This window comes from Larus michahellis, chromosome 8 (assembly GCF_964199755.1).
Source record: "Larus michahellis chromosome 8, bLarMic1.1, whole genome shotgun sequence".
Classification (NCBI taxonomy): Eukaryota; Metazoa; Chordata; class Aves; order Charadriiformes; family Laridae; genus Larus; species Larus michahellis.
Window position 1 is genome coordinate 33234256 of NC_133903.1, and position 268461 is coordinate 33502716.

General features: G+C 37.3%; 7 protein-coding genes across 38 annotated transcripts; 4 read left to right on the forward strand and 3 right to left on the reverse strand.

Annotated features, from left to right (window-relative positions):
- Positions 1–23340: 23340 nt before the first annotated feature.
- Positions 23341–52060, reverse strand: KIF14 (kinesin family member 14). 2 transcript variants are annotated; one of them, XM_074597506.1, is made up of 30 exons: positions 50949–52060; positions 50302–50556; positions 48790–48877; positions 45923–46021; positions 44272–44324; positions 43888–43918; positions 43445–43552; positions 42230–42346; positions 41492–41610; positions 40991–41163; positions 40483–40630; positions 40318–40381; positions 39919–40103; positions 39058–39160; positions 38683–38843; positions 37769–37916; positions 36919–37071; positions 36197–36323; positions 35551–35644; positions 34354–34492; positions 33449–33549; positions 31725–31819; positions 30700–30921; positions 30375–30559; positions 29648–29806; positions 28971–29090; positions 26430–26504; positions 25646–25784; positions 25132–25503; positions 23341–24398 (listed from the first exon to the last, which is right to left on the reverse strand). In XM_074597506.1, the coding sequence occupies exons 1-30, from the start codon at positions 52058–52060 to the stop codon at positions 24343–24345; spliced, it is 5001 nt and encodes a 1666-aa protein (XP_074453607.1). In that variant the 3' UTR covers positions 23341–24342. The 2 variants fall into 2 exon arrangements, with proteins under 2 accessions (XP_074453607.1, XP_074453606.1); XM_074597505.1 differs by having other exon boundaries at positions 23341–25503.
- A 27-nt stretch (positions 52061–52087) lies between these two features.
- On the reverse strand, positions 52088–84068 carry DDX59 (DEAD-box helicase 59). 13 transcript variants are annotated; one of them, XM_074597512.1, is made up of 10 exons: positions 83892–84068; positions 65706–66043; positions 63163–63992; positions 60668–60835; positions 60001–60090; positions 59380–59631; positions 58353–58505; positions 57738–57866; positions 55812–56071; positions 52088–52148 (listed from the first exon to the last, which is right to left on the reverse strand). In XM_074597512.1, exons 3-10 carry the CDS (start codon positions 63979–63981, stop codon positions 52112–52114), a joined length of 1908 nt encoding a protein of 635 aa, XP_074453613.1. In that variant the 5' UTR covers positions 63982–63992; positions 65706–66043; positions 83892–84068; the 3' UTR covers positions 52088–52111. The 13 variants fall into 13 exon arrangements, with proteins under 13 accessions (XP_074453613.1, XP_074453609.1, XP_074453614.1 ...); XM_074597508.1 differs by lacking the exon at positions 65706–66043; XM_074597513.1 differs by lacking the exons at positions 65706–66043; positions 83892–84068 and adding an exon at positions 65437–65664.
- A 464-nt stretch (positions 84069–84532) lies between these two features.
- CAMSAP2 (calmodulin regulated spectrin associated protein family member 2) lies at positions 84533–176733 on the forward strand. 5 transcript variants are annotated; one of them, XM_074599410.1, is made up of 18 exons: positions 84533–84945; positions 97138–97397; positions 131617–131778; positions 132464–132547; positions 139063–139095; positions 143182–143323; positions 146525–146664; positions 156833–156926; positions 157974–158067; positions 161789–161859; positions 162370–162439; positions 163290–165501; positions 166523–166659; positions 167213–167433; positions 168497–168596; positions 170388–170503; positions 172280–172398; positions 173900–176733. In XM_074599410.1, the coding sequence occupies exons 1-18, from the start codon at positions 84807–84809 to the stop codon at positions 174203–174205; spliced, it is 4500 nt and encodes a 1499-aa protein (XP_074455511.1). In that variant the 5' UTR covers positions 84533–84806; the 3' UTR covers positions 174206–176733. The 5 variants fall into 5 exon arrangements, with proteins under 5 accessions (XP_074455511.1, XP_074455512.1, XP_074455513.1 ...); XM_074599411.1 differs by having other exon boundaries at positions 168524–168596; XM_074599412.1 differs by lacking the exon at positions 139063–139095 and having other exon boundaries at positions 84664–84945.
- A 5739-nt stretch (positions 176734–182472) lies between these two features.
- WDR47 (WD repeat domain 47) lies at positions 182473–209223 on the forward strand. 11 transcript variants are annotated; one of them, XM_074597754.1, is made up of 16 exons: positions 182528–182698; positions 183819–183944; positions 188021–188187; positions 189805–189888; positions 190408–190492; positions 192050–192852; positions 195422–195548; positions 198202–198380; positions 198503–198760; positions 199467–199542; positions 200791–200948; positions 204359–204528; positions 205446–205616; positions 205991–206122; positions 206919–207137; positions 207813–209223. In XM_074597754.1, the coding sequence occupies exons 2-16, from the start codon at positions 183831–183833 to the stop codon at positions 207953–207955; spliced, it is 2886 nt and encodes a 961-aa protein (XP_074453855.1). In that variant the 5' UTR covers positions 182528–182698; positions 183819–183830; the 3' UTR covers positions 207956–209223. The 11 variants fall into 11 exon arrangements, with proteins under 11 accessions (XP_074453858.1, XP_074453859.1, XP_074453860.1 ...); XM_074597748.1 differs by having other exon boundaries at positions 182532–182698; positions 195422–195551; positions 206901–207137; XM_074597753.1 differs by having other exon boundaries at positions 182532–182698; positions 195422–195551.
- A 680-nt stretch (positions 209224–209903) lies between these two features.
- On the forward strand, positions 209904–225700 carry CLCC1 (chloride channel CLIC like 1). 2 transcript variants are annotated; one of them, XM_074599366.1, is made up of 12 exons: positions 209904–210154; positions 210902–211042; positions 212790–212885; positions 213763–213870; positions 215883–216104; positions 217271–217411; positions 218510–218603; positions 219718–219815; positions 219894–220040; positions 220608–220901; positions 221431–221677; positions 225419–225700. In XM_074599366.1, exons 2-11 carry the CDS (start codon positions 210911–210913, stop codon positions 221656–221658), a joined length of 1560 nt encoding a protein of 519 aa, XP_074455467.1. In that variant the 5' UTR covers positions 209904–210154; positions 210902–210910; the 3' UTR covers positions 221659–221677; positions 225419–225700. The 2 variants fall into 2 exon arrangements, with proteins under 2 accessions (XP_074455467.1, XP_074455468.1); XM_074599367.1 differs by having other exon boundaries at positions 209926–210121.
- On the reverse strand, positions 223225–254607 carry GPSM2 (G protein signaling modulator 2). Of its 4 annotated transcripts, none has more exons than XM_074599362.1 (14): positions 254506–254600; positions 235372–235593; positions 234178–234313; positions 233555–233697; positions 232890–233013; positions 232496–232611; positions 230736–230891; positions 229838–229946; positions 229304–229433; positions 228622–228692; positions 226365–226541; positions 225401–225563; positions 225042–225259; positions 223225–223860 (listed from the first exon to the last, which is right to left on the reverse strand). In XM_074599362.1, the coding sequence occupies exons 2-14, from the start codon at positions 235590–235592 to the stop codon at positions 223696–223698; spliced, it is 1929 nt and encodes a 642-aa protein (XP_074455463.1). In that variant the 5' UTR covers position 235593; positions 254506–254600; the 3' UTR covers positions 223225–223695. The 4 variants fall into 4 exon arrangements, with proteins under 4 accessions (XP_074455463.1, XP_074455462.1, XP_074455465.1 ...); XM_074599361.1 differs by lacking the exon at positions 254506–254600 and adding an exon at positions 241616–241826; XM_074599364.1 differs by lacking the exon at positions 226365–226541 and having other exon boundaries at positions 254506–254607.
- Positions 254608–255724: 1117 nt separating this feature from the next.
- On the forward strand, positions 255725–267786 carry AKNAD1 (AKNA domain containing 1). The gene is made up of 16 exons (XM_074597422.1): positions 255725–256852; positions 257533–257592; positions 257930–258059; positions 258158–258300; positions 258410–258469; positions 258976–259109; positions 259447–259582; positions 260264–260424; positions 260954–261047; positions 261634–261737; positions 263098–263183; positions 264756–264875; positions 264958–265068; positions 265948–266029; positions 266862–267003; positions 267346–267786. Exons 1-16 carry the CDS (start codon positions 255767–255769, stop codon positions 267463–267465), a joined length of 2769 nt encoding a protein of 922 aa, XP_074453523.1. The 5' UTR covers positions 255725–255766; the 3' UTR covers positions 267466–267786.
- The last annotated feature ends 675 nt before the right edge of the window (positions 267787–268461 follow it).

The window sequence follows — 268461 nt, forward strand, 5'->3', positions numbered from 1 at the left end:
AATTTTCCTTTACCAGCCCTTTTAACTCACTGTTTCCACACCATTTATGACCCAAAGAAGAAAGCATCAGATATTTGAAGAAAAATAGAACAAAAAAAATAAGAATAGAAAGAGGAGGATGGGCCAGGAAGGATGAGATTCAGAAGGACACTGTGACTAAAGGACAGTAAGAAATGATGAAGTTATTACCCTTTGGTGAGGAAGAAATTAACAATAAGAATGAATTTGTTAACTGGCAAGAGAATTCTTATAATAGCAATCCTTACTCTCTTCTCCCAGTGTCTGCCTTGTCTGTCTGGAGTGCACTATCACACAGAGGTTTGGGTGTTCATTTGTTTTTGGATTATATTAATTTTTTCACATTTCCCAGGCATCCCTACCCTTTCCCATCATCTGTTTGTAGTTATCTCTCCCCATTCATTTTTGCCGTTATTTTCTTCACATCTCAGCCTCCAGTGCCATCTTTCTAGTTGCTATTCTCTTGTGTTCAAACTATTTCTGACATAAGCTATGCCACCTTGCAAGGCTTATCTCATGATCAGTCTGGGGATCACTCCTGTTTATGCTCCATCTCAGTCCAGAAATTTTTTTCATCTGCTGCTTCCTATATGTTGAGGAAAGCCGTGGCCATCACCAATTCTCCTTCTCTTCACATCTCTTGAAAGAGATCTAAGAGTATCCACGCCTCACCATGGACTGAAAATACAATTGCTCCTTAATAGATTTGGAGAGATTTTCTTTTAAATCATTACAGTCTTTCAAGATTGATAATAACTCGGTTCAGACTTCACGGTTATTGGCATGAGAAACCAAAAGCAAGCAGATCCCAGTAGGATCAAGTACTAGCTCTCCACTGAGCTGCCATAGTTCCACATCATTGCTTACACCAAGTTTTGTGATTATACACTGACTGATCCCAAGCTAGGCATAGTACAGTAAAGATAAAAGAAAAGGTGAGAAAGAAAACCGTGTGAAGGTTATTCCATGTTTACCCTTGTTTTCAATTTGAAAAGCTACCATTCTCATGACACACTGTAGTTCTGTGCTGATCTCTCCACATGCAGACAAAAGCCAAAGCTGAACACTGGATGACAGACTAGTTTCACTCAATAAAACATTTCAGTTCTCCACAGTATTATTCATGGCCCAGGATGCTTTTGTTCCAGACCTAAATCCAGAAGATAATAATCTTGTTTCTCTTTCACACATTTTTTCCCTCCCATACTGAAAATCAAACTCTCCTCAAACAATTTACACTAGTAAACCCCTCCCAAATACCCTAGTATTCATTCTGGGCCTTATTCAATGCCCACTAAAGCCAAGTAAAACAATTTCATAGACTTTGGTAATATTTTCTGTGAGACTTAGGGGTAGCCAATGACCATAAATCAGATAAGCAGTTTTGTAGATCCTTCTCTCTCACTTAACTCTCTTGAGCTTGCTTAAAAAGTGCATGGCAGGTACAGCCTAATGTGCTAGATAAGAAGTGTTAAAATATTATGCATCGCTGTACACTAAAGCCAAGATCATGTAAATCACTTCACCTGTGACAACATAAAATTTGAGTCAAGGTTCACACAAACTAGCATTACAATGTTATGTTTATGTTCATATTACATCCATTCTGCCACATGCATCTAGTTACAATCTCTGCTTTCAAAACCAGCAGTTACATTTCTGTCCAAAGAAAAGGAAAGAAGCAGAATTTAGATATGTGAGAAAGCATTACTTAAACTGGTAAAGGAGAAATAATGGACAGTAATCAAACAGCTACTTCAGAAAGCAACAATGCTTTCAGCATCGCCACCTGAAAACTTAGGAATGAAGAAAACAAAACCAATTCCCAGCTGAAGTATAGACAAAGAAGATAACCCTCCCATAGGAGCTCAGCATGATAAGTAGCCACAGGGAGAATCACTGTGATCAGTCAGAAAGGCAGGAGAGTTATTAGCTTAGCCCTGAACCTCCTACTTAATGTGGGGCCAGTGGTGATAGTTAACAGACCCTGGCTAAGGTGACAAGCTTTGGACCTGCTTGAGGAAATCCAATTGAGAAGCAGCCATGAGGAACAACAAGCTAGAAACAGATGTTCCAGCTACAAAGATGCGCACACATTTAACCTGAATATGTAGAAAAAATATTATTTTCTATAGATAGTGATTTCATCTCCTTCTGCAGCTCAGGTACTGTCAGATCTCATTATCCACAGCTAAAGTGCATCCTTCGTGTTTTGGAACAGATCTTAAATCCAAGCAGAACTGTTTGAGTGATAGCTACTGAATGAAGAATTCAAGGCACTAGATTAATATCCTGAAGATAATTTTAGTATTCAAGCAAAACAAGGCTAAACTCTTGGGAATACAAAAAGTTAAATTACAACACAGAGTTAAAGTAATTACTAATACCCATTTAACCCAGCATAAACCATCAGGAAAGCTATCTTTCTTTCAGCTGTCAATTCATATTTAGCAACTAATGTTGATTAGATGTACTTCTATCAATAAATATCTAGACCACTGCCAAAATGGGACGGGAACAGGTTTGTCAAAAGGAGCTAATTACACTCAAAGGCAGTTATGCCAAATACAACAAACAAAATGTCAAAGGCTTAAACTAGTCTTTTATGCATCTCTGGGCTCCATAGCATATAAAGGAGAGTACAAAAGTCCTATGGGATGTTAATATCATGTATACAATATATACTCTGGTGTATATTTTCCTTCGCAGTTCTATAAATCTCATTAACATTCATGAAAACTACATATGCACCTCAAGAGAAGAAAATGCCCTGCTATGTTGATTTTTACAAGAAATGTACTATTCTCAACACAACATATGCCTGTTCCAGATTTCAAACACATCCCATTTTAGGGACATACAACATCCCTAAATAGTTACTGCTAAATCTGTTTATGGTTCTACATTAAAAAGTAAAATAAATAAAATATGTATAAGACCATTGACTCTGATCGCAAAAGCCTATCTCTGAGCGCATGAGGATATGTCTTTACAACCAACAGTGAAATATCTTGACAACCAACATTTTCTTCTATGTCTTTCTTAACTTCTAAGCCCGTGTGGCTTCAGGAGATAGGAGTAAATTAAACTACACTTTCAACTTCTTCATTTTAGGTATTGAAAAGAAGTTAAAGTTATATGACTCTATGTTCTCTTTTGCTGCCATTTCCAAAGCAAATAATCTCAGTAATTTCCAAGATAATAATAAAATAACAGGTCTCTGGCTAAAGAATTTTTTTTCATCACTTCTAATTATGGTAGAGTATGATAAATTGATCTGATATTTAACTTAAAACCAAGGATATTTTGAGAAGAGGAGGCTCCTGGGAGACCTTATAGCGGTCTTCCGGTACCTGAAGGGGGCCTATAAGAAAGCTGGGGAGGGGCTGCTTGCAAGGGCATGTAGCGACAGGATGAGGGGCAATGGTTTTAAACTACAGCAGGGTAAGTTTAGATTAGACATTAGGAAGAAGTTCTTTACAATGAGGGTGGTGAGACACTGGAACAGGTTGCCCAGAGAGGTGATGGAGGCCCCATCCCTGGAGACATTCAAGGCCAGGCTGGATGAGGCTCTGAGCAACCTGATCTAGTTGAAGATGTCCCTGCTTACTGCAGGGGGTTGGACTAGATGGCCTTTAAAGGTCCCTTCCAACCCAACACATTCTATGATTATATGATTTTCAGTTGTCTTTCTGCATTTAAGTAATATCATAGCAGGGGAAGAAAGGGGATTAGTAAATAAAATTTACCAAAAAGGTAATTTAGAATCATATATATAAATTCCATGGGAAGGTATGAAACTTTCTTCATTCTTAATTCTTCTGAGTTCTAAATTCTCAAAAATCGGATTATAATGATAGGTATTTTTCCAAATTGTAAGCACTTAGGGTTGACATAAGGGTATAGAAATTTTTATTAAATATAGGTTTGTAGTACAGTGTTTCTTATGAACCCAAAGCAAATTTTTTTTTAAATATGCCTTCAACTTGGTTTAGATAACAATAATTTGGGGAACATATGGAGGAAAAGTTTCTTCATAATGCAGCTTCTACTTCAGAGGAACTCAGTGGCCAAAAGGCCAGGAATTTACCCCTCTCTTAATATATACTGAAATATTTCATTTCAGCCACTTGAAGAAGATACAAGCTTCTCCCAGCTGAACAATAGTACAAATTCCCTAAAATAAAAAAGATTTTTTAAAAAGTGCATGTTAAAGCCTGTACTGACATCTAAGCAAACTACCAAAATAAAATCAAATCTGTAAAAATATATGTGCCACTGTTTAAGTATTATTTTCATTACCTCTGTGTAATATTTCCTTACATTTCAAGTATTGGAAGGTATTGCATGCTAGAATGATTAAAAGCTGATCGCTGACAGCAAAGATGCCAAATACTGAGTTTTTTGGAAAGTCCAACCATTAAAATAACAACATGCTAAAGAATAGGTGTGCCTGTAGGAAATCTAGATAAATGTTGGGGTTTCACCACAGAAGCAGACTGTGTCTGTTTTATACTATGAATTGCAGGGTTCAGTCCTACATTTCTTTACTGAATGCTAAGCAGATGTTCTAAAATATTTAAAATAAAACATTCAAGAAAAATAAAAGCACATCTATCACAATCTTCAACAAAGATGTGCTATGAGGACCTCTAAGAGCAAGAAAACTACTGATTAGGAAAAAGCACCAGAAATTAACATTTTTCCAATTGAAATCAAGTTTTCTTCTAGCAGGATAGTATGCAAAAATGTAATAATAGATAATTGCCATTCATATGGTACTTCACGTAAAATTCTTTACACTGATAAAAATGGGAAGCTGTCATTATTCATATCTTATACCTGAAGAAGCTGAAGGAGAATGCATTCAGGCAAGAAATGTCAAAATGTCTACCCTGATTTTTGCTAGCCCGGAGGTTCAGGGGCACGGAGAAATAAAATCCAGACATACTAGCTTCTACAACCATAATCATGCAAGGGAATGATATGGTTAACACACCATCATTTTAGGCTGCTTTCTCACCTCAAATGTCTGTTTATTGTTGGGTCTACTAGAGGCGCTTTTTGGAACCCCACAGGCAAGTCTTAAAATTCATATGTCTGGATCACACCAGGATGCTTAATTGTTCTGCAGACTCCTTTCCATGAACTGCAGTGATATGTTTTACATCATAATGCAAACCCTTCCCATCAGCCTAGAAACCATAGCAGTACATTATTTCAAAACTGGATTTAAAAAAAAAAAGTAAAATTCTGATGCCTGCCTCCATAGATCCCTCTATAGATGAGATAAGGAGGAAGGTTAATGGCATGTAATATACAAAACATGACATGGTCTGAATATCAAAGGACGCTTTGGAGCAGGGATCAAATTTCTGGTTTTGTGGATGTTGAGTCATGACTGGACATCTTAATTACCACTTCAATAGCAATCAAAACCAGTGAGTCCATTATCTTATCACGCCATACCTCTAAGGGCCCGTTTGCCTATGAAAGTAATTCTTATTTCAGGGTTTGTTTTTTTGCAGGCTAGCATGCTAGAGAGAAGGGACATAAAAGTTCAACATGTAACTCAAATTTTCATGTAAAACAATGTATAAAGATCCTATGAATTAGTTCCCCTCTCCATAATACATCCAAGTTAGATTCCACTGTTTCAAATCATATAAAGCAATAAGTTCACTAATTACACATGTTGAATCTTTTCATATTTAAGTGTGCATTTGTGTATGTGCGTATGACAAGACAATCAACTTAATACAGTTAAGGAAATCAGTTAAATAATTTTGGGCCTGTCCTCTGGCTGAATGCAAGTACACGTATCAACAGTTTAAAGAATCCCCAAAGCATTCCTTTCAGCAAAAGTGGGTTCTATTTAAAGTGTGACTATGCATCACTCCCTTTGAATTTGCTAGTCACAAGTAGTAGTATATAACATCATGATTGTGAAATTCTTGAACCTCAAATTGGCTCAGTCAAAGCTGAATACATTGGAAATTGCTATAAATATGGACAACACTTTTCTAGGTTTACTCCACCAAACAATAGGCAAGTTTGAGGATGATGAAGAAGGTGTCATGAACAGTACTTTGTGCAGCCAAATTTAAAATAAGTGGTTATATTAAATTAAAAATATATAAGGGAATCTTCTTCACAGCACGTTGCTCCAGTGGAAGCCTAGCTACTTCCATAGTGCAGCTGAAGTCTGCAAGCATAACGGACAATTATCCAAAGAAGTCCCTAAAGCTGTGCAGGTTTCACCTGCCCCAAGATTGCAATATGCATTTGTGTGAATTTTGACACTTCTAAACTGCTTTGCAAGCATGCTTATAAACTCCACATGGCCAAGTATTATCCCCATTAACAGGTGGAGAAAATAAAGGCAAACACCATTCCTCCACAAAAGGATCTCAAAATTGTGGCCACTTAAGTACTAATCAACAAGTACACCTGGTTTTCATGTGTGCTAGTGACTGGTTTTCCACAGCTATTAGAGAACTTGCAAGTTACTTTCACAAAGTTCTTCTGTAACTGAAAGTGCTGAGATTACAACAGACATCTCAGTGTCTGTCAGACTGTAGGGCTGCGCTCCCCCTGTCATTTCCATGTTCTTTCTCATTCTATATATGGCACTAGACATGGACTGCAAGTATAATTTTTACTTTGCAATTCCTTGAAAAGTTATTTCCTACTTCTGTATCATTTATTCTTTGGATGTAGCTTATCTGGCTTCTAAATTTCAGATAGACTTTCTCTATTTCTATTTCAGTAGTTCTAGCAGAAGGCTCATTAAGAATCAGATGATTAGGATGTAACAAATATCCATATGAAACATCCATATGAAATCTTAAGTACCTCTGGCAGGACCTAAACAATATACTTTCATTAAAGACAGCAAAGGAGAGTTATGCAATGCTTTATTTGTTAGTAAGGCAAATACAAGTCACACAGCACATAGAGGATACCAGAATCATCTTTAATGCAGCAGGCAAAGGTCTTAAAAAAAAATAAATATCCATTTTGGGGAAAGTGAAGGGTAAAAACTTTTTTTTTTTTTTTTTTTTTTTTTTTTTTTTTTTACACTTAACTGGGGGGAGGAGGGGAATATTAAAAAGAAAATAATAAAAAAATAATCACAAAACAACAGCTTCCATTGTAAAGATATAGGCTAAAATACCCTTAAAGATTGAGGACCATTTCATCTCACCATGATCACACTTAGTAGCTTATATATAAGTTAATCTTATTTGGCACTGAGAAGAAATGTTGCAGCACAGGGTGAAAACAATCCACAAAACCCCCAAAACATAGGTGCCGTCATCTCTACTGCCTCTAACTCAAATAACTGAGGTCAATTTACAAGGAAACAAGGAGAAAACAAATATCAGCTCCAAACATCCTTGCTTGCTTTTGTGTGCTTTGGTCAGACTTCTACTGCAAGTTGTTGTGCAATCAGACTAAGATGCCTTTGTTTTCAACTCCACTTAAAATATAATTTCCTGATCTAATCCTGTTTATTAAACTGTGTGAACATTTTTGACCCTAAAAGGTATCCTAGCAACATTAATGATCCAAACATTAATCCTTAAAAAGGCAGTATGTCAGTTTACTGATACAGATTCCTTTTTGCCACCAAGTAATCACACTAAAAATCCTCCCAAAAGATAAGTGAGGGTCTCACCCACAGAAGAACCTCGTTCCCTCAAATAAGAAAGTCGTAGTCCAAGATCAAGGCAGCATAATAACTTTGGAAATTTATAAAATTAAACCTTAATGCCTTCCTTTTACATCAGAAGAGGAGGATGAGTCTATTTAACCAACCAACCAAAGGTATCTAGATGATCCTCCAGTAAAAGCCTTTCTTAACTTGATGATCTATTCCTGTGACATCTTTGGTCATCATGTGTTTCATGGAGGATTGTATTAAATAGAAACAACAGAAATAAATTTTAAAACAAAATATTTTATATCTATATTTGAAATGCAGATGCATGTCTCTTGCAAATGATTGGTGTGTTTAAAGTACAAAGTTGATTGACACATGCTTTCACTTAATGATGGTAATTACAAAGAATAACAACTCCAAACCACATCTGTTCAATGTAACAATCTTGTTGTGCTATGCAGATTACATTGAGAGCTGTCAGAAATGCCAATTTTACCACAAATCACGCATAAGCACATTTGTAAGACAAGAAACAGATTAATAAGCATCAACACTTTTCTGTAAACACTTGTTGAAGAGAATAAAAGCTGTTAACACTGAAGGAAATGATACAACAGTGGATGTTTTCTCTATCAAGCTTGAAATAAGAAATCACAGGAAGGACAAAAGTGCAGGCTGCATCCCCAAAGAACAAGTTCCCCTGTAGCAGATGAAAGTGTGGAAAACTCAACGACCACACTTCATTTGAAAAATATTTAATCACATTTACTCTTTCCGTTTGATCAGTTCTCACTTAATCTTCATTTTACACAGCACTAGATAATATACAAACAGTCCATTTTTAAATTGTATTGAATTCAAGTATCTAAAATACTGTACAAAAAACAAAAGCTCAATTCTAAGTTGAATAAGCACAGATAACAAGTCTAGAGGTCTTATTTGTCAACTATTTTAATATTATTTTAACATTCTAAAGAAAAGTGCTTCCAGGATGGCTTTTTTTTTAATTGCATAACATTCAAATGTAAATTGAACTTAAAACCACTAAATGAAGAAAACTGAAATAACTAAGTCATAAATGCTATGAACTTTTTACCATATCACAATTATAGGTGCCTTTATTCAAAAGCTGTTTAAGATTCAGGGTCATGTTTTTACTATAGCAAAGGAGCGTGGAATTATAGGCAGGCAGTCATATGATCTCAGACAAGTCATTAATGTAACATGACTTTGTTTGCTTTTGTATGACAGAAGACATTACAGGTTATAGCTGACATGCAATATAATTGTAGAGTAAATAAATAGCATGATTTTAAAACAAAAAAGGTTCTTAGATATGTTCCTCACAGTAATATATATTTTTAAATGGACAGAAAAAAATTTTATTTTTTTTTTTTTTAAATCTTTGAGAAGTAGTTTTCCACTAATCTGACTTACTTAACTCTAAATAATCAAGACAGGAACTGTACATGCACATATATTAGAAACTTGACAAATTTTTTTGGTTGTAAGCATTTATTTTCCCAAATTGTTTAAACTTATTCTTGTTCACAAACTGCCACAGCAGATAAACTGTATACTCTTAGTGGATCGGTTAGACATCCTGCAGATTTAGCCAGAGTTGAGACCTTCTGTGTGCACCATTTGCTTTGAAGTTGAGCTTTAATTTGCCTGAGTTTGCTCAAAAAATATTTTTTTTTTTTTTAATTTATGGATAATGCTGATACAGCTGCCTCAGGCATTTAAAGCATACAGGTAAGCTAACAGTGATTTACATCACACCCAAAGATTTCATAAAAAAGACTATTTACCATCTAGGTATTATAATCTACAAAATATCCAGAAATAGTAGAATACTTTTCATGCTCTAGGCTTATTGAGTTTCCAATAAAATGAACAAAATATTTTTGTAACTAGTAGGAGAGATCTTTCAGAACATTAAGTCTCATATCCTGCAAACCATTTCAGTACTAGGCAATCCTCCTCAAATCTATGAAGTTACATACAGAGTTTGGACCCAGACCTTGTTTTGTATAAAATTCACGTACCTCTAGTTTTCTGTTAAAACTGCGTGATTCCTATGCAGCTAGGTAGCTTGCTATGTGATCACACTGGAGATCACAATTCCCAATAAGGAAACCAGTGAAATATTTTCAGAACATATTCAGAACTTCTAAAACTTGCATTTGTAAATGTCAATAAAATCTACTGAACATTGCAACAAAACCAGCAGCTACCAGGATTTTAGACACATAGTAGCATTGCTTCTATCAAGCCATTAGCAATAAAATTAACAAGTCAGAGATTATTTACTGCAACTGTCAAGCAGAAACAGTGATATCACTTAGCCAGCAGGTTTGCAAACCATATCACTGTGCGAGCCAGGGCTGAAAGTTCTTGACTAAGGAGTGCACCTGCCCATCAGAACCATTGTTTAACCCTCTCTTCAGGGCATAGCGCAGCATGCTTCCTAGTGCAGTGGGAAAGGATTCTCTAACCTAATATTCTTCATCACAACAAATATGTAAGCCTGAACAAATTTTCTCAGAAACAGCTGCTTCTGTGGTATCTTGGCATTTGAGTAAATGATTTGCAGAAATTCCATAGGGAAGGAGGTACTTTAAAGGCTGCCAGTGAGTGTGATAGGGCTAGAAGAAGAGTGAAGAGGCACAGCTGTGACAGCTGAAAGCAGGATAAGCTGCCACTGATCTGTTTCTATGCTTATCACAACATCCATTAATCAATTCCAATCACAGCAGGCCCACCAACTAAACTATACTCCACCTCTCAAAAACTGACTACTCAGCCTTGTAATCGTCCTGAAAAATTGTTCATCTGAAAAAGTGTCAGAGAGACAGTGTGTTATTTATTTTATTAAAAAAAATCTATTATATTTGCATTTAAAAAATAATCAAGCAACAGTTAAAATACCCACAGGTCTTTCTTCCCAGAAGTGTTCACTTACTTGATCTTTTTGTGTGTAATTTAAAATGAAAAGAAAACATTTCCCTTCTTTCTCAAAGTTGTGCCATAGATGCTAATTTTAGTGAACTTAAGGTCAACAGCAGACCAATAGGTCTGTACCTTCAAGACAACCCAGAATATAATTAGTTTTTACCCTATCATTTAAGAGTCTCTTTAAGTATAGTTCTCATAATGTGAAATGATTAAAACTAGAGTTACATTAAAAATGACAGAATACACAAATAACACGGAATGCACCAAGTTGCACTAACAGAACCATAATTAGATATTTTCTGGTTGATACCAGATTATTTTTAAGGTTCTCTTTAATAAGTGTACTTCCCATTGACATTATTCTGAACATTCATATCATTTATTCTGAGCAAAAGGCTGAAGGAACACCACTGATCACTATTTTGGTACATCACCAGCTCATCTGGATGTGCAAATTCTGCAGGTTTTGAAGGTGTAATTTGTCCAGTACATAAGTTGCAGTAATATTTATTCCCTAGAACAACTGAGTAGGCAGTTCTATAATTTGTTTGCTTGTTCATGATTTTTCTAGTCATTAATGCATTTTACAATTAATGCTTTTGTTGAACCCATGTCTGTCCAGATAAAAATGAAGTTGCAGTTTCAGAGAATATAACATCAATGAATTAAAAGCATAATGAAGAAAAATATTTCTACCCATTGCAAGTTCCACAAGATGTTAAAAGATAATATAGGAACACCTTTCCATAGATTTTAGAAGGTGAACATACTGAGTGAGATCTCTTGGAACAAGGGGTGGAGGTATCTGAATTTCTGGCCCCCAGTGCTCTCTGTTACATAGAATTCAGTCTGGTGTTGACAGGCCAGAAGCTTTAAGCTTGACTAGGCATCAAAGAAAGCACTTAATCAGAAGCCTGGCTACTTAAAGTTACCACTTGGAAGGATTAAGTGCACTTTGTCTATCTCTTTGCAATGTCAGTTTAAAGCTTGGAAGGGGGTGTATGGAATAACCAAATAGATTTAGAAGGCAGCATCCCTTTACTATTACTATTTAGATCTACTATCTAAATCTACTATTCCTTGGGTATCTGTGCACCCAAGGAACATGGCATGTTTTAGAAAATCTCCCAGTGTAATACACCACTTTAACAGCTTCCTTATTTATACAGCTGTCATGTCATTGAAGAACTGTATTCAACCTTTTCATAGAAAGCTGTGTATTTTAATAGAGGTATGGGTTTACAAGAGCTAGATGCCTGTTGTGACATTTGTGAAATTTTACTAATTACCAAAGGTATTTTCCAAAGACCACATTACAAATGCATGCAATTTACAGGGCTTCAAAACATGCTTATTTGCTGAGTGTTGCGATTATTTACACAGCATCAACAGTTTTCTGGTTGATACACAAGCAAAAGAAAGAGCCAGGCATAATTACCATACAACAGCACAGAACATCAAACAGCAAAATTTACACTACTCATTCAAGGGAGCAGTAGCCCACAATTACCACTGGCAAGTAATTTGCTTAACTTTTGAATTCTTCCTTTATTTAATAGGATGGTGTCAATTATCAAAGTGTCAAGAGAGGTCTTTCATGCTAATCTTAAATATCTTCTATTACCATGATATATGCTGTCCATGCAATACATATTATCATGTAATATCACATGACCTACTTTTATGCATATTATTTTGACAAATAGATGACTGTGTGCATTGGCAGTGCAGAATGGACACAGTAAACACGCTGGGGAAAATCTGAATTTAGAATCAAATTGTGTAAGGGATATAGTATTTGTAACTACCTTTCTAACCCTAGGAAAAACTTGCTAAGTACAACAAAACTGCTATTCATTTTAACATGCAGTACCTTCCTACCTTGTGTCACCTTCATCATATTGGAGATGTAAGGATTTATTATTTTTTTCCCTTCCTTGACCTCCCTTCAAAACAGGTACAACTCGCTTTTCTAGATGGCATTCCTAGGAGCAATAGCATAATGTAAAAATACTACCTCTATAACAAAGGAATTTTGATTCTCAGGCCCTCCTATAATTTCCAAATTATTTTTCTTCCCCTCTTGTTTTCAGCTCTAAGGTCTTTGGCATAGAGTTTTACTCTACATTTGAAAAATGCCTACCAAATAGTAAGCGTGAATACAATCTAAATAACAACATATATCTTCACCTAAGCAAATTCCTGATGCAGCCTCTGCAGTGGCAAATTAAAAAAGCTTCACCTTCTTCAAACTACTTTTACAATCTAATTTTGCATTTACACTAAAATAGAAATGTCCATATATTTCTCATGTAAAAATAAACCAGAAAAACTGAAGGAAAAATTGCTTCCAGCAGACAAAGCACAGGCTAAGAAACAGACAGCATCAACTTAGAGGTTTGCATTTCATGAAGATAGAATAAACCAGTGTGCTCTGAAAATTGTGACATTTAAAAGTACAGAAATAGTAGAAAATGGATCAGATGTGCGCACACATAAGAATGTGCTTACTCTTAATTTATAAAGAAAACATAGTAGAACGGAAATCCATTACATACCAGGTTGAGAAGAATCTAACAGGAATCTAATAACTCAGTCATAAGCCACTATTCTGCATGAATATTGCTTTTACTGACTTCTTTTGATCGTAAAAAGAGCATTGATAAGCTGTCAAAAGACATGTACATGGCTCCCAATTTATGCAAATTAATACTCAAATGTTACAATCAGAAAAAGAGATTGCAAAAATAATCTTATTCAACACAAAAGCCATCTTTGTGCATTCATTTATATTTTAAATTCAATAGTAACAAAAGTTTTACTGGTACATCTTATTGTGACTATACAGCTCAAACAGAAGTGGGAAAAGGAGCTGGTGCACTGCTCTGTGTACTGAATTATTAAGTTTCTATTGAAAATGCCTGGCAGATGACTCCTTTCTCACAAAAGACATTGGAAATGAAGACATTTAAAGGCAGCGGAATTTCTCTTAAACAGTAATCACCCTAACACTGTGTAGCTGTAAAAAGTACCAGCATTCTGCTAAATACATGGCTTCCACATTCTAACACCTAGACAAGGCAGAGGAATATTTGGGAGTCACATTATGCCTTTAGCCTCAAAGAAACTTCCCAATTTAAGTTAACTTAAATGTACCAGCCACAAGAATATATATTTTAGTGTTAATTGCTTCTATTCAATGTTCAACGTTTCCAAAATACTGTGATGATTTTTAATACTGTTTACAAAACAGGTTTTTTTACTACTATGAACAGCAAATTCTTTCAAGGATTTCTTCCATGTTTAGAATGTGAGGTTTTTTTTCCTCTGAAAGCTTCAATCATCTGAGAAATTGGGAGAAAAGCTAACTATTCTGCTTTGCACCCCTGTGCGTTTGTGAAGAATTGGTCACTGATGTCTTCACTTCTCTGTGCAGAGAATGGCAGTAAATGCCCTCTCAGGACACAGCATCACTTGGTTAAAGCACATAGCACGGAACGATCTTTATTCTCTGGACATCATAGCCTACCAATACAGTGTTGCCAGTGCAATATGTCATAAATGTGTTTTATGTATTGTATATCTTACTGAAGTCTCATCTTTCCTAGACCACTGCTGTAAACTAATAGCATGGAAGTCTAGTCTCAAGCACAGTGAAAAGGGGCCATTAAACTGACAGATTAAAAAGCAGGTTCCGCTGGGGTTCTAGGTACTGTAGGAATGGCCACACATGTTCACCTAACATCACTATTAAAAAGCCCAGGCAAGCAAAACTGCAGGGCTCACCTACGTGCAGTATTCCTAAGTTCAACTAATAAAACCTACTTCACCTATTACTATATACAAGGATGTCGTCTACAGCTGGTTTGTAGTTAACTGTAAGTTCCTTTACACTGTTACAACTGCATCTGTGCAAAGTGTACATTAAGTTAATAGTTAAATTCTTAAAACAACTTATACGTAGGCTATTCCCTAACAGTTAAAAAAATACCACCACAGCTAAGCAGATCCTCCTGAAGCTAAGAATCTAATTCTTCAATAAGAGCTGCTCATAAAGACCTAATTAGACCACTGATTTGCTTTGCAACTGAGACATAGGAACCCCCTAATCTGTTTGAATACTTTCTTCTTCCCCCACCTGTTGAATGAGAAACAGTTTCTCACCTTTGCAAAGCACTTTGAAATCTACTGGATGAGTAACACTGTAGATTTTCACGCAGTTCCAGACACAGGAACTCCCAGGAGGGAGTTTTATGATGACTCCATAGCATCAGAAGTTGGAGAGGTCAAGCCAAAGCTATTATGATCTAAGTACATTAGTACTCTGCAAAGAGAAATCCTCTCTTTAAATTATATCTATCAAGAAATGTACCTACTTCTGGCTTTCTAAAAACAACAACAAAAAAAGCAACCCTCACCTTTAAGTGCAAGACTTGATATATACATCAGCAGATATATTCAATACTGATCTTATGCATCTGTCTGCAAAATGCATACTATTTAATATTGCTCAGTAGTTGAAAAAAGGGATTTTTTTTTTTTTGAAACGAGGTTTGTTTGGTTTTTGGGGTTTGTTTTTTTTTTTTTAAGAGACAAGACTGTTTTACTTCTGTTGCTTTTGTTTCACAGGTTTCGTTTACCCCTTTATTCCATTAAAAGCCACTAAAACAGAGATAAAACAATTCTGGAAGAATCCAATGCTACCAAGATACAGTTAATAAAGTAGTTTCTAAACCTGTGGTCTGAGTTTTTGCAAGCACAATAATTGACAAGTTGGATTGCTTCATGCTCATTTTTATGCTTTTATTGGAGAGGTGGGATTGTGATTAAATGCAGATTCTTCATTAAACATGGAATCTCTCTATCAAAAAAAAAAAATATTCTACCCCCTCCCCCATTCACTATCTGATTTACAACCTCACTTTTACAAGAAGCATAGCCAAGGCTGGAGAAAGACAAGTGCAGTTTATCTCAGATCTTCTTAGACATTTGGATGCAGCTTGACATTATGATGCAAGGCATGTTAACAAATACCAGGATTTATTTTAAACAGGGAAAAGAGAAATTACTATATAAATAATTCTTTAGTATTGAGCTTCTCTGAAGACATTGACAGATTTTCCTAGTAATACTTCTCTCTTATTCAGTGCAAATTTAAACCTTAATAAACCTCAGTTTCACCATTAGAACAATTTACAACAACTTCTATTTGCAAAGTTAACCTTAGTTAAAAAATAAAAGAAGATTGTAAACTATTTTTTTACCTACCAGTTACAACAGGAAACACCAGAATTTCCAAGTTCCATTCTGAATTTCATCCTCAACCCACTATGCGACTTGTAGGAGAGACAAGGAGGAACAAGGAGCCATCCAAGCCCCTGTGCAGCAAAATATTAGTTTATTTGTAAGCACTTTGGTGATTAGAAGTAGATGAAGAATGAACTTGAATTCAAATAGGCATAAGATTTACTTCACTGGACCGTCATCTCTCTTAGCTTTACATTTTCCAATATTAACTCTGAGGCAATAAAATTATTTTTTCCGTGCTATTCACGTCAATATCAGAGCAACAGTTATTCCTTGAGATTGTTTATATACTTACGCCCACTATTTTAGAAATATATCTGTGATATTGATAACAAATGGTTAATGAACTATATTTTGCACAAACAATTTACATGCTTTTTTAATAGCAACTGTAATACACCAAAAATGCTAAACTAACAATGTGAAAAAAATAAGTCTAGGCTAGTGGTAGTATTTTTGCATATAGTAACAGCTATCTTCATCATTTATAGCTACCATATAATTACTTAAAGGAATACATAACAGAAATCTTATCCTATAAACTATAGAAACCCCCAAACAAACAGATTTTTCTATAGGAACTAATTTTTTTACCAATATGGTTCAAGTGTTAACTTTCAGGTGGCAAGGAGATTCCTTCCATGCCTGGTTAGGGGATGCTGCCTTACGGGCTCCTGGCGGGTACACCCTTGTGAAACACTTCCATCTAGTGGCTGCAATAGGAATAACTACGAACTACTGAAGTAAATTGCGACGTGGAATACAAACAGCTGAGAACAATCTTCTAGTAAACAATCCTCTAAGAAGTGGCTTAATATTTGATCAAGCTTTTCCACCACATTAACAGAGGGGTAAAGGAAAAAAAATAAAAATCACCATATCAAATATTCATCTTGAAACTACTCTTTTCAGGAAAGACATGGTATAGCCAGCCGAACTTTTCTAAAACAAAAAGAAAAAAATCCCAAAACTATAGATGCCTAGAAATTTTTGTTACCATCCATCTTTTTCTGAAAATGGTGTTCAGAGACTGTGCTAGCAAGGGGCAGAATTAAAATAGCCAATAGAATCATGAAAGAAGTGTTAGCAAGTGGCACACGAGTTTGGATAGAGAATTACAGAATCAGCCCTGGCAGTGGGAGGTTTTATTTAATTTTACAGTAGAACTAATTAGGGAAGTATCCCAGCTATCTCCTGAAATGTCGTGGGACATGGCAGCACGCCAACACAAGAGAACACCAGCAAGGGCTTTTGCTGCTGGAATATTTTAGGGGTCCACAATCTAACAAAAGCTATGTCTAAAGCTCTCTATATGGAGCCCCCAGACCACGTGAAGCTAGAGCCAGCCACCTGCAGTCTCTCTGGGGTAATCCCAGGAGTCAGCAACCCTCTAGTGATAACAGCAGTTGAGGGAACAGCATGGGTTCAATCTGGTAGTGTTAGCTGCAGCTGTCTAAGGTAACGTAATGTGTCTTAGAAACACATTTATAAAAGTTTTATTCAAACAGGAAAGGAGTTATCTGATACCCTCATTGCATTAGTCCATGGCTTATCACTCCTTTGCTACATACAGCAAACCTCACAGTGCTACCTAAGAGCACTCTGTGAGCATTTTTACGTAATAGTCTGGATTCTCTCTCCTGATAAACAGCAAACTTAGAACAACTAATACACTGTTGCACAGCAAGATGAGGAACACAAAGGAACGCCTTTGCATACTCCTTTTTGGACTGTGTTATATGCTCAGGATGGGGTAAGCATTGTATAAAAAGTTTGTACATACTACACACACACACTTCACAATTTGATTAATCATCTTGTAGAAAGATCCAAGTTTATGAGATGAAACTTGTGTATTACTGATCATAATCAAACAAGAAGTGAAGGCCAGCTAAGTTAAAATGAAAAAAGATTATGTCAGTATTAACTTAATTAATCAAATATTTAAACAAATGCTATTAAAAATATAGTTTGCTATTTTAGGGGTAAGAAACAAGAAAGTTCATTTGGTTCTGCAAGGGGAGAGGCAAAACAGAAGACCAACAAACTGAGTCCTTTTTATCAACTGTTAACTATCTACTGTTGAAGAAGGCACAAGAGTTCAAAAACCAACATTTGTTTTATTCCACACTTACCCTTCTGACTTTGTCAAATCCCTTGTGCACAGCATTCTTTTAAAAAGCATTTAGGATACCTACTTTCAGCACACTCCAAAATTAAAATACAGAACAATTTACTTTTGAAGTAAAGTATCTGATGTTAAGTATCATTTAATTTACACATTTCAACTTCACCTTTTATCAATTCACCTTCTTTTTTTGTATCCTTGTATACATGACCATATACAGGTAGTAAATTTATGATACAAACTACCAATAGAGAATTTCAGATTCAATTTGGTGCTTAGAAAGTTGATTTATATTTTCTTTCCCTCTCCCGTGTATGTCAATTGTCATCTGCAATAGATGATGCTTCCTAAAAACCATACTTAGTTGTCATTATGCATTCATTTTTTATACAATAGGATTTTCATTTTACATTTATAGAAAATTCAATAGTGCATTTAAAAGTTCTATGATTAAAGCAAATAAAAATACTGAAAAGCATAATTCTTTAGAGTGTTGTATCGTTAGTTTTACATTTCATTAATACAGTTCTGAATTCCATCCCAGAACTGCATTTTGTGATGTTAAATGCCTGAAGAACGCCAGCATGAGTATTTTGAGAACACACTCAAATAAACTTCATAGAGCGTGCTATGTTAAGAGCTATTGCAGTGGCACATAGTCTTAGCAGAGGACTGACTCCCATTGCAGACCTGACTGACTAAACCAGGGTGTTCTAGCACAGGTACTTTACAGTCTAAATAGGGCACAACAGGTTCCCAGAACTAGGCATGAGGAGGAAACATACAGTTAAAGAAAAGCAGTAGACTTCAGTAGAAAATTGGAAAAATTTTCACATGAATGAATACACATGTTCAAAGGAAAAGTTAAAAAGATTCTCTAAAAACTCAATACCAAGGCCTGAACCTTGGCCTCAGAAGGCAGCCGAGCTCATTGACACAACTACCTGATAGAAAGGTATAACAGAAGTATCACCATAGCGAAGACACAGAACATTAGCCATCCTGTTTCCTTTTCAGGAACTCAAAGTAGTAAAAATTATTCTTCAGCTTTTGGGAAATAAGTTTTGCTTTGTATCTATGACAGGTTCTTGCACCATTGCTATTTTGCAGATGTGCCTTCTATGCTTATATAAGTATATGCACATCTAGCTAGCTACATATATACCTTTGTGTTTGAGTGCAAGGTTTTGTACAAATGTCAGTATGTAACAAAGCTTCTCTTTTTTTCCCCCCAAGATAAACAATCTCTTCATCAATACCATCATTCGCACGCTAGGGGGAGAGGTAAAAATGCATTAGTATGATGTCATTTTCTACCACAGGTAATTAACACACTTACCATCTCAACATAATTCAGTAAGAGAGGGTTTTACGCCAACATGTAATACAAATAGCTAGGTAGGCTACTAGACCAAAACCAGCGTTGTACCAGTTAAAATGCACTTAAGATTGTAGTTTGACATTTATTTAAATCACTATGAATAATATTTGAACAAATCCATAGACTTTTAAATATTTTAAATAACATAAAGCAAAGCAGTCGTGGTTAATTTGTTTGTTTGTGGTTTTTTAACCTTTGAAGTTTGTGTCTATGTTATACAAACCTATAAGAGAAAAAATGAAATATTCAGACAATAGCATATACCAATGTAAGTGAAGTATTTCTTATTAAGCTACTAGACTTGTGTAAAGATTAAGTAGTGCTTGCAATAGGCTTAAGGAATCTGCATGAAAGACATCAAGTTTTATTTGTTCACTCACAGATGACCACCGTGAGTTTTTTCTGATACTTTCCTTCCTTTCCCTCAACTACCCATACTTCTTTCTGATTATGAATTTACTTAGACTTACTTCAATTAATAGAGGTATTCAAAATTAACTCAGATTGAAAGATACCTGAAATAATATTTTATGTTGTCTTTGGAACTCGCTGTTGGCAAAATGTTAGTGCAGGAGACCTCTTTTTCAGTTTTCTCCTGTTTTCACTGCAACAATCAAATTATATAAATGTTGATTAGATAATATACATCTTCACCTATTCTAGAAACCAATACTATCATGAACATATACTAAGAAAACACAAACAAACAAAAAAGATGTCAGGAAAAAAATTCAAGAGTAATCAGATCTTGTTACATATGCTGATTTCAACTCCTAAAAAGAGCAGAAAACAAAGAAAAGATGGCAAATATTTTTTTTAATATATAAAAATAAAATATTATTAGGACTTCAAAAGAAAGCAAACAGCCCTTCCTTGGGAAAATGCATAAACAATCTCAGATCCTACTGAAAGCTAGGAAGGGAATTAAAACGCTAAATTAAAATCCTAAAATAATATTAAAAAAGAAAAACCAAAACTCATGTCACTATGAAATCAGAAAAGTTGCAAAACATACAAAAGCAACAGGACTTATCACAGTATGCTACACTATGTAAAGAATGAGAAATTGTTTCCTGTCCAAAAATAATAGCTTGTATTTGCAGAGGTGAATCAGATGCAGTCTCCTCCTCTGCCTGCAGATGCCATTACTGGATCAAATTAAGTCTAAACTGCAGCTTGTTTTTCATCATCTAGAGTATTCTCATGAGTCAGTGAGTGCTAGAAGAGTTTACTTATCCTTATTTTTTAACACTGGTACATGTTCTTTAAAAAGCATAGCTAGAATGTGCTTTTTTCTAAAAAGCATTTACAGAAATGCCTCAATACAGATGGGCTAACATTTAAACGCTTCAAGCAACCCAGTGTTCGTATTCTGAAAATATAGTTCCTCCCAGGACTTTTGTCTTTACCTGAAATAAAGGTGTTTCTTATACCTGATAAGAGATAAAGATGAACAGTTTAGTGCCTGATCACAGTTAGTTTGACTCCCATGGCTCTACCAATTTCCACAATAAAAATCAATTTGCATGATATTTTTTGCAGTAGTTTACCTCATGTGTTAATGTTGGATGGTGTTAAAATGTGTAATGTTATTTTCCTACTAGTAAACAAATAAAACTAGAAGTTGAGCTGTAAAAAGCAGTAAAGTAGCAGATCAGTACTCTCGGAATCATTATGTATTTTTATTAACATAGTACTATTTTTCAAATAAAGCATTGAACCAAAGAAATACCTATTTCTTATTAACTTATTTAAGTAACTTCTATTGTAAAGAGAATTTATTTCATTAGTTAAGTTTTTCATAGTTTTGTATTTTCAAATAAAACTAGGGTGCAGAAGTCTGAACACCCCATCTCCCCACTATATATTTAAAATTAAAACATATCCTCCCTCTTCTTCTTTTATGTTAGTCAACAAAAGCTATGGGTCAAATACACGAAGTTCTAATCATTTTTACCTGAATTCTGACCAAAGAATATTTCCCTCAGGGAGTAAGAGAGGACATTAAAGGAAACAAACAAAAAAAAAATCCAAACCCAAAACACAAAACCAACACAACAACAAACCACCCACAAAATACAGATTACTTGAATACATATAACAAAGTAAAGCCGTCAAAACTTCAGTAAACAATACATCCTATTCAGGTCTCTAAATATTTCTTCATAACACTTCCCACTCCTCCCTGCCCTGTGCACGTTCCTGACTCTTCACTCAATATTTCCTTCAGAGACACCAAGCTGAAGACTATAGGTTTGAGAACCCCAGAGAAAGATCTTTCAAGACCAAATTTAGTGCTCTTAGCAGAAGCACGACATCAGCTACTATAGTGACCAAAGCCATAAAAGCCCTGTCTATGCAAGTGTGTGTGAACAGGCTCTGTTGGTACCTCTGGCTGTGGATGGAGAAATAGTTACCAGAAAACATCAGTCAAGGAGAGGAAGCGTCTGTGCTGAGGGGTATAGCACATCGAAGTCTCAGGGGTAAGCCAACATGAGCCTCCTCTTCAGGGTCAGAAGCTCACAGTTGTTGTTCCAACCTTGTAGTTATGACTGATTTTTATGTGTGGGTGCAAGTAAAGTGTGAAGAAATAACTGAATGTACTGTGTGAACAGCTGTCTGCTGAAAGTAAACATCTTAATTCTATTAATAGCACTTAATTAATACAAGATGTTACCGGTTGCGATCCCACTCCGATCACAATTCCCCCATCAGAGAAGTTTACAATACCAATGTATATTCCTGCAAAATTAATTAACTTTGTGACATGCTAAAGGAAAAATTCTACTTAAATTACACTGTTTTGGTGTCTGTGTTCGTTTATAGCTTAGAAGAAACTTTATAGGTGCTATTCTTCTGTGTATTACCACTATCTGCCAGAAGCTATTTAGACCCTGACTTTACAGATCTGCAAAAATGCAAGATGGTGAACGTATCTGGACCGTACTGCACAGCCCTTTATCTCAGTAATACTAGGGTCTACTTCATTTCACCACTATGCCTGGCAGGTGATGCAGACACTGCGTTCAGCCATGGCAATTCCTCTGCTGACCTGAGCTTAACCCACACACCTACCTCCAACTCCTTGGAAAGAGTAGTAAAATAATGTACCATTCAAATCAATCCATCCCAAAATCTGCCTTCTATGATCCCAATTCCTTGACATTCATAATTTATAGACAGACTAGCCTATAGTTATAAATATACCTTACCTTATGGTATATTACACCAATAGATTACTGGAGCCTCAGCTAGGCTTGTTGATGTATTAATGCAATACGTTATGAGAGCACTAGCTCACTCTGATGATGTACAGTCATCGTATATATTGTAAGAATGAAGTACTTCAATGATGTATAACTGTAACAAGGGCACCAAGCTGAAGAAAACACTAGCAGAAGTAGGTTTTGTTAACATATTACCTTAACATGTGAATATAGTATTAACAATGTGAATAAGAGAGACTGATTAGATGTGGTTAGTTAGCGTGGAGGGAAAATGACCCCGCACAACACCACCACCACACAGCAGGAAGCTATTGGCAACGTTTTCACACATCCTGCAAAAGCTAAATTTGATATGGTTAAGGGTGCCCATCTGATACCTCAGTTAAAACTCTATCAGAAGCCCATTTGATACATGGTTTCTTTCTCCTGAGTTTCAAGAAAGGCTAAAAACTGAAAGTCAGTTTGAGCTCCAAATTTGTGACGAACTTTCCTTTCAGTTTTAGAAAGAAAACAAGGCAGAGAAAAAATTCTCATAACAATGAGCAGAACTACAAAAATCAAGATGTTTTCTGAGCAATGCTTCTAATTAAATACAAGAACAAAAGCAAACATGATTAGTCACCTGGGCAGGTGAAACATTGGTAACACACTTGAATAATTTTGTAATGGGGACTTGACACACCACCACTATATTTATTAGCATAAATTGGAAGGGATTGAGTATTATGACATTAATAGGTGTAGATTAGTTCATAAGTATTCAGCCTCTAAGTGTGCACTGTTAAGTGTCTTAATAGAGGAAAAACTTAGGTAAAGAAGTCTTTTTTTCTTGTTTTGTTTCACTTGTGAGTTGCAGAAAACACTTCTTACTAATATTTCAGATTTTTACACTACAATACTTCCAGCAAGGAAGCAGTACCCTCAGTGACAAAGGAAGGTCTCAAAACAACTATATACAGAAGAAAACTGCCAAGGAATTTACACTTAAAGTTATAAAAATTGGTGATCGGTTACATGATCTAGTTTTACTCTTTACAATGCTCACGCTTAGATACATGATTCAGAAGAACCAGTTACATTTAAAACTTCCAGCCAAATACAATATAATACATTTACAGAAGTAGAAATATACGAGGTTTCTCTTCACTTTTAAAGCATAAAAATCTGAACAACTGAATATACTTCGTTAACCCTTGAGCAGACTTGGTAAAGGCCTTTACAGTAGGAAAGTAATTAAGCAATATCACACCTCGTGTGAGGAGATTATTAGCTGCAATAAAAATTTTGTAATATTTTTGATGGGAGGTCTGCACTGCAAGACATTTTTTGACAAAGTATTAAGGTATACTAGTCTTAAAAAAAAAAAACAAGCAAACATGTGGGTTACTGTTTCAGCATAATTATCTTTCCCCGTTTCCTACAAATAAGAAAAGCACAAAATTACTAACAGCATCAATTACAACTATAACATGAAAGCATTCAAAGGAAAAGGCTGATTGACTCTCTTTACTGTAGTCTTTGCACAGAAAATAGTTCTAAGAGCCTGACATGTTCTCGAAGACTGAAATTCTCAAGATGTTGAGCATCTTCCTTAAGAAGGAAAGATGATAGCTATGAATATCTGGCTTGGAAGCTTTGATATATAGGAAAAAAGGTTTTAGCTTACTAATTTCTCAGCACTGTTGTGAGTAAAGTGTGCTAGGTCCAGGCCTCCTAAAAAAAAATATTAATCAAATAAGATTGTAAAGTACTTTTACCATTTCTCATAGTTTTCCTCTACAGAAATAAATAACAGGTTTTGCTTTGGTTTTACAAAAAAAAGTTGACATTTAAAAAAAGTGAAAGCCATAAAAACCACTTTAAATTTGTAATATCACTACTAGATCATGAAGCAACAATATTGACAAGAAAATTGGTACCTACATAATCTACCTTTCAAGTGTCTAAAATAGGAAGTCAATCTTCTTATCTAACTGTATGCAGCATAAGTGTACGTTACAAACACCCTTCAAAGGGATCTCCCTCCACTGTTACAGGAAAGTCCTGTCAAAGGTTTAAGACAAAGAGATGTGAATGTCCTACTAAGCGTTTACTACGTTTCCTGTTTATTCCCCAACCGTTTTTAGTTTCTCCATTCATATTATCTCCAATAGATTTCTTTACTTACTGCATTAAATTATTCCTTACAGGCTTAAATAATAATAGACTTTTATTAAAACAAAAGGCATTATACTTTAAAGTCTAAGCCCCTTAAGGAATTCAATTTTTTTTTGTGAAATTTAGGGTACTTATCCTCATACAATCATGTAATTTACTTTCATACCACTTACTAATAATATTAGCAATAAATTTTAGCTTTTTGTGCTATGTTGCTTTCCCTTCATGTAAAGGGAAAGAGTTTCCCTGAATTTCTTGATAATAGCATTTTATACCCACTGTATCCTACCAGGGGAAAGCTCAGCAGGAAGCGGAGGTGAAGACTGGAATTTGTGTGTGTGTGTTAGAATCTGCTTCTGTTTCCAAACAAATTCAGCTTCACCTGTTTCAACCTGTCCTCCTCCAGTCTCAGTAGTTTCATTACAAAGAGTTGGAGATTTCAAAGACGGCTGTCCTTGTTCAAGTTCAAAATTCATAATAAGGGAATCAACCAGAGAGTCCAGTTCATCCAAGTTCATAAAAGGCATGGGTGTTTTCTGGGTAGTGTTGTTTGCAGAAGTAGAAGACAAGGCAAACAAACTGAAATAGTTGTAAAAATATCCAGCTATGACACAAATCTTTTCTGCAAAGCTCCTGAGAGGGCTTGTGTTTCTATATGACCCTATGAAAAACAAAAGAAGAATCAAATGCAGCATTTTGCAAAGAGCAATCAAGTAGCCTTCCCTCTCTCCCTCCCTCTTGCTTTACAGGTCTCCTGTAGTCCACAGGGTACTATCAAGACAGTTAATAACCCAATTAAATACCTTGTAATGTAGAAGAAACAATTTGACAGACTTCAGCTAGGCACTGCTCCAATTCCAAATATTTCACAGCAATGTTAGTGCCTTTCTTTATTTCTTTATATAAAGATTCTTCTTCTGGTAATTGAGATTTCATTTCTTTCTGTATTAACAAAGAATAATTTATAAAGAACAAAATACATAACAGTATATTAACTATTAAACATAGCTATTATGGATTCAGTCACATAAAACAGGCTAATGCTGAAACACAAAGTGAAAGCGATGCCAAGTCACAAAATGTAAGATGGCTGCAAAGAGAAGTGCAGATTGTTGATAGGAAAAAGAAAAAAGGCAAATGGAACTGTAAAATCCAGAAAAGGTTTGGCTCTTAGAGGATAGATTAGATCATCTATCTTGGCTTTTAATTCAAAATATCAATAACTATGGCCATAAACTATTGCAGTAGTTATAACACAATTACACTAGCATTACCGAACTTGAGGCTTCTAACTTAAAAGAAAATAAAACAGGTGGTTAGGCTGTTCATGATGAGCACAAAAAGAAGGAAGGCAAGATACAATATCTCCAGAAATACTTTAAGTAAAATTAAAATCTAATATTTTTGAGTGGAAATGCAATAGCCAGAAAAGTTAGCGTTCCAATCACACAAATACCACTGAGAGAGGAAGTGTTGTCATGCAATAGTAAATATATAGAAGTTAGTTTCAATTCTTCCTTTGTTAAATGCATCCTTTAAATTTAAACCCCAGCCTCAAAGCACATGTTTTCTGAAAATTTCTCTTACCTTTCTGCAATAAGAGATGTTATTTTCAAGGAATCTGGCTAATGCCACAACATTATCCTTTAATCGATTTTGAATCTACAAAGAAACTTTTAATTACATAGTACACTTGATTCAAGACAAAGTAAAAAGTACATTAATATTTTAGAAGGATAGCAATGAACTCTGGCATACTAATGCAAAAAAAAAAAACACACCTCAAAAGCAGAAGTAACGTTTTCTTGCAACATAACATGCAGTTTTTAAGATAAAATGTTTACTGGTAGAAAACATTGTTAACTATGTCTGCAAGGTTTTAAATAACCCCTTAATACAGGAGGATTGAATGAGCAAATGTAAATATTTGCTAAAGAAAGGTTGTCCTGTAATTTTTGTATCGCTGTCGTTCTAAGTGGTAGGGGTAACCTTTTAGTTAATACTCTGGTGTTCTCTCCCTGACTTCACATCTGTTCCACCAGCGACAAGCACATACAGGGATCCTGCAGATGCATAGGAATCTGCTGCAAGTGAGGAGCATTATCTGGAAAGCACACTGCTCATTTCCTTTTACTGGAAACATGAAGCATTTGGGAGTTAAGCAAGCAGATAGGAACACAGAAGATTTTGGACAGTTTCATTGTTATCTGTAGGATTAAGAATGATGGACAGTGAAAAACAGAATAGGAAGAACTTTTTGCTTTCCTTGAGATAAGCAATTTGTCACTCCTCTCCAACTGATTAGAACCTTTTATCCCAGGTCATGTATTACAGATTTTTGAGCAGTAACAAATTATTCAGAAATACGTGTTTTATATATCCCAACTCAGTAAGGAGATTTTCTTATTGGCCACGGTTTGGCAAGTTTCTCAACTTTGAAGAAAAAGAACAAAAATAAAGACATATGAGGCAGAAGACAGGATTTCTCAGACACACGTAAACTGTTACCTTTGGCCTTGCATGCTATCTGTACAAAACATATTTATTCAGAAGAAAAGTGGCAGAACAAGCCTATATATCCCAACACTAAAAGGAAGCATGTACACAACATACACCTAGTATCTTGCTGAAGAACATTTCAATCTTTCCAAAGAATTTCCTTCAAATTCAGCCAGGCTTTCTGTCAAAATGGCTCACCCACTAAGAAAGTGACATATTTCTAAGGGGTACTTCTAGCTTGCCTACTGGAACTTTCATAGTCAGAGATATTTTTAATTATGGTGTTTATTCCTTGTACTTTATTCTCTACTTTGCGTAACTCCCTACAATATTATCTCCCTCACAATTTGTCACCTAAGCAAAATAAGAGCACAAAATAACAGACTGTACCTTAAAAAAAGTCCCTCCAGGTAAAAAAATCCCAAGTAACTCACCATTGAATTCAGCATGTAATTCTGCTTTAAGTGTTAAAATACACTATATACACCAATAATAGTATGTTTGTTTCATGGAAGAGCAGTTCCTCCCCAGAATAACTCTGTCTTCAGCATACTGAAAAAAAATCAACCCCAAACCTATTCAATTTGATAAAATATAACTGCTAAACTGGGGGGAGAGGGAAATATCTGTTTGTTATGAGGTAGTAGGAATCTCTCTTCTTAAAATTACAAGAATAATTAAATTGAGGTGGTCTTATGAGAGAGAAAAGCTTCCCATTGATGTAATTCCTTTTCATATTACAATAAGTTTGGAAAGTGACAGGAACAACTGATTAATACAATATAATAATTTGCTGTAACTTTCCTATGAAGTGTGGTAAATTGCTGAAATTATAATACCTTTGCTGCTTATCAACCTGTACAGTATTTGAAGGTCAGCTGTGATTTCTGTGGTTGACACGAACTCAAGCAGAACATTTATGACTTCTGCGCTATTCAGTAGCTACTTTAGTCAACCAATTTCCCTCTAAAGCACCCAATTCACAGAAGTGCTTCAGCATACCCCAAGCATTAAGCACATGAGAAGTCTAGCTCTTAAAAAGACAACACTGAACTATTTTAATATTTAGATAACATGCTATTTGGGACTAGGACTGTAAGAGTAATGTATGACAAAATGAAGCCATCAAACTTTCTAATAATCTTTGTGACAATTACAGTGAGTGTAGTAACAGAAGAGGTGATTACTATTATCAATGTAAAATAACAATTAACTTTCAGGATCATAAATTGTTACACATTAAATATGCCATCTTTTTACAAAACAAACTTCACATTAGTATACAGAATAAAAGGTCCACTTCCTTCTTTGTGCCAGTTTTGATACTCTCCCACTGTTTCATGTTTATACTGCGAAATTTTACACAAAATACCCTCCAATGCACAGAGAAACCATTCTAAATAAAATACACTTAAATATTCAGTCTACATATGGGTGAAAGGCTAAACACTAAAAAATTCTGCAAGACTGTAGTCAATATTCCCACTTACCACCCATCTCAAACCTCTGTTACTATTCGTAACTGTATTCCTACTATAAAATTTCTAGACAGAATTGCTGAAAAACAAAAGGATACGATCAAGTGCCTCTAAGATACAGTAGTAGTTTGTAGTCTTACTTTCATCTCACCTCATTTTGTGGATATTGTTTCAGAAGTTCTTTCTGCACTATTCTTGCTTTTTCCTGTACAGTATCAATGAGAAACTCCAGCCCTGAGCCTACTCCATCATAAATGGCGAGTACAAAGTCCTTTTAAAATAAAGGTTTAAAACACAATGATTAAAGGAATTGATATGGCCTTGAATTAAAAAAGATTTTCAGTGGTGGGCTTGGAATGTAATTTTGTTTTGAGCAAGTTGTTCAGTGCTGACCTATTCAGCAATATGTCACTCTTGGACCACAGGGGCTCATCACTTTAACCTCCTTTTCTTAACTTCCTTCCAATTTCTGAAAATTCTATGGGGTACTTAATCACAGATTAGTGAAATAAGTATTGATTTTCAGTGAAATAGGTAGACTTGCACAATCTCAGCACAGACAGAATCCTAAGAGCACAGTATTTCTTTCTCTTTATAGATGGAAGTTATACAAATTTAAAGCATGCAGTTTTTTAAGGAAAAAAAAAATTTAAGGGTATTAACACATATCCATTTTCACCATAAAAATGAAGTATTAGATAAACTCTGAAAATTTTTTAATTCAATTGATCAGACTGTTGTATGTAACACTTTGCTTCTGAGCACAGTTACTGAAAATAAATGTGATGTCAACATTAAAATTACTATTTCTAATAAACATTTTCTCACCTGTAGATCAGTTGCAGGAATGTTGTTCTCTTCAGAAAAGGAAATATCAGCTCTTGTGACTACTGCCAAGTATCCTATATGTTTCATTGTTTGTTTTACTGTTTGGTTTACTTTGCTCCATGCTTCTGTTACCATTGAGGATATATCGGAAGAACATCCCTAAAAAATAAAGGCATACTATTCACTGAAGCTAGAAAGCATCTCAGGTCAAAGAGCACACGCTTCCTAGAACACAAGAGTTTGCAGCACACTATAGCTTCAGGCATTTTCAGCTTTACATCTTTCTACTTCCAATAGCTTATCTACCACAGCTAAAAGATCATACCTTGCACCACAGAGAAGAATGGTATCATTATACTTACACAGTTGAAAAAAAAAAACAACTATTCTTCACAAGACTGTAGGCACGAACAAGAGTAATATTTACTGGTCGCTGTTTTATATAAACAGTAGCACTTCACAATCTAAACTAGCATTTGGTCTTGTCACTGCATGTTTTATTTTCCCCTTTTATGTTTAAGGACCTATGCTATTGTCAGGGCCTTGGCACAGAATGGTCTGTGTTACTCTGAACTAGCATATGGAAGCACCAGTTTAGCCAGCAAAAACGCACCCATTTGTCATTGCATACATTGGGCAATTAAGAGTTTTTAACAAGTCTGTAGTAAATATTGCATTAACGCACAGAATTCCTCTACACACAAATTAATTCTTTAGTATGCTTTACCTGCAATAGTAACTGTAAATAACCTCCCAAGTTTTTTACTTCCTGTTTTATTTCTTCATCAACTTTCATAGATCCAGGGCAATTTCGGACATTGTTAAGCCAGAGCTTGGTTAGAACCACAAGCTGGTCAAAAGCAGAGATAATTTTGATGCTGTACGACTGAGCAGCATGATCAAGAGAGAAAACTACAAGAGAAAGAGATCTGTTAGAAGGTCTCCTTTGCATATGAAAGTAGGAATGTTAATTCTTCTGACAGGGAAATATATGAATATTTGTGCATTCATTAGTAATGTTTACTTTAAACTGTTATGAAAGTGAGACTTACGGTTTTCTTTACATTCTTCATCTTGCTGTTCATAGGCTTTTGAAATGGCAGAAACTCCAGAGGATATGATAAACAAATTAGTTAGGAGACTATCCAGTATGCTCTTTCCTCCTTCCTGATTCTGTTCCAGTAAATCTAAAGCTGAACTTATAGATTCTTTGCAAATTCCAGGAAGAAACGATTCAGAAAAGTTTGGGCATATGCTGGACTTATTCTGGGAACCTGTATAATGTAAAAGCAAAACATATATGCAAGAAACTTTTCATAGGAGTGAGCAGTCAGCGTGTCTTTGTAATGGCTATTTTATATTTCTTCTTCAGCAATCTTCAACTACTCAAGACAGCAAGTCAGAAAAAGTGTGTATAGAACATTCTACGTAGCTTCTACATTCAGTTTGTACAAAGACAAAAATCCCTAGTGAATTTCTTTAACGTAATCCATCTTTTTCAATAATCGAACCTACAGAGAGACAGAAAATAACAAAATCCAGCCAATCTAAAACAGGCGAATGCATAAAAATATTAGGAAGACTGAAGCATTTCAGAAAAAATATTTCATATTTCATATGAATATTTCAGAAAAATATTTCAGAAAAAATAATTATAAAACCTGACAAAAATCTTGGGGGAACCTCAGTAGTTGAATGAATAGCAACAACTCAAACAAAGTCTCCAAATTATTATATCAGCATTCAGCTTCTGGCAATTTGTTACATGAACTAGCATCTTTCTCCAGTTAACCCGCATAGTTAAGCGGAATAGTGTTTTAGGTAATTTTCTTAGATAAGGGTCATAATTGCTGGTCAGGAAGTTTTTGCTCTAAGAAAGCATAATCAAAAATACAAAAACCCCTACTGTTAACAGCTTGACATCATACGCTTGAAGATATTATAAACAGAATATTTTTAATTTTGTTTTCCAACCCACACGTTTTTTAACAACTATTCGAAGTGTATATGTGTTTTATACATGTAGTAGTTTAAAGTTCTCGGTATGAAATGAAACATGTTGTTATATAGTAAGTACCTGATATATAGGTAGTCTGTATATTCTGAATTGGTTGCAATTTTATCTCAGACAAACATCCAGAAATTCTCTTGTTCTTCATGAAACTTCTACTTCTAGGAAAGGATGATAGAGTGAAAACATGAAAAAAAACTTTTAAAAAGAATCTCTCTCCCCACACACACTGAAAGTTCAACAAATATTAACAGACATCAGGCAAACAAAACAAACATCTATTTTTAATTAATGGAACACAAAACCTAAACCAGAGTGAAAGCAAGACAATACAACACATAGAATGGATCCTACTTACTTTCTTCAGGCTCTTGCTACTATAGGAGGATCTTCATTCTACATTCCCATTTTTAAGCTACTGTTTTATCTAGAACTTGAGACAAAATACATTTCTTTCCTACCTACTGGGACCATAGAAAGCAGACACATTAGCTTTTTTTGATCTTGTTTGCTGGACAGAATGAATTGCTTTTGAAAAGCCAGACAGGAAGGGTTTTCTTCTTGGTAGAAGGCAGATGTTCTGTGAAGTTCTCCATTGTCAGTCAGACAAGCTATCTTAGCTTCTCTACCCTGGCTCCAGGTGCTTAGCTGTCAGTGCCCAAGGCCGGCTCTTGGTAAGAGGGTCGTTTGAGAAGCCTCCACCAGCCTTGAAACTGTTGAAGAAACAGCTGGAAGGACACTCAACAGGGGCTCCACAACTTTTCTAAGGGATGCATTTAGGATGAGTTTCCTGCCATTGGTCCTGCCTGACTTAGGCCGCAGTTATGTTGTAACCATACCTGTGCCTGGCCATGTACGCCATCAATCTGGACCCGCAGACTTGACTTCCCAGTTTGACCTGGGACCTTGTCATGATGGTCATGCCAGGCAATCACTGGACTGCAGGCTGACCCTGCCAACTGTCCCTGGACCTAATACTGACTCGATTTCTCAGTGTAACCTCAGCCCTGCCTCATCATTACCTACTTGCCTGTGGATCTGGACTGTTGGCTGACCCTTGTCATCATCGCCAGACTTACTCTGCTCACCTCACTCAGGCACTGTGGGGCTAAACACTTTTTCGCAAGGGCACTGCCCTGTCTACCCTGTTGTCACATTCAGCCCCAAACTGCCCTTCCCTTTTGGAACAGCCCATGCTCCATGACACTACGCATCAGGAGGACCAAATCTTAAAGTAGCACATGGAATTCAATTTATTTCACCAGTATGATCAATTGACATCAGTTAACTGCTGTCAATGCAGCATGCAATGCTGATTTCCCTTTTCTAGTACCTTTTCTTGTTTGGTTCAGCTTTTATTGTTGCATTTTTAAATAGGCAGAACAAAACTAAATACACTTCTGAGATTCAAGACGACACTGTCCAGAAGGCACATCAGACAATTATTCCAACATTATTCTATCATAAAAACAGTATTTAGACTAAAAATAAAGCAACTGCTTATCCATTGCATTCTTTTCAGATAACTTTTGTTTACTTGGAATAGTCAGGAGTGCTTTCCAAAACTTAGTCAGATATTCTTATGTAAATGAGGTCAGTTTAACAATAGTCATACGGGTGGCTACCCACTAGCAAAACTATAATTAAGGATCTGTTACCATTTCCTTTACAAGCTACAACTTGCAGAAGTTTGCAATTCACTTATAAATATTGCTACAAGGCTAGAATTTCAAACACAAGGTCCCAGACCTATGCTTTAAGCAAGATAAGGAGCTACAAATGAGTATCACCTTCTTCTGGAAAGAGAAGAAACTGAGGCATCTGAAAGGTCAGGTTCCCACTCATCAGCAGGGTCATAAAATACATCAGCAGCTTTATTGCTGTCACGACTCTGAAAAATTAAAGAAAACACATGGGAGGAGGAGGGTTAAACAGAAATACAGTGAGAACCACTGGAACCATTGTCTACCTTTATGTAATTACAAAGATTTTAGCTGATGATTATAGGGCTCTTTGTGGATACAGAATCAAATTTAGGTGCCGTTCCCACTTCTCCCTTTCTTCTGTTTTACATCCTCCTCTTCAATACAAAAGATACTGTGATAATGCTCCAAAATAAGAGTACTGCACATTTAGAGAGGCGCAGTACAAAAATACCCAGTTTTTCTAATTAAAAGCAGTGGAATTAGAAAAAGGAATTAATATGCACCTTAATTGTCATTTTATTTAAAAAAAAAAAATAACGAAAAATGCCTTTAAAAAAGTTCCCATTGAAGACCCTAAAGCATACAGATAAACACAACCAGTAGCAAATTAACTTACCAGAAGGGAAATCAAAGGAAAATAGATAGAACATAGTAATGAAAATTCAAGTGATAGTGTTAAAAGGTCGAGTTTTCCTCTAGAACAGATAAACAATTAAACAGCCAGAAGAACCACAAAGCAGTCCTTGTTTTACTACTTCACACTCTGTACACAAAATGACCTGAATAAAGTCATTGATTTCTAGTGTCCTCTTTCTGTGTGACGGACAAGCGTGCATACATGTGTTTAATAAAAAATAATTGTGTGTCTTGGTGTTTAAAATGACATGAACAAAAGAAATCCAAATATTTTCTTCCTGTATGATTATCAAAATATTATCTTTGACTAAATATTACTGATTATTAGTGGTTTTAATTCAGTTGTTACTGACCTCATAGAGTTCTTTCATTGCTGCTAGTTTGCATTCAAATTTCCCCAGGCTCCAGTAAGTTGCTATTCCCAGTTTGATGTTACGAACCTGCACCTGGACAGAAGACGCTGTTCCTGTTTTATCATCATTTTTGTCGTGCCTAAGAATTTGAGACAGTTTGAAAAAAGACAAAACACATTATTCATATTGCAAAAATAAACAAGGTGCTTGTAGATAGGATTACACAGAGCATAAAAATTTGATTACAAACACAGAAATTGCTTGAGACATCATGTATCTCAAAACATATATTAGTATAGCCACTGAAATTATTTTTTTGTAAAGGAAGAAAGGAATCCCTGCATTCAGAGATAGAAGTAGATACTAGCATACAAATTCCTGGCTCTTAAGATACTCAGGCCCAAATATATGCTACAGAATTCTACTGGCAGGGTTCTTGTTGAAAGATGTGAAAAGACAACGTCTGAAAAACATAGCGATACATACACCTATTAGAAAGTCCTAGCTTATTGCATTTACTGTAGCATTTTTTTGAAACAATACAGTTTCCTCTGCGCTAATACATCTCTGTTCACACTAACAACACCTGACCAATATACAGGGTCAGCTTCTAGAATACTCTTAAGCTATGACTAGCAAGAGACTGGCATAGCAAGGGATCTGTGGAGTGAAACAACTGGTCCCAAGCACTCAATATCCACTATTTGCATGTTCTGAGGTTTTTACTTTGAACTACTGTGTGGTCCTGTGAATTGAGCACCTCCTAGTGGCTGGCACATATTCCTTGGTTTAGTTTTGCCCAAAACGAATGCAGTTAGTGTGTTTTAGGACCACTTTAATATGTGAACCAACGCAAGAGGGACATCAGAATATTTACCTCCAAAGCACGCTCATTCCAAAATTAATTGTCTGTAGACATACCTTCAAAGACTTGATCTAAAATTCAAGTTTGAAAATCACGTTTCAAACTAACAAGAATAAACTACACACTTAACTAAGGCTAGTTTGGAAGAGTGATGTCATGTTCAATTTAATAAAACTGTGAAAAGAAAAACAGAAAGCTCACTGCACATCAAGAATCCACCCCCCAATTTCTTTTTTTATATATATATATGTACACACATATATACACACACAAACACACACATCACGCATTATATATATACCACCTTATAATTAACTAACTTAGATACTCACCTGTAGAAAACTGTGTTTTTCCCTAATTCATGACTAATGGTGTTGGCCTCTTTGATCATCACAGATAGCTTCAGAGAATTCCAGTTAAGTGGAACTAAGAATATAGCACATAATGATTAAGTGGATCAAACAGTGTGATGCAACAACTTCAGGGTAAAAAAAAAAAAAAAAAAGAAACAACCAAAAAAAATGAATGGAATTTAGCCAACAATAGTTCTGTGAATTCCCATTACATCAGGAAAAAGTTACCCTCGCAGCCAAGATAGCCCTTTATAAAAGGTCAGGTAAAGGGTATTTCAGAAATAAATGCATAACACCACACACCATATATTAGACTACTACGAGATAGGAAACTAAACAGAATCAATTCTGTTATTCCAATTTCCACCAGTTCAACTGGATGGGGGAAGAACTTCTCAGAAATTGGGGTAAATACAGACTACGCGTATATCCAGCTAGCTATCCTGAGCATGATTAAAACAGAGCTTTTATCTCTGATACATAAGGCTTATGAATGGAAAGGATCATAGCAGCCAAAAGGCTCTTGTAGTTCAGGATCATTAGAGAAGTGTTAGAGGAAGAAATACAAGCCCACCGAACAAAAAAGAAGTCAGCATTGCCCTTCCAACTTTATGTATATACATACTACTCATAGTTTTATTCACACTTCCACGATTCTTCTGAAGATTATGTATTTCTTCAGCAATCTTCTGTTTCTCAGCTTCCAGAGCTTCAAGTATCTTCGCATGACGAATAGTATGATCTTCTAGAGCCTAGAAGAAGGAAAAAAAAATAAATTCAAAACTCTTAATGCTGTTTATTTAAGCAAATTTTTAGTTGCTGTCATTATGGACTCTCAGAACAGAATGAAATTTATATTGGACATCTGCCATAGCAATATGAAACCCCTCAAACTCTTGACAGTTTGCTGGTTTTGCTTAGATATTGACATGCTTAAAATCCTTGAATTAAAAAGAAATAACTTCAAAGAAAATTATGTCATATTTGTTGCAGCAGTCAGATATATATGAACACCAGTGAAAAACCAGCCATTACTTACATTAATGCTTAGAGTCATAACTTTTGTCACAGGCAATGATCGCTAAAGTTTAGTACATAAACAAAACAGTCCAGATTACACATAAGAAATAAGGTCAGCATTATTTTATTCCCAAATTTATATTCAGAGTGTAAACAAAACACTTTTTTTTTAATCTTTTTCATAAGATCAAATAGAAGAAAAAACTTCAGAAATCACTTACAAAGATTTAAAAAAAAAAACAAACAAAAAACAAACACAAATACCCACAAAACAAGCCACAGTTTATCGCCTAAAAAGCTTTTTTTTTTTTTTTTTTTTTAAGTTACCTGCTTGGTAGCTAAGGCCTCCATTTCTAAACGCTTCTTATTAAAGCGTAGTTCTAGCTCAAGATTTTGCTTTGCCTTCTCTAGCTCCTGTATTTTAGTTGCAGCTTTTTGGTTGTTCAGTTCTTGGATTTGCTTCTTACGGGATTCTTCTCTCTAATATTAAAAAGGACAGATGAGAGGCAGTATACAGCTTTTACAGCATTTCTGATCCACCGCTTAGGCAGACATTAGGATTTTATTTTCACTTTAATATATTTAAAACATGCAGCGCCTTTGGACTACTCAGCCCAGTGTCAGCAATGAAAGGTCATACCCCAGTTCACAAACCTCACATTATGTCTTCTATAGCCCATTTAAGAAATAAGATACTCCATCATTATTATTGTTTTACTGTTATGTACTATTCTATGCAGACATAAATATTGTAAAAATACTTAAAAGACTAACAAAGCAGCATGCAAACTTGGAAGAAAATAAGAGTCATATTAACTAAAACACCTCATAGAATAAGGTAGATTTTTGTAGGGATTTTTCTTCATGTACAAGGTATGCCCTCATCAAATTCACACTGGATTAACATTTTAGTTGTTGGCTAATTCTATAAACGAAAATCCCTAAAATAATTCTGAAGGGGATACCTACTTTATAATTTCTTGTGTTAGTAAGGCTAATTAGTTTTTTTTAAAGAAAAAGAATGAGGATTAGCATTCCCTAAGACACTGTTACAATATACAGGACCAAAAAAACCCACCTCAAACAAAAAGAAAAAAACAACAAAGAGAAACCCCATATTACAGCTTCTGTCTTATTTTATCGGTATGTTTGATGTAATGATGCAACGGCAACTTACCACTTCTGCTTCCAGTGATTTTATTTTGCTTTCATAAGCTTCTTTTTGTGAGGTCAGTTCTTGCTGAACCATCTCTTTTGCAATTTGGACACTTTGCATCATTTCTTCCTTGGCTTTGAGTCGTGCATCTTCAATTTCTGATTCAAGCCTACAAGTGGAAGTATCATATATTTGGAGTGCTGGCTTTAATCTCTTACAGGCTGCATAGAGATTATAAACCTTTTCTTCTATCTTGACAGGACCCTCCAATTATAACAGTAAAAATATAAAGGTTTATTTTGTTATTTTACAAACAACTTTTATACTTTACCTAGACACTGATAAAGATGGAAGACATCTACTTGATTTCCATATTTATTTTATTACGCAGCTTTCACAAAATTAAGAACTGTAACAGAAACTCACTAAAGCATATTAAGATGCAGAAAAGTAAATTTTAAGTCGATGAGGCTTGCAGTTTAATAAGTGCCAGGAATTAAGTACAAGTAACACTTTACTGTCCAAGGTTGTAACTTTGGGTTCTTCTCATTTTCCCAAGGCATTTGTTTTTTAGGCATTAAATCTCTCTAAAACATCAAAAGTCAATTTCAGACTCACTATGTTCTTGGACAGAAGTGTAACAGAAGAGATACACTAATTTGAGGATACCTGGAGCCCAGTTTCTTCAATAGTGGTCTACGTTCTTGAGAGCTGGACTAGATTGTGGTGATCACCTCTTACGGTTATACATTCATTTCAGCTAAGTCTGGGGCTTACATTTACATTATAAATGGAGTTAACAATACCCTTGCTATTTTCCAACTTTCCCTTATTGTGAAATAATTAATAATCTTAAGTTTCTTATTTCTTAAACTTACTGCACGGTTGCATTAACAACTGAGTTTACTATTAGAACAAGAAGACACAATACTTACTGTGTTCTCTGTGCAATAAGCAGCTCATTCTTTGCAAATTCAAAATCTTTTGGACCATCATGCAAAACCATAGTCCCACAACATGGTCTTTTAACTTTCTGAACTTCTACTGGATGATTAAGCCTGAAATAATGGTCTCCCCCAAGGATCACTCGATCACCCTATTGGGAAATGGGGTGGAAAAAAAAAGTTTGTTCTATAACTTTTAGTTTATAAGCAAATTTACATAACAGGTAGGGCTAGAAATCAAAGAGGAAGAGCAAATATTTACAGTTTCAGAGCCTTCTAAGAAAACCTGCAGTTTGAAGTTGTAATATTAACAAAGTTAAGAAATCCACACGTGCACATACTACTCTTACCAAATCAATTACTTACATGATGCAGAACTGTTGGCTCTAAAATGCATTTCCCATTTACATATGTCTTTGCATCTCTCAGTGGAATAATACTCACTTTGCCAACAGTATTTTTTATAACACTGAAAACAAGAAATATTTGTGATATCAGCAGCTCATGTTAATTGCAAATAATGATTCTTAATAGACTAAAATTCATGCTTTAGATAGTGTCCTGTTATTGTTTTTCCAGATATGGATTGTCTTCATACGATTTAGTTAAAACATACATAATGAAAGAGTGACAACTTATATTTTGGAAGAGAATAGGTATCTAAATCCAAGAAGAATCCACTGATAAAAAATTACTAAAATACCCTGACATCTGAGCATTTCTTTGATAATGCTTAATTTCCCAGCGTACCTACATCTTCCATGTTTTTAGTAATTGATTAGTTAAGTTTCTTCCAGGATTTTATCTAGGATCAATAGCATGGAATGTACTTTAAACCGTATTTCTTCAATATGACCAAGTTACTCCCTAGTTTTAAGCAAGAACTGTCACGGCATTTCCCTTTTCCACTGAACTTAATGTAAGAGAGTTATCACACAGCATCATTTGATCAGGTCTTTCTCCAGCATTTCTACATGAATAGAAGAGTTCGCTACATGAATGAAATGAACAAAGAAACTTAACTACCTTGGTTAACAGATTTCTAGAGGGAACAGAAGGAAGTTACCTTAAACCTTGAACAATACAAAAGTTATCCCTAAATAGTATTTCCCTCATTAGAAAACATATTTTGTTACTGCCAGAAGGAAGAGTGACTCCAGAAGAAAGGGAAGGGTGAGGAGAAATATTTTCTTCATTCAGTTCAAGTATAAAAAAACCACTACATACCAATGATCATCAGCAATTAGCACTCCGGAAAGCTGGATATCATGTTTTGAATTTGGTGTACACCTTCCAACTGTAGTTTCTCCTTCTTTGATCATATACAATAGCACCTCAGAAAGCTGAGGATCTTCATTGAGATTGACAAGGTTTGGTAAACGATTGTCCATTTTGAATGCAATTCCTGCTTTCTAGATAAAAAGAGATTTCTGCATAAAACAACAATTTACTTAGTGCATTCAAATGTCTATATTATTTATTTCTAAGAAGTCACAGTAGTCTGTTAAAAGAATAGTATTAAGGAAACCAAATATTACAACTATTCTAATTCTCATGCAAGGCTTGTTGATGTTGTGTTTTTTGTACGACCTCCTATAGAAAGTGAAGCGAAGAAAGAAAATGTACCTGCAATTCTTTTATATCTTCTAATTTCCTTTTTTCTGCTTGTGCAAATTTTTCTTTCCAGGCCCTAAATATATCAAGGGGAAAATAATACACATTAGGAGAAAAATTACAGCATATGAATTTTACCATTTCTATTTTAAAGGAAGACATTAACAACTGCCCAACCTTTGCATTTCTGTCATGTCCCTCTCTTGCTGATACAATTTTACCCTCAGAGATGTTATTTCCTGCAAATAACGTCTATATTTCTCAGGATCAGTGTTCAGAGCGCTTTTCTGAGCTGCCTTCAGTTTTTCAATTTCAGCTTTCAATTCTACATTAGACAAACCAGACACACAGTACACATAAAAAATTAAGACAAAATAGGGTTTAGACATTTCAGTACAAAATTAGAAAATTTATCCTGTTATTAAATTAAAAATTAAACACCTTTCCCCATTCCAGGTTCTCAAGTATAGTCTAAGATATCGTCTGCGCTTTGGAAAAAAAAAAAGCCAAAAACAACTCACAAAGAAGAATAACATTAAAAGGAAGATACCCTAGGTTGTATTAGCCTATTTGACAAGTGGTCAGTCAACACAATACATTATTAGTAGTAACAACTCTTATGGAGCAATAAGTTAAACACACACGCAAATGAAATATCCTCAAAGACAGCAGATATCAACCTCACCTCTGATTAGCTTAGCATTCACATCTTCATTTACTTTAGCAATGTTGAAAATTGAACAAGCTTGTTTTGCATAGCGAAGAGTGCTCAGCGTTTCTTCTGTACTGCTGGCAGCTGGACTTACTGTGGCAATCATAGCAGTTTGTGAATTTCCACCAAGACTTTCCTTTAACAACCTTAATTTGACAGGAGAGTAGAAGTCAATTTCCACTGACATAAAAATTAAACTTCTCAACCTGAATAGATTAAATACAAAGTACCTAGGGTCTTGCTACTTTTTGGGAGCGATTGTTAGCTACTTAAAATACAAACCAAGGTCCTGTTTTATTCTTTACCTTAGCCTGATGCAACAGGCTAATTTCTTCCCTCCATAGATCATTTGAGAGAGAGGGAGGGAGGGAGAGAGGGAGGGAGGGAGGGGAAGCAACGTCTCATGAATAGAAGAGGAATCCACAATCTGAGAAAGCCTTTATTTCTATATAAAAAATTCTGAAGTGTACGTACCAAGTAAGGACAGATTCCCGGTAAGGAATGAAAGCTTTATTTCCATTTTGAGATTGTTTAGAGAGTGCAGAAATAACCTTTCCAAGGGTTAGCAGTGATTTATTGATACTCACACCCTCCTACACAAAGCGAAAATAAAAATAATTATAATACAGTTGTATTTTCTTATACAACGTTTTTGACTGTACTGTTGATTTAATTGTGCTTATTTCAATGTATGGTACAGCTTTACCATATTAAATGTCACCACTGATTAAAAAAACAGATGCAAGAGTATCTTAGAAGATCTTAATTTGGAAAGAAGAGAAACCCTGGCTTTGAAAATAAGCAGTTTTAAGAACCAAACTTCTGAAGGCAGCTTGAAAGAAAGTCTCTTATTAGAAATTCTGTTTACTGAAATCCCCCAAAAAAAGGGCAAGCCCCAACTCCATGCAATTCATGATATGGAAAGTCATACAGACAGTTTTTCTCATTCCTTCTAAAGGATTATGGGGCATGCATAGCATGGGGAGTGCTGTCCTAAGCAAGACCTGACCTGCATATTGCACAGTCAAAACAGCTTCTTAGGGCCATCCGCCCTCACTAGCAAAAGCTGTGCAATACTTATAAGCATAAAGGCTACATATCCTTTTATAATTATAGCTCCTGCCCAAGAGTCCTTGTAGGTGAGGATGCTTTGGAGTTTAGAGGTATTCTTTGGAGTCAGCCCTTTTCCACAGATTTCCAGTTTTGGTTTACCTTCAGCCTTTCTCCAGTGGTCTGAGCTGTTGAGCAGCATTCACTGCCAGCTAGATCAATTAGATTTATGTGACTGGTAAGCCTATGGTCACATTTTTCTTCATCCGCAAGTTCTACCTAGAAAAGGAGATGTTTGCATTCAAACAAAAATAAAAAGCCTGAGGACAAGAAGTCTAACAAGCTGCACACTTTAAATACATAAAAAAATTGACACTTCCATTTACTTTTTGACAGGATACCTTCACATACATCCCTTGGAGAGGACTAAGTTCAGACTTTTAACCATAGTATCAATTGATTGCAGTTGAATAACTCTATAAGCATAAACTGCACAAACAACAGATTGGCAAACTATGGGTTTGGGTCTGAAGTTTGACTATCGCAGCTATCCAATACCCACAGAAACCAGTAAGCTGTTACTGACTGACCAATGAAGATCAGCTAAGTAGTCAGTGGAAAAGCCTCAGGACTAGTTCTGATAGAGAAATGAAATAATCTAGTGGTGAGAATAGCGAGGGGAAGAAGGAAGGAGATTAGGAAATTGGGACAAAAAAATTAAACCAACCAAAAAAACCCCAAACAAACAAGTTATTTGTGAATGGAGAAAATTGACAGTCTGTAGACTTCTGAGGAGCTCTACTTATTTCACTTGTTTTCAGGCCCATCTCACTAAGTCAGGTTTTGTCTCTTACACATCTGTAAATCAGATGAGGAGTTGTAGTACCTATATCCTGGAGACACCTGGGTGAAAGGTATCCTAAAGCAACAAAACATTTACTCAGTGAACTGTATTGAAACTGAGCAGAAACTCCATCTCCTACCATTGTCGCAGCTCATCACCTGCAGAACTCAGCACAGCTATCCACCTTGCATAGCCTAGCCTTCTTAGAAGCTAAGATGTATTGGAAACAATGTGAAATTAGGTCTGTCCTTAATTTGGATTCCAGTTACATCTCAAAACTCACACTCAGAAGCTTAGAACTACTCCTAGATCTGCCAGTCTAGATATATTTATATTGCTGCTATGAATATATGTAGCACAGACACATCAGAATCTACTCAAAGCGTGTAAAATAAAACAAGTTTCGATGTGCCAAGTTAAAATGACCTGTGCTTTATTAATCTTCAAGTATATTCTTACAACAGTTTTCTAGGCAGCACACAAAACAACTTTTTACTACCTGATTTGAACAGATAAAAAATACCTAGCAATACCTTGGTTTGCGTCATGACAAGGGTGAAGACAGAATGGGATCTAGAGCTCTTGTCATTCATTACTGTAGCAGCTGTTGCTCTCTGCTTATTTCCTAGTTCAAGCCAACTCTGTAAGAAATTAAAGTCAGGATTAAACCAAAAACTGAGGATTGAAATGTTTGCAAATAAAGTTCTTAACACAAACGATGACTCTATAAGGGAGTAATTAAAACTTAAGTTTAAGAGATAACCATGTGAAGAGAGTGACACTTGCCTGTATGCATCTACTTAGCTCCATTATATAGGACTAGGCTTCATTATCCTTTTAATCAGATGAAATATCATAGGCTACTGGGCAGTTTGTAAAGCATTTTCTTCCCATTCATGGAATTTAGCTTTCAGCAGTGAAGGAAGGAGCAAGTAGAAATATTTGTATTCCCTTTTGGTAACTAAGTAACTCTTACCTGGATATCAGAGTAAGAACTGACAACATTCCTAAGGTGGAAGAAAAAGAAAAGTTTGGGTTTAGACTGTTTTCTTTCTACAGTTTTCCCTGCTACCTGAGTTCTGACACATTTCCCCAGATACAGACACAATACAAATATACCATGACAGCTCCAGTCGTCTTGAGACTGACACACACTTGTTTCACTAAAGCAATACACTAAAGGAAATACATCAAGTCAAGCTAGACACGGGTACTCATTTTTGTAAAGCTACATGATACTAAGATCTTGCCTAATTTACTGGTGAGTACACAAGCTTTCCCAGAGCCTCAACATAATAATGAGCACCCTCTTTCAGAATTACACCATATATCTATTAAAATGAGATCAATTAAGACTTACACTGTCAGGCCTTCCACATATGGTCCTAACACTGGATGTTCTCTTACACGAAGCTGGTAAGAATAATTTTAAAAGAAAAATTATTAGGAGTGCATTTTTTAGACCTACCATTCAGGAATATCTTAAAATTACAAGAAAGTCTACCTACATCGCTAGTATGACGTTTATCATCAATGAAACTCAGCATGAATCATCTAGAACAATATTTTCAGGAAAATACCAACAACTAAATTTTTCCAGCTGCCTGAAAAATCACAGCAGACTGCACCAGGCTATTGGTCACAGAGCTAGCTGCAAGAACACGTATCTTATACAAGATATTTACATAAGAAAAAAAATAATCTTTTCTGCTATATAAATCTACTAGGTTTTCAAGTTAAATAGCTTAGCTCAAAATCACTGACAAAACTCAGATGAAAGCACTCCTACTACAAACAAGACAGTATAGTCTTTACTTCCATATAACTAGTCTACATAATTCAACAGCCAGTTCAATGTAGTATATCTTCTTTATCATAAACTAATACCCATAGTTTCCACACAAGTGGCCAGTATAGCGTTCATATGTCAAAGTACAGAAAGTATTTTTCTTCTTTTAATAAATCAAACATGATAAATTCCTCCCTATGTCTCCTACTTAACACAAACGTCTTTAATTTATGGTTCTACAAATTCTAACACACAAGCATTAAAAACTAGCTAAACTAGTTTAACTAGTGATCCTTAACTAGTTAATCAGGTCACCAATTAATTTTTTTTTTCTTTTCCCTCCTCCAGCTTCTTGGGAAACAACCAACCAACAGGAAAAAAAAAGGAACTTCCTGACAGCCCCATGGCTCTAAGCAGTAAATTATCCAGGGCAAAGAGTCTGAAAGATACTCTCCATCTTGGTGCTAAGCTCTTATATGATAGTAGTTCTCTGTATCTGGGCAATGTAAATACACACAGGAAACAAAGTGGGGAAAAAATTTCCCTTTGCAAATATTAACAAGCATGTACTATAGTAGACTACGGACTGCAGTTAGACGCGTAGAATCAGTGGCAAACAGGCATGCCAGTAGATAAACAATACACAGGTATTTTCAGAAAGTGAATGGGCAGTTCAGTAGTGCTGAGAATTCAGGAGACTGATTGATCAAATACCATTAGGCAAATACTTTTTTTTCCGCCCCCCCTTCTCCCCACCCCCACCAAACACGATTGGAAGCCTCCTGACTTTGTCATGCTTCCATTTTAGAATTCCATTTAAATTACAAGATTATAACTGAAATTACATTGCACAGAAGAGTCTTAATATAATCTGGAGATTTAGATAATATTTTAAGAGACTTTTTATAAAGGCTGATAAGATCACCTTCATTTTGCAGATAAGGAGAGATGTTAACAACAATTTTGAGAGATTCTACTGAATCGTTTTGTTTCAATTTCAGCAAGATTTTTTTTTTTTTTGCTTAGCATTTCTGAGGTGCTAACCAATTTGCTTGAAGTCACACAGTGAGATTTCTTTTTTTACTGGAATCCCATTATTCACAACAATCTAAGGTACTTAGATAACAAAACAATGATCACTTGTCATTTCTGCATTTTTGTTTACAGAATAAATGCCATTACTTTGAGATGATGCATAGACTTGTTTCTGTGGGCAACTTACTGGTTGTTTCTTCTGTCCGCTCTCAGCTTTAAAGACAAGCAAATCATGAATTTTCTCATTGTATACTTCAAAAAAGCTCATTTCAAGATGATACAAAATCTGATAAAATTAACAATGAAAAAGTTATTAATAGAGTCCACAAAACATTTTCATCATTCTTTGTTTCAAAAATTAACCTAGATTACCAGATCCTGCTATTCAATGTTACAAGCATTTGTACTGAAGGGACTTTCCAAGAGAAATTATTTTCTAAACTAGGGATCTGCTATTGCCAAGAACACAATTTATTGGAATTCTATCCACAGCCATTCCCAGATGAGAGCTATCAAGCTTAAGAAAAAAAAATGTGTATACATCCACCTCAGAAGTTTCAGTGTTGGGTTTTTAGTACATGAAAATATAGTTTTGTTTGCATCTGCAATAGTCTCGTTCCCTTATGGACTGAGCTTCTACAGCATGATACACGTAACAGAGAACGCATGGATTGATGTTGTCAACAACTTGACATGGAACGGAATGACCTAACAGAAAGGTAAACCTTGATTCTACCTACAGCAATTTTAAGAAGTACTGAACAACAACCTTCATGAAAACACATCTCCTTCCTCTGAAGGCATCCAGGTCTTTTTTCCTTTTTTTTTTTTTTTTTTTTAAATAAAATGGAATTTCCTTTAAAAGACAAGGAAAATTACAGCAAAAACCCTAAAACATTTAAGAAATACAAGGTTCAAGACAATTTGCAGCAGTAGAATCATTGTTCACAATGAATAAGCAAAGGAATAACAAACATATCTATCATCTCTGCATTTTTTAGAAGTTATAATCTCTAGCCAAACTCAGTAATAAATCACCTTCTAAGATCTCTCAGTGTCTATCAAATCTACTGCAGGATCAGAATATTACATGATCACTGGTATTAGGATTCAAAGCCAAGAATCTAAGCATAAAGCAATAAAGAAATTTGGAGCAGTTAAAACTAGAAAAGTTCGCCTGCATAAGCTTAACTGAATGTCAAGGTGTACTGACCTGCAAATCAGTCCTTACAGACATGGAGGACAAACATACAGAGCAAAAGAATATAAAAAGCAGTCTTTGTCACCAGCATGTTTTGCATCAGATACTCCCTACCCAAGAAAAACTGTAAATATATGTTTCTAATCCTTTTCACAATTTTAAAAGACATTCAGAGTTTCTAACCACAAGTTATGATTTGTGTTAGTACTACAGAAAGCTTTAGGTACACAAGTCAAATCTCAGGCACTGTACTGTAGTCAAGCTGGTTCCTCAGAAGTGATTCGTGCCAGAAATTCAGTCTTAGACAAGCCTTAACAACTGTCAGACAGGAAAATAAATATACATGAAGAATTCCCACAAACCCACCTCCCGCATACCTGCATTCTCAGTTCAGGTCTTTTCTTCTTAAGACATGAAATTAGTAGTTTAAAAAAAAAATTTAAGAGTTTAAGTTAATTGTGTCTCAAGTTACGATTCTCTAAATTTACCATTACTACACCAATTAGTTGGGGCAGAAACAGAACGTAACCCTTCATTAGGGTGGTGGTAAATAGCTCCTTTTCAAACTGGCAACCTGTCACAAGCGGGGCACCACCAGCAGAGACAGTCATTATCCCAGTCTACTCAGTACTTGTCAGGCCACACCTGGAATACTGTGTTCAGTTTTGCTCCCTGCTATACAAAAAAGATGTGGACAGGCTGGAGAGGGTGCAAAGAAGGGTCACAAAGATGATCAGAGGCCTGGGAAGCCTACCATTTGAGGAAAGGCTGGGTTTGTTCAGCCTTGAGAAAAGAAGGCTTAGGGGAGACCTTATCACCATGTTCCAGTATTTAAAGGGTGGCTACAAAGAAGATAGAGACTCCCTTTTTACAAGGAGTCACACATGGAAAAGGCAAGGGGTAATGTGCACAAGTTAATCCAGGGGAGATTCTGATTGGACACAAGAGGAAAGTTTTTCACAGTGAGAACAATCAACCATTGGAATAATCTCCCCACAGAAGTGGTGAATTCCCCAGTATTGGGCACTTTTAAGATTCAGCTGGACAGGTGCTGAGCCATCTTGTCTAGACTGTGCTTTTGCTGAGAAAGGTTGGACCAGATGATCCTTGAGGTCCCTTCCAACCTGGTATTCTATGATTAAAACACTCTGGAAAGGATTAACTACCTTGTTGTTTTTAAATCCCATATACCATAGGTGTAGGACAGGAAATAAAATCGAATTAACATTGTGATCAGATGAAGCATTCCCAACCCCTCTCAGAAGACCACTCTTTCATATAGTACAAAAAAAATCTAGTCTTAAAAAAGAGAAGAAAACAAAACATTATTTACAAAGAAAACTTTAAAAAAAAAATCCAGGTGGGGGTAGTTGATTTTTTTTTATTTCAGCAAGAATTCTGAGCTAGAATACTATTAAAATATTTCACTTTGGTATGTGAAAGTGTTTAAAGATAAATTCATATTTTTTTATTCTATTTTATGTCTCCACTGAAAGCATGGAACCCACTAGGATTTCTTTTTAGCTTTCCTTACATAAATCTTATCTTTGTAAGACATGCTGTATTGAGGAAAGAATCCTAGTCTAGTGACACATCAAGAATATCATGCTCATATTTCTTTTTTACATTATCATCATTACGGAAGCCAAACAACATTGATTTTTGACTATTTAGGGAACCCTGTTAATCAGAGCTACTATGAAAAATAAGATTTGAATTAGCAAAAGAATACAGACATTGATAAATGGATCAGCACTAAGGTATGAAATGAAAGAATGAAACAGGTATCAAAATAATGGAACGCATCAGATTCCTCATAATTCAAGGTAAGGTCAACAGCATAAGCATACTACCTGGTGCTTGTCCATTTGTGCTATTCGAGTGAAAAGATCTTCACAAAGTCTTGGAATTATTCCTCGGTCTTCATCAAATCCCATCATCCTGTAGTTACAAAAACCTGCTAGTTCAGTTTTGTAACCCTCTATGGCTAGTTTTAATATTAATTGTATAGCTCTAAAGTTGAAATGCCATTTGTTTCCAAATTACAGATGTAATAAGCAGCAGAAATAAACCTGATCTAAGCTGTTTCTTGTTTGAGCAGGGAGTTGGACAAGGTGATGTCCAGATGTTTAATTCATCCATTGAGAAGTGGGTTGAAAACCTAAGTCAAAACCCTACAGCAACTGAAGAGTAACTTGTACTATAAGCAGCAAATATATAGACATTTGATACCCTAACCTGCATGCATTTTATATTCTCTGCACCCTGCCAGTGCAGTAACCTAAGCCCTTCTCCAACTTTGGCATGGTTTTTTCCTGTCTAGTTCTGCCACTGCAGAACACCAGCGTACTGGACTAATTCAGCTACAGTCTAGAGACACACACAGCTGCACAACATAGTTGTCAGCAGAAGTTTGTTTTGTAGACCTGACAAGACAGTTATCGCTGATACGAATTTCAGCCTTGCTGAAAATACAAAGGGGTGAAGGCAAGTAATTATTTACCTGAAGGTGGAGGAAAAGAAAAAAATACTACAAATAGGATAACAATTGCAATATTGAGCATACCTTTCTTTTAGGCCAAGGTAAATACATGTTACAAGTAAAAATAGAGTTCCCACTTAAAAAGAAAATCCTACCTCTGTATAAGTTCTATATCTACAATAAAGTGAATAGAAACATTTCTGATTCTCAGCTACTTACTTAAAAGTCTGTAGTACTTCGTGAGAATTATAAAGCTTATAGAACTGATTTTAATAGATGCATGGTTAGAAACAAAACAGTTCACTAGGCATTCTATTGAAAAATATACACAAGGTACATAAAATTGGCTATAAACCCTCAAAACATTATTCGTCTGGGATTATTTTGGGTAAAGATTAGATTTCCAATATGCAGTGCCCAAACATCTGGATTTTTTTTTATTTATTAAGTTCTGAAACAGTCAGGACAATAATTAGGAAGGTCTCTTAAAGATCTCATCCAAAAAAGCATAATATACTTTAGAACATGTCACTTCACTCACAAAATAGCAGACAGCGGTGAACAACAGCACTGGAAGAGTCTGAGAAGCTCTCCGCACTAATAAATGTTTTTCTTCACTAAAATCTGTCGAAAAGGCTTTTATTTTCTTCACTAGATGTAGAAAGAGGTCAGTGTCAAGTACATAAAAATATTCTACAGCTAACTGTGTCTCAATTATTACAAATATTGTTTTAGTTATATGTTTAATTTGTTTTTAAATACACAAAAACCTTTTAACGCAATTCAATAGCTACAAAATCTTTTCCATATAATCTATTTTCAACACTACATTGCATAAAAATCAGCTCCTACAAAATTTTAACAATTATTATTAGGAACTTACGTGTATGATTTTCCAGAACCAGTCTGTCCATAAGCAAAAAGACAAGTGTTATATCCCTCAAAAGCTCTTTCTAGGAGCGGCACTGCCAAAGTCTTATAAATCATTGCTTGGCTTGCAAAATTAGGATGACACTTGTCAAAAGACCAGAAAGCGAAGTCATAACTGAAACTGTAAACTTGGTTTGTGGCTGGTTTTCGTACAGCTGCCTCTGAACCACTCATGGAGATTACAGGGAGTGAGTTTTCATTTTTCTCTCTGAATGGAAGGGGGAGGAAAATAAAAAAATTTAAAAAACATAAGCTACATGCTTTAAGTTAGTCATTTCAATCAACAGCCTTAGGGAAAATAAAAAGTTCGTCAATCATTCTTAAAAAAAAAAAAAAAAGTCCAATGGACATACAAAGTAGTCAAGCTCAAAATACTTCAGCTACTGAATATGTAAAGCAATAGCCCCAAATGCCTATAAAGTGAATTCAATCTCTTAATAAAATCTTTATCTTGATGTTGCATGAAATATTGGCTAATTTCAAAGTAGGTATTATATCCCTATTGGGTCAACGATTAAGCAATTTGAAAATTACAAAGCAGGAATCAACATACACTATAAAAGCTACTATTAACATCAGAAATAAGTCCAGAATACAAACCTGTTACTGAAAGGCCGTACACGCACAGCTACAATCACTTTGCTGTTTTCCACTTTGAAAACATCTTTGTCAGTGCTATTGCTCTCAGCCAGAATTTCTGTGGTCTCTTTTGGTTTTGAACTTCTACTTACAGAAGGAGAGCTGGAGACGCTAGTTTTCTTTTGGGCTAGCATTTGAAGACGAGGTGTTTGTTTATTTGAAGCAAACAGGGACAGTTGATCCTGAGAAGTGCGGTTCTTTGGTGTAAGCTTAAACCCTTCTGTTGAACTTCTCATTGGTGTCCTTGGTCTTTCCAAACTATTATGGTTTATAATCAAGCGTTGCAACCTTTGCTTTCCAGCTTGTTTATTTATATCACCTTTCTCATTCAATTGTTTTCCTGATATCCTATTAATATATTTCGAGGTAACTAATTGTTCTGATTTAGGAACCTCATTTTGAAACTTTGTGTCAGCAGTGCTTGTCCTGTATTTTAAATGCGTGCAGGTATCACTTTCAGACAGACCATCAACAAACCCAAAGGAATCCTTGCTGTTCAGGTTATGCTGCAACTTCGTACTTGACTGACCCTCAGCTAACTTTAAGTTTTGTTTAGCATCATGAGTATCACTATTATTAATATTTGGTGGAAGTGCAATCTTGTAATTTCTTTGTGCAGCAATGTCATTATTTATTCCAGGCATAGTATTCTCATTAATTTTACTCTTCTCTCCAGAGCCAGTCCTCACACACCTCTGCAGAGTAAGTTTTTTCTCTGATTGTGTATTTTCGATGCCCTGTGTTTTGTCTGTATGCAATTGTTCGCTAGTAGACACTGATTTTTTGCTTGCTCCAGTTCTCCTCTGGAGTGTTAATCTGCCTTCAGGTTTAAATACAGTTGATGTGTCAGTCAATTTTTTACAGGCTGAAATCACGTAGGTCCTATTTAGTTCCTCGGTCTTATTTTGAGAACACGAAAGTAGACTATCCTTTTTTTCTCCTGACATCTGTGATTTCAGTTGCTGCCCAGATGCTTTGCTCCTGGTAAAGGTATTCTGTGAAGAAGTCTTCTGCAAAGTGGTAGTACATTGTGCCTCAGAGGGACTTCTTGCAGGAAGTGCGTAAATAGGCATTTTGTCTTCCAGTAAGCTAACATTAGGGTTTTAATAAGTACAACACCTTTACTAAAAGATTATTTCCAGTTGCTTCTTCTTATGGAATCTGGGGAGACAAAGCAAAAATTTTTTATGATGCTTGTGTCCAGTGGGAGTTATGTTTTGGTGCATGGGGAGCTCTTTGCATATACTTCCCAAAATATTAGTAACAATTAGTATCCCCTTCATCTCCAGCACTTAAAAAAAAAAAAAAAGGCATTCTTCTATATGTGAACAACTGCTTCTGACAATAGTAGCCTATTTGATTCCATTTATTGAGTTCTATTTTTTTTCAGAAAGTAAATCAAATGTCACAAAGAAACACCAGTTGGTAGAAAGAATAATCTAACTATTTAGCAACAAAGTTCACCATGGACATTTCTTCCAAATGATCTACCATGATACCAAAGGAAAGGAAATCCAAGATTGTGCCTCCATTCACTGACAACTATTTATGCTCGTAGTGTTTCACGACTAACAGATTCCAATAGAACAACAAAATTATTAACACTGAATAGGAAATCTGTGAACACAGAAAGCAGATGGGGTTTTTTTTAAGGATTTTGATATATAAACCCCAGTATCAGAATAGGACAGTTAATAGAGATGACTAGTACAATACATTTGGACATTATTTTATTTCACTATAGTGCCTACATGCATAGCAAAACAAAAAGATACCTAGCGTAGGGGGCAGAAGAAGATCTGTAAAAATGCATTCCACATCCTTTTTACATGTAAATATTTAGAAAGCTATATAAATCCAATCTGTATAGAAAAGAATGCTTTCACTGTTGTATATGCATCATAGTTGTACATAGTTGTTGTTACAGGTTCAACATCACTATCCACTATACAACAGCTGCAATTTATTTGTTATTATAAGTCAACAGGAAACCATCTGCCTTAGATCCTTCAAAAATTGCATATATCATTAACAAAAGAAGCAGATAGTCAGGGGAAAAAAAGGAAACCAAGACGAGAGCAAGTGATGTAGAAACAATAGAAACAACCATTCAACCATTGCTCCAATAGAAGTTTCTTTTAATGCTACACTTTTAAGTTATAGCTCTTGAAATACTCTCAGAATTTATGTTATCCACTTCTACACATGTCGTGACTACACAAAGTTTTCATCTCTCAAGAGCTGCAAGGCAAGTTTCAAGAATTTCAAACCACAGTATATTCATTACTCAACCCAGTTTGACACAGGAAGCTACTTATGTTACATGAGTTGTAAAATACACATTTTGTGATTCCATCTAACAGTCAGTAAATAAACATGGTTGTAAGCTGTGAAATGCTTTAGCATTTTCAGAAAACTCTATCTTTTCTGTTCAGCTTTAAAATAACTAGCATAAAAAGGGAAATTCTCCCCTCCTGGTGCTATAGCTGTGCCTTGCAAATATTCATAAAGCTTTTCTGTAGAAAAAAATTAATCTCCCCGCTGAAAGCCCCTTCATTCCAAAATAGTGTTCAAGATTTGTTAAAAGTACACTTGTTCATAATTATTAATTGACTACAAGTACTAATGAGAGACGAAACGCAAGTGTTCAAAGCCAGGTGAAAGCATAAGAGAAATGGGTGTCTTTAGTATGCTTCAGCAAACCCACCCTCTTCAGGCAAGCCCTCATAAGACCCTCGCCACAGCCACGGACCTGTCGTACCACCGCCCCGCGAAGGCGCCCCTCAGCCCCGCTGGGGCGGCGAGGCGGCAGTGGCGGCTGAGCAGGCCTAAGAGGACTCCGCGGAGCAGCGCCTCGTCGGCCCGCCACCCAGCGCTGGCCCACCCAGCTCCGCGGCTACAGAAACAACGGCCCGCCATCGCGCGGGGTGCTCCAGGGACACCCACCGCGGGCCGGGGAGGGAGCCCCGTCCCTCCCCTCACCTCACCTCAGGGCAACCCCTCCTCACACGCCGCTCAGGACACGGCTCGCGCCCTCTCCCTGCCCTGTTTGAATGCGCCGGGCCCGCGGGGATTGGCTCCCGCCAGCACTGCGTCAGAGGGGGGCGGGCCCCAGCGCCGCCGCCGCCGCCGCCCGGGCTGGGCAAGGCAGGGCGGGGAGCCCGTGGCCGCCGGGGACACCTCAAATGTCCGCCACAGCCCCGCTCGGCCGCCGGTCCGTTAACGGAGCCGCCGGGGAGCCGTTAACGGAGAACGCGGGGCTCGCCGGCTCGCCCGTCAGAAACAGCGAGATCGTCGGGAAGCGTGGGGATTACGGGATGAGGGAGACGAACGACGACCGCTTTGTGACACCTCCGCTAGAAATGACAGGTGGCAGGATATAGGATATAGGCGTCTTATAAAAAATCTGGCATTTATAAATACTGTACAACTGAGTTAATGGGAAAAAGCTTAAAAAGAAAATCCAGCAGAGGGAGACAAAAGACAAAGCACGGGGGAGGGGGAGTTAAAAACTTGAGGTTTTCCCCATGTGAGATTATGTTAAAGTAGTAGCAACAGTGCATGTAAAATAGTAGAAATCATAATAAATATCATATTTCGGGTTATCAGAATTCATAGCAGGAGTTTGTCATCAATAACTATATAAATCTGTTAAAGAACACCTGGCACCAGTGCCACACTTACGTCATCCGTCTTGCAGCAGGTAAGACCTACTCTTCTTGGTTCTAGTTGGGGAAAGCTCTTAAAAATTAGTTTGCTACCAAACAACGTCTATCATATTGCTATCCTTTGGCCAAAGAGTAAACATAGAGTGCACAGGGGACATGTGACATGACCTGGGACATCTCCATCTGCCAAAAAGGGATCATGCATCGCAGCAGCGTGAAAGGTCTGATGAAACTGATTTCTCAAGCCTCAGACTAGGGAAAAAAAAAAGGGGTGAAGTTTTGATTATGACCTGTCTCAGACTTTGGATGGTAAATTGTACAACACTACCCTAATACGGTTTTGGTCTCATTTCTGGAAAAAAATGAAAGAGCATCTGATGTCAGAGCGTGGCAAATTATGCTTAAATCAGTAGTAAGTACATATGATCAGTTATACATTAACTATAATGTTTCATTAAATAAGAACACAAATTTCTTATTTATGTGGTTTATTCTGTTTATCCATAATGAAGTTATACTAATACTAGTATTTCCGCTATTGCAAAATGCTTGAGCAGGATTTTTAACTGGTTCACTGGCAATAAAGGAGAAACTGAACTTTCAGTACTGTTTACAAACAAAACTTGGTACGTGTTCACAAGAAACCCCCAGAGAACATAATGAGGATTCCTGGAAACATTTACATAAACTAACAGGAAGAGCTTGAGCCTTGTTTTCAGAGACTAATCTGTCACTAATTTTTATTTTGGGGGGGGGGGGGGGGGGGGGGGGGGGCAGTAGGGGGGTGTCCTTTGCCTTAATATAGTGACATAAAAATTACTGGAAGAGTGTGTTTCACAAGAAGTCTGAAATGATTATTCAGAAATATTACGACAAAATAAAAAGTATCTTCTCCGTTTATGTTGCAAGCAAGGCCAAAGACTACTGGTTTTGAAAAAGGGTTACATAGAGTATTTTTACTAGGCACTACTGTAATTCAAACACAAAACAGGCTGTTTCAAAATAAAGAGGAGATAAAAATGAGACTCCTTAAAAAACTGAGTATATAAATAAACTTCTTTTAAAAAGGCAATATACAAGGCATCATAATTCTGTTTACTTTTAATCACACTTTCATTGTAATTACATAAGATAACTATAAATATATCTTTATTACCTCTGAGAATTATTTTTGTCATGTTTTCTAATAATGTCCATAATATTATCTCCTGTTACAAGGCTATTCTGTAATTGTTTAAGTCTCTGTTGTTCCCTTCTCTTTTGGTCATGAAGATATGGGGAGTTAAGCAGCTGTGGGGGAAGAATGGTGCCCGTTGGTTTTACTCTCTTCACAACATCCCAGAAGAGCTTCTTGCTGTTGTTATTGATAAAAGTAATTGCAGTTCCACTGTGACCCAACCTCCCCGCTCTTCCAACCTGAAAAAGCAAAAACTCATTTTAAGTTATTAATATGAAATGGAAATCCTTCAAATATCCTTGAAGTTTATTTTCTGTTATAAAACAGCAACTAATCTAAGTAACAAGAGCAAACCTCTTTATTTCATCCTCTAAGCACAAAGTTCTAATAACTTCCTGAATTCAGGATATGCAGATATGCAGCTTTAGTTTAAATGCATCTAAAATTACAACTGGTTTATGGGACATACCAGAAGTCCGGTATTGATACGCAGATACAGGATACAATCTATGGGCAAAGGCTTATAGTAAATCTGGTCCAAACAAAATGTTTCAAAAAATGTTTGCTATAGCAATGCCACATACATGTATCTTGTATCAAGCACAACATGTACAAGCATGACTATAAAAAAAGCCTTTTACTTGCAAGTAACAAATTATTTCTCAGTATTATCCAAAGTGCTTGAACAAATCAGAAAAGAATCTACAAAGACCCTCTATTTAGGAAGAGATAGTATGTTAATAGTGATATAGTTTTGATGCGAGGAAAGACCATTTTTATTTATTTACTACTTGCTTGAAACTTTAGCAGAAAGATAACTAAAACTACAGAGGTGTACTGCAGTTAGTAACACAGAACGCTTCAGGAGTTCATGAGAATGGACGGCTTCCAGAGGTCCTTCCCATTGATTCAGAGCAGGGCTAACTTCAAAGTTATATCACTTCACTCAGGGCCTTGTCCTATGGAGTTTTGAGTGCCTCCAAGTGCAAAGGCCTCACCACTTCTCTGGGCAGCCTGTTCCACTGCCTGGCTACTCTCACTTTGAAAATTTGGGCCTGTTATCAGGCCAGAATTCACCCTGCAGCAAGTTGTGACCATTGGCTCTCGTCCTTTCGTTGTGCATCTCCCAGAAGAGTCTGGCTCTACCTCCTCTGTAACCTCCCATTACCAAATAGAAAACAGCAATTAAATCTCTACTCCGGACCAAACAAGCCCAGTTCCCTCTGCCTCTCTTCACTTGTCACGTGCACCAGCCCCCTGACTTTGGCTGGATTCTCTCCAGTTTGTTGGCTTTTCTTGCAATGATGATCTCAAAACTGGACGCAGCAGTAGAGTTCTCTTGATCTGCTAGGCAAACTAGGGTTGGAGGATGTGTACATATACATAAATACACACATATGTGCAACCTACACCCCATCTTTTTTTAAAGCAAGAAATCCTCAGGAAAAAAAAAATAATCAGAGGAGATACTGGAGTAGGAAGAGGAATGAAAAGAAAGTTCATGATTGGTTTCCCGATTGTATGACACGCGTATCCCACACTGCAGATGAGCTGCAGCTGAAAGAGGGGTATTTGGCCCTTCTTCACACAGGTAGTAAAAACATGGTAAACTGCTTTCTATAGATAGAATATGACACAAGACAGTACAAAACAGGAAGAATAATACTGCAAACATAATTGATATAAGAACACTGTTCTACAGTGATACAAGAACAGTGTTCTAGATTTTTAGTAATTCACGTAAGAGGCTTATGGAAGAGAAATTCAGCACCTTTCTTTCCTATGAAAACAATATTCTGAAAAGGAAAATAATCTTTCTATTTACATCTAAATTTAAATTTCCATAGGTGGATGTCACATTTCAGTATACTTTTCAAATAATGCTTTAGCAATTTATTTCTTTACCTGATGTACATATTCATCCATACTTGAAGGCATATCAAAATTTACTACCAGTTTGACATTGACAAGGTCAAGCCCTCGTCCAAGGACTCCAGTACTTACTATAACTTCATACTTCTCTTTAAGTAATCCCTGGCAAGGGAGGAATAAACAAAAATTAATTCTTTTTTCCTTATTTATATTTTGAACCTCTCCAAACATAGGCTAGGGTTAGTTATGCAGTATAAGAACACACCCAGTGGGATTGCAGAAGAAAGAATGGTCCCCTTGTATTCTTGATTTAAATAGGAATACAATTCACAGAGGTAATTAGAGAGAGCTGAAAACCACAACTTTAATTAAAAAAAAATCATCAATTAAAGTTAAACACATATTTAAATTCCCATTTCAAAGCAAATAATCTAGGAAATAGTCACCAGTATTTATCTGCATTTAAAATGGCATTATTATCTACAGTTTTGCTTGGTCCCACCTGTCTCTCCTCTTCCCCAGCAATACTTCAGGTTTTACTGCAGAGAAGCAGTAAATTATGACTTAACTCACTCAAATTAAGTCACCTTTAAAAAACCTGGCCATTTTAAATCTATCAAAACCCCCATAACTTTAGGTGGCACAAACCTGTAATATGTCTGTTCTTTCCACCTGAGACTTTTCAGAATGCATAGCTGTACATTGCAATCCTGTAATTTTATGAACAGCATCACTCAACAGATCTGCTCCTAGCTTACAGTCCACAAATACCAACACTGGAGGCTTGAAGAGTTTCTTATCCTGTAAAATTAAACAGTTTATGTGAGAAGGTATTACAACAGTTTGCTGCTCATAATCACCAACTCTGATTCAATTTATTCTGCTTATTATCTCTTAAAATTAACCGCTTTTAGATGTATAAATGTTCTTAGGCTCGAGATAAGAAGGAACAAGATACCAGCCATGAAACTATACGAATCTGTACATCATAAACATGTAACGATTTGTAGACTCAGAACCCAAGTTTATATCAATACATGCATTTTTTAGAAGTCAGAAGCTTTCTTTTATGTTTCTTTAAATATTACATAATAATTCTGCATTTCTTTAGGTTCTGAGGTTCAGTTAAAGATTCTTATTTACTTCTTGGATAACCTCAGCCAACACTCCAAAATTCCCCTGCAAAATACTCATAAAGATATATGTTATTATTCATATTAAAAAAAATTGAAGAATTAAATTAGCTTTCTCACTGGTTGCTTTAATGACATTTAAAATGACAAACCACTCCCAGGCCATAAAGCAGCAAAGAAAGTTTAAGATCAAAGACCTGCTCCTTTACCACTCACAGATAACCAGTACAAATCTTTGGCATGCCATATTGCGAATCACAAAAAAAATATCAAAACTGTCATTTTTAACTTGGATCCCAGCACAGGAATATAGTTTGCTGCTGCACAGAAGGAGGTGTGAGCGATGGGGATGGAGTAATCCCAGAAATTGCCATTAAAGCTCCTACATGGCCGAACTACTGAACTAGTTAGTGCAGTTATACGCTTAACCTCACTCCACCTCTTCACTACATGCAGATTAGAATTAAAGATGACAACCTGACAGAGATGTGAGACATGAATAATTTTATAAATTGTTCTTATGAGAAAAATAGTACACTTACATTTAGTATTTCAAAGAGCTTTTTCTTTTTAGATGGCTCTTCTACCCACAAGATAATTTGGCGAACATTGGAACATGGCAGGTTCTTTTCTCCAATTGTTATTCTTACAAAATTGTGCAGAAGCTGATTTGCTAAGTGTTCAATGCCCACTGGAATCGTGGCTGACACCAGTATGGTTTGATGATCGTGAGAGATGTCTTCCAAAATATCCAATACTTGCTGCTGGAAACCCATTTTTAACATGGTATCCACCTAAGTGAAAAATATTGGATTTGTACCAGATTTTTCCATAAACAGCAGACTCCTGAATTTGAATTGACAGAACCACCATAATGTGTATGATTGGCAAGTAATCCAAATGCAGGAGTATTTTCAGTCACAGTAAAAGCTAAGTCAGAAAATTAAAAACAAATGGTTCACACTGGTCTATAAGTATTACCCTGTCAGGTATCTAAGTCTTTCATAGCCAACAGAACATGCATTGTTCAAACACATTTCAGATTGTGTTAAAAACTGAATTTTTCTCTTAAGAAATACATTTCATCTTTATAATGAACACTCTGTATGTTTAATCAGTTTGACTAGGCACCCACAATACAGCCCTAATAACTAAAAACTTACTTCATCCACCACTACAATTTTTATGCCACACAGTTGAACAGAACTTTGCTTTAAAATCTCAAGTAGTCTTCCAGGTGTTGCTATTATAACCTAACAAAAGAAAAACAAACAAACAAACAAATAAATAAAAAAAACCCAGGAGTTAGAAATTCCATGAAAGGACAGATGACTGTCCTAGAAAAACCGTAAAGTTACAGCACATGGGTGAGAAAGGCACTAATTAGTGAAATTACTTACGTTCAAATAAGGCTTAAAACTTGAACAGGTAACTTAATAAATTATGAAGCTTCAAAAGGAAATGTACCTTTTAGAACTCTAATGGAAGTGTCTAAATACAAGCAATGTAATCTGCATTAAAAACAAATTTTGATGTAAATTACAACTCCTTGTCTAATAACATGGCATATTTCAGTCTTTGAAACCAGCAATATCATGCACGAAACTTTTTATAAACCAAAACAAGCTATTATATGCTTAATCAGACATCAAAATGTAAAAAAAAAAAAAGTACTACTGTAACATTTTCAAGAGCTAACATTTTACTAGTTCAGACTTAGGAAAAACAAATCTTTGTGTGTCTATGCATGTCGACAGTTGCATTTTTCTTTTCTGTGAATGTCATGAGAACATAACTCTCCACAGGATCTTTCCACGGTATAGTCCTTACCTTAACACTTTGCTTGAGACGGTGAAGCTGTGGTGGCAGTGGTAAACCTCCTACCAGGAGAACTGTTCTCATGTTTGGTAAACCAGCCATCAGTTCCTTAGCTTGTCTCTCTATCTGAATTGCCAACTCCCTTGTTGGTGCCAAAATAAGGGCAGATGGAGTTTCTGTCTAGAAAGAGGGGAAGAAATCTGTTGAACATGGAATTGCTTTAATATTTAGATTAAAAGCTTTCTATCTAAGAGAGAAAGCTTTTTGGGAGACTCAATCTCCCAATACTAAACTATAAAGTACATAGTGCAGCTACTGTGGATACAATTAGACTGCTAATATCCTTTCTATCTGAAGACAGAAAGGGATTATACCTTTAACAATGCAAGCCAAAGAAGTCTATGCCTCAATTACTCAACTTTTGAAAACAAAAAAATTAATGCATGTGTAAGTGCAAAGTTAGAATAGCCTCGTGACCACAAAAAAAGGCCCAGAAAGCTAGTAGTCATTTGTAAAGATTGGGTTTTTTTCTATTTTAGTTATTGCACTGCATCGGTAACATAAATTCAGAATAAATTCCACATCAACTCAAAACACAGGATGCTAGTTGAATCTAGAGATCATACAAAAATTTTTTTGAAGTCTTGATATTACAGGAACAGAGTATTTTCAAATAAAGTCTTGGCACACCACTAAGTAAAAACATTAAGTATTAGCCAAAGAAGATAAGCAGTGATAGGAATTTTACACAGCAAAAACATATGTCTCTGAAATTTAAAAACAAAATCAATAACCCCTCTGACCCACTATTAGTCAGCCAGGTAGAGATGAATCATTAAAGTGGTACAGTCTTAAATTTTTTTTCCTGTTCCTTTTATATAAGGATCTTCAACCAAGTCACCCCACTGATACTTCTGAAACCCAGAAAACATAAAATTACAAGTAGTAATTCCTCTCAGATTAACATAGATTCCTAATTCCAGTTAACACTTACTAACAAAGTAAAAAGAACATAAAGTAAAACAGGGAGAAGGGGGGGCGGGGAAGGCAGAATAATGGTCTAGCTCCAAGATGCATTATTAATTATTAATACTGATCACCTCTTCAGCAAATAAACAAAGCCTTCTCATATGTTGATACTACAATCATGAATTCACTTAACAGTTTTCTGGATGGTATTTGTTTATTTCTGGTCTTCACTGGAATATTTACAAGTGACCAACAGTAGAAGGTTGTTCCTTTCCCACTACATCATCAAAGGAACTACATCATTAAATACTTGTGCCAAGAAGGGCTTTTTGAGTTGTTTTCAACTGGGCAAGAGTGTTTAACTGAACAACTTAATCACCACAAAAAAAGTTATCTATGTAGATGTGGAGAAGCCAGGAACTGTCAAATATCTCACACACAGATTACCCTTATGCTCTTAACACCTCATCTCTCTGTTACATTAAAAATTAAAGTTATTTTAAATAACAAAATAAAATTCTTTCTTGACATAATACATTAACTTGTAAAGTACCCTGAAGATGAAGAATTAGAAAGATCATGTAGTGAAATTATGTATTATTCATTGAGGTTCCAATTATGTGCCTGTTATTATAAGCATATAATTGTCTTGCAGACTTTAACGATAATCAGAGAGAGAAGATACTGGAGTGTAACACTCCTGTTCTTAAATGCTCCAATATAATGCTTCCATTCTTAAAACTAATGCTACAGTACTTCAGAGATTAAAAGAGTTACTTAAATAATCTTTAAATTATTAATTTTAAAAAAATTTTATACGTGTGTGGATATACATATAAAGGCATCTAAACAGTCCAAAATATCAACTAGAGTCAGGTCCAGAATTTTGACATATATTCTTATACATCTCTGAATAAAGCCACTAAAGCAAAAAAAGCAATACTGAACCACACACAAGGTTCTCATGTACTTCTCATCATACATTCATGTCCTTCACAAAACAAAAGTTTTATTAATTGCTTTTTCCCAAAGTATCAAAGGGGAGACAGTACAACTACAGGATTTCAGAAATTATATAACCCCAAATTCCTGTAGTTACTTGATGGTCAGCTGAACATATTCCAACAGAAATTATGCTGTGAAATTGTGTAAATGACAAAAAAATCTTTCAGCCATCTCATATATCAAGATATAGGAACAACTACTCGCAAAGTGCCTGGAATTATTTTCACTTTCTATTTTAAGTCGTTTAGAAAGTTTACCACAGAATTTAGCTACCTTTCTTAACAAGGAGAAACTGTATACTAGGTAATATTTACAGAGTTGCTTTATCACCTGACCAAAAGTGAAAAAACATTCAGTCATCAAAAACAATCAACACCCTCCCTCCTCCAAGAACCAACGCTCCATCAATCAAAAGTAAAATAAATCACTGAATGTCAGTAAAAAAAACACTGCAATTACATTCTCAGTTACATTGAAAATCCAAGAGACAAAGTTGCAAACCACATTTCTCAAAACACACAAAGTTTCATTACCTCTTTCAAAACCTTCATAATAACAGGCAGTAGGAAGGCTGCTGTTTTTCCAGAGCCTGTGTCTGCGCTAGCCAAAATATCCCTCCCTAATAGTCCAACAGGGATCATTTGCATTTGGATGGGAGTTGGGACTTCATAGCCAGAATTCTTTAAATTATGGTTTAAAGTTTCAGGAAAACCACAGTGTTCAAACTCTACAATAGGTCTTGGAACTTGCTGGCCCTGGACAGCAATACCTAGCTGCAGTTTAAGGTTCTCAACCTGCTCATCTTGCAAACCTAAAATAAAGGAATGATCTTGGTAGAAATAAGGTGTATTAAGCAGGTGAGTTTCTGCTTGAGATTCTGCTTTTGTGAGTTGATCAGATTTTAGCTTTGTTTCCTTTTCTTGAGATTGTAGAAGGTGTTTGGCTTTACATTCCAAGCTACAAACATCTTCATCTGTTTTATCGCAGATATACTCTCCGTAGCGACCACACACAACACATACAGGTTCTCCAGGTTCTGGCCAACGCTGCGATTTGCTGAAGGATTTTATGGGTTCTTCCGAAGAGCTATCCTCATCAGTATTTTTGTTGTCCTTTCCCAAAGTTGTATTAGCAACACCAAGCTCTCCAGCTACAGGTTCTGTGTGTTCTTGTTGAACTTCATTCAAATTGCATCCTGAAGCAGAGGTTTCTGTTCTAACCGACTTACAGTCTTGGAACTTGGTGGTCTCCTCTAGCAAAGATCCTCCAGAAGATAATTTATTTTTCTTAGCTGTACAACTTTTGTCGTCATCAGCAGTCCTCTTGACTTTAACAGATCTTGGTAAAAACATGCTTCAGTACACTAGAAAAAAAATTATTACAGTTGTTAGAAACTACTACTGTTGAGAAAAGTACACTTTACTATTTGCCACAAAAACCCAAAAAATCTAGGAAATATATTTGCGAACCTAGAAACCAACTTTCAATCCCTGAAAAGATCTAGAAACTGCCTTGTTTAAAAGTGATCTTGGTCTTCATGTTGATGCAATGTAAAGCAATACTTGAACAATAGAGAGAATCACCTACAGTTAGTTTTCAATATTAGACATTTGCAGTTGCACAAAAACTTTGATTTTCACTATCTGTTGGGAAATCTATCCATTTTGAGAGTCGGTGATATAGAAACAAAATATGCATTCTTCTGAACTAAAAAAAAACCCCAACCAAACAAAATCATCAATTTTGTAAAGGATGTGAAATTTCGTACAGGACCCACCCAAGACCGTTACTTTTGCTGTCCTTTTCTAAGTCCACTCAAATATAAGAAGGCTGTAAGCTTTGTAGATCTGTTTAAGAGTCCATCTCTGTTTGTTCAGGGTGTCAGAGGAAGAGCAAAGACTTACGCGACCAATTTTCCAAGTCTCTGCTGTAATACAAGGACGCCGAATTAAGTGTCCATAAGTAACTGTAACTTCTATACTCTGAAATTTTCAGTTGACTCTGAAAGCATCAGATGTTCTCACCAATCGTTTGCTATGGTACAATCGGTAAACAAAGCGCACAGAATACCGTAATTTTATTCCGAATTAGTCGGACTGCGCATACCAGTCTCTGTCAACTTCTTTTTGCATCAGCTTTCTAAAAATACACAACGCTACCTCTGCTTTCACAGACAACTTTTGTTTGATTGATTATTTTTCTGCGTAACTCAAAGCAATTCGGAGCGGTTCTGCAGCACCGGCAGGAGTGTCCCCGGCGAGGTGAGGAGAGCTCTGCTGCGGAGACCCGCCGTGCCTGGGTGGCGGCTGCTCCCCTCGCTCTTGGATGAGGCGCCAGATCCCAACACTTCATTTTTCGCACCTAATGAGGCCTTCCCACAACAAACCTCTTCACAAACTCGGTCGCCTTTCAGGTGAGGGGGGCAAACTGCGCTCACGAAGCGTGCCAGGCTGGCTAAAAAGACGATCCCTCCCCAACGGGCTCCTTGGGGCGGTCCCGTCCCGCTGGGAAGCGACCCCGCCCGCGGGAGGCCAAGACGGCGCGGAGCCCTTTCTACCCGCCCGCACCCCAGCCCCGCTGCTGCGAGGCGGAGCCCGGTCCCCACCTCCTCCTCGCTGCCGACGGAGGGACGTCGCCTTACGTACGGCTACCCACCGGCCGCAGGCCCCGCCGCTTCTCCTCACAAAATGGCGGCGGCCCCACGCAGGCGCGCTGGCAGAGCAGCTGGGAGGGCGCGGCGGGGACGGGGCGGGGGCTCACGGCCGCACGGGAACGGAACGGAGCGGCGCGGCGCAGTCGGGCCTTACCCGCTGCCGCGGAGACCTCACCGAGGGCGAGAGGGGAAACCCCCGCGGCCTTACGCGGGGCGGGCTCCCCGCTGCCGGCGGGTGTCCGGGCCCGCGCACTCGGGCGGGGAGGGGACAGGCGCAGGGCCGGGTGATGTCAGCGCTGCGTTCGGTTTCGGCCTAGGGGAGCTGAAGGCGCGGCTGCTGCGCGCTTCAGGTCTGCGGGGTCCCCTCCCGTGTTTCCAGCCCGAGTCGCCAGATGGTGCACACGCACACAAGTATTTGCTCACCAACAGGAGGTCAGTCAGCCTGCCCCAGGTACTCGGGACCCTGAGGTGGTGTCACCGTGTCAGCACTGTTTGCAGGAGGTGCTGGGTTTGAGCACAAGCAGGAAGATCAGAGAGTTCCCAAAGTAAAAGTATACCAGGTGGCCAGGAATTATTTGGTGCATGGGAAGGATAATCTTGCTGGGAGCCATCTGGGTTGATGTACTACCGGGCACTCCAGATACTCCAAAACAGATCCTTCTCCAACACTGATCCCATTAGCCTGAAAGCATCCATACTCATGGGGAGTTCCATTTTCTTTCTGGATCATTGCTTTTGTTGGTGACCACCACCATTTCCTGCTAAAACAGAGAATCCATAAATGCTAGCAGCCCCTTTGGAAATACAGTTTAATGTCATTTCAGAGGACGAGTCAGAGGAACCCGTGGGAATGGGGTTAAAAGAGAGACAGACACAAAGCTGGGGGCTTTTGAGCAGCTGGCTGCAGAATTTTGTAACATTCATGTCTAGTCACGCTTGAAACATGGTCTGTCTTAGAGTATGCTGGATTTCTCCACAGTAGGTTACCACAGTAGCAAGACAAAGTTAGTGCAAATAAGGGGTTTAGGTCTGCATGAGATTTTTACTGAACTGGTACAATTGGAAGAGACTATTAAACTCCTAGAAAGATTAAGTGGGCATTTCTAGACCTGAAAAAACTGTCAGGCACCTTTCACCCAAACTCCATACATTCCTCATTCTCTGTGAAAATCCCCACCTTTCTCTGATTCAGCCTCTACCAGTCCACTTTGTTTGCACTGACTTTCTTTTCTTCATTTTCCCCTCCTGGAGAGTTTCTAACATAAGCTAATTTCCTTTTCTTACTTCCATTTTTACAAGGTCATTTCCTGGAATTGAAAAGATGATTTTCTCAATAAAGACCAGTATTTCAACAGTATTCAATATGATACGAGATGCTTCATACTTTATAAAGTCCACATACCAAAATGCAAACATCCTATATGTATCAGCTATTTCTATTTTTTGCTAACAGTAGATTTCTGTGACAGAAATATTAATTAAAGAAAATTAAAGTACCTTTTTATTATGGTAAGAACACTGTTGTATTGTGAAAGCTACCATTCTGCCCTCACCTGCTGTGAGAGAAGAGTTTGCACACTTTGATTACACAGACACATTCAAGTTCTTGAGATTAAATAATACTGTCCATACTGTAATACAGCTACTTAGCTTTTTTGTTCATAGTACATATTCCTGCTGTTCTAAGCTGCAAAATGCAGAAGTCTAGCATATGCATTTCTGTGGAAGCAATAATGTAGTCAGTGGGTGTATTCCGTGATTCACTTACAGATGCATGACTTTCAATTTTTGCTGTACCCTGCATTTGTTTCATGAGAACACTATTTTGTTAGTAATGAACACTTTCTAATTATGTACTGATTTATTTTTTTTTTTACAATCACTTTGAAGATACACACACTATGTTGCATTTTATAAGATCATTATTATATAACAAATTATTATAACTGCAACACAAATTGACATTCTCCAAACAGAAAACCTGCCTCTACTGTTGTTTATAATACACACTAATAGCTTTATTTTCTGTAGATAAAATAGTGTCAGATGAACAGAGACTTCATCACAGCAGTAAAGATAAAAGGAGGTCACAGAGATTATTCAAGCTGGTTAAAGACTAAAAGAAGCTAAGTATTGAGCAGTCTGCAGGATTATGTTATTCATAAAAAACAGCAGTCTCCCTCTCTTTCATTACAACATCAATTATCTAGGATTCCTTAAAGGGTTGTTGAATAAGGACAACTGTTAATACCTAATAAAAAAGTTCTGTATTACCAGAAAAGGCTGACACCTCTGTGATTATGGGAAATGTCACTGATACAGAATACTTGACTTTCCAAAAGCTGTTAAGAGGTTCCTTGACAAAAGTCTTAAGGACACTAAAAAAATGCAGGGTAAGAGGAAAAGGTCTTGCACAGACTTGTAATTGGGGTTTCCCCATCACTCACTCCCCTTCTCTGAAAAAGACTACAGTAGATCTTGAAATTAAGTTTTAGAAAAGGACTCTATGGATATTCAGAGGCGTGAATACTTGCAAGACACAACTACATAAACTCATAGGGGCTAGACAGCTATTGATAGTTCAGTCTTTCTTCCAACAAAATGATGATGAGTCAGGTATTAACAAAAGTACTAGCAAAATGGATTTTTTTTTTTTCAGCTATTGCTTTGACACTCTCTGTACTCATAAATGCATTACTTTCTCAAAATTATTAAAGTACATGCTCTGCTTTGAAATTGTCATATGCTTTATAGTAAGCACTCCCAACTGAAAAGGAGTGCAAGCTTCCACAGAATGCAGTATGTTATTCTTTATTTACATGGATAAGTCAATCAGGATAGATGTACCAAAAACTCTTTTGGAACAGATACTGTGCTTTGGGAGGTCACTAAATAAATGCCTTTTTTCCTGGAATAAAGCATAAATATTCTAGTCCAGTCATCTTCCTAAGCTTTTTTTGAATGCTGAAAGATGTCAGAGTAATAGATAGCCCTGGTCAATTTAATTCCTATCCTCTCAGCTCTTGATGCTACTAATCAGATCTGACGTGAATGACATTTTAATAAGATTTCTGAACTTCAAGTTTTGTACCTTTAGAGTTCACCAGATTGTATAAGATGTGCCCAGACAAGATGCTCTCAGATATCCTACAAGGGTTTTGTCTTGGTATTCTTCCTTATAAAACTAGTTAATTCAAGCAGCAGCTGAATAAAGTTGTGTTTAAGTCCTGTTAGAAAACCATTAACAATTAGTATGGTCATTTTTGCACATGCTGGATAATTTATCTGGGGATGTCGTAATGGAAAAATCTTAAGGTTTCCAGGTCATGTAAAAAAAAAAAGAAAGTATCATCTGTATTTTGTATAGTCACATTGTTATTTCATTTACTTAGTAAAACACCAAGAATTTATAACTTTTTCATCTTGTCTATGCTGATTATGTTCCAGTACAATAGCAGCCTAGGAAAGTACTATGTAGAACCCCCTGTTCAAATGCTTTAATTAATACGCCTCTTCAGCGTGACTTCTAAAATATTAGGAGCTACAGAAATGTAAGAATGCACACACAAACCCACATATCCAAAAGGACTAATACATACCAACATAGATTTACTACATAGATTAATAGTAGATTAGTAGATTACAGCAACAGATTATTTCAATTTTATGCAAATTTCTGTTAGAATAACAAAGATAGCAACTACTGATTAAATGTCAAAATAAATAATGAAAACAATAATTCAAGCACAAATTATTAGTACTAAGGTATGACACTTTTTGGTCTATTTTAAATTATATCAAGAAGATTTATCTATATTCACTCAGTGTTTCTGTACTAAATATACAGAAAGCAAGTGTGGCATCTTGAATTCCTGCCCTCAATTTAAAAACAGGCACTTTGCCCTAAAACAGCTCACAGCCATTCTCTAGAAGCATGAACCAACCTTTCCCATCACTTGCAAATAATAAATAATTCAGGAAAACAAGATTGGATTAAAGCAGGAGTCTGAAATCCCTCTTCTCCCAGGCACACTAAATCCATAAGAAACAGGCATTCTGCATACTAATTCAGAGACGGTGTCACAAGCATTTCAAAGAGCTGCTTGACTGTAGCATATGCCTCAGCTCTCCACAGCGATACCTCCCAGAGCGACCCTGTTAATTAAAACCTGTACCAGAACACAACCTGTAGGCACCTCTCCATGAATCTGGCAAGCAGGGTGTTCTCAAGTTCCACACAGTGATTTGATTAACTGGTAAATACATCCCAAAGGGTTAGTGTCCAAAACATTTTAATACAGTGCATTTTAAGTTTCCTTTGTAGGCAAAATATCCTCATGTGATGTCTGAATATTCCACTTAGAGTGAGCTCCCAGTGTATGCAAAACTGCTGAGAATAGACTCACGTTAGTGCCCAAATAGCACCTAATGCATCACTCCCTCAAGTGGCAAGTGTCAGTACTGACAGATCTGAAAATTGAAGTGGGCCTCAAAAGAATGTGTCTCATCAAGAGGAATAGTTTTGATTTTTTCCTTTATGCTATTAATTATTTTAAATATCTCAACATGTATCCTATGTATCATTATTCTAAACTAAGGAATCCCAGTGCCTTAATGTTGTTTTTAATGTTATAATGGCTGAAGAGCATGAAGTTTATGAAGATGTCACTTAAAGAATAAAATTTATTCCCTGAACTGTTTTTTTTTTTTGAAGCGTGCCCCAATACATATAATTGCAGTTTAGAAAACATCCACTGCTTGGGTAGAAGGGAGGAGGAATGTCTTTACATTCAGACGGCACAGAGGTCAAAGAATGTTTACTCGGGGATTGGCGCCTATATCTGCTCCACCTGATGCAATGAAACTAAATATTTTCCTGCTTCTTTAACATTTTGTGATTTTGAAGCCACTCAGCATATTTGTAGGTAGGTAGTCAACAGCATCCCAAACCATACTTAAGGAATAGTTCTTTGACTGAAGGAATCAGTGAGTCAATGACTCCACTGGCTTCCAAATTACAGCTTTAAAGGAACCACACAGGAAATATCAAGATAATCTAAAAATAAATAATGGTGGCTAACCATTAACTAGTTAATTCTGATAATATTCATACAAGATGTCCTGATTTAGTACAGATTTTGCTAGTACAGTATACTTATTCTGAGGCCTAGCTTTTCTAATTTTGCTTAATCCATACAGGCAACTCCTAAGCTTTTTGAAAGCAAATAATTGGTAAAAGAAGTCTTGGACTAAGATTTTCAGGCTTCCTGAGCACTCTCTTTGTTTGAAGAGCCACATTGTAAGCAAATATTGGTTGATATTAGTCTTTGCAGAAATCTGTGGTAAAATTGGAATTAAAAAATAAACTAATTAAACGTGAATTCTTGAAGCATATTACTGCAGTGGGTTTTCTTTTAAAAAAAAAAAAAAAAAACCACAAACCAAAACAGCAGTCTTGCCCTGAAGGCCCATCATTAAATGCCACTAGTCCATAGGGAAATAACTGTACAGGGCAAATCATGCAAAAATTATGAACATAATTAATGTATGTGATTATATGCTCAAATACTGCATATAATATTTACTTCAAAAATTGATGGACTCTCCAATTTAATATCACCATAGCCTTAGCACAACTGTAAAAACTACACTGAATGCAATTACCAGCTTCTTTGTACAAGATACAGAGTAACTTTTTACAATTCAAAGGAACATTTTTAGGATATGAGAATCTTTAAACCAACATGCAAATCTGTGTTGGGTCTCCAAGACGTACAGAATAAGGATTTGATCAAGAGATTGCAAAGACAATTTTAAAATTCCAGCGACTTCAGTAAGCAATAAACCAGAACCCAGATTCTTAGAGAATTCAGGCGGAAATTAACAAGATTAAATAAATCTTGAAATATAACTTAATTAGAGATGTAGAATTCAGAATGAAAAGTTCTCTCCTTTCACATTAATCCATTTTTCTTTCTGAGAAGATATAAAACATTATATTTGAAAGCTGCTTACCAGTTTGCCATTTAGATTTGTGTTCCAATTAATAAGGCTGTTTGGAGGCATATGAAATTGGCATCTATTCTAAAAACAAGACAACACTCCCACAACACGCACTTACTGAAATTAAGCCCTTCCCCACGCCCCTGCTCCCCCCTCAAGGCTCTGGGGTCTGAGACAAAAGGATGGGAGAGGAAGAAAAGAAAATCCACAAGAGACAACAGGAATCATTAAGTTCCAGTTTGCCAGATGACCTGTGTTCGATGAATATGACCACCTGCCCCCTGAGTAAACTCTTTCCTACCATATCACTTCTTAAGAGATTAAGACCTTTCTCAATTAATCAGAAAGTATGATAAATGTAACAGTTTATGCTCTGGTACATTGCATTTGTACTACAGGGAGGCAGGTGGAAGCAGCACAGTTATAATCCATTAGTGTGACAGACTGAAGGAAAAATTTACATCATCAGCCTTTTGAGTAAATGGATAATAAGTTTCCCTTTCCACCTCTAAAGCTCCTACCAGCATTGCTAGTTTTGAGAGCAGAAACCACTGTACAAAGAATGGTCTGGAAAACACACAAGAGAGCTGGCTAGAAACTAGACTTCTTACCAGTCATCCTGTTAAAATCTATGCCGATACTAATCTGATTTTAACCTTCATACTTCCCTATGTTATATTTGGCCCCTATTCTTTCTCTGCATGAAGTCTAAAATTTGCCTAGTTGAATCCCTCACACAAAAATTATTAAAGGCCATGGAAAGGCTATAACTGCATCTACAAAAAGCCAACTCACTGTTGCCAGAGTAGAAGCCAAATTCAGGATGTCCCCACTTACTGAGTGACTGCCAGCTGTGACTATTGCCTTTGGAAGCCACCGGCAGCTGTTAGAAAACAGAGGATCCTTCCAGCTGCTGTACTTTCTGCCAGCATAAGGCTTGGTGGCAACACAGCTCCAGGATTCAGGTCTCAAAAAGCTTCCTTTTTGTCAGCCTTCACCACTGTTCTAAGTGACTGTTACTGTTGGGCTCCAGCCTGCGGATTGCTAAATTTCTCAAATGTCACTCTTCGTGTACAGAGCATTCAATGCAGTCTTAATAGTTTAATTAAAAAAAACTCACCTCATGGATATTTTTTTTTTCCCTCTGACTCATACTGCAGGTCTCCGATACTAATTTTGCAGACCTGCAGAGTACTTGCCATTAATTTCACTAGCACAGATCTTTGTCACGTGCTAAAAAAAGACATTGTACATTCTGCTAAGCAAAACAGAAGATAAAAGAATTGTGACTTAGTTTACCAAAAAAATTACAACTTCAGCTAAAATCTGTTCCAAAAGAATTGTAATGAATATAAATACTTGGTCATCAAGTAGGCCATTTGTCCACGATTTTTAAAGATAAAAGTATAACAGATGGCTTCAATTTCAAAAGGCAAACCATTTTTTACTTTCTCTTATCTCCAAAACATGTGCGTCAATTTCACTGTTCCTTCCCTAGATATGTTTTTCCTATGTAATTCTTATGCAAAGAAAATAACGAGTGAAAAGTCTGTTAAAATTTGCTATGGTTAATGCTCCTCCCCCACACACACACAATTTCCTTTTCATAAGCTCAAATACCCATAACCCTGGGAAGCTGGAAAAGCAGGGCTCAAGTCTTCCGCCAGTTCCTCCTTACTAAATAACGCATAGCCATTTGCAACATTCTAAAAATTCTAAAAATGTATTTCAATATAGCTAAACATGCCACGATCAAGTCACTACCGAACCAACACACTACTCAAATTTTAAGGAGTTAAAACACCTATGTAATCTGTAAGTGAAAACATTTTTTTAAATTCCAGTAATTTAATTTGCTTATTCATTTTTCTTGCTTCATCAATGAAAAGAATTATCATTAATCTGATCATATATTTAAACTGAATTCATCCTTGCACTTTGATATTCACTCACAGCAAAGATGAACTGCCCTCCCAGGCAAATACTACTGTGTAAATAAATGTGTAACAGTCATCCTACTGAGACCAAAAAGCACAGATTGAAGAATGACAAAGTAACAGGACCGAAGAGCAGGTCTCGGCATCATTTATACCTATCTTCTGGCATAAAGTCCCTTGTCAGTGAGGGAGTAAAAGGCTTTAGGCTATATCCCAATCTGGGAATACCAAAGTCCCATGGATCAGTCCAAAGACAGATGAGGTAAATGAAGAGGGGACCAAGTCTACGCAAATGCCAAACTAACCTTACCCTAAGCCTTAACAGTCCACCTCTGAATACTTACCATGTCAAAACTTGGCTCTACTTACAGGTTTCTCGGGGAGCTCTCCTTTATGTTCTTCTAAGAAACCCAGTTCAGACAAAATGATTGACCTCCTAGTTCACTTCCAGCTAAATCAGCCCTTGCTGGTACCAGCACAACAATTAAAACTATCCCCCCCAAATCCAAACCGATGAAGTAGAAATGACTCGTCTGAAAACAGCTTCCACTCCATCCCTTCACACAAATCCAGCCAAAATCCCATCTACCCAAAATGAGATGAAAACGTTCTCAGAACATGGCTTGGCTCCTCTGATCAGTCAGAGAATGGCATTGCACCAAACACATGATAGTGTATGGATTTTTCTCATGGATGTTGCTCTTACAAAGCTCTGTAAGGAAGTATACTATTAAATATGAAAACAGAAAACTGAAGTACTTTTGTCTTAAGGGATACATCTAAAACTCTGTGTAATTAAGTTTTATTGCATGAAAGAGAGAATGGTTTGTTTTCTCTTTTAAGCTAGACATAAACAAATACAGACAAGGTGTGATAAAACTGAGAACTTGAAAGCATTGAATAAGTAAAAATACTAATAAACACTAATTATATGAGACTATGGTATTCAAGATAACCAAAAGAGATGAGAAACACCAAAGTTCAAAAAAATATAAAGCCTTTAATTCTCTCTTGAGCTTTTGCTTCTGTGAATCACTCGCAGTATTTATCAATTACTTGTTATAAGTACTAAACAGACAAACCACCACTTCTCATGACATAGTGACACTAAGCTGTCTATCTGTGATTTAATTGCACACTTCAGGACCACAGGCTGCTAAAGGTAAACCAACAGATTTGTCCTTCTGAAATTCAGTTGTTTTCCTAAACTTTGTTTACTGTGAGAACATGCCGACAATGCATTAGCTCAGCTTGATGAAGCATAATAGATATTAAAAAGAAAGTAAGCCTCAAAAATGCAACATATTGCTCACTACCAGCCGTGAATGAGTGCTCCCTATGCTTTTTGTTAGAAAGATTCAAAGATGCCAGTAACCTTACAGCTGTTGACTCTGTAATAACAGAGGGTAACAAGACAGAAATAATGAATGCCTCCTTGTTAAGCAGTTTTGTTTGTGCTGTTCCAAGAGAGATCTGCCAAGAACTTTCCATGCAAACCTTATTTTTCTGGGATTTGTAACTTGGCTGCAAAAAAAAAATCCAGCATGATAATGCCCAGTTCAAAAGAATGCAGATTACAAGTTTTAAAACATATTTCCAAGTTTTGGAATAACTTCAATTTACACTAAATATGGTAAACAATTTAGCACTTCATATATTTTCTAGTTGCTTTATTGAAAAAAGTCTCTGGTTAGCAAGTTGACAGCCCAGATCATTATATGTTTTCTAACCCTTTGGTATTAAGTCTGAAGTATTGCAGTGTGGAAGGAGACTTTTGTGCTGTATGGTAAAGACTCCACAGATGTGTATTTTTGTTTTAAGACAGACTGCATGAAATGCATATGAAGCACTCATGGGATTCTGTCTGCTAAACAATTTGGTGGATTAAATCTGTGCTAATTCTTAATACAACTCAGCTGACTTGGGTATAAGGCCAGCTTGTGAAAAAATTGGCTAAGTTTAACACACTATTCTTACAAAACATAAGCCTAGAATTTCCATGTTAAATTATGCAGAGTTGTTTTTGTTTTGTTTTTAACCAAATGATTCAAAGCTTAAAGCTGTGCAAAAGTCCAATTTCAGTGTTCCGGTTTTCTTTTTTGGCACATGACCCATTAGGACAAGGTCATTTTGCACAGTTCCTTGCCAAAGCAATATTGTTTCCTGTGGCAACTAGCAAGATACATAGAAATTAGATTTCAGGCACACCACAGATTGGAGCTGAAGCTAAGGAAGCACTCTTTCAGGCAACAGAGAGATGTCAAGAAGCAAGAAGGCTATGATGGTTGCCTAAGATGTGAAAAAGTGGTGGCTTAGGCTTATGCCCAAGAGGAAGAATTCTAGCAATCCAAACTAAAAGAGACAGTGAAAACATACCAATAAATTATAAAACTGTTCTGAATAGATCTGGTGAGGTAATTTCAAAGGAAACACTGGAAGGAACAGGACCAGAAAATACCATGAGACAGAGCAGCCTAGAAATGTTTCTGCTCATTTTCTTGACTAACTTGGGTTTTCCCTCAGGAGAATGTGCCTAGAGCACAGTATCCCCCAGAATATCTCTACCTACCTTACAGTTCAATGCAAATTAAAACTAAGTAATCCTATGAAACAACAGTTCCTCTGACATTACTTGTAATTCAGCCAAATATGCTGGGTATATGAGGACTTTACCATTCTTGAGGAGTTTGTATGAACTGGAATAAGTCACGGTGCTCAGATCCCCTTGACATTACTGATGTAAATACTTGAAAATAGAGCACTTCTGCACTATACAACCTGAACAAGGGAAAAACATGGCTAGCCAGAGAAGATAGAAGTAAGAACAAACAGCTCCTACCAGATCAGTGGAACTTGGAGCAAAAAGGCAAGGTAGTGAAAAAGGCTTCTGTACTACTGACACCGTCTGCTCTGCAAGAAACCACAAAGGTAGTCAGTGTTTACAAGAGGGTGTTGGCCCTGGGAAGCATGACAAGTCTTCCTTCAATGATTAAAGAGCCAGCAGAAGCACAGACACAGAGCATCTCCATGCAGATGGCTCTTAATCTTCTGTTGATACGCAGGAAACCTGCTCTCTAGCAGTAGCGAGGATATTTCTGTGGGACTGGGCTCTCTTAAGTAGTGAAATCAGAGCAATGCAATAATATCAAAGCTTTATTTGTAACTGCTTGCCTAGTTTTACAAAAACTAAAACTTTATCATTCTGACTCTGAACTAAAACAGTTTGGTTTGTTCTGCGTTTCCACTGTGACATCCTGACCTCTGCCTAGAACTTCTACGACCTACTACAACATAAATAGCATTTATAATTCTTATTTTTCATCAGTTTGTTTGTAAGTATCCCACCTTCAGTTCATCTCTTCACTCAAAGTAGTCAAATAGTACTCCTAATTATACCAGTACAATACCACTTAAGACTTCGGCGATAAAAGAATAACACACGGCAGTGTGCCCTGCACCTTGGATACACTTTCTTACTGAGCCAGTTTTTGCTTCCCCATCTTTTCTGTTGCCCACAACTTACTGCTTTTGCCACTTCTGAAAGAGCATACTACCAGCTGGGACAGAAACTCCCAAGTACCCAGTTTCAACAGTTGCCCTATGCATAGCAAAATACTCAGATGAACAAGCTGGACCTATATCAACACAGGGTTCATTGCAATGAAATCCATTCTGTTACCCTACGTTCTCCAAACTGATCGGTATATATCCCAGCAAGTCCCTGTTCTTGTATAAAATATCCAGGGGTTGCTTTTTTTGTTTCATATAATGATTCCCTTGATTCAACACGGTGCCTACTAGCATACTCTTCCCCAAGCTGATTCTTCCCTCATTTAGTAAATTATCACCCATAAGGTCTGTGCTGTGTCTGTTAGACAAACCCTGGATCATGAGGGCATTATGAAGTACTGTGCAGAAGTGGGAGTCCCAGGTGTACTTTGCCTGTCTCAGACTGCTTCCAGGGCAGTAGCCATCACAAAGAGGGCTCAAACATTCCCTGAACAACAAGTTTCAGCCTGCTTGCCCCCTTCTTTCATTTGTATTTAACTACGCTGGCTAATACAAAGAGAGGGCTGTTTCTGACATCTATGATGATGATGGACATTTCTATTCCTTGTGCCAACAAGTGGACCCATGACTGCTCCCTGCCCAGGTGAGAAAGCTGAGATAACACCCTATGCTTTAACACAGCCATGTCTACTATATAGCAAGAATACCATATGAGGACAAAATAACCAGATATGTATAAACCTTTTGTAGGTAACAATCTTTTGAGACTTTCTAGAAGAAAGAAATCATCCAGGTTATTTCTTAAAAAATTAATATTCTTCATGACACCCTTAATCCATAAACACAATTGTATACACAAATTTAATCATGTCAGTAGCACCACTGATTTTTAAATGGGAACTACACACATGATTAACCTAAAGCTTAAAATGTTGGAGACAAGTTTCTATTAAGATATATATATACACACACACACATTTAGTTTAAGGCAACTATTAAAATAATTGTTGCTCTTTCCATGTTTCTAATATATATTGAAATATGCGAGTATTTAAATCAAATTGTTCTATATGAAGCTTAGACATCCTATACATTTTTGTATATTGAAAATGTTTTCAAACGAACTGTAAGGCATACATCTTGTAAAGCTACTCAGAAAATATTATAAATAAATTAAGTTATGCCAACACAGAATTGAATGAGTTCTATGCACTCAGGCTGTGATGACCTTACCATGCATGCATAATCAAAATCTCCAACACCATCAAGGGTCACTATGTGTAAATGAAGGGTTACAATAAAAAGCTTTGATACACACTTTCCACAGCCCCTTTTTAAGCAGTGTACCAGCTATTTACACCTGCTCCCTAAAGTAATCATCAAAATTTCCTCAAAAATACGCAATTTCTCAGGAAGTTAAGGGAAACAGAGAAACTGCCTAAAGAAGTCAGTGAAAAAATGGATTATGATGTTTCAAAGAAGATACATAGAAAAAAATCCTTCATTGGGTAGTGTCCTATGCTATTCCCTTGCTTTTCTCTCTTCATCCATTTTCACTACCACCCCTTCCAAAAAATATTTCTGCTGTGATTAAATGACACCAGAGTTTTACTGTTCTAACAGAGCACTCTCTCCTATTTACTGCTGGTCTCATTCAGACAGACATAGGCTTCAGTGGAAACTGAAAGCAGGGCCAAAAGATGGGGAACTGAAGTCTATTCATGCTCCGCTAATAAATCATGTGTATGCTCAAAACAAATGAGCTTTTATGAACGTTCAGATCTTTCTTCACATGTAGAAGCAGAAGGAAAAAAAATCAGCCAGTCACTTCAATGGAGTATAGTTCAACAGCAAAAAAGCACACAATTTAGTATTCGCACTTGTTCAGACTTCGTGAAAAAGTCTGTTAACTCATTTAAACTTCTTATACCTGCATGTACAATTTGAAAACTAGTCATGCCCATTTTCCTCTGAACTGGAGCATAAATAAAGCATTACCTAACAGGTACCATAATGGTAATAACATTGCATTTTATTTTTGTACAAAGGTGGTTTGGTTTTGTGTTTTTTTAATGTAAATTTCCCACCAGACACTTATTTATTTACTAATTTAAAGGTTACATCCATAAAATCATGCTTAGGATTTTCCTTAGAAAACACATCAGGCACTAGGTGGCCTTAAAAGAAACAGTACACAGATTTCACTTACTGAAAGAGGGTAGAATCTATTTCATATTTTTTAAAGTTTATAATAAAAAAATATCAGTTATAGCAGGGTATTTGCTCTCTTCACAGACAACCTGACAACAGTGTAATGTCAAGAAAGAGAAAGCACTGGAATTAAGGAGTACTGCACAGCACACCTGTGAAGAAAAGTCACCTAAACCCCCTCGCACAAGCACAATTCCAGCAGATGGACAAAACGCAAAAGCAGCCAGTGTGAAAACTAGATTAAAAAAATGAAAAAATTAATTAAAAAAAAATCTCAGAAGACACCAAAGTAACCAGTGAAAAAGACAAACAAACCAACTAGCCATCACTGTCAAGGGAGATGAGAGGTTTTGCCTCTCACAGACCACAGGAAAGAGACAGATCTGTTGCATGGTTGGTGTCTCAGTGGAATTGGGTGGGGAAAGACGAAGACTTTTCCCCCCCCTTTCATGGAGCTCCAATAGGTCAAAGCCAAGTTCAGGAAATAAAACCAGTAACATCCAAGTATTAAGAGAAGCTACGGTTAGGTACCACATTTGATTCTCATTGGGCAGCTTTTTGGTTGTGCAGATTTAGTAGTAAATATACTAAAATAGCTATTACTCTACCTTTTACCTGTTTTAATTTTTAACCATATCAAAAATCACAGACAATCCAAGTTAAAATGTCATAAAATGTTTTATTTTCCTTTTGACTTATTACTCTACTAGAATCTGTAAAGTTGGTAAACTGTTTTTGTCCCTTTTAAATGCCTCAGCACTTTCTGATTACAAATTAATAAAGAATTTGAAAGACAATAATTATGTAACTGTTCTTGTACTTTTGTATCATCCTGAAACAGGAAGAACATACTCCCCTCCAAGATTATGCTCTGAGAAAACTCCTAGCTTGCAGAAACCACATACATACATTTCAGTAATAATGCCAAAGAGGTTTAATAATTCAGACAATCACTCACTTGATAATACCTATTTTAAAATATAATTTCTTAAATCTTACAGTTTTACTGGGTTTACCATTACTTATAAAGAAGTATATTTAATAAAATATCATAGGGTTTAGGAGGCTAGAATATCAGTAATTCCATTTCACAAGTCATCCTTAAGTTGTAATAACCTTACAGAATCATTTATAGATTACTTGTTCAACCTCACACACCCAACACAAAACCTGCTGAAGTCAACAAGCACGTTTCTCAAGAATCACAGTGGGACATGACTGGTTCTTGGTCTGTATGCTGACAGCACCACATCAAGTTGTGCACGCTGCCTCTTTGCCAGAGGTTACAGGCCACAAGGCACACCCCTCCCCTCAGCTACTACCAATTCTATCATGACTGATACCTCTAAGCCAAGGCAAACAGATGGGATCATCTTAAATAGGCAAATTTGATAGCATTAATTAAAGATAATATCTCCACGGTGTTGTTCCTAGCCTTTTTCCAATATCAAGACTGAAGCATTACATGGCAGAAGAGCTGCTGTGAACTGCTGCGTGTGTGTGGATTTGCCCTAATACAACCAGCTAATCTGAAATGGGAATGGTTTTACTACCCTTTGTATGTAGCCTGATAAGCTGCCTGTTCACTAGCACTGAGCCTGGCTATAGACAGTGCCACAGCAAAAACTGTAATGGTATTGCTAATTTAAAACATTTTACTTTACCTTTATCATCAAGTATTATGAAGGAAGAAGTTATGCATGAAATCTTATTCCAGCCTGAACACTCTCTATAATTCTAGCACTAGCCTGAATTTAGTCTAACGGCATCTACTCCATACATGGCCTCTTCATACGCCAAGTGAATCTCAAAACAAGTGAAAAACCAGAGATATAAAATCATTAGTCAAGGCTCATTCCACTATCTACTAAGGTTAAGACTATTAGCAACAACTGTCATCCACATCATTATTCATAGTTTCATGGTCATGTTTGTTCCTGTGGCCTGACACTGACTACAGGCTAGGTACACCCACTGTATAAATGGCTAGACACATGAGAGTGAAGAATCAGGCCTATGGTGTAATTACAGGATAAAACTAGTCAAATGGGTTTCTAATTTGGGGTAGAAGGAAGGAGGGGAAAGGAAGGGAAAAAGAAGGTGGAAAAAAAAATTAAAAAAAAATTTGGAGCTGCTTGTTTGAATCCTTAATACTTTATCTTTCCGCTTGGAATGAACTTTGAAGTAAAAAATACTTTGCAGCAGAACGATTGTGTACAGAAGAGATTATCACTATTTAAAATATTTTAAGACAGATAAACAAGAGCAGAAAGGGATGACTCCTCACTCAGTTCTTCTGTTTATCTACTCTGAACAATTAAAGCAAATTTTAATTCTTTTCCATGATGACTATTGGTGTCTTTGACAATGCAATATGCAAGATCACATTTTTACATGTCTGCAAAAGTAGAAGAACTGGCACAAGAACAACAACTGGTGGTGATGTCTTCTTTTTCACTTACAGATATTAGATTTCATATTCATGCATTCACTTCTAAGAGCACTGACCAAATTAAAAAATACTTTGATTGCAGTTACCACAACACAGCTCTTTTAGATTTTGTTCTGTAACTCTGAACAAGTTTCATCAGCACAAAGGCTGCACCCACAAACACTTCTGCATTTTAAATTAGACTGGTAGCAATGCTCCTATATGTACCTATCCATAATTGTACCTATTGCCATTTTTGAGACACATTCTCTAAACCAATATTCACTTTTTTTTTTTTTGGTAAGGGACTCACAATTGCAGGAATTTTGGAAGATCAGACCACATTTTTATTTGCTCCAGTAAGTGTCACTAGTCTCAGCGTATAGTACATAGGTATATGTGATGTTTTACAAGTGCATAGCAGCAGATGATGAATACAGGAGTACATTAAATATAACTGAAGAGTCCTTATTTGGATTATGCCATGTTTCTGTAAGAAAGCAGTTTCTGAAAGTTTCATGTTATTTTATAGGGACTAGTTTGTAATTTTTTGATCTCTCAAAGTGGCTCCTATACCCATCACACCTAAAAAACGGCCTTAGTTTTCCTAAATATGTTCTCCTGTAGTTTTATCCAATTTTTAGGTATTTTCTTATTCATACAAGAAACAAATTAGTTGTGATCTGGTTCATGTATATTTTTTTCTGGCTCTAATCATCTGAGGTTTTAAAGCTTACGAATTCGAGGTGTTTGTTCTTAAATATACAGGAAAAATTAAATGATTTTTCTAGTAGCAATATAAAAAAGTATTAGTTAAAGTGTCTAATATAACTTATTTCCAAATTATATATAAAAAAATAATTCAGGTAAACGTGTGAATACAAGTTTTACCTTAGTTGTTGAAAACTAAGCATATACTTTTCCTGAACAGAGAACATTTTCACAATTCACACCTGTATGTTAATTTGGTGTTATTGTTCATATTTCTGCTGTAGAGGATCTGCGAATTTCAGGCATAAGTGTGCTAAAGCACGGATTTCTTCACTTTCCTCCTCCTCTCCCTTCTGCTGAATACTGCCAACAGCAGGTCCTAGTTTTGTAGCTAGCTACATACCATTTATGAGTGGTATGCATGACAGTTTGGGAATCCCATCCCAGACAGCATATAGGGAGACAGCCAGTAATAATCTCTTCAGATTCCGACCTCCACAACCCTTTCATTTCCTCATTACCAGTAAATAGAGATTCAGGATTGTAAAACTGTAAAGTATACTATAGCCTCCTAATATTTGTATCATTGTGTACATGAAGTGCTAGAAGCACACACATAGCCATGTAACAATGGTAAAATCTCACTACAGCTCAATTCACAGTCCACTTTAAACACAAAGAAAAAACAGTTTGGATAAAATAATATTTGAAACCTAACAGTGTCATGCTAAGACTGCGTCTAAATATTCTTTTCCAAATTCAGTGGGGCCAAAAAAAAAAAATCCCCAAGCCCAAGCCACACCTCAGACTGCCATCCTCCACTGCAGCAGTTTGGGAAGACACTAAATTACCACAAAGGAAGGGGAGAGAAAAAAAAAAGGCAGGTTAGCTAATAATTACTCCAAGTCAGGGGTGGTCCTTCAGTGACCAAAGAAAGCTCAGCCAAATAAAAAACTAACTACAAAACAAAACCATTAATTTTTAGCCAGGTCAGCTTCTTGAACTGGCTCAGCACAGAACTGCTAGAGCACCCAGGCTGGCAGGGAAGGGTGCACTTCTACATTACACCAACCTAGTAACTATTTGTTGCCAAAAAGCACAAATTTAGTACCCCCTGGCGCTGCTGGTCACGCAATTACACAGGGCCCACGCAAAGGAGAGGCCAGGCCTTCCCATGGGCAGCAGCCGGACACCATCACAGCCGCACCCTCAGACCCGCACCTCAAGGATAACTCATCCCATTCTCTTTGAATGCAGGTCATTAATCACCCGGTTACTAGTTCCTACTGTGACTAATACCGCTTTCCACCCAGGAAAGTTGAAGTGGTTTTATACGTTTCCAAAACCAGCCCAGGTACCTGTGAGTGAGATAGCAGATGGTGTCTAGGGCAAATCGTTACTACTACCTGTTATTACAGTTATTATGTGAACAGGCCATGAACCACTTTCAGGCTCTGTCTTTTTTTTGTACCCGACCCTTTGAGAAGTTATATATAGAAGCAATTTAAAACAGGAGAGACAAATACACACGAGAGGGATGACGAGACCGCCTCTCCGGCGGCGCTCCCGCCTCCCGTCAGCGCGGCCCCGGCCCACCGGGCTCCCCTGCAGCGAGGCGGCCGCCACCACCTCCGCCTGGTGCTGATCCCGACCTTCCCAGGACACGCCGCAGACGGCCGAGGGCTGCCGACGGCGAGGCCCGCCCGGCCTCGCTGTAGAAAGCGGCGGGCAGGCCCCATGGCCCAAAGACACCGCCCTTTTCCCCCAGAGCCAAGCACAGCCAGACACCGCCAGGCGACCCCTTACCGGCGGGAAATGCTCCGCCCCTCTCTCCCACTGGGTTGAGGCCGGGCCCGCCCGCGCTCCCTCAGTCTGCCCCGACCGACCCCGCCTGAGGGGAGGGCCCAGCCGCTGCCAACAGCCCCCCTTGTGGGGAGGGGGGCAGACACGTGACCGCCCGGCGGCGGAGGGCGGCCCCGCCCCGCCCCGCCCCGCCCCGCCCCGCCCGAGCGGGGAGGCGGTGGCGGCCTTGGCGCATGCGCAGCCGCCTTTCGCCCATCCAGTGCGGCAGCCGCGGGTGGAAAAACCGCAGCGGCGGCTGCTGAGGGGAGCTGGGGGTCCGTCGCCGTGCTGAGGGGGTGGCTGGGGCGGCGGCGGGGTAGCTGGCATCGTTCCCGGCCGGCTGTTAGGCTGCCGCTGAGGTGGGGCGGGGCGTCTGAGGCGCTGCGGGTCTGCGCAGCGTTTTGGGGCCGGTTCCCGGCGTTTGTGATATCTCGGCGCCTCCGCCGGGGCCGGGAAGGGCCGCGTCCCGGCCCGCTGCGGTTGCGGGGGCCTTGGCAGCGGCGACGACGACGACGACTCCCGCCCTAGGCCGGAGGGCTGGCGGCCGTGGCGGCCTGGGGCGCCCAGCCCTGGCCGGAGGGTCTCCCCGGGGAAGGGGGGGCTGGGGCCGGCGGGGGCCGTTTTTCGGGGTGTGGGGGGCGGCGTCGTGAGTGAATTGAGACAAAGAACGAGGAGGAGGAGGAGGAAGAAGAGGACACTCGGGCTCTGCCACATTCCTGTGTAGAGGAAGGCGGGAGGCGGCGTTAGCCCTTTACGGACAGCTGGGTTCAGCGCTGCCCTCAGCTGCTGTCGGCGTATTTACAGCCGGCTCTCCCGGCCGCGGGAGGAGGAGGGAGAACAACCATGTAAGTTCTGAATTGCCAGGGGTCCTGTGCGAAGATGGGGGATGTCGCAGACGCCAAGGAGATGAGGAAGACTTTCATTGTCCCTGCCATCAAACCCTTTGACCATTATGACTTCTCCCGAGCGAAAATCGCCTGTAATCTCGCCTGGCTGGTGGCCAAAGCCTTTGGGACAGGTAGGTGGCGTCTTCTTCTTCCCTTTCTTTGATGCTTGGTTCCTGCTTGGTTGCTTCGCTCCTGAGGACGTGCGAGCCCTTCCCTGAGGAGCTGGGAAGGTGTGGGGGGGTAGGAGGTGCGTAGGAAATGGTTTTGGTCTGTTCCCTCGTCTTTAGGGCCCCTTGGAGCTTGTGGGTTTGGTGTTGGTTTTTTATTTTGTTTTTCTTTATTACCTGTAATCTTTCAGGAGTAGTACCACCCTTGCCATTAGCGAGTAATTTTTGTGCGTTGGAGCTAATACAACCTAATTTGAGGAATTGATCTCTGCATGTCGTGTTTTATTTATTCCCTGGCTCGCACTTTTAGCATGCAAAAAAACCACCAGCAATCCATGTTTTTGTCTGTTGTCCTGAAAATTTTCCTAACGTTGTTTGAGAGCTGAATTGGGGGCTGGTAATGGAAAAGGATGTGTGCTGTTAGTTTTGACATGTGTGACAGTAGCCTGTAGCCATTTGAGTGGTTAAGCAGTAAGAAGGGTTTCAGGAAAAAGAGCGTTTAATGCCAGGCTCTGGCCTGCACAATACGGAAGGCTCTCCTTGCCTGTAAGCGTAAGTGGAATTGATTGTAATGCCTCCGAAAGGCATTACTGCTCTGTCTTTGAAAACCTGGGCCTTGAGGAATACCAGACCTATTATTCTGTGACAGGGATATTGTTGGGCCTTGAGGAATACCAGACTTACAGAGGTCTTCTGAGGGAAGCATTCTGAAAATTTACCAAGCTGGGTTTTTTTTTTTAAATATAGGTGTAGTATATTAATCACTTAATTTTCTCTGGATTGAAAATAGGGGTTTTCTTTGAAAGGTGAGTTGGATATTAACAGTCAATATTTTTTACCCCTCTTCTTTGTGGAATAACAGGAAAAGGTCCCTTCTTCTGGAATTTTGCACCTTTTGCATTTAGGGCCAGAGCATTGTTATGTATTTGAACAGGGTTAAAGGTGTACTTTTACTATGACTCTGGGAACTGACGATATTTGATGTGATGCTTCCAAGAATCTATGTTCAAAGAGGTTGAACCTAGTGAAATTTCAGTAAGGTCAGCAGCTGCTGCAATAAAGTGTGTGTTCGTCACTTTAGAAAGAAAAAGATCAAAATATTGTTTCCATATAAATATGTTTATTTTCCTTTGTGAAATATGGGAAAGTATGTAATATTTTTATATATGGCTTTATTAGCTCTGCAGACATGAGAGGTAAAATAGTAGTGAAAATTCTCAGAAGTACTTGATTCAACATCTTCAGAGATCGTTATCTTTTTAGGTAGCTTGGTTCTATAGGCTTTACTCATGAGACTCTGAGTGTACAGGGCTTGTGCAATTATATAACCCAGCATTCTAACCTGAAAACCTTTTTCTATTGGAGTTTGACAAATTTGCAGCCTGTGGTTGAAGTGTCTTGGTTTATATTAGTTGGGTTTCTACTGGATGTATAAAGCAACTTGCAGGGTACTTTTTTGCAACTTCCCATAGAAAGTGTGATCCAAAACCAAATTCCTTTATGTTTTTCCTCATTACTGTGGTTGTTCTGAGATGCACAAATGAAAGATGATTAGAGGAGATAATCGCTCCATCTGCCCTCTAAATACTCATAATGTACCAGTAGGAAGAGAGGTAAACGTACACAGTTGTAGTATTTCTGATCTCACAGTTCTTCCACTAGGTTAGTATCACTAATAGCCTCAAAGAAGAGTGTGTGGCTGAAGTAGGGAAAAACAGTATACAGGCCTTGCATATCTGCAATACAAACACTTCCTTTATACTTGAAGTGAAACAGAAGAACTGACCTTCACCTTTTCCAAGAAGGAAGGAAATTTGGGTTTATTAAATTATTTCAATTCTTTGGAGTAGATCACAACCTCAGTTGTGTCTTCTAACTATTGCTATATACATTTGTACAAAGGATGATTAGTGTGTTTATGGATGCCACATTTAATTTCTTTTTTTAATTCGTGAAATGTTGGAATTCCTTAAGTGGGCTGAGCAAGGACTCCACCCCCCCCCCAAAATAAATTAATGCCATTAATTTTAATTAGTGAAAAGCATAAGTTGTTGCAGTCAGGTATCCATTGAAGAAATCTAAATCTTTATATATCAAATGGGCACATCTTTCAGTAGACATATTTCACATTCTTAAAAGCATATTTTAATACAATCAAAATTGTGGATGCAGCTTGGCTTGGTGTTGTGAAGGGAATTCTCTCTTGAAAAAAGAGTTTGAAATAGGTACTGTTCATTAACATTTAGTAGTGACTTCTGATTGATACCGGCATCCAAAAACTGAGACACCAATTGTGTATTGCTGTTGTTCTCAGTGAGGCTGCAAGAATGGAGTCTGGCCCACAACACGGGGAAATCAAAGTAAGTTGGCTTATTAATAAGGTGTCTTACGAGAGTAAGAGTGTACTAACATGTTGAAGACATCTGGTATGAAGAATTTTTTAAGACATACTAATTGAAGACAGCATTCACGTTTAAGTGTTGAGGGAGTGTAGGATTTTGTGCCTTGATGTTTTGCTGCAAGAAAATGTCAGTGTTAGGAGGGGTCAGGTTAAATGTTCTGTGATAAGCAAATGATTTCAGTGACACAACTTAGAGTAACTGAAAGGGGTGAAAAATGAACAAAAAGTGTGAAGTATGAAAGTGGAATTGATTGACCTTAGAAATTAAATCTGCAAATGTTCAATTTCAGCTTTAACACTCAATCCTGCGATTTAACCATTTCTGTATAGAAAAAATGCTTTCCAGAGGAGTGTTTGAACTGTATTAGTGTTATATGCTTCAACTTTAAAAGTATACAAAGTAAATGTACAAAAGTAAAACTTCATAGGAATAATTTTAAAAAGGTCTTGATGTTGTGTTGCTCTGTATCCTTTCTATTTCTAAAACAACAGAAGTGGATTTCATTATTTTGGAGTGTCGAATTTTCGTCTTCTCACCCTACTGTAGTCATAGAAAATGTGGATGGAAAATTTGTTATCCATCCACAGTCCTAAGGACAGGCTGAGCTAAATATACATTGTTCCTGACAGATGTTTGTTTAGCCTGTTTTTTGAAAATCTGTAATTACAGAGATTCCACGGTATGTCTGCTAGTCAGTTTGAATCCTTATTTATCTCTAGATGTTAGAACAGTTTAATAATCTTGATGTCTTTTGCTACACTGTAAACCCATTACTTCTTTTCCCGGTGGATCTGAGAATGGTGGGCGCCTTATCTCTTTATCACACCTTCCACATAATAAAGAGTGTCTCCTCTCTGTTCTGCTGTGTGGACAAACAGACTTTTTCCAACTTTACTTTTGTAAGTCAAGTTTTTTTGGACTCTATATTTTTGTTGTGGTTTGTTTTGGGGTTTTTTGTTTGTCTGTTTGTTTGCTTTTTGTTGTTGTATTTTCCCCTGTATTTTTTCTGTGGTTGGTTTTGCATGAATTCTGTACTTAAATCTAGATCTAATGGTCCAGCTAAACCCTTACCAGTACAGGGTAGACTTGAAAAATTACTTCATCTTTCCAACCGATAATACTCTCATTTATTCACTAGAATATGATGTTTGTCATTTTTACATCAGCCTAGAATTGTTGACTCATTCAGTCTGTGATTCACTATAGCTCCATATCTGCATCCCTGCAGAACTGCTGCCTACTCAGTTGTTCCCATCTTGTAATTGTACAGTTGTAGGTTCCTGCTTTGCAGCTATACTTATATAACTGCAGCCCATTTTCAAACCACTTTTCCACTTATCACAATCATCTTGAATTATATTGTAGTCCTCCAAAATGCTTTCAATCCCTCTGTATTTTGGAATGGCTTCTCTAGAACCTTAGCCAGTATGAATGAAAATACTAATTCTTGGACCTTGAAGTACATGTTCTTCCCATTTCATAGGGGACCTCTGAGTACTCTTGGAAAATTGTCTTTCAGACAGCTTTGCATCCAATTTTTAGTTCGTAAGTTAAGACTCTCTCTGACATGTATAATTTCTGGAAAGTTATGGGAATGATTTTAAAGTCAAATTAAATCTGTTGCAGTTCTACTATCCATACAACATATTATCCTGCTACAGTAATAAATTTCACTGGTTTAACATGAGGGTTTTTTGACAGGAATAAACAAAAAACCTAATAAAAGCTGCACAAGTCTGAGTGGTTGTCCTAAACATTGTTGAGTTTTTGCAGTCAAAATAAAATAGTCCATCAATCTTTTGACATTACATTTATCCTTTATAGGTGTCTGAAGCAATAGATTACAAATTGCATCATCTGCAGCTAAACATTACCCAAGAAACTTAAAAATAGCTTTCTCCTGATGATTAATATTTTCAGAATTCATATGCAGCTACTTACTGCTGTTTGCAGATGTTGCCAGTAGAACCATGAAGGGAGGAAATGAACATTGTGTATCTGACAGAAACAAGTTTTAACTAAATACTCTCATCTGTTATGTTGAGTGTTGCAGGCCAGAACATGTTTTAATGTTTTCCTAGCAGACCTAATTTCTTTACTTTTACCTAGTATGGCAGCTAGCAGAAGTTGCACGAGAGTTTGGAGTATAAAAGCAAATGTTTGAGATTCTTGCAAGGAATTTTTTTTAATAGATTCCTTTCCATTACCTCTCTAAAATAGTTGCTGACAAATTGATACTTTGATCAGTGCTACTAAAATCAGTTGATCATCTACAGAGATGGTCTACTTAGAAGTTGATCCTATCACTCCTTTCTGTATAACGCATTTAAGACATGGTTTGACCGTAGATCACTTCTTAAAATAAATAAATAAAACTCTATGAGGTTCTGGATCTATTAGGTTTGGCAAAGTCATCTGAGGTTGTAGGTCACATGTACAAAAGTACAGGAAGGTGAATTAATTAGTTAACAGTTGTCAGGATTCTTAGTACGTGGTAGACTTCAGGTTGGGTAGTTTATAATCTGTTCTTTCAGTGACTTCATGTCATTGAACCTATTCTGAGCCTATTTGTCTTTGCAGCTGAAGTGCCTGTCTGCAGAATGTAACAGCTCTGATGAAGAGACTATAGCCAAATGCTCACCTATGGCAGGCGATGAGATGAAATATATTTCTTCTTCGACCTGTGCTTGGTTTCTCTTCTGTATTTTTGACCATCATTGCAGTTACTGCTGCAGATATATTTTAACTTCCCCCCCTGCTCCCCCCTTTGTTATTTAGGGTAATCTGTTGGGGTACTTTAGTGACTCCATGTTTAAAGGTGGCTCTCATCCAAACTTGAAAGAGTATTTATATGATGTTAATCAGGAACTTCTCACTTCTTGGTATGAGATGTTATGTAATTTCATTTCTATAGCTTGCTGGTAGATTTTAATGAGCAAATCTGGATACATTTTCACTCCTGAAACTAATAATTTTTAACTACTTGCTTTGGTAAACCCAGGGCTCTGAATGAAGGCTTTTGCTGATCATTCTGGAAAACAGGACTGGGAATTAAAAACCTTCAAGATTTTGCAAGAAAAATAGATTAAGTTCTTCCCTTCTCCCCCTCCCCCCCGCTTTTCTTTTTTTGCCCCTTGGACAATACATTATTACTGGATCGCGTGGTAGTAATAAACCTTTTTGCTACAGAGTTGAAATGTAGTGTTTGAAATCTGTTTGCCTAATGTAAGAGTTGGATAGCTCTAGCTGTTTCCTTTGTGGTGGTTTGTGTGTGTGTTGTTGTTTTTTTCCAATTAGAAGCAGTCTTAAACTAAGAGAACCTGTAAGCCAGACACCGAAGCAGATGTATCAGCTCATGTCTATCTAGTTATGTCTGGCAAAAAATTTTCTTTGGTTTATGAAGTCTTATAATAATTCAAGAGATAAATGTTTATCTCTACATTTCTGGAACAATTTTTCGCCCTATTCCATCAACTATTTAAATCATATCTTGACTTGATTACAGTCATCAGGGTGCTCGCTGAGTGAGGTGGGATTATAACTACACTATTATCTTTATATTTCTTATTCCTTACCTTTCCTAAAAATAAGTTCTGAAGGCATTTATGCTAATAGAAATGACACCTTTATTGCCAGGGTTAATTCTAAGTCACTCTCTTGTTTATCAAAACCTGAATTAATATGCAGGTATTAGTAAAATAGATGCTGAACTTTCCCATTTTGATAGGAAATGCCCCTACCAGACAAATGCTGTATGCTTTGTGAGTAGCGCTTCCTGTCATGCTACTGAAAGCAGAATATTGGACGGGATAGATAATTAGTGTGAGCCAGTAGAGCATTTCTTATGTGATTCTCAGTGCTCAAAAAGAAACTGAAATCTGGGTGGGCTATGAAGGTAGAGCTTGTGCATGTTTTTTGCCTTGGATGTTTTTGTGTTTTGGCTTTTGGTTGGGTTTTTTATTGGTTTTGGTTTGTTTTTTTTAATAAGAAATCCCTTATAAGTACAGAACCGCTGTCAAAGCAGTGGATAATGGTCAATTTTTGTGGCATCTAGAGATGGGAGGGTCGGGTCTGTTCATTCGTGGTACTTCTGTGATGGTAAATGCAAGAATCTCTCAAGTTCGGTTTAGTTAGGTGGACAAAATTAAGAATTGTGATACTGAAATTCAGTCTGGCATAAACTTATAGAGGTTGACCTTTTAGATACTTGCCCCTAGGCAGGAGCATGGTTTATGCCTGCTAGCCAAGAACGATGTAAGTGGCAGACTGATTCAACAAACCAAAAAGTAAAAGTTCTTTTTTTATATCAACTGTCTCATTTCATTTTCCGCTTCCTGATTAAAAGTCTTGTTTCATCATTTTTCTTCTTTCAGTAGCATCAGTTTGATCCATGGATTACTAATCTGCTGTAAATCTTAAACCTGGAATACTCATCAGAGTCCTTGAAGGTTTCTCCAATATAAAATAGCAAATTGAAATGTCTCCCCCTTCTACTGAGGCAGCTACAAAAATTTATCAAAAGCAAATAATAATATAAAACATGCTTCTCTGACCTGTTCTCAGTCCTCAGACTCTCGACTTCCATGCAAGCTCTGCTCTCTTGTGCCCAAATGGCAAATGTGGCACCAGAACCCATGTTGGCATGTGGGAGTCTGGAGGAAGTAACTTAACACTTTACCTTATGGCAAAAGCATACCTTTGCTGTTCTGCAGAAGAATGTCAAGTAATTGAGTCCATTAAGATTTGGCATAAATTCATCTACTGATTTGCACTAGGAAGTGATTAAAGGTATTAGTCAGAATTTTCATGAGATAACTCTATATTAAATCTTAGTCTTCTACAAATATTGGTTTTTTTTTCTTGACATCTTTATTGATTGACGTCAGTAACCTGTAGAGATGTAAGTTTTCTAGGCTGAGGCTTAATGTGGCCTTGTGGCTCCCAAAAATGGTGTCTATTTTAACGAGAAAGCCCATGGTGAAGTATTTTAAATTATTTATGTTATCCTTAGGAATGAAAAAAAAAAAGACATTGTTGACAAAGACTTCTAAGGTTTTGGACTTCCGTAATACAAACATTCATAAAGCTGGAATTCTTCACTCTTATAAACGTGAAAAACTCAATAGTCGTGTCACTCAAAGGATTGTATTCATCTGTGTGGAAGTCTGGAAACTTTAGAAAAAAACATTTTGGGTTTTAAAGAAAGTGTAGACTTTTCACATTAATACAAGTAAGTTTTTCCGAAGGAGGAATTCATACTATCCTCCAGGGAGTAACTATGCTTACCTGAGCAGAGAGTTTCGTTTATAAAATAGCTTTTAAAGGTAAATTCAGGGGCGGGAGTCATGAATTATTTTTAGATGATTCCTTCCCTTTAAAATGGTCTGTTTAAATGGAAAGTTAAGTTGCAATTCTATCTCAAGGCTGGGAGAAATAATAATCCCTTGTTTGCTTAAAAGTTTGGAATAAGTCCTTTCATTATTTTATTTTTTTTCTCTAAAGAGAGCGTCTGCAGGACTTTTGAGTCCATTATAATTTATGGAAAAGTTACCTGAAGGTATAATGAATACTGTTTTAAAGTTAGCCTGATTCTTAAATTTATGTTATTGTTTTGGGCTAATGTGGTACTTGCTTTTTGTTCTTTTCCCTGTGTGTTGAACTTGTACATTAGCTTCATTTATTCTTTTCACAGTTAAATGTTTACAAAATTCAAAATGTCAATTTATTTTTTTTTTTAAATCCATATCAAGGAGAGATTTCCAGAATTGAAACCTGTGGTCCTGTTGACGATTTTAGGAAAAAAATAGGGTGTCAGCCATCTCTGGAGATCATCTAGTTTAACCTCCTGCTCCAAGAAGAGCCAGCTTCAAAGTTAGGAGGGGTTTCTCAGGGCCTTGTCCACATGAGTTTTGAAAGTGCTTGTGGATGGTGGTTTCGCACTTGGGTCCCCAGGCAACCTGTGGCTGTGCTCTGCTGCTCTCGTTGTGAAGAATTTTTTTACTCCTATTCAGTTGAAATTTCCCTTGTGACAGCTGCCGTGTGTCATCTCAATGCCTAGTCCAAGTCCATGTTTCCGAAACCTGCCTGTTGGGTGTTGGAAGAGCGTGGTTGATCTTCCCATTGCCTCTCCAGCAGAAATACACCCACTCCCCTTGGTCTCATCCATATTTCATGTGCTCAACTCCCTGAACTCGGTGTCCCTGATATATATCTCTCAAATAATTGATGTACTTTGCCACGAATTTCAAGGTGAAATCGTGCTTTATGGCAGTATTTGCGGCAACGTATTTATTTTAAAACTGTTCGTTTAATCTTGAAAGACTCTTGTCAGCTGGGCAAAGGAAATGGACTGGTAAAATGCACATACTGGGGATTAGTTTTAAGATTTTCCTCTAACAGAGCTGTTTAACAATCTCCAATCCTGACAGAATTGTTAATAAAGGCTTTGTCCCTGTTGGTTGTTCTGGTAATCTGCTGAGAACTGGATGTAGCCTTGAAATTCCCCTCTGCAGGACTGCAGAGGCAACAGAGGCATGCCAATTCTGGAAGGGCTGTTGAGATCAGTAACAGGAAGAGTTTCCTCTATGTCTAGCTGCTGTGCCTTTTTTTTTTTTTTAAAACTATAACAAAAATGAGAACACAGTTTTAATCTTCTATTGAGATCCACTCTGATATCAAACAATTTGATACACGTTATAAATGGGGAAAAGTGCATGTGTTTCTGTCTGTGCAAAGGGAACTCTTGACAGGAATTTTTGTGAAGACTTCTGATCTTGTTACAGCAGGGATTCCTTATTTCTATGCCTTCACATGTTTTGTTGGTTTTGTTTTTATAAATTCAGATTATGTCTGTAGTCACAGTTTCTCTTCCTAGCATGTTGTTTCTATATTCTATTTCTCCAACAAATTTATTTTCTTATTTTATTTTTATGAATACAATAAGTTTCTATTCCAGATTTATTTTTGTGAACACCAATGAAGTAAAAGAAATGGCATACATCTCATTTTGTCTTTTGCTGTATTTTTCAGAAGCAGAAATATCCTTTATAAATAATTCTATTTGCCTTTGATAGTTATAATCTTTTATCTTTTTTTTTTTAGTGTATTGTGGGGTTTTTTTTATTATTAACCCCAGTAGTGGGTATCGTTCTTTCATGATAAATGCATTTATTGCATCTTATCTTGTTACTTTAGGGTCTCTTTCAGTGGTACAGAAGATGAGAAATTACTCATTGACAGGCAATGGGTTTGTTGTTTCCTGTCTTTGTATTTCTCTTCTGGCACAGATTTTCAGACTTGAAACCTGTCTTTGTCTTTAGTGAGTCTAAAACAGAGTATGTGACTTCTGTTTGTGCGTAGCTTACTGCGCCTGCCTCAAGAGGTATTTTCTCATATGGGAATGAGGCTTTTTTTAGGTCTTCTAAGAAATTACAAATGGCTTTCTCTCTTCCTCCCTATGGCCCCCTGCCCCATCTAACTTCCCATGTGATTCAAAAATGGGTGTGTTTTGGGTTTTTTTTTTTTGGTGGGGTCTTCCCCCCCCCCCCCCCCCCCCAAAAAAAAAAAAAGGCAGAATTTGCTGCCAATGCATTGTGAGATATTTACAAAAAATGTCTTCTAATCCTCTCTAGTTTGAGGAAATAGTGTGAAGATGCTTTAAAAGTTGGCTTTTGGAATTATATAGGATAAAGTCATGAGGAGGATTGAGCTCCTGATACCGAGGTGGAGATGGATCTTGGGGGACTTCAGAAATAATGAGCTTAATATTTAAATAGTCAACGTATGTACAAACAGGGAGAAGAAAGAAGGACAGGTAGAATTGAGATAGATGGAAATAATACCTAGGGAGGCAGGTACCTAGCAGTTTATAGTGTTCCTTAATTATCAGTGCTTTTTATAGTAGCAGATGACTGTAGGTCCTATGGAGTCAGCAAGTGAGGCAGAGAAGTAGCAAGAGAAGATTGCAATATCATTGCCTGACATTGGTAGATTTTTTTTTTTGTCAGTAGTTTTATTATTCTCTTCTAAAAAAAGTAATGTTGTTAGGCATTAGGCTTGCATTTTAAAGGGCAAGTTAGTTTTACTGACTGTATTTTGATCTGTATTCTAAAGCAGAGCTGTCAGCATTTCTAGCCAAATTTAGGCTTCTGGTTTAAGCAAATGATTAAACCATACCTCTCTTCCCCTTGCTGTTCTGAATTGGCAAATAAGAAGTGGTATCTTATCCTTTCTTACCGTCCTTATGACATTTAAGAAAGTATGTGTTAGTATTTCTTTCTCTTTTAGCACCCTGTAATGCATATCTTCTCCTTTCACAGCTAGAGGCAGCAAGCTCTTCCTCCAAAGCCCATAATGGAAGCACATGAGCTGCAATAGAATATGTATGAGGAAGAAGATAATCTGTCATTATCTTGTGATGGCATGTTCTGTTTTTTCTCTCTCTCTCCTACTCCACCCGTATTGGGCTGTTTACTCCACCCTCTGCTTCAAACCTTGTCTGCTTAGCCATTTATCCAGCTGAAGGCAAAGGGGATAGGAACCCAGAGTTGCATCACTGTTTTCCTACGCACTTTTTTCCTTGTAGCAATTAAATAGGCTTTTTCATTTGGGCTCAGGAAAAGGAATCACATGCTCTTTATCCCATAAATTCTATTGGCTTAACTAATTTTACACTAATGGAGAGCGAAATTCTTACATGGAGAAAATGAAGCATTTTGCAGTGCATATGTCTAGAAATGTGAAGTCTGAAACTCATATCTGAGTTATTTTCCACTTCACTGGTAATTTAATTTCATTTGATCTAGTACCATATTTAATTAATTTATAACTATTACTCTTGTGGCAGACAGTTATAATCTGCCTGTGTTGCGTTGTGTAATGTATATGTAAAAACTGTTAGACTGTCTTGGAATGCTAATTTTGGGGTTAAGAACTCAGCATAAATTTGACAGAATCTTGCATAGCTTTCTGTGGGTGCTAAGCCAGTTCATTGAAAAAAGGAGAAAAGCCATGATTTTAAGAGAAGTCAGTAACACAGATAGGCAAATAAGAATTCACCATTTTGTCAGGAGGAAACTGATAAATTTTTTTCCTTTTTTTCCATTCTTTTTAATTCCAGTAAAACATCCATGTATTTATGCTTAACTGCTGGATTGTCATCATTCCGTGCATGACCTTTTAAATAAGTAGTATAGTAATCAAATTTCTCTTGCATATATGAAACCTAGAAGGCTGTTGAGTGGAAGCTTCCCTCTTCTTCTTGAATTATTCTGTGCTAAAATATAATATTCCATTTCCGTTTTATTACTGTAACAGAGAAAGAGTTTTGTGTCTTAATGGGTGGTGTTCTGCCTTTATATGTCTGACCTATATAATGTTATGCCAAAGAAAATGAGAATGTTTGGGCATGTATTTGAAGAACCCAAGAAATTTTAAAGTAATGATGCTGTAAACCACAGGTTGGCCTTCTGGTGTGGCCTTTGCAGTGTGGAGCTCTTCTTGAATTTTTCTTAAGTTTCTATTTATAGTTCAAATGTTACATTTGTATGCAATATTCCCAAGTGTTTTGTATCATGATGACTGGTAAAGACTCTGGCCTTCCCTTGAATATGCTTTCTTTAGCATAATTTTGAGTTCATACATGTTAAAAAAGAAAAAAAAAAAAAACCCAAAACAAAACCAACAAAAAAACCCCAAAACCTAATGCTGTATATATCCTTTCTGATACTAATGCTTTTTTTTGTTGTCTTTGAAGAAAATGTTCCAGAAGAACTACGAGAACCATTTTACACAGACCAATATGACCAGGAGCACATTAAACCACCTGTTGTTAACTTGCTGCTGTCTGCAGAACTCTACTGTCGTGCTGGGAGCCTTATTCTCAAGAGTGATGCTGCAAAACCACTTCTAGGTCATGATGCTGTTATACAAGCCTTGGCACAAAAAGGCCTTTATGTCACTGACCAAGAAAAGTTGGTGACTGAACGAGATCTTCACAAAAAGCCAATTCAGATGGTGAGTGTTTAAAGCCTGTATGTTATGCTTTTTCTGTTCTTCTGTGTACTCCAAATAACCACCTATCTGTCTTTTAACATGCATCATTATATGCATAGTTTTCTCAAGAGTTAAATGTGCTTCATTACTGGGAGGCTTACGATTGTTTTGTTTTGGATTTTTTTCTTTTCATTCTCATCATAGATGTCAGTGCAGGTGTATTTACTCTGTACTAATGCTTGAAAACACCTGCCATTCCACTTAGTCCAAGTGTTACGTTTTTAAATAGAACAGTGGCAATATGATCACTTTGATTGCAGTTTTATGACACTGACTGTCAGTGAATATTTCTGTGTTGGAAAAGTGGTTTGAAAATAAGTTTGGGGGTTTTTTCTTCCTTATAAAATTTCTTGGTTAAAAGCTTTAAAAAAAAAAAAAAAGGTTTGGATGACATAGGCAATTCATTCAATAGTCGCCAGTTACATATTAAGTCAATGTAAACCACAACAATGGTATATTCTCCTATGGAAACTCTTAATAATATGTCTTTGCTTTATACAACTGCTAATTAAAACATAAGTTCATCAGATGAATGATTCTATTACTAAGCTCCTAAGTCCTGGATTTTCTTCCTTCATTGGAGCTGAGTTTAAAAAAAACATAATTGTCTGGCTACACATGGCCAATTCTTTCTTCTAGGCTGTTTATAAAGTGACAGTATGATAGAATAAGATTTAACTATATTTAAACTGAAGTATTTAAAATTATTTTCACCTTTTTATTGTTTAATATTTGATACAGAAAATAAGTAAACATACGGTATGAGACTGCAAAGGTTTGAGTTGACATCTGTTCTAATACAGAACTTAAGCTTGCTCATTTGAAATCATGAGCAAATTTTATTGTGAGATTAATTTAACTACTGTTCCTACTACACTTGGCAATATTTATGGCACAATCTGGTCTTTTCAGATTACAATACATTGGACACAGGAAATAAAATGTCTAATAGAGAAAGGACATCTATAAGTTTTCTGTCATCCATTAGCTGAATCTGGACTTTGCAGTCTAGTTTTCCTGGGGTCTTTTTATTTGAATCTACTCTGTAGAGTTGTCTGACTGCTCTATTTTAAGTCCTTTAATACTTTTATGGTCAGTGACTTGTAGCTGCTGCTAGAATGAGGGTGTGTGAAAATTAATACAGCTATGTTTTTTCATCAGCTTGTATTTACTAACATGCAAGAAGACTAACAAATATTAGGCAGAATATGACTAGAGAGTCTCTCATTTTATTGGTTGGTATCAACTGACAATTTACAGAGGCTTTACAGGTGCAATATCAAAGCTACTAAATAGTAATTCATTATTTATTCCATCCAATATTGCCAAGAAGTATTAGGCCTCTTAGTTTGCACAAATGTGTTTTAGAAGTGGCAGTAGTCAGTAACTGTGATATAAAGACAAATTTCTTTACACCCACTTTCTTTTTTTTTTTATTTGAAAATTCTTTCCTGCTCATAGAATGCTTACGATCTGAAGGTACAAATATTTCAACAATAGTAATAAAACTAGTCAAGACACTTTTTCCATATGGTTGAGCTGTGATCAGTGAATGCAGATAACTTGACATTTTCCCAGTCTCTTTTTTTTGATCTTGATATCCTTTTTAAAAAGGAGAGCTCAGCAAAGAAGTGGCATTTTAGTAAAAGCAGCTGTGAATAGCAAATAAAAGACATACTGAAGTGATACAAAATCTGCAGGACGCTTGTAGCGATCACGGGTTGTTTTGGAGTAAGCGTTTATCATGTTCACAGAAGTGACAGCATTTAAGAGGTTAAGAAACAAACTTCCTGGCTGTTCATGTTTTTACAAAACTTAATTATGTTCTTGTCTCTGAAGGAAGATTAAGTTACTGACTTGCATTTATGAGCCTACAGGTTTCCCATTTGATTTTTTCATTTGATCCCTTTCTAGACTAAGGGGCATCTCTTTTCAGAGTTGTCAGTTGAGAAAATGTGTTAGTATTCTCTAGTTTGGTTTGCTGATCCTTAATTCAGTAATTAATGTTGCTTAAAATGCATTTCAGTAGCAGTTTTGTATTTCCCCTGTGCTTGAGTGGGTGTTTGTGCCTTTCTTGCCTGCATTGTTTAGGTATAGTCCAGTAAGTATTTATTCAAGCATCAGTGTCACAACAATTGACATCCCTAGACTCCTACTCTGCCCAGGTCACTTGTCCCCACTCCAATACCAGCAACAGATGAGTGCACTGATGCTGATGTTTGTTAGTTCAAAAACAGCTGGGCTGTGACAATGAGAGGGAACACCAGAGTGGAAACACAGCTGGCTTCGGCAGAAAGGCATCCATGTCTAAAACAGTTGCTACCAAAAAAATGTCTGTGAAACTGTAATCTCAATACTAATATTCTGAGCCCAAGAGTTTTAATTTGTCATGCCATGCTTATATCCCTATGCAAGTTTCTAGCAGCAAAGCTACATTTTAATTGGGAAGTCTCAACCTTTTTCCTTATTATGCAATTAGCAAAGTTGGCAGAGAATTTCATATCTGTCTGTTGCAGTATTGACCTAGTCTTAAAATTATCCCCATGATGTCTCCCAGTATCTCTTCCCAGTGTTCCATATGTCACAGTTTCTACAAGTCATTCAAAGCAAGATGTATATCCTGGTTTAGAGCATGGAATGATTTTTCTTTTTCAATTACGTAGAACAGAAGGTTTGCATGTGTAATAAACTCATACATTCCTCTGGTAGACCAGATTGTGTTAAAACTGTGTTAAATCTAATTCTGAGCAATTTAATAAAAAAATAGTATGGTAGTCTCTCTCTTTGCTAGCCTGCCTTCCCCATAAATAGGGGAAAGATGTTGGTGTTTGTTAGAGGACATCTATTGTTATCTGCTCAGATGCACTGCATTTCCATAGCTGAAAAAGGATGAGTTATATTATAAAATGAAACTATGGAAAGAGATTTGAGTATAGAGTGTTTTAATTTTATTTGCACTTTATAATCCATGTGGCTCTGGTCAACAGACTTGGAACTCCTTTTACTATATGTTTGTAGCAGTGATGGCTGTAGTGATTAATTGTTGATTTACTTCATGTGTGACTACTTACTAAAGCAGGCATGTCAAATTTTGGCCTTCTCTGTTTCTTAGATAGCTACAACTGAACCTTTTTCTAGGAAGCACCTTATTAAAGTCTAGGAAATAGATGTGTTTCTTTATGCACTGGGGTCAGGATAGATGGTAGTTTCCTTGAGTCATGACTGACTTAGCTGCATTAGTATCTAATTTGAGAAGCTGCACGTTTTTTGTTTGTGTGTCAATATCTGTATATACATACATATGTGTATGTATATATAAAAAATAAGTTTCCTCCAGCGGAATGGGATTAAGAAAGAAGCACTTCAGACTTTAACACGCAGTAACAAGCACAATGGCTTCTGTTAAAGCCTCCCCTGTGTAGTGTGGGAAAGTCTATGTGGAGGTCTGGTTTGTTTTAGTCTTTCTTATGTTTGGTTTGTTCACAAGTCTTGTATTTGGTTTACTGGTAAAATTGAAAGCTAGGTTATTCTTTAGTGTTGTTCTGATTTAAAAACTTGTAACTTAAACTGTCCGTTCATGAGAGATTGCATCTTGTGATAACACTGTAGAACTATTCAGTGATACTCTATTTCTGTTCTCTATGTATTGCAAGCTATTAAAGTGTAATTCTATGTTTATTTTCATTAAATTTTCCTATTTGATAGGATCATTCTGTTGCCTTTATTTTCGGTAAGGGCACAGAAGAACCAAATACCCCATTACTGCTCTCCAGGTTGAAATTCGTATGGTCTTGGCTCTGATACATTAGACTTTAAACAGCACAGAAACAGTCTAGAGCTTGTAATTGAAACAGTGTTGAAGCAAGAACCAGAGTATTTTTCTCCTGAGAATTATGCTTCAGGTTAGGAGTACAAAAGGAGTTAACCTGATGCTTAAAAGGTTTATGAAAGCTAAGTTGCAAAAGTATGAGCAAAGCTACTTATTTCAGTTGGCAAGTTCTAATTGCATTTAAAAAAATAAATCTGTTTTAAGCATGCACTTCTATATGGAGATCACATGTGAGATTTTGACAGGCTATAGAAATCAGAAATAGCTTAAGAATACAGCATGGTTCTGATAATTATGCAATAATTTCATTTTAATGCTTCCAGATATGATATGTGTATCATATCTGTTCAAGTCAAGATTAATTTTTATATTTCAATTTTGAATTATATCTTTTAAATTTCACATGTATTTCACAAACCAAAATGACTTAAACCTTCAAATGTCTGGTACACGAGAGGAAGGCAATTTGGATTTTTTCATATTTTTTCTCGTATACATATTTGATGTCTTTACATTTAAAAAACATACATATCTGTTCTTACAGGACTAACCAGAAGAGACTTCTAGACAAGTTTCTGCATTATGCCAATAATTTTATATCAACTGAATAATGTGACAAGTTCAAGCCTTTTATGAGAGTACTGATATTTAATCAGCCTGGTCATTGTGTGTTCATATGCTGGTGATCTCTTTCAGTTTGGCTCAAGTGGCGGGAAGAATAAACAGATTCAGTGAGGAATTAAGAAGTGCTTTCCCTCCCTACAGTCCCTGCAATGCACTGTTGGGGGCAAAGAATAAAAAAATCAGCATCTTAGTTCTCTGCTGTCTGATACTCTGCAGGGAATCTGAAGTTGCATCATTGCCCAAGGTGCGGACTTCTGTACTGCCCAGTTTCTGTCCCTAACGTGGCAGGGTCAAGCTTGAGGGGTAATAATGTCAAATCTTAAATACCTGTTTGGAACTACTGTGTGTTGGGAGGTGTGCTGTGCGTACACACACAGTAATGTTATAGAATATCACTTATCTATTTTTCTACCCTTATTGTCGTATATTGATAGAGCACTTTAACAAAAAAAGTTAACTATCTTGCAAGGTTTCTGGGGGGGACGGGGAAAAGGTGGTCTTAGATATTTAGTTCTTAAGTAAAATTTAGTGACTAGAAAAAGATTAGTGAATACCCTTTATATAAATACTACCTCCGGGAAAATGTGCAATAATTTCAGATATTTCTTTGTATCATCTTGTCAATATGGGAAAAAATATAAAAAGCATACTAAGCATAATACAATCAAAAAATGTATATTTTGTGTAAATTTGAACTCTAATTTGGAAAAATGCTGTTGCAGAAAAATGTCAACCAGCTGAGCAGCTACCTTAAACTTACACCCATGTATAATTATTTTTGAAAAGTACTGTCATTAATCAAGAAACACTTAAATCCTCCATATGCTTCCATGATTGTCAGCCAAGATGAGAACTGAATCAGAGGCTGCCGCAAAACCCCAGCAATAAGTCCATAATAACTGGCAGGATTAAAAATTGTTACCTCTCTAATTCCAAGACTTAATTCATGTGTATGGGTTTTTAATATAAAAAGTAGTGTGCTATCATCCAAGTTGTTTATCCAGTTAGCTGCAAATTACTTTCTTCCTTGAAGAGGACTTTTGTGGGGAAGTCTGGCCATAATTCTCTCTGTAGCAGTTTGTGAATCTGGACTATAACTGAGGTATAATTAGGTGTGCCTGTATTAGCATTTTAGTACTGATCAGGAGCCCACTTTTGAGGCAAACCGACATATTTCTCCCAGTTACTGGACTTCTGGTTTGTGTTATGGAGTCATCTCGGAGAACTCAATTTCTTAACTGGAAGATGGGCTCTAGGCTCGCACTACGGCAGCCCACCTGCCAAGGACTACTCACTTCACAGGACTAGAGCCGAGCTGATGGAAGTGAATCCCCTGGGAAGGGAGTAGAGGTGATTCCTGGGACTTTTGCACCAGTTTTGTTTTTCTTTTGTGCTGTACTAAGTTAATCATAGCCAGCAAAACTTAAGTGAAAGAATGGGGGATTGATAGTGCTAGTTTTGTACTCATAGCCAGAATCCGGCTCTTTCGGGATAAGACAGTGAGCAGTAAGTGGTTAACTCATCCTGCAATCCAGATTTTTGGTCTCTGACAGACTGCATTCATTTGAAATGACAGTCCCTCTCGTCAGTGGAGTATTTATCCTTGATGAAGGACTCCAGCAGCTCACCCAGTTAGCTTGCAGCTACATGCTGCAACCTCTGCACTTTCATGCTGTAGAATTCCTTTAACTCTGCAAGGCAACAAAAAGTGTACTAAACACTTCATAGAACAAAGAAATAACATGTGGCTTCTGCCCTGAAGAATTTTTTTCTGGTTTTAGGCATGATGTAACAAGTTTCCATTCCTGTGCTATTGTGAATTGCTTGTTAGATGAGGACATGTAAGAAGAATTTGCAGTTACTTGACTTTGGCCCATAGATACCATAATTTGTTAGTTAAAACACCAGATTCTAATATTCACTGACTTGTGATATTTAAGAATCTTGCATAGTATTATGTTTCACAGAACATTAAAATAATAAGCAAATATAGTGGTGAAACAGAACCAGAGTTTAGTCTAATGAGTCTCATGTGCCGCATAGAACCAGTCAGTCAGTTGTGGTTTTCAGCTGGGATAATGTAATCTTTAGGTGTTCCATATTTTTTTGCACGCGATTTCTGCTGTAGACACTTGGTTTTACTAATCTCTTCACATACGTTCCTTGTAAGGTTCTCATCGCTTGAAAACAGTGATCCAGTGTTTTTGCTGGTTTTCTTGTGTTGGGTACACCATCTCACTTTAGTCAGCATTGCACAAGCATCTGACATAGTAAAACAATGTGGCTACCAAGCTCCTCAAGCACAGAGTGCCAATTTGTGCTTGGTAGTGGTAACTGCTATAACTCTTCATGACGTTTATTCTGTTCTTACCATTTTAACTTCTGACTTGGTGTTCTGTTAGCTATTTTATGCAGCTAATGTTGACTCATAGCCTGGGGATTTTGTGTTGCCTGCTGCTTGTTGTTAATTATGTTTGTCTTGTATGTAGAAAATCCTTTTTTCTGTCTCATGTAAATAGCAGTGGTGACTTGGGATCCATTCTACGGTATGTTTGTCTAGAATTCAGCGTGTGCAATACAAATACAGGTTATTGGTGTGAGTCATACTAAGGTTTTATTTCTGTAATTTTCTGGGCCTGAAGATTGTATTTAATCTAAGCCTGCCCCTTTTCTGAAACTGAGCTCTACGACTGGTTATTTGCTACTAACGCCATTCTTTTGCACTGTAAATTATTAGCTTGGCTGCAGTCAAATTGAGTGACTTCTGTGTTTCTCTGAGCTAATCGAAAGAAACTGCAGATGAAATAAAATCATGTAATTAGATTATTCTATGCTTACTTTTATTCATATGTATTTTAGCCTACAAATAGCTGAAAAGAAAAATTGCAGTAAAGGACCACTATTTATTAGAAAGATCTCTTGTGGGAGAAAATAGACATTTATTTTTAGAGCATCCGTTTTGAAATCTGTTTAACAAGGACTGTCTACAAATAGAGGTAGAGGAAATTTCTGGCAGACTTGGTAACTACAGAGTCCTCTACAACATCCTTCAGGTTTTCATAGAATGTCTGCTCAACTTGGGCACTAAGTGCAGCAACTAATGCAAAAGATAGCAGAGCTACCAAAGTTAAGTCTGTGAGGATACAAAGTAGGAATTCTTTGCCGGTCCTTTCCAGCAACTCTAGCGCTAAAAAAACTAATCCTGTCCACTTGCTTTCATGTTTGCAACTCTCCCCAAAAGAGAGAACTGAAAGCCTTCTATATTTCTCTAGCTTTACTTTTAATTTTTGTGAATTTTTTTTTCTTCCTGCATCCTTAACTTTCCCTACAAAAATCTGTGTAGGATTTTGGTCTTATTCAGGGTTCTAGCAATGTAGCTGGCATTTCAAATTTGTGTCGCTAAGAATCCTTGCATGGAAAATAACAAAATTGGATTGTTCCTTTTAACAGCTCTTGTAGGGTTCATTTCAGTTCTGCAGAGCTATTGAAAAGACTGTGCTGCTTGTATTGCATTGAAAGCTTGTTCTCAGAACTGCAGTGAAATCCCTGCTCTATACAGAACTGGCCTTACGTTTGCTTTTGCCAGGTGAATGTAGTAGGCAATGTTTAGAAATAGCGGCGCATTCCCAGGTTTATTTTAATGTAAAATTGTGGCAATCGCATTTAGTCTTTTATTAAAATGAGGAGAGAATATTGCAGCACATCTTCCAATCGAGATACATAATATACTAAATAAACCAAACAGCTGCTGTTGGAATGATGGCGGGAAATACAGTGAACGCGTATCTCAAGAGAAGGTAGTACCTCCCAAAGTCAAGTCTCATGCCTTTCATGGGAAAATAAAGCAGTGCATCTTTATTGAGGGTTGTCTGTCCTGTTCACTTCCTTGCTAATTAGGGAACACTAAGTGCTGTGAGGGCTGAAAAAAATAGTTGGTATTCTTCTGCCTTGAGCAAACTGAAGTTTGAACCAAAGAGCTTCTGATTGTATTCTCAGTTAGTGTTCCTTCTTATGCTGCTGTTAACCTTGGGGAGGAGGAGAAAAAGGGGAGTGGTGGTTTAATAAAAAAATTAAAATAAAAAAATAAGAACAACTGAAAAACAGACCAAAGAAAACCCACTCCTGAAGCCCAACAAGGAAAAACAGTTAAAAGGAGGTATAAATTATGAAAGAAAGGTGGTATGAATTCAAGTCTGCGAAGAATGCCAGGTACTATGTAGAAAATGCTTTTTAAACAGGTCAGGAAGTATTTTCATTGACCTTAAAGGAAATACTATTTTCTTAGACACAGTTTAAGAACATTTTCCTCCTGTTTCAGCAGCACTGTTAAGTAGTGTGGTTCAGCTGTTGGTTTGCTGCCGTAAACTTTCTTTGTATCTCTTTAAATATATGAAAAGGTTGTTTAAGTAAATGTTTAGGAACTGCTAGGTTAAGAATGTTTTGGAGTATAGTAACTAAGCTGTTCAGAAAAAAAAAAAAGAATCTGTGAATTATTTTATAGACTACCTAGAAGGTATTTCTTCATCAGTTAGTTTATTTAAATTATGTGAAGAGAAATCTTTCTTAATACCCTTCTGGCTGGATAGGGGAAAGCTAAAAATCTTTCATGGTTGTAGCAGGCCGTTAGTTGGTTAAGAGCACTGCTTTCTTCCTATTATGGAAAATAGTGAGTCACTTTTAGCAGGAGGTGTGGGTCTGTCATGTAAACATAAGGAGAGCTTCTCTACCAGCTCTGTGTAGTACATGCACACAGCAACAAGGGGACAAAACCGCCCTGACTGATGAGGAATACAGTTTGTACTCCCCATCATGCAGCAGCTGCTCCAGTATGGTACAAAAGAACACTGCTAATCTGCATTTGTTAATCTGCACACGTGAACCTGGTGATCTGCCCATGCTTATCAGCAAAGAGCACACACTGTCATCACAGTAGATGTATTGTAACATTGAAATCTTTGTTCTTACAAACTCTGTGGAATTACTAACATTATGGGATTATTTTTTTTACTGAAGTTGATTGAACAAAATGTTGTAAGGTCTCCATAGTATGTCTAGTCTTTATGACACTTAGGGAAATGTAGTAAATAGCAGTGCATGCCCGTCATCTATATCAACTGGTAGGTTTTCTATGAACTACTAGGTTTGTATGAACTAGTAGAAAAATTTTGTTACCTTGGAGAAATACATCTCCAAATTACCCGAAGTAAAACCAATAGAATTGGTCCTATGTAAACAAGGACTTGTATTAAGGACTTGTATTAAAACATTATCTGGTAACTTGATAAACTTTTTAAGTTATAAATTGACTGTAATAGTGCTCTTTAACAAAGTGACTCTCTACTGTAAGTGTGGAAGATTTTCAGCTTTCCCCCATCTGTCAGAAGGTCATTAGGAAGGGTATCTTCCAATATAATGTATTTCTTTGCCTTCCCGAACCATGAATCTAAGACCAGTGGATAAATAGCAAAGTCTGTGTCAGAAAGAGTTTGTACAATTTAATAATTTTTAGAAGATTAGAAAAAGCTATCTTTGTCATGATTTATATAATCATCCAGCGGTAGCTAGGGATCCAAATCAGTCAGTTGTCAAGACTGATGACATCTCTCAAGAGTTGAAATGGCAAGAGCTCTTTATAAGCTCTAAGTTGGATGTTTGGAACACAATTTAGAACACCTATCAGTCAATGAATGTGGAATAAGTATGTCCAATGTGAAGTGTGTATTGAAATTTTTTTTTAACTCGTTTGATAAAGAAATGGCAGGTTAAAAATTATTATAAGCTTTAAAAGAAGAAAAATTACAAGAAAAGCAGAGTGAATATATAGATAATGGGTAAGCATGTAATGGTGGATCAGATTAATTTTACATGACATAATTGTTAAATGCATATAGAATGTAATATGAAATATCATATAGGGACACATGTTTCTTAAATATGAAATTGAGGTATCTGTTATATTGTTAAAGGATACTAATATATTTTGAAGTAAATTGCACAGTGGAATTTAGGCAACAAACCTATCGCAGTAGGTACTAATTAACTGCTGTTGAAAACAGCTAGAAAGGACAATCTGCATTATCAACAGTGTTTGTTCAGAGGTTTAGTTACAGAAGTTGTACCACCTTACCCCCTTTTTACTGACATTGTCCTGCTGACCTACAATTCATAAATTAATCTCTGGGGTTTGGGGGCTTTATTTTGCCATATCAGCAGTCAGAAGAACCTTACCATCAGAAAGTCTTTTTCTTAAATTTCTTTCTTAAATATTTTCTGCTGTATCACCCCCTTATTTTGTGCTGTGTCTACATGAAGAACAGTTTATTCCCTTCCTTTTTGTAGCAGCCTTTTATGTGTGAGCAGGTAATGTGTCTCTTGTGCCTGCGTGGGTTTTCTTGCCCCCCAAACCTTATCTTTATTCCAAATGTCCTCCATTTGGTGCCAATCTCTCTTGACAGGTTATACTGAAAACTGGACCCAGGATTCAGCATAATCTGGTCTGTAGTCTTGTAGGGCACAATGGGTTCTGGTGCATTTTTTGTAAACTGGAGCCTGCAGTTGACACCCCCTCTGTGTGGCAGCTGCCTCTTTTGTGGCAGCAGAGAGTCCTTGTATGCTCACATTCAGGTGGTTTTATGCTCTAACCTCAGATCGCGTCCACTAGTCAGAGATTTACTTAGGTGTTCTCCATCCTGATGCAAAAGGTTAATAAAGGCATTTTTCTGACACTTTTCTCCATCATATTATTTTGAAACTGAATATACTGTGTATTAGTGACATATGCTTTGGTGGAAAACACCCTGTGCATGATTTCCCTTCTTAAGGGTGTGCTGTGAAGGAGTAAACATTTATAAAAGCTTCCTGGTCTATTACACAGAAAGAATTCTGTAAATCTGGGTGGTATATTTCTGTGGTATTGTTTTGTGAAGGCAGACAGCTTTTGTAAGGAGCTCAATTAACTTTTAAGCATTATTTTACATCAACATCTTTGCTACGTGCAAAAAAAAAAAAAAAGTTAGTGAAATACAGGACTATGTGGGTTACATCCTAATACATAAAAGGGCAACAACAAAATGGGCATGTTGAGGAAAGAAAATTCAGTTCACAATTTTTAACAGGTTTTACTCTCTTCTTTTGTTCCCTTACCCCTCTTCTTAACTCCCCCACTCCCAAAGCAAAACCAAACCTGTCTAATGATATTTAGGAGTTCCCTGTAAAGACACGTTTGTGTGTGTGAGGTTTAAAAAAAAACAAAAACCAAACAAACAAACCACAACAAACGATGTGACTACCCATAGAAAGACTGTAAATTAATGTAATTCAGTATATCATTTTGTCAGGAAACTTCTGTGTTGCTGATTTCTTTATGGTAAAATGTATCTAATAGGTGGGTACCTGCAAAGAATGAGATTATTCAAACTCTTGGGTTTAGTTTTTCATCAGCAACAGGAAGAAATACAGAGAAAACTTAAATTACGTGGTTGGGAAGTAAAATAATATGGCAATGATGGAGCTGATGAAGTATGTATAGAGACTAGCAAAGTACTCCTAGAGAGAAGAAAATCCTGATGCTGAAAGTCCTACTCAGTTTACTTACTGAGCTTGTATAGTAATTAGACAATAATGGCATCAGTCAAATTACTCCAGTGTCTTCTAAGGTGTTATAGTGTTCCCAGATATTTTCGAGTACTCTTTTTTTTCTTTATTGTTAGTTAGCATAATGAATTGTATTTTATCTAAGTCAGCACATGCATATGCCTAATAATTCTTACTTTTCCAGGTCAAAGCTCTGGGGGAAAAAAACAATCCTGCTGAAGTACTATGTACTTTAAACAGGAAAAAAAAAAAAAATAAAAATAAGAATACCCATATGCCTCTAGGCATTGAGGGATAATTTGTCTGGTTTTCCCAGAACACGGGGAAACTGAGAACTTATGTAACAGGCTACATGTGGCTTGGTGTTGCTCGTACTGGTTATGGGGAAGGGAAAGAATAATACAGCCTTGCTTGTTCTAACAAGATCTGATGTCTTAATGACTTAAGCACAATTATGCTCTTATCATACATATGGCTGTAGTGTCAATTATTCTAGGTTACTTTTCTCAAACAACTTCAAACCTTTCCCTTACTGAAGAAGATAGTACCTTTCTGATTGCTATAGCTTGCATTTTTTTTCAACTGAGAATGGGACTTTCCGTTTCAGTGTGGATTATTTGATTCTTTTCTTACTCTCCCAAATTTAGAAGGAAAACTGATCACTCTACTCCTCTGATTCATCATCTTCCTTAGCTATGTTTCCCACAAATTTTGCGTTGTCTTCAAACCTGATCAGTGCTGAGGTTTTTCTTGCAGGCCATTGGTAAAAATGGTGAGCTGCTAACTCATCCCTGTGGTGTTTCTTGGAAAATGCACCTATTCATTGCTGATTCTGTGCTTAGAGTTGCATTTTTAGCTTAGTTGACCAGATTATAAATCAGTTTAATGTATCCAGTGTTAAAAATTCTGTTTAATCAGAATGTATCAAGTTAGATGCTTTGCACTCATAATGACAGTCCTACACTTTTCAGCTACATTTGTAAGTGAATTTAAGAAGTGGCTTATGTTCTATAGGTTCATGGTTTAATTAGCATTATCTTTCTATTATCTTTTTTCTTTTATAAATCAAGCTGCTTCTTGAGTCTGAAATTATTTTGCATGAGATCAGAAGAAGGATGTGGGGCCTTAAAATTATTTATGTTGTTTGTTGACTCTCAAAAAAAATAAATCTGTTTTTTAATTTCTTCTAGTCTTTTGGAATGTCCCCAGTGTTCTTAACTTTACGGAAAGAATAGTCTTTAAATCCTTTATATGATTTTTAAAATACAATGTTTTTTCTTTCCTTATTTGCTCTAGACTCCAAGATGAAGATGTAGGTTATGCATGAAATTGGCAGACTTGCAGAAAATCCAAAGGCTATCAATAATTAATATACTTCTTAGAAGACAGAATTAGAATTCTCTTGAAAAAAGTGAAAGGTATTAGTATCAGCTTGCAGGTCACTATGTATACTAGTAATGGAATTGAGGTGTTTCAATGTAGGCCGTTATTTCTTATCCTTAAACACAAGGAGTGTCCTCAGTCATCAAAGTAATGAGCTACTCCCCATCTTTTTAAGGCTGACCCCTTGGAGAGCAGCCCAGCAGACTGCCAGCACTTGCTGTCAGTTAAAAAGGTACTACATTCACTGGGGTGATAACTGCATGTCTCTCCTGCCAGTTACATCATTTTTTTCTGTATGAAGCTCTTGGTTCATAGTTATTTTTAGAGAATGTTCATCTTGGCTACCATCTTGATGAATAAATTAAAGTTAAAATCATGCAAGACTGCTTTCACTTTATTTTAAAATAATATATTATTTTTCTTTATCCATATTATCTCTTTCGTTGTCTTACCCAAACTGTAGTCTTCTAGATACTTTTTTTCATGCTAGTTATTTTTTCTAGAAAAATACCATTCTTCCAGTATAGTCACTGACTAAATTTGCCTTTAAGTTTTCCTGAAGGCATACACTGCTGATTTCTTTTTCTCCGCATCACTTCTGTACCTTTCCCAACCTTTGTTTGAAAAGAATTTAAAATATGATCTGAATTTGAAAGTTTAATCCTCGTCAAATGGTAGTTTGTTTATGTCTTTTGTTCCACTTATGGATGGCCTATATCTGTCTTCTGCTGGTTATTTAATTTACAAATTCTTTCTTATACGATTTCTTACAAGCATATTGGAGATAGCTGCTGGGCTAGAGGAGAGCGAGCCAAATTCACTCCTTTGCCAAAGGAAAGGCTGAAGTGCAGAACAAATAGCTATGGACTCTGATGAGCTTCCTTCCTGAGCCAGCACATATTGCGAATAGTTCAAGAAGGCCCTCAGGATTTAGGTCTGAGGAAAAATGGGAGAGATTAGAGGGTTTAGGATGGGAACTGGATCTTTTCGCAGACTGAGAGTGATGGCTGGGTGACAGGAGAAGTGAAGTTATTCCTGAGCACACAGTCTATCAATCCACAAATCTTCATTGTCATAGAGCAACTTCACTTCTTCCCACTTTCCTCCTTTTCATAACCAAAAGATAACCGGAGCCAAGTGCTTGGAGATGCTTCCTGAAAGTGCTTCAGTTATATTATCCAAAGGGCATCATCAATCTGTGACAACCCCATTAAAGCAGAGACCTCCAGATCTGTGTGTAGGCACGTGTGATAAAGCCTATTGCCAGGAATATCTTTTTCCAGAAGGGTGATAATTTTTTTTCTCCCACAGCATAACTCCCACCTCTCCGCCTCTGCTTCTTGCAGTGGCATCAGTGTATATGGTACTTTACAGATTAAAACAATACATTGCTAATCTCTTGGCAACTAGACATGCCATTATCTCTTACCTCACTGTCATAATTTCTGGGGGCAAAATAATGGATTGCGATTAAAACAGGAAAATACTATACTAAAGAAAATTATGGATTGTAATAATTGAACCTTTAAAATTTTATTGCTTAATGTTAGTCTAGTTATACGTGAAACTGATAACTGATATCAGTTACTAGTATTACACTAAATTCAAATGGAATTCAGTGATAAAATATTTAAGTAATGGTTAGCTTTGAGAAGTAACAAGGTGAAAATGAAGCACAGCTCAGGGAAATGCCTTTCTTTGAGAAGTGTTGGGTTGCTGTGCACTATATGAGGGGAGAAAACCTTTTTTTCATTCTTATTTTTTAATTGGCAAAGTACAGGACCTACAGAACAAAGAAATTGCATTTCTTTACAAGCTTGGCAGTAAAGTATCTTCATGCTTTGATTGCAAGTTGCTTTGATTGCACTGCTGGCAGTGTTGTAACTGAAACAGTAACAGATGGGGGTCACAATTTGCTCTTCTCCAAGCCCTCGTCGTTAGAATAGCAGGTCCATATGCAGGAAAAATTGATTGGAAGTCTTCTATTTACAGAATAACTGACACTTGCAAATGGGAATATTTTAGAGTATCAGAGGCTTTCAGAGAATTTCAAGTATTGCTTGAGTATGAGGAAGAAAAATCTTCAAGTGGGGAGTGAGCTGCTTCTTTTACTAAACATTGTATGAAGCCTGCAAATGTTGTCTCAGAGCGTGCATTTTCCCTGAGAAGAAATAATGTTATGTAAATCTATATTAAGATATTTAAATTACTAGAAAATATAAATGATTGTGTATCCCAGATTTTAGCTATAGTTGACCTGAAATAGATATTACCAACCTTCTCAAATAAGTTCTGCTATCAGAAGAACTAATCTAAAAATAATAACAGAATTTACTTTGGCATTTTAGTGTGACAAATATTTCAACAATTGTACAAAGTTGTACAATGCACCTAGACTTTAAAACTGCCACTCAGTTTTCAGTTGAAAAGGCTGAATGCTTGTATGTAGATAGTATTTACTAAAACAACACATCAATTTATTTCATTTCATGAACTTGTCCAGTTTTATTCCAACTGAAACTGACAAATTTAGTTCTTGTTTAAAATGTGTTTACAAATACTGTGACTACATGCTGATCACTGTTTTCTACTGTATTTTTAGCGAAAGAAATTTCAGAGAGCTTCATCTACAATTCTTAGATGTTGAGGCTGTTCTTCCTTTATAACATCTATCCCACAATTTCACTTGTTTTCTCTTCTTTTCATCCCAAACTGTGATATTTTTCTTTGAAAGAACTATTTCACCCTTAGGTGAATTTAGGTTATTTCTTCATCTAAAATCCATTTAAATTTAATACAATATATAGTTAATACGAAACATACCGTCCAGTCAGCCTTACTCTGCTGCTTTTGTCTCAGTCTCAGGATGTGAGCTGTGTGAGTCAGGATGGATGTCTTTGCAAAGTCATGATAATGCTGAGCATGTGATAGATGCTATTAGATATTAATTAGTGATTTGCCAAATATTTTAAGTAGGTATCTCTTAGTTTTAGGATTTTTCAGGTTAGTTCTATAACAGCATTGGAATGACTTCCTTAATGTAATGAGGGGTAAAGGGGAAAAAGTGACTTAGACTTTTTTGTCTGGAATTGATGTCGCAAACTAATTATACAGACAAGTTCTCTGCTCCATATCTTTCATTCTTCCATCTAAAAATCTCACCTTTTCCCTGTACATTGAAGGTAATCTAACTTATTGGAGTCATCAAGATACATGTTACTTTGAGTGGAAGTTTATTTTATTCCTGTTACTTTAAACGTAGTTTTTGTTATGAATTGTTTAACTTCTTGAGAAGTCCAGTATTCAGTCTCAGAAGTTAACTTTTGTACTTGCTGCTGTGAAAAAGCATGTCACAATAGACTGCTAATTACAGAAACTGTTCCAGTCTTTTATGTATTTCACATACCTTTTTAGAGGATGCAGTTAGCTGCATTTGCATAAGGAGTTTAAATGTGATTATATATTGAAAGCTAAATGATATTCTGAGGTGAAATTTGAAAGCTTGGTAGGTCGCTTGTTTTTCCCTGCATTAGATTGTTGTAAATGTCAAGCTGCAGTAGGTGGTGCTTAAGGTAGGGCTGCGTACTATTTCGGTGAAATGTTTATTAAATAAATCAAATACAGAATAAAGTCTGGAGACTTGAGTGAGAAGACTACAAATTTGGGCCTATATATATATTTATCTATATTATTTATTTGGGTTCGTGAAATAATTGTTTGTCTCTATCTCGTCAAGCAGCGTGTTTTAACATAACTGTATAGCAGTATGTTTACAAATATGAATATATTCACTACTATATCTTGGCAGTACATTCATTATCAGTAATTAGTGAAGAGTTTTAAATTGTTTCATCCAACGTCTTGTTGAAATACCAGGGTGTAACAGCAGGTTTTCGTGTTGGATCAGGATAACAGTGGAATGAAAAGGTCCCAAGTTCGTAAACAGCTGAGCAAGACTTGTTAGGCAAATGTCTGGAACAATACACAACTGGTGTTTGTAATAGCTGATTGCTCTGTAAAAACAATCTGTTTAAAAACAAACAATTTCTCAATATAAACACTTGTAAGTACTTGTAAAATAAATTGGGAATATTATTTCTATATCTTACTGTGCACAAAAAAGTAAAAAAATTAGTGGCAATGCCAAATATTGGAAATCTAGAAAAAGGCACAGTGATGTTTTCATATGTTGTCTTGGGACTCTGGCAAAAGCATGATGTTCCTGTCTAAATATGACAGCCTGTTTCATTCACATCCCAAAGGGATGATGCTGTTTGAATGACTGATTCATTCTCATTGTTTAAGGCCTGCTGTAACATTATTTGCTACATACATTCAAATCTACATCTTATTCCTATAGATGTATTTGTGTGTGCGTGTAAATGTGTATACATAAACAAGTATAAGAGAGTGTTACTGGGCCAAATCTACAAGTAGGGAAATAAGACATTGATAATATAAAGAGCTTTAAGTTTTAGTTCATTTAGTATTAGATATGTCCTGGTTTCAGCTGGGACAGAATTAATTTTCTTTCTAGTGGTTATTGTGTTTCAGATTTGGTATGAAAGGAATGTCAATACGACTGTTTTAGTTGATGCCAGGCAATGTTTATAGCTTTCAAGGACTTTTTTCAGCTTCCCATAGAAGCTGAGAAGAAGCCTAGACAGAACAATGGAACGGCCAGTGGAATATTCTGTACCATAGACGACATGCTTAGTATATAAATGAGGTTAGCTGGGGGTGGGCCCTCACGACCACTGCTTGGGATGGTGCCAGTTCACTGGGAGGAGGTGAGAGTGACTTGTGTTGTCACTGTTATTTTGTTATTTCCCTTTTCTGATATTATTCTATTAAACTGTCTTTATCTCAGCCCACGAGACTTTTTCCCTTTCCTCTCCTTTTCTCCCTCTTTTTCGTACCCTTCTTAGAGGGGAGAACAGGCATAAGTGAGCAGCTGCGTGGTCCTAGTTGCTTCCTGGGATTAAACCATGACAGGTAGCACTTCTAATACATTAAAACTGGCTTCTGTTGACTTCTTACTGTGGCCACAAAATCAAGTGTCACTAATTCTGTGACAGACGTGACCATCTGAAGACAAACATCCAGAAGTAAAAAATCACAAAATTACTGAACGTAGGAGTGAAGCTGGAAGCTCTGAGCATTCAGCTGGCTACCAGGGGACTTATGACAGTGTCATGAAATATTTTATTTTTTTTTTCTTTCTGTCGTTGCCCTTCCATCTGAGTCTTAAAACAGCAATAAAAACAAGGTCCGAAATCCTGTTGCATGGAATTTGAAGAGCATGCACTTCAGTCATCATCAGAACTTGTGTAGATATGCAATGTGGATCTGTACTATTTGATTTAATGGAGTAACTGATGTAGTAGGCTGTCATATGCAGTGCACATAATTTAATAGACGAGACGCATTTGCCAGTTGATGTTTTGCATAACCTTAGTGGTGAGACGTAAATAATCTTGGATTTTACATCTGTTTGTTCAGATCAGTATATTTTAGTGACTACACGCCTGCTTGCTAGGGATAAAACCTAATTTTTCCAATTCATGTCCTCATCCTACACTATGACATTCTCTTTGCTTTTTTTCAAAGCCCAAAGAGTTAAGGTAAAGACAGCATTCGAAATAACTTTTATAGTTATTTTGTCTGTCTATATTTATAGTCTGTCACTGATATACCTAGAATTGCCACAATAACGTATAGTTTATGTAAAGAGAATCCCAGTATAGTCACTTAGTGATTAATTCAAAAGCCATTGTAAAGGTCAAGTTAATGAACAATGGAAGTATTTTAAATAGTATCCAAGTAAAAAGTTTGGAGAATCACTATTATCATGCCTCTTCTTTATTTTGAACCGTTTCATAGTTATAGTCAAAACTGTCTGGTAAATCAGTATCGTCCGTCTGGCTGCCAGCCAGCCTGCGGCCTTTTCTGTAGTGGATCTGGGAAATGGGTATCTGAACAGCAAACTCTGCTCAGAGTGCTTCCTGCTACGGCTGTAACGTCCTGGCAAACACCCCGATTTGCTGCTATGGAGCCTGGGTGAAGGATGGAGCTGGAAGCACATTTCCTATTGTGTGACCACACATCCTGGGATGGTACAGGGAAGTTGCAGGCTATAGTGGACAGAGAAGAAAGGAATTAGGGATGTTAATGTTCCTCTTGTCTGTAGTAGCTGCTGTGGTTGAACCTCTCTGTGCTTGTTCTTTGGAAGTGCAAAACTGACTTTGTTTTGTCTGTTTTTTCAGTATGAGTAACTTGCATTAAACAGCTACTTTCTCATCTGCCAAAGGCACATCTAAAATAAGGTGATTTGGATTTGATAGTGACAATTATGTATCTGATCTGTATAGCAGCTGTTACACCATATACTTTTTTATGGTCAGTATTTATTTTGAACCCAAGTGCAAAGATAATGAACGGGAAGAGTGCCAGACACAGTAGAAAGTTTGTATACTAATATGAATGTTCCTATCACTTGATCTTATTTTATTATCTTTTTGTCTTTTTTTCTTTGCACCGAAAATTTGAGATTGTCTTTATGAAATGAAACTTAATTTGTTTAAAGTGATTGCATGTGCATGTGTGATTCATGTCCATCAGTGATTATAAGCCTGTGAAATAGTTCTTTAGTCATCTGAGATCCCTCACTTCTGTACCTATACCTTTCATCTGTTGTGGGATAATGAAATAATGCTTTAAATTAATATATCCACTGTAGCTGCATTTTAGACACTAAGTACATGTTACTGGAAGCTAAAATATCGCAGGCCCATCTGTTCAAGGAGAAACCATGTGTACGTTCTCTTGTAGGCTTGGCGTTCATCTGGCCTTGTGTTATTTCATGGGACTCTATAGGGCCTCCTTGCCTTGCTTGGTATGTGTGCATAGGTATCCAACATAGAACTTGGAAAAGTTGAGGGTGGCAGAGCACTGGCACAGGCTGCCCAGAGAGGTGGTGGAGTCTCCATGTCTGGAGACATTCATAACCCGCCTGGACACGTTCTTGTGCAGCCTGCTCTGGGTGACCCTGCTCTGGCAGGCGGTTGGACTAGATGATCTCCAGAGGTCCCTTCCAACCCTATGATTCTATGAAAAGACTTTCCATCATTGCTCTTAAGTAATATGTCTCAAAATAGTGACTAGTCTGTGTTTGAGGATGAATACAATGAGCTTTATGTCCATGTTAGTAATGATTTGAAAAACAGTCACAAATAGTGTGTTTAGTCTTAATGCAGGTTAAATTTATTAAAAGCCACTGTTTGAATGTTTTGGCAGGTTTTGATTATGCCTGAGTGGAAAGATGGTAACAGAAGTTCTTTTGGAAATGCAAAGTTTATTCATTATATACTGTTAAGAATGGGAGGGAGAAATCCTGTGCCAAAGAGGTGGCTCTACATGATTGTTCACATGGAGTCACCTTTCCCATAACATAGAACATAACTGATAATGATGCAAGATGTTATAATTCAAGTGGAAATTACCTGAGAGAATAAAGTTAAAGAAGCAGTTACAATGAGTAACCTTTATAATCTGGAGCAGTGAAGAGCTGAGGCGAAAAAATAAATTGAAAAGTATTCTGGAGTGTAACATCATCTGTCGTCTTGTTCTGCTTGGAATTAATATTTAATAGCAACTTAAAAAAAAATCTAGGTAATTTTAACACTTTCTTGTGATGTTTCTTGTAATCTTGATTACCATGGAAATCCTACAAATGACAAATGCACCAAATGACTAATTAGCATCAAAATCTGGATCACTTGGTGTGCAAGTGTATGATATTTGGGGAGTGGGTTTGTATTACTAATCAGTTTTGCCAGCTATGGAAAAGTATAGTAAATAAGCAAATAAAAATCCTTATTGTTGTTTATAATAGAGTAAAATATTAAGAAATGAGAAACCAACTGAGTAACAACAGTTCATCTTACTGTTATATCTTCTATAAGGCAGAGTAATTAACACTATTGAGCAAACCCCAAATTTATCTAAATAATGTTTTAAAGTAAATTTTAAAATATTGGCAGTTTTTAATACAGATTAAGTTCTTCTGCTCAGTCTTTCATATCTATAACATGTACTGTAAGAATTTCCTTTGGCAAAATTGCTTATTGATTTGGATTTATCATATGTTTTGGATGATCATGTAGGTACTGTAATGTATATTGCCTGTTCCATGTGAACAATAAATGTGCTGTGATATTTCTTCTTTAGTGAGAATTATATACCAGCTTTTCTTATAGTGTCTGTTCCATCTTATACTATCACAATACTGATTTTTACTTTTTGAAATACTACAGATTGACCTGGCTATGCAGACAGACAGCTTTTTAGATTTGATAAAATTTGACTTTAGGGATTTAGGTAAAATAAGCTACAGATACTGCCTTCAATTCTGATATAACATACTTGAAACCAATGATTTTAAAAGGCTTGCTAAAATGTCCAGTAAAGTATCTCACATGTAGTTCAGACAAGTTTCTCAATAATCGTCCTTTCCCATTTAAGGATTATGGGATTAGAGAGTCTGGATGCTTGAAACAACAGATGTCAGTCAATTTATAATTTTAATGAGGAGGTGTGGGAAAAATCCCAAACAAACCAGAAACAGACTTAAACCACAAGCAAAATAAGGCAGTCAGAAATTAAGAAAAAAATCAGGAAACAACAATTTCTACTTTTCTTGGATTAATTTAATTCAATTAAAAAAAAAACAACCCAAAAAACAAACAATTCTTACAGCAGCATCTCTCCAGAGATTTTGGCCTGGCTTGCTGTCATTCCTCTGCAGTCCTTACTATTCACACTACCTTATTCTCCAACTCTTCCAGACAAAACCATTTTAAGTTCCTCCATGTTCAACACCCAAAATGCCCACCAAAGACTTTTGTCCTGTGGTTGTAGGATAGCCTTTTGACTGACAAAACAGTGTAGCCAATCAATCAAACTGCCTGATTCTTGCCATGAGTTGCGTGCTTTAAGCACACTACGTATTGTTTGTGTGGGGCCTTGTGCTCATCCCTCTGTGGCAGTATGCGACACTGCTGATGGGACCTAATGTTTAACAAGCTGTTGTTCTCCGAATTCATCATTTAAGGATAGCCATAAAATAACTTGCTTTCCTGTTCTTTCTCTCCCTTCGTGTCCCCTCTTCTTCCTAGTTAACGAGATGATTTAATAGTTGAGGTTTGGTTATGGGGATCACACATTTTGCTGAAGCAAATGTTTCATCATTATTGTGTGGTTTCTGGACAGCATGCACTGAGGTATCTTGTGCTTGTAGCAGAGGCTTCATATAATAGTATTGGTATTTACTGCTATTCTTGGAAGCACAGCAAATACTTACATTCTAGTAATGGCCATCTTAAGTCATTGAAATGTGTTATTTTGAAAATGAAAGGATAGGGGTTACCATTTTTCATGTTTCTGTATTGTGTTCTTCTGTTCAGCTGTTTTCTCTGTCTTGTTTCATTTATCACCATGGCCTCTTACTCAGCTTGCCTTAGTTGGGAGAAAAGGAGGAGTGATATTTTGCCAAAAAAACCAGTTGTTTAGTACAATATGAACAGGTTATTGCTGCAACTGACTACTGTTTTGAAAGCTACTGATTATGCAACACCTCCTGGAATAACACTATGAACCAAAAAGGCATGAGGAATGAGAACATGATAGTGTGGGTTATTGTTTTAATCTTTAAATATGAACTGGCAGTTATGTCATTACCAAAGGGAGATGGAGGAGAGAGACTTATTCAGTTTATTTTCGTGTCATAAAAAGTATCAGTTTACAAACAGATACTTGCGAAGCATGAGAACATGCATCGTTTTACTTTGGTTACCATTTAACTGAGAAGTTGTCTCTAGTCCACGGTGGTCTCCTATTCTACCTTAATTCTTTGGAAAAGAACATTCTAGTGTTTTTTTTATGGGTAGGCCACAAGCTAATTACCCTTTTCATTTTTAAAAATACAGTTTTCTTGGAAAGAAAACGTACTTACTGAAGACAGTATCATATCTATAACTATTTTTCATTCCTTTACCAAAGTAACTTTTAAGAAAAGCTTTAGTTAGTATTCCATTGACCTTCCCATCTTTGAGAAAAGCTGATAGAAGGACAACTAGTGCCTTTACTAATACACTGCTTAAATTCCAGATTATTTTCAAAGTGGAGAAATGGTTGACAACAGAAGTCTGTATTGTAGGTATTTTGTCCTCAGCCCTTTTCTGTCTGCCAGTCTGCTCCTGTTCATCTGCAGCAGTTCCTTATGCAAACATAGCCTATATATATATGTACACATGAATAGCCTACATGTATATATATATATAAGCTGAGCAGAAGCTTATGGGGGTGGGGACTACAGCCAGATGTCCTGAGAAAATCTGTAGCAGTGGATGAAGTGGACACCACTGGGTGCAAGTAATCTGTTAAAAAGGATTATTAGCACAGTGGGATCTCTGTGAAGGCACACAGATTGCTCTTTAAATTATATACCTGAGTACAGAGTTAATTGGGAAGATGAAAAAACAGATCATAAAGTTTACAGTAAAATAACTGTTCTATGCCCATGTGTGCATATGTAAGAGTCTTTATCTGAAAAAACCCTACTTTAGAGGTTCAAGATTTCTCTTAACACTTGGTGTTTAGTCTAGATTAACTAAACAAGTGGAAAGGCTTTTGAATATATTTATTAAAACAACTCTAATGCACCTTTCCCCCTTCTGCCGTAACATTGCTGTGGACCATGTCCTTGTTTAGCAGCTACTGTTGTGGCTGGCCTGTCACAGGCCTTTAATAAGTAGATGAAAAAATGTTGGTCAGCTGTCTGATTTAGTAATGCTATTAGTCAGCGGCTTGTCGCTTACAAGGTTTTACTACATTAACAGCCGTAGAGAAACAGGTTTCTTGTGATCAGTATAATTTTCTGTGTCTGTTTTGATTTCTTCAGTGCTGCTGATAGAGTTGATTTAAGCAGGAGGCTGGGACATTTCTTTTGACCTTGGCTGTTATTTCGGAAGTAAATATCTGATGAGGTCAATTTCCCTCTCATGCCATACTGTGCTGTGTTATGGTCTATAAATGTGATATTCCTGTAAACCTTTGAGAAAAAGGACAAAAACCTCCTATTCTTAATGTAATTGCCATTACAATAATCAGTGTGATGATGTTATTTCTCTGCCCTTTTTATGGTTAATACAGAAAAAGCAAGGAAATTATTAGGAGCCTGTTCATATGCAAATGCACAAGATTTCATATTATGTTTTCATGTAAAAATTGAAGCTGGTTTTCCTTTTTTGAAGATAGTGTGTTGAAATGACCAGAAATAATGTTTTGGCTTCTTTAGCCAGTATTTTTCTAAATCAACAAAGAAGGCTAAGCCTAAGAAAGATTCTAACACTTCTGTCCTAAAACTAGATTGTTTTGTGTATGAGCAGTTTAAAAAATAGTCATAGAAACATTTCATAGGCTCTTGGGCAGTAGTTTTATAAAAATATGGTGATATTTGACGGAATGAAGTTGTCCCTAGGTCTTGGATGCTTGCATGTCAGAAGCATTAGTTTCAACACTAAATTTTTTGTTTTATTTAAGATGCTAAAAGATACACATTTCCCCAACATACAAGAAAAATAAAAATTTGGATGAAGAAGGATGGTCACCTCTCAAAAACAAATACGAGATTTGCAACAAAAACCCAAATCTCTTGTTTATAATTAAAAGTTGTTCTTAAAATGGCTTCCCTGAGTAATTTAAGTCTCTATTTCCAGTATTGTATTTTGGCAAAGGTCTCACATGAGTTCGGGGGGGGGGCGGAATTTCCTGAGGAAATTGAGTAGAATGTAGGAGTTAAGATCTCACCCTGAAAGGCCCGTCCCAGAACTGTGCAGATGCAGCCACCTCACCATAATGCTAGTAAATGAAACATTAAAAAATGACATGACACAGAAAAACAGAAGGAAAACTATAAGAAGCCTGTTCAGATGAAAATATAGGAACACTTTATACGGACTCTTCATGCAAAAATTAATGCTTGTTTCCCCCTTTTGAAAGATAACATCCTGTTTGTTTTCAACTTCTAATACCATCTTGTAACAATTTAGGCTTTATGTGGTAGGGTGAATTACACTGGATTAAAGTCTGCATCTTTTTACACTTTTATTGAAGGTGTTCTGGATTTATATTGTAACAGAGCAGCATGACAACTTCCAGTGTTCAGCTGGGCTTTAGGTGAGTAGCAGGTTCTTTAGCAACAATCCTGGAATTTAGTTGGAGATTTTCATTGATGATGTGTCCGTACTTTGAGTCTTTTTTGGTTTGAGAAATGAGGGAACCATAGCTAATTTCGTCTCTCCTCTTGTAGGAAAGCAGTGTTCTGTGATTAGTTAAAAAAAAAAAAAAAAAACACAAACAAACAAAACAAAACCAAAAAAAAACCCAAACCAAACCAAAAACATTGACACAAATAGTGATCTTGAGAGCTCAGTACTTGAAGCAAATGAGAGCTACGTAGTCTTTCTCAGCATTTTAGTTTAGCCATATATTTTCCAGGAGGCTCTGATTTTGTACTGAGAAGGATACCACCTAACTCTTAACATGATAGAAGACATTAGGTGGTTGTCCATAGAGGCTGTAGATTCTCCATCCTTGTTGATTCTAAAAATTTGCCTGGAGAAGTCCTTGAGAAACGTGAGCTGGTTGGACTTGCTTTGAGAAGGAGGTTTGTCTAAGTTTTTCTAGGTTTCTAAGTTCTTTCAAATATTATTTGAGTTCCTCTCCAGTAAATTGTAGAAAATGAGAAGCTCTTTACATTTGATCTCAAACTGAGACTCATCCTAAATTGCAATGAGTAGTCAACCTTCCAATCTGTTGTGTCAAACACAGCAATTGAACAAACCAGTATATTGTACTATTCATCACTGTAATTAAAGCATCATTTTTCTCTCACTCTCATTAGTACTATGTGCAGAACAGCTCATTATTAGAACTTAGTTCATAAGAACTCAGAGGCCAATGGGCAAGAGAAAGACGTGTGAAATGTTGAGAATTATGTAAAATTTCATCCTCCATATGACTTTAGGCAAAATCTTAATAAATTATTTTTGTACTATCAAATTGATGGCGTGACTTCTACCAGATGGGTCTTTTACATTCATTTAATGCTTTAAACCTTGTTTGAGCAAGGTTTTGAGATAAAGTGTGAGAGTAGTTTCAGATTAAGAAAAAGGCAAAACAGAAGTGAAGATTAGTCAGAAATCATGTTACATCGGTTACGTGAGCAGCAAAAGCTGCCATTCAAAAAAGGCTATCAGCATTTAACCCTGTAATGGGTTAACTAGAAGTCAATGTTGCAAAGTTTTTGAAAACTAGTCTCCTCTGAGAACATACTGAGCAGTGGCTCTGAGCGGCTTTGTCAGTGGGACTTGTGTGCTGTGGCACAGTGCCAGGCGAACTCATGCACTGGAGGAGATGTGCCTCTGTGTCCCCTTCCACTCTCATCTCCATGAATAAGTACCCCAGCCCTACATTTATTTTTATTTTGGGACCTCAGCCTCTTTTCTCTCTTTCCCTTTCTAACTTCCTATCTTATATACTTATAGCATACCACCCAAACCTGAACTCTTCACCCCAAATTCTGTAGCAACCCAACTTGTCTTGTCACTGCTGCTGCATCTCCATGTGGAAGTGGTAGTTCTCCAGCACTCCTCAGGCTGTGTTCCTTCAGCCGATGTTCTGAGATGAACAGGCTTGGATACTTCCTGGTGATAACTGCCTCTGGAGGTGTTTTAGCTGAGTTGCCAAAGTTGTTAAACCACTGCTTTTAATGTCATTACTATGCAGGTATGAGTGAGTCAGGAAGAAGGAACTACTTTTTATTTATATATGGATATAATCAGTTTGTAACAAAGCCCTGTTTCTCTTTTTCCCACTCCTGTATTCTTCAAGGATTGGTGGAGATTGTTGTTACAGAAGGAATTCAGATGGTATTTTATATAATTACTGCTTCTTCTTGGTTTAAATGCCCAGAGCATAAGAGCAAGGAGGCAGGGCACGTATGTAACAAAATATAAATTCTTGTGAGGGATTTTTGTTTCTGGTTTATCTGGACAAGATTTGATAGTGTGATCTAGGAAAATCCTTAATTATCTACAAAACCAAAATACTCTGGGAAATTTGAGGATGGTGTTATTTATTTGTCTAAATGTGTATAACTATCTTGTTATCAGTTCCTACATTAATTCCTCATTTTAGTCTAACCTATCCAACTACAAACACTTTGTTTTTGAAACACGGAGTACTTGGCATAAAGGCACTGAATTGCCTTTGTGTTTTCTACCATTCTACCATTAGGCACTCGATTCTTCTGGTAAATAAGATACAGGCAACTTCTGGAGTAATTCTTAAGTATAATTAAAAAAAAACAATCAAAGTAGGTAGTGCGAAACTATAAAATACAAAATACAAATAAAATACAAAATAAATATAATGTGATGAGCACCATTTACTGGTTCTTGATTCCAGTGTATGTTGTGCAGGTATTTTGTTTCACTATGACCTGGAGTGGAGCAAGGTCTCACTTGGTTATGTGATTCAGAAAGAATTTGGGAATCTCTGTTAAGTATTTAATTAGGATTGAGTTAATAGATGAAATGATTAAATTCCCTAACAAGCATAAAGAGGAAACCTTAGGTAGAAGAACTTAGAAGGGCTATAAAAATGCTTAACTCAGCAAGTGTCTGTACTTAACAAATACTGGTTTTTTTTATCAGTGAATTGCATTTCCCAGGTCAGATGTGTATGGTCAGTCAAATAATGATGTTTTATATATATTCATATAATCAATTACTGAATTTTTAAAGTTAATCAAATACGGAAGGTTATCATAAATATTGAAAGGTAAAACCATTCCCTCTACCTTGCAGAACCTGCTACGATGTGTTTAGCGTGACTCAGTAATGCCCGTTCTTGCTGAACAAGCATCTTATCAGAGTTAAGCGCTTGTTCTTGATGAAAATGCTGTGAGGGGGTAATTTGACATGATTGTTCCATTGCAGGACAAGAATAACTGGACAACTAGGGTTATTTTAGAATTGTGCTAGGCATAAGTACTTTGTGAGGCTAGAAAATAATTAGGTCCAAAAATCATTAAACGGGGCAGAACTGACTACTTCAGACTGCTCTGTTTTGTTGATTGAAATCTTCTAAAACTACCATTTCCCTTGTAGCGTCAGAGTTGTCTTCATTTTACTTTATGAATGTTGTTGAAATGAAGCAATAGCTTTGAAGTTTGTAGTAGAGTTATCACGTATTGGCTCTACTTATTAATTCCTTCCTCACCTCCTGCAGTATTCTGTGGTAATAATCATAAAAGGAAATGTAACGTTAATTTAAGAACTGGTATATACTGGCAGAACATTAATAGGAATTTCAGTTTTATTTGAAGAAACGTTACTTACAGTTAGCATTACTAGATCAATTATTTTTAGGAATACACCAAACATTCCGCATATTTGTAATCTTAGTGTTTACTTGTATGTAATATCTTCAGAGTAAGTTTCATCAAGCCTATGGAATTTACTCTTTACCTTACCGTTAACTGAAGTAACTGGGTCAACTTACTGGTTTTTCCTGTATTGTGAGAAATACCTGGATCCAAAACCTCTGTTTTCAGCAGGTAGAGAGAGTGGTTACATGGATAGCTATTCATCCAAAGGTGATATAAATATTCTCCTGGCTAATTGTAGAGAGCTGATCTCTTCTATTCCTTGCTCAAGTGCCTGACCCAGCATAGGCAAAATCTTTGGGGAATTTAGCTGGAAATATATGTGTGTTGTGCAAGTGAGAACTACAGGTGTGAAGCCTTTTTTTTTTTTTTTTTAAATACGACCAAATTCCTTCACAAAATTCTTGCCAAAAAATTCTTGAAGCACAACCAGCTTCCATAAGAACAAAAACACATATTCCTGTTTACAAAAGCCATATCCTGTCAAAGATCAACTAGCTTCTCTGAAGCAGAATGAGACTAGGGGACTCTCTCTTTCAATGAAAGACTCAAGGAAAGAGTAACTTATTTATTTTAACATGAGGATAACAATTACATCCTCAGTTTTCTTTCTTTCTGTCTGTCTCTCTCTTCAAGCACCATAGTGGGAAATGGCTTTGTCAATGTTTTTCCTAAAGGGGCAGGCCAAAAGAGAACTCCTGACTTGAATATCTTTTAATGGAATATGAGAAAAATCCTTAATAGTTAGGTAATAATATAAGAGCTCTTGATAATATGTGGTATTTATCCACAACTATCTGTGTGCACAGTATCATATGCACCTTTTGCTTACTATACTTTTTAATAAAGTTGTTTGTCGCTTGGAGGTGGAGCAAGCTCTGTAATCAAAGATCAGGCAGACAGAGAAGGCATTAGCAGTCTTGCTCAGAATAATTTTTCTTCTACAGTTCAGTAAGCTGCTTACTGAACTATTCAGCAGGAGAAAAGAAAGCTGCGGAACCTACATTACAGGTCAGAAACTAACTAGTAATTACATGAGATTGTAAAGATTACTGAGTTAAAACTCTTGTGTTCAGTGCAGGGTATAGCTGGGAAAGACAAAACCATGTTTGTGTCTTAGAAAATAAAATACCTCTGACAATCCAGCATTTTGTATGATTTTTTTTTAATATTTTGTAATGTGCCATGTGAGACTTTAGTACTCTGCATCGATGTAGTGAAATGATCAAAGAATGAAAAGATTTTTTTGAATTGGCTTAAACCAAATTTCTGCTTAAAAAAGTTTTGTGATAAAAGTGTATTACTTTCTGTGTTATTCACTGCTGCGGTGTTGATCTTGATTTATTTTTTTTTAAAGATATTTCTCCAGTGGTTTTGTATTCTACTCCATAACTTAAAATCGTACTGATTTTTTTTTTTTTTTTATTTCTCTAAAAAATGAATTTTTTTTCAAAATCATGTGTCCTTACCCAAATATGCCTTGCTACAGTTCTGGATGTGGGAGGTATGTGACAGCGTGAAATCCTGCCTGTCTCTCTTTTTTTTTTTTTTTTTTTTTTTTTTTTTAATGCTACATGTCAGAATGCTGACATCTTGGAGGAAATAGCAGCATTTAGAATACCATCTTGGTAGCAGTCATCAGCAGCTGCTGGGGAGTTCCTTTGAGCATTGTATTAGAGGCTTGTCCAGAGGAAGAAGACATTGCAGAGCAGCTGATCCTAGTTTCTGCCCAGCTCAGAGTGGTATCTGTATTACTCCACCACCCCCAATACGAAAGGTTGCTTCCTTGTGTCATAATTGCAGATCTGACGAGTAAAAGTGACCTCTCCTGCTTGCATTTTTAGCTGTACGTAACATGTGCTGTTCAGTGAGAGATGTACAAAAAATAGAACTTTATTTACTATCAGTATAACTCTTTAAAAACTGTTCTTTTGGAGAACTTCAGCAGCTATGCTGATAAACCCTGTATTTGGAACAGTAGGATACTATTTTTGTAGTGCAGTTTTTAATTTAGTCTTTCTTGTTGAGCATAGTGAATTAAAAGATGTAAAAGAATGCAGATTGTCTGAGTCTTTGCAGAGTAAGTGGAAGAAAACCAGTAGAGCTGTATCTGGAATTAAAGAGTCTTCTCTTTCTGTACCTCCTTTTTTAAAAACAAACAAACAACTATTTTAGGTATAAGTTATCTTACATGCTTATCCATAGATGTTTGTTTTTTTAAATATTTTTATTAGTAAATAAATTATTTGTAAAATAAAGTTCTCTTCTGGTAACTGGGAAAATAGCAATTTTGTACTTTGTTTCTTAGGATAATAGCTGCAAGCTGACTCAAATTCTTCTTTTTATTATTTACCATTTAAAAAAAAAATCTCCTTTTGAGCATCCTGCCTGGATTATGAAGAAAATAATTTGGAGTCACTTTTGACACTCCAAAGACGCTTGTGTTTGATAGCTTATATAAAATAAAGGGTTGTGACATGGATCCAGTCAATGCGAGTAAAAGTTTACTACCCCTAGTTTTGATAGTACAGAGTATTATCTAAAGTCATCCCTTTCATTGTTCCCTCTGTTTGCTTAAGTAGTTTGCAGTTCATTAATAATTTGCTAGAAACATTGAAAATGTGACTCAGGGAGATAGTTGTAAATAATTTAATTTTCTTAATGTATTTATAATGTATTAGCAGTTTCAGTGGCTTTCTCGCTCCATTGGCAATCCACTTTATAGGCACGATCAAGTTCTAGAGACAAAAGGGTGATCCAGCATGGGAGGTGAAGGCGAGTAAATGCCTTCTGGGAGGGAATTACTCTGGAAGTGATTGCTTTTCTTGCAGGCCGGTCTCAGAGCACAGGCACAGTAGCCAGTGAACTAGTCGTGGATCAAGGATTGGGAAGGAAGATTCTGCTTCTGAACCTGCTTGGAGCTTCCTTGGTTTTCAGACCTCAACTGGAAGGCTGTGTCCACCCTGCAGGCGGGGGATGAAAAAAATCCTGTTGTGCAGCAGGCAGTCCCAGCGGTTCTGGGTCACCGCAGAGGACTCTTAGCACATCTCTAGCAGTGGCACTCCATACGAGGCCACTCTTATGTCTGGCTGGGAAACGCATTTTGTGCACTACCTCCTCTTGAAAAGCAAATACAGCATCATTTTCTTGCTATTTTACTATCTGGGTTTTTTCTTTTTTTTTTTTTTTTTTCCTGGAGAGGTTCTGGAAATGGCATGTTTTAACCCAGGTGCTATTCAGACTAGGCAGCAAAGATACAGCAAGGAAAGACTGTTAGAGCTGTGACACCTGGATCCAAGTCTTCCCTTCTTTCTTCTGTTTTACACTTGCTAAACTACCCTTCTGCGATCTGAGCTGGAAACTCCTGCAGAGCTGCATGGGTTCATATGCCTGACCAGGGCTCTGCAATCCGTCACAAGGTTTTGGGAGTTTACTAGTAGTTAATGTGATACTCTATGTCAGCTCCTCCTCTGCACTGCATTGCTGGCCCAACAGAGGAGTGACTCTTGCGTATCTATGCATAGAATTGCCATATTTCACACTGGAGTGCAGGTTCCTCAGGAGACTGGTTATGGGCAATACCCTCTGTCTTTTCCTTCTTAATTACTGCATGGTAAGAATTCCCCAGCTCTTTCCTTCATTTGCACCTAAGAGTTTGTATCAGTAGTTGTCCACTAAAGGTCTGTAAATAAATTGCTAAGGCAGATGAATATGGTGAAAAGAGTTAGTATTCTGAGTGAGTCGGTCAATGTTGGCAGGGATGAAGAGGCGCAGGTTCCCAGCCTAGTGGCACTACTTGTGCTAGGAGCATGGATGGAGCGTCGGGCAGACAGGAGGCCCTCTGTTCACATCCAGGGTCTGAGAGAATAAGCTTGTCCCAGGAAGGATGGCTGTCAGGAACAGTTTTGTGACTGTCTTTAGTAGATAAAGTTAATACAGTTTGCCTTTTTTTGTCAAAGCAATCAACTTAACTGCATTTTTTAAAAAAGGTATGTGCTGCTGCGTGCTTCTGAGATCAGCATCATCACTTTTGTCAGCAACACAAACACTAAGGGCAGCACAAAGTCTGCATCTGTTCATCTTTTTCCTGCTGGGAGTTCTGGGATAAATGATGTGCACATACTACCTTACCGATAATGATTAGAAAGCATATTGCTGTGTGAGTCATGTTGCTCATTGCTGTTGCCATGGCTGTTATAGCTACCTTGGAGATGTTCATATGAATATTATTTTTTTTTATAGAATTGAAGTGATGGTGTTAACAAGTGTTTGGGATCTTTGGCTGCATCGTGAGCTGTGTTTAAAGGCAATGTTTTTAAAAATACAGTGTTTGGAAATTGCTCTGGTTCATGGGAAATGTTGCTTAATACTTAGAAAGCTGTTGCTGTTCTTCTTATCATGAAGCAGAAACGAATCTGTTTAGCTGTAGGCACTGCCTCTACAAACTGCCATCATTTTCTTATTCAGTTGCAAGAATCTAGTGTAAATCCTGGTTGTCATCCTCTTGTTGTGGTTGGTGGGGGGAGGGGGCTGGTTTGTTTGTTGTTAATTATTACAAACTGTGAAATAGCCATTTCAATACATAACCACACCAGGAGAAACATACTTCCTCTTTTAACAGAAGCTATACTTCATTTATCAGTAAGCTTATTTTAAACCTAGTTGTGCTTATATATCTATTGGGTTTTAATTTAAGGCTAGTATAGTTGTGTCTTCTTCCTGGTATATGACTTTAAAAATAGATAAACTTCCACTTACTAGTGCAGCATTTTCATGGTGATGAAGGTTGTTTACCAGGCAGGCTCAGCTTTTATTTCCAGTACAAATAACATTGATCAGGCAGGGGTTTTTGTTTTCGCCAGAGCGACAAATTTAAAAGATCTCTGTAGCTCTGTTAAAAGTGATACAATGTTTGAATCATTGAAATTGCTTTTTCTTTCCATTTCCAGTTCCTGATTTTTGGTGTTAATTTTGTTACACAAGTTATTTTAATTTGAAATAAGGATTTTTTTAAGTAGTATCCCTGTGCTTTGTATTGTGTTCTCAAATCTGTTGTGTGTTTGTCTTCATTTGTCTTTCATTCAAAAACTGACAACCAGACAGAAAACTTGTGGCATTTACAATTTTGGTCTTAGCATGTATGTGGCTATGTTCAGAAATGATACGTAAGAATGTGATTTTTTTTTTTAATGTATTTATTTATTTGCAATCTGATTTGGTATTGCTGCTTTTCTTTGTAGAGTGCTCACTTGGCCATGATCGATACTCTTATGATGGCATATACTGTAGAGATGGTCAGCGTTGAGAAAGTGATTGCGTGCACTCAGCAGTATTCGTCCTTCTTCCAAGCTACAGATCTACCTTATGACATTGAGGATGCTGTTATGTACTGGATAAACAAGGTATGAGTACTGGAAAAGCAAGCTGGGGTTGTCTTTGTACTCCATGTGATTCGATTAGAGATAAGTGGGTAAGATATATATGTATGTAGGTATATCAAGACTGGGTCTGATACAGGCTATTCCTTAATCTGCTGTGTTTGGATAATAAAAAGCAAAGTTTGCGGGGAAAAAAATTAAAACATGTCATACGAACCAAATAAATGGGAAGTCTAAATAAAATACTATAATATACATTACATATGACATCTTAGCAGTCACTATCATATTGAGATCCCATGATGGATGTTCGAGGATCTCTTTTCGGCTTTTTAAGAGTTGTCGTCTTATTGTGGGATTTATCATGATTTAAAAACAAGGTATTCTGTTTGTATTTGAACACATTTTGCTTGAAGTGATCTGCCTTCACTGCGTAATCAAATCAAGTAACAAGGATACACTAGTAATCAAATGTGGTAGAGCATAGTAAGGAGCAAGTTAGTTTGTACAATGTAAAACTAACAACTAGTGACCCCAGGCTGCATCTGAAGCTGACATTTGCTGATTATGCTTCAGGGCTATAGTCTGAAATATTTGTTTAGTCTTTTCAGTTAGCTAGGTGGTAGGGATTTATAGACCTTTTGAAAACTTCTAATTTCCATTACTTGTTTCTTGGAACAGACCATTGAATAAACTATTTCGTCTCTAGGTAAATGAACATTTGAAAGACATAATGGAACAGGAACAAAAACTAAAAGACCATCACAGTGGAGAATCTGCAGGAGGTCAAAAGGTAGGTGTAGGAGTTAAAATATTTTTAAACAAGAATAAGCATTTATCTGTAAACAAAAAATACTTGCACGCAGTATGTATAGGTGAAGATTCATTTGCAGACGTTGAACTTTGAACTGCTTGTTAAAGAAAGCAAATGTTTAGTATTCAGTCATTTTGTTATTAGTTTTATCATTTCCTTGAAAATACCCATTTAAATTTAACACTAATAAAGTTGCACTTTGTATTCCCCCTTGTCCTTTTGACAAATAAATCTTTGATAGCAGGGAAACATATGTTATGTTAATCCTGAGAAACTTATTAAGACTAATGAATACTTTCGAATTAATTAAAACTGTAGTCAGATCTGATATGAAAAAGACCACCACATTTTTATTCATGATTTTTAATATTTTTTCCTTGTGAACTGCATGTATTTCAAAACAGAAATCTGTATGTGGCATTATGGGAAGCATTGGTCTGGCTATAATCTGTAATACTGGTTGATGGCAGGTTTTATTATGTATACAATAAAAACAGATTATGCTTGTTCCCTTTCCTAACAGGATTTTTTTTCTTTCATCTGCGGAGCACAGTTAATTAAATAGCATTATACCCATCAAAATACGCAAGGATAGCTTACAGTTCCACAGTATGTAAAATTGCTTGCTTCAGAATCAGATCATTTATCCTATTGTGATATAGTTATTGTTGGAGAGTTGGTAATCAGTTTGAACATCCTTTGGTATAATCCTTCACTTGAATGCAGAACAGATTTCCTAGCTACTGCAAGGCTGTAATCCTAGTTCCTGTCCCGGTCTGTTTTCACATAAGCAGCTATCTCCTTTACAGTGCTACTCTGAAGGAGTTGTGGCTTACCTGGCTAGATTAAAAGTTCAGCTTCAAAAAGCATGAATGCAATGAATGTCCTCGCACTTGTGGAGTTTTCTTATTAAATATAAGGAATGATAAAGGCTAATTAGCATGTGACTCAACAAAAGAAAACGGTATTATTTACAATAGTAGTGTGACCCTGATGCATATATCCTGGTATGGAAAATAATCTGTGTTCAGTAGCGATAATGGCATAGAAATCTAGAGAATAAGATGTCCCTGACAAGTTCATTTTTCAAATTTAGATAAAATAAATGGGGGACGAGGAGATAACCTATGATCCTCTGTCCTCTAGTGTTTTTTCTTTTTCCTGAAAATAATAGTAGGAAGTTTTGTGTGTGTTTTAGGTCATGTTGAAAGATGAGAATAATTTTTAAAATCCGAAGTGTATGAGAGCCTTAATATATGGTAAACAGAGATATATCAAAGAGAATATTATTATCAGAGCAATGCCATAAATTACAAACACATTATCTGTGTTTGTAAAAATTCAGTAATTTTTATTTTCACTTATAGTTTGCATTTTATATTAGGAATAGCAAGATAAAATTTTTAGTTTGTAATTTACCTTTAACGTCAGCATTTTGAATCAACCATTGAAAGACTCGTACAGTCTGTAACTCTGATCCCATAAACGGACCCAGTGGAATAAAACAGTTACATAAAAATGGTGTATGCGTTTGTGGCGCTTTGCATATGAATTGTGAATCAGTAACACAATCAGAGCCCTCTTCTGTTTGCCAATGTACAAATGCATTTGCAAAATAGCAAAATCATGCTACAGTTGCCATACCATGAAAAAAAATGTAATTAAGGCCTTCTTTTCTATCCACTGAATTTTACATACGATTGTCCCAGGTACTCATTTTGTTATTTGCTTCAGTGTGGGATTCAGCTACATAAATTACATTGTCAAGTAAGGTATTCCATGCTGGGGAGTTGTATTAGCACAGTGCTATTAGCTAAAATCTCAGCATGGGCAAAACCTCAGTCTCTTGCTGACCCCTAAATGTCTCTTCCGACAGTAAATTTATTGTGGATTATGGTGTTTGGGTTTTCTTGTTTTGTTTTTAAAAGGGCTGTTAGAAGTTAGCTGTCCTTCACATGAGAAGGACATGAGAAATGTACATGAGAAAAATTAGGATAAAATTACTTGCCTAATGAGGCAAAATACCATTTGTATATTAAGGTTTCAGTGAATACAATGATAAAATGGATAAAATTGCTTCTGGAAAATGTCTAGAATACGAAATATTCAGTCAAATCTATTTTGAAGTATTTAAGGCAGTTGAATTACTGAATTTTTTATTTTGCATGCAGGAGGACAGCAACAAATTTTCAACTCATTGAGATTATTTAACTCCAGGTTTTCTTTGAGGAAAAAAAGTCTAATTCAACTGATGGCTAATTTACTATTCTGAAATCTCAGCCATTCTTTTTGTCACATGCCTAGCAGTATTTCCCAAATTTCCACTTACTTTTGCTAACGCTAATGGTGATAGCACACGTGCAAGCATCTGAGATTTAGTAACACATTAAATGCCATAACTAAAACCTGTATTTCTTAACCGTGGATCATACTGAAAGCTATCTTTCCAAAGAAAACTATAATGCAGATCCATTGGATAGATCAGTTGCATCAAATCAAGTTGCTCAAAGTTTCTGAACAACAGTTTCTGTTAAATTATGATGTAGCTCCTGTCAGGCATCTCCTAGTATTTATTCCCAGATATCCAGGTGTCTTACCTGATTATCTGTCTCCATATTATATCAGTCCGGGTATTTCTCTTTTTATAGCACAGAATCAGTGACATGTCCTGTTACTTTATGGCACTGACTCGACTTTGTATATCTCAGCTGTGAAATAACTGTAGCTAAACTCCTATACCAGGTTTGCGTGTTGCTGAAACATGAACATAATTTTTTATCTGAATACTAATTAGAGTGATTTTCTCTTTTTTTTTGTGTGTCATTTCGTACTATGTCTGGGTTTAGTTATTAGTATCAGTAGATTTTCTTAAAAAAGGTGGGGGGATTGAATTCTGCCTTTGTCTTAACTAAAGCAATATTATTACATGGTTTTCCACTTTTATGGAAAAATTAAGTTACACTTCTATATATTTATTAAGTGTAGCATTTTCTGTGCTCATATTACAGTTGTAGCTTAATTCTCAGTATCTAAATTCAGTTGTTTTATTTTCTGTGATACTTTTAAACTCCAAACTGCTGCTTTTGTTTGTATTTTAAAACTTAGCATGAAGGGGAACTGGAACATATCATTCTGTCTCTTTTCTGTCTTCCACCATCCTTTTCAGACTGGGGCTCTGTTTTGTAATTTAGGTTCTCTACGTTACCAGCACAGTTACCAGTTCAAAAGGTGATGATTCCATTCTAAAACTTAAGAAACTTTTCAGTCTCCCTCCTGCTTTAGCCATATACCTTTGGATATTTAAGTTTCAAAGATTCTAAGGTGTGGTCAGGTTTTAAACCTGAACTAAATTTAAATTAAGAATACCTCTTTTGCTGATGTAGAGAGTTGGCCAAACAAACATGGGAAGAATAGATTCTTTTGGCCAAGAAGCAGCAAAGTTATTTACCTAAAAGGTGAAACAAAGTTAATGAGCAGACTTTTTAATTATTTTATAATTTCCTATTGTGATAAGTTCATAAATTTATTGGTTGTGAAAAATAATTTCAACATAATCCTCAAGCCTGCCAAATCAGTGCCTTACTATTTTGTTACTAATCTGCAGTGAATCTTTTTGCAATAAATAGTAAATCTCTACATTTCTAAAAATTGTAAGTGTCATATACACAGATTAATAAATAATATAACTGATAAGATATACCTGTTTTCTGTTTCTGGATAAAAGCAGATTATGAGATTGCTTTTGTTTTCCTTCACTTTCTTCTGCTGCTAGCTTCCTGTAGAAGATGAGAGGGGAAGGAGTTTGTATGATTTTTAGTTCCAGGTAGTCCTCTGTGGATCTTGATCAGCCAGTGATTTGTGGTAACCTCGTCTTGTTCTGGTAGAGTCTCTGCATCTTCTTTCAGAATTAGGATTTCAAGTTTTGTAGTGAATAGCTTTGGTTTTCAGGCTTCCGTTGAATAATACGTAGTGAATGTATGGTTGCACTGATTAAACTACTGATTTTCAATTTAGTCGAAGCTTTCTCAAAAACCTGTTATTTTTCCATCTGCTTTTGTGATTTAGACTGAATCAGTCGTAACAGATTTACGCTGAATCAATGCAAATCCTATGAGAGAAACAAATGTAAGAGTACTCATCCAAAGACCTGACTTCTTTAAATGGTTTTTGTTTTTTTTTTAAATTAGTTTAAACAGTGCAACTTTTTGTGTGGAGGTAAAACACTAACACCATAGTTCCACTTTCAATTCAGTGTGTCATAGATCCCCACTGCTAGCAAAAGCTAACCTGTCACGAAGAAAAATTTGCAGCAGGATCAGCTTCTTGATCCAATTAATGCAATTAATGCACAGCTGCATGAACACAAATGATGATGCAAGGAAAACAGCAGAAACAAGTATTTAATGAAGGGCATGACTGTCAAACCCTATGATGATTTTTATATTGAGTTAAATTTATCACAGTCATGTTTAAAACTTTTTGTTAGGGGGGATTAAGTCTTTACAATCTTCTTGTAAAACTGTAAGGCTTCAACCTGAGGGACTGTTTTGTTCTTTGGTGGGTTTTTTGTTTTGTTTTGTTCTGTTATTATTTGGTTTTATGTTTTTTAAATATTGGGAGAAGTCAGTTAGGATTCTCTACTCAGTTTGTTTTATAGTGACCAATTTTTTTTTTAATAAGTTACAGGGGAAAAAAGTTTATTTCTGTTGATATAAAGCACCAATTCAACAGACATTTGAATTCCCATTATGTTGTCCAAGAGACTTCAGCTTTACTTTGTCTCTTTTAAGTGCCTTTATAAAGTGTATATTTATAAATCTTATAGTCTGTTTGAATTCAAACTTGATTATTTTCAGTCTCTTAAAGCATATTCAGAGTAATCTCAACCACAGTTTCAGCCAAGTGGACAAATAAAAATATATATTGGATTGCTAGTTTTGAGTTCAGTTCGTGCTGTAACAGAGAGCTAGCCTTTGGAAATCAAACAAATGTGTGCTTTTTTCCAAAGAGTAATTCTTTAACCTATCATTAAATAGTTATTGATGGACCTTTTGAGTCCAAGTCTGAAATACACTTCACCTTGATAAATCAAATATGTTCCTATTAGTGTTAAGTAGAACAGTAGTCAGCCTAGGTCTGATCTCAGTCCATTTACCTAAAAACTTGGTCTGTAATATGGTTTAGAATTTCCGATTGCAGTTGAAAATTAAGATAATTTGGTTTTGAATTCATGCGCTTTTCCATACGTTGACTGTATTTCAGTGTGGTGAAGAGAAACTGAACCGTTTGGACAGTGCTTTAGTTGGGTGTGACTGAAACATCTAGAGCCACACATGAACATACATCTTGTAGTTCACGTCTTATAAGTGGCTTTGTGATTCTCCACTGTAACAGTTCAGTTAAATGGAGGAGAAGAATGTTGAGAATAGTCATGTAACTAATGCACACCCTTTTGTGTACAATAGCTTTTTTACGTAAAAGCTTTGTTTCATTACTACAGTTATTTTAAGGGTTTTAGAGCAGTGCAGTATTTTAATAATAACGCTTTCCTGCACTTTGGTAACTGGTTTGAATTTTTTTTTCAAATTTCTACAATGAAATCAATAGTGGTGAAGTTTTCTGTGTGTATTTATAATACTGCTATGTGATTATTTTCTTTCCTTAATAGTATGAGTATTATGCCAGACTAATGTACAGAGTTACAGAAAAATTCATTGACTTCAGTGTGTTTAGGATTAAGCTTGTACGTCAAATTTTATATTTGTAAAACTTTTTCTTTATAATTTGGTGTCGTATTTTTTTATCACATATGAGTTTAGAATTGTATCAACTCTGATCATTTCTCTGCCAGTAGCCAAAACTGCATCTACATTTCAGGTCATTGCACATCATGCAGCTGATGCTAATGTGATTTGTCATTGCAAAGATATAACTGCCTGCACCTCTTGTTGTTCTGAAAACTTGTCATAGGATAGTTTAAAAATATTGTTAAATGTTATAAACATAACTGTTTGGCTTGAAGTAACTAATGCAAACTTCACTGCAATTGGTTATACTGTACTACAGTGTGTTTATACCTTTTTTCATTGCTTTAGCTTCCCTGCTTACCCATGTGTGCTGCTGGAGTTCATTTTGATACTTGTGATACCATGACTTCAAGTCTCAAATGAATTCTTCAGTCAGATTGCAGATGTAGGGTACAATTAGATGTGTGAAAGCATTAAATAAAACTGCATTGATCTGACAATCTTACCTGTTCACATGGGAAAATTATAATGTTGATCTACAAAGACTGCAGACATATTTCTCCAGTGTTATTTCTGCTAATTAGCTCAATATGCAGAGGTTACAGTGCACTAATGCTTACCATTAAATTATAATTCACTGTTATACAAAACTGAGAATGTTAATGTAATTTATGACATCTGATAAATTGTTCCTTTTTTTTCTTTGCTTTTTGCTTTTACTCTTTTTTCCTACTGCTTCCTCTGAAGTCTCCTACCAAATGGTTTTGGAAACTGGTTCCTGTAAGTTTGCGCAACTGCTTCACTTTGATCAACTAGCTTATTTTGGGAATGGCTTTGTCCATGTCATGCTGGTCTAATCATTCATTTCATTTATCTCTACAAGATAATTGTATAAGAGATTGCTCTGCAAAGGTGTGCACAATACAGAACCTTGTTTTGCAAGGTAATCTGTGCAAAATAAATGTAAGATATGATGCTGGATAAGGAATTACTTTTCAAGAAGTCAAGTTCTCTATGGGTTTGAATAAGGCAGTGCTACCTGTTATTAACTAATGTCAAATGATCAGGTTTTTTGCAAACTATTTCTTCGTAGGCTTACAGTAAACATATGTTATTTGATGTTGACTCTCTTTTTAAAAGAGACTTGCAGAAATAGCTTTTGATTGTTGATGCTACATGGAATCTGAAATTCTCTGATTTAACAATATGCAATCATTTGTCGAGAATTCCCTAATTTTTCAGCTGATTTAAGACTGCTGTTAATCCCTCCCCACACAAAGTAACCCAAAGCAGTCTACCTTTAGTGAGACTATAACGTCACTAAAAACAATAAAAAGTAACTGTTTGGGTCTGCAATAAAGTTTGTTTTGTCTGTGCTGTGTCACCTTGGGATTTTCATTAACTTTCCTCTAGTAATTCACTCCTGAAATGCATTCAGATTGTTTATTCTACAACAGGTTTGTCTGGGAACAAAATAGTCATCTGGTTAGGTATATGCAGAACTGCATACTTCTGGTCTGAATTCCAAGGAACTAATTGTGGTCTGTCTTTGATTTAAGGATTACCAAATAACTGATCTAGCAGTCCCTCGGGTATTTGTTGTCATAACTAGTAAAAGATTGTTCATACGTTGCAAACAGAATTAAAAATAACAAGGCAGTTGCATGTAAGTAACAACAGAAATTATTTGGTATCTGGAAAGACAGTTTAAAAGTACTGTCTTCAGCAGACTAATCAGTATTTAAATTCATAACAGTTTATGCTAGATGGGCAATTTTTCTATAATGCTCTTTATTACAGTTGTGACACTGCTCTTCACAGTATAGTCCTTTAATTTTGTTTTGAAATTAAGATAGCATAATTCAAAGGAGGAAATAATGGAAAAAAAAAGGACTGTCTGTGATCAGAAATTTAAGCGCACTTTAATTTTTTTTGTCTCATTTCTACAAAATAAGATGGCTACTTCAAACCAGATTCAGAAGATGATTTTGTTCTATTTTTGCCTAAGGTGTTAGTTTACTAAAGATTCTCTTCCATTGCATAGAAATTATATTCAAATCTAAAATATTCAATCTGTTGTAAGCCTAACTCCAATTTGTCTGACAGTTGTCCATAAACAACTTGACCTAGTGGTATTTATGTTACTTTGAGCTTATTAGTTTAGTAGAGATACAGTTGAAACCCGAGTGCTACTGATAATACAGAAGGAAGGCAGTGGCTCAGCCTGCTCTGACAGTTCAAACCAGTTTTTGCATCTCCTTCCTTACATAGAGCAAGTGTTTCACAGTGAGATAGATATTCCTGAGCATACAGGCAGCTGAAAACTTACTCGGAGAAGTCAGTTCATAACATGTTATCTGCTATATGGTAAATGCGTAAGAGCATTCATTATTAGTGATTAACTCAGAATACAGATGAGCACTTACGACAGAGTAGCTGGTGTGCTGTTGGTTCGTCTTTAGCTGACCGTGTTTATATGAGAGTGCCTTGACTATACCTAGACTTGTTTAAGTGGAATAAGCTCAAAGATGCTAAATCAGGCTGGTTTATGATCTCAGAAACAAGATGCCTGTATTAGCATTTATGTTTAAATTAGCACTAGAGCTTTATAATAAATGTAGGGGGTCATCTTTTGCATTATTGCATCCATATTTATTAGCAGACATTGCAACTGATGAGAAAAGTTTCTTCAAATGGAAGTTTATTAAAAATGCAGTGCAATTACCAGTGTCGTCTTATTTTTCAGTATCACTTCTTTTATCTTTTCAACCAAATTGAAACACGATGCCTTTTATACCCTAATGAACCTACCATACCAGGTTATCTAAGTTTATTTTTCCTGAAGTAATGTGCCTGGCATGCTCTCTACAATGAATTAAGTCGTCTTTCTAGGTCCATTTTAATGGTATGACACAGTTTCCAGCATCTGTGGGCACTGTTCATAAAGCCAGTGAAGGCATCGTTAAAGTGACAGTACACTTTTTCGCAGGATTTACTGTACAAGACCAATCTATTATCAATTTCAAATATTTTTGATGACTTAATTAAAAAGATGGTATTTAAAAGAATATATGTTACACAGGGCTTGTTGGACCGTGATGTTAGAGGCCATATGTAACCTGTATCTTTTATCGTTATTTCATAATTAAATTGCAATATTTTGTAGACTTCCTCCTCAAAATGGCTGAAATTACATGGACATATTAACGTGGTATTTGAAATTTACAGATTTTCATCAGAATGTGTTGTTGGATTGCCACAGAGTGAAAAAGAACAAACTTTCACTGCAAGCATAATTGGCCTATTTCATTAAAAATAGTAGGAAGCATTACTAACGTGGGGAAAGAGCGTTAATAATGCATGAAGCTCTAACACGATTTTGTTTGGTGTTAGTGAATATTTCCCATAGCATGCAAAAATGGCATTTTCATTTTTATACAGCATACTTGACATACAAAGTATGAAATAAAGACTAACTCGTAGGGATTTTTTTTTTAAAATATTAATTGGTTGAAGTATAAGTTCTCTGGGCCAAATACAAGCCCTTTATTTTTCTAGAACTGATGTGACTGCTGTTGCCTGATTAGACTTGTACTTCTTGGGCCAGTTAGAGGACACTGACATTCACTAAAGATAATCCCATCTGATCCTTGACAGAAATCCAGTGACAGTAAGTATAGCCATCAGGGTTAAGCTGTGCTTCCACAAACTTTTTTGCCAGCAAAGCTAGCTTAAACAGTTCCCACCCCACCCAGAAAACCTCCAGCCCTGCCCACTCATTCACTGCAGAAACAAAGGAGGAGAGAGATGTAGCAGGATCAATGGTCTTGCCACCCAGCCCCATCAGCAATTGTTCCAGCACAGCCAGAAGGTGGAGAGTAGGAAACAGGAACACTCAGCTTCAGCTTTGCTGGGAAGAGCAACAGCCACAAGGACTCCTGAGTCCCGCCAGGGAGACTTCCAGTTTAGTGTGTATAGATGAATAAAAATAGCATAAAATTTAAAATTAGCTCAGAAACACTCTTGGCATCGCAAGTAGTTCTATAGCATGAATAGAAAAGTAATCCTGCAATACTGTTTTAGAAATAAGTCTTAGTAAATAATATTAACAAATTAAAATCTTTATCACTTTCTTCCACCTCCATTTGTTTTCCCAGGAAGAAGTGAAAAGAAACTAAGAATGATGAATATAATAAAAAATATATTCCCTGCAGATAGAGGCCATCTTGGTATTCTGAACTAATGAACTCTTTATACTTTGAGTTGTTTTTCAAACTGTTTCCTTTTATAACTGGGCCACTACATAGTCATAACACTTGACCGTTAATGTTTCTCTATGTTTACAACGGCTTATAATGATACGTGCTAGTAATAAAAAGGGAGCTGATCAAATGCAGATTTCCTTGCTTCTGAATTTGTCATTAAGGCAGTTTATACAAATGAGATTTTGGGCAAGATTCTTAGGTGCACTAACTTCACAGAGTCATTTGACATGCCAGTAAACTGAAGTTATACCAGCTGAGGATTTGTCTCATTGTGTTTACATTCTGATTGTATAACAATGAGTGTTGAATGTTAATTAAGGTGTATGATGTTATTTAATTCGGCGTGTTATACAGAGATCATTAAAACTTGGTAGTTTTGAAAGAAAGGCTCAGTATTGCCATTGTAGCTCTTAGATATTATTTATGCCATTCAAAATGGGGCATAACATGAATAGCTTTAAGACATTTAACACTGAGAATATTCAGCTATTTGTTGAACGCTGCTTTTTCACTAACGGAGTGTAAAAGCTGCAGTATGAATCTGTTTCTTCATATGTTTCAGAGCCTTCGTCTCTCTAAATTTCTTCATTCTATATTGTAGGCTCGTTACAGGAAGGAGCAAACATTGCTTAAGCAGCTGCCCTGCATTCCATTGGTGGAGAATCTGCTGAAAGATGGTACAGATGGTTGTGCTCTAGCAGCCCTGATCCACTTCTACTGTCCAGATATCGTTAAACTGGAGGGTATGTCTAACGTGTCTCTTGGCTTGTAAACTTATGTCCGTAAAAGTTGAAATGTCTGTGTTGGATAACTACCTGAAGGAAAGTGCTTAAATATTATATAAACCAGGCATAATTCGAGTGTGGTGGGTTTAATACTAACTTTGTTTAATACTAACATTTAAATAAAATATAAACATACTAAGATACATTATTACAGATCTGACTGTGGCAATACATTTGCCTTTGTGCTGTGAAACTTGAAACCACCTGGAAAAGTCTAATTCTTGAAGCTGCAGAAGTGCTTGCTTGTGGATCTGAGCGGTTATAGATACAAAACATGGAAGAAGTTAGTTAGTCGAGCTCTGCATACCTGCACTGCATGGCAAATAGGTGCTCTGCATTCTGGGCTTTTAGTTCACCTGATAGTTACCTATATAATTTATAAAGTAAACAAAAATATATAGTGTAGAGTGCATTAGTGTCGTGCTGTTCTATAATAGCAGTTGTCTGTGATGGTGAGCAACTTCACTTGTTCTTTTGCTTAGTGGACGGGTTAAAGTCATGTCTTCCTCTTGGCAACGAAGAGGCTCATGTAGTTGTAAAATGTCTTGGCAGCTAACACCCATCATTTTCTGCCTGTGTTCTGGCCATGATACCTTTGATGTCGTGGGAACACTTACACAGAAGCATCCTGAGAAATCTAGGAAAACGAGCAAGGGTATAAAACTTGCTAAGTACTGAAATCTGGAATTCATTTGCACAACCACTTTACAGGAAGCTTCCAGCACAGTAGGCGTTGGAGATGAAAGACACTAAAATGCATGCATTCACCATTCCTCTTCGGCTTGTGAATTTTGAAAAACACAACTTTCAATTTACATAAAAGTTGCAGCCAAATATATACTATTTTATGCAATTAGGGAAGAGTTAAAACTTGGGTAGAGTTGAATGGGGGTTCCTTCTTACTGTTTTAGCATGGCTGAAAATATGGACAGTCCAAAAGATCTTGTATACGTTGTGTGACCACATACGTATTTACCAGCAGAATCCTCCAGCATCTGACTTTGAACGAGACAAGGCATATATCATCTTTGGAACTTTAGCTTTAATGGTCTTGTTAGGTGTCCTGACATCATCTTCCCTAAAGATAAATAAATTTGTGTGTCATTGTCTCAGATGTAAATTCAAAGGTACTCTGAAGCGACTAGAAGCACTTTGACTGACTTTGCCGATCTTCCCTGTATTTAAATATAATTTTTGATGCGTGTTAAATTTCACTGAGATTTAGTTCCATATTGGAACTGAGGAAGGCAGGTAACAAAAAAGCGTATGCAAAAATGCTTCAAAATGCATTAACAAAAAAAGAAAAAAAATTAATCTAGAGTTCTCTGTAGTCTGAAATAGATTGTTTCTTCTCATTAAGACTTCATTTAACTTTCAAATCTAGGTTTTCTTCAAGGAATACAGGACTAGAAAGTGCTTCCTATGTCAGTGAGTCAAGAAATTGGCTATTGTATGAAATTACACAATCCCTTTCATGAATTTACCATGTTCTATTTTAAAACTAGCTCTTTAAAATCTATACTCTTCTTACGCATTGTTGCAGTGCGCCATTTTTCACATGGTTTTAAATCTTGTTCTTGTTTTCTACCTAAATGTGCTTGTAGCTTGTCTTGCATGCCTTTGTTGTTTTTCCAGCAGTGCCCTTTGGCTTGAATAGCTTCTCCTAATCTCAGGTCTACCTTTTTGATATTTTTTCTTTTTCTTGTTTTGCCCAGCTGCTGAACTAAGCCTTTTCAGTCTCCCTGCCTGAAGTAGATTTCCATCGTCATTCTTATCCTCAGTAGTCTTCCTCTGCAGCTAGTCTAGTTTTGGTTCATCTTTCTTGCATATGGATTGTTGTAATTGTACACAGAAATCCAGACAGGCATCTCATTACCGCTTTGTACGGTGCTTCCACGTCACTACTGGAACTAAATTTTCTGATACATTTTAGCATTATGTTAGCTTTTTTTCATAGCTGCGTGATGCCGAAAGGTCATAAACATCTTCACGTTGGCTAATACATGATACCTTCCTACTCTATATCACTTTCAATCAGTGAATCCCATTAGAATTTTATTAGATCCAAATGCATGGCTTCGCATTTTGCACTACTAAATTTAATCCTGTTTTGTGCAGTTTAGTCAAACATTTTTTTTTCCATTGATCATCATCTATGGGGTTGGGATCACGGAATGTGTCTGATTCCCTCAGGATGGGAATCCTTGTCCTGCTAGCATCAAAGTAGATTCTTTATCTGAAGAAACCTTTTATCCTAACCAATTTAAAACTGTTATGCGGAGGTCTGTCATACATTGTTGCTTTAGGAAGAAAATCTGATGTATGCTCTGGAAGTAAATTTAATTTTCTTTTATTCGGTCCTCCTTTTTACAAGGACTGTTTGTTTTTTCTAGGAAGTTATTGCTACTTAATTTTCCAAGAAGCAGACATAAGAAGAGAACAGGAGGTTAGCAGAGGATGAATAGTATTCAGAGAACACTCTATAACTACACTAATCTGTTCACTACTACCACTTCTTTGTCTTTAAATAGCAATTTCAAACAGAGAGTGATAATTCTTATATCAGAGGCTTCAGATCTTTGTAAAGTCTCATATCAAACATCTAAATCCACAAAACCAAATACATAAGACTAAACTGGTGCTGGTTTTGGGGGAAGATTCAGAGTTAATAGCATTAAAATGTACTTGTAGGTCCCTCTGCAAAGGCAAGGAACTAGTATGTATGGAGAACTTTATGAAAAAGCATACATTTCCTACTGCCATTGCTGTATAGAAAATCTAATTGAAAAAATATGTATTAGCAATTAAATATGGTTTTTCGCTATATGGAAATAGCAGGAGTTAGAGCGTAACTTCCATTTTCACAAAGGACAAAGCAGAAAAAAAAATTAACTTCTCAATAGTGAAAAAACACAACTCTGGTTTAGAAAAATGTCTAAAGATATAAAACTGCAGAGATAAAATGTAGGGTTGTCATTTCTTAATTTTCTGAAATAGAAAAAAGCCTCCTGGGGGGGAAAAAAAAAAACCAAAAAACAAACCACTGAAAGATCCAGTCTGAATTTATCTAGAAAATGCTCCAGAATGCAGCAAAGCAAAAAGCACTTTTTTGCAAATCTGTAACTATCTCTAATCTTTGCTTTTGTTCTTCCTTTTTAGATATTTGTTTGAAAGAGACAATGTCTTTGGCTGACAGTCTGTATAATCTACAATTGATTCAAGAATTTTGTCAGGAATACCTTAACCAGTGTTGCCATTTCAGTCTTGAGGATATGCTCTATGCAGCTTCTTCAATAAAGGTAAAAAACAAACAAACAAAACCATAAGAAGGCAAGTAGCACCCACAGGACTGTTTTGCTAATGATATATTTAGTATTTTTTGGTCTGCTCCTAAATGGCTGTATGAACAAGTATGTTGCATCTCTTGTGGTATGGCATGCAACACACAAATTTCAGCAGCATGTAAAACCACCTTCTTCTGGCAGCTAAGTTGTTCTGGTAATTTCAAAGTATTTTAAAAAAAGCACTTGTGAAAGTATCTATAAAAACTTCGATTTTTGTGCAAAACTATTTCACACTTTATCTTCTTTCTTATTGTTAGTTAAAGCATGTAATCTGTGCTATTTCTGTTAAAATGTAATAATGCATTAGTTTTTATTACGACTTTCACGAAAGGACAAAATATTGAAGAGCTGTTTATGGAATTACTACTTACCCTTCTGTGTACACAATATTTTTATCATTTTTAAACTTAAAACTTTTTCACTTCTGTAAAAGTGTGAAGTTCTGAGTTAATTTCATTGAAAAATCTCATGGTTTTATTCCTGGAACACAAGCAGGAACACAATCCCAACAAATACGGTTGTTTAAATAAGCAATTAAGTGTTTTCAGTCATTCTAAGATTCTGCTCTTTTAGAAGAAGGGCAGAAAAAAAAATTTTGCTTATTCTATCATTTTTTAAGCCTGTGTGGAAAGAATAGGAGTAATCAAATTATTTCTTGCCTAATTGTAGCTTTAATTTTTCATTCTTGTGTTTCTCTTAGACTTTCTTCTACATAAAACTTCATTTGCTCAAGATTCTTGTTGGCCTGCCTTTAGGGAATGAAATATTATTTTTATGGAGTCAGCATATCCATTGCAGATGGGGATGTAATTGGTTTCTAAATATCTGGGTCATTTCACTGCTTTTATGATCTTTACAGCAGTCTCACAAGCTGAGTCACAGAGGCCAGAGCCTTGAATACAGCTTTGTTGTCTCCTGTAGGGTTGAACCTGATCCTTTTCAAATAAATAACGAGCTGCCAGGGTGAGTAAGGGCAGTAGGACCAAGCCCCATAAGTCTAGACTACTTAGCTGTTGCTTTTTTATTTTGTGTATGCAAAGTTGCGTAGTGACTGCTTTCAATCAGCTTTTGGTGTTTTTATATTTCAAATGCAGTGATCTACCTACCTACTTGTAAAAACACTGCTGCATTGCAGTCTCTTGCCTGTAGTTTCCCAACATACGGTCCAACAACCATGTTCGGTGATCTTGAGTAGGACTCCTTCAGTGCATTTTGATTGCTTCTCTCTGCTTACAGATCCATGGAATAAATGGAATTCATTATTCTTCAGTTTAATTTGTGACAATAATACCATTTTTTATAGTACTGGTTTGAATTATTTCTCAAGGCAGTATGTGCTATGAAGCTTCAATTTTAAAAAAGTAGCTATATTAAACATTTGGTCAATATCCCAATACATCAGACTTTACACTTCTAAAATGCTAGACTCAGTAATTTTGCTGTTTCTGAACGCTGTTTTTAGAGGGGATTTAGATTTCTTTCAAAGATTCAGAGTATTTCTAGAACTGAGAAGGCCCTTTTGTGATCATGTTTTTACAAGTTGCTGTGGTGTGGATACTTATTTAGATGTAAATGCTACAAAGAAAGGCTGCCAAGTTTTTCTTCTAAAACTTGGCACGGAAACTCTGGCTAGTGCTATAAACTCTGTTTTTCCAGTGTTAAGAATTAATTTGCTTTCAAAATAAATTCACAGTTAAAGGAGCTCTTTCTTAGTTTTCCAGTGCATCTGATTAAAGTAAGTTTTAATAAATGTACATATTCTCCAAAGAATTATATTGTCACTTTGAAAAAGCTTGTATTATAAATGGTTATTTTAAATATTACACATTGAATTAAACTGGTTAGTAGAAGTCAACTTTATCTCAGTCTACAAAATTTATATAGTACCAAGTTTTAGGATTTGTAGAAGCGTGTGTCTTTGTTTCAGGTGTCTTTGTTAACAATCAGCAAAAATTCCTACTTGTTCTCAGGGTGACTCATACTGCACAGTAGGTGGCACTATGCTTTTGGTTACAAGACAGTTACATTCATAATGGTGACAGAAGAAATGAAAAGAGCCAAACTGCTGATACATTACTGGAAAAAGCCTCAAGAAAAAAATTACAGCTGAGTTTTTGGAATGACAATGCTGTGCCTTGTGTGGTCCTAGAAATTACGCTAGGTATCCTGGCTTCATGCTAGTCCTTAAGAAGGAAGGAAGCAGAGCCTCTTTCTTTTAAAGTGATCAAGCACGAAGTGCATACCTTACATTCTTTAGTAGGCACACTGCACTGTCCTCTTATGTTAAATCAAGGTAGGTTGTAGATAGTACATGATACAGAAATTTAGTGCAGGACTTGACCAAGGTAATTGTCCCACTTTTGGCTTTCCCATCAAAATGCACAGAAACCAAGAGTAATTTAAAACTTCGCTTAAGCATCCACAATATTTGATATAGGCTCTTGGATTTTGCAGCAAATGAAACCGTTGGCTTAGTTCTGTTTTAGCACACAGGAGAAATAGGCTTTGTCTGGCTTTCTAGACAGCTTTAATGTGGCATAATCAAATGAAGAAGAAAGTAAGTTTCATTGCTCCTTACTTGGCCGTTTCTCCTCCTCTAAGAAAAATACGTTTGTGAAGTTCTTCATGAGATGTTTACTAAGGCAGGGCTATTGATAGTAAAGAAAAAAGTATTTGAATACATTCCATGGATGCTTGAGGCGCCACCGAGGGACCATACTGGTTCCTGGTTGTTTTCCTTTGAGACAGGCAAACACAAGTAGAGAGAGATTACATAAAAATAATCACAATATTTTCTGAATCCTCCCTACATATTTAACAAGAGGAAAAATAGAAAAGCTTGGATCTTTCTTCAGTTGCACAGATTGCTTTTTTGCTCTGATCCTCCCACTTCCCCTCTCCTGTAAGTAGTTTTATCCTGAGACAGGTTGTTTTTTTTTTTTAAATATCTTGTTCTTCACCTGTATTTGGGAAATGACGTAGAACTGAAAGATCTGGTTTGATTGTGCCTTGACACACGCATGTTCTGCCTATCCAAAGAACAAGTCTGTAGAAACAGAACTCCTCGCATGCAGCGCCGTCACAAGAAGCATAAACCACCCTGTGGAACAGTAAAGACTTCTTTATTGCTTTGACCCAACAGTTGGTTAGCACTGCAGGGTAATAGTCAGTATGTAGTATTTGTGTCTTGAATAAAGGTCTTATGGAATGCATAATTCCTGAAAGGATGTTGTAAGGGACATATATGGTCCCTGAATAGAAGGGAAAAAAAAAAAAAGGGTAGTACATGTTCCATTTGTCACGTGAGATATATGTTGAAAGTATTTCTAAAAGAGATCTTTGGTCATATTTGGTTATATTCTTGATATTTTTAGATCATTGCTGCCAGTTCATTCTAGTAGCACCATAGGGCTCAGACCTAAGCACAAGTCATTTACGAGGTTAACTGTCAAAGAGGGTACTGACAGACAGCTTGAATCATTTGATGTTTACCATGATTTGTGAGCTCACATAGGAACTTGGCATTGAATCACTTGAAACACAGTTAATTATTGGGTTTTGTAAGTGTTCCTTTATCTGAGCCTTCAAAAATGTGTGGGATTTTCTTAAAAAAATAGTAATCCTAAACGCATGCTACTCTTTTAATCTACATGTATTACTGTATGTTCCCTTTTCATTGACAGAGGAATGAGTCAGGGTGAGACACAGATCCCAACCAATGTTAGAACACCTTTTATTGATTCAACTGCTGTTATTAGTAGAATGAATGGATTATTAATAAGATAACTGTTCACACAATAAATTCATTTGCGCAGACAGTTCACATGCACGCTCACTCAGCTATTTTTACTGGGTTGGAGGCCAGCCCAGTGGCTCCCAGAAGTCGGGGGTCATACTGGCTCACCACTGGCTTTTGGGAAGGTGTCCAGAAAGTCTCTCAAGGGATCACTTGTCTCATTATGTGTGTATATACATAGAATTGTGTACTTCTTTTCTGTTCCTGCCCCGGTGGGTGTGGTTAGGGTTATACAACCTGTTGTTGACACCAGCATGTGCTGATGGCCTTGCACAGATCTGGCCCAGTCCTGCTGTTCAGAGCGTGTGGGTTCTTGGGGATTCAACAGGGCCACGAGTCTCTGCAGCCTCTCTGTTCTTTGGAGACTTTCACGTGCTGCCCCTCAGCATGGATGCTTCCTCTCTCTGGCTGATGTTTTCTGATAACTCTGGAGTCTGCTCACCCAAACTCATGCAGAAGGCACATTTATTCAGAGTGATAGCTTTCTGAATGTGAAATGAAGCAAATCTGAGAGATGATTGCTGTCTCTTGTCTGTGAAGGGTGTTCTCTGACCTAGATGTGGGCCAGACTCTAAGCCGTGCAGAATGACAGCTAAGCACATGGAATAGGTACCTTATTTTTGCACTTAGTTAATAACCAGAGCAGACAGAATGAGCATTTGCGCAGTGAAAGGCCCAGTAAGCCAGATGGAGAGGCTGGTTCCAGAACTGCCTTTTTTCTTTTTTTGTTCCACTGCTAAATTGAACAGGAGAATATAATATTGAAAGGATTGTTTTACACTAGAAATATTTATTGCACTTGAGCAGTTTTGAATGCTTGCACTTTCTGATGTAATGTTGATGGTGACTTTGCAGACAACGTAAGCGGAAGCTATAATCAGCACCGTGTCCTCTGAGGTGTGGAAAATAGGGTTCAGATACATCACGTAGAGAAATCCTAGAAATTAAGGGCTGCAGGATGTCCACAAAAGTTGTACAGCTTTCCCTCCAATCTCAGTGGAAAAAAGCCACCGCCAGTTAAGCTCTAACCCAGCCTGAATTTGCAGTTGCAGTCAGTGTAAGCATGCATATGGGCTCCTGAGGGACCTGGGGGAGCAGCTGGCTCTGTTCGGTGGGGCACTTGGGTACCGATGGTGGGTACGTATGGTGGGAGTCGGTCCACAGACTTGATTCCCATCTGGCTCGTTGAAAAGGATTCAGGATCAGGAGTGAAAAGGAAGATTCAACCAGGGAACAATTCTTTAACAGAAGATTTCTCTCTGGAGAGGGACCAAATATTCCTGATGTTATTTAAAGGGAAGCAGCATGGTTTGCTTTCACTGAGATTAATCAGCCAGTTTTCCCACTTCTTTGTTCTGGTCTGAAACAAGGCATACTGGAGTTTTCAACTTGAGTTGTTATGGCATTTATCAACCTGTGGCAGAAGATATGGCAAACTGGTAGTGCATGCATCATACACAAAACTAATTTGGCCTTCTCCAGAGAGTTTTAAACACTCCAATTTTCTTTACGCATTTATGTTGGCACTTTTAGAACATATAAACTGTGGTTTTGTATTTGAGGTAACTTACTTTCCTGGCCTAGTGAACAGAGATTTTAATGTGCATTGCGATATAAACTTTACAGTGTATTTTCACGCTTATTATGAGAAAATTGCTAAAAGCATTTATGGCAGCTCTTGCATTCAATTTTAGTGGATTCAAGCCTAATTACAAATTATTTGCTTATATAACCTTGTAGTTATTATTCTATAAAGATGCAGATCTAAACCTTATCAATATTAGAAGGATATAATTTATTTTAAGTGCCAAGATTGGACATGCTATTTCTGTTAGCTAATTTGATTTTAAAATTACTTGTGATTTTAAAATTGTGGAGGGGGAATAGAGATATTAAAGAAACTAATTTAACTTTTTTTTTGTACAAAAACTTATAAAACAAGCTATTTAATTATCTGCCTTAGTTCCAAAAGAAAGTAATGACTTTAGATTTTATACTCATAATATGGGAATTTTTTTTTTCCCTCCAAAAGATAATCTTCCAAAATCTGTTAAAACAGAAGGATTTTTATTGTACAGTGCCAGAAGATACAGTAGATAAAATGTAACCAGTAGTACAGCTGGCTACGTACAACTAATGAACAACCTGGAAATATCAAATTGAAAAAATGAAATCAGGATGTTCAGCAAATAGAAGCATCTGTGAAGCTGCAAGTCTGCCATCTGCTGTTCACTGGTTTTGAGCCAGTCTGAACTGCTTGGAGCTTAGTTATTTTTTAGTACTAGTAAAATACTTCTGAAAATTTTAAAATGCTTCTGAATATTTTTGTGTATAAGTGCATGTGGTGAGCTACTAGAACTTTTGTCAGCATAATCAAGGCAAAATCTGTGGAAATAATATCTACGTTCTTTCTAGCCCTGGGTAGCAGGATTACTACTGACCCACAGTTATTTTTTTCCAAAAAATTAAGTTATGTATCATCAGTCTTCCCCTTATGATCATTGTTATTAACATCCCTTTATGACTAAAAGTAACTTGTGAGAAAATGCAGTTTCCATCATGATGTTTCACCATCAAACATCTAAAGTAGCCTCAGTTTGAAGCAGGCCGTGCAGCCAACAGTTTCATTTTGACTTCAGTAAATACCACTTTGGTGATTTTGGGAAAAGAAGCTGTCTTGTAGTAGCTCAGGACTGCAAAGAAGATATTCGCAAGAGCAATATCTGAGTCCTTCATAAAATAATCAGACTATTAAATGCAGCATTTCAACATAAACATGAGAAATTGGAGTACTTAAATACAGTGTTTCAGATGGGGACAAAGCTATGACTAGAACACTTCACAATTTGTAGTAAAAAAATCAAGTTAAAAATGTAAAAGTTTGAAGGGAAGTAAGGGGGAGAGGGGAAATATTAAGAGGAAAAAATGTAGAAATGGTAATATTTAGAAATTGTAGTATTAAAAATCATGTTTTATCTGAGAAGTACATCTGATATATTTTTTCCTTATGTATATTTCTCTCTAATGAAATCAGTGTGTGATACCAAAAGGCTACGCTTAGCATTTTCTTTGAATGGAAAAGATTTTGCTGTGAACTTTTCCTCATTCAGTTCTGTTGTGCTGAATAAGCAGAGATGGGGTTTCTCCTAGTCTGTTTATGGCTTGTATGTAATAACTATGGCAACATCTGGCTGATCCCTTTACCATATCCTAAAGTGTATGAGCGGCTTTCAGTATAAGAGTATCCCTTTGCTGGAGTAAAGGCTTATCTGCATTAGAAATATTCAGGAAAAATAAATCTGAATCAAAAGTGGCAAATAGATATTTAAAATTATATTTTCAAATTTACTGATACAGCATTGAGGTTATCCTATTTATTATTAAACATTTTTGTTGTAAATTTTTGTTTATTTTAAAAAGATGTTTTTACCCCTAATACCTGTGGTTTGTTTCTGAAATAGAACGACGTTTTGTTTAGAATTTTTGTCAAACATTTGCTTGTAGTCCAAGATTTGAGGTACACCTTTTTAAGGCAACAAAATTAATGCAGTGGTGGAATTTCACATTTGAGGAATGGAAAACATAGTGAAGCTGTCAAAAGAAGTCTTAAATGGGAGTCTTACATAGTCTGGATACATCCTCTGTGGGCATACCCCAGCTGTGCTCAAATACACAGTTAAACATGGAATGGGAGCAATCTGAATGGGAGTAATCTTGCCTATTTGCGTTGCTATGCAGTGGCAAGTTAATGGGTCCATCACAGAATACAAAGCAGTTTTCTCTTTGCCGCTGAACCACGAAAAGCTTCATCTTTCTACTTAGATTTTCCTGCTCTAACTGGTGAATTGGGAACAGAAGACTTGCAGACTTTGCAGCCATATATGCCTGAATCAACCAGAAATTTTTTTCATTGAACAAAGAAAAAGTTAAAATAGAAACTGTGTACCACTGGTTTTACTTTTCTTAGAATTTGTGTGGTTTTTGTTAAAGAACTGACAGCTAAGTCATTTGCTATACTGTTAAAACCCTGCAATTTGTTAGCTGATATTTAATATCCCTCTTTCCTTCTCAAATCCTTCAGAAAAGAAATAACATATATGTTGATACGTAGGTCTCTTTCCTACAGAGTTTTCTGAGGTTGAATGAGTAAACTATTTGTAAGTTTAAACTAATTTTTAAAGACTATGTGTGTTTACTTAAGGAGCCCAAATACAATTCTTAATCTGCAGCAAGGTTTTCTTGCAGACACTGGAAGGCCTTATGGGCTAACAAAGGGCTGGAAATTCTAAAAATGTCCCATGCTCTGCTAATGAGAATGTTTCATGTGCATAAAGATTGCTCTATTAATATCCGTAATGGCAAAGTCTATACTGAAGATTGTCTTCCGTCACATAGATAATGTAGAAGCCGACTCCATCCTAAAATCCAAAATAACAGTGATCCTTGATCAAATCAAAGGTCCACCTGGCACCGTATCCTCTTTCCCCCAACAGTTCGGCAATGGCAGAAGCCAAAGCAGTTAGAGAAAACCAGGGCAAGCTAAGGGTTTTCTTCTGAATAGGTTTAAGAATTCTGTCCCATACCAGGTAACGTTATCTACTCAACCAACATCCTTTATTTAGCCCTATCTTTGTTTGAAAGGAAGAAAAGGGTGGGGGGGAAGGGACAAAACTAGGTAATTGTTTGCTTTTTTTCTAAATCAACTCTGATTTCCTTGTGTTACGGCAAAAATCAGCAGACACATTGCTTTCCTTCTGAAACTCTTCTCTGAAGCAAATAATTTAATAAATTTGCACATTCCCCGAGAGACTATTTTCACTTAATTTCATTCTCAAAGAAAAATTAAAAAAGAGATAGCATCTGATATTTTGGTGTAAAAATGCTAATTTTCTTGAGTACAGAAAGTTTTATAGGACCAAATATTAAGAAAGCTTTATTTTTTTTTTAAAAAGTCACATTGAAATAGATTTCTTGGTTTCAACATTTATAAGTTGCAAACACTCTTGGTGATGATGATGTTAAATTGTAGAAATTAAACCAATAAGTTTGTTAATTTATATTTTCACATTTAAGCTGCGTGAAATGTTAAATGAAAATTGCATAAATTGGAGAAAATAAAGTGGATATTTGAAATTAATCAGTGTTAATGACATGAAAAAGGTGGCTAAGGACACTTGCTTTTTTAAGTATTGTTAGCTAGACATTATTGGGTTTTATTGCAGAAAGACTTTTTTTTTAAACAAACTGTTCTAAAAAGTTGTTTAATTATGGTTTCTCAATGTAGTGCGTAAGTAGAGGTTTGTATTGTTTACCTTTTCGGGCTTCATAGGACTGGTGACACGGGTCTGTGCACCCACTTGAGCCAGCTCAGGCCTGGATGCTCGCTGATCTCACTCAGTTGATACTTCTAGATAGGGAGTAGCACAGAACCATGTGGATGTAGCGGCTTTGGGCCGTGGGCATTTGGCCTCTGAACTCCTCAGCCTCCACAGTCAACAGACTTCTGGTCTTTTGGCACTCATTATATACTTTTGCAGCAGAAACTGCTACCACCGCTTCTTCCCGTTTTTTCTATTGACTTTTTTTGTTGTTGTTGCAGTTCATGTCACCAGTTGTTTCTTCCTTTTCACCTGTTTTTCCCCTTGTGTTAAACTTGGTGGCTACCACGCTCCTGTGTTTCATAGCTGTATAATGGGAAATACAGTAGGGAGATACATGAACAACCTATTACGTGTGCATAAGTCTTTGGAGGTAAAACCTTGTTGTTCTAACCTGTGTTGAACAAACGCCAGTTCTGGTTTTTGTTTTGCATTGAAGACTTGTAAATTTGGATAGGTCTTCACAAATGTGGCAAAAAGCACATACTTGACATAAAAGCCTAAATCAGAATCAAAGTTCCTACACTAAAACCAAGGGCTACCAGAGTTTTTCATGTTAAAAAGCTCTGAAAATTGTATTGCCTAGCCTTGCAGAACAATGGGCTTTTTCACTACTCTTTTTTATGGAAATGGCTAATCTGTTTGACAGGCATCTTTTTCCACCCATCCTGTACCTCTCTGCCCTGCCTGCAAGACATTGGGCCTGAGCATATGCTTATTATGAAACATATCAACCCAAACGGTTACAATCTGGTCACATTATGTCTATTAGATAGTTGGTGCTACAGATCCATCTTACTGATCTCATTTTCTAAGAAATCAGTAGAGAAGAGATTGTAAGTTGGATGAAATGCAGAGGCATATTCTGAATGCTGTTTAATCTATTTATTTGCAGGCTTGTGTTTTAACAGAAATTAATTTTTTTGTTTGTTTGGGGTTTTTTTTGTAGAGCAACTACATGGTGTTCATGGCAGAATTGTTCTGGTGGTTTGAAGTGGTGAAGCCATCATTTGTACAGCCTCGTGTTGTTGTGCATCCCCAAGGTAATTACATTAAGGATCGGGTTTAATATGCATGTTTTTAGTATGTGTGTGTACAGATTGCCATTGTGTTCACAAATGCAGTGAATATTTTAGTTAACAGGATTTGATGGTGTACAGCCCCCTTAAAGAAGGAGCAAAGTACTCTTTCCTTGCATTAGTCTTCATTTCATCTCATAAATCATAATTAGATTTTGTTGTCTATTACCAAAAACTCATTTAAATTGTTGTGGTATAATCACTTGCAAATTTTCCTGACCTAAACAAGCCTAGAATCCATTTATGCCCATGCAGGGATTACAGATGTAATAAGGGGCCGAGAACAGAATTTAGCCTGAAGAACTTCTTTTGCTGAGAAGATACCAAGAGAAAGGAACATGAATCTGGGGAAAGTGGACAGATAGTTAATTGTAAAATTGCATTTTGTAGCTGAGTGCAAACACACAGTTTTCCATCAGTAAATTCTCAAATTTAAAAACCCACCTCTCGGGTAGATCTAAAGATCAGTGAATGAGTACAGAGTCATGGTAACTTCAACATTCATACAGTGGTGCTGGCCAAGAGCTAGGAAGAGACTTTCATTGTGTGGCTTTTATACCTTTTTTTGTATGCTTTATAGCACGTACAAATCCAATCTAAATCTTTTAGATATTGCTAATTAATTTAGAATATGACCAAAAAACTATTTCCTAGCTGAAAAGTCAGTCTAAGTGTTTTGGGGGAAAAAATTTATCAGAAAAATTTCTTCCAGAAGAAGAATATTCATTTTTGCTAAAAAGATGGCTTGCTTTTAATTTTGTGGCTATCTTTTTTTCTTCACTTTTCTAGTCATTTTGTCATTCTCCATTCCCTTAATTAGTGCCGATATGGGAACTTTGGATGCTGTAAAGCTGAAAGGAAGTGACTAGGGTTTAATCTAAATAATGGAACTAATGAAAATTCTTTGAATCTTTGGAAATCATTACTTCCAGTTATTTCAAGCAGCTTTTCTACTATGGATTCTAACTAAATACTAAACTGTAATAACTTGAGCTTTGTTATTCCTGGCAGCTGAACCTGCAAAAGATGCAGCTTCTGCTCACGGCTTGAATGCTAACAGAAGAAATTATGTCGATGGCCCATCTGGTTCTGACTTTGCAGCCAGGTAATGTCAGAGAATCACCAATACTGTTCCACAATCTTCTCCTTTCTACTCAAAATCAAACACAGGAGTTGTTTTTATTTAGTATTGCTGCCTTTTTGCAATGCTCAAGGATTGAGTTACCAAACATAATCTGTAGAATTTTGTGGAAGATCCCATAGTTCCATCTATTTCCCCTGCTGCCTGGTTGCATGGCAGGCAACATGTTCGTGTTTGTACAGTTCATGTTTGCTACTTGGACGGCATGCTGTGGTCTTACCAGTTTCCAGAACAACCCTTACCATTCCACAGAGAAGTGTCATATGGCCTCCTTGTCCTTTTCAGTTTCGTGTGGGGCTGCTGACCAAGTCTGCTTGGAAAGAGCTATTTTTCCAGAATTCACAGCAAATTTTCTAAAAATGGTAAACTAATCTAAGGTAACGGCAAGAAAACCACGGAGTGATGGTTTTAGTTTGGTCTGATGATGACTTAAGTACCATGAAGGTCAAATAGGTAAAAATAAATACTTAGACTATGATGAACTTCTCAAGTCTTGTGAGCATCAAGAATGGAAAGTTAACTGCTTTATTAAATATGTTTTACATTATTTGTATTTTTTTGTAAATATATGTGTAACATTATTTTTAGTATTACTGTTACAGCTTTGGAAGCAGTATAAAAACATCCTGTTTCCCTTGTGTTCTCTAGCTGATCGGACAATTGATAAGAGGCAGAAATTGTGCATTAGGCCTTCTTTTTAATCTTTCTTTTGGCAGGGTAAAGAAAGCCTTCCAGTGATCTGATCTGAACGTGGTGGATGAGGGTAGCATAGCATTATATTTGTAATTTAGGGACCAAGGTTTATTGATTGTGTCTGAACTGACAGACAAGGATAAAATTAGCATTTTAAGTGGGTATTCAGCAACTTGTTAGTTGCCAGCCCAGCTAATCCTGTTCAGCCTTTTCTATTCGTTTTGGATGGGGCTTTCAGGGGTGGGAAGTGTTTGGTTGGTTTGGGGGTTTGGTTTTCTTTTTGAATATTTAGGAATCTATGCTGACTTTAATCAGGGAGTAGCATTTCTTACTATCATTAAATACTGTGATTCCAAATCTCTTTTTCCTGTGTATATCTGAAGTGTTTCCTTTGTAGACAATGAAGTTATTTTAGTGTAAACTGAGCATATAAGCCAGGAGAACAAGAAACAGTAGTTTTGAATGTATCATTTGGAACAGGGGTTCCCAAGGCCATTCGCAGCTTGCAAAGCCCCTGTGAGCAGCCCAACAAAGGGCTTGTAACTGCAACTGTCCTACAGAACAAAGAAAGGTTTCCAGTAAAAATCACTATTTGTATGTGGCTTCCAACGTGATGGCGCCCTTCTAGAGCCCTTCCTGAACAAAACTTCAGTGATTTATCTCCAGAAGTTCTGTGAAGATAATAAATCATATGTCAGTTACACTTAAAGTAAACTAAAGAAAGAGTTCTGTGCCGTAATTACTCTTGTGCTGTAGGGATCGCTGTGGAGAAGATTTTCTTTATGTGTAGTTAGTAGATGAATAGTGGACAACACAAGAGAAGTCTATCTGTAGCCTTGACTGTGTGAAGAAAAAAAAAAAAATCTCCGCAGCTGAAGCCATTAACCATGCATTTATCCCTGCTCTGACAAATTCTGTCAGTAACATAGTATCTTTTTAATCCAAATAAATCTACTTTTACTGTAAATGTGTACATTTTGTCTGTGCAGTTGGTTTTGGCTTCTAAACTGAAGAAGACTGATTGGAAGTTTTATGATAGGCATCTGAATTCAATTCATAAACTCTTACAAAAGCTTTTATGTTTCTTAGTGCCATTACCATTCCAAATTTAACTATCAAGTCTGTAAGTTGCCACCAACATGTTTTGTAATATCGCTTATGTTTCCTGAGATATGTTCAGAGTTATAGTGAAAATCATTGTAAACCCCTTATGGGTGGTGGGTTGCATATTGTATTAGCTCATCACAACACTGTTTTAATGTCTCTACAAGCCGTGGATATGGCTTTGTGTTGGGAGTATTATGAGAGCAACCCATGAGTAACAGAGCTATATCTTTCCTCATAAACCAGTGTATTTCATCCAGTTTGATGATACTTCACTGCATTGTAGGACAAAGGAGGGGGCTAAGACGTTATCTGAGCTGGTAGGAATCTAACACGTGGGCTCAAGGTTCCCTGGCGGAGCATACCTGACTGCGGGATGTCATTGTCCTGGCCTTCCTCCTTGTCCCGACTGCACGTTCTTGAGTGTTTGACATTGTCATTTCAGTGCACAAAGACAGAAAACACTAAACCAGTCAGAAAAAGTGAATGTTTTTCTGTTGGCTTAGCTTGTTGAAATGACTCAGAGGATCAGATGGAGAGTCAGATCCAGCGCAGAGGAGGGCATGCGACTGTGGTGGCAAGCAGTTACGATGTCTGAGGTTGCCATGGAATCACAGTCATGGTGCCAACATCAGTCTTTTCTTGAGGGAAAATGAAGTGTGTAGATTTTCTTTGTGGTAGCAAATTCTCACAGGCTGCTGGGTGAAATTCTGAAAGCATGCTTTTCTTTTAAAATAACTTATTGAGATTATATCTCTGATTTTTAAATATTCACAGAAATCTCAAATGCCATTTAAAACATATGTAGCCAGCATGTAGTGTTGTTAATACAAAAAATCAGGAATTTCAGAACCTATTTTGAATAATTAATATATACTTATGGTAGATTGTAAAACAACAATATTTTTCATGTATCGAGGTGCGTATCCTTCCCAGAAATATTATTTAGAAACTTTTCTACAGCATACTGTTCATAAACTATAAAAGCACTAAACAAATATTTTGAAAGTTAGTGATTGAAAAAAGGGAGTTTGGAAGCGTGCTCTTCAGCTCAGTGAACAAAATTCAAAACATGAAAGGATTTAATCCAGCGTGTTTTTGAAGTCTGGCTTCTTCAGAAGTGTTTTACATACAAATGCATGCGTCTTTATGCATGTGTCTTTGTTCTGATCCTGAAGAAGCACCTTGACCAAAACACTGAATTATGTTAATACTGTTCTGAATTAACAAGCTATTCTAGTACAGACCTTCTCTATGAACCAAAAAAAAGTATCTGTTCTAAGCAGAAATGGAGGAAATCTTTGTAATGACTCTTTTAGCGGTGAATATATTTTTTGTGTTTATGAAATCATGTTTATCACAAAATCTCCTTTATCCATGTCTAGTGCATATTGCAATCCAGACACAAAGTAGAAATTTCAGACTAAGCAACTGAAGATATGCCTGAAAAGTATGTGGTTATTAGCTGCAGCCACAGAGTTTTGAGGCAGTAGGAACTGCCTTTGTGTTCATCCTTATGTTTGGTTCTTTTCATAAAATCAAACCTAAAAATGAGAATCTTCTAGTAATGACGTTTACGTGAAATAAATCAGGAGACAAGTATGTTAACAAAACTAACACCGCCCTGTGGCCATTGGTGTAGGAGAAATACCTTTTCAAATTTTTGACTTACCGACTTATCTGCGCTAGGTCCAGTTAAAGGTAATAACAGTGTTCTCTTTGTAGTTAATAAATTAATATTTCAAGAAGAGAATTACACCTGACTTTCTTCCCTGTCACAAAAAACCAAATCTGTTTTTGTGTTGGCCCAGGACATGAGGGCTGGTTGCCCTTTTGTAGTATGGCTTTTTGATGTGTTACTTCTAAATTGATGTCTCTTGCTTTGTAGATTGGAAAGTCCAATTTATAAGCCATCTCACCAACTGCATACACCCCAGCAGCCTTATTCATCTGTTCCAGGTAACAATTTACAAATGGGTGGAAGAGGCAATGAGACAAGGTGGTGTCTTCTGAGTAAATTGCTATCTTGCTTGTATTTATTCAAACATTATTTATGCAGAAATTACTGGGGGAGCTTTACAAGAAAGGCTAATGAATAGGTTTTGTAATTTATTAAATGTACAAATGGGAAGTTTGGTTTTGTACCTCTTATTGTGTATATTTTTAAATTTTACTTCTGTTTTGATTATGTGGAATAGACTTAAAACAAGTGTTTGTAGTATATTTTAGTAGTATTTGTAGTATGTTTTACTCAATAGTAAATTCTTTGAGGGATGAGGGGTATAATATACATTCAGCATGAAATTGTCTCAGTTGGTCTACTTGTATTCTCAATATAAAACCACTTCTTGTTTTTGCCATTACAGTGTTCTAAGTAGTGAAGCAAACTAATTTGTTAAAGCAACAGAAGGTGATGTTAAAATAATTTTTCATAGCAGTTACCTTGGGTTCTATTTTAATTTCACTTAGGAGTCATCAGGAGGTCCACATCAATGTCTTATGTAGATGGGCATGTAGGGACGTGGCCCAAAGAAAAAAGGTAGGTAGTCTTACTGTATGAGTTCGTTTAAAGAAATTATTGTTTATTGGTCATAAATAGTAATAAATGCTCCATCGTAGTTTGGATTTTCAGAATCCTGTAATAAGAGTTCTTGTAAGCGACACGCAAAAGTAGAAAAAGAAAGGAAAAAAAACCATATCATGGCTTAAGAACTCTGAAAGAGGAAAACAAATTCAGAAATAAATCATCTATTCTTTATGTTGAAATGAGGTATATTTTAGGTATTTGAATTGTTGGCACTAAATATGTTCACATTTATTCATCACAATCAACTAGAAGAGGTAAGAGTAAAATGGCTAATGAGCTCAGTAGTATTTAAACTTGTATTATTTGTGGGAAGTAAGAAGAGTCAGGCTGAATGTTTTGGTTTTCCATGTGACCGGTCATAAACTTTTAATCTGTGGGGTGTAAGCTAAATTCAAAATGGTAAGAATTATAGTGGTGGGTTATTCAGTAAGTATAAATTGTGTCTCTCTTCACACTTTCCTTCTGATCTACTATGGCAATTCCTATATTCCTAAAATGCCCAGAATTTATTCCCAAGTAATAAAAAGCATTGGCTATCTCTGAAGAAAACGGTTTTATATTCTATTTTATTGTGCATTTTTCATTTATTATATCTCTTTATTAAATAGCTATATTTATATGTGTATATCTATATATTATATTATTACAGTATGTTTGAAGCTAGGCAAAATACAGAGCACTTAACAGTGCCTTTAATACTGCAATCTTAAAATAATTTTTAAATATTCACATTCAGTCATTCAGTTCTATTATTATTAACCATGAGTTGTTCAGTTACCTCCTTTATTCTGATCTCTCTTAGGTCATCATTACACGGAGTTTCATTCGACATTTCTTTTGACAAAGAAAAAAGCATTCCGGTATCTACTCCAAACAGAGGAATTACTAGATCTGTGAGCAATGAAGGCCTTACAGTAAACATCAACCGCATGCCGAAACATATTAGAAAAAATCTGTCATTCAAACCAGTAAATGGAGAAGAGGAAAATCAAGATATTGAAGAGGAAAAGGACATGATAGCTCATAAAGGCACAAAGGCCCATCAGTCCCTTAACACAAATCAAAAAAATGCCAATGAGAGCGGCCGCTACAGGTTTCCAAATGGAGCTCTGCAAAACAGGGCAGTTCTGGATGATTTTGGCAATCAGATTGAGACACCAAGCATTGAAGAGGCTTTGCAGATAATTCATGACACTGAAAAATCTCCCAGAGTTGTCCAGTCGGACCAAATTACAAATGGGTTCTTTCTTCACAATCAGGAAATGAGCATCTTGAATTCAAACATTAAACCAAATCAGTCTACCCCCGATATAATTACAGACACAAAAGGTCCTCTAAGTCCTGTGACTGACAATACAGAAGTAGATACTGGAATACATGTCCCTTCAGAAGATATTCCAGAGACAATGGATGAGGATTCTTCTTTGAGAGATTATACTGTAAGCATGGACTCTGACATGGAAGAACCATCTAAATTTCTCCAGGATTATGACATGCGAGCTGGCAATCACAGAGATCAATTAAGTCCCTGTCCCAGCTCAGTAAGTACTAAGTCACAGGCAGGCAGCAGTGCTTCTTCAAGTTCGGGGGTTAAAATGACAAGCTTTGCAGAGCAGAAATTCAGGAAGCTGAATCATACAGATAGTAGAAGCAGTGGAAGCAGTTCTCAGAAAACCACACCAGAAGGTTCTGAGCTGAACATCCCTCATGTGGTCGCTTGGACTCATATTCCTGAGGAGGCATCTGTTCCTCAAGGAAGAGACACTACACAGTTACTGGCTTCGGAAATGGTACATCTTAGGATGAAGCTGGAGGAAAAGAGGCGAGCCATTGAAGCACAGAAGAAGAAAGTTGAAGCTGCATTCACAAAGCAGCGGCAGAAAATGGGAAGAACAGCATTTCTTAATGTTGTGAAAAAGAAAGGTGATGGAGTATCACCTCTTCGAGAAGAGGCAGCAGGAGCTGAGGATGAGAAGGTGTTCACTGACAGTAATCGGTTGAAAGAAAAAGAAACTGAAAAATCAGATGAACAAACTAGTAAGACTTCGGAATTAATAAAAGAAACTCCTGAAAATTCTCACAGCAAATGGTTAAAATCTCCTGCTACTTCTATGGATGCTGAAAAGCAATGGAATTTAGCAAGCCCCTCAGAAGAAAATTTTAATGAAGGAGATATCTTAGAATATACAAAATCTATTGAAAAGCTAAACTCTTCCCTACACTTTCTACAACAAGAAATGCAACGTCTATCCCTTCAACAGGAGATGTTGATGCAGATGAGAGAGCAACAGTCTTGGGTTATTTCTCCTCCTCAGCCATCTCCTCAGAAGCAGCTTCGGGACTTCAAATCTTCATCAAGGCAAATGGGAGCTCCATCTCCTGTTGCACCTTTCTCACAAGAATCTTCTCGCTCTACGCATCAGTCTCCACAGTCTTCCAACAGGAAGAATGCCTCTTTTCACATTAAAATGCAAAGGACTCCTAGGCCAAATGAACTGAAAATAACACCTCTAAATCGTACCTTGACTGCCCCACGGTCTGTGGATAGTCTTCCTCGTTTGAGGAGATTTTCTCCAAGCCAGGTTCCCATTCAGACTAGATCATTTGTTTGCTTTGGAGATGATAGTGAACATATAGGTGAACCTCAGTTAAGGGGAAATCTTTTGAAGGAAGCCAAGCCTACAGAAGAGGTAGCAAAAGAAGAAGGACCAAAATTGCTGAAACAGTGTGAACAGAAGTTGGAGGAAAAGGAGATTAAGCCTATTGAATCTAATGTTTCTGAAGTATTATCTCAGCCTATCACAGAAACTGTCTGCCTCACGCCAAATGAAGATCAACTAAGCCAACCAATTTTACCAGCACCAGCTCCTAAAACAGCTAACTTAATTGAAGTTTCCCTATCAGATTTGAAGCCACCAGAAAAAAATGAAGTGTCTGTTGAGAAATATGAAGGTGAGAGTGACAGAGAACAATTTGAGGATGACCAGAAAGTGTGTTGTGGATTCTTTTTCAAGGTAAGAGAACTAGTGTATGTGTATGCCTGCTATTAAGCTTCCTTTGTAAGGGAACTTCTTAATTCAGATATGGATTTCAGTGATAACTTTCTATTGAAGTGAAAGCAGATAGTTCTGCAACTCTAAACATACAAGCATATCTTTTGCTCTTGGTGATTAATTTGGCATCATGAGATTCTACCATACTGCAATGACAGAATATACTTTTCCATTCATAGTTGTAGAAGAGTGCTTGGAGTTTTTGATGAGAATGATGAATGCTGAATGTAGATTTATTTTTAATTTAAGCTTTTGTGACCTTAATTAAACACGCTCACATCTCACCCTTACTTTCCCAACCACTCCCAAATGTAACTAAAATTTTTTGAAGTACATAATAGCCTGTGTTTTTTAAAAACGTTGTATGTCTCTGAATTGCACTTTGGAGAGCCTTTTTCCCTCTCTTGGCTGGCTAAGGAGTTATAGTCTTCCAAGACTCCCATTTGAAGTTGGTGTTTGGGAGTGCTCCCTGTTGTCTAGACACTGAAAGCCATCAAGATTTTGAATTTCCATCTTTGAATACCCCAGAATCTTGTATGGCGTATCTGAGATGTGCCTTGCTTGTCTGGAAGCGTTCCTCAGTTCTAAAAAAAAAAACCTGGCTCTATCAGCAGAAGTTACTTCTATATGCTGCACAGTTACTGCTTTTTGTGATAAATTACTTTCATCTCCATACATGTAGAATCTTCTGAAGCTTGTGCAGCGTGGGATCTGACTCTAAAATATTTCACTTAGCAAGTTTTCTCATATCAGTGTTGAATTTTATGTTTGACTTAGGAAGAAAAAATTCCTTATGAAAAGTTTTTAGTAGTCTTAAGAAAAATCTTTTTAAATAAACTTATTTAAAATACTGCAAAAGTATGTTAGGATATCGCAACCCAGTGTACAGAATTAAGCGTCTAATGACTTGGCAAAATCAGTTGCTGAATTCAGAGATCTTAATATTTTTGGGTCCTTTTCCTTCAAACTCTGTTGCTGCTAGGATGATCAAAAGGCAGAAAATGATATGGCGATGAAACGAGCAGCGTTGTTGGAGAAGCGTTTGAGAAGGGAAAGAGAGACTCTGCTTCGAAAGCAGCAGCTGGAAGCAGAACTAGAACATAAGAAGGAAGAGACAAGGTAAAACTACGTGGCCTGATCCAAATGATCAGTAACAGTGAATGTAAAAATGTCTGGTTTAGTTAAAAGTGTAACTTCTGTGTCAATTGCATCTTAATATCCAAGATATTTAATCCTAGAGCCGGATGTGCTGAGGAGCCCAGCTGAAGACACATGCCAGCGGGTCCTGCAGAATCAGCAGGTGGCATCAGTCACCAGCTCAGACTCAACATATGAGCCCTGCTGGCCTGAGCGAAGCTCCTCAGAGCACTACCCTGCCCTGCACTTTATATTCTGAGGCAGAGCCTGTCACTTTGGGCTTCTTTCTGCACAAATGCACAATGTTCACTCGGTTACAGCAGTCAAGCTAATAAACATGGTTTTGATTTTTACTAGTAACAGTATCCCAAAAAGTATAAACTATGTGAAAATTGTAAAAAAAAAAAAAAAAAAAAAAAAAAAAAAAAAAAGGCAAGTTCGAAAAATCTGATCCCTGTGTTGTCTGCACTGTGCTAGCTAAAACTGTTAATTTGGAAAGTTTCTACTTCTGAATTTATTTGATAATTTTTTTTAGACGCAAAACGGAAGAAGAACGTCAGAAGAAGGAGGATGAACGAGCACGGCGAGAATTTATTAAGCAGGAATATATGAGAAGGAAACAACTAAAGCTTATGGAAGACATGGATACTGTCATAAAGCCACGTTCCCTCTCAATCAAACAAAAAAAGCCACGTCCAAAATCTATTCATAGAGATCATATTGAATCACCTAAGACGCCAATCAAAGGTCCACCAGGTAACAAATGTTCATGTGGAAAAAGAGTCTGTTCATGCTAAAACACCAGCTTGATTTTTGGTACTAACAAGCACATGCGTTTATCAGTGTCTTGTGCTAAATTGAAGCTGCACGTGACCAAACTGGAAAGTAAAATTTGCCAATAGAAATGAAAAGATGAGTGTCGCTTACCTGCTATGCATGCATGCATATATCAACAAATAAAAAGGTTAACTGTATGAAAACCCAATGGAAGCACCAACGTGTGTTACAAGTTTCATGTACACCCATGTATTCTTCACTAATGTCTTCTTGCACCTGTAGAGCTAAGAATGAATAAAAGTTAGGAGGTAAGAGATCGATAAATAAAATGGTGATTGTAAGGTGAAAGTACTTAAACTCCTCCTTAATACAGACAAAATTAAAATAAAAAGTTACTTTTCTATTTCATAGGTTTTTCTATTTTGCTCACTTACCTACTGCATGTATAGTTATGAACATAGCAACACTAATCATGTGGAACGACTTAGCATTCTTTTAGATATCACGTAACTGTAGCAATGATTGGAAGAAGTATTGCCAATTTGCAATTAGAAAAAGTAACCAGAGTGCTCAGTGATCCTATTTGTTACGGCATCGTATAGCCTTGTTATTCTGCTGCATTTTCTCTAGCTGCTTCCTTCCATCTTGATTCTATGATTCTATGATCTTCCCGTGTAATTTAAAGTGTTCCCTTAACACCTTCCAAGAATCCATCCCAAGCTTTAAATTAAGTCTCTTAAGCTCTCTTTCATAAGGGCTTATTAACTTTGATTGCGTTCTTTGATTTGCATGGTGCCAATATGCCCGTGTGCGTGCTTCACATTAATGCTTAGTCTGAGACCGTCCCAGGTGGCTGCAGATGGCTGGGTGTCAGCAAGGGGTTGAGATGAAGTGGCCACATATGCATGCAGGTATATCATGTATGGGTGTAAGAGTCTCGTGTATAGAAGCTCTTACCGACTTTCTGATGCTGGTGTTGGGTCTAATGAACAGACTCTACTACTTGCATAGATTTATAAGCCTTAACTTTGTTTTTATCCAGGTTCACAGCTTTATCGTGTTTTTTCAGTATCTAGTCTTTCATTGGCATCGCTGAATACAGGGGACAATGAGAGTGTGCAGTCAGGCAAGAGAACACCAAGGTAAAGCTAAAATAACCATTTCATTTAATAAAATTTAATAATCATCTATGTAAAACTAGCATGAATTTTAAAGAGGTTACGTATATATTGTGTACTCCAAGAGCAGGTATGTTTTCCTGATTTGAGACACTGATAGTTTCCACTGTCAGGCATTAGGGAACTAAGCCATGATCATTTGTTTCACAAATGTTACTAAGTAAACCAGTTGGGCAGCTATAAATGAGGTCAAAACACAATGCTGTTCACACAGCCTCTTTAATTCACCTGCTTGTATTTAAGTCTCAACTTGTGGATGTTTTATTAAACCTGTATGCTACGTGCAGCTATGTGGCTTCTTGTCATTTTTAACACAGAAGCTTCTTTTCTGGTTTTTTTTTTTCCCCTTAGTAGTTGTAAAGGGAAATATTCAATGTTCACTAGGACTTCAGCCTTTTCCAAACACCAGAATTTATTTTGCATTAAAAATCACCCAAAAATGAAATAAAAAGAGATAAAAAGAAAATTCTTAATTTTATATACAAAATCTATAATATAATTCAGAGGAAAATTATTATTTTGGTGTAACTATTTAATTATATTCAGAGAAATACTATTTTTTTCTATAGAAAAGAAACAAGGAAGAAAGGCAAACTAGGAAAAGGGGTTTGGCAAGGAGTACTACATGTTATGTCACGTCATGTTATCATGGCCACTCTGACATGCCTGCAGCTGGTTTCAGTTGACTTTTCAATTTCCTAGATGTCTTGAGAACCAACTTCCTGGTTTCTACATACAAAACTTTAAGACAGTTTGCCTTCCTTTCATATTAGAATCATAGAATCATAGAATTGTTGAGGTTGGAAGGGACCTTTAAGATCATCGAGTCCAACCTTTAGCCTACCCTGACAAGAGCCACTGCTAAACCATGTCCCTAAGTGCCCCATCTACCCTTTTTTTAAACACCTCCAGGGATGGTGAATCCACCACCTCCCTGGGCAGCCTACTCCAATGTTTAATAACCCTTTCAGTGAAAAAATGTCTCCTAATATCTAATCTAAACCTCCCCTGACATAACTTGAACCCGTTTCCCCTCGTCCTATCACTTGTCACCAGGGAGAAGAGGTCAGCCCCCATCTCTCTCCAACCTCCTTTCAGGTAGTTGTAGAGGGTGATAAGGTCTCCCCTCAGCCTCCTCTTCTCCAGGCTAAACAACCCCAGCTCCCTCAGTCATTCCTCATAAGGTTTGTCCTCCAGGCCCCTCACCAGCTTTGTAGCCCTTCTCTGGACACGCTCCAACACCTCAATGTCCCTCCTGTAGCGAGGGGCCCAAAACTGAACGCAGTACTCGAGGTGGGGCCTCACCAGTGCCGAGTACAGGGGGATGATCACTTCCCTAGTCCGGCTCACCACGCTGTTCCTGATACAGGCTAGGATGCTGTTGGCCTTCTTGGCCACCTGGGCACACTGCTGGCTCATATTCAGCTGGCTGTCAACCAACACTCCCAAGTCCTTTTCTGTCGAGCTGCTTTCAAGCCACTCCGCCCCAATCCTGTAGCGCTGCATGGGGTTGTTGTGACCCAAGTGCAGGACCCGGCACTTGGCCTTGTTGAACCTCATACCATTGGTCACAGCCCATCGGTCCAGCCTGTCCAGATCCCTCTGCAGAGCCAACCTACCCTCAAGCAGATCAACACGCCCGCCTAGTTCAGTGTCATCTGCGAACTTACTGAGGGTGCATTCAATCCCTTCATCCAGAATGCTTCTCTGCTGAATGTTGTCATTTTTTTAATAGATTTCAAAATTAATGTTTAGGTCTGAGTCTGTGGAAGGATTCTTATCTCCAAGTCGCTGTGGTAGTCGTAATGGAGAAAAAGATTGGGAAAACGCATCTACAACTTCATCAGTCGCCTCTGCTACAGAATACACAGGTCAGTGACAACAACATTCAAAAAAGTACCTGGCAATTAGCGGCTCTACGCATTAAAGGTTTTCAGTTATCTTTATTTGGTTTCCTAAAACTTCATTGAAGATGCTTTCATAGGAATGTTACTTTCACCTCCTTTGAAATGCACGGTAATAATAGAAGGTTAAATTTTAAGTCTAAAATAAAAGTACTGACTCAGTAGCATTTGTGATAACCATAATAGACTGCAGTTAGGGTTGGGCTCAGAACAGCAAATGGGCTCACAGATCACTCTGCACTTCAGTGGTCTCTCCAGCAAGGCAAGAAGAGTTCAAATTTAAGCTCAATTTAGAATGGAGTAACAAAAACCAAATTGCAACAGGAAAAAAACCTGCTTCGTAATGTGAATCTCAATATTCTGCATCCTTTGTTTCGAAACAGATCATTTGTTGTTTATTAAAAACTTTACAATCTGACTTCTAATTCTTTTTTATATTATGAATCAAACAATAATGGTATCTTCATCCCTTTTCTCCAAATATACAGCATGTGATACTGCAAAGACCTTGCATCATCAGGATTATAAAAGCTCCAATTTTGGCCACCTAATATCGCTTTGTTTGGTAAAGAATAAAGTGTTAGGTATTTTCAAAAAACTTTTAGGGAGATGGGGTTTGATTGATGGGCCTGCGTAGCTCTGCCTGTGCTGGCAAGTGTTTGACTTGAAAATAATCTCAGCTCCTTTCCACTGAAATGACTACAGTCTGGAAAAGCAAAGTGTTCATTCTGAGAATCAGAAAGTACTCACCTGGTTTTAAACCATGAAACTTCAGTCGGTTTGTGCCACACGCACGTCAAATTAAATAACAGGAGGGACAGCGAGCCTTTGCCTGCATGGTCCTGCTGAGTTTTCTCGTGAAGATCCATAGTGCTGAAGGTCATCTTTTAATGATTATTACTTAAAACTTATTTTTAAATGAAGCAATATACAGTTCCTAAGAATTGAACAGAAGGCTTTTTTCACATTTTTAATATCTTCACTCTGTCAGACAGATTTCATACAGTTTTTTTTGTGTTGATTCTAGGCTTTTTTTCCCAAAGCATAGACAAACTGAGATTTAATCTTAAATTTAATCGGTGATTACTTGTATATTATGTTCCTTTCTAAGACTCGGAATTGGTACTTACTTGTTGCTTTTTTTCAAATGATCTTGATACAAGTATGCCTATATTTCAGAAGTTAAAACAGAGGAGATTTCTCCTTCAACCAGATGAATAAAGTCTTTTTACAAACAGAACAACCTGACAAGTGTCAGGCCAGATCTTTTATCCCTGGATTTGGGTAAAACATTTCTGGAATTCCAAGGTAGACAGGCTATGGTTACTTTAGGCACTGCATCAGCTTCATTGTTTTACCTCTCACCCTTCAAATCACAGTTGTAGATTAAAAAAAGAAAAAAAAGAATTTGCTCCCTCCTGGATAACTGAAATTTTAGTTAGAAAGCACAAAACATTTTGTTGTTCATAGAAAAGGTCCTCTGAGAGAAAATATATTTACCAAGACTGCCAATAATAATGACTTAATAATGAAAGACATTTGTAAGCAAATTCAGTAACAGCTGAAAGAATGACATTTTATTTGTTTGTGAAATTTATGATCTCTAGCCTAATTCTGTTTTATTCCTGGATTTGTATTTTCATGCATGCAAAAGATCTGTATTAGAAGTGCTTCACTGCATTTAAAGTAACTCTTTGTTGGCTTATTGATTAACTTTGCTGCTTTGTCATTCTTCCTCCATAGGACCAAAGCTCTTCAAAGAACCCAGTGCTAAATCCAATAAGTATATAATTCAGAATGCACTGGCACATTGCTGCTTGGCTGGAAAAGTAAATGAAGGTCAAAAGAAAAAGATACTGGAGGTAAGAGTATTTTTCCCTTACAGCATATAAACACCTATGTCAAACCACAGTCGGGCGTTAGGAGGACACTCAAGTATAAATGCAAATATTGAAAGGAATTTCTGAGGTTATGCTGGTGCTTAGTGAAAGGCTTGAGTAACTTCTGTGACTTGCTTCTTGTGTAGACAGAAAGGTTCTCTAGTACTGCAGAAAAATTGGCTGTTGCATTCAGCACAGGAAGCTGAATTAATTGACCTGTTAATTAATAATTACAATTTGTTTAATGTGGGAACTTCAATACATAGATTTTTATAATTTGCTCACAAACTTGTTTTCCCTAACATGGAAAATACCCATCTTACAGATCCTCAGCCTGGGACCTTTTGAGCTAAAGCACAGCTCGCTCATGAACAGATAGAACTGAAATCCATCCCTCCTAGGCTTTTCTCCAGCTTCCAAGCAGTAGGGCAAACTCAGGACTTTCTGCTACAGAAAGGTGCCTTCCAGCCTTTTCTCTCAGGCTAGTATAAACCTTTCCAAAGGTGCACAAATATTGCCAGGGTGAGAACTCAGGGACCGGTGTGTTTCCATGCAAAAGGAATCGCGGAGAATGGGAGGGTTGAGAATAAGGGGACTTTTACCAACTGTGACAAATTGGACAGATTAAATAGATCAAAGAACACAGGTACTTGGAATCTGGATTTAATTCCTTTTCCAGAATCAATTTCACAACAGGTTTTCTAGACCTTTCTTCTCTTCATAATTCTGAATTCATGTTTAGGTGCTGCCTTCTCTGTCTTTCCAGCTACTTTTTGGGAATAACAAGTGAGAAATCAAGACAGCCTCTTTCAGTTCAAGTAACTGGGAGCGTAATAACTCCCAGAAACCCCAGGAAAGAACAGCTGTAAAAAGGTCATGCTTAACTCTTGGAGGCAGCGTACATTACTTGGTAGAAGCTGTACATGTTCAGGGCACGTCTCCCATAGAAGTTGTGTTGGGTGGAATAGGAATGTGGAGATTTCAGCTACTAAACAACCTTTGCTTCGTACACTTCAAGAGACTTCTATGGTTTGACCAAACTCGAATGGATTTAGGGATGACTGAAACCCTATTTTAGCACTGGAGGATCTTTTAGGCACGTGTAGACATATCTATATTTCCTGTTCCCAAACTTGCAACTGTTAGACCTGCCTGATGAAATGGATCACAGAATTTTTATTTGGTCTACAAAGAAATTGTTAGGGTGTCTGGTTCTCGAGGTACAAGTAAACAAGCGTAGCTGAAATTGTCTAATAAATAAGGTTTTCCTTGAGAAAGATAGCTACTTTATCAAAATTCAGATAAGTGAAGCAAATTCTAATGATTGAAGCAAGGTGTTTTAGCGGACAGAGTTAGACATAAGTTTCAGGTCTGTCAGAAAACAAATTTAAAATGACAGTCCAGTGATTTTGAATGTTTTCTAACTACAATGCAAAATTCATATTGTGATTATCTTTTTTTTTTTTCTTTCTTTCTTTTACAGGAAATGGAAAAATCTGATGCCAATAATTTCTTAATCTTATTCCGGGATTCAGGCTGCCAGTTCAGATCTCTGTATACATACTGCCCTGACACTGAAGAAATCAATAAATTAACGGGAATAGGTCCCAAATCTATCACAAAGAAAATGATAGAGGGACTGTATAAATACAACTCTGACAGGAAGCAATTTAGCCACATACCTGCTAAAACTTTGTCTGCCAGCGTTGATGCAATTACCATTCACAGCCATTTGTGGCAAACCAAGAGACCAGTAACTCCTAAGAAACTTTTACCGACCAAGGCATAGTAGATGGGAGAAAATTTTCTTCAGACAATTATGATAAACTTGCACTTCATCTTTACTGCCTATAGGAAATAGATTTCTAGTTGCCAACAAGACTCTTAGAACTTAAAACTGGACACCAAGTTCTATTATCATGTCCAACTGGAATGTAAACACGGTGTTTAGGAGTGCAGAAGATTATCGCTTAAGTGAACAATTACGAGTGATTACGGAAATGTTTGACTTGTGTGGAGATTTGTATGTGCTAATACAATATATAGAGTATATTTGCTCTGTATTTTGATTAATACATTGAAGCACTGAATGTTCCTCTTTAGTGACTCAAACTACATTTTTTTTACATCTGTTGCCTTACATGTTTGTATCTGTGCTTGTCTTGAAATATTTTTTTCTTTCACTAAAGAAGTACTTCTTAATATTCTCAATACCATTGAACTCTGCATACTGACTTCCAGTAAAGACCAAATGGTAAGTTGTATGTCACTGAAGAACAGCTGAACGTCTCTGTTCTGCGAGATCCTTATTGTGTGCTGTAACAAAATCAAGATTCATTCCCCTGATTATTTATAATTCTTTTTCAATTAAATAATACCGATTTGCTTACAGACTAAACAGCAAAGGAAAAACCTTTGAACTGCTTGAAGTTTCCTTCAACTGAATTATTTGAACAACTCAGGGTATAGTTAGGTGATACAATTATTCCTGTCGCAGTAAGTTGCCATCTGAGATGTAATGACTGACCATGTGCGTGTTCATAATACCATTAAAATGCAAAGTAAAAAAATTCGGTAGACCTCTGAAACAGTTTAAGCAAACGTGCATTATTTTGTAATGTTCCAGATGAAGAGCGAGCACACGGTCAGGTACTGCTTCTCCAAGGAAGGAATAGGAACTTGTGAAACATTCAGAACTAGATCCCTGATGTTTGCCTGACAGAACACTAAAAATATTCAGAAGAATCACAGAATTCATTAGTCACAGATCTTTCAGAAGTCGTGTATCTAATTCCCATTGATTTTAAGATCCAGGCCACTGTCTGTTCTTTCTGCCTTCAGATCTGCCAGCTCAGACTTAAATCCTAGGGAATAGACATCTGATACGAATTTCCAGTGTGTCTTAGTAAATTGTTTTCTTGACACGATCTACCAGATGATGTCTTGTGACACTTAGCAATTTTAAATACTTATGGCAAAAAAAGCCTAAGTGATGTTTCAATAAATTTATAATATGACCATTTACAAAAACAAACTCTAGGCGTATTTCAGTATTAAAGGGCTGCATTTTATTTCAAAACAGTGTTTGGTTATTTTATAGATCACTATTCTGTTTCAGTGTTTGTTTCTCTTATAATTTGCTTTTTACATAGCACTGTTCTGAAAAAAAAAAAAAAAGATACTACAAACTTGAAGCCTCCCCTGAATCTGTGGCTGTTTTGATAATGTACACCAGAGGATTTGTTGGGGGAAAAAAACCTCATTCTCAGGAAAAGACTTGAATGATTTGTGATTCTATTCTGTTTCGGTGTTGTGACAACTGCATTAACGTAAGACAGTATTGTGCTCTAAGTATGTAGTCCATTCTGTTTCATGGGGAGACTAAAGCTATGTTCATATTTCTCTCATTGAAGTGCTTTGAGAGAAACTATGCCTCACTACTACGATGTACTCATTTACTTCTATAAAAGATGCACAGGAATGAGATGTCATTAAGTGGTTTAGAACAGTACTTTTTTTTAAATTATTATAAGGCCTTAGGCATCAATGCATCTGGGTTATAAAACATTTTCTCAAAAATGCTGTTGGTTTTACTGTAATTTATGTTCTTATATTTATGTATATTTGTTAAAACTGTAAAAAAAGAAAAAACACTTTAAAATACATGTTTAATATGTATGTGGCTCAAAACTATTTGTGGTTAGCTGATTCCTACTGTTTGCATGTATATCACCAGGATATGTAACTCCTATATTTCAAGTGTATACATATTGTGTATATAGGATATAAATAATATTAAAAAAGAGGAAAGAGGGTTTGCACATTCTGCCTGTTAGACAGTTCCTACAAATACCATTGTAGGAACATCTTGAATAACAATATGAAGCTGTGTATAATATACAGTGATTCGAGAAACCAGGAGGTTGGAATTAACAGATACGCATATGGTGAATAACTTCAAAAGAAGTTTTATCATGGGAGGCTTTTTATTTCTAAAATCTGTACTATGATTTAACTGAAGATTTGCAACACCATAAAGACACACGCATCAATCTAATCAAAGTGAGCTTAAATACATGACAAGGAATTCTTTGAGTCATTTTAAATATATCTGAATGTATTATGAAATTTACCTTTGTCAACAGGTTAAAGATTTGTGCAATGTCTAAAAGTAGAATGTGAATAATGCAGTTGAAAATTTAATTGCTCGCAGTATAAAGTTTTACTTAATACAGGAAAAGTAAAGCTAGATATGCTTTTCCTTTTTAAGCCTGCAAATTTTCTATTTACAGTGGATCTTTGGTTGGGATCATGTTTAAAAAAAGAAGAGAAAAAAAAAAAAAAAAAAGGAAGCTTTCCATAAGGGCCAGTATTTCTCACTGGCCTTTTCAGAACACACTGGTGCTTTCATCAGGGGTATTATTATTGTTGCTACGACTGAATTGCCAAACTCTCGTCTTAGTTTTTGGAGCAAAATTTCATATTCTAACAGTCATAATAGCTACTGAAATCTTTTTTTTTTTTTTATGTTAGTATGACTGTTAGTTTTTATTATTTGGCTGTTTAAAGCCAAATTCAGCTATTTAATTATGATTTAATGGGCACTGTTGAAAAATGTACAGTGTATTGTGTGCTTACTTGTCCACTTCTATGGAGCATAGCTTCCATATTTTTTCAAATGCTGTGCTGTAAAATATTGTCATTGCTACTTATGTGGTACAGTGTAGTTTTTTCCTTTCATTTAAATAAAAGCATGGCACCAAAAGTACATTTTTTGTTTTCTTGCTTACATCTAAATATAAACTGAAAGGATAAGAAGTTGTCATTAGTGTTTAAATCCTGGCTCTTCTCGTATTTCAGTAACATAGAAATTGCAGGAAATACACACCATTTTCATTTCTCCTTTTGTTCCCCGTTGTTTGTCTGTCTTTCACATATAATTTAGCTTTCTGATGTTATCAGAGGGAGGCTATTGAAGAATTAGGCTTCTCATTTCATTCTTGAGCAGCTTCTCATTTCAGTCTTGAGGACAACGTGGCATTGCCCTGTTCCCTTCAGAAGTGAGTTTCACATTTGCAGGTCAACTGATAAACTCCTGTACTCTGGTGAGCTTCCACTGTTCCAAAACCACAGAAACTAACTAGCCAGTGTAATAGGATTGCTTCAGAAGGGGAGGTTTTCAAGATGAAGTCTTACCTTCATCAAGACAGCTAATAAAGAATATGACTTAGTGAAATAACTTGTACTTGTCAGTGGTGTAATCTTGAATAGAAATAGCATCCAAAAAAATAAGATTTGTAAATCAGCAATTTTTTTCCAGTCCAAATTATGCCTTTTGGGGGGTTTTGTGTTGTCCTGCTGGGTTGCAGAGCGAGAGTAAGGACTTGGTGAAAGGGGACGTGACATCACTGCAGTGCCAACAGGCAAACTGAATTGCTGGGCTAACTTATGCAGATAAATAATCTCTAAATTTCAGACCTATTCAGAGGGCAGCTTCAAGAATACAGGAAATCTGATAGTAGGGCTTTTAGTACTGAATTGAAAACTAATGTGGATGAAAATGATGAATAGCCTTCCCTTCTCCCTCCAAAACTGGTTATTTTTCAGGCAGCTCAATCGGGTCCCTGTACGGCATCACAAACAGGCTGACACAAGCAAGGAATTATGTTGGAACACAAACACCCAGTTGCACCCAGTAAAGCTGTTTTCTCAGTGGCAAGCCCAGCTCAAAATTTTCATCTAAAAACAGCCTTTGTACAGACAGGCTTTAGACCAGGCTTCATTTTCTGTCCTTCGGCAAGTAACACCATACTTGAGAAACTTCAGATCACGCCCGGGTTAATTTGACACAGTGTGACTGTACTCTGTGTCTGAATCTACAGCATTTGTGAATCAAAGTTTGTACTGCTGTGGGACCCAGTGCGGAGATCTGGTATCACCAACTGCAGAACAGTCATCTCGGTTACACTTGGAACCTAAGCTTTTGCATCAACAGCCACATCAAAGTGATGTAAAAAATAGCTTTGTTTCTCAAATCCAGCTGTACTGATCAGGTGTAAATGTCAGATATGGTTTTTTTCCAACAACTTAAAGGCACAGCTTTGTAAGGGTAAACCTTTAACTACTTTTATCTTTTTCAAATAGCAAATTAGCATTTCTTTGCTGCCTTGTAACTAATTTAATGAGCAACTTGAAGAATTGTGGCTATAAAGATCTATCTTGACAGCCACAGCCCTTTACATTTGCCTTTACATTTTCTAATTAATTAAAATTTAAAAACAACAACAACAACGAAAAAAAACCCCACACCAATTATCTTATTCCAGGTCTAGATGGCAGAAAAAAAGTCAGTATTTTTAACATGCATAGCATCTTTGTTCATTTATAAGCAATTTGTTTTTAAAAGCAAACTATTCCATTTAGGAAATAAGATGTGGAGTATGTTTGTTTGTGTATGCATACATATAAATGCACAGATAAATGCACATATACTTTTGGACTTGCTTACACACAGATGTAAAAAGAAATACACTTTATTTAGACAACCACAGGGAAGAGTTAAATATGGTAGCAAAGTTATTCTAGCTTACTTACTTCTATCAAGAAAGGAAATCAGCTACCTTGTCTGTTTTACAGTCAGAACTATTGGTCTTCATAAGGGGTGGGGAAGCAATATACAACATCTACATTGAAGAGCTCAGTGCAAACTCTTTGGAAGATGGAGTTCTTAACACCAGGCTTTTTATCAAATTTCTGAATTCAAGGTAACACTGATGGACACTAAACAGAACTGCCTCCAGTCAGAAAAGATAACAACTAGGGTTTTGGGAAAGGACGGAAAACAGTAGAAAAGAGTTAAGCGTTCCACTGAAAAATGTTACTTAAAACTTTCTTCAGACTCTTATTCAACATTACGAACAACTGGATGTATAAAATACCTAGGAGTAAATAATTCATTATCCATTGACAAATTTGTTAAGCAAGATACTGACAGATTTTTTTTTCACACGAGATGTGTTTTAAGTTCTCAGTTAATGGTATGTGAACTTTATAGAGACGTACGAAGTAATACCTATAGGCATTTTATGTCACTGTTAATCTGCTAATGGAGCTTTGCAGAAAGACTATAAGCTAATATGAAGCTTTACATCAAGGCAGCTCTGTCTTATCCTTTCCACATCATCACTGATGTGAATGTCTGCATTACGAGACCTGGCAAGGCCCCACAAGCCTACAATTATTTAAATTACCTGAAACCAGATTATACTTTGGCTCAGTATTTTTCTTGTTTAAGCTACCTGAAACTGAAGCTATGATGCTGACGTAAACAATTCTCCTATAGATTATGCAAGAATTTTGCTGAATTGTCACCCAAAGTTCTGGAAATCCTTTCTTGAAATTAGATTAATTTTTTCTGGAAATCCTTTCCTGAAAGGAGTGAACACTGTTTCCAGAAGTAAAGTTCTAAACAGATGTTTTTGGCAACTTTTTACAAGATCATGTAAATATAACATAAGATGTAAAGAGTTGAAGGGCTCTGTTATAATGACTAAAAGTCAGGGGATTGACCCATTTTTATGATGACCACACAAAGGTGATTTGCACGGAGTGCTGGACTCCACTGGCAGATCTTGTGCAAGGTTAGCACCAGGGAATAATTCCAAGAATGTATCCAGCCCTGCTGGCATTGTCTGTGGCCACCTGCAACATCTGCAAAATAGTAACACAATTACTATTTTCTTTTCGACAGCGTTCCAAGAACAGACTGCAGGGCCCTGTCTTGTCACTAGGCAATGCAGGACTACTCCTCTACTAATCCTGATTTTCAGGCTCTCCAAAACCCACGCCCAACAGCTTTGCTGTTCATGGGAGTTACCTTCTTTGCAATAATGACTAGGGAGTTCAAAGCAAGCTGAGACCATCCCAAAGACATGTTTCTATGCCTGAGTAAAAAGTTACAAACAACCAGAGCAGGGGGTCCTCCATCTGCCCTTTTCCAATGGGATGCTACTATGTCTCCTCTCCAAATATTTAAGAGTAGTATGATTGCCCTCCAAAGCAGGTGCTTCGAGTAATGCTACCTGTTCTTCCATACCTCTTCCTACGGTTGGATACTTGGTTCTTGAAATCTCTTTCCAGACTATAGGAATTCACTACTTCCTTGTGAACAGCCTGGCATTCTGAGTAGGAAACAGAATAATTTTAAATTCAGAATTTACTCTTCCTTTTTGGGTCTATAACTGTGAAGAAGCTTTACCTTTCTTTCATCCCAAAACTCTTGCCCTCCAGAGATACAGTCTCACAGATCTCAGGACCTCCACTGAAAACAAAGCTATTGCACAAGAGAGAGCTAAAACACAGTAACACCTTTGTGAAACCAAGATTAAATTTGAAAGCATATGTGTGTTTACCTAGTGTTTTGTAGATCAAACAAAGTTTAAAATGGACTTTTTCTTATGCAAGGGTATGTTCAGCAAAGTTATGCATACAGCTTTGTTTAGATAAATTAAAGGCATCTTGTTTTTCCACACTCCCTCCGATTTATCGTCTCTATTATATCATATGTATTGGGAAACAGTTTCATTTCTATAATTACATTCTATTAATCAGTGCCTCCAAAGGCAACTAAGCAACAAGTGATAGCTTTGTAAGTAAATGGAAGGATTCAGTGTTTTACTAGTGAATCGAGCTTCCTGGGATGCGATGCTGGGACCAGAGTGCCACGGTAGGAACCATCAAGTTCCACATTCCTTGCTTGTCCCTGGCAGGGTCACCGCTGTGCAGCCAGGCGGCACTCCTCGCTGGACGGCCTTCGGGACATTTCTCTGCATTCCTTTTCATAAAGAAAAGAGAGACAGAGAATAACATTATGATTCCCCTCTGCCTTTCAGCTGATGCTCAGCAAAACAGTTTGCAAGCAGACTTGAAAGGTTCTTAACATTTTTAACCATCAGCGTGACAGAGAATCCAGTTCAGCGTCAGCTGAATCCCTGACAGCCTTCCCTGGACCTCTGATACATGTCACACATGCATAATTAAAAAAAAAATACATTAAAAAAATCGTGTCTCTGCTACATCCTTTGTCATAAAATTGCCACCGTCTCCATTTTGAGAAGGCCTGCCAAAGCGCTGCTGCATACACACTGGGGTTTTGTCCAAGTGCTATACCAGCATTTTAACACAATTTTCTGTATCTCATCTCGCAGCTATATTTAAACACAGAGGATGCATATTAACTGTTCACCATGATAATTCTTAGATGCCATAATCTTACGACAATTACAAAAATGCATTGAGCGTAACCCTATGTCAAATTGCATGTAAATCCATCTTCATAAAAGATATGTATGACATATGCCTACATATGATTTCTGTGAAGAACACGTTCTTTTTCCAACAGTCTCAAGAAGCAGACGACAGCAAGAACACACTAAGAGACCCAAGGCCGGCCTGCAACGCGGCAGCACCTCACGCAGCAACTACAGGTGTTGCCAACAACCCGTAAGCCCCCACTGCATGAGGGAAGGGAACAGGGCTGTGGCCCAGCGCGACGGCAGGCCGGCAACCCTCAGCAGAAGGGGAAGAAACTGCCTCTGCTCTGTGTTTACTGTGTGAATTTTGGGGGTGGAGCGGCAGGTTTGAGGGCAGGGTGACAGGGCGTGTGCCGCTCACGGCCCGGTGGTAGTTTTCACGCCAGCACCTGGAAGGCAGGCAGCGAGGAGAGATCGGGGGCCGAGCGGCGGGACGGGCCGCCCCCACAGGCCTCTGCGGGGCACGGGGCCCGGCTGCCCCGCGGGGACACCCCATTCTGCGGGCACACCGAGCCGCTCCCTGCCCGCCGCCCGGGATCCCACCGAGGCGGAGACCCCCCGCGGTTACCTCAGCGCCGGGGCGCTACCCGTCCTCGCCGGCACTGCCGGCCCCGCCGCTAACAAAGCGGGCCCCGCCCCAGCGCGGCGGCGGCCGCCACCATCTGTCCCTCCCGCCCCCGCGGCGCGGGCGACGCCCAGCCGGGCCGGCCCCGCCCCGCCTCCTTTCGCTTTCCACTCAGGCAGCGGCGCGGGCACCCCGCCCCGGCGCGGCGCGGGGAGGGCCCTGGGCCGCCGGGCACTCAGCGCTGAGGGCGGGTGGCAGCCGCAGTGCTGAGCGGAGCGGGAGCGAGACACCCCCCCACACACCCCCCCCAGCACCGACACCGGGCCCGCCCCGCCACCGAGGCCTGCCGCCATCTTCCCCTCACGCCCCGCTGGTGACGGCGCCACCGGGCCGCCGGGCGCCTCAGGTGAGTGCCGGCGGGCGAGGGGCCGGGGCGGGTGGGGCAGGGGCTGCGGCCGCCGCCGCGCCGTCAGGAGAGCGCTGCCTGGTGGCCTCGCCGAGCCCGCCCCGGTGAGGGGTCGCCCGTCTCCGCGCCCCGTCCCTGCCGTGTGGGCACGGCTGCGCCTGTCCCCCCCGCCGAGGGCAACATCGTCGGGGCGGCGACGCCCGCACCGCCGCTGTCCCTTTGTTGCGGCGGCCGGGGCTGCGGGCGGGCCGGGCACCGGCGGCCGGGCGGCGTGGCGCGGTGCCGTGACTGGCCGCGGCCCGTCCCCGGGGTGTGCCCCGTCTGCGGGGACGCTTCAGAGGAGCGTCGCCTCCTCTGCGGCCCTGTCGTGCCGCTGGTGCGGAGCTGACATTCCCGAAATGCTAATTCGATGTACGGGCTGGGCGCCGTGTAATTAAGCGGTGCGGCTGTTTTGAACCCTGCCACCGGCGGAGGTGGGTTTCGTGTGGAGCCGCACGTGAAGAGAAAAAAGAGAACAATTTGGAGCAATTGATGGGGTTTTTTCAGTCAAAATGCATTCACTTGTAGTCTCTCTAACTTGTTTTTTATTATTATTTTTTTTCTGCATTCTGTTTTCGCTCTAGTATGAAAGTATTGCATAATTTAGTGTCACCTTTTTGGCATTTGCGGTGCAGAATGCTGTGAGCGAAGAGTGTGATTGTTGCAAAGAGCTCTGCCGGTCACCTCTCGAGCATGGTGAGATGAGGATTACTGTGCTGGCTCTAAAGCAACAGCTGATCTAAGCAGGGTGAAAAAAATGGATTACTAGAGGGTAAGCCAGTGAAAATATCCGTGTGAGGCAGAATAGGCTAGTATGTAAGAGGATGCTTATTTGCTGTGTGTTGGAGTAGAAAAAGGTTTCAATCACAGCGTTCAACTGTACAAAGTTTGGTGAAGGCTTTCTATTAAGGCCTTAGTATATTCAATACAGTTCATTTGAAATAACAAAGCGTACGATCTCAGGGTAAAATGGGTGTCGGTGAGTTGCACTAGCTGTTGTGGGAAACCACTGTAATAAAAAATTTGGCCTATAGAGGTTTTTTTTGTAATTTTTGTAATTTTGTAAATTCTTTTGATATAGAATAACTGGAAGATGATTGAGGGCACATCAGAAATGGAGCCACTAGGTACTGACCGGGCCCCGAGTCCCCCATGGGGTCTGCACCGCCACTCTGGAGTGGCCTCTGGGCAGGCCCAAGAGTCATATGTAAGTGACTGTGGGATGGATTAGAAGGTGAAATAACTTGATGTAAAACAGCCAGCTGCTTAAATATGTATTACTTCTTCACATTCAGTTTTTCTATGACGTAGTTCAGCAAGATGCTGAGGTTATGGGTATGCATTGCAGCTGTCATTGAAGTCAGTGAACCAAGACTTCTAAATAGGCATCGCTTCTCCCTTTAAACATATCACTGCGCTCTCAGTATGACACTTAAGATTTGAACTATGTTATTTCTTTGTTGTATTTCTGAGTTGTTAGAGATTTTATATTCCTTGCCCAGTTTTGTGAATGCATATTGTATACTATTGGCAAGTGATCTATTTCAGATGATCAATAACAGTGAAATTCTAAAATAAGCATTATTGCTGTTTACTTGTCTTCCAGAATATTAAACCTTACTTTGTCAGGTGAATGCATATGCATTTTAAATTTTTTCTAAGGGAGGTAACTTAAAGAGAAAGACTATGTGAAGTTTACTTCTAGCTGATAAATATTTTTCTAAAATACTAAAATAGTATATTTATATGCATAAGAGCGTATTTTATTTTTTTAAGAATCATTTTCTATGCTTGTAACATCATGAGAGGATTCTTGCTCTTGACGTGTTCTTAGAAAATGAGTAAGAACGGAACAAGAGTGAAGCCTCTCTCTGGAAAATTTAGGAGTCGCTAGTCTACGTTCCAAATAGCTTATTTAAAAGACATCTTGTCCATTGAAGCTACAGAGAAATGATGTGTCAGGTTTGTGGCAAGAAGTTTCTTTTTTTCTTGATGTAGATTTATTGGGAGGAAAAGAAATTTAAATTCAGAACTAGGTGAAGATGATAATGGCGAGTGAACAGGAGAAAGAAGGATGGAGGACAGGTGTGGAACAGTGCTGTTCTGAAAAGACTGGGTAAGATAAAAAGGTTCTAGCAAAAACCTGGTTGGTAGAAGGCACCTGAAATGTTAGGCTCTGATACTCGTTTACTTTCATTTATACCTCAAGCTAGTGCTGTGCTTCAGTCATTCTTAAGCATTAGTGCTTGAGCTGATCAGATTGTGACGTTACATGCCATATGTGCTGGCAGGAAGCAATATAGTGGGATGGACCAAAGATGCAGCTTGAGCTCTAATCTTGAGTTTCCCTGCTGTTCTTTGATTTTTAATTATTATTATTTTTATTTATACACGTACACACACACACCACTGAATGTCAGAAAAACTGATATATTTTATAGGGGACAGTGTGTAAGCCTATGTATATTTATAATTTCAGATAGTGTTACAGTGCTGCTTATTATTTTGACAGCATAATGCTTGTAAGAGAAGTCTGAGCTCATCAGCCTACAAAACCATCAATTAGGTGAAAATCTTCTCTAGTAGGTTTACTGTTCTTTTCTAGCTATTTGTGCAATGGGAGTGTTGCTCTGAGCGCAAATGCACACTAAAAATTTTCATAATATTGTTAATGTATGAGCTTATTGGTGTGCTTCAAATCTTCTTCAGAAGTTCAGTATCCAAACTGTGTTTTGATATTATATTATATTTCTTAGTGGGACCCCAAAAATGCTGTTGGTGGTCCCATATCAAATATGGAGGGTGCCAATCATCTTTTATCCTAATTTATATGGGCAGTATAAATAAAGTATGTGAAGTTAAGTGTTAGAATCGGCAAAGGCTTTTATGTTCAGGAAACCTGTTCTTTTAAAACTACAGTGGAAAATGAAGACAACTTCTTGCAGATGCTGGATTTTACTTAATGTAGTTATACTCTTAAGCAAAGTACTGAGTATTATGCTGATTTTTCCATCAATAGAATATACAAATAATTAATTTTAAGACAGTCTTGAAGATATATAGGGTGGCTTCATGTTTAGTCTTGAGTCTGGTAGATCCAGTTGAAAAGAAAGATGGACTTGCTGTTCCTTTCTTCAAAGGGAGTCTTAGTGTGAATTTTTCTAGTAGTTCTCTGATGGGGAGTCTCAGTATAGCTTTGCCTAAGTTCTACTTTGTCTTTTGGCAAGGAAGTTAATTTAATTTGTATAAAAACCACCAGTGCCATAAAGTGTAATAGAAGAGAAATGCAAATGCATTAGGTGAGGTTGGGAATTAAGATGTTGATATTAAACTGCTGGTTAAATTTGTGTTGACTTTTTTTTTTCCTTTAGTGTATAAGGGTAGGGTTGAATTTTTCTCTGAGAGCAAAAATCCATATCCAGTTGCCAAAAAGGGAAGTTGAAGCAGTGCTAATACGGAAAGGAAAAAGCATCTTTCTACAAGTTCTGGGTTCGGATTTGTGTGTCGTATCTGCTTTTTTTCCTGCAGCAAAGCTTTCTGTAAGCTGTTTTTTTTTTTTTCCTTTGACTTTACTAGCTGAGAGGAGGAGTGTGGTCTCTGGGTGTGTCTTTCATGAGACCCACCCAAATACTTGGTGATTGGAGTCTTCTGTGACTAAAATGAGAATTAAACCTGGCCATTTTTAAAAAGAAGTTAGGCCATTTCATCTGGCACAATTAGGTCTCTGTTGTTCCAAAATAAACTATGCTGGTATAATCAAATGCTTTCCTAGTCAAACATTCTGGAAAAAACTTACTTGGAAAAGAGCTGGCATAAAACCATGAGGAAGATGGAAAACTTGTGGATTTAGACGATGTAGTACAAACCCCCCTCTTATTAATGCCTGAATTTTTGTATCCTCTCAAGTTCATTAGCAGTGGTTTATGATGAACAGTAAGAAGTTTCACAAGAGTATTTGTCTCTTCCCCTCTTCTCCGATAAATAATTAATTTCTTCTTAATACTTTTTGAGTATCTTATTTGGATTATTCAAACTCATTATATCTGTCCTTTGGGACAGAAGAGGGACTACTCCTTTCTACAGAAACATGGGCTTAAATTGAATTTTTCCTGATGTGAAATTGCAGTCTTGTAGCCACTAGATTTTGTGTGTGTTTTTTTTTTTTTTTAAGAGATCCTGATGAGGCAGTGCTAACACAGCTTGGCTGTGTTATAGGGTTTCTCCCCATATCCCCAGATAGTTTTCAGCAGATCAGCTTCTGAGCTACAGCTGTAAAGTCTTTTTAAGGTTAAAAAAAAAAAAAAAAAGTAGAACAGCTTCTACTTTTAAGTCAGGCTTCAGGAACCATACAAGACTTAGTCAGAAGCAGAATTTATTTTAGGTTTCCTAAGAGAAGTACATGCTACAACTTTCATGTCCTTGAAGGAATTGTGTTGCAAAGGATCCTGGGCGTTGTATCCATGGGAGCTTTAAACAAGCTGATTGCTGGCAGCTAGGGCCATGGCCTGTCACTGCCCCATCTGCATCTTTTTTCTGCTGGCTGGAGAGCTCATTAGAGCCACTTCAACACATGAGTTGGAAAAGCTAACCCAGTGACACAAGTGAGGAGAGCTAAGGAAGGGCCAGCAACATGCAGCTGGAGGCAGGTGAGCAAATGGGACTCTGGCAGTCAGACTGGCCTAGGCCACCTTGGGTTTGCAGCTTTAGATTCTTCATAAAGCATATAGACAGATACAGGTGTCCTTGTGAAGGAAGAAGGAAAAGCCTTGGCTTAATTGCTATACGTTACTTCAAAAATGGAGTAGGAGGAAACTGTATTTTTGGTGTGGTGTGCTTTTTGTGTGTGTTAGAAACATTTAAGTTTATATGTAAGATCCCTAGATAATGATGTAGTAACTGGTTCATTTTTATGCCCTTTGAACGTCAGTGTTTGCATTTCAAAAAGGAAAAATTGTACATGTTGCAGACTTGGTAAGTCTGCAACACAATATTTTCACACTGCAGGAGGATTTATTTCTTGGTAGATCTGTTTATTTGGGCCCCTATCTATGCATTGCATGAGACAGAAATAAAGATGATGCAGATGCATTGTTAGGTCTTAATTGTGACTTCATAATCAGCCTCTTGAAATCAGTTTCCTAATCCTGTCTATTTAATTTTTGTAATGCTATAATCTATCTTGTAAAAGTGTGCTTTTATGTTTTTTAGTAGCCAACGTTTGTTAACCGAGCATAAAATAAGGTATTGATCATAGCTAAAATTCTCTCTTCTTTTCCCTTTTAGGCTGCCATCATGACGGCTGAAGAAACAGTGAATGTTAAAGAAGCTGAAATAATTAAGCTAATACTAGATTTTCTGAACTCAAGGAAACTTCATATCAGCATGCTGGCCCTTGAGAAGGAAAGTGGGGTCATTAATGGCCTGTTTTCAGATGACATGCTTTTTCTAAGGTAGGACTTCTTTCTCTGGTGCTTAAATACCACATACCTGAAAACATACAATTGGACTGTGTTTCTGTGTGCAGCCCCGTGCCACTAAAGAGGAAGTGTTATGCCCTCATTGTATTCTGCTTCTTCCTGATCCCAGTTCTGGTCCAGCTGTGTAGTTAATGACCTCCTTCTGTGAGCTGCTTGAAGTAACTGACTAGGCATCATCAACACAGGTTTAGAGTTAGATTTTTTTTGTTTGCTTGTTCATTCATTTTAACTTGGTTATTTTTCTGGCATGCTAATGAATTGAAGTGAGAAGGAGTCTCAACAAGTGCCAGTGTCAGCGCAGGCTAAGTTGGGGAAAGCACGTGAGTGCGAACAGGATGAGAGAGCAAGATCCTCAGTTGGCAGCGGTGATCTGTTATTATCTGTTTACCAAGTCACATGTAACTGAATATGTAGATCATTGACTTCTAAAATAAATAAAATATTTTGACAATATCCTAGTGCTAAGATCTAGGATGAGTGGAGTGGTTTCTAAAGCTTTTCTAAAAAATATTATCTGCATTTCAAAATAATACCTAGATCTCTCTTAAAGTTAACAATGTGAAAGGAGTCTCTGCTGTCATAAAGGCGTGAGAGTTGGTGTGATTTACCATTCATCATATTGCCCTCAAAATTATTAAAAGGAGTCACATTAGATGCACACTAGTTTTTTAGCATTGCTGTTTTCTATTTCATGCCAAAGGTATTTAATAACTTGGTAGAAGCATGAGAAAATAACTTATCCAGCTGTTCTTAACACATTAAAAAATGTATTTTATCACTGAACAAGATTTCTCCCCTGGCTTCCCTTTTATTTTAAAAGGAATTTAAAATTACGTTTTGAAATAGTTCAAAATTGTGGATAATTGGAATGAAATGAAAGAATAATTAGAGAAAGATTGAAGTTATTAATCCTGTTTGTTAGTTTTATTCCTAGCTTAGTTGGAGTATACCTCTAATGAGAAACTCACTCCTTGTAGATCTGGGCCTTTTATAGAGAACTCTGTGTGTCATACGAGAGTATGAAGAAATTGAACTAATCCACCTGTGCAGTCTAGCGCAGTGGTCTTAGAGTTGGCATAGTTCCTGCCAAACTATTCCTCTTATGTTCTTAATATGGGAGTTGTGGTTTTTTTCTCCTCCTCCCCTTATAAAATAGGCCCAGCAGTATTTATACAATTAACATTAACTCATTTTTAAGTTTGCTTTCATTCTTCAGGACATATTCTTTGACTCAATATATTTATTTGTATTCTTGAAGTAAGATTATTTTTTTTTAAATAAGAATTACAGATAAAGCAGGAAACGCAGGACCATTTTGTCCTTTTTGATGTGTCTTTAAAAGTAATTAATATTTGCCCTTCTTGTATGCAGTTATTTTTACAAAATATTGAGAAAGGACTTAGATTTTGCTCCTATTACTAGTCAGATCAGACAATCATCTTAGCATCTGTGCAAAGCATTAATTTTTCAAAGCAGGCTGATCACCTGTTGTAGATTTAAAAGACTGTTGTGTTTTTGAATGAGCTGCCTAAAAAGGAGGAGGATGTTCTTGTCCGGTGAAATTAAAGGAGTGACTCTTTCTTTCACTAGGCAGTTGATTCTTGATGGACAGTGGGATGAGGTTCTTCAATTTATTCAGCCTCTTGAATGTATGGAAAAATTCGACAAGAAAAGGTAAAATAGAATGTATGTCAGAGTTCAATTTTTTTGAGTTGTGGAAAACATGAATTTCTAAGTATTATGTATGAAAGCACTAGTTCTGAGGTTTTTTTCTGGGTTTTTTCTAACCTATATACCATTCCTAAAGTGTGTGTATGTGTTTTTTTAACTTAAACTATGAAAAATATGTGCATATAATCTGTAATGAGTTTTCATTTTTCATACACTGTAGGAATATGGTGCCTGTTTTTGTATTTGGCTGCTCTGTCATATTTCTATTTAAAAAATTAGTGTGATTGCTATATTTTTTTCTTAGTAGCCTTCTGATATTTTAAATGTAATATTTCTGAAAGCAATAATTGAAAAAGACATTTTGTGGTTACCAATTTGTTAAAATTTGAGATCAGAGTTCCGTGTTCTAATGACCAATTTCTATGCCTAACTCAAAAATTAGTTGTAAATTACTCTGTTTATTTCTAAAAGAATGTTTAGCTACTTGATCAAGATTTATAGTATTTCACTTCTCACCTGCAGATTTCGTTATATTATAATGAAGCAGAAGTTCTTGGAAGCCTTATGTGTAAACAACGCGATGTCAGCAGAAGATGAGCCTCAGCATGTAAGAATTCTCTGTTTTGTGAAAATTTTTTTTGTTGTCAAGAAGCCTATTGAGGTATTCTGATTAAAGGCAAAGCGGAAGCTTCCAGCACTGAATACACAAATTTGAGCTATTACCAAATGGTTTCATAAACAATGGAAAAAATAATTGGTATCCTTTGGAAATGAATGTGGCTCCCAGGTCTCAAGGAGGATTGCGTATACAAAGGTTGCTTGAAACTCGGCAGCGTAGATCAGTAACCATATGCCGTGTTTGTGGTCCTGACCCAGAGATTTACTTTATGCCATTATGCTAAAGTACGGGGCTCTCTTTTTTCAAAAGAGTTCTGAAGCAAGCCTCAGAATTACAGAAATTTATTGTCATAATCAGGATCAGGTGAAAGATTCCAATTTGAATTAAACTTAATTTCTGTTGCTTTTAGAGAAAAAGGACACAGTTGTTTCTTCAGAGGGAACAGATGTGTTCACAATGGACCAATTCAGTTAAATGTACAAACAGCGCATTAGGCTTTCAATATAGAAAGAGGCATTAACTCAAACTGACAAAGAAGGTGTGCAGATTGTGGAAATTAATTATACTTTTTCATTTATGTTGATAATACATGAATACCATATTTCTAACAAATGTTATGAACTTAACATTCTTAATTTTTAAGACAATTGATTTTGTTTTCAAAACTGAATTGATTTTAATTCTCTGTCCCATTACACATACATTGTACTGCAGGGTCTTCTCTTGACAGTGCAAAGAAAGCTAAAAGGAATTCTTTACTAGATGGCAGTAGAGAAAAAAAAATCAGGTTTCTGTCTTTTTGTTTCTGATTTTTTGCTTTGAATGTAACCAAATGTGTTGCTGTGTTGTGGATGAAAGGCTGCTGTATTGAGCAGAATCTAGGTAACATGGGTAAGTGGGGGGGTTTATTTTTTTTTTTTAATCTTTGTAACTAAAAATACCAAGCTGTGTGTATTTAATGTGGTTCTTGGCTTTTAGCTATCAACAAACTTTAGTACAAAGCCCTCTATTCATTTGGAGGTCTTATCTTCTGAGAACTTTTTGAACTTTTTTTAATATTTTTGATTGAAGAACAGAAAATCTCAATATAAAAGACAACTCAAAGTTGCTAATCACTGGAAACTAGAGAAATCTACAAGCCTTTTCTAACTTATGCTAATAGCTTTTCATAGACATAAAAAAGGGAAAAAACCTTCAGTTGGCTTTGAGAATCGAAGTAACCTTCTGTGCTACAATAGGATTGTAGCTGTTTAGCTACAGATTCAAAATTTGAGGCCTATCAAACCTGCAGTGACATGAAGAAGTTCCATAGATCTGTAGAAAGTGGGACTGGGGGCGATTTCAGGAAGTAAGAGCATCCAGAAATTTGGCTCTGTTAACTACATTTGCATCAGCAATTTTGAACTCTATATTGTATTAAAACATAAACAGTAGTAGTAATAAAGGAATGATAGTGGAGAAATTCTGCTACTGCCTGTTCTTTTTCAACTAACTTTTATTGTAGAAACTTATGTACTACAAACTACTCTGTTAATATTTCTGTAGCTGGAATTTACAATGCGGGAGGCGGTACAGTGCCTACATGCGCTGGAAGAATATTGTCCCTCTAAGGAAGACTACAGCAAACTCTGCTTGCTGCTGACACTGCCTCGCTTGACCAACCATGCAGAATTCAAGGACTGGAATCCCAGCACTGCACGGGTTCACTGCTTTGAAGAAGCCTGCGTCATGGTGGCAGAGTTTATTCCTGCCGATAGGAAACTGAGTGAGGCTGGCTTCAAAGCAAGTAACAATCGCTTATTTCAGCTTGTAATGAAGGGATTGCTTTATGAATGTTGTGTGGAATTCTGTCAGAGTAAAGCAACAGGAGAAGAAATCACAGAAAGTGAAGTCTTGCTGGGCATTGATCTCTTGTGTGGTAATGGGTGTGATGACTTGGACCTTAGCTTATTATCATGGCTGCAGAATCTGCCAGCTACTGTTTTTTCTTGTGCTTTTGAACAAAAGATGCTTAATATTCATGTTGATAAACTCCTCAAGCCTACAAAAGCTGCATATGCTGATCTTTTGACGCCTCTTATCAGCAAACTTTCTCCTTATCCATCATCCCCAATGAGACGGCCTCAGTCAGCAGATGCTTACATGACCCGCTCCTTAAACCCTGCCTTAGATGGGCTGTCATGTGGATTAACAAATCACGATAAGCGAGTCACAGACCTTGGGACCAAAACTTCTCCAATGTCGCACTCCTTTGCTAATTTCCATTACCCGGGAGTACAGAATCTCAGCCGAAGTCTCATGCTTGAGAATACTGAGTGTCACAGCATTTTTGAAGAGTCACCTGAGCGGTAAGTGCAACTGTAGCTTTATTTTTACCTTGGCTTGTGTTGCGCTTTATCCTACTGGGTTCTTACCTACAATGTAACTTAACATAATTGTAACGTTCAAACGTGATTCAATTGTTGAAATTCTGTTGTAATTAAAACTCTATATACAAGGGGGTTTCTTCCTTACATTACTATGATCAAAGTAAATTTTCATATTTGGTCTTGAGCCTTATGGATTCAATCTGGACTTTCTTAAAGCTGAAATCCCAGCGCAGAGCACAGATATGCTCCAATTATGTAACAGTCAGCTAAGATTTATGTTCAGTATTACTGAATTCTTTCATTCCAGATAAATAAATGGAGACTGTGGAATAGCTATAGGTTCATCTTCTTTTCCCATCCCATTCTGTTCTCACGTGTCTGTAAATGTTGGTCCCGACACCATAAATGATTAAATATACTTCAGAAATTTACATACAGAAATAGTCCAAACGAAGTCAGTGGAAATGACCATATGCCATCATTGTAACATTGCTCTATCGCTTAACAATAGTAGTTCAGCTTAAATATTCATTTACTGTTTTCCAAAACAAATCTGAGTAAGGCTGATGAATGTATTATGTTTTTTATATTGGACTGGGACACAGTTGGGTTATGATAGTGCTGAATGCCATTAATAACTTCTTTTAATGCAATGTAGGCTGCAAAACTTGACTTCTCTCCTTCCTTAAGAACTAAAGCCTGTATCAAAACTTTGTGCCTTTTACCTTCTGAGAGAAAAGTGCTGGTAACTAGGGGAAATGGTACTTGTCAGTTAAGAGCTTGTCATTGTGTTTTTGCTTGGCCTTAATTTTGATCAGCAGTTCTGCCCCTTTCTAAATGTTATATCCATGCCTCTCTAGAAAGCAGGTGCCAGCTGTTTTGGCTGTTAGAGAACCAGGTGGGTAACTAGTACTGCGCTTAGGTGCACTGGCCAGCAGAGGACACTGCTAGAGCTGTGGTGTTCAATCCTGTCTGCAGTTGGTGACAATTGTCTATTAGTTTTGCCTTACAGCAATATTTTGTATCTTGTGTTAAGATAAAGAGCAGCTGTAACTAAACTCAATAAAAGGGAAACAAACACCATCATACTGATGTTACTTCACCAATAACAATGGCAACTTTTGCACTAATGTATGTCTTAATACATTCTCTTAATCCTTATCTTGAAAGGAGCTATTTCATTTGATTCTAAAACCCACTTTAAATCTTTTGGTTTTACCAGCCTCTTCACAACTGGAGTTTAAGTCTTATGGAAGTACCTCTTGAGTTACTTTTTTAAAAAGTGTACTTCCTGAAGATACTAATAAATTGTGACTCCTCTAATTTTACTCAGCTGTATGCACAAACCTTAACATTTGTGCCTGTAGTCCAGCGACCAGTGTTAAAACTGATTCTGGAAAGTTTTTTTTGTTTTCTTTTTCAATTTTAGTGTACTAGAATAATTCTGCACAAATAAATAGTTATCTTGTAGGCTAAATAAAGCGGGAAATTGCTGCAGTTTTTTTTTTTGTGTCAGCATTTATATGTAAAGTTAAGTGAAGGTGATAGACCTTAACATGCCTTTTCATTAAAAAATACACCTCTTGAGGGTTAGAATTAGGCAAAGGTGCCAGACCCATAGTTTCCAAGAAGGCATTACATTTTTCAGAAAAAATCTGGCTTCAGATTAAGTGTCCAATTTAAATGGCAGTATTTGCAAGGGCGGAAGCTGGGAAGCTGAACTTTATGTAAATCTGGCCCTTGCTTTTTCTTGCACATGACAGAAATATGGTATTTCTTTTATAAGTTGTATTCCGCAGGCATTACTCGTCTTTCAGTTAGCTAAGTTACTTTTGTTATTATACCCAAAAAGTTCAAAACAACTTCTTAAAGATCTTTGCTCCAAGTCACTGAGTAAAGAGGACTTTGTAAGTTGACAAAACTGAAGATGGGAATCCAAGGCTTGTGATGTGTTCTGCACACTTACTGATCGCTAAAGCTCAGTAAGAGTTTCATGCAGAAATACTTACATGATACAAGAACAGCAAAACTGATATAAACATTTTCCTATGTAACGTTTCCAGGAATGTCCAAGCTGATGGATGTTAAGTATATTTTAAATTCAGATTTATAGTGGTAATGATACTAATATCTTATAGAAGACATTAGTTGCATAGTATATCTGATATATTCCATGCACATAATTGCTGTGAAAACGGGACATCTTGAATAACTTGCTAGTTAAAGGGTGTATAATTCAAGCATAAGGATAGAAACCATGGAATCTGGATATCCCATGGTGGTAAGGCTCTTTGGAAAATGTGGGGATAAAGGACTGTCTGTCTAGCACTGACTGTGCTATTTGTTTGTCAGGGGGTTGGTTTAGCGTAACCCATTGCAAGTGGCATTTTTTCCTAAGCAATATCTTCAGTTTTATGTGACTTAAGAAGTTTGCGTACTTCTGTTATCAGATTTTACTCTAGAATGTTTTCTTTCTCTATTTACCAGGGGATTTTCTACCCTTAATTTTTCTCAATTAAGCTTCTCTTCTCTTCCATGTTGCTGCAAGAAGTGATACTCCTGTGGAGCCACAGCATCCCATCAGCAGTGAGACTTCATGCCAGAGTTCAGCTCCAGAAAATGAACCAGTTAATGGAGCACAGAGTCAGGGATCAGCCAAACAAGAAAAAAATGAGGTAGTGGGTTTTTGTTTAAAAATAATGAGGCCCTTTCAGCTGTGTTCTGATCACTTCATAATGATTTGCCTTTGTGTTGAGAACTTCATGCATGACAATGGGTGGCTTTGAATCTTGTTTTTACTATAGTGAAAATACCATATTGTGTCTTGTATAAGTTACTTTTTTTTCTGTTGTATACAGTTTTGCTGTCATCTGTGTCTGTAATGCAGCTGTTTAGTGTGCCTTCTCACATCAACGGTATTGCTAAAGTGTTGTGTATATTTTTTAAAAAAAAAAAAGGCAATGCTTTGCAGTACTCAGTGCCAATAATGTTAAATTAAAGAATGCTTAAGTGTTCTTAGTGTTTTAGCAAGGAATTTGTCATGTTGCCTGCAGTTTTTGGTGTTAACACTGGGTTTCATAGGTCATCTTACATCAGTATCTGTCTAGAACACAGAGAAATTAAAATTGGATAGTTCCCTAGTAAATGTATCTTTGCTGTTCAGAATCCAATAGCATAACCTCTTTTTGGATTCTTTGAAGGCCTGTGCCTTGACTGCCTTTTTTTTTTTTCCCCTTTTTTCTCATTAACAGCAGAGTGGGAAAAGTGAAATAATAGTTCAGTAGGGAAAAACGAAAACAGTTATCCATTCTGTCCTTTTTCCACAGTTTTAAATATCTGTCTCTTAAATCAGTAATGATGAATAACATTGAGCACGCAGCCTGTTTTGTTTGCAGATGCCAGTTTGATTTTTCTTAAGTAAACTTTGTCTGGGCTTATGACACCTATATGGTACTGAAAACCAGTCTAGTCTTGACAGGGCTATATTCTTGTAGACTCTGGATACTTGAGTGAGGCAACGGGGCCTATTGGAGGATTAACAAAGTCCTCCAAATTTGAGGACTTCACTCCCCTGCAGGACTTTGCTGAGTAACTTCTCTGCTGCAACAGTGTTGTATATGCACATGGGCAGTAAGGGGAGAGAGGAAAGAGCTTAGCTAGATGTCTAACACAGCAGGCTTCAAAAGGCAAGAAAACTGAATGCAGAATTTATAGGAGAGAATGAAGAAAGTAGATACCGTGCTGTGGGTGAAGGTGTTGGCCAGACTATTATACACAAGTAGAAAAGAATATAGTACTCAGTCCAATTTCACCTTGTTTTGTTTTCCACGTTGTAGTGGTATGTGTATATCTGTGCAAGTAAGAAATTCATTAAAGTTTCTTTTCATAGCTTTATTTTTGCATTGTTTCTGAAGAGACTGAATTAGAAGCCAGAGTTTATAGAATAGAGCATCTGGGAAACACATTTTAGATTTAGGTTTTAGTTTGGGTAATAATGACACAGAATCCAAAGGGTCAAAGGATGGAATCCAACTGCAACAAACAAGTATCAGTCATGGAAAGAAGTATAGACAAGAACATATCCATTGCTTAGAAGAATTATAATGTAATGACGGGGGAATAGTTCATGTCTTTTAAATACAGAGAATGAATGCTTTCTATACTTCTGAAGATAACTTCAGAGCTTCTAAACTACAGGGTTTCATCTCGGGAAACCTACGGTGGTAGACTTTTTATAAATGCAACAGCACTAGGAAATCCATTATAAACCAAGATACTATTGTGTCAGAGAACACAAAATCATAATGGAAGTATTTTTATTTAGGAGAGATGCAAAGGCTCATAGTTATGAAGAAGGATCCTCTGCATGAGTTGTCTGAACTAATGCAAAGTTATCAGGATGTCCATATACAACTTAGAATCACTAGATGACAAAGATGTTACTTTTGAAAACAACAAAAAACCACACCAAATTTGGTTTTTTTCTTTTACTATATTTTTTTCCTACTACTTGGTAAATATGCAGTTAAGGCTTTTTTTTTTTTTTTTGAAAATGCATGGCCCTTCAGTGTTGATACTTTGGCCTTGGACTAAAGTGCATTTGGTTTTCTGTAGGGTATTTTTGTTTGTTCATTTTTAACTTGTTATCAACTGTTTTATGATGGTAGCATTTGGAACTAGTGGTCCAGAGAGAAAGTGAGGATCGGAGGAAAGCAGAAGGCAGCGAGTCCTGGGGAGCTGGCAGTGTGGGAAGCTAAAGAATAGTATGTAAAAGGGAAGAGGTTATGAGAAACGAACTCGAGTATTTGTGTAAGGAATTTTAAAGTTAGGACGAGGCACCAATCTCAGAAGTGAGATCTAACGCTTGGATAGACTTCTTCAAGGTTGGCTACTGGGAGAAGTAAATTGGCTTTGCAGACTGATGGCAGGGAGGTGTCAACGTGGTACACAATACTAAAATTGTAGTGAAAATATGACTTGGAATTTGGAATGTAGCTTAGATTGTTTTCTAATTTTTATTTTCAGTTTACAGTCACCTATTTGTTTTGCTCTTAAGTAATACTTTGGAAGCTTTGTAGGAAAGAGAATTCTCCTCCTGAATTATGGCAGAACTGCTTCAACAGTGAATAGCACAGGCTCGCAGTGATTTGCTTTTTTAATATGTAAATTGTATCTGGTTTTTGGCAAGAACAAAAGCACTGCTCCTGAGAGGAGAATCTGCTGGCCTTTTGATGCCTGTATTGAAATTACAAACCAGAAAGTGAATATTTAGGTTAAACACCACAATTAACTACTTAATTTTCATCAGTAATTCTCATTTCCTTTTAGCTTCGTGATTCAACTGAGCAGTTTCAGGAATATTACAGACAAAGACTACGTTACCAGCAGCACTTAGAACAGAAGGAGCAACAACGACAGTTGTACCAGCAAATGTTGTTGGAAGGAGGTGTAAATCAAGAAGACGGAGCTGACCAGCAACAGAATCTTACTGAACAGTTTCTTAACAGGTTAGGGGGTTGTTTTGCATCTCCCTCAACTCACTCCTGTCCCTCCTCAAGTTCTCATAATAACCTGTTTTGGTCTTTTTTTTTTTTTTTTCCCCCCCTTTCCTCTGGTCACTTGTTATTAGATCTATCCAGAAGCTAGGAGAATTAAATATGGGTATGGACAGTCTTGGAAATGATGTACAAACACTTAGCCAGCAATGTAACGGGAGCAAAGGGAATGCATCTACCAATCCAGCAAGTAACTTGTCATCAACACCTTCAGATGCTAGTCAGAGGATAACAACTGATAGCCAAAATGTTAATACAAGCACTCCTCGGAAGCGTGGATTAGCTAATCAGATACCCTTTCCTGAAGAGTCACCTGTACTCGGGAATCAAACGTAAGTTGTATGACACTGTTCAGCACTAGAAATGTCCTTCTCTTAGCATTGTGGGAGTAGCTGTTTGTATTTATTTTTAGTTATCAAATTCATTTTTCATTGAATAGGGGTATTTTAGCTCACAATCAGTGCTTTCTACGTATTTTCATGGGGATTATAAATTTTTTTTGACTGCAAGTATGAGAAATAGTGGTTATCTGTTATGGTTTACATTTTAAGCTTATTTTTAATTTCAGACTTTTAAATCCATCTTATATGTATAGTTCTTGTTTATTTTGTGTTCTACTAAGTTTCTGAAAGCTTTTTTACAAAATCCCAGCTAGATGGAGAGAGAGGCAGGGCAGAGTGGGAATTGAATTTCTTATGTTAACTAAAGGTAGTGCTGACCTGAAAACAACAACCATTTTTCCACGTGTCTGTGTATGTATACATGTATATGTATGTATGTTATGGAATGAAAACAAATATATTTAACTTGCATTCACTTATTTAATGCCTGCAGTTGCTGCAAAATCAGCAACCTCATGTAAAAATTACAGCTTAATGATAAAGAATCAGAGATGTGTAACACTTGTCCGCATAAATCAGTCAGTTCTGAGTATGACTGAAACTGTAACTTTAGTCCAGAAAATACCTGTAAACACATCTGTCCCTGCACTTGTTTTTTCTTTCTTGTGAATTTAAACTCTTCACCAAATCAAAACAGTGCATCAGAACATGCTGTCTCTCAGCCGCAGTTGGAAGACTCTTCAGGGAATTTAACTAGGACAAGAGCTGATGAGGTGAGTTCTCTTATTGTCCTTTACAACTTGTATTTTCACAAGATTCAATATTTAATCCTGTGTACATGACATCCTTGCATTGTAAATAGATATTTAGAATGAATTTTGGTTGATGCAGTACCTACAGAATCACAGAGCCACTAAGATTGGCAGGGATGTCTGGAGACCAAGTCCAAACCCACTGCTCGGAGAAAGGTCAATGAGAGCAGGTTGTTTGGGGCTGGGTCCAGTTGGGTTTTGAGTATCTCTGAGAATGGAAACTCCACAACTTCTGTGGACACCCTGTTCCCATGTCTGACCACCCTCATGGTGTTTTTAAAACAACAAAAAAGCTTAAATAGAATTTCCTATATTTCAACTTGTGTCCATTGCCCCTTGTCCTTTCACTGGATACCACTGATTAGAGTTTTGCTCAGTCGTCTTTACTCCTCCTTTCAGGTATTTATATGCACTGATGACACTTACATACAAATCTCCCCCCCCGCCCCCTCCCCCTCACCACACACACCCAAAAAGATCTCAAGGCCCAATAGTCCCAGCTCTCTCAGCTTCTCCTTGTACAACAGAGGCTCCAATGGGGTGTCTTTTACAGACATTGTTTTGTGTTTTCTAGGTTGTAATTTTGATTGTTGGACTCCAGTCAGAATGGTCTGACTTTAGGGAAATAACTTTGCAATAAGTACATTCCAAAGCTTCTGCATCAGATAAATAAAAATAAAAATCAAAATTTTAGAAATGTGGTGATGAAATTGTCTGGAGTATGATGTAATAAAGTTTAGCATAATTTAATGAGAACTTTGTGTTATCTACAGGGTGAAAAGCTGATTCTTATGTTCATATTGTATTTGTTTTATAAACTGTGTTTATGATTTGGACTGTTCACAGTAAAAATGCAACTTTGCTCCCCTCGTAAGTTTCACACAGATCAAATGTGTTTACACAGAAATAAACTGTAATATCATGCTTTTAAGAAAAGCTGTTGGAAGCCTGCAGGAAGAATGAGAAATGCTAATCTAATGTTAGCCATATGACTGAGCTGAAGAAAAGAACTTTTGAAATATGCTATTCCTTGACCCTGGAGTAGACATTGTTTTACAAACCTGTAATTGGAATAGTTTAGCCTGGTGCTGCTACTTATTAATACTTTAGTACAATGGTTTTACATTATTCTACAAAACCGTCACGTCCACTTTAAACTGTGCAGTTTTATGCTGAAGAACCTAATTTGACTGCAACCCTTCTACACAGGATGACAAATCAAAAAAGCAGTTCATTTGTATTAACACTCTAGAAGACACACAAGCTGTCAGAGCTGTAGCCTTTCATCCCAGTGGGAGTTTATATGCTGTCGGCTCCAACTCCAAAACTTTGAGAGTGTGTGCCTATCCAGAAGTAATTGACCCAAGGTAAGAAAGCTTGTATAATCATTTATTTCTCTGTGTCATAGCACTACTTTCTCCTGTAGCTACTGATACCCGTACATTTCATACCTTTCTTTTGTTGTCGTAAATAGTGCAGTGCTTTCCTTAGAAAGCTGAACTACCAAACAAAAATAAGATGATCTACTTGAAGAATTTGTATATTTGTGGGCTACTTTTTTGCTCTCTTCCTTTACTGGCAAGGTGCATTGCCACAATACCACACCTGTCCTTGCAAAAGTGTTTGGGTTTTTTTTTTGTCTCAGCAGATGAGCTTTTCTGTGTTTATTACGATAGTTTCTTGTTTTTACATTCCAGCTGTAAAAGTGGGAGAAAGCATGTGTCAGTTCTCCAGCCAGCACAAATTGGGCTTCATGAAATGCAGTTTCTGGCCGGAGGACAGACAGACAGTAGAGAAAGCAATATCATCTTCAACTTTTACAGCAAAATTTGCCAGAGCATGCCTATTGGCCTAGTTTTACTATAAACGTTGTTTTCCTGATACTTTGGTTCCTTGACAGGAAAAGCACTATTTGTGGCTTACTGTGCACCCAGTCTTTTCTGTTTTCTTTTCACCTGTCAGATGAGGCTTTGAGAAACCTAGTCTTGGTGGGAGGTGTCCCTGCCTGTAAGCAGGAGGGTTGGAACTAGATGATCTTTAAGGCCCCCTTCCAACTCTAACCATTCTATGATTTTTTTTTTTAATAGGAGGGGGGAAGAGTATTTTTTCACCTGGAAATAAATAGTGCCGTATCAATAATCATCTCCCTGTCTCTGCTCCAGTTACATTATTTTTCTTGGAGTAGGGGAGAAGTGTAAGCATCTAAAACTTAATGATTTCAGAAGGATCTACAAGTATGCAGAATGACTTTATCTGGGACAACTTCCCAGTTTAGGACTCATGTTCAGGCTTCCAAAGTGCTCAAAAAACAATCTGACTTTTTTTTTCTTTTCCTCCTTAAATATCATCAGTAAGGTAGCCTTTGAAGTTTAATTCCAAAATATTTATTGTCAACATACGAAACAAAAAAAAGAAATAGCTGATTTCTCCGATAGCCAATGCAGGCTGGCTGGCTGGGCTTGAAGCCCAGACAACCTCCTCTTGATTGGTAAACGGTGCAAAACATTTTCAGTGGACTGGACCCCTCCTTATTGACTAGCTCTGCTCTTGCACAACATGCTCCAGCCATTGGGAAAAGTTAGATTGACTCTGCAGCCTTAATCTCTAGTTACACTGCACGATCTGATATGGCAAGTGACATAGTGCATCTGGATATGAAAGGAATACCTCTTCCTCTTCCTGTTTTGTTTCACTATGCTTACAGTCTGCCAAAAACCTTTCATCATGCGATTTACAAGTCAGCAGAGAGATTATGTTATCTTAAAGATATTCTAATCCTTGTAACAGCCTGAGTCTAGACACACATTCAAAATTGTTTGTGTTTTTCAAAAAGCTGTATTTGTGTTAGAGTAGCTGGTAAACAGCAACTGTTTAACTGTACGTCAAAGTTTTGGGATTTTTTAAAGTTTTTTAAATTGTCCTTCAAACTGGTATATGATTCACAAAAGGTTTTCAGGTTTTTTCCCTTTTTCTAAAGGTATAGTAGTAGTGTGCTTTTTTCACGTGTTTGAGATTAAACACTGGTAGATACACACTACAATTCTGCAGATTTTGCTCAGGTAATCTCAGTGGTTCCATGCAGTTGATTAGCAGCACGTGGTCTCTGTGCTGCGCAGGTGCTGCCACATCCTGACAAAGTCAGGGATTCTCAGCTGCTGCCTCCACCTTGTAACAAATGCTGTGAATCCAAACTCTGAGTGTGATATAAGGCTAATGCCATTTAGGAAGCTCCGTAGTGTGTGTTGAATGGTGATCCTGATTTAGGCTAATCTGGCATGGATTTCCTCTCTGTCAACAAAATATAATTAGCTTCCACGTAGATTTATTTTAGTATTCTTTACTTAAAGCCATGTTTATCTCAAAAGGCTTTAAACAGATGTAGATATTTGTCTACTGTTTTTTCTCTCTGCCTCTTCTGTTCAAGTATTTATAGTATGGTTTCTGAATTTTTCAGTAGTTTAATTTGATTTCTGTTGTTGATGTTACTGGAGTGAATGATGATGAGTTGGATACAGCAGCACTTAAGTACTTGACTACTTCCCTCTATGGGAACAGAAATAACATTGTAGGGAATTAATCAATTGAAATACAGTAAATTTACATCAATGGGACTGTTCCTTTTATTTCAGCCATGTGTGAAGCTGATCTGGTTTCAGAAATAAGAATGTATGGTATGTTTAGATGGCTGTGAAGATTCCTGCATTAACGTATAATTGTGACTGCATCTTTCTTGTACAGAGTGCTGTATTAGATTTTCTAGTAGATGAGTGAAGCTTTGAGAGTGACTTTAATCAATAAAAAAATATCCAATGCCAGGCTCATAATGGTGAACAAGTATGAGTTTTTTCTTTTGTTGTACTTTTTTGTTATTTAATGGCCAACAAGGAGATAGTACTTGACTTAAGGCAGCATTTCTCTCTGTCTTCCCAGCTAGGGTTAACACCGAAGCATTTTTCTTGATCCTTTAACCACTTTAAGTGCTTGATGAGTCCCGGTCATTCTGACAGCAAGGATGGCATAGACAGCAGAGTTTTGGATAAAACAGCAGGTCTCAGTTTTTATTGCTACAATACTATGAGGCACAACAACAGCCCCAAACACAAGAATATATAGTGCAGTCATATAATTATGTTGTCATACCAAACACAATCCCCAGTTAGGGATTATGTCTAGTGGGTGGGAAACTGGAAGTGAAACACCTTCCTGCATGCATACGCAGAGGTTACACAGGCTTCTGCTTTCTTCTTTTGGGAATCTGGATTTTCTAATCTGCAGCATGATCGTTTAGTCCCAGACCTAGCCTTCAGCCATGCCAGCTGCACTGGGTACTACCATAGACAGTGTGTGCCGTAAGAGCTTTCTTGCCCTAGTGTTGCTCAATTGAACTCAAGCACAGTCAAACGCAGACATAGGATCAAGATGTTTTCAAGAGAAAAATCCCACCACTTTAGAACTCTAGAAATAAGGTCTCATTGTATGTAGCTAGTAATCACTATTTTATCTGTATCAACCCTTTGTAGATGAAGGGACCGTGTAAGTTCTTTTTGCATGTCCAGTCGCAAATACAATGGGAAGATGAGCAAAAACAGAGAAAATGGAATGGAGGAGATCCTTCTGGTTTTTTCTTAGATCACATGTATATGTTTCAGTGCAAACAGTCATATGTATTTCATGTTACCTAAGGTAATAGAAAAACAGTATTTTCATTTTAGAATACATTATTTTCCTTAACAAATAAAAGGAAATTGGATCTTTTTCTTTTTTCTTTATTTTTCAGTGCTTATAATACTCCTAAACAACCTGTAGTTCGCTTCAAAAGGAACAAGCATCATAAAGGATCAATCTACTGTGTAGCCTGGAGTCCCTGTGGACAGCTGTTAGCTACTGGTTCTAATGATAAATATGTGAAAGTACTGCCTTTTAATGCAGAAACTTGTAATGCAACAGGTAGTGTGTGTATTTAATTTAAAGAACTTATTTTCAATTATTTGTCCGATATTTGGCAAAACCATTCAAATTACCTTGATTATGTAGTTAATAGGTTTTGTTGTTTTTATTCTAATACTTTGGTGAACGTGGTCTTTCTTCCTTTTTGCTGTCACTGTAGTCTCTGTCTAGCAAAGAGCAATTGAGAGGTTGGGGATTATCTTTTGGGGTTTGTTTGGTTTTTTGTTTGTTTGCATTTTAGTTTTGTTGCAAGACTCTGGTATTGTGCTGTCTTCTGGTAGATTTTTATTATTTTTTTTTTCAGATATGTTAAAACAACCAAATGTTCCTACCTAGCTCTAGTTCTTGACTGTCAATAGGAATTTATTTCCAGTTCCCCTTCTCCTTGCCTAGTTCTGTCATCTTCTCCCCCATCTTAGAAGTCTGTGGCTTCTCTCCCAGCAAATACTGTTTTCCATGCCCAACCCTCCTAATCATTACACTGAATATGGCTCTTATCTTTTCTGTTTTGAACTTAGGATACCTTGTCTTACGTGGTTCCGTGTTCTCAATGATACTTCCCTCCTGGCAGAGAAAGCCTTTTTAGTTTACCATAGTTTACAAAAAGAAATAAGTGTACTCTATAAACCTTGGCTGGATTTGGCCATAGAGATGGTCTGTGTACTTTTGCAAAGCTTTCGGAACTGTAGGAAGCTCAAGCAACACTCAATAAAAATAAGATTCTTAGAGATTTTATTTGAACTGTAGCAACCGAAATAGTGCGTTCTATGGAAAGTGCACAACTATGTTTATATTTGGTAGAATACCCACCCTTGCCTAAAATATTCTGTGTTATCACTGTAGCTGCTTTAAAGATTACAGGAGTAACAGTGATAAAGTATGCCTCATTTTCTTCCTTGATTTTTAAATTATTTTAGGACCAGATTTGGAATTCAGCATGCACGATGGGACAATCAGAGACCTTGCTTTTATGGAAGGCCCGGAAAGTGGTGGTGCTATTTTAATAAGTGCCGGAGCAGGGGACTGTAATATTTACACAACAGACTGTCAGCGAGGGCAAGGCCTGCATGCTCTCAGCGGTCACACTGGTATGTATGTTGTTGTTTCTCTCTTGCATTTTTTAAGTCTGTATTACGTTCTAATAAAGTTGTTGGTTTGGGGTTTTTTAATGTCCTGGGGTTTTTATTTCTAGCAAGGCCTTTTTTTATGTCTTCAAATTGCTCTTGAGGTATTTGGCAGGGGGTGTTTGTTTTTAAATACATTGGCTGTTAATTTAATGGAGAGAGCGCTTGTTTCGTTCCAGAGAAGATGCAAAGCTGGGTACTGCCTTACACTGTTGGCATTTTAGATCATACCACGTGCAGGTTTTCCATAGGACTGTTAAATCCTTGAATGCAAAAATATAATCAGAACTGTAATATTTCATTTTTTGATTAATGATGTTTAATCATCATCTTCACAGGTCATATTTTAGCACTTTACACATGGAGCGGCTGGATGATTGCATCTGGATCCCAAGACAAGACTGTAAGATTCTGGGATCTGAGAGTGCCAAGCTGTGTTCGTGTTGTGGGAACAACGTTTCATGGAACAGGTAAGAATTACTACTGTGCTTCTGATCATCCTTGCATAAAAATATTTTTTAAAAAAATGTCTAAGTAGTATAGAATGAATGCAAGGGATTTTTTTTGAATCACGGAATGGAGGCTTGGCTTAAAAGAAATAAATTGTGAGGATATCTTTACCCGTGTGTTGTTCTGGTTTTGTGTCTTGTTGTTGTTTTTTTTTTTTTTTAAAGTAACATTTCCTTTCAAAAGTTGGCTAGTTTTTGGCCTTGCAATTTTTTCAAAGATACTTCCAAGTACATTAAAATAAAACAGGACACAAGATAACTGTTTCAGAATCAAAAGCAGGGGTGGGAAGGAGCAGCCATTTTTGCAAGTCGTCAACATACTCTATAGAAATCTGCAAAAGGATTCTTAAGAAGCACTTGCGTTCAGACTTGTTTCTTAAAACCTTTGCGGGGGCAATAGATTAGAACAGGGGAAGGGGAGGAGCAGAATTCCTTGCATTGCTCTACATTATTTCATAAAGAGTTACTTTCTTTCTTTCCTGTGATGAAAGATACTTTTGCTCATGCAGCTTTAATAGTGGCTTTGCTACTATAGGTCACATTCCAGTGTGACCTATGGCTTCAGATTTTCAAGTGCTAGAACATAAGTGTTCTTATTTTAAGATAATAGTAGCTAGGTATGTTCACCTTAAATTTAAGACCAGCATTTGGTATTCTTATACAACGTATGTTCTTGGTTTTAAAAAAAAGTTGGCTATTTGTACAAATGTACATAAGTATATAATATGTGTTGTTTGAGGTGTGTTTTCTCTCATAGGAAGTGCTGTCGCCTCAGTAGCTGTTGATCCTAGTGGTCGTCTCCTGGCTACGGGACAAGAGGACTCCAGCTGCATGTTGTACGATATTCGAGGAGGACGAATGGTGCAGAGCTATCATCCTCATTCCAGCGACATTCGTTCTGTTCGCTTCTCGCCAGGGGCACACTACTTGCTCACAGGATCATATGATATGAAAATAAAAGTGACAGACTTGCAAGGTAATATACCAAAAAGGATGCTAGGTTCATTTTCAATTTGATGCTTTTAGTATTGAAGTGGTACGAGAACTTAGTTTGAAGATCAGGTTTTTAGTTTAAAAGGGGGAAAAAACAGTAGAGCTTTGAAGGGTTTGAAATGTATATAAATATTTTTATTTTTTTTTCTGTTCACGTTTGGTTGGTTGTGTTGCTGAGAGTGTAGGCTATGAACTAAATCTTGTTTGAGGAGAGAGGTCTGATTATGACAGAAGAACTAATTAACACTGGCTGATGAGATGGCAGTTGCTTTCAGGTAGCATTCATAAAATTAACGTTTAAAAAAAGTATAATAATAATTATTATTTTATTGGGAAGAGTTAAGAAGATAAAAGATATTGGGTATATCTAATAGACTTGATTTTCTTGGACCATTAAACTTTAATCACATTATTTCAAAAATCAGGTATTCAGAGTTTTTAAGTTGTACTGTGTCTAGTAATGCCTAAAACCCAAAACATTGGGGCTCTCTCACTCTGTGTGAGAGAGAGAGAGAAGAAGGGGTCAAGTATGCTTCAAAAGGTGAAATACATATGTAAGCTTTACTAAACAAACAGGAAAAAACAAAACCACCAAAAAACCAAAGAGCTGGGATACAAATTCATGAAATGACTAATGATTTCCATTCCTTTGCCATAGGGGACCTCACAAAGCAGCTTCCTCTGATGGTGGTAGGAGAGCACAAGGACAAAGTTATTCAGTGCAGGTGGCATACGCAGGATCTTTCCTTCTTGTCGTCTTCTGCAGACAGAACTGTAACCCTTTGGACCTACAACGGCTAGAGTGCAAACAAAGGCAACCTATGCAGCTAAAGCACAGAGACCTGAGACTACAGAACTGTAAAAACAAAGTAATAATAATTAGGCATTGAGAGAGCAGCAGTTGAGCGTGAGAGTGTCGTATCAAGAGGAGGGGCACTTGTCACAGATTTTTCTGTTTTTTAGGAGGTCTTGGTGTTTTTTAGTATATTCTTTTGCAGTGCTTTCAGTCTTCCATGTGAACTCATGCTGCTGTGACCTATTGTAGTCTTGTTGCCAAAGTCTATGAGGAGAACTCTTATGTTGTCGATGTGCACTCAAAGTAACATGAATGATGTGTTTACAGTTTGGTATTAATTGCATTCCTTGGTCTTTGCCTCAATGAGAATTTTATACAGAGACTTAAGTTGAGCACCACTTTAATCAAGTTGTATGTGACTAGTTCCACACACACACATAAAAGATAAATTACTTCCACTGATTTTTCAGATTTATTATATTCATCACTTCTCAACAAGAGGAGAAGTTTTATAACATCTCCACAGCTTCAACTTTTTTAGTAATAAATTTTGAACCTTAAAGGTGACTAGGCAGTAACCACATCTTGATTATGGTCCATTATTTAGTGTGGGTTCTTTTCTTTCTTTTCATCTAAACTGGGGGAAATGTTGCTGTTTTTACTATGTGACATTGTTTTGAACAAGCTAACATGTTGGAGGGGGAAAAAAGTAAAATATTGAAAACTTTTTTTGCTGTAGAAACATGTAATATTTTACTTTTTGAATGCAACAGAATACCTCTGTGTATAACGTACTGTAGAAGAGAGTGGATTGGCAGCAGTTGTCACAGTGAGCTTAATGGCTATCAGTTTTCCAAGTAAAAGGGGTACCATTAATGCTATAATAGAAACCAGCATGGCTTAAAATGCTATGTCTGCATGATAATTTAAGAATTAAATTGTTTGAATTCCCAGTTCAGAAGCTTATCTGAATTTTATTTCTTGCACTGTTTATGTATGGGGAAACTGCAGTTTTATTTCTATGAAACTTTAGATTCTAATGTTTATGTATTGTTATATTTTCATATTGTACAGTTCCTTTTACTTTTTAAAATATAAACCTTAAACACTAGGTTATTTATTTATTTGAACTGCAGTTAAGTTTTGGATTTCTCTTGGTTACTAAATTATATGTGCACTGTAGCAAGCATTTTTAACTATCGTATAAAAGTGGAAAGGTAACTATAGAAGTGTATCTGTGCTATAATCTCAATAAAGACCTCCAACACCTGCAGCCATCTCATCCGTTATTTTGGATTCTCGGTTTGTGATTCCCCAGTGCAGCTCTGATAGTTAAACCGTACATCAGAATCTGTTGGATGCCTGAACTGTAAAAGACTTTAGATCTTTGATATCATTTCCAAGTGTCTGACTTTGCAGTGAGGTGAGTAATCATAGGGGAGCACAGGGCTGAAACTCTATTTTTCTGTGTTGGACATGTAGGTTAAGGTCCTAATGCTGCTCTGGAGGAAAAGAAGACTTGTAACTATTCTTTTTCTCCAGTTGTCTCTCGGTGGTCAAAGCTGGCAAACTCCTTTTCATTAGCACTGCAAATATTTAAATACTAGTTTCCTTAAATGAATTTTACTACACCTTGGGCCTCTGCAGAGAGGATCTACTTTTAACTGCTGTTCTTATGTGGGTGCTCCCAGCCCTTCCTTGTATTTACTGCAGGAAATCTTTTTCCCGTGTGTCTGCCTGCAACTGTAGACAAAAATAAAAAAATCCATCCCTGGGAGAAAGGGGAGGGGGGTAAATTGGTGGGAATTGGTGCTGCTTGCTCCCCCGGGGCGTGGGAGGCGTGGCCGTATCGCTGCTTCAGCCCGCTGCTCGTTAGGACGTTAATTACTCCCTCCGCTGCCGTTCGCGCTGTGCGCCGGCTCCCCCCGCCCCGCCCGCAGGAGGCCGGGAGCGCGGGGCGGTGCCCAGCACAGGCCGCCAGCGTCTCCCGCCGCCGGGGGGCCGGACCGGGGCTTCCCGCCGCTTCGGTGCCGGCCGTGTCCGGCGAGAGCGGCTCCGCCCGGGCCTCGGGGCGGTGCCGGGCCTGTGGAGCGTGCGGGGGCGGCGGCCTGAGGGGAGGGAGCAGCGCGGGACCCCTCCCCGCCTGCCAGGGGCCTGGCGATGCGGGACGGGTAAACACCCTGAGGCCGCCCGCGGCCCCTCAGGTACCGCGGAGGCGGGGGGCTGGGCGGCGGAGGCGGGGGGGCTGCTGGCTGGGGGCCCCGTGTCCGGGCCGGGCCTGCGCCTTGCCCCGACCCTGGCGCGCTGCTGGCGGTGCGCTAGCGGGGGTGGGAGGCCGCGGGTTTCCTCAGGCCGCGGTGTCGGTGTCTTAGGTAAACAAGGCGGCGGCGAAGCGTGACGGTAATCCGTTGTGTTGCCGTTCCAGCGGTCGGAACGTCCGGCCTCGGGCGGCGCCGGCTGGGGAGGCGCGGCCCTGCCCTGGGGGGGCCTGAGCGGGGCTGGGGCCGGGCCAGGCAGCACCGAGGCGGCAGCACCGAGGCGGCACCACCGTGGCTGCCTCCCGGGCAGGGCAGGAACATCCTCCCCGCCTTGGCAAGGCTTTGCCGGGGGAATTTCTGTGGCGGCAACGGTGGTTAGACCCCTGCCTGGGAGCCCGGCGGAGGTCTGTGCTGGGATACCGCATTTAGCAATGCTGAACTCTGCTCTGCATCGGCTGATAACGACAGCTCGTTCCATTGACCAGTCACATTGTACGGTTCAATTGTTGCGTATTCTTGCTAGTGTTTTCTTTGTGGAAAAAAAGATATAAGTGAAGTTTAACCCGCTTAATGGAGAGTGAGTTTTCAGACACCTCCTCAGAATACTTTTTTCACGTTGTAAGGTTGTTTCAGGGGGTTTTGTAGAGAAGGCTACATCCTGAACTAAATATCTGAATTTCCTGCTGTATTTAGCAATACAGGATGCTGTTTCCTTTGGTGCTGTGTGCAGTTGCGCTAGTAGGCAGTGGTAAGGTTCAAGATGATGAATGGATTGACCCCACGGATATGCTCAATTACGACGCAGCGTCGGGAACAATGAGGAGACCTTACAAGGTAGGGAAAGAAAAAGGGTGCAAGAACACGTGTCTCTCCCAAACAGACCTTCAGCCACAAGCTGTTGAAAGATTCCGCTTAAGTTGTGAAATTGCGGTCTTTTTAAGGTTTTATAAGGTTGTATCTGAATCTATACACAGAAAAGTGTTGTGTGTCCATTGTTAAAATTACAAGAAAAAAAAAACAAGCGATCTACATGATTGTAGATGGTTAGCTCAGGGCCTTTTACTAACAAGTTTCTGTTGCACACTGATCAAGTCACAGGAGCTGAGCTTTTTGTCTTCTCGCAGGTGGTGGTTGACTGATTTATGCAGGTTGTGGCTGATTTCTCTGAGAAATACTGAGTTAAGCAGCTCTTGCTAGTTTCTGAAGTGTAGTGTTAAACATCTTGAAAATTACGTTCCTTGCTGATAAAAGTTGGGGGAGTTAAGCTTAAGGTTTGTATTTCACTTGAATTATCCAGTTGCCCAGTAATATGGGAATAAACATGATTTATTGTGTGAGAATATTATGAATGTTAACAGTGTTTTGTAATGCTGGTATCAAGAGTTTTCAGAAGGAAGATCAGAATAGGGGGCGAGTGCTGTACCATTAATAATTCATGAACGTTGAGGAGAAGATGAAATACAAAAAGCTAGTTTTAATAAGGTGAATTGTACTCTCTTGTCTTGTGGGAGGGTTGGACTCTACATATATTATGAGATGCATATTGTTTATCCAGTGCACACACGGCACTGTAAACTACGGTTGGCACCCTTGATTTTTGTCATAATTCAGCTTTCCAGTTTGGTTTCGCAGTCTTGAATAATACCATTTTAATGCTTCAGAACGCTATTTTCTGAAGCTTAGAAAATGCAGACTGCATTATTTCTCTCCACAGAGTTCCTTCTCAATCTCCACCTGCCCCAAGTACACCTGGTAGTCATTAGCATCCCTAAAATTCAGCAGCAAACTTAGGAGTCTTTAAACTTGGTGCCCGACTGCTTCAGCTTTTATAAAAAAATATTTGGAGTTTTACTGTTGTTTCCCACGAAAGCAGAACTGCATCTTGAAGGAGAAGAACGGCTGCTTTGGGTTAATCAATGTTTTCAGGATTCCTTTTCTGCTCTGCAGGGAGAGGTTTTAGGTAGGCAGGCAGCTCCAAACTTTGTATCAGCGCGAGTTCACCGATTTGTGTGATGTTGCGCTTCTTTGGGAGACTTCCCTCAATGCGCGTACCTGGTTGCATAGAAGCAGCACTGCTAAAACTAAGTCGGAGCAAGTAACAGAAAAAAATGGGATGTTGTTTTAGAGGGAACATGAAAGGAAAGGCATGCAATCCAGAATGTAGGTTTGTGTTTACTTTCAGTCTGGCTGGCTGCGTGGCCAGCTGGACTGGGAATCTGGCTGGCTGAAAACTGCCCCTTTGCTTGCTGAGTGGGTTTTTAGCCAGCCCGATTATCTAATCTGATGCACTGCTTGGGTCACCCGCGCTCAGGGCAGGGGAAAGGGCAGGTGGGGGATGGAAAGGGCAAGACCTCACCTTTTGAAGGCAACCTGCATTTAGATAAACTTAAAGCAATTGTCTGTTTGGAGCCTGAAATAACAGCAGAGAGGCAACTGGAGTATCGTTGGGAGAGTATTAGCAGCAAAGACCAACACTCAGTCTTTAGTTCTTTTTAAAGTGATCTAACTACAGAATTGTAACATCGTGTATTGATCAAATTCTCAGGTTCTAAAAATACGTGGTTTTCTTATGTATTTTTAGGCAAACTACCATGACTCTGAGGATAAGGCAGTGGATGCAGTCAGTACTGAAATCTTATCGAGGTCTTCAAGGGAAGTAGATTCCTTGCAACAGAAGGTTTGTTGTGGAACTTCAGAATATTTTCCTGCCTTTCATATTTTGTGCTTCCTAATGATGCTTTTCTGGATAGTATACGCAGGTGAATTGCTGGCATAATGAGAGACCATGGGTTATGTAGGGGGAACTCCTTTATTGAGAGGAGAGGCTGGAAGTGGTTTGAATTTAATTCCGAATTGCTGCTCTGCCTACCAAGGTCCGTTTCCTCAAATGTTTCATAGTGTAACAGCAGTTGGTAGGAGCTGCGTGCTTCTGTCCAGTGTCAACAGTTTAAACGCGTGGTGTTGATGTTAACACCAAGCTGCCAAAAGCTGAGACTTTTCCTTTCCAAGTTGTTGAATTCTGCTGGATTTTAGGGGTGGGCTGTGGGCATAGAGAAGGTGCCTGTGGCTGACCGCAGCGTGCAGTGCAGCTGCTCTCAGAAGCCCCTGTAAGCCCCCCCCACCGCTTCTTCCTCCAAGATCAGGAGGATGCAGCAATGCTTTCACTTCCCTCAGCCATTTGGAGACCCAGTGGGATATGTAATTTTAATGTTTTAGTTACTTGGTAATTTTTACAGTTCTCTTTCTTTTTTTTTTTTTGATATAAACTTAAAATTCAAGGAGATCCAGATCTTTAGTTTCTTTTAGGTTTACCGATGTTAGTATTCAAACCCTATTATTAGCAGATCTGAAATCTCCAGTACTGACCAGTCCCATGCAGAGTATTCAGCAACTGCATATGCTTTTTATCTGTTGTACTAATCACGGGATTATTGCTAAACTAAAGAAATAAGCCTCTCTTAATCCTGAGGTAATGTGTTGATGGGTTGGTTGTTTTTTTTCCTGTGAACAAGGTGGTTTGAGCAAAAAGTGAATAAAATGTCTTTACGTTGCAGATTGCAGAGTGTGAGAAGAGGAATGTCAAATCACATGAAAGCCGTAGCTTTTATATTTTCAAGCGATACTTGAAGAAGATTTTAAATGAAGCTGGAAAACTTGGCCTTGTAAGTATTTGAACACACGTTAAAAATGAATTGAAACTTATATGTGTTTTTCTGAGCTATCAAGTATTGATTAATTATTCTGTCTTACTTTAAATTAAAATGAGGGGGATTGAATTGCAAAGGGAGAAATGTATAGATAGAAGTATGCGCATCCGTATTGCTGCTAGTTAGCAGTCTTTGCTCAGGAGAGATGGTTGCTGTTTGATCTGTAAAGCATCCAAAGGAAGACTGCGTGAGTTCAGAATATGGATCTAAATGTCTGTTGCTGGGATGCGGCTATAATAATACCCTGTTCAGGTCGTGTTAGTGGTTGTTAAACTTGAAAGAGACAAATTTTGTCTGCTCGTTTGCTGTAGACCTTTTAGGCCTTTGTTTTAGACTCTACCACATTAACCATCTAGGAATAGTAGCTTATTAGAGTTTGCATGTAAGAGTCACCTTATTACTTTATTATATTGTCTTTGGATATTATTTTTTTAAATATTCAGAGGTAGATGAATAAAACCAAACAACGTTATACTTAGCAATGTAAAATTTCTTACTTCATTATTTAATAGCTTCTGTCTGTACTACCTAGCCATGATCGGAGCACACATAGCGCTTTAGTAATTAATACTTGCTAATGAGAAGCGGCTCTAAAATTTTATTAACAGGTGAGATAACTGTGGTGGTGCGCACACGCATACACCCCCCTTAGGTACTTGGCACGATTTTCTCCCCACCTGATGATAATACAGTGGATCAGAACGATACATAATGGTCTAACATGAATGAAAGGGTGGAGAGCAACAGACTAGGACACTACGGCAGCCCCCTGGTGTACCCAGTTCCCATGGCTCCTACCGTTTGAAAACAATAACTGTAATCGATCCCTCCTGACAACATATGGATTATGGCCACAGAGGGGGGGATATCAGGACCCCAAGTCCTAACAGGTCCCGGGTTTGTACCAGAATATGGAAAGTACCAGAATATTCCATTGTCCGAGCTGGGCCGGAGTGGAAAAGTACCTGATGAAAGACTATTATCTCGGATCCTATAAGGAGCGATTCTGGTAAAGACCCTTTGAGCTCTTCTGGATGGCAGCGGGCTGTGGGCAGCATCTCCCCTGAGCTGAGACACCTCTCAGCTGACACCTTGAGGCCAGGGTAAGAAAACCCTGTCGAGCCTCAGCTACCGCCCGTTGAGGAACGCCCGCGCATCGCGAGTGTTTACCCAAAGCCGAGAAAGGGAAATTTTGACGATAGGCTAGCCTCTCTTCCATCCACCCCTCCGCTATATGTTGTGAGATACACATTAGCTTTATGCATGTGGGTGTTCTTCTGTCTGTCTGTGCATGTGTAGGACCTAAAAGCAGCATCTTTTGGCTCATTAGAGTCGCCCACTACTAAGAAATTACCAATCCTAGCAATCAGAGACCTGTGTGTGTGCATGTGCTCATGTGCATTTGCATACATTTGCTTATGTATACATATATTAGTCTGAGATTTGTGATTTTGCTTATATTTATATGTATTGATTTGGGATATTTTATAGTAGGTTAGCGTGAATCTTGCCATCTTTGAATCTATAATTAAGTTGCTGTCCAGTTATTTTGTTAAATCACTTTGTAAACCTTTAAATCAGTTAATGATTAAGTGCTGCTAAAACTCAATCTCTTGATCTGCCTCAGATCATTAATAAATTTCAAATCATTGCTAAATCATAACTGCATCAAATATTTCCATCCATGACAATAACCCACTTCATTTTTTAGATTTTTGCTGTAGAATTGAAAGAGTACAAACCAGTTGAATTTGTGTTTTGTATCATTTAGAAGAGTGAACAAAAAGGTTATAGAATCATAGTGTGCTCCCTGTGCCACGTCTTCATCCTGCAGTCCACTTCACAAAGCGGCTGGTACATAACGAGGGCACGTAACAGGTGTTTGCACAGGGACACGGGTTTTCATATGTACTTCTGTTTCCAAATAAGCAGCTTTTAACCATTGTTTTGCTTTGCTTTTAATTCAGCCTGAGGGAAACGTGGGCCACGTCCATTACGATGCTGAGATCATCCTTACGAAACAGACGTATTCAGAGATCCTCAGGTTTCTCAATGAGGAAACTTGGCAGTCGGGTGCTGTGGATGATGCACTTAGTGATATTTTGATCAATTTTAAGCACCACGATTATAAAGCTTGGCACTGGAGATTCGAAGACACGTTTGGAATTGATCTATATAATGTGTTTCTGGTAAGAGAAGAAGAAAGGGGTTTTGTTGTTGTTTTTTAATTGCTGTTTTCTCCAGTTTCTTTCTGCAAGTCTAGCCGGTGAATATTACCATCTGAACTCCACACGTAAAGCAGTTCTTTCCATCGTACTTCCAGTGAGTCACCATTTGTTTCATGGTTGCTGAAGGTAGAGATGACGTATTCACTTGAAGTAACAATTGAAGGGTTTTTATTCCTCTGGTCATCTTTGCTTACTGTAGCTTGACATTTTTTTCTGGTATGCTTTTTTTGTCGTCTTGCCTCTTACATGTTGCGTGACTCATTAGACTCTAGTACTTTCTTATCACTTAAACTGACAACTTGTGCATTAAAAACTTTCCAGACCTGTCTCTTGTTCAACTCCTGCAGAAGCCAACAGTTGGAATATATTTATATTGAGAGAGGTATATATTTGAGGTCTTAGATTTTATATGTTAGAGGTTTTTGTGAATTTTGTGGTGAAAAAAATTTCGTATAGTGTTGGAGAGATGGAGAGCATGACTGGGCGAAAATTCCCTTTTGGAGAACAGGACATCACAAAGTGCTAACTAAGCTGAAGGATCTATAGTAAGCTGAAGCTCTCTTACCGTTCAGAATATGCTGACACGATGTGGAGAGAAGCCCGTCTAGTTTTGAGGGGGGTAGATAGAAGCCAGATGAAAAAAGCAAGCCGTCAGTAGCGTAACCTCGCTGTTGGGGGTCCTTGCATGGAAAGAGACCATAAAGTGCTTCTCTGAAGTCTGGCTGCTGGTACCCAAACTGTGACAGCTGTAAACAGACTGCAGGAGCTGGCAGCGGTGGTTCGTACCAGGCATGTGCTACTCAAGCACCGAATCGCATCAGTTTTTTAATTTTAAAAGCATGGTGGGTAACGTGATAAATATTGTGAGGAAGAAATAACTAAGTATCACAAGAAAGAAATGAGCAACAGCAATGTAAGGCTGTGCTAGGAGTGACGGCTGGTAATACCATGAAACCTTTCTGCCAGGTACTGCTGCAGATACGCTGGGAAAGCAAGGACAAATTCTCTCGACTGATCTGTGTAAATGACCCTAACGAAAACGAAAGTTGTAAATTCCCTCGTGTACTGGCAGTAAGCTTGGAAAATTCCAAATCTGGATCACGGTTTTTTCCTGCTTTCTTTTTCAGATACTCCTGTGCTTGGTGTGCGTTGTAATTTTAATAGCTACGGAGCTCTGGACACGTATTCATTGGTTTGTTCAGCTAAAACGTGTTTTATTAATAAGCTTTCTCATCAGTTTTGCATGGAATTGGCTTTACTTGTATAAGGTAAGTTGTTCTGAAATCTTAATGGCTTTTAGGCTTAAAATGTTACAGTTATGAGGGAGTTACGGTCATTTAGTTCTTTTAGTTAGTTTATATAAAGCAACAATTGACCGCGAAATAAATGAAGGGATGAACACTTTATTTTGCGTATTGGCAGGTGTATTAGGCTTAAAAAAGAACAAAAGAAACCCTGCCAGCTTTTATCCTGCCAGAGGTGCATAAAATTCATAAAGCAGTAGAACTGTGATTTCACTGCGTGGGCAAGGGAGATGTGAACTCTGTCTAAAGCATCTTCATAGAAAAAGTCTTATAAAAATATATTTTGGGGGTTTTTTTCTTTCTAAAGATTCCCTGGCTAAAACTGTACCTAAGGTGTGATAGACCAGAGATGAATGCTTCATTAATGCTGATAAAAGTAGCTGCCTGTAGAATGGTATTGGTTTTAATGAGGAGGAATTAATGCTGCTGTGCCGTAGCCCAACCACAAAATCTCGGTCCTCATGTTGTCATCAGAATTAACCTCAGGCAGAGGACTCGGATTGTCGGTGAAGAACATTAGAGTTCTTCAACAGATGATTTGACTTAATTTTTTCTATTTGATTATCAGTTGCAAACCATTAAGGCAAAATTAGAATGAATACAGGTTTTTGTTAATGGGAATTATTTAAAAAATAAAAGAGAATGCCCTGATGTTTTAATTAGTAATTGCATGGCAGCTGTCTCAGGTTTTAATCCGGAGACATTTAAGGATGTCATCAGATTTTTAGGAAACATTTAAGATGTTGTCAGATTACTTTTGCCCTGAACTTGTATCTTTGAATATTGAAGTTTGTTCTTTTGGTAATTTAGACTCCATTTAGAGAATAACCTGGAGATATTAATCTTGGTGGTGTTTATGCCTTCCCAGGAAGTACTTAGAATTGCATCTGTTAAATTGTTTAGTTGGCAAACTTTTCTTACTACAGATTTATCCAGGTAATTACCCCAAACCTACTAAGAGCAGACATGGTTGGCTCAGGTGCAGTGCGGCGTGGGTGCAGGTGTTCTGCGCCCACCACCCCCTTGGTTGATGTTTTACAAGTAATTCTTCTTCTCCTGCAGCTGGCCTTTGCGCAGCATCAAGCAGAAATTGCGAAAATGGGGCAGTTTGATAACATCTGTGCTGAGAAGCTGGACTGGGGGGGAAGTCTTATTGGTAAATACTTGTTTCATTGTTTTGTAATAGTATTTAAGATCACAAAATATTCAGTAATAGTATCCAAGAATACTTTTTAATTTCTTCATGAGTAGTACATTGACTCTTCTTCAGCAATACGTGATTATGTGGTTTTACCGTTTTTCCATTCTGCAAGACTTTCCTTACTAGGCCTTTGAAGCAGAGCTGATCCCAAAACTGTGCTTGAGCGTGGCGTGGCGTTACTGCTTTCCCTTATAACTTACCCCGCGAGTGTTTCCCCTGCTGCCCCCGCCCAGTACCAGTCAGGGTCGTTTATTGAAGACAGGAGGGCAGAATTCAAGAAAAAGTTTTTTTTTTTTTCATCCCAGGTCTGCGAGTACAATGGACTTCAGAAATTAGATCTGTAACTACTTACTCTAGTTTTGTTATTTTACAGAAAAAGCTGAATTTTTTTATTAGCCATTATTTATTATCCAATGCTATAGCAGGTAGATTAATGATGGCAACTCTTAATGAGTGCTTGTTATGGTCTTCCCTTTAGAATTTATTGGCTGTGATTGCTCTGTTTATTTCAAATTCCAATGGTTTACATTCTGACTGCACTAAAATCAAACTACAGGAACGACGTCATAAACAACTTGCTTATAACTTAAAGTTCCCTTAAGGAATAAGACTTTCTGCTTATAATTAAAATAGTCTCTTGAAATCTAGCAAGCAAGATACGAATTTTAATCTGCTTGCAGCCTGGCAGGTGAGTAATAACACTCAGAATTACTTGTTTCAGTAGCTGCGGACAAAATGTGCTAGATAGTAGTTCCCACAGACAAGACTTACTTCTCTTCTGAGACTTCTAGGGACTAAGTTCATCTAATAAAGAGGACTTTATTGACAAAACATGGGAAAACCTCAGTTTCTTCTCTTTCTTTCCAGCCTTCCCTCTCCTTCCTGCACCCCCATGGCTGGATAAACTACACTGCCAAGCTAAGCTCAGATTTTTAAAAATAAATCTGAGCTTTGAACCATAGCTAGAAAAGTTCTCTTCCATCTGTAATTGAAATGCTACTTTATTACTATTGTGTCATAAAATATATTTTTAAAGAGTAGTAAAAGCGTGTCTCTGCTTTGACTACAGAATGGTTCAGAAGTAAATGGACGTTTCAGGATGACCCCTGTCAGAAGTACTATGAAACTCTGCTGGTAAATCCTGTCCTGCTGGTCCCACCCACAAAGGTACACGCCATGCCTAAAGAGACTGTTCATGTTTATGTTTGCAGTCAGTGACAACACTATTTCTCTGTGTTTTTCTAGGCATTGGCAATTACTTTCACCAACTTCGTAACTGAGCCTTTGAAGCACGTAGGACAGGGGATTGGTGAATTCATCAAAGCACTAATGAAGGAGATACCGTTTATTCTGCAGATTCCAGTGCTAATTATGATGGCTCTGGCTGTCCTGGTTTGTATATCTTATCTTGTATGTAAAAGCTCAGCTTTATTTTTTTATTTATTAAACATATTTATATTTAAGAATTATTATCTACTGTTTATTTCATATTTGTACTACTGAACAGATTTCTTAGCACAGATTAAATTATTTCTACAAGGGAAACTTTTCTTGAGAAAATCTTTATAGTACAGTTGGTTTAGCACTTAAAATAGTAAGTTTGTATTATTTAAACCATATCTCTTCCCCACTCCCCAAGAGGGGTAAAATAGTATTAAACTGCTTAAAATCTTAGACTCTATGATAGTTTATTGCATAAATGTAGTATAATTGTCATTGTGTACATGAAAGCATTGAGTTTGAGCCTTCAGCATCTTTCCTGTGGCACCAAAGATGCAGGACGGCCGGTCTGGCAGCGCAGTCAGACTGCAGAAAGCCTGAATTCCATCGTAGCCATTCTGAACACCTGAGCTTTTCTTTCAGTGTTCTTCAGATAATCTGACTTTGCATTCTCTGTGAAAACCATAGGCTGCATATATTTAGTGTTCTGTCGGTTTTGTTTTTTTTCCTCTCCCCCAGGCTTTCTTCTATGGCGCAGGATCATCAGTGTCTATGTTAAGATACTTAACATCTTCTCAGAAGAGAAGTCTTCCTCCGCCCGACAGTCAACAGGAGCCAATAGGCTTTGGGCAATACGAGGGCGGTAAATCCGATAGCTATTACTTGCAGAAACCTCCTTACGTTTCTAGAGGATGTTACGACAGAGGAGACGCTCCTGTGAGACCAGGAAATGGCAGCAGAAGTCCTGACATCGTGCACACAAGCAATGAGCCAGACAAGCAAGTAGAAGAGTCTCGCAAACCAGAACCCAGTGTATGTTAGTCCTGCTGCTCTTTGAGCTGGGATTAAATCTAATAGATTTCAGTGTCACCTGCTAGAAAACGTTTAAGCAAGAAGCTTAAGCCAAATCTTAGGGACAGAGGAGTTAAGGAAGTACCTGTTCCTCAGTAGAACAGTTCGGTAAAGGTATCTATCTTGCACATATTTTGTCCTGGAGAAATACTGTGCAATGGCTAACTATGGCAGGAAACTACTGAATTAAAACTCTAAAGACTTAAATAACTTCTCTTTTGAGAGATCAGTACTTATGTCAGCCTGGGCAATAACCATTACACACAGAGGAAAGGCACAGAAAAGAAACGGTGCTGACTTTTCTGTAAACTATGGAAAATTAAAACCAGACTTATGCTCTAGATTGTGCTTATTTACGTGTTTCCTTAGGAAAAAAAGATACCAGTCGTGCTTTGGGGGAGTTCTGCCCCTTGAGCTGAGATGCACCTGAAGCAATAGATGCCTTGCACTTTGGATTGCTTGATTAATAGCTTATTATTAATTTTTACAGAATAGATTGCACACTGAGTCTGAAGTTTGTAGACTAGAAACTATCACAGCTGAAAACCTTACTGAAGAACACGCACTTGAGCAGCAGAAAGAGGAGACAGGCAAAGCAGAGCGAGAGACTGGAGAAAACTGTGACCCTAATAAAAACCTAGAAGGGAAAAGTTCTGTAACGGACCCGTGTGAAGAGAAGAAAAAGAGCAGTTCCCGTGACTCCCAGGAAGGAGACTAAGGAAGCCCCAAGCTCCGCTGTAAGTTTTGGCTACTCTTTAGCTGTCACATACTTGCTAGTTCTGGTCTCTAGTTCTCAAACGTAGAAAAGCGAGCGTCAGTAAGCTGATGGGAACTCCTCTTCGGTGAGAGCTTTGGCATGCACAGCTGTAAGCTAGGTAGAGTTTTAAAAACCGAGAGACTGAGCCTATGTGCTACTTCTGGAATTTGAAGTAAATATGTTGTTAAGTAAGTGAGATAATCCAATTTTAAGTGGCCAGGAAAACTGGCTTGTGGGGTGTGGATTCTTGTTGGAAATCGGCTTTGTGTAATAAGTTTTGAGTAAAACTAGATACGCGGTGGTGGGAAAGCACTGATACTCTAGCAAGTATTGCTGCTGATCTAGCAAATATTAGCCTAATTGGGTAGGTGTCACACAGCCTGAAGAGAGTTGCTGATATTCATGTAATCCATGTAAGACTAATCACAGGTCAGATAGATAGATGTCTTGGAACTATATTTTGGTTTTATATTCTTTAAAATCAGTTTGCTGCTTGTCAGCTCACTTGTAGGACAGCTTGATGACTTTCTTCTAGCTTAATAATTTGCAGAGGAGTGAGAAGCTGATGTTGATCAGATGCTTTTTTAGGGCAATTCAAAGCTGAACAGGGAATAGGCAGCATTAAGTAAAAGTACCAAAGATCAGCACAATAAACTGATGGTAACACATTGGTTTTGGAAGAATATTCTGGCATTTCTGCTTAAAAGCAGAAGGAGGAGAGTTTTAGTTTCAGTAGGAATCAGCTAAAAAAGCTGAAAGGCAACGTTTGCAAAATTTTCAGTAACTGTAAAATAGTTTGAATTATGTGGAGCCCGTGTCTGTTAACTGTCCTTACAGTGCTGTTTTACTCTGAAGCTAAAATTAACTGTAGATTCTTCTCTAGAGCTAGAATACTTACTTCAGTAAAAAAATGACATCACTTAATTTATAAATACCTGAAAATGAACAGTTTGCCACCTTTGGTGTTAAAATCAGTGGCCTCTAACTCAAGATACCTACACTTAAAACAACATAGAGCCCTTGGGGTTCCCAAGAACTACAGGTGTCTACCCAGGGGAAAGCTGTTGTTCCCTAGAACCGCCCCAGCAGAGCACGTCCTTATCAAGAGGAGTAAAAGTAGTTGAGGTCAAGTAATAAGTAGCAAACGAACATTTACTGTCGATAATGTTTTAAATTCAGTTACTGCAGGAATTACCTGATGTCAGTGGTAGTCCGTGCCAGGTACCTCCCACCCCTGTTTCCCTGGTGCTGGTGGTAGACACGTACCACACAGTCTATAGAACAGCACTGGCCCCTCTTACTTAAAAACAAGTGTATCTTCTTAAACATTCTTCTGATTGTAAAACTGTGCAGAGTCATACAGGAACTACTTCACTAAATACTACCAAAAAACATGGTACCAAAACGCATGTTTTGAAAAGACTATTTTTGTATTAAACAGAATTAAAACTAGGGTTTGATTTTATTTTTTTTAATAACAATGCATGCAGAAATGGATTTTGGAAGAAACAAAGAAAGTACCGAAGCTATTTCTCAAATTTTTTTTTATTTAAAAAAAAAAAAGTACAAAAGAAAACAGGACCTTTTTCCAGGGAGGTACAAATCGGGGAAAAAAAATAATCAAGTTTTCTTTGAAAAGAACATACAAATTTAAGTCTTACACTAGATGGAGACAGTGGTAGAATCCACACGTCAGCAATGAGAGTACCTTGACAGGGAAAAAACTTCCTACTAACGTTGATAAGCCTAGAGGCAGTTAAGAGGGAGATACAGTAATCAGTATCTCAGACGCTGCTAAAAGCAGCTGCCAGCCGCATAGAGCAGCGGCAACTCTAACTACTGGTCACGAGTGTGATGTTGCTGCTATTTATATAAAGAATTATTAGAAAGTGGACAAAACTACTAATTGCAGTCTTCTGTAGAAAGGCATGTATGTTTTTGCAGCAAACAAAAATGGTACCTCAGATGCTACTGCACAGTACACTCCTGTTTCTTTCTTCAGCTAGAATTTGGTCCCTTTATAGATGAGGGCAGATGGACTCTTTGTTCATCCATTCTCTTAGCTTGTGATCGTAAAATCAGGCTGAAGAAATCCTCATCTGGTACAGTGGGTCCTTTTGCAGATGATGGAGGAGCACATCTTTGATCATCCAGTCTGGAACCCTACAGAGAGAGCAAGCCATAATGCTGCGTATTTACAGGAGTATATGTAATAAAATAGGCGAACAATAAAAGTGAAAAATTACTAAAAGCTTTTGTTTACAGATTTAAACCTATTGTAAGGATTTAATTTGTAAGTTTTGTTTCAAGTGAAACTCCTCAAATGAAATAATAAGTTAAAAGTGCAAGTGTAGCTAAATTGGTTCCTCCAAACCACCTGTCCACATGTATCTGAAAATAACCCCACAGTTTATTCTTGTTTATATTGCAAATGAAATTCAAGTGTCCTTTGTCCAGAAGAAGAATTTTAGCATTAGTACATGGTATTTCTAGTCTCTTACAACAGAAAATACACTTGTCTGTCTTTCCTTATACAGGGAGTAAAAAAAAGCCACACTGCTGTCGGATTTGGAAAGGCAACATTGAGAGAAAGTTTTCTTCCAAACTCAGAAGACTTGTACATTTTAACGGCAGTGTTACAGAGCAGTTCGCAGACAGCTCTGCAATAGTTTTCTGGGCTCATTTCACACAGCCACCACCTCCTGGCCAGATTTTACAAGCATCAGCCTATCGCCCTTGGTCTGGCTGTGCGCTGTGGCCATCTACAGTAGCTCCTTTTTAAGAATTAATTAAATTAAATTCTCTTTTGTCTAATTGGTATGTATACCATGCTCTGATTGACAGTCAGACACCTCACTCGTGTATTGCCATGAACTATTATTTACACTTAACATGACAGGTATGATGATCACTATCACCCCTAAAACTTTGATACGGAAGTCTTTCATTTGCTAAGTTAGGATTCCCGATATATCACGTGCCCTCCCAACAAGCCAGATCTAAACACGTTTTTGTAAAATCATTATACATACGCGTTTTAATAGCCTCACTTGTTTTCCTTCAGCTTTTTAGCATTTGTTACTTTAAATGGTTAAAATGGTATAAATACCAAAATTACATTTACTAGACACTGGATAATTTGAGAAAAAAAAATGGTAAAAAACCCAAGACAATATTGAAAAAAAAAAAATCCTAATTTTTTCGTTCTCCTTATCTGCCAAATCAATTTGTATCTTAAAACACATGAAAAACAAGGTGGTTTACTTGAAGAAACTAAATAGCAGGATGCACAAATCAAATCCCCAAAGACTCAGAATCTGAAGAATTTTTGTAAAAAAACGTACCTGGCATTTTATCAATATATCAAAGAAGTCGTCGTCTAGTTCTCTGTTGTTACTCGCCATGAGGTGACCCAGGACTGACTGACGGCTGTGTTGATTGAGACGCAGCCCAGGTAGATTACTGAAGCTTGCGCGTTGGTCATCGAGCCGGCGGCTCTGGGAGCTGGCGAGGAGGTCTAGAAATTCATCTGTGTGGGGCGAGACTACAGAAGTAGAAAAGGCTGGGGAGGAAAAAGAAAACAAGTTAGCCTAGAAATAAGTTCCTCTCCATACTAAGTCAAGTCTGGCATGCAAATATATATTTTTAAGTAGTATTTGACAGGAACTGAAGTCAGATACAGATTTTACTTTTAAAAAATTACATTTTCTCATTGTTTTAGGTGGAGTAGAGGATGTTGCCACGGAAGCAGCTGAGAATCTGTTCTTCTCCTGGAAGTAGCATCTCTGGTCATCCATCCTGTTACTCTGGAAGCGACTCAGCAGATCAAAGAACCCTTCATCTGCCATTGTCTCTCGACTGTTCTTCTGAAGAGGAGAGAAGAGTTAGGGGTATTTTCAACTCAAGAGTACCTAAAATTAGGACAGCTGCATCATGGTTTCAATCCAGTGATATGTTTGATATTCGCATATCTGAAATCCATTAAATTAATTTTTGTTAGTCATCCCTTCTACAGACAGAGTTCTATTGTAAGAGGAAATGCGAATAACAGGGCAAGCATTTTTGGAAGGTTAAATATATTAGAAACCTTTCATTCTCTGCAACAGAAAGAAACAGTACTCCAATCAGTACAACTGGAGTTATTCCGCCTCAGCCATGAATCCACCAAAAACCCAAATGCCCATGAAAAAAAAAAAAACCCAGCAACGAACAGTTTCCATTGTCTCCTCAGGTCTGTGGTCAAAAGCAGTCATCTCTTATCTACAGCAAATGACTCAGTTCTTTTATTTTTACTCAACTTTTGTCAAGAGTGCAATAACCTACAAAAATACATCAAAAATATTTCCCACTGTCTGAATCAGAAAAGCTAGATTTTGTTAAGTTTGGAAAAGCAGCGTCTAGAAGAGACTAGAAATAGAATAGACCTGCAAGCTGAGTTGGAACTTTAGAAAATCCACCAGGAAAAAAATGTTCCAATAGTAGGAAAAGCTTAAAGCCGGCACCACCCATGAGACAGCTGTAGAATGGCAGAGTCTGCATTGTTTCACAGAGACACAATGTTTAAATGGAGTAAAACTGAAGTGGACAGCTGCAGGAATGTATTTTCCATAATTCTGATCGGACAAAGATTAGTAAAGGCCATGATATCCACAGCTCGCCAAACCTACCCTCTGAGAGTTTGGAAGTCGATGATCAATAGAATTACTGGCATCCTGTAAAACTTTGGAAGTGGTGCCGTTTTTGTACTTTTTGCCTTTTAGTCGATTTACAAAATGCAGTTTTGCTGAAGGTTTGGCAACCAGTGGTTTCTGTTTAGCAAGAATCTCACTGTTCCAGTTCTGAACCTAAGAAAACAAGAGTCATGAAATTAAGCCTTCTGATTTTAATTACCTATACTGTTACCTCTTATTTGCTGCTGCTTTTTCTCCCCAAAATGAAGCAGCTTTGCATTATTTAGTTTATCCAGCCACAAGGATGTGAAAACTTAGGTTTGGTTCTATCATTTGACCTGTGATTATGGAGCTCTTGTTACCTGCAGCAGGTTCGTACTGTTACTGATCAGTCTGTAGTGTGATAACTGAAGTGTAGTGCGACACAGGATTGATTAAAATGTGGTCAAACAGTATATTTAATCAAACACGTGGAAGTTTTCCTTGCTGACCACAGTGCAGGAAATATAGTTAATGTGAACACTAAAACGTAGACATAGCTGGCATTTCCCACCTGACATTCTTAAAATTGGAAAGAAAAAAAAAAATCCCTATTTTTACAAAGTGTTAGAGCAAAACAAACCCTTACACAAACCCAAATACTCAACCAGCCTTCTATGAAATCCTTTATAGACACGAAATTCCCAGTAAAGACTGAAAAGGAAAGAGGGAGAAGAATGCCAGCACAAGAGCAAACAGGAACAACCGTCTCCTGTCACTGAAGAACAGAATAGATAGGGAAAATCTGTCAGGTTGATAAAGCGAAATACTCTTCTAAAATAAACAGAATTATCCACAAAATTGGCAGCTTTATCTATAACTGACAAACTCTGACAATAACTGAGTAAAACCACATTTTTTTCATAATTCAACATCAGAAATTGTGAATACAAATCACAAATTTTCCAGCAGTGCTGCCTACCAAAGCGGATTGCCTTTTGAAGGCTTATTTAAGATGAGCACACAGATTCCAGGTCCAAGATGGTGGCATCCTGTACAATCAGACCATAATGCTGGTATCATACGTTGTTCTATATATCAAAGACATTTGTGGAATTAATTTTCAGAATCTACTAAATGAGTATTTTGAAAAAAGCCCTTTATAAGAGCTAAGCTGCAATACTAGGTTAATACTTTATTACAAAAATCCACATGAACTATTTTTGTATATTTAGGGCACAGACTATCACGGGCTATGTTTCTAATAGGTACCACAGATAAATAGATTCAGAGAGTAAGAAAATACAGTTGATACTGGCCAAAAGCTTAAAGATTCCCTGCAGAGAAACCACCCTGGACTAAACGCACGATCTTTTTAAATCAGTACACAAAGAGGCTCTTGAGCATCAGTGCTGACTTCAGCTGTCGGTACAGATGTCGAGATGTAAGCTTTGAGATTTAATTTCCTATTTGATAAACATGATGGCAGGCTTTGCATCACTTGAAAAGATGGGAATTAAATATCCCAGTACGGAGGGAAAAACGGCAATTTCAGTCTGCTCCTGGACTCATTTACGTAGAACTGCCAGCCCAGAGTTTAAAGGCAGGTTGAATTTGAAGGAAATCTGAAGATCGACACAAGGATTTTAGTCAGAAACTCCCAGCTCCAAGAGATTTCTCTGAGCCTTGGGGGAAGTTACATTACCTATCTGTGACTCACAGCCTTTCTGAAATAGCATCCTTACTCAAAATGGATGTTGAAACTCCTAATGGCTTGCAAGTTGGTTGAAATCACGAAGTGAAAAGCACAATGTGAATTTTAAGTGCCTATAAAATGACTAACCAAAGAAAAAATATTCAGAGCAGCTAAGCTAAAGCTTAGAAATATTGCTCTATATCACTTTGATGCTGCATCCTCAAGTCACTTTTAAAGAGGAGATGAAAGGAATTTGTTTGATGCACAGTACAGGACCCCATTCTTTTGTGTTTGTGAGGGGAATGAAGCAAGCTTTCCACAAGCCATTGCAACCATGATGTATGTAAGATGCTGCTACCTAGACAACAAAAGCATTAGTTGTTAGAACTGTCAGACCTGCTTTTACCTAACTCTAAGATCAACTAAATTAAAAAGGGAACACAAATGACGCATCAACATTCTGCTGAGTTCTTTCCAAGTTTTATAAAACTTCTGACTATTCATAACTGTTGAAGTTAAATCCTTAGAAACATTTCATTGCAATCTCACGGGCAGAACAGAAAGAAGGAAAGCACCAACCTTTTCTGGTGTTAATTTCATAAGTTCCATGTTCTCCATACTGTGACGGCGTCCTGCTCTCGGTCTGGTACCTTCAAAAGAATCAAGTTCACCTTTTTATCATTAAGATTATGGTTTCACCTTCAAAGCTGTATCTAAGGTCAAAGATGCAGCAATTCTGAGTTCCAAAATAGTGCAGTTAGTTAGTTAAATATATCAGCAGAGAATAAATAATTGCTAGTAAAAGAGGCCTTCAAAACCACGCTGATCTAAGCTATGTAAGTTGCTTTCATGGGACACGAGAGAAGGACCATGCATCTTTGAACACAGGAACATGGAATGAACTGGCTTCTACTGTAACCCCCAGTGTGACTAAGATGGTAGGAAGAAAAAAAGGAAAGACGTAATTTGGCCGCAAGTAGATACATCTCCCACATTAAAAAGAAAAAAAAAATGGGGGAGGACAGACACCATCAGAAACATCACACAAAGAAACCAAGCAGTAATCTGTGATTCACATTGTAAATCCTCCAGAAAAGAAGGAGCTGAAGGGGTCCAATACTGCAAAAACCACCCTCTTCTGCTGGTGGGGGGAAAAAAGGCAAACCTGCTGTACTCAACCATCAGCAGGCAGAAAACAATGCAAACAACAGATTCTTTTTGAAGTTCACAGATAGAAAGTATTGCAGAAATAGGCACATACCATTCAGACTGTTATCTGCCACATGGCTTTCTGACATCATGGAGTTGTTTGTGCTGTAGCTTAATCCAAGAACCATTTGAAGATCTGAGAGATTAAGTCTAGCAGTGAGTTCCCCACTTCTGTCCCCTACCTGCATGCAAATAAAATAAGCAGTTCTATTACTGTAACAAAGTACACACATATGTAAACATAAAGCAAACCTTCTCCCATAGATTTCTGAGGGAAAAAGGCTGAAAAAGTTTTCCTGGTTGAAAACTCAGAGAATCATCTTTTTAGTGAAATATGTAAAAACTAAAATATACATAACAAAACCTAAAATAACTTCTGCTAGGCTATTACCTTGAATTCCACAATGACATTATCGGAGGTGGCATGAGAACTAAGGAGCTGCAGTGAGACATGACTGAAATGATTTGGAATCAACGATCTCAGAAATCATTCAAAATCCATTCCATTATTCAAAAGCACACACATGGACACCTCCAGAAAATCCCCGTGAGAGCAAAAACCAACAGCAGAGTGTGAAAATCATACCTCTCTTGAAATCTCCAAGTGTCTTTCTGCAAAATGCATAGCTTGGTCATGATTTCCCAGTGCAGTGTATGCATTCCCTAAACTCCAGCATGCTCTTCCTTCACCAATTCTGCAAAAAATAAACACGTTTTCAATTATACCTTTTCTTGCTGAACACTAGGGGTCAGGTTTTCATAATATTGCTACAATGAGATTGCTGTGCCAAGAAAAACGAAGGCTATCATCAGAAACCATTCCAACACCAACACCTGAAGTATTGTATTTAAAGGAATGTGATCTGGGTATAACCATAAATATGAGCAAATCTAACCAAGTTTTTACTTTTTAAGCTCACAGCAAACACAAGGCACTCAGTTTTGCAAGCACAGAACATTTTATAACCTACTTTGCTTTTCCTCAGATTGCGTGCCTTTCTATTCTTCATATATTCTGCTTATTCAGTTAGAAGTGCATTTAAAAGTTGTAAAAAATATTAGTTGTACCCAACATTATAAAAAGGGCCTTAGAAATCATGATTATAAAATAAGCATTACTTTCTACTGTATTATTCCCCATTTCCAACACCTTCCCATAGTCTTAATTTGTGGAAATTAGGAGACGTATTCTTGTGAAGGTATGCAAAATTATTACAATGAAGTCATGAGAGAGAGATTTGCTTTTCTTTTCCTTAATTTACAAAGAAGATGCTGACAGAAGAGCATGTAGAGACAGTCATTCATCTTTCATCTCAGACTCATTAGCTGTAGTACCTTCATGTGTAATTATGAGTACCTTCATGAGCCCAGCATTGTAGGGGATTTACATTAATTCAGCTGTCACATACAACGGCAGCAGGGTTAGAGGTAACAGGATTTTGTTTAAGTGTCATTCATAGAGTAAACAATGTCTTAGGGCTTACTTATCATTTAATTCCTGAGCAATCACAAGGTGTTTCAAGTGATAATCAATTGCTTTTTCATAGTCTTGAAGCAAAGTGTACGTGTTCCCGAGGCTGTAGCAGGCCTGTGCTTCCACAGCTCTGTCTTTAAGCTGTCGAGCCAGCTGTAACGTCCTCCTGGAAGAAAGGGTTAGTCGCCTCAAAAATCACGGCAAGGAAAAGTTTTTAAAAGTATATTTGCGCAACTAAAAATCAATTATACAAATTAAACAAATTAGGACACCAGGCTGGCAAATTAGCTACTAGTAAATTACTATTTTGCAAGCTTTCAGAAGATTTTAAGTGTCTTTTCCTTCCACTGCAATCTATTTCCATTTACTTTCTTAGAAAGCAGACCGATCCATCAAACAGCTGTTTTTAATTTATTGCTTCATCAATAATTTACAGTGGTTTTCCCGACTGTATGCACCTGGAACAGTTTAGTACCAGCAGTACAGTAAATACTGTATATTCTCCATCAACAAGAGCAAGACAGACCTATAACCACCAAGTGAGCCCAGCCCTGCTGGGTAAGATGAATTTGAGTGCTGAGAAGAATCTGAGCAGTATTCAGGGTTTTTTTCTTTTTTCAAAAAGAACAGGTAAGCCCTGAAATCCACACTACGATGCTAACGCCTATACTGTGTCTTTGCCGAGCTTATCTTTTCATAGAATTACAGAATGGTTTGTGTTGGAAGGGACCTTTAAAGGTCACCTAGTCCAACCCCCATACAATGAGCAGGGACATCTTCAACCAGATCAGGTTGCTCAGAGCCCCGTCCAACCTGACCTTGAATGTCTCCAGGGATGGGGCTCCTACCGCCTCTCTGGGCAACATGTGCTCGTGTCTCACCATCCTCATTGTAAAAAATTTCTTTCTTGTATCTAATCTAAATCTTCCCTCTTTTAGTTTAAAACCATTACCCTTTGTCCTGCCCTCATAAAGAGTCCCTCCCCATCCTTCCTGTAGGCCCCGTTTAGGTACTGGAAAGCTGCTATAAAGTCTCCCCAGAGCCTTCTCCAGGCTGAACAACCCCAACTCTCTCAGCCTGTCTTCACAGGAGAGCTGCTCCAGCCGTCTGATCATCTTTGTGGCCCTCCCCTGGACATGCTCCAACAGGTCCACGTCCTTCTTAAGCTGGGGGCCCCAGAGCTGGAGCCAGTACTTAGGTGGGGTCTCACAAGAGCAGAGCAGAGGGGCAGAATTACCTCCCTCGACCTGCTGGCCACACTTATAACTTGCTGGCCAAGCTATAGCAGCAGCTGCTTAGTGGTGCAGAGACAAGAAAAATGATTGAAAATACAGACTAAATATGTAAATTCATGTTGACGTGCACCACCCATCTCAGCTAGTGAGTATACCTGAGACAGATACCCATCTCAGGTGTATCTCTGGTGATCTGTACTCAGATCATGCCAGAACTTGCTAAGAGCTAAGCCAGCAATGCTTGGTTCTAGAATAAAGGGGAATAAATGCCTATCAGCAGAAAGATGTCTACCGTGCAAACAAGAATCTATTTAAAATAACAAGTTTAAAAAACATTAATGTTGCCACTCCCTTAAAAAAAAAACAGAACAGTTAAACAACTAGGGAAAAAATGTTATTTTTCCTAAACAAATGCAGCTAAGTATATGCTTCTAAGTATATGTTGAGGAGATGGCTATTCTACAGTGAGCTGAAGTACCAGGCACAACAGAAATAAACGATACAAGAGGTATAAATATATAAGCATTCAACTAACTTGTAGTATTCAGAAGCAGTTTCAAATTCACCCAGGAATATGTAGGCATTTCCAAGATTGCTGTATGCTCTTCTTTCCGCTGATCTATCACCAAATTCTTTTGCAATTAGGAGACGCTTAAAAATGTGAAATAATAGTGTTATTTACTTGATTTTGTACTTTGTAACATACATTTGCACACAGAAATGCATGCTCATAGTTTTTGGACTGTGCATCTATATCTGTTCTTTAGGCTAACAATGCTTGAACAGCTAGATTTGAAGCTCTGACATTAAGGTTTAAAACTTGCATTAAAAACCTTGCAACACGATCCAACACAATACACATACTTAAGATGAGGAGCAACTGGTGATATCTTGCTAGAACAGAATTCCTTACTAGCACATTCTTGTACCTGTTCATGGGCTAAAACTGCACTCCTGAAGTTGCCCAGAAGATAGTGTGTGTTTCCCAGGTTTCCAAAGGCACGTCCTTGTGCTGCTCTATCACCCAGCTCTGTTACTATTGTCAGGTTTTCCCTGGTTTGGGGGAAATGAAAAGAGGAAGAATAGTGACTTTTAAGAGGTTTTTTCCTCACAGCCATTTAAATTATGATTTAAAAAAAATCTTTATATAAAGGAAAAGGTAGTGGTATTCTACTTTGGCCTATTTTAATGGCCTTTATGCAACCATGAATCTTCCACTGAGTAGGAAACATTTCTTGTGAGATACCGAACTTAACTGCATTCTTACTCAAGCTTGTGTGCGCACTTCTAGTTAGAGAGCTACGTTATATATAGGTATACTGAGGTCTGGTGTTGTCTCAGTCTGGTTTGAAGAGTACTAACTGGATTCTACCATAAGGGAAGGACTTATCAGGTAATAAGAGGTACACTAAAAATGAGGGCATAACAAAAAAATAGTCCACTCTCTTGTTTAAAAGGGGAAAAAACTCATAGGTACCACTGTTCTGAATAGAAGTGTGCCACAGGTTGTTCATGACACCACAAATCTCCCAATATTCTAATGAACTAGATGATGATATCCTCTCGATCCCCGACATTTAAAGCTACTACTTACTCATAATAATTTGCAGCTTTTTGTAAAGCATTTTTCACATCATCTGGAAGTTCCCCTGGATCATGAGTCCCAGCACTAGCTACATTTTTCCCTTTAGAGTGATATACATTTCCCAGATTATACAGTGCTCTTGCTTCTCCAACCTAAACCAAAAATAAAATAAGGCATTAAAATTTCATACTTCAAAGTCATGTCACAACAACTATCAGTACAACACACAGATGGGAAAAAAATTTGTTAACTACTTGTCAACACATGCTCTGCCCATTCTGAACATGTTTTTATCACCCACCCAGTCACATCCCTCAATCAAATTGTTTTGCATACCACTTCCTTTTGAGGTGCAAGATACATCATAATTTTTGAGGCCAATTATCGCTAAAATTAAATAAATTTTTGAAAAACCCTCAAACCACAAACCAGGATAATATTTATTAATCTGGATCTACAGTCTTCCAGGTGCAAGCAATTATCTTACAACTAACAGATTCTTACTGTCTAAAAGAAATAATTGAATATTCAGTATTTGCTTCCCTCTGAATGGTGGCACACTCATTACCAATACAACAGGGTTCAGAAATACGCATTAGCAGTTTACTTCCAGATTCCTAAGCAATCCTTACCTTATCATTAAGTTCTCTGGAAATATCCAGATGTCTTTGACAACAAACAATAGCTTCTTCAAAATTCCCAAGTACCTTTAAGGTGTTGCCCAGATTCCCACTAGCTTTAGCTTCTCCCAGTAGATCTCCAATTGTCCTAAAATTGCAGAAATAAAGCACCCAGTAAATAGTGTATTATTTGAAGCCACACACATGATCCACGTATGGTAAAGAATTAGAAGAATTTATGAAAAGAGATTATAACCATGTAAATGCGTATATATTCAGTTTATTTTATATCTATAATGCACTCATAAACATTGTTCAATCTGTGGTTACCGATGTTTAATTTTGTTGGTGCTGTTTGTCCAGGTGCTAATATTCATGGCATTGATCATCTACTTAACAGTGAAAAAAAAAAAAATCACTTCTTTTAGGAAGAGAATAAAGAGAAAATTTTTAATGATTATATAGAAAGACAGCCCCAGCGTTAGAGAGGTTTAACTGTTTTTGCATTTTACCTGACTATCATAGTCTTGTATTATTTACGAGACATACTGTCTCCCAGAAAGCTCAGAGGTAATACTACATTTCTAGATTCTAAGTGAGACTAAGATAAAAGACTGGCACTGAACCACTCAGCCTGTGATACCTGGGGAATAACACAACAAAACAAGTTCCCACAAGGTGACAGCGCTTGGGCAGGTTAAGGCAGGGGGAAGAATAAGTTTGTGCCTAAATTGAGGTGAAGTACGTTAGGTGCCCGTGTCTTTTATTGGATCTATACCAAATCATTAAAAGTCAGATGCATAAATAGCGCATGAAATGCACAGGGTTTTCAGATTTCACAATATTATGAATTTTACACAGACACACATGAATGAGTAAACAAGAGAGCCAGCTTAATGTTCTGGAGAACCAGAAAGACTGAGTTTTAGAAACAGGAAAGGGTAAAGAAAGGGATTTAAAGAAGCCACTTAATTATCCACAAACCTGGTATGGCCTCAGTCAGATTATGGTGCTAGACCAAGTATTAGCTCGCAGGTTAAAGGACAATCAAGTTACCTGCCAGACCCCCCAGCCTTCTGCCATCACCACATTCGCTCATTATCCAGTATTAATAGCAGGGTTTGGTAGAAAAATGACAGTCAGCTGCTCATTTCTACACAAATGGGATGAAATGGAGAACATAGTTAAAGAAAGACACAAGATTACCTTGCAAGAGTTAAATCATGGTGATGGTATTCCAAGGCCTTCGCATATTCATGCAAGTAGAAATAGGCATTGCCTAACTGGCTGTAAATAGCACTGAGTGTTTTTAAATCTTCAGTTCCAACCTGAACAGCTGCTTCAAAGAAAGATACACCAGCTCGGCAATCTCCTGCTTTACACAGGCGCTCACCTTCCAAAGCCAGCTCTAGGCAGGAAGCCTCCATCCTGCACAATTTAAGTAAAAAGAAAAAAAAAGGTCACTCTAAATGTACTACTTTGTCCAATAACCTGAGTTCTGAAGAGGTTATTTTACTCCAAGTGTCTCTATTTGTCAGGACCACAGTACAAGCAATGAGCTTGGTACTGTAACGTTACAGAAACTAACGCTGAAATGGAAATTGCAACTTCAACAGTGATAAGCAAACATAACATTAGAACAAATAGCTTCAACTTGTTTTTTCTTTCTTTCTTTTTAAGTCTCAGGGAGGAAATGCAAACACTGCTCTTTCCATATATAGCACCTGTAGGATTCAAAAATGCAGAGTTTTCATCATGTAGAAAATTCTGGAATGGTGACCTAGAAATGAAGCTATTATCGGCAAATACTGATTTTGACACGTGTAAGCACTTTTATTTTTAGGTTGATACCATAGTTACCTGCAAAATGTCTTATGGAAAAAAAAACCCAAATTCAAATATTCCTGTGTATTGAAGACCATGACTATTTTTCCCAAAATTGTTTTCTGTGTAATTCAATACTCCTTGGCATTTCATCATTTTCCATAGTGGCACTGCTATGAAAATGCTCAGAGTGTAAAGAAAAAAGATCTAGATTGAATTAATGACAAAACATACATCAATTCAAGTTACTTAACTGAGATGCCATCATTCCAGAACCCACTGGAATATTTTTTATTATTATGAGCAAATAATTGTGTAATTATACAGTACAAAATACTGCAAGCAGTAAAGAAGATACTCATGAATTAATTTATAGCAGAATTTGTAGAAGATTAGATTTTGAAAAATGAAGAAAGAAGTTGTCAGAGAACTGCAGCTGCCAAAAAACATTCATATGTATTTTTGCTACTCTGAATTCAGGTGTACAAAAGGTAACATTTCAATAAGCGTTAATGACTATATACAAACATTTCCTACTTTCCAGTTCTGAGATGCAAAGAAGGTACAGGAGAGGAGGAGGAGAAGGAAGAAGACCAGGTTCTTGATCTTGAAGCAATGCAGTTCTGTAGCTTTTTCAAGACATATGCATTTTAAAAAGCTAACAAAAATGTCATCATTCTACTTTTAGGAGATCTTTTTCAAGAAAACTCAGTAAAAGACATTCTGTAAGCGTTTAAAAAGCGTGTGCTAATATGGCCAAAAAGTGGGCATCAATTTTGTAAATTCGTATATTGTTTTGATTTTTTCTTCAAGAATTACACAGTAAGTATAAGGGCTTGCACTCTAAAACAGAACATTGGTGTAGTTAAAGATATCCTCGTTATGTCATTATTCGATTTTCACCTGGTTGTAAGAATAAACCGTTTAGAATTCTATTCCTAAAACTGTTTCCCTTCATATGCATAGATCAGTAATAGCAACAATCAAATGTCGACTTTTCCAAAAGTTATTTTAATGGCAACACCAGAAGACAGCTGTTTTGCAAGACAGTGATGAAGTATTTAACATACCTGCAGTACTTACGTTTGTTTATTTTCTAAATCAGAAAAAAATAGGTTATGCATTCTATTAAATTCTGAGCAAGAAGAAAATATATTTGAAAAATCCAATTACTTTCCACAGAACTAGAAGAATTTGGATCATAAGTAAAATAAGCCACCAATACAAAATAGTACCATACCTGCTGGTCTTCGACATTCCACAATTTAAGCACAACGAGATGACAGACATATTTAACTTTTGCAATTAAAAATACTGTATGCTTGGTAGTTGGTAAAGATGCAGACAGCAAATAACAACTCAGGCACGAAGTTCTTCCCAGGCCCAACTTCTCAGGTTGGATATCCATAACACATGCAGTATTTTTAGGTTTGGAAACTCTTCTCAGAGAAGTTAAAGCATTCCTATTTGCTAGAACACACAACCTGGTGTTTATTACATTGTGCATGTGTTGAATGTAAGACAGAAAAAGGCAGAAATGATTAAGTACCGTTAAGTACAACACAGAAATGATTACACCATCAGCAACTGAAGGTTTAAGACCTAAAACACTTCATTGGGTAATCTTAATCCTATCCAAAGAGGTTCTCTCCGGGCACCTCATGTTAACTGACATGTCCAATTAAAGTGACGGCGAGAAAATATGGTGCTCCTTACTGCAAAGATTTAGACCATTACACAATCACATTCGTTTCTTTAGATTTTTAGCTTGAATGGTTAAAAAGAGCTTTCAGCAAAATGTGTATGTGACATAATAGTCAAAATGTTATATTGGACTCAGTTCTATAAGTGAATTTATCCCATTAAAAAAGCCCATCATGTTTTGATTTGCAACTGTGATGCATCAGCCACCCAATCAATGAAGAAAAGGCACAGTTTAAAAAGACACAAAGACACAATAACAGACAATGCTATGGACCAGTAATTTTCCTGATATACTGCAGTTAATTTCAGAGAGTGCCAAAGACTGCCAAATGCCAAGGCAGCATTACCATTTCATCAAGGAACTTTTGACTTTGCAAGCCAGACTCAAAAAACCCCAGACTTAGAAAAATGAAAGATTTGGGGTTTTTCATACATAACATAAATAACTATGAAGCCAAGGCTTACACCCAGGCTGGTGAAAATCAGCTATTATTACAGTGTTTTAATTCAACCAGAATGACAGGAAGTAAATGAGAATGAGAATTAGTAATTGTTTGAGTAAAAAAGAATCCAAAATTTAAGCCTAGTCTTGAGTGCAACTCTAGAAAGGTTGGGTTAACAAGTCGCTAGACTCTGTACAGCAAATTAAAGCCATAATTCCATTTGTATCCGTTCTTACTGACCTTCTAGAACTTCAAAGTCTAAACAAGCTATAAAAAAAAAAGAAAATAACAGAGAAAATGAAATATTTATTTCCCCAGTTGCCTGTACCCAACATTAATATTTTATTCACGTTATATAAGAGCTATGAAATCATTCAGTTATTTTAAAAGTTTGCTAGGCTTATCCATAAAGTACCAAAACTGGACTGAGAAGAGATTTGGGTTTTTTTGGGATTTTTTTTCTCCATTACTTAAAGAACTGTTACGAAAATTAACACAACTGGGTTGGTTTTTGGTGGGTTTTTTTTTGTTTGTTTAAGATTTACATACATGTTCTCCGGTTAAAAAGCCATCACCTCTTAGGAGTTTTAACTGTCACTACTAATGGTTAAATAGCACATTGACAGACTAGCCAGGGCTAGGTAGGTTATCAATGTTTTAGGAAGTCATTAAATAGTTACAAGGAGAATATGAAATTACTTTCTCTGTTCCCAGGGCTGAATTGAATTACTTATTTATTCAACACGCAATGGCTAAACAAAAGATACATTGAGTCCCCAGAGACGGGAAGAGAACAAGGCCCATTCATCTGTGTACTCCTAATGAAATTCTGTTCCTGCTAAACAGGATAATGTTCTTCCAGATATCACTGTGGAAATACTCATACAGGGCTTCATTTTGTTATTCTGTTTATAGTTGCCTGGACCTGTTCTCTGAAAGGTTGGCATCTCCTGAATAATTTCTCATTTGTAAAACTACCTCATCCTTATCTGTCCCTCTAAGCTTCTCATCTTGTCTGGCTCCCTTCTCTTTTCTCCCCTTCCTCTCCCCCCAACTCCCCTTTCTTTTTCTTTTTTCCCTTGTTCTTCTCTGACCTTCTTTGTATTCTCTTTTGAACCTTTATATTTGTAAGAATATAAACGCTATGTGTATGCCTCCACCCTAGCCTGCCTGGTTTTTTTTCTCCTATTTTGGAGTCTCCATTCCTGCAGCTGTTCTCATCTTGAAATAAAGAACAGAAAACTGGTATGAAATAAGGCACTAGAAGGCGGCAAGAAGACTCATCAATGACTACAATCTTTAAACACAATTAATTTAGTTTTATTCTGTTCAATTCCCACTAAAAGGATTTTTTTGCCATTGAGGGGGAGCGGGGCTGCCATACAGTTTGCCATGAAACATGTTGATACACATAACATACCTAGAAGCAAACAAAAAAAAATCCCTATTACATCTCTGTAATTCAGATGCATAAAATCACTAAACCACACCATCCTAAAATAAAGATCACAGAACGTTCCTGACTCCTGCCCTTATTCTTAGTTTCTATAGATCATGCAGAAGCATACCACTTGGACCACTCCAAAGCAACCCTTTGTTTAGTCAAACTAAGTTTGATGGCAAATTTAGAAACAGCACACACACACAAACACACAAGGAAACCACACACCTGAATTTTGGGTTCTTTTGCTCCAGTCAAGATCAAAGCAGTTACAAGTTTTTGGTGTATGAATTTAGCAGGCCAAGACAAGTGAGTTCTACAAATATTTACTCTATAGATCACTTATTAGCCCCACCTATTAACTTCAGCATTTTTTTTCAGTCACTAAACAACCGATAAATAAAACTACCACCCCCAGTAATTTATGACATATTCTTTCCTGCATTAAATTTTAAACTACAACCAAATAAAATCTTTCCAAATTATAGATGTTAAGTTAAATCATCATAAAATTCCAGTTCAATACACTGAATTAATCTGCAGTTTCTCTAAGTTTTAGAAAAGTTTAATATTTAAAAAAAAGTAAAAAGCATTATGCCTTTATGTTTTTTAAATGTTCATCAGATTACAGTTCTCACAGAAAAGTTTAATAAAGCCATTAATATTTTTATTGTTAATCAGTATCATTCAAGCCTGTACTGAAATACAGCATAAGGTAGGAAGACTTTTTGCCCTGACTGTGCTTGCCAATTTTTTTGTTGGCTTGTCAATTTAAACCAGACAATTGGCCGTGCCACTTTCTTCATCCATTTACTTCTGTAATAGTACCCTGAACAGCTCCTGCTTTTTTTAAAGAGCGAGCAAAGACCTTCTATAGTTTTCTGGGGAGGACCAAGAGCATCAGCAACAGTGTGGGTAAACATGTTACAGGAATTCTGGGAGTTAGACAGATTCCAGAAACACTTAGCACGGAAGAAACATCATGCTCACACACTTACGGATTCCTGCTGTCAAAGTCACGATGTAAAGATTTTAGCAAAATAAAGAGAGCAGAGAGCAAATTACAGTTTATTTGCTAATTTTCTCCTTACTAACCATGAAAAAGCTCCTCCTGCTGACTGCACTGCTAACCAGAACTAAGACTGTACTTCTATGAAACAGAAGAGAAGACCAATCTAACAGCAACTTAACACTATCAGAATGTTTTCAGGATTAATTTTAAGCCGTGGCATGTGCTGTCTTACAAGTAAGCGTAGTGCTTTGTTCCTGTTAGCTAGCAAGGAAAAGGCCTCCAAAGCAAGAATGACCAGAGTAGAGGGTGGGGGGAGCATTCTGCACTGGAATGCAATCATTCCAGTGTTTCTGTGTCCCTTCCTATTGAATGAGCTGGAAGATTTACCCTTCCAAACACCAGCCGTCCAAATACCATGCACTACACAATGCTTCCGTTGTTCAGGTTCATTAGAGGGAATCTGCAATGCTAACGTGATGCCCCAGGTCTGTAAAGGGGATTTTCAGAAGAAAAATGATACAGGGAAATCACATATCCTCTTAACTTGCAATAACAGTACTTTTTTAGCCCAAAGTATTAAAGCAGTTTCTATCTATCAATCAAATCTCTTTATTTTAAGCAAGGAAAACACTACTCTGGGTGACAGCGCACCTAAAAATTCATCACTCATAGAAGCAATAACGAGGCAAGTACAGAGAACTTTAGCAGACAGAACAATTTGCACATGCAGCGCAAACGCTAAAAACGCTATCGGAAATAAAAAGAAATACAGACAGTCGTGTACTATTCTGCAACCAACACAGTTCCAATACTATACAATCATGCAATTATACTAATATAACCTACTATATAACAAAAGTGAATTTTCATAGTTCAAAAATTGAGAAAAGCAAAGAAAAAAAGTTATTTTAGCTTTCTGTTTCAGTAATGCTAGTAACAGAGATACCAAACTATTCGTTGTAACTTGTTTAATTTCCTATTGTTAACAGCACTTATTCATCCATACTAAAATTAATACAATCTTACCTGTATCGCACATGAAAGGAACGATCTTCACGCATGCTTATCAAAACATTACTTTCCTCCATTGAGTTGCATTATCAGTAGAGAAAATAATACTGTTCTGTAGTAGGGTAAGTACTACGGAGAATTGTTGTCACACCACCATTCCAGTTAGTATATTAATAAGTTGGAGTAAAGATATCCTAAGCTCCTGTTGAAAACCTCTTCTTTATTAGTAAGGTAAGGAGGTCACTGTCAGACACATCTTAAACCTTCAGAAACGTGTTCAAGTTCTTTCATGCGTGGCCCTTTAAGCTCCATTCAGCTGCGTTTCTGCAAAGGGAACACAAGATGCTTGGCTTGAAGTCTCATAGTCAGTTAATAACTCATAACCATTTGCAGCTGATCTAAAAGCATAACACTACTCCTACTAAGCAGGAAGCATCAATCAAGAACTTAAAGCCAGAGCCAAAGCCTTCTACATACATATGGCAATCCCTGTAGGCAAGTGAGAAAGCAAAGAAGGTTTAATAAAAACCAATGCTCTCTTTTTTTCTGTCGGAAACTTCAAGTAGTTTACCCTTGTTAGTATTATTTGGCCTCATGAAATTCCAAGCAAAAGCTTAAAGGATGAAAGCTACAGACTGAAAGGCATAATATAAAACAGATCACAAACTGCTTTACACGTAAACAGTACTGCTGAAACCCTGACAGTTTGCTGAATTCCCGCAGTAGTCAGAGCCGGCTGACACAATCCCATCTGGAGATCATCCATTCTGGAGACCATCCGACCCAGAACATTATGAGCACAGAAGCCAGCAGAGGTTTACACTCTATTCCCCCTTCCCCTCCCGGCTCCCAAAAGAAAAGTGAGGAGTGATGGGGGATTGAGGTTTTGGTTTGGGGTTTTTTTTACGCTGGCTTCACATTCCAAAATGCTGCAACATTGTCATATGAGCTCCAAATTCTACTTCAAAGGGATTGCAGCAGCCAGCACTGAGAAGTTAGACATGTTTGGGCTAGCAGAGAAAAGATTAACAGAAAAGAAACACTGTATTCAAAACTTTACCCACTTTTAAGCTTATTTTTAGTAGAGAAGTTGATGTATTTATTGCTCAGTACTAATATTACCTTCCTTTGCAAGTAAACATATAGTTGTGTAATTCACAAATGCATATTTCATCAAGAGACTGCAGAGATGTCAAAAGACAAGAGCAGAGCTCAGATTTAAAGCTGTCACCAGAAGAAAATGCGACCCTCTATTTTTAATTGTCTATGTAGGCCATGCCTTTTCCTCTCATTAGCTTTATCAAGTACCAGCTGTGAAGATTCATGTTTCCCATCATACTCTACCTTGACAGCATCCCTCAAACAGACCATCCACATTCTTCCAGTCAAACAACTACTTTGCCCTTCCATGCTCACCATTAGAATTATTTGGCATCAACAAGTGGGTGTGGGTATATTTTTGCAATTACAAAGTGTGACACATACAGTTTACAATACCATTGCAACCCACATATTGGGAAGACTGTGTTACAGGTATTTACTCTCCGGAAGTTTGTCCGAACCTCAAATCAGATAACTCATACAAGCAGATAGCTGTAAGCCGCCCACTCTACAGCAATCATCCATGAGCATTCCCGGTGCTCAGCAAATGCAAGGTCACTGCAAGTTCTCTTCCACAGATGGATACACTCATGCAAATTACTACATGCCACAAAATAAAAAGTGTGCACTTTGGCAACTGGCATGGATCATGAAATAATGACTGGTAATGTGTTTGTATATTTATGCTGTAATTGTAATTAACTGAATAATTTGGTTTAAGAAGCTTTATTTTAAAAATAAAAAGCCAAACTTAATAAAACACCAGTTATATTTAAAAGTACATCAAAATGACGGCATTTATTTAAATATCAGTTATATTTAGAAGTACATTTCACATCAGCTGTTTATAACTTTGTTTTATCTGAGCTACACTTCTGTCCTCCTACTTAACCTCATCTGCTGACCGATGCCACCATCTCCCACCAGCTAGAACCACTACTCCTGCTTTCTTCCCTCCTTACTGGCCATGCAGCACATTCCTGGTCTTGGGAGGGTGATACAGACGCCCAAGTTGGCCAACACATCATGGTCACAGATCCAACAAAAATTACTGGGCCTGGTCTTCATAGCTCACGTCCTTCACCTGTAACTCATTAGGATGTCAAGTTATACCTTCAGCCATGCCAACATGTAATCAGTAAGCAAACTTAAAGCATATTAATTAGAGAAGTGGATTCAAAATTCAGGAGGTGGAAATCAATGAACATTTCCACAGACAGTATCTCTCAGGTGTAAACCGGCCTTGGGAGGATTACACTATAGCAAACTAAGCCTTGCTCTTTCAACTGGTGCATCTCAACTCTTCAGAAACTCTCTGTGTAACCAAGCCTTTCTCCAGCTGGTGATCAACTTGAGATTGACTCAGAGGACACAGTACTTCAGCAGAAAAGCCTAGTGAATTTACAGAGATCGGGAAAAGGTCTACTCTATCGGCATATCTAACAGTGAAACGGGCTTTCTCCTAAACTTGCATTTTTAATTAAAACTTCATGTAGCATGAAAAAAGCACTTGGTGCTTACTAGGAAAAAAATCTGTATTAATGCAAAGCTGCTGCTTTAAGTTTATTCCCTCCACACCTTTAAACAATGCAAAACCCATATCCACACTACAGAACTGCCCTTCAGGAAAGCATAAATAGAAAACAGAAGTTGTATACACAACTTTAATATGCACAATTTTACTATGCCAGCTCCCAAATGCAGGAAATCCCAGCTTTTTTGCAATTTCAAAGTCACAGAAAAAAGTACACAGAAAAAAGACTGGGCCTTCTTCAGAAGCGGAAAATTAAACTGGTGTTACTAATTACACAATGGTATGATACCAAAACCAACACCACCTCCAAAAAAATCAAATAAAGCAAGGCAGAGGTTAAGCAATCAAATGTAGCACCAAGTTTATATCCCGTATTAGACAAAATATGAACTTTATCAACCCTTATTTGGAGAAAATGGTGAGCCATAGTTAGGGCTCATTCACCTCGTCTATAGACAGCTAAAGGATCTTCAATTAAACCATCAGTAAAAAGGTAACTTTGCCTCAATTCAGTCCTTTATCAAGAAAATGTACTTATCACTGTCAAAAAGTCTCTTTTTATTATTTTCTATTATACCACAGATTTACATAGAAGCGATACAGAAGCTTGGGGTTTGCGCGAGGTTTTAAGACTGAATTCCTTACTAAATTCTATGAAACTACTTTTAACTTCATTCTCTGAAATTGCACAAAATCTATTAGGTTAATTTCTACATATTTTACAATGAAATAAAAAAAAAAAAAACATAAAATAGTAATGTTACAAACTGAAAGTAATTCCACACAACAGTGCTTTAAAACATGAAACCCCATCATGTTTGCTTCAGTATTTGTCATAAAATTATTATCAGTGTTCTCAGAAAGGGAATGAAGGCCTAATGGCTGATATTCAAAGAAAGTACACCTCAACCTTCCATTAACATCACCGAACTGAATCACTGATATATATATATATGTGTGGGCTAAGACTTGAATGAGGCTCGCTCACTCTCAAGAAAAATTATGGAAGAAACCAAGACACCCCCATCTTCAATTCTGATCAGTACATTTCAAGTCACTGACAGCAATAAAAAAATAGCTATAATTTCCTTCTCAAAAGCCTGTTATGCAAGCTAATTGTCCTAGGTATTACAACTTCAAGACAAGTGTTTCATGTTTTAAGGCAATTTCCATTTCAGAAAAGATTTGATTACATACTATGAATTTTACCACAATGGTAGACAAGCACTTTAACCAGTTTCCAGTTCTTCATTACACTGAATGTCTATGATAGATCCCTTCATTTTAACTTTTGATAGAGTACCACATTTCCATGAATCAGCAAGCAACAGAAAGCTGATACTGCTATTTATTAGCAGTATATAGAGCCAATAATCACAATATGGTGGAGAGGGAAATGTTTTTTTCCCCTGTATCTCCTTAAAACTGTAGATTTCTGCAGCTTCATTGTCTTCTTCCCTCAACCCATACCTTACTTTTTGGAGTTTGTCAGATGATCAGAAGTATTGCATTGCTTTATCTACAGTTACATGGCTGACTGGCTGACGTAGGCTGACTGGTCACTTGGGGGCTGACAAACAGAATGCTATTCTGTTCAGTTCAATTCTTTCTGCTTTTCCCTAAAGGAGACAATCAAGTAATGCCTTCTCTACCCATCTGCTATTTTTCACAAAGCTATAGGAACAGAGCATCTGCCAAATGAAGTCGTCACTGACGGAGATTCAAAAGCTCCTGGAGGAAAGTACAGATAGCAGTAGACTAATTGCACAAATCATATTTCCTTAGAAAAAAACAGCTACAGAGATTTGTTGTTTCAACATTAAGGCAAATTTCCCCAACAGTGAAATAAGTTTGGATTTCCTTTTGGGAAGAGGTTACAGCATGGGGGAAAAAAAAGGAAAAGAAGCTTGAACTGGATTATCTAAAAACAAAACAGAGCTTTGCATATCCTATGGAGAAAGGAAACAGACTAAACAACAACAAAAATATACTGACAATTCTATTACCGAAAAATGGAGATTAGCTTGGCTCCAGACCTTCAAAATACAAAACAGCATATAAACACAACTAGTACAACAAGGAACACTCAGAGCTAGACAAACCATAATTTTAGTCTTCAATGCTGTCCAAGGACATTTTTAAAATTCACCTGAATCAGCAACTAAGCCTAAAATAAGCAAAAAAGCCCCTTAAAATTCTATATCAAGTTTAATATTGTATTTACATAGTAAACAGCATCATCATTAGCATTTCTGTAGTAATAAATATTTCACTGCTAAGGAACCTTAAAATAACTGTGTGCCAGGTTGGGAAAAAGCCATTTTTTCCAAACCTTGAGCACAGTACAATACAAGTATAAGAAACACTGTACTATGACCAGTGTGGTTACCCTTGGAAGCTTATTTTTAAACTCCTCTCTGCACCACTTTTGACAGAAGTTCAACGGCTGATTAGCTGACAGCACATAGAAACCACCTTCACTGACAAAAATTTGAGGTTTTATTCAGGGTCAATGATGACATGGAGCAATACCTGCTCTGAAATACTGCCAGAATATAAATACCAATAAATACTGAAATACCCCCAGAATGAACCACAGGGCTTCTTTTAAAGGACTGTCTTAGCAGCATGCAAGCGTACTTTCCAGCATACAATCCAAGTGCAGTCAGTGCACATCAGACATTAACAGGTTGCATCTAAAGGACAGAACAGGAAAGCTGAGGTTCATAAACAATTACCTCAGACACTCCTCCTAGGTGTGAGTCCGATAAAGCAGATTCTGCAGAGCTTGTAATGACTATGGAGCACAGGAAAGACCAAGCCTAACACATCCTATGCTGTCAGACTCATCAGACAAGCTGCAAATAAATTAATACCACTGTCTAATGTTCTTGATTCAGGTGCTCCCTCCTGCACCCCAATTATATTTACTATGCTGACTTATAATATGGGCCCATGTTAAACTAAGACACATTACTGAATATTGCAGACAATCCTAACATGGGTGGAAGGGGTGGGTATTGTATCAGGTTTGTGCCACATGTGATGTTCTTTCAACAAAATAGAACACCTACCAACCCCCTGCTCCGCAAACCTGGAATTTCACTTATAGCAGACTCATAGAAGAAGGAATATGAAGTTTCCTCTCCTTTCCTCAAACCACATAGACAGAGCTATCTCTTATATATGAAACCATCAGCTCCTTGCTGGAAAGAGAATCAAAAAATTGTAACTGACAGCATAAGGCTATACAGGCATTTATCACCAGAACTGGTCAATGCATCGCTAACTACCTTTTATGAATCAAAAGAACAGAATTACTATAGTGAGGTATTGTTGTGATTTGGGCCGGACTGGCAGACAAGAATGACAGACCCCATTATGTATGAAATTATTTCACCCCCCTTCTTAGCCAGTTAATGCCCAAGACTTAATTACTTCAGTATAACAAACACTCTTTTCAGAGAGTCAACAGAAGCACAGAGGTTATAAAAGAGTAGAAAAATACTAATAATAGGAGCTATGACACTCGTGACACGTCCCCTCAAAAAATTAAAATTGCTAAATGCAAAATCACACAAATACTATCATTATCTGTCACACGCTCCTGAGTGATCCAACTGATGCTGTTCTCATTTCTCTCCCCAATTTGTTTCTACTACTGCATTTACCCGAATAGAATAAAAGGGTTTTTATACAAGTATTTTAATTTACTCTTCAATTTATTTTAATTTACTCATCAATATGATTGCAGGAGGAGAAACCCCCTAATGGCAAAGGAGCACAGGTATGCCCAGAACAGTCCAAAGGAGTACAAAGTAGGACTGTAAAAGAATTTTATTGAAAATATTAATAACTATGTGAAACAACATAATGAAAATATTGCATAAAACCCCACAACTACTTTACAAGATTAAATACATAATTATAAATCATACTAGTATATTAAATTCTATTTATATTTTTAAATTAGCTTTAAAAAGATCCTAGCAATAAGATCCTTCTAAATCTTGACATGATCTTTAAAAAAAAAAAAAAAACCAAACACAAAACCCCCCCCCACAACCTAATAGGTGACGAGCATTTCTGAGACAAATTTTGCTTACAACGAAGTGAGGATCTCACCGCATCCACAGTTGACTCTAGAAGAACACAGCTCCAGACCAGAGTAAAACATTTATTATTTAATTGCTAATATGGTCCTGGACTATGACAGACATGGTAACAGTGGAGATATTTAATTTATTACTCTATTTCTAAAAACATTGTTTGTTTGTGGTTTCCTTTATTCCTTTGGTTACCTAAACCCAATTGACCTTGCTGCACAGTGAGTTCTAAATACAGGTAAGAGAAGGTTCGTTTCCTCAGTGCCCTTTCACGTAGGCTAATTCCTCTTGATTCTGCCTCCACTTGCATCTCTTTTTGGCACAGCAGACTAGATGCCCTGGCTTATACAACATTCTGTCAAGGGCAAACAAAAGCCTAGGAGCATTTTTGCATGCCCTGTATATACTTTCCACTTATTCTGTATATTAAGAGGAGGTTTTTTCCTTTCTGTTTGTGGATTATGTAGCTTAATAGAGCATTTGGGGCTTTAAGTAATGCTAAAGGTCTGCAACATGACAAGCCTTTTAAACTCTGTACCCTTTTTGTTCATTTTTCCCCTCTGTTGTTAAAGGGTTGTGCAAACACCTCCTTTAACAAGTAAGCATTACCTAGCATCATTTTCCATATTACTCACAATTATCAACCTTAAAACACAAGCAGTCTTAATGACACAAGTTATTTATGCCAGATCATAAAAAAATTATTCCAAACAATCATGGTAACTGAATCCAGAAGCATCTTCCTTCTCTGAGTCAGAAAGCAGCTCGCCCGCGTTCTTAAGGGTTATTTTCTTTTCCTTTCATACAAAATACCCAAGCAGCAGATAAAAACTGCATACACGCTATGCAACAAGAGAAACATATATCATACCAAAAACTAAAGAAAAATTTAACACTTTCAGTTAAGGAACATTCAAATTTCTGGACAGAATCTGCTACCTCTACTCACACTGAACACCCTATTTTCACCCAGCAATCAGATTGAAATGTAAATACATTCCTTAAAATGGAATAATTACGGGCAGAAATAGAGGCCAGAAACTTAATCCTCATTGCTGGTATATTCAGAGTACCGCCATAGTTCCAGGCCAACTCAGTAAATGCAAAGGTACCCTATTAGACATAGTTAAGGTACAGCATAGGTTCGTAAATAGAAATATTTAAGGCATCTGGCAATGATGCAGGCCATATAGTGACTTACAGTTTTAGAATGATTGTAGACAAAACCAAAAAACCAGCTAGCACGCATACTTCCACTGAGTAACACAACGAAGCAAGAAATGCAGATATTAAACTGATATGTGAGTGTATTAAGTATCAATCAGTGTTCAATGATGCAAATGTGGACCTCTCAGTGCCTCTATCACAGAGTACCTTTCCAGAACAGAACGTCCTTTTTCTAGGAGAATCAGTATTTAGCTGGAAATCAGGTTGCTACTTAATGTACGTAATTACTGTCTAGTCTACAAGTTAAAGAACTGGGTGTAGCTAACACAAGTAACCACAAGTATTTTTATTATAAGGATATTCCTGCAGATAGTTTATGTAAGCCATCTATTTAAATCCTGAAGTAAGGCAATCCCACACTATGACAAAATAAGAAAGGAAGAGAACACAAAGTGCCAGCAGAATGTAACTAATATCCCCATAATAAAACTAATCAGGCAACTGAGAATTAAATGCAACAAGATTAAGATTTCAGATATGAGAAGACAGAATAACATTCTCTCTTTGCCTTAAAAAAAAAAGAGCAAAGTCAGAATAGCTGATAATTTTTCACATATTTGATACATTAAGGTATTAGGATTCCTTCATATTTATTTTTTTATCAGAATGAGTTCTAAGATTTTACATACTGTTATTTGTAGACTGAAAACAAATACTGCACTGCCTTCTTTCCAACCATACCACAATTGGAGATGAGATTTGCAATTTTAAACTGCTTAAATGCCACAACAGACTTCAGTGACAGTTCACAACAAAGTAATAACTTGTGATCCTTTTATTCTTAGCATAAGTTTAAATCATATTACTGCAAAATCAGTAAGAGTTTTGTTACCAAGTTCTGAACACAAATTTGAACATTGCTCCTTCTGCTAAATAGGGACAATTTCATCATGCAAATTAACATATACTAGATCTCAGGCCTCTCCCAGCCAACAAGACATTTACTCAAGTACCTTCAATTTGGGAAATGGAGCATGTTATACGATGTGAAAGAACAACAGATTGGAAAAGTTTAGCACAAAATTTTGACTATTTGTCCTTAAGCTGATAGAGCAAGTTGATCGCAAATCTTTCCAATAGAATGTTCCACTTAGCTCAGCTACTTCTTGACCTATAACACCTCTTAAAAAGAGATCCTGGTAAGTAAAAGAAAGAAGACAGATTGCACGAACACCTTGCAGAGAAAGGGGGAAAATAAATCTTAAGATTTCATAAATTAAAAAAAAAAAAAATCCGTAGAATCACAGGCAGTAAAACACTACAGCAATTTAAGTGAGGCAATACAACTGCTGTATCAAATTTCCTATTTCACACTGTGATGCTCATTCAGAGATTAAGTGGGCATTCAGCATAAAGAACTCATTACCACTCCAGCAAGTTTTCATCCTGCAAAGAGCAGATGTAGCTCTTCTAGAACGTGTAGTACACAACTGAAATGATCCGTGATAGTTTTACTGTCAGCAGCATTGCTTGGTGCATCACCTGTGCCCCTCAATTCTCAAGTATTAACAGCAAGCGTTAACTGCCTTCTCAATTATGAGTCTGCAGATGAAAACATGCAGCTACAACCTGTAAAAACTGTAAAAGCGCACAATGAACACATACTATAGTGACAAGAACACGTGTTGTTTCTTCTTATTGTTTGCTTCCTACAGACACCGGTACGGTTTATTTATGGCACATCACTTACATAGATTCGAGGAAAAAAGTAGTATTTGTTGAGGTGCCAAGTTGTAAATTTGAGATGCAGACGCAAATCTATTCAGAAGCCAGTCAATGCATTTCTTTTAGTCTGTGTGATAAATACTGAACTGGGCTCCATTTTGCCCCTACTGCCCACGGATTTATCCACTACGTATACACATTATCACACAAATACTATTGGTCACAATAGCGCATCCTCTCCTCTAACAAACCAATGGTCGCTAAGTAAGGTACAGACTCCAAAGTGTTGCATGCAAGGAACAAAATTCATAACTGTATGACAGCATAATGATGGCAGAAAAAAAGGTAGTAAATAGAAATGCTGAAGAAATAAAAAAGATTTAGAAAAGCTTCTTGGTAGATTATGTGTAGTTTGTTTTCCCTGTAGCTCAGCTACATGGAAGTTTTTCCTTCATATTAGTAAAAGGTTTATAAAACACAAAAGTTTTATCATACAAACAAGAACCATGTTCTTCAAACGTTGCCAAATTTGAGTCCCAAGAGGCAGCTTAACATTAAGCACCTGTTCAATACTGTTCAATACTACCTAAGTTTCAGACCATCTCTTGTCAGTTTTTCCACTTCTATTTTTCCTGTATTTTATATTCCTAATGTTATGGTCTTCCACAAAAATAGTACTTTATTTTTCTGATATGATCATTAAGCTGACTTAAGATTAAATGCCTAAATAAAAGTTAAGGGTTTTTTTACTTCACCTGGTATCCTTCTATTCTTTCATTCACAGGAAAAGTAATAGCAATGTTTCTATTTTTGTTATAGGTTTTGCTATAACCTTGTGAAAGGTTAATCTTTCACAAAGTCATAAGATCAGTACTTACTTCTTAAATATAAACAATTTACGACGTTAACCTTAAAGACTACTAAAACCAAGACCACAGTTACCAGATCTGGACAGGAACAACTAAGTTGTGGAAAGTGAAACTGACTGCACAACTGCTACAAAAAAACTGAATGACAAAAAGAGGAAAGTACAAATATCTTTGCTATTAAATTTTAAAAACCACAAAACTATAAGAAAATAAAAATGACCCTGTTTTAAGCAAAATAGAAGAATCCAGAAAAACTGTGTAAAACAAGGAAGACTCCTCACACGTTCAATAGTTAAAACTACGGACAGATAGAATCTATTTTGGGGAAAAAAACCAACCATTTCTTACTAAAACTTTTCCTTCCTAACTAATAGGGAGCCAATCTGCTCTCCAAATCATATTGCACATGGGGATGTGAAGAACACTGGTTTAGAAAATTGGTTTGCTGTCATTCATTGACAAAAAAAGGCTGAGAATTGACATTAGAAACAGTTCTAGCAAAACAAAAATAAATTCCCACCCTGACAAGATGTAAGAGGTAAGACTCATTTCCAAAATTGTGTTGTTCTCCTCTGCAAAATGTCAAAATGAACAGGTGTTCTATATTTTTTGCAATGTTTTTACTCAACATTAATACTAGAAGAGACTGGCTTGCTGACTACCAAAAGAAAGTCAAAGAGAAGAAAGATGTTATCTCTAAATGCCTCAAAAAAAAAAAAAAAAAAAAAACCAGAAAAGAAAAAACAATTTAAGCCAAGTGACAATGAGAACACAAGAACAAAACAATAAAATGCCTATCAATGCCTTTTCAAAAGTTACTTTAACCTAATCATCAAGTCCTGAAGCAATTCTCCAGCAAGAGAAGCAGGAATGTACAATCCAAAGTCGTTTTAAGCTGCCTGAAAGAGTTACAAGAGCATTTAATAACAGCATTTTAAATAAAGTAACAGAGAAGACACACATAGGTTTCTTCTAGTCCAATAAAGCTGTCTTAAGTCTCAGGTACATTTTGTCTCAGCTTTACAGGGAAGTTACTGAAAGTATAAAGTCCTTCCCGCCAAAGAGGGATGCAAAACCACAGTTCAGAGGTCTAGGTAACCATTAATGGAACTAGTAAGAAGGAACACTGGTACAGGCCTACAAATCAGTTTAAACACACAATAAAAATATATAAGCAAAGAATTTAAAAGGACTGCACTGTGAGGATGACCTTTTTGCTGGTATTTTCAGCTTTAATAAAATTATGACTTAAACAAAAGGTATAAAGCTTTCAGACAAAATTTAAGGAGGGACTGGAATCTCTCAACTGCTCTTTTTGAGATGCAAGACTCAGCATGTTCTTCTAAATTCTGAGATGGTTGCGCAGCTCTCCATGGCAACCCAGGATGCACGCACCCTGCAGCCCGCTGTCAAGAATCTAACAGGGACGGCACACTGGGCTGAAAAAGCATGTAACACAAAAGAAAGGCCACAACTTCAAGGTGGGGTACAATTTGTATTTGCAACCAGGTCAATAAAGGGATAAAGAATTCCTGATTAAATAATTCCTGATTAAATATGCTCCTCCATTCAAAAACTGAATAAGCAAAAGAAGGGGAGGAACTACAGTTGTAAAAGCTATGGTCTAGTAGATAAATAAGACTAGGTATGGTACAATTTGAGTTTAGATATGCCACAACGCAATACCTATCTCAAACTCATAAAGAGTTTAGAGCTTGTTCCCTGTACACTCTTCGCCATACGTTTGCAGTCTACTAGTTCCTGTTATATCAATAGCCCGTTTCAGTCACCCCCTTAAAATTTTATTTACTACTTATCATCCTTTACCTATCCTGTTAAGCACAACGCAACCGATTAAAGGTAGCTGAGGTAATGCCTTGTCACTAATTCACTTTAGAGAAGGAAGGGTGACCCCTCAACGATATACAACCAATAAAGGTTGGATAGGCATGTCTTGTTTTTGCTTCCAAAGAAGTGAGCTCAACGACTGCCAGAAGTACCACGTAAAACTCCAAACTCCGGACTCAAGACACAAACAGCAGCCTTCCAGAGCTGGCTGTACGGCAGGTTTATTCGCCACCACATCAGGCCGCTCGGAAGCAGCTCTGCAATAAAGGCCGCTCGCTGCAGCCTTGCGAAGCCGGGACCGGAGGAGCAGGCGCTGCCGCCGCAGCTGCGCTCGGAGCCACCCCGCCACGGGAGCAGGTGCTGACAGACGGCGGCGGGACCCGGCGGTCCCACCTGGGCCAGGCGTCCCCCTGCGGCACGGCGGCGGACCGCCGCAAAGCCCCCCACACACCCCCTTCCCGACACCCAGCGCTCACCGACGCGACCCCCGCCCCGGTTCCGCACCGGCCGCCCGGGCTCCCCACCGCCCCATCCCGCCCCGGGGCGGCGCCTTACCTGCGCTGCCGGCGCGGCCGCGGGCTGAGGGGGCCGGCGCGCGCCCCCTGAGAAGGAGCCGGTTTCCCAGAGCGCTCGGCCACGGCGGGGGCGGCGCGCGCCCCGCCCGCCCCTCCCACGCGCAGCCGCTCTTCGAACCCACCAATCGCCGCCCTCCCCGCGGTGAGGGGGAGGTGGGGGGAGCGGCCAACGGCTCTGCGCACGCTCCGCCCCGCCGCCGGAAGGCCGCATCGTTCATACGGACCAATGGGGAGGGAGGGGCGGGGCCAAGGCGGTGGGCGGGGCACCCCTTGAGGCGCGGGGCGGGGGAGGAGGGAGGTGCCCGGCCGCCGCAGCACCTGCGGGCCAGCCCTGCCGCCCCGCCGGGGAACGGCACCGCCCACACGGGCACCGCGGTCGGGTTACCGGCCTGTAAGCGGAGATGGCGGCGGCGCCGCCGCGCACCTGGCGGGCCCCGCTGCGCCACCCCTACAGCCGGCTGGGGCGGCGGCGGGTCGGGTAACAAGAGCAGCGCAAGTGCAGGTGATCCCTGAGCCGCCCGGGCGGAACGCAGTGCCGCCGGAGGGGGAGTTTTCACAACAGCAGCGCCGCTCCCTTCCCCACAAAGAAGGAGAAAGCAGAGCCGCGCCGCGGTAGAGTCGCTGTAGGAAACGGGCTGTTAAGTGCGCTTCTTTCGGCTCATACCGCTGGAACAACGGCGTTTATGAACGGCGTTACTTCAGTATCACATTCATTCATTGCATTTTATCTGATGAAATGGGGTGAGAAATCAATTGAAAAAAGTTTGTTGATTTTTCTCTGGTGCAGAGGCTGAAGAAACAATGGTGAGGAGGTAAAGTGTGGGGAATTGTACTTTATTACTTTTTTTTTTTTTTTAACCGAGGTTGAATTCTAATACCATTGTCTATAATTTTGTCTATAATGCTATAGAGAGATTTAGCAAGCAAAGACTGTTACCTGGCGCTAAGCTCAATTATCTTTTTCCCAATGCTTCTGGCAGTTGTGTCTTTCTGTTTCCTCTAGTAGTTAATCCAGACTTAAACTAGTGTAAATATGAAAAGAAAATATCCATGTCAGGGGGGTGGTTATAAAAAAAAAAACACCCTACAATAGGTAGAAGACAGATGTAGATCTTATTCTCAAATGTATTTAAGTATAAAATAATTATTACTCATACATTACAGATTTTGATCCATGCAATACTAAAAGCTCTATCCAAAACTGGGGAAGCAATGGCACTCATATTCTACATAAACTGGACATGGAGAGTACAAAAGAGTATAAACTGTCAGACTGGATGAAAACCCAAATGAATAGTTCATTTTCAGATGAATTAGACTGTATCACAAATGCAACTGATGAGGAACAAGATGACTTACCTTATGATGGAGATGTAGGAATAACCTGTACAGACAGTAATTCAGATCATTTGAATGACTGTACTTGTACAAAAGATATTTCTAGTATTTTAAACTTAGCCTGTTCTGAAGATAACAAAAACATAAAAGCAACAGCAAATTATGAAACTCACCCACAGCTTGAAGAATTCTCCAGTCATCATAGAGGTGCCATAGGAACAACAGGAATTGCAGTTGAAATGCCTGGAAGTGAAACTTCCTTTAAGACGCAATTACCTATTGGTAGTTTTAGTAAACCAGATAGCAAAGAACATCTAACTCACTCAAAAATGTCCGATGTCCTTTTGCGTCATTTTTCTAAGGGAGAGTTAATAAGCACATGCCAATTAATTGAATGCGAGACAATACCAGAGACATCCTTTACTGAAAGTATCAATGACGCTGTGAACAAACCTGAGCCTTCAAAACATGTCAAAGGCCCTTTAGCACACAAACAACGGGCAACTAACTTTGAAGAATATCACTTAGAAAAGCACGAGGAAGTAAACGCTGGTGATAAAAATCAAAATTCACTAAATGAAAATAGATGCGTTTCAAAGAAACCTATTTCTTCTACTGGTAAGTGTGGGTGCAGACAAGAAAATTCACAAGTGATTAATGAGAATGAAGATACACACCTCTTTCAAAACATGAAAGAAGAGAGAGACCTGTTGAAGAAAACAGTTTCACTTCAGGAGCTCAAATATGGCCAAGGTCAAGCTCATTATTGCCTTCCCGACTTCTCCAAAGTTGCTTCAGAAGTTCAAGTACCAGAAAGAAGTGACAATATTAACTCAGTTCCTACAACTGAAAGAACAAGATCCTTCCCCTTTTTGTTAAGTAAATCAGTAATTGTGAACAGTGTTCTAGAAAATAAGAACTATTTCAATTCTGCTGAAGTAGAGAATCAAGAAGAAACGAGCATTCCAGAACTGTTGCAACAGCTAGAGGTAATTAAGATGCTTTAAGAAATTCTTAATACTTGGTAGAGTGATCTTTACCATAAGAAGATACTCCGTCTCCAGTAAAATCTAACATGACTAGTTCATGCAGGCAGTCTATAGGTATCAGCGAGTATATCACTTTAATCAATAACTGCTTTCACAAATAACATTTTGGGGGACTGAATTTATATAGAACTTCCATTACCAAATATTTAGTGATGCTCTGGAGTATAATTTGTGATTATAAAGCATCCTTTCAAATCATTAGGAAATTCACTATAAATTGTCATTTCACATATTACACGTAAATGTTCCAATTCACCAAAAGTACTAAATCTCAAGTTTTTCTTACAAATACATTTTCATACTGTGCCTGTGTTTATGTTAAAGACATCTTTGCTTTTTTTCACAGCTTAACACTCTGACTATTTATACTGGTATTTATTGGCAAGTTAATTCTTTTTAAAGGATTGGTTTGACAACAATATTTCCTCTTATTGTGGTAAGTTTATTCTAAAGTTTGTTAGCAATTAGATAGTTACTTTTCAATTTTATGCCTTACCATGGAGTTCACTCCGAGAGCTATTCAGATGCTTAAGTCCATTCCTAGATTTATATCTTAGTAAATCGTTCAAGATGTAACACGTTTTAATGTTTTTCCCTATTATTTCCTGGCTGCAAATGAGATGCAGACACAGTATGCTGACAACCAGAATCATATTGATCCTCTGAGATTGAATCCTAAGGTAAATACCTCAGAATTTTTTATTTGTTTTTAAATTAATTCATCTTTTTCTCTGAGACAATGAATATTCCTCAAAACTGTTTTGTCACATTCACATTGTATTTCCTATTTATGCAAATCCTCTTTAGATTTTCACAACGTAGAATTGCATATTTAAGTTTTTATACAATGAGACACTTTGCATATATCAAACTATAAGCACAGAAAATTATATGGTCTTGTTTTAATAAACATTTAATTAATATTAGTAACGTGTATTTTGAGTTATTTCTGAATTTTGTATTTATTTCCACAAGTGTTCTATACATTGCTTCTATGTTTCTATCTCATTTTAACAGATACTTCCTCAGTCAGATTTTCCAAATGCCAGCATTGCCATTTACTCAGGAGACACTGGAACATCCTCTGAAGTCTTTACATCCCAGACTCTTATCCCTATACAACCTACCCGTGATTTGTCTAAAGCAAGTAAATAACATTACAGTAACTATGTAAGTTACTTATGTAATTTGATAGCACTTTTGGGCAGAAATTCCAATTGATTGATATTATTTTGTATTGTGTAGGATTACAGTGTGGAACAACAGCATCAGCAGCTGCTACAGTAAAAGCACATTGTCTAAATCCTTCTAATTCACTGCCAGAACTAACACTAGGAGAAAAGATGTCTCAAGTACTAAAGGATCAGACAGATCAACTGATAAAGAAAGTAAAGAGCTCTGTTTCAATATATACTTTGCACTGATGCTCAAGTTCTATTTAATTTGGCATATTAATTTTTAAAATACCAAATAAAAGTCTAATATTTTGTCTTGAAGGTGGAAGACTTCTCTAAGCATATGACCCAAGAGACATTCCTTTTACAAGACAACTATCTGGTAAATTAATTTATGTATTTTATGTTATCCAAAATGCACTTTAAATGGCTGTAGACGCACAATTTTCTGGCAACATACTCCCTGTTTTCCTCAGACAGACATCCTTCTCAATCAAAATACTCTTTTTCTTAACCTCAGACTGAAATTATGAGTTTAAGAGGCAAAAATGAAGGTGTTCAGTAAGTGGCTGAATTCTTAAATCTGTTTTAAGAATTACTACTCAAAACTATTAGTGAAAGGCCTTAAGCCATCGTATAAGTTAGGAATTTTAACGTGTAGGGTATCAGTTCAGAAGTCATGGTTTAATATTTCACTTGTATATAGTAGAGCAGCACAGAGTACTAGGTGGACCTACAAGACACAGTCCTGTTCCAGTTCATGGCAGTAGCAAAATTCTTACCAACATCACTGCAAATAGCATCTGGCTTACACAGCATAAGCAGTTATCACTGTGGCTGTCTAAATTATAATGACATTTGCTATTCAATTATTTCTTATTGATAAAGGCATTAAATCAATTGAAAAGATACCTTGATGCTTTGGAAAGGAATTACTTAACGGCTAGAGAAAAGCACCATAATTTACAGCTGCAGAACTACAAGGACAAGTCTATCGACGTTGGAGAGTTTGATCCTGAAAGGTTAGAAGATAAGTGCTAAGTATATTTTATTTTGAGTGTCTTACAGCAATTACTTCATTTACCTATTAGAATTTTTCTGAAGTTAAAACATTATCTTAATATTACATGTGGTAAGCTGGAAGTGATTTGGCCAAAATTCATCTTGGGCTTTATAAAACATAATTGTAATTAGGATATATAATTGATTAATTCAAGTTCTTAAAAGTGACTCGGTGAACTCCATTAATTTATTTTTTCCTATAGGAAGTGTACTTCAGTGCCCAATATGGTTATCATAATAAGAAATAAATACCAGTTTATACAGGTTTTACTAACTGTGTATTGCAATTGGGTTTAGAAAGGTGGAAGGGGAAATATTTAGACTTGGCATGCTGCTTGAAGACATCCAAGAACAAAGTGATGACAGCAAATGCAACTTGTCATCTTTGCTCACTTCCTATGAATCTGCCCATTCTTCATATTCTCTTTGTGAGGTAACTCAGTGAGTTTTATTATTTAAAGACTACATTATTCTTTTTTATTGATGCAAGTCTCAAGAACCTCAGTGTGGTTGTACTATTGCATGTTCTCCTCTAATAAGAGCATGACACTTTTAGATAGCATGTTACTTCAAAGAAAATGTTTTGGGTTTTTTTTCCTATGAAATATTAATTTCATAATATTTCATTAGTTATAACAGAAATCTAAGTATAAAAGCACAGCTAAACTGAATATTTTTAGTCCCAGCTTCAAAAGCATTTATTTTAGAATAAGAAAATATGAGCAGCTACTTTAACTTTTACAAATCTGTCTTTGTTTTTGGGAACTCATCACTATCATTTAATTGGAAGAGATATTACTTGGTTTGTCTAAGGTTCTTAAAAATGCAGAATTCTTAGAAAGCCAAACATTATTGTGCTATAGAAAATTGAGTTTACTGCTAAATATGGTAATATTTTGTCCTGGATCATAAATGCACAAAAAAATAATCTTATGGCCTTCTACAAACCTACAGATAAGTATCACCAAACACTTTTATAGTCCATGTTTTAGAAAACATTTTTCTCTGAATCCCAAGTTAGAGACAATCAGAAAATGCTGGCTGGTAGAAGTCATGTACTTGCAATGCAATGACCACATACTACAAGTATCTATGCTATGGTGACTTTCTACAGAGCCCAGTAGTTTCAAGCATTGCTGATCCTCCACAAAGAGGTACTGAAACCGCATTTCTTCACAAGAACGATGAGAAAGAAAAGTGTCAGACAACTGATGGAATCCCACAGACAAATCAAGTTTGTTTAGAAGGTGACAAGTGCAATCTTTGCCTTCACATGTAAGTGAAAACTTTGAAACAACTGTTGAAATTGTTATAAAAACTTATAAAAGTATTTGCTGAATATAGAAAATTGGGATGTCTGGAATCTCTGAAAGCAACGGGAATATTTCCAGAATAAAACTTTTACAGAATTCCATAACTACATATCCAAAAATTCCTTCCAGCCTGGTAATTCTTACCTTCCTGGGTCTTATAGACCCCAAAGTACTTCCTGAAGCCAAAACACTACCATCAGTTTCACTAGGAGTTAAGTCATACCTCTGTACAAAATTCATGGCAGCCACACAAATTCAGGATGTGAATGTCAAAGCACAGGGCCAATAAAAAACTATTTGCCAATATTTGTGTGGTATTTTTAATTAAACAAGAAAAAGGAGAGATGCAGACATTTACATAATAAGCCATCAAAACTTCGTAAAACAATTCTAGATACCATCCTTGCCCTCCTGGGGAGTATTTAATTGGTGTTAATCATCTTAATGAGATTAGCAAAATAAAATAAATGGTTTCCCCTTAACCAATTAAGGTTACAAAAGAGAGCTGAATCAACTTCCAGAAGAGGAACAGAGCCTCTGGGAAGAGGTGGTCTGCTAGCACACAAGCATTCTTCTAACCTAATGGTATGACATCTGTTTCCATACTCACTTTTTTAAACTTAGATTATCTTACTCATCTTTGAGATCACACATTTTTCTCTTCAGTCTTTGCACAGTATGATGGCTCAGCTTTTGAGATACTACGGCATACCATAGCATTGCTGAATTGGTTTCCAAAAGAGAAATTTAAGGAAAGGCTCTCAAACATTTTTGAAATTAGTGATAAAAGTTTGCTTCTCTCAGGAAAGACTTAACTGTGTTTACTAGCCTGCCTTTATTATTTGTTCAGAAAGCAAAAACCTACAAGCAATTGCTTGCCTACAAAAATATTCAATTTTAAGGCACTGAGAGAAACTAGTATATGCTAATCCTTCTCAAAGCAACATGAAAACCTGTCTTGAATTCCAGCTTCACAGACAAAATGTGCTCGTATTTTGTCCAGTCTGCTCTACAGTTAGAATTGTAAATAGATCAATCAAATTGTAGAGTTGGTGGCAAATAAAAACAGTACAGAAGTGATGTACAAGTGATGCCACTATATCCTGTTTGATATGTACACAGTAATATAAGCAATCATACATAAATTCATTTTGCCTTCTGGGTTCAACAGAGATTCCTTTCACCTGAGGAAAAATATGCTGCTGAAGGTCTTGGATCCCATCCTCAGGGTACATTAAGTCAAAAATTTAATCCTGATGAAGAAAGTATGAAAGGGTAATTGTATTACGTATTTTGGTTAGTCATAGACGTGGTTTTCTACAGCTAAGTAAAGAGATACATGCATGTACACTGATACGTCTCTATACTGGCCTCTGCATGAAACACTGAATAATGTCTTTAATACATATAAAATGAGAGGATGATCTGTTTTCAAGTTTATCACCAGTTTCTAGTTGAATCACATAAGGTATGTGATATACCAGACCACCAGAGAAATGGCAAAACTCCCATCAATTTTATTAGAGAGAGGATTATATTCATATTACAAAGTAGCCTATCTCAGGGGACCAGTATAAGGTTTATGGTGCTTAAATGACAGTTATTTTAATATTGTGTTAAGAGAAGAGGCTTTGTCTTTGTTCACTACTCAGCAATACACGTCAGCATCCCAAATTGGGATGCAAAGTGTTCAGCAATGAAAAATATTTGAAATTATCATTGTCAGAAACTAATCTGGTAGGCCTGCAAGGAGAGCATATTGATACATCTGCATGTATTTCAAGTGTAGGGGTCAAACTCTAAGTTTAATTTACAGAGATGTCACTGTGATAAAATAATTCCACATGGGTTATTTTGGAATTCAAAATTTTGGCAGATTAAATCTCTGTCCAAAGCTAGATCATATAATACATGCAGTGTAGAACACAGTAATATCCATCTAAATAGGCTCTCAGATTATTTTACAGAGTAGATGTTAATATTTACCTAGTAAAACACCTAGCTTCCATTTTTTCCCCTCTGTCATTTAAGGAAAGTTAGCTCAATCTTTTGATCATTTTTTTCATGAGGGGGTGGAAAATTTTCCAAATAAATCTGACAATACTGTATGCCTTAAACTGAAAATACATGTCAAATAAGGCAAACAAGGAACTTTGTTCTTGTTCTGTCAGAAGGTACATCTCAAATATTCCTCTAATTATCTAAAGGCAGTAAAATTAAAACCTTAATAGCTCAAAGTTACTAAGAAACCATATCATCCTTATTATTGATAATATTTTGATGGAACATATGTGAACACGTATATAAATACATAGGATTTCATACTTTGCTATTTAAAGATGTGATTATCAAGACCTCTACTTTTAAGCATGTTTAACAGCTCTGGTAAGTCAGGGTCCTTTTGTCAGAATGTGTCCTTTAACTACAGAGGTCATTATTTTGCATTTGGTTAATTTTTAATTTAAGCTTCTACTTACCCCCTTTTCAGATAATTGATATAGGTAGAGTTCTTTCTATGAGTAGATCTGCTTTCTCCTCGAATAAGAACTGCTGACATTAACATAATATGCTCATAAGGCTCATCATGAAGGTATTAAGATACAATTAAGATATCGTTCTGTTTTCATGCTCAAAGAAATACCAATATCCAGGAAACGAAAACTGGAACATGTTCACTCTTCATTCAGAGAAAACCAACTGATTTATCAGATACCAACTTGAGTAAGTAGTGGTGGCATACAAAGGTCAAAACTATGCTTATGCTTCCCGTTGAATCCTGTTAAGAAATACAATTCTGTCACATCTCAGCAGCATGAAAATTGTTTTGTAGTTTTAACAAATGTTACTGCTTAGCACAAGACACTAAGAATAAAAAGGAGACTAAAGAAGACACCAAGTCAAATTCACTTTGGAAGTCTCAGTGACAGACCAAGAGGCAACAGACAAGCTGCAACAGAATTTCCAGTTAGATATGAGCAAAAGAGTTTTAACTCTGGGTCTAGTCAAACATTGAAACAGTTTTCCCTAGAGAGGCTGTGGCATCTCCACATTGAGATACTCAAAACCCTCAAAAATATCGAGATAGTCAAAACTCAACTGGACAGGGACCTAGGCAACTTCGCCTAAGTTCATCCTGCTTTGAGAGGGGATTGGGCCAAATGATCTCCAGAAGCCCTGTCCAACCTGAATTACTCTATAATTCTAATTCACCTTTTTAGATAAGTTTCCAAATGTTACTACTACTAACATTTTCAAAAGCATAACAGTGGCATGCACACAATGTTTTGATTTTGCTTTTTTTCCTTATGTGCATTTATTCCATGCCCTAGGAGATTCCAAACTCGATGACTGAAACATCTCATATCAGTACTTCCACTTTTCATTTTTGGATTCAACTTTCTTATTCTGCACGAAAACAAAGGAAAAGTAGTTCTACCTAAATCTTTGATCCGTTCAGGGTTGACACAGACCAGAAATACTCTTCTTCTTTAGTCCAGCTCCTAATAATATAGTCTCACTGCATCCAAACTAGAGCCCACACAGGCTACTGTGAACTAGTTAAGTCAGCTGTCAAGTCACCCAAGACTCCAGCTCTTGGAGTTTCACTAAGTATCTGTCAGCATTTGTTTCTCTTTGGGCATCCCAGTTTTATCTTTCCACTGCAGAACACTGAAGCTGTTACTACCCAATAAATAAAAGTATAGCATGAGCTGTCCTAGATTCAGTTTTAAGTCTGAATACGTAGGTTATTCTTACCTTTGATCTACCTTTTGTCCTTGGCTTCTCTGTGATATCCTTTCACTGTAAAATAATACACTGGGGACATTATTGTCAGTACTGGTTTGTGCAATAACTAAAGCAGTGCGGTATCAGATCCTCCCAAATTCTCTTGTCACGTTCCTCTCAGGCTGCATTTTTTTCGTAACACTTCAACTTGTTGGAATTTTAACCTTCAAAACAAGAATCTAAAGACAGGAAGATGGAGAGCTTTTTTAAAAAAACAAACAAACAAACAAAAAAAGCCCCCAACAGTTCTGGGACTGAAAACAAACACCACCACCCCCACAAAAAGAAAAATCTACATTTAAGGCTTATAGTCAGGGCTGAAAGTCAATCTTTAAAGCTCAATCTCCACCTGTAAAATGGAGGAAGAAGTACTTCTTTAAATTGCAGTAGCATTAATGACAGCTAAGGGCTCAGAAATTATGGTGCTGAAAGCTAAATAATTACCTAGGTACACAGGCCAAAATTTTTACCATTTCAGACATTTTTAATGTGTTTTTGGGATTTTAGGCAGCCATTCAGAAGACATCTCAGCCTATGATTCTTATGATTCACAAAGCGAGGAACTTGAGAACTGTGAGACTGACAGTTACAAAACATTCAGTGCAAGATTATGTGGAGAGAGAAAAGGTATACTGATTGCAAAGATATTACACAAAAATATTTTTGTTTATAGCGTTTGTTTTTCTAAACAACATGTCTTTGTTTTCAGGACTTAGGTGCAGATGTCCTAGAGGAAGCAGAGATAAATTTAAACTCAGGAATTACAGAGAGTCTGTTCAGTCTTGTGCCCTACGTAGGAATAAAAGTTCTGGTTCAACGTGTAAGTATGATGTGTTATTGAAATAATTACCAATCACAGGCTAGGTTTTAAGGGGCAGAAAGCCACACTGCACACATATCAGGCCAAATTTAGTTTAGTATAAGCAATCAGTAGCACAGCTAAACACATGCGTACGGATCTTGCAGAGCAAGATCAGCAAATGCACCTTTAACACACCTCGCCAAGTTTAATCCCCGTGCATGAGAGCTTTAACCTTCTCTGGTTCTTTATGAGAGGAGTCCCTTCTGTATTTCATTTATGACAGGAATATCATTCTGCAGGGCCACACGGAAGAATATTGGGCATTACTGTGCCAACTGTTTCAGTCCTAGCTGTTACCTAACGCAGTGTAAACAAGTACTAAAAAAAATTCCAGCTCTACATGCAAATTGTGTGACATACAAAGCCAAGGAAAGTCTAATTTAAAAAAAAATAAAAAGCTGAACATCTAGCTTTTAAATTCACTTATCTCAGACTCCTCTCTATGCTGTAGGAAGAAATTACACTCAGAAAATAGGAATTTTCAACAGCGGGAAGAAAGTAGAAATTAGCTACTTCTCTATATACATACTGTAAAGCTATAAATCAAAGTAGTATTCATGTAATTATTAGGATTATGAGAATCTAATTATTCTACACTTCCCCCTGCAGTCTTTCACTGTATGAAAATGAATATAAATCTGCATATCATTTGCCATAGAACTAAATCCAACAGCAAACTCAAAGGTTAATCTGTCCTCATTTGCAAAAAATCTTAAACACATTCAAGTTTTATTCAGCAGCAACAGTTACTTGATTTTTTTTACTTATACTAAATAAAGTGTTAAATATAGAATTTTTTTTTTGCTTCTGTTTTAAACATGGCCTCAACAACTCCAGCTTATTTACAGAAGAGAATCTCCACTCAAAAGGCTCAAAAAAATAAGCAGCCACTTGAATTTGTAAACAGACTTTCTGAAAGGTAAGCTGTAGCAATAACTGTATGTAGTACAACAGAAAATGCTGCTGTTGAAGATTCAGCATGGAAAAAAGTCACCAGTATCATAAGCAGGAGGAATGTTTTCTCTTTAGTGGAGCATGCTGTATATTAGAAATTTACTGAATAATTAAAGTATTTACCCTAAAAGCAAGCATAAATGATTCTTATAGTAGTTCTTCAATCTTTCTAATTCAATGAAGAGTCAACATCTGATTTCTTTAGCTGACACATTTAGTAAAAGAAATAAAATTTTAAAATATCTCACTTCATTAAGAGGATGTTCCTGCTCACGGATTCAAAAGCAGGTCTGTAGTATTTAAGAAACAATTCTGTTTGCTACCAACTATTTCTTTATAATTAACAGCCCTACTTTTAACTATTGCTAACATTTAATTACACTGTGAGTCTGAGAGTAAAATGGATTCTTAACTATAGCACAGACTGGACAAACTCAGACAAGTTTTGTTATCATAGTTTTTGAGAGCAGTAATGGCCTGGAAGTACAGCAGCTGCACTTGAGAATCAATGGTACCAACCACTCTGTAAGAGAAGGTTACAGCACCAAGAACGTAATGCTATTTTGAGAGATTTCCTGAATCTCTACCCTGGAATATTGTGTGTCTTACTGCAGTACAGATGTAACACAAGTTATGATGGATTGTGTTTTACAACTAAATGAAAAGTTTTATTCACTCTAAAATTAACTTGCAACTGTGTATGCTATCAAGCTGTATATATTTAATACATCGTTTGGAAACTCTTTTGCTTACTAAAATTGGTTTTATTCTATTCTATATATACATATTATCTTTAGGCAAAACTTTGAGGCTGCCAAAACCTGCTATTCAAGCACCTATGATAAAATTATCCTTTCACATCAATACTTACCCAGCAAGAAGTCTGCCCAAAGCAAATCTGCAATCAACATCAGAAATGCCAGTGATTCCAGTGCAAATGTAAGTGAAAAATTAAAAGCCACACAGCTATCTCAGGAAGAGTACATCCTCACATCATGGCACTGTTGAACATCCCCATTCTTAGCAAGTTGATTTTTACAATCTAAGCACGTCTAGTCCATTTGAGGATAAGACAGGAGGAAGTTTTAGCTTATATATTAGTATGTGACTTCATACGAGCATGCATGCAACTTTGCCCTGTATAAATGGTGAAAGGGACAGAAAAGTAGCCCTGGATCTTACTTCTGGAATTATGTTTCATATACTGAAACAAAGAACGTCATTTGAAAGCAAACATTTGCCTTCAGTATTAACAAGGCTGTATTTTATTTTTCCCATCAGATTTTAAGTTCCACTCTGGATCACGCCATACAGACAGCGAACAGTCTGAAGAAAGCCACAGAACGAATGGTACGAGCAGTTTCAGAAGATCTGGCTAAAGTTAAAAGAAAACAGCTTTAATTACCCAGTTTCAAAGGCTGTATTGTTTTGCTAGTTGATTCTGAAGTGTCACTATTTCTGCAAGTATAAAATGATAAATACAGAGATAAGAAAGCCAGCTAGCTGACTTTGCCAGCTGTTCTGTAACTATCAGTACTAAACGAAAACAGAGCATATTGGTATTCCACATATTTACACTCAGTCTCAGAACTAGAAAACAAATTACTAATTCTCCTGAAAGTCTTTAGAATGTTGGCTAACCCCTGTTACTGTATACACTTACCTTCTCTAAGTATTCACTTAAGACAGCTTAATAAAAAAAAAAAATCTGCTTAAACAAGCAAGGATAGCTTTTTGACTTTTTATTTCTCCCCACCCCCAAACAGGAGAATAAATCTCAGTTATTACTACATATGCTTTCTTCCCACACCTTAACAGCAGCTGCTTAAGCACACCAACAAAAGGAAGCAGCCTCTGCACCCGAGACATCTGTAAGCATCATGGTAACATACCAAGTCATAGTTAACATATGTAAACGTTTTGTTTCTAGAGTGCCCTACATTCAGAGTTGTTTGTTTTTGAGACACTTCCTTGCATGTCTCACTAACTGAGTAATACCATTTGTTGACTATGTATTCCTTACAATTAAATTGTCTGTTTCTTCCACGTGGTGTTCTTACCTTATCAGATCTCAGATGCTAAAGGTCCTTTTGTTTTGAATTTGACAACTGCAAGTTTCACGTGGTAACTTCACACACTGAACAGGAGGTGACGTGTCTGTCTCTTCAGTCTGCACACTAACATGGTTTTTTTTTGAGGCTTCCAGCACATACTCCTCCATTAACTTTTCCCCCTCCTTGATCAAGGATCCTATTCTAGCCATTATTGACATGGCAATTGTTCCATACCTTTGATTTTCCTCTTAGTCATCCCTGAATCTTGTCCAAGTTCAACTTAAGAAATAATGTGCACTTGGAAATATATATCTTTATTATCTAGGGTAATCAGAACAACATC

Coding starts and splice junctions, on each gene's coding strand:
- KIF14 (XM_074597506.1), bottom strand. CDS start 52,060: ATGCCTATTTACGCACTTCCTGCAAGAAGTCCCTCTGAGGCACAATGT. Junction 43,553..43,887: donor GTTCTTACTCTGATATCCAG/GTAAGAGTTACT, acceptor AATTTCTTACAG/AGTTGGCTTGAACTAGGAAA. Junction 25,504..25,645: donor TGTTTCTTCTACATTACAAG/GTATTTAATTGG, acceptor TGTTTTTCATAG/GGTCATATAGAAACACAAGC.
- DDX59 (XM_074597508.1), bottom strand. CDS start 63,981: ATGTTTTTACCAAGATCTGTTAAAGTCAAGAGGACTGCTGATGACGAC. Junction 59,632..60,000: donor AAATTGTAGTGGTGGATGAA/GTAAGTTTTTAG, acceptor TTTTTCACTTAG/GTGGATACCATGTTAAAAAT. Junction 57,867..58,352: donor AAAGAACAGACATATTACAG/GTTTGTGCCACC, acceptor CTCCCTTGCCAG/GGATTACTTAAAGAGAAGTA.
- CAMSAP2 (XM_074599410.1), top strand. CDS start 84,807: ATGGGGGATGTCGCAGACGCCAAGGAGATGAGGAAGACTTTCATTGTC. Junction 162,440..163,289: donor ACGTGGCCCAAAGAAAAAAG/GTAGGTAGTCTT, acceptor GATCTCTCTTAG/GTCATCATTACACGGAGTTT. Junction 165,502..166,522: donor GTTGTGGATTCTTTTTCAAG/GTAAGAGAACTA, acceptor TGTTGCTGCTAG/GATGATCAAAAGGCAGAAAA.
- WDR47 (XM_074597748.1), top strand. CDS start 183,831: ATGATTGAGGGCACATCAGAAATGGAGCCACTAGGTACTGACCGGGCC. Junction 188,188..189,804: donor GATGACATGCTTTTTCTAAG/GTAGGACTTCTT, acceptor TTCTTTCACTAG/GCAGTTGATTCTTGATGGAC. Junction 207,138..207,812: donor AAAAGTGACAGACTTGCAAG/GTAATATACCAA, acceptor CCTTTGCCATAG/GGGACCTCACAAAGCAGCTT.
- CLCC1 (XM_074599366.1), top strand. CDS start 210,911: ATGCTGTTTCCTTTGGTGCTGTGTGCAGTTGCGCTAGTAGGCAGTGGT. Junction 211,043..212,789: donor CAATGAGGAGACCTTACAAG/GTAGGGAAAGAA, acceptor ATGTATTTTTAG/GCAAACTACCATGACTCTGA. Junction 216,105..217,270: donor ATCTATATAATGTGTTTCTG/GTAAGAGAAGAA, acceptor TTTCTTTTTCAG/ATACTCCTGTGCTTGGTGTG.
- GPSM2 (XM_074599361.1), bottom strand. CDS start 241,677: ATGGAGGAAAGTAATGTTTTGATAAGCATGCGTGAAGATCGTTCCTTT. Junction 233,014..233,554: donor AAAGCTGCAAATTATTATGA/GTAAGTAGTAGC, acceptor CCCCCAAACCAG/GGAAAACCTGACAATAGTAA. Junction 225,564..226,364: donor GACTTCCAAACTCTCAGAGG/GTAGGTTTGGCG, acceptor TCTCCTCTTCAG/AAGAACAGTCGAGAGACAAT.
- AKNAD1 (XM_074597422.1), top strand. CDS start 255,767: ATGGAGAGTACAAAAGAGTATAAACTGTCAGACTGGATGAAAACCCAA. Junction 257,593..257,929: donor CTCTGAGATTGAATCCTAAG/GTAAATACCTCA, acceptor TCATTTTAACAG/ATACTTCCTCAGTCAGATTT. Junction 261,048..261,633: donor AGCATTCTTCTAACCTAATG/GTATGACATCTG, acceptor TGGGTTCAACAG/AGATTCCTTTCACCTGAGGA.